The 288,358-nt window shown below is 36.4% G+C and overlaps 4 protein-coding genes and 1 pseudogene across 9 annotated transcripts; 3 read left to right on the top strand and 2 right to left on the bottom strand.

Moving 5' to 3' along the window:
• Positions 1-62,501: 62,501 nt before the first annotated feature.
• On the bottom strand, positions 62,502-128,817 carry PROS1 (protein S). Its single transcript, XM_032351746.1, has 15 exons — positions 128,371-128,817; positions 103,862-104,019; positions 100,730-100,754; positions 94,895-94,981; positions 92,383-92,505; positions 92,154-92,285; positions 88,696-88,821; positions 86,157-86,278; positions 82,853-82,968; positions 79,678-79,867; positions 74,371-74,538; positions 72,918-73,086; positions 68,803-68,951; positions 66,444-66,669; positions 62,502-63,021 (listed from the first exon to the last, which is right to left on the bottom strand). The coding sequence occupies exons 1-15, from the start codon at positions 128,444-128,446 to the stop codon at positions 62,861-62,863; spliced, it is 2,028 nt and encodes a 675-aa protein (XP_032207637.1). The 5' UTR covers positions 128,447-128,817; the 3' UTR covers positions 62,502-62,860.
• Positions 116,155-116,304, top strand: LOC116581038 (annotated as a pseudogene).
• Positions 128,818-134,484: 5,667 nt separating the features above from the next.
• On the top strand, positions 134,485-203,189 carry ARL13B (ADP ribosylation factor like GTPase 13B). Of its 3 annotated transcripts, XM_032351668.1 has the most exons (11): positions 134,485-134,593; positions 134,696-134,858; positions 149,080-149,150; positions 155,742-155,991; positions 179,521-179,626; positions 180,701-180,903; positions 184,622-184,736; positions 187,888-188,113; positions 190,459-190,575; positions 191,602-191,670; positions 202,922-203,189. In XM_032351668.1, the coding sequence occupies exons 2-11, from the start codon at positions 134,800-134,802 to the stop codon at positions 202,996-202,998; spliced, it is 1,293 nt and encodes a 430-aa protein (XP_032207559.1). In that variant the 5' UTR covers positions 134,485-134,593; positions 134,696-134,799; the 3' UTR covers positions 202,999-203,189. The 3 variants fall into 3 exon arrangements, with proteins under 3 accessions (XP_032207559.1, XP_032207577.1, XP_032207567.1); XM_032351676.1 differs by lacking the exon at positions 191,602-191,670 and having other exon boundaries at positions 134,486-134,858; XM_032351686.1 differs by lacking the exons at positions 149,080-149,150; positions 155,742-155,991 and having other exon boundaries at positions 134,485-134,858.
• Positions 163,984-175,377, bottom strand: STX19 (syntaxin 19). 3 transcript variants are annotated; one of them, XM_032351723.1, is made up of 2 exons: positions 175,127-175,377; positions 163,984-165,023 (listed from the first exon to the last, which is right to left on the bottom strand). In XM_032351723.1, exon 2 carries the CDS (start codon positions 164,903-164,905, stop codon positions 164,021-164,023), a length of 885 nt encoding a protein of 294 aa, XP_032207614.1. In that variant the 5' UTR covers positions 164,906-165,023; positions 175,127-175,377; the 3' UTR covers positions 163,984-164,020. The 3 variants fall into 3 exon arrangements, with proteins under 3 accessions (XP_032207614.1, XP_032207604.1, XP_032207622.1); XM_032351713.1 differs by having other exon boundaries at positions 163,984-164,914; XM_032351731.1 differs by lacking the exon at positions 175,127-175,377 and adding an exon at positions 168,193-168,711 and having other exon boundaries at positions 163,984-164,914.
• A 6,976-nt stretch (positions 203,190-210,165) lies between the features above and the next one.
• NSUN3 (NOP2/Sun RNA methyltransferase 3) lies at positions 210,166-265,364 on the top strand. 2 transcript variants are annotated; one of them, XM_032351700.1, is made up of 6 exons: positions 210,166-210,359; positions 211,166-211,275; positions 222,744-223,087; positions 232,979-233,133; positions 233,868-233,989; positions 239,086-239,266. In XM_032351700.1, exons 1-6 carry the CDS (start codon positions 210,348-210,350, stop codon positions 239,216-239,218), a joined length of 876 nt encoding a protein of 291 aa, XP_032207591.1. In that variant the 5' UTR covers positions 210,166-210,347; the 3' UTR covers positions 239,219-239,266. The 2 variants fall into 2 exon arrangements, with proteins under 2 accessions (XP_032207591.1, XP_032207587.1); XM_032351696.1 differs by lacking the exon at positions 239,086-239,266 and adding an exon at positions 263,541-265,364 and having other exon boundaries at positions 210,173-210,359.
• The last annotated feature ends 22,994 nt before the right edge of the window (positions 265,365-288,358 follow it).

The following is a 288,358-nucleotide window of genomic DNA, read 5'->3' as shown; positions in this document are numbered from 1 at the left end:
TCCCAATGGTCCAAAAAATGTCTTGTTCAAACAAGAAGCCAATTGAAAACAAAACTTTGTGTTGGGATGTGATGAGACATAATACTTTATAGGTGACACTGTATAGTTCATAATAAGAAGCACATAATGTCTCCTTATTAGGAATACTAACTTTAAACTCTGGTTCAAGGGGATAACAGCCTAATCGCTCCTTTATAAAATCACATCATTTGCTTTCAGTTACCTGCAACTAATCTTTGTGACTATATTTTGGCATCCCATGAAGATCTGTAACAAACTTTCATCTAGTGATATTATCATCCATTAATGATCCCTACCTGAGTCAAGCATTTTATTAAAGGTTGCAAAAAATGTTAGCAGAACATCCAATGATAATTTATTGTGAAAACCAGTTCTATCTTCCATCTCCTAATTTGCTCTGAACACACCAGTATGGGATTTTTGGGTTGTCATGGTTGCAATCAGTAAAATCAAGTAAAAGAGAATGCTCTGGATGGAAGAAAGCCTACTTTAAGGTCTGGTGTATGTACGATGAGGGGAGTCTATAAACTGGTAATGCAAATATTGATCTTCGTAAGTCCCAATCCCCATATCACTTTGAAAAATTAGTTGGGATATATTATATGAGGTTTTATGTTAGAATGAGGAACAGATAATGGATTAATTATGCCCAGTAGTGCAGACCAAGGAGTTAATAGCTTGGAATTTTTTCCCTAGATTTATTGACATATAATTGATAAATAATTGAATTATTTTTATAAAGACCTAATCAAAAAACATTTAGTTTATGAAATGTGCTAACTTAACAGTGTGTTTACCTATTACCATGTATTTTTTTATGATTTTGGCAATTCTTAACCTTTTTTCTTTCCCATTTTTTTCTCAAACTCACTTTGAATCACAGGTTCTAGAACTCTGAGTCTCACCTCTTTGGTATTCGATTTTCACCTTTTTCCTACCACTGTATATCTTCTGCATATATCAGTTTACCTTCAACTTTACTAAGTCTGTGGCAAAGGAACACCCACTGAGAATAAATGGAAGAGATATTAAATTTAAGGACTATGGGGATTTAGAAATTAACACTCTGATAGGAGCAAGAAGATGCTGAGATAGTCTTGGGAAAAAGCCAGTTTTAAGTTAGTGGTCTGTTCTAGTAGATTATAGACTTTGAACTCAGAATACTTATTCAAATTCATTGTGAACCCTTTGAGGTTGACTCATTGTTCATATTTTACCATTTTAAGGTAAGACTTCCTACTGACACTGACCAGTACAACCTTAATGTGGACAAGTGGAATAGGAAGTTCAAGATCGCTGAACTCTTGTAAAATGACCTATTTATTGTTTTTACTTAATTCCTCAGACATGCTTCATGGCTTTTTTTATTATTACTATTAGATTCTTAAGTTCTATTTTCCATTCAGTGGCCCTAATCTTCCGAGGAAGATCTTGAACAACAGGGCCAGCTGTTCAAAGAATGAGCTCACTAATTAGTTTCATATTGGAAAAATAAATAGTGTAACAAGTAACTTACCTTATTGTTTATTTCTTAAGGATAGTGTGGAAAATGTCTGCTCATGACTTAATTGCAATAAAATAAATAGGGTTCCATCTGTATGCTTCGGTTGACAAATTTTCCAAGCATAGGAAGGTGCCAAATTAAAATAAGAACTTATCTTCACAAGCATGGTTGTTATTTATCTATCTAGTTATTCATCTTTATAGTCTGAGAAAAAAAAACAGTGGTGAACAAATTATTCTTTTAAATCCAGAGGGCATGGAAAAGTCTGCTCCTTAAAGGACTCCAGCATTTAGTCTGCATGTCACTCTATCATGGGAAGTAATAGATGAAACAGTATCTAGATTCTAAATAAGTATTTATACATGGTAATCTAATTGTTCTATTTCAGTAATGGAGTTTACTCATTTTACCTATCCTAAAATTGACATGTTGTTTTTTTTTTTTTTTAAGATTTTATTTATTTTTTTGACAGACAGAGATCACAAGTAGGCAGAGAGGCAGGCAGAGAGAGGGGAAGAGGGAAGCAGGCTCCCTGCTGAGCAGAGAGCCCGATGCGGGACTCCATCCCAGGACCCTGGATCATGACCTGAGCCGAAGGCAGTGGCTTAACCCACTGAGCCACCCAGGTGCCCGACATGTTGGTTTTTTTAAATGTAGATGTTATTTTTACTTTTCATTTCATTTTTTCCTTTTCCTTCCTTCACTGAAGAACTCACTGGTCTGTTATGAACTGAATATTGATGTCCTCCTAAAATTCATATATGGAAACCCTGCCCCCACCCCCGCATACTCCTAATATGATGTTATTAGGATGTAGGGTCTTTGGAAGGTAATTAGGATTAGACGAGAGCTAATGAATGGGATTAACATCCTTATAGGAGGTAACCAGAGAGCTTGCCTCTCTCTGCTCTTTGCCCTGTAAAGATATGGCGAAAAGACAGCAGTCTACACCAGGAAGTTGTTTCTCACCAGACACTGGATTTCGGGCACCATAATCTTGGACTCCTGAGCCTCCAGAATGATGAGATGTTATTTAATCCACCCAATGACAATTTGTTATAGCAGTCAGAACTTAAATTGTCTAAACTAAATAATTACTTGTCATATGCAAAAATAAAAGTATGCTTGAAAAAACACTGGTCACCTCTAAAATTGCATATAAAACCATTTCACCTCATTTTACGTATTTTCTTCTTACTCAAAAGATAGAGTGTTCTGCAATTCACAAATACATCTTCTTTCTGGACAAACTTAAAATTGAATGTCCATCAGAGTTATTATGTGGTTCAACACAACTTTGCTTCTCATTTTTGCCTGGCACCAAAGTGAAGACAAACCCACAACCAGTTCCTGTGGGGATGCAACAAGCCCATATTTGTCTCTCTATGACCAGCACAAGCTAACTGGCATCTGATTTGGAAATCCTCAAGAACACCCAAGCTTTTAGTCCTGCCTTCCTATGTTATGCCACTTCAATCAGAAAAAAACTGAGGAAGAATGTGAGGTTAAGGGAAGTGGTAAGGAAGGGACTGGTTAGGGGAAAAGGAAAAAGACAATATGTAGAAAGCATGTATAGTGGCTTTCTGATTTTCTTTGCAATATTCTCTAATGAAGTTCTAGAATAAAACACTATCGCCATAGGATCTACAACTAGCTATGCAAAAATGGAAAGTTTTACAGAGGCTGTCATCAAAGTTCTCAAACCAAATAAATCAAAACAAAGTAAAAATAAAATATTTTTATAGAATTTATTATTTTATTAAATGATTATCCAATTTTAACAAATACTTGATATACTAATTTCAAGCAGTCAAGTAATTTTAACATGTTAACTTGAGAAAAATGTGTCACATGTTTAGCTGCACCTGTAATACTTCTCTATAGGATAATTCAGGGGTTTCCCTTTGCGTTAAAATATTTTCCAAAGCAGTTTATCATACTGCTCTGTTTTTCCCCTGTTTCTTACATACAACCACTTTACAGTTAAAAATAAGTTTTAAAAAGCTGTCTGTGCTAAGAGACTTGCCTTTCTTTAAAAGTGGATACATTAGATTAAATATTAATGGTATCCAATAAGCCTGCAAATTGCTAAGCCTTGCACAAGCTCCTGTTGGTTTCTGCCTTTGTCTTTTGGTGATTCTGAAGTAAAAAGCTATATATTTATAATTGAGGACTTGCTATGACAAGAGAACCACAGGAGAAGATGTGATTAGTGATAAACCAAAGATTCCAAATGATAGTCCTCAAAGCCTGTTAACCATATATAGTGCAGCAAAAGGTATTTCCCAAAAAAGGCTACAGCAATGTTTCTTGTTGCACAGAATATTTTCAGATCCTTGTCATTCCCTCATCAAGAAGTAGAGTCTATTTTTCCTCCACTTGATTCTGGGTAGGACTTTATGAGTGAAATGTACCTCAGGTGATGCTGTGTGACTTTGAGGCTGGATGGTCAGCAATGGTGTGGCTTCAGGTTGGCTCTTTTTCAATCTCTTAGGACACTCCCCTTGGAGCTTCGTAGGTATTCAGCTGACAGCTCCTGCTAAAATCCTAGGTGACTGCCACATGCATTGCTGGTTACACGTGCAAAGGAATGACTCCAACGACCAGGCTTCTGGCTGCCCCTGCTGACGCTGAATGGAGCAGAGACAAGCTAGCCTGCTGAGCCTTGCCCAATGGAAAACTTGTCAGCAAATCAATGTTGTTTTGTTTCTAGGCCACTCAGTGTTGTGGGTTTGTTATTGTTATGGACTGGACTGTGTCTCCCCACACCCCAATCCAGAATTTTAAGCTCTCATTCCTAATATGACTATTTTTAGAGGTAGGATCTTTAAGGAAATAATTAAGGTTAAATGAGGTCATATAGGTGGTACTTAAACTCAGTAGGACTGGTGTTCTTATAAGAAGAGGGAGAGACACCAGAGCTCACTCACTCTCTCTCTCTCTTCTGATACACAAAGAAAAGACTCCATGTAGACACAGTGAGAAGGTGGATTTCTGTAAGACAGGAGTAAAGTCTTCATTAGAAACGGGCCTGCTGACACCTTGATCTTGGACTTCTAGACTCCAGATCTGTGGGAAAATAAATCTCTGTTGTATAAACCACTTTCTCTGTGATATTTTGTTGTGGCAATCCGAGCTGCCTAATACAGATTTTGGTAGTACGAAGTAGAGTGCTGCAATGAAAAATGTCGAAAATTGGGACAGACACAGAATCAAGAAAGGGCAGAATGAAGGAAGGCTCTTGGAGTTCTGGTATTCTATAGGCTGGGATGAGAGAAGTCTCTGCTTTGAATATGCATTTTCCTTCAAGAAAAGCAAACAATGACTCTGAAGGCAATTCAGGGATGGTGGGGAATGCCACTCCCACCCCAGGCCCAGGGGGCAAGGTGGTTTCATCAGTCCTTGCAGATGAGGCCACTTCCTCAGTGTCTGTGGGCCAGGATGCTGCTGCCCAGGGTGCAGGGCCAAGCCCAGCTGCAGAGCTGAAGGGGTGGGGCTGCCACCTCAGGACTGAGGAGAGACACCACCACCCAGTGCCTCAGAGCACAGAGCCTTGAGCCAAAGAGGATCATTCTCAAGCTTTAAGACCTACTAGAATTTTTAACTGCTTGGGACCTGTCACCCCTTTTGCATTTCCATTTTCCTCCTTTTGGAATGGGAATGTTTATCCTCTGCCTGTGCCATCACTGTACTTTGGAAGCACATAACTTGTCTAGTTGCATAGGTTCTCAGCTAGTGAGGAATTTTGAGTCAGGAAAAATCATACCTCAACTCTCACCCATATCCAATTTAGATGAAATTTAGTTGAGACTTTGGAACAGATGGTGGAATGGGTTAGGATTTGGGGAGGGATTGGGGGATGGGATGAATTTTGCACACAAGAAGGACATTAATTTGGGGGGTGAGAGAGTAGAATGTTAATAACTGAATTGTGTTCCACTCAAATTCACAAGTTGAGGCATTAACCCCCAGTGGGACTGTATTTAGAGATAGGGCATTGACACGAGGTAATTAAGATTAAATGAGGTCCTAAGGGTGGTACCTTATCCCAGTATCCAGTATCCTTATGAGAAGAGGAAAAGGAGCATGTTCACACACAGGAAAGGCACTATGAGGACACAGAAGAAACTGAGTGTTAAAATCTTCAACTATAATTGCACATTTGTCTATTCATCCTTTTATTTCTGCCAGTTTGGGGTTTCGTAATTTGAAGCTCTGTTGTTAGCAGCGTACCTATTTGGGAATCATGTTATTTTCTTGATGAAATGAGCCCTTGAACATTATACAGTAGCTTTCTGTATCCCTGCAAATAGTCGTCGTTCTGAGGTTGACTTATCCTGATATTAATATAATCACACCCACATCCTTATGATTAATGTTTACCTTGTTCATCTTTTTTCATCATGTAACTTTTAACATAACTATGTTTTTAAGCTTATAGTGAGTTTCTTGTAGACAACATATAAATGGGTTTGCTTTTCCATTCTGAAGATTTTTTTTTAAGATTTTATTTATTTATTTTAGGGAGAGAGAGAGAGAGAGAGAGACAGCAAACAGCCGGAAGAGCAGGGAGGGAGGGAGGAAGAATTTCAAGCAGACTGCTGGGCACAGAGCCAGGGGCTGGGCTCCATCTTATGACCCTGAGGTCATGACCTGAGCTGAAACCAAGAGTCAGATGCTGAACTGACTGTGCCCACCGAGGTGCTCCCTGACAACTCAATCTTAAATTAGGGTGCTTCTACTATCTATACACATAGTATAGATTACTTGAGTATTGTTCTGAACTTTGGCTTTGCGAGGGAATATAACAAGTAAGAAGTTACTTGTAAACGAAATTTATACAAATAAAATCTCACTTTTATCTGCTTCATGGTTTGGAATTCTGAATAAGATATTTTTGAAGGCAAAAAAGATTCTGACATCAAAATTACCTTCAAGCCACAGATGATCTTGCATTGATTGATTATTAGCTTTTGGTGAAGTGGATTAGTTTTGACTGATATAAACTGAGGTGTCGATGGCCAAATGAACTTTCGTTTCTGTACAGATATGGGTCACTGGTTATCACTTATACTAACAGTACCCCAGGACAATTGCAGGACTACTTCTGCCACCCTCTGGTAATTGTACCATGATCATATGCCTTTGAAATTCTGAGTTTTGCTAAAATGGGAAATCAAAGGAAAGGAAGAGTGTTTTCTCATAAACTTTGCACTCTGCTTCTCTCCGGAAGTATGTACTGATTTTGCCACCTTATCAATCTAAGCTTCCATTCTAACACCTAGACTATGAAAATAATATCATTTTCTCCAAAAGAATTTAGAAAGTATGGTCACAAGGGAGTAAGTGGTATTTCCAAAGATTTCCATAAATTTTGCATCTTGACTGCAAATCTTTTCTTTACATTACCTCCCTCTCCTACAAATTCATTCATATTATAGATAAGACATTCTTCTCTTTTGCTTGGTAAATTTAACTGAAGAAAAAGAGAATGCTGGTATTATCCAGAGACTAGCCCAATTGCCTTTAAAGGAAAGTATCTATGAATCACTTGCTGGGCTATAAAAGGGGTTGATAAAAATACAAATGATAACAAGTTGTTGTAATAAACACCATTAATTTTAAGGATTTTACCCTATCTTTCAAGTTTCTATTAGCTAGAAAAGAACAGATAGAAGGAAAATATTGCATGGAAATAGCAAAAATTCACTTGCTTTTAATTGAATGAATGTGACTCAGATATGAACTCCTGTGTTTGCCCTGAAAAAATCCCTTATTTAGTTATTTATTAAAAATGGAGAACTTCAATGGAAGATCTCAATATACCAAATCATAGGCTAACTCCACAGAGAAAAGAGTAAACACCATTTTTCTCAAACTGTGTAAAGGTGAAAAAGATAAAATTCTGTTATATTTATCAGAAATTTCTCTGTGATAATTATGAGTCCAGGGAAATCAGACCAACTCTATAAAATCTAATTGTGTCTAAATAAGTATATATTTTACATTGAATATGCTCTGCTATATAACAATAAAGAAAAAGAAATATTATAAAATTGAGAAGTAAAACCTTCACTACTCAGAAACTCAATCTCATTTATTATCATCTCTAAAATTAAATAATATCACCTTTACAAGTGTACGTGACAAATCACTTACACATATCTACCTTTTTTTAAAAGATTTTATTTATTTATTTGAGAGACAGACAGTGAATATGAGCAGTGGAGAGGGGCAAGGGGAGAGAGAGAGACAGACAGAGAGAGAAGCAGACTCCCTACTGATCAGGAAGCCCAACTCAGGGCTCTATTCCAGGACCCAGGGATCATGACCCGTGCTGAAGGCAGACGCTTAACTAACTAAGCCACCCAGGCACCCCTACTTCTTTTTTTTATAAAAGAGAGAGGAAGTGAGCACAAGTTGGGGAGGAACATTGGGATAAGATGGAGAGAGAATTATAAGCCAGCTCCATGCTCAGCATGAAGCCCAACGTGGAGCTCAATTTCAGGACCCTGAGCTCATGACCTGAGCCAAAATCAAGAGTTGGATGCTTAACTAACTGACCCACCCAGATGTGCCACCTATATCTACACTTAAAAAAAAAAAAAAAAAAAAAAAAAAAAAAAAAAAAAAAAAACAGCATGCATAAAAAGCTGAACCTAAATTTATGGAAGTAAAGAGTTGAACAAATGTTGACAGTTAGAGATCACTTTAAATGGATCTGAATCTAGAGTTCTTAATTTACGTAAGCAATTATATAGTCTTTAACATACATTTTTTTAAAAGATTTTATTTCTCTATTTGCGAGAGCATGACAGCACAAGTAAGGGGAGAAGCAGAGGGAGAGCCAGAGGGAGAACCAGACTCCCTGCTGAGCAGGGAGCCCAACCTGAGCAAAAGACAGCCCCTTAACCCACTGAGCCATCCAGGTGCCCCTAAGCTGCTACATGCTTATCTGAACTTTAAAAAAAAAGTAGCATTTTGAAATTTGAAGAGATCTTAGAGATTATCTAGTCTAACTGTATTCCTTTAAAATGGAGAAGAGTTAGGTCAAGAAAAGATGAAATGTTTGCCCAAAATCTCCCTGCTAGTTAGCTTACTAAAGTGGAATTAGAATTCATATCTAATGACAGAACAGTAACAACAGCAAGTTAGAATAGTAAATTCCATTAGTTAGAAAATCACTTCTGAGTAAATATCATTTTATCTAACGCACTATCACGCCAACTGCTTTTATCCCTCACTTTGGTTTCTACTCTTTATTCTCTGTAATTGTATGATTTTCCTTAGGAATAACAAAAATTACACTCTTCTTTTACCTGAAATAGAACATCTCATCTTCTTAAAATGAATACCATTCTTCTATCTTCAACAAGATGATTTCTAATATGGCAATTAGTAACATTCAGATTTACTGACCCTGACAAATGGGAAGAGCAAGTTTTTAATTCATATTTTCTACCATTGAAATGCTTCTTGACTTACAAATGATTTCCTATGTTCATTTGGCCTAAGCTGAGATTCGACCACTCATCTATATGAAATCCCTAAATGTGTAGTTACTTTTTTCCCCTTAAGTCCTTACCAGTTGAGTATGAAATGATTTTTGAAATGTGTTCTAATATACTACAATGGCAGAAAATAGAAGACTAAACCACTTTAGTCTATTTTATGGTGAACTGTTCACTATTCTGCTTTCTTAAGCATTTTCTTCTAAGCTTCTATTATATAAAATGTTGATGGTCATATCTGGAGAGAAAAGAGAGACTTGCAAATGGATTGAAATTGTAATGACTATCTCTAATGGAGATTAGAGCGTAAGAAAAAGAATGACAGATGGAATTTGTGGACACTCAAACCCAACATTTTAACATTTGAGGGGAAGTACCAAAGACAGGCTGAAAATAGAAAAAAATAGCACAATATTAAATTGTTTTATGTAACATTTGTTTCTATCTCTAAGGTGCCACAAATTATATTGGACTGTGTCTCAAAATTGGATTGATCTGCAAATAAATTTGAGTTTATGTATATAGACATAAATCCTCTTCACATTTAAACTGTGATCTTTGGGGCGCCTGGATGGCTCAGTTGCTAAATGTCTGCCTTCTGCTAAGGTCATGATCCCAGAGTCCTGGGAAGGCCTGCTTCTCTCTCTCCCACTCCCTCTGCTTGTGTTCCCTCTCTCCCTGTGTCTCTCTGTGTCAAATAAATAAATAAAATCTTAAAAAAAAAAAAAAACCTGTGATCTTTAAGGTTTCTGTATTTATGAGATAAGCAGAATAATTTAATACCATATCTCAGGTTTCATTTATTTCTCTTCCCTTTTGGGGAAATGGGCTAATTCCCATGGATTATCCAGCATTATATGTAGTTTCATTATCTTTGTTTATTCAGATAGTATTCAATTGCCAACTTGATGGTAACTATAAGACACAAGGTAGCAAAAAAAGCATTTTTCATTTTGATACCAAGAAGTCATTAGGATTAACAAATTAATGTTTATCAAATTACCCTAAACACTCAAGTGCATGTTTCTGCATTCATACAAAGGATTATCTGGTAAACCAGATTAACAGAATTGAACAGTATGGTAAAACAAGAATCATCTGCTTTAAGGAATTAAGTAATTATATATAATTAATGGAAAGGAATAATAATTAGTGAATATATAATACTTACACAATAATCAGTTAACACTTTAAAAATAATTAACTTTCCTAATGACCATTTTCAACAAAATTAATGTATTTTGCATGAGAATCTGGTGACAAGTAAAATACTAATAGTTCCTCATTACCGCACTGCCAAAGGGGGTAGAAAGAGTATGGTGAGAGCAACCTTCATGTTTTTCATTAGGATATTCCTCATGATTCTTTTTCTGAAGAAAAATAATAATTCTTCAGAAAATTCAGCATTGGTAGAATCTAAGTGATAAAAAATATACATACACATTTATATCATAGGTATATAGGATTTCATATGTGTATTTCTAATTACTGCATTTAAATGCATTCATTCCAGGGAAAGTAGTTTTAAACTATGATGGTTTGATCTTTCCTATTCTTATATTCAGTCAGCCACCAATCTTTTCTCTTTTAGACTATTTCATTCATTCTCTTCTACAGACTCCCATCATTACATGTCTGATTTTTGTCTAAATAACTTGCTTCCATTTTTAACTCCTACATTTCATCCTTTGCATAGTCAGCAAGCTATTTCTTCTCCTAAAATATGGTTTACAATGAGGTGCTAGCCCATTCAAAGAGTTTCGATGGTTCCCCATTGCCTACAAGATTAAACCCCAATACTATAGCCTGACACTTACTCTGATCAAAATCCAGCCCAGCTTCTTCCCCAAATCTTACTTCACTCTTCTGTTTCTGCTTTTTAAAGAGTTCTTGAGTGAATTAAATGACTACCCTTATAATTCAGATAATCAATGGTAAGATGATCAAAATTACTCCAACTTGCCAGCTATTATAATGATCTTTCAAATAAATGATGCTGAACTTCCTCATTAAGATTAGTATTCAGGAACATAATAACAAGTCATCACCAAAAAAAGGACTAAGTCCTGGTCAATGAAACAATGAAATAAAACTTATGGTTGTGAATACACCTGCTTCCTAGTGCTCTGCAGTTATTGCCAACTCTTCTACAACATAAGTATATGCTGTAGAAATTTACCTTCTTTTTTCCATCCTTGACTTTTGAACATTTGCCTCAGTATCTTACCAACTGGGTGGCCCAGGGTTTCCCTATCTCAGACATGTACATGCTGTTCTTGACAAAACATCCACTGGGAGTCTCTCTGAAACATGGCAGCTGAACTACAGGGTGCAAAAAACATAGGCAAGAGACTAACTTAGCCCACAATATTGCTTTAAAGGCTAGCAGGGGGCATCACATTAAGAAGTGATGGGTCAAAAAAAAAAAAAAAAAAAAGGATGGGTCTCCTAAAAAGGCAAAAATATAGACACAAAAACGTAGGGAATTCAACTTCACTGTGGTGTTAGATCCAGAGAGGTCTTTAGAGGTTACTTAGTCCAAACACCTTATCTTAGGAACAAGGACGAAAGGTAAAAAGTGACTAATACTGTATTCTCTAGTCAGTGCATGTGATATAATTTAAAAACAAATGTTCTGATTGAGAGCTGGTCCACAATTTTTCCACTAATCTATGCTCTAGATCAGGGGTCTTGAACGTGGGGTACACATACCCCAGAAGGTAAATAAACCCAACCATGGTAGTGAGTACAGAATATGTTAAGATTTCTGATTATATTTACTTTTTACATTTAAAAGAGAAAAAGAGATATGTAATTAAGCTTTACAAGATTTTAATATACAGACTGACACTAGACCCCACATTAGGGTGATAATACATATGGATCTACATGTCACCTACAGTATTCAGCTGTCCTGAGAAAAGAGTAAGACATCTACAATTAGGAAAAAGTGGGATACAATTTCCTTCACTTTCACATTTGCTTCATCTTATTGATACATGTTATAGTCTACATTTATATTGCACCAGAAAGTGTATTTATAGATTACATTCTCCGATTTTAATCAAGTTAATTTAAAAATTGTATTATCTAGCTTCAATTAAATTAAAGTTCCATAAAATGGATAAGTGGCTACAATTATATTATTATATATAATCCTAATATGACAACTTCACTGGTGACATTACAAAATAAAATCAATGAATGTCTAATCATATCTGATAAGATACCAGCAAAAATATTAAAATTTTCAAGAATATAACAAAAAATATGGACATATATATACTGTCATTAATGGAAACTCTGACCTTAAATGTATATTATGTGTTGAGATATTGGTTAATGATAGTGATATTTGTATAATAAAAATAAATAAATGGCTGGTATAACCAAAAATACTTTGAGACCACTGCTCTAGTTAGTCCCAGACATCAAATAATAATAGATAGGCCCAAAACTGTAGACAACCCATATGTCCATCAACGGAAGAATGGATAAGCGAATTGTGGTATATTGCCACAATGGAGTAGTACTTGGCAATAGAAAAGAAGGAATTATGGATATAATCAACAACATGAATAAATCTCCAAAGCACTATGCTGAAAGCAAGAAGCTAGACCAAAAAGAAAAAAAGAACATACCAAGTGACTTCATCTGTATGAAGTTCAAGTTGAAATTCTATGGTGACAAAAATGAGAACAATGTTGCTATGAGATGGAAACCAAGTAGAATGGGGCATGAGAGGACTTTCTAAGATGATGAAAATGTCCTATGTCTGGCTTGGGGTGTTAGCTACACCCCAGATACATGTATATTCCAGCTATATACATTCACCAGAATTCAGCCAATGGTACATATGGACTCTATACATTTCACTGTGCATAATGTGTGCCTCGGTTAAAAAAATTCCAAAAACATGTTTAAATGGATAGCGTCAGGTGGAACTTGCACTTTGATCTGAAGCTCCCATGTTCTAGCTCTTACGTATGATACTGCAATTTTCTTTCTTTTTTTTTAAGACTTTATTTGTTTATTTGACAGAGATCACAAGTAGGCAGAGAGGCAGAGAGAGAGGAGGAAGCAGGCTCCCTGCAGAGCAGAGAGCCCAATGCGGGACTCCATCCCAGGACACTGAGATCATGACCTGAGCCAAAGGCAGAGGCTTAACCCACTGAGCCACCCTGGCGCCCAATACTGCAAGTTTCATTAACATATCCATCTCTCTTACTTGTTGAGGCAGATGCTGTGACGTATTTATTCCTGCTTTATTCAGCCACACTCCGAATATCACCGCACTGTCTCAATGCAAGTGCTGCTGAACAGATAAACAAAGGAAGTACTCATTTTTTATTTACAAGTTGCTTACTATTCTTCTAATTAATGAACTCCACTTCCTTGAACAACAGTAAATAAATTTTTCCAAGTTCCTGAAGGCACTCTGCCCTTTATATCAGGCAGCTTTGGGCCCCAATCCCAGATGGGCTTCTTACTACCTGTGAGGTCTTAAGTAAATCAGTTGAACTCTCTGGGCCCATTTTCTCTTTGATATATATAAAGGATAATAATAAGAGCCAACACAAAAGGTGTCGAGGAGTAGAAATTAAATAATATGACACATACAGTAACATACTGTACGACTTAGTTCTATTCTCACATCCTATAAGCAACATGAGTGCATTTCTCCTGGAGTCATCAAAATAATACAGCTTACTGTTTGTCTCAACATTTAACCATGTGTGCAGATGGCCAGAGAGGTTCAATAATTAATCTCTGTTCCTGTATGGGTTCAAGTTGCCAAGCTATCTCTCCCCAGTCCCCTGTTTTTAATTTGGTGTGACCGGGTAGGTGGAAATGTTAAGCTCCCCACCTTTTGTGGCTTGTGTGTCAAAACCCTCTTTTAAACCCGCTAGAAACTTTCTCCCAGAGCACACTGAAACTCTTTTAGGATGTGACAACTGAATTCAACCGCACCTTGTAGAATTCAGTTTTATGAGCCTGCTGAATTATCTAAGGAGCTTCTTTCCTTCCAATTACTGTTTCACTGCCAATCTCCCCCCAAAATGTAGTGTATCAGTTGTTTCCTGCTAACTGCCTCATAAGGTATCCCATTAAAAAAGCAAAAACTTGTGGGAGGAAAGCCAGCAGTTTATATTTGTTCTAGTCTCTATGAATACCTCATTAAAACAAAACAAAACAAAAAAGAATAGGCAGTGTTTTTATTTATAGCAATAAAACTGAACTGTATACTCCGGGAAGGTTCTCTAGACTCACAACCCAGGAGCTAGTCTTTGAAATTCACAAGCCTCTGACAAGTCCTGGTTTCTGTACTTGAAGCATTTCACAGCTAAGCTTACAGAATGTAGTTATAATAAACCCTGAAATCTCAACTTTATGAAACAATACCTACCAAATCCTTCACACATGCAATACACTCAAATTCAATGTGTGTGATTTCAAGGAAGAAGGGTATGAAATTGGAAACTGGTCTCTTGATAAGACATTTAGATGTTAGCACGGTAATGCAGAACAATTTTTTGCGGAATCTGAATACTTCCACTCCCACCACATTTTCTAAGTACTTTGTATAAGGAAATAACTGATTTGATTAAGTTAACTAATTTAAATAAGAGAGATCATCTTTACTTAAGAGAATGGTACTTTTACTGGACTGGCTGGCGGAGATCATGTAACCTCAGATGATCACCCAAGCGCACAGTACCCTCCTGAGAAAAGTGGCCGGAAATGGTTCTTTCTTGAATATTATGCTTTCAAATGTATATTGAGTGAAATCAACCTCAGTCCTTTGGTCACAACTGATTGCAACAATAATCAGGGCATGAGTCAAAGACAACCACACTGGAGCAGGTCAAAAGTGAGGCCAACCATCTCTGAAAAGCTTTGGCCTGAAACTGAAAGCCCACCCAAGAAACTTGTCCCATATTGAAAGATGATAAAACAAGCCAATCAAATCTTTGTCTTTAGAAATAACGAATATTAAATGAAAAGATATCTCATATTCCTATCCAATCCTTGGTAATACTGCTATGGTTTCATTTCTTCAATGGGGGTAGTACTCTCTTAGAAGAACTTTCAACCCAATATTTCTATATAATCTTAATAAGCTCCCTTTGCCAAGGGTAATTCCTATGTGTCTCTTTGCTACAGTATTAAAGAAATATGACTAATATAACAATACCAGTGCTGGGAATAATGTATTTATTTTTTGTGTGTGTAACAGAGTAATAAAATAAAACAAAACCTTATCCTTGACATCATAGATCATATTTCTTACTCGCAGTTTTCCGAACCACTGGGAACATGTTTAAAGGGAATATAATTTAGAGGAACAAAAGGAATTAATTTAGCCAAGCTGTTGACTGTGAAAATTGTATTATTGAGAGAAGAATTCTAATTGCATATAGGTAAGTGGCTTAGTTCATTTTAGTAAGTTCCCATTTTCCTCAGGCTGTGCTTAGGTTAAAGGTAGAGCTTCTGTTTGAAGATAAAATGCTGGCAAATGCCAACTATGTAATGAAAATTCTCCCCAGTTTATACCACAAACCAACTTCAATCATCACTGACTTTCCACCAACAAAAGCAGCTAACCAAAAATAAGGTCACCACAAATGCTACCCAGCGAAAAATTTTTAAAAACACCAAATTATAGCCAAACATATAAAGCAAACTCTTAGACTATAGTTTGGATGTTATCAATACCTCACTGGGTAGTAATTAGATAGAGAAGGGTTTTTATTTTAGCATGGTTAATCATTATTTCTCCCATAATTTTGCCTTCTCAATAATATAAACCCTTGTGCAGTTTGCACAAATTCTGCTTGTTTTCCATAATATATACTTTCCTATTTATAATGCAAATCTAATTATAATCAGTCAAAAAGGGCAAATGATATTTTGTTACTCATAATTGGTTTTAGTAGCAACAAGGCTCTTACTACTCAATTTCTGTTAAGGGCATTCTATCTTCATATATGCCAGTTATCAGTGAAACTAAGTAATTTTCCAGGTTTTAGTCTATTTGTTTTAAGATTTTATTTATTTATTTGAGAGAGAGAAAGAAAGAGCACAAGTCTCTGATTTTAGTTCTAATTTTTTTGCAATAATTTGAAGGCATTAATGTGTTTCACTACTCCAACCATTATATTCCATCTTCTATATACCTGGTCTTGAAATGCTTTATGACAACTTTTTTTTTTTCTACTTTTTTGTATGGTGACTCAAACCAGACTTCTTCGGTGACTTCCCTCCCCACCTTCTCTAGTGACTTCCCTCTCCATCTCCAATCACTGCCCTACCATGTCCTCCTCTTTCTTTGATTTACTTCAACCCTAACCAAGAAATTTTGTGTAGTGTTTGCTAAGTTTTGGTTTGGAGGGTTGAATTTGTTTTATGAGGAAGTTCTATTCAAATAGGAAATTAAGTTAATTAGTCTTAGGTGGCAAAGAGGAGCCAGATTTATCAGGAGAGAATGGAGTAGCAGAAGGCCAGGGTGAAAATCTTTGTTTCTGAAGAGAATATTGAGTTTAAATAGCTATCAGTTTTACTTGAGGTTAACAATATAAATTAAATTATTTGAAACCACTTACCTAGAATCTGGCATAGTATTAGATTGAAAAATTCAAAAGCAAGTTTATAAAAAACTTGGTCTTCTTTTCTCAAAATGTCAGAGCAAATGTAGTTTGGCTAGTGAGTATAATTATTCTTCAGTTGCCCACAACTTGTTGTCAGAGGGTAATTCAATTCAATCAGACTCATCCAACATTTACTACTGTTCTAACAGTGTTGGTCATCCATGCTAGATGTTGTCAAAGATAGAATAATAATTTCAATATAAAAAAAAGTGTTTCTCTCTGCACAAAAGGAGACAAAAGAAAGGCTGCAACTTGACCCTAGATACTAAGCATTCCAGTGACTTTGCAAACTTAAATTAAGCCATCCTTTCATGAAGAAGAGTTGAATTTTAAGCTAAGGTAATGAAAAGTTATTCTAAATATGAATCATACAAGTAGCTCCTTATAGTTCTTAGTGAGGAGAGATACAAGGAGAAATCTAATTTCACAGGACAGAGAATGCAATGGAGATACCTATTAGTCCTTGCTCTCCGCACAAATCATCTACAGAAGAGGCTATCTTTTGAAATTCAAAGGCCATGAAAGAAAATAAAGCAAAACTTAAAGAGTTTGCCCCTAAAATTCAGAGTTCAAGATGCATCAGAATTTCATTATTCAAATGCAACCTTTCAGTAATATCGGATTAGATTCGATTTTTGGCTCAGAAGCTCAGGCTGTGGTGATGGAAAATCTGGAGGATCACTCCTGGGTTTGATAACATTGAAGTCTGTGATTTGATTGGTTGGTTCATACTCATGATTTATGAAGCAACCTCTAGGTCAATAGTTCTAGAATTCATAGAACCTTAGAGCAGAAAGGAACCATAAGAAATCACCCACAAATAAACGACTTCGTGACAGGTGTTTAAAAAAAAGACAACCAGCCCAAAATAGAGTCACTTGTGCTAAGCGTCACATCAGCAAAACAAAACTTAATTGCAGTTTCAACCTCTCCCAGGAATGTAACCCTTAACCAGTCAGATTAGAATTACTTGATCAGCATAGTGAGGTAATCCACTCAATTGATCTCCTCTGTCCCCCATAAGAAGAAAACTTTGAAACAATTCACTCCTTCTAGAAATTTTCTTTTCCTGACTCATTCAGTCTATAAAAGCCTTTTATTTTGTACAGCTCTTCAGGGCTCCTTTCTATCTGCTAGATGGGATGCTGCCCAATTCATGAATCATTGAATAAAACCAGTAAGATCCTTAAAAGTTAGTTGAATTTTATCTTTTAACATGGGAGGGTGAATTCTGTGACTAGTTAAGGGAGAGAGCATTAAAACCAGTTTTCCTGCCTTTTGGAGCAGTGTTTTATTCCACCAATGCAAATACAGAGAAAAAAAAATCTTCTGTCCACTTGATAGTTTCATTTCTTTTTATCTTTTGGTTCTTAAACCCTTTTACACGCAACCTCTGCTTTCCATAAATCTCTAGGCTCTGCTGAGGTGTGATTTTTTTTCAACATTTTACACTGTAATTGCTATTTATTTAAGCAAAAGAAAAATTCTAATTGGCTCTTTTTGGGGGCTTGCATCTCATCAGAAAATGTAAAATTTCAGCCCCGATCTATTCTTTCAAATAATAAAAAGTTTATTTTTATTTGAACTAAAATTACATTTGTAAGCATGTTCCAAATTACTGTTCCAAAACACTTTAGAAACTCAAAATGCTGTATGAGGCCCAAAGGAAATACTTTTCTTTTTGCTATAAGAGGCCTTATCTAAAAGAGCAAGTGATTCGACTACTAATTCAGTAACATTTTATACCAACTCAATTCTAAAGAGTCCGAAAATGTGCTCTCACAATTTTAAGTAGAATGCATAACTCTCCCTAATCAATCAATCAATATCTTATGTACTGACAAGAAAACAGTAATATAAACCAAGATAATTATTTCAGTCATCAGAAATAGCTCATTAAAATAGAGCTGAGTGAAAAAACAAAGAGCCAACACACAAGAAAAACAAAGGAAATACAACAACGTGAAGTCAAAGGTTTGTGTAAGAGTTTTTTATTCATATAAAATAAAAAAGTGAATATGGGCTTCAGGAGCCAAAAATCACCAAAGTAAATTTTGACTGAAGCATGAAGGGTGAACTAATAAGAAACAAGAAAGAAAGAAAGAAAGAAAGAAAGAAAGAAAGAAAGGGATATCAGAATATTTTTGACTAGGATTCTTACTCTCTCTTTGATACGTGTATGTGTATCTGTATGTCTGCTTAGTGATGTTATTTCTATGAAGGAGTAAGAAATCAACAAGGGAAAAAATCCACCAGAAACACTACTCTTTAGCCAAATTTTAGGAAAGAAATTTACAGGATCTGGAAATTGCAGAGAGAATGCACAAATGGAATGGTAGCTGGATTAAAAGAGGCCCTGTCAGCCTTTTTGATCATCTCCAGTAATGACTAATATCAGTCATGGCTGGACCTGCAAAGTTTCCAACCCTGCTGGGTAACCATCTGAGTATTGAACTAAATGACCCTCCATGATTCTCAAATACTGTAGTAGATCAATTGCATTTTAACATTTGCACAGCTGGTTATTTGGTTAAATGTGGGCAATTCCCCAAGTCCTCATTTGATTTTGGAATGTATCTGTTCACTTAAAGCACACTGTAATGTGCTGCCTCGGATAGTGTATTTGTCCCTGCGGAATTAGTTCAGCAAGACTGTGCTCCCACAAACCAAACATCCCTCCTGGAGAGACAGTATAAGGCTTTCTGAATTCATTGGTCACAGCCCTAAATACACACTATGTGATAATGATTATTTTAAAACAAAAAAGCTATTAAGATTAGCTAAAGAATCAAAAGCTAAAAAGAAAAAAAGAAAAAGAAAAGAAAAAGGGCCCAGTGGCAAAATTAATCCCCAGATGATTTATGATCTAATATACGATCTATCAATGTTGCTGAATTTTAGTACAGTCAAGGAGCAGCTCTTAAGCATTGGGTCACAAAATACCAGAACATTTGCCCGTAGACTCTAAAAATTTAGTAGGCTAGATTATGAGACTTGTGACTAATAAATGCTAATTATGGAATTTTAAATTTATAAGGAGTTTTTAGGTCTTCTCATGTTCAAAATGCATCTTCTTTATACCTATTATGTGGGGATTTCTTCCTACCATCCAGTGAGGAAAACAGAAGCAATCTGTTCTTCCTCTCTCAGAAGGGAAAAGAGGTGAGAGTATGGGATCCAGGTAATCCTCCCAGCCTCCCGTCGCCGCTCCCAGCAGGCTTTGCTGCTGCCCTGTAACAGCCAGCTCCCCTGGTCCCAGTTCTCAGCTTCTTCCTCCTCAAGCAACGGTTCCGGTTACAGATTCTTCTTCCTCAGTCACTTCAGCTTCAGGACTTCTGCTTGGAGAAAAATATTCCGATATTACATTTGTTCAGTTACTTCTCAGGAAAGAAGCACCCAGATGATGTTTCTACCCAACCTCTCTCAGTATCTCTATCTAAAAGGAGAATGATGTAAAAATCTTTCTCAGAAGGTTTTGTGAGAAATGAAAGAGAAAATAGCATGTAAAGTGTATAGCACAAGTCCTAGCAGTTAGGACATGCATGGATATTAGCTCTTATTGTCAACACCTTACAAAAAGACAAAAAGGCACTTTCAAAAATCTTAAAAGGAATTTGAAGCTTAATATTTAAGGCAGGGAGAGGGAAAAGAACAATAAAAGAGGAGATAGAAAAATACCAGATGTGTGGTTCCAGGGTGGCTCAGTCGTTAAGCATCTGCCTTTGGCTCAGGTCATGATCCCAGGGTCCTGGGATCAAGTCACACATTGGGCTCTCTGCTCACTGGGAAGTCTGTTTCTCCCTCTCCCTCTACCCCTCCCGCTGCTTGTGCTCTACCTCTCTCTCAAATAAATAAATAAAATCTTTTTTAAAATATATCAAGAGCAAAAGACACCTTAATTCACTTCACTTTAATTAATGGAGTTACATCTGCTCAACCTAGATGCTAAAAGGGTGAAAGCAGAGCTGTTCGTCATTTCAATCAGTTTGTTTTTCCTTTACAGAACATTCCACCTACTTCAAACGGAGGCTACAGAAACATCCATTTTGGAACATAATGGAAACTGTGAATGCTATGATATTTTTATTTATGTCTTGGGCACCTAAAATAGCACATATAAGGAAAGAGTGGGAGGTGGTAGTCAAGAGTGGGCTTTTTTTTTTTTTAAGATTTTATTAACTTATTTGAGAGAGAGTGCATGCAAAAGAGAGCACAAGCAAGGGAAGCAGCAAAGAGAGAAGGAGAAGCAGGCTTCTGGTTGAGTGGGAGCCTGATACAGGGCTCAATCCCAGGACCTTGGTATCATGACCTGAGTTGAAGGCAGATACTTAACAGACTGAGCCATCCAGAAGCCCCAAGTGTGAGCTTTCAGTAGTGAAAAATCTTACAGGTTCGACAAAGCTATATCTACAATATCTCTAAAAAACAATCTGAAGAGGATAGAAATGTGTGCATTCATGAATATTTCCTATTTTTAGATGCTTCAGAATTCATCATTTCTTTTAAAAGTGAATGAGAATGAGAACATACATGGTTGCATGAGTATGAAATTAACAAAATATGAAAGTCACAAAGCCCTGTCTGGAATCACTCATGTCAGTATGGCCATTTACCCCTTTGTAGACAGATTTAATTATTTTTGTCTTTACAAATTGCTAAGAAGTTCTCAAAAATAAAGTTTGGTTTCTTGTGCAAAGAAGTGAGGAAAGATCAGACAGCAGAGAAGCAGGAATTGAACCCAAAGGGTTAATGAGGGCAGAAGCAGTGGAAGAGAGACAGGGCTAGGTAGCTGGTAAGCTGGGGATTGTTAATAGCAATCAAGGGCCACTATAAACAAATCAGCAGGAAATAGAGAGACTCTACATTTTCCTGGCTTGGTAGCAGGAGCCATCTGGACAGAGGGAATTTGGCTTAAAACTCTCATAAGGGAACTTGGCTTTTTTCTTTTTTAACCATTCCAGCATAGTAGGTCACTGAAGTAAACAAATTGAACCTGTTTATGCTATAACAGATTAAATCACTATCACAAAATATAAAATCCACAACAGATTATGACCAATTTAACACATCAACAAAGGAAGAATTTTACAGCTCAGGAAGAGTGAGTATAGTTTTAAGAGTAGCCAGGGAAGCTTAAACAAAGAAAGGACAGAAAAGAAAAAGTTATTGGTTTATAATATACATAAAAATTATATTCTCCAGAGTTTAAAAAAGAAAATCATTTGTTTAAAAGCATCCAAGTCAGCAGAACTGGTCACCATGATCAAGTCGGCTTGAAAGTATCACATAGGCTGTCCTTTGTCAGGGAGCTGCTAATGAAATTAGAAGTAAAAAAAAAAAAAAAATCTAAAGCAATCTGGAAAAACAGAGCCTAAAAGTCTTTCTCTCAAAAAAAAAAAAAAAAAAAAAAATCACAATAGTGAAGAACAGCAAACAACCAAATAGTTTTTTCCAAGACCTTCTTGTCCCTTTGTATACTTGCAAACCTCCATCACCTCTGCCTCAGTTTCAAATGTTTACTACACTCAGACCAGACTCCAAATCTCCATTGTTGTTGCTATTGTCGCTTTGGTGTTGTTAGCTTAGCATTTTTTTTTTTTTTTAACTGTTCTCTGGCTCCCTTTGTTTCTATCTACAAGTTGCATGTTTTACTGTCAAGGGGTCAGACAGGAGGCAGGGGGGGTCTCCAGCCATGAATCAGCAAGGTTACTTAGCTCTCTCTACTGACTTCCTTTCTCTTTTTCAATTGTCTGCTCTACCAAGTTTTCTCTTTTAAATATTCTATGTAGCCAAAACTTTGACTTCAGAACTTAGGGAAGGATTGACATAAACTCAGGACCCTACATTACCATGACTTGGTGTTTTCTTCTTTGGGCTGTGAAAAACTGGATAGTGGCCCTTGATTGGCGCCTGGGTGGCTCAGTGGGTTAAGCCTCTGCCTTCAGCTGGATTCATGATCTCAGGGTCCTGGGATAGAGCCCCACATTGGGCTCTCTGCTCTGCAAGGAGCCTGCTTCCCTCTCTCTCTCTCTGCCTGCCTCTCTGCCTACTTGTGATCTCTGTCTGTCAAATAAATAAATAAAATCTTTAAACTACCAAAAAGGTTTACCGCACCTGCTATTAGGCCTGCCTCTGAGTCATGGCCTCCATCTGCAGCAATGTGTTTGGTAGTTCAGAGACACACTCAGGGCAAAATCTCTGTCCTATCATGGAGCAGCTGTATGTTCAATAACTAAGAGAGGTATACACCTCTCTGAGATTCAGTTTTCTCTTGCAAAATGGAGAAAATAGTCCCCAGTTCACAGTGTTGTTGAAGGATTTAATATTTAAATGCATACAATGTCCTCACCATGGTGCCAGGCACAAAGAATGGGCTTAAAAAAAAAAAATGGGTCAACTCTTATTACTTTTTCTAGGACCCGTTTTTGAAAAATTTTATGGCTTCCCTCCATTTGAGTCAGACTCATTTAACTCAAACCCAGTGGTGAAATTATAAATATTTTGCTATAAAGAGTTTTAACTCTCCTTTGTCATTTTTTTTTTTTTTTTTTTGGCCAAGTGCATTATGTGCACACAATTCCCACCAAATAAAGGCAGAAACAATTTCTTGGTTTTTGCTTTTCTCTCCTGGGCAGCAATTATAATTTGCTTGGAACATAGTTTATTGTAAGTCATCAAATACATTTCCCTAAGGTGTCATTGCATACCACCTATCTAAATATTTTTTCTGCTGATTTACTTATTTATTCTTCAGAATAAAAATAAAGAAAGCCATATGACAAAAAATATAATTTACTTATCAAAGGGTCTTACAAAAAAAGCATGTGCAACTTTAATACATTGACCCTCTATTTACAATGATGATTTCAAATACCATAGAGTGTTTAACCTAATTCCATGTTTTCCAAAAACTCTTAGTTTGAATTTACACACAGAAGGAGAGATTTACATTAAGCATAGACTCGCAGTTGAAAAAGGAAAAACTCAGTTGTATGTCCAACATCATGGAACCATTCTTTTTTGGTTTTAATCATTAAGTTATCAAACATGTAGCGAGTACTTAGACGTGCCTGCACTCTGCCAGGCACTGAGGATATGATAATGAATTAATTGCTTGGTCCTAATGGGGCTTGAATTGTGTTATGGAAGATAGAAAATAGACAAATACACTGTGTTAGAGCTTCATCAGTGGTGAGAAGAAAAAGGTAAGGTAGGCGGGGAGGAGGTAAAATGGGAGGTTGAGGTTCCCCATGCTGACTGAGGTTGCTCACAGTGAAGCTGAATTTTGGTGAAAACCTGGACAGCACAAGGAAACTAACTCTACAGTGTCTGAAGAAACAGCCTTGCACGGGGAAGCAGCAGCAAGTGCCAAGTCCTCAAGTCAGGAATGTGCTTGGCTGTTTGAGGAAGAGTAAGGAGGGGCAGAGCTCGCACGGAGAAAATGAAAGGAAGAGAAATTTTAAAAGGGGCAGAAATCATGACAGCGTGAGCTTGCAGGGTCTTACCTTGGTATATTCTTTGAATCAGTAATAAATATTGCCTAAAAGGAGAATTTTTATTATCCTATGAAATATGTACTCCAGATTATGGTACTCTAAATAGAATGTTTTAAAGAAGGAAATACGTATACAATAATATATATAATAGAATAGAAATAATAGAATTCATTGTATATATGTAAGAATATATAGATATGTGTAGATATATAAATAAAGACAACTACTTATCAGATTTTAAGGTTAATTTACTTGGAAGTAACTTTTGATAACTTTTGATTTTGTGTATTACAGTGAGTCTTTTTTTTTTAACGTATAATGTATTATTTGCTTCAGTGGTACAGGTCTGTGAATCATCAGCCTTACACAATTATAGTGAGTCTTTTCTATACATCATCCTTCTTCAAAAAAAAAAAAAGAGAGAGAGAGAGAGAGAGAGTGTGTTTGCATATGAACAAGTCAGAGGAGGGGCTGAGGGAGGGAGAGAGAGTGAATCCCAAGCAGACTCTGGGCCAAGTTCAAAACCTGACGAGGGGTTTGTTCTCACAACCCTGAGATCATAACCACAACCCAAACCAAGAGTCAAAGGCTTAACCAACTGACCCAGCCAGGTGCCCCTCCTTCTTCTTTTAATCTGAAGCTAAAGATATATATCGGAAGAAATATGAGCATTGTTTGTTTGTTTGGTTTTTTACCTTTTGAGATAAATCACAGGCTTAATCATTTAATAATTTACCTTTATTTTAAAATATGGCAGAGATGAAATTAAGATAGTGTATAAAACAGAACTGGCCTCAAGCAGCAGGTAAACAGCTCTCCCCAAGAAAAAGACATTTACTCCCCATGGGTAAGGAGCCCAAATGCATAATACACAGTGAGGATGATTCCTTCAGAAACTCCTTGAATTCACTGCAGGAGAACACTGTGAGCAGCAGAGCATTGACAGGTGTATAAATGATCTAATTCCTTTACAACTTCAGGGGAAAAAAAAAGTTCAAATGAGGCATGAGAACTTTTTGCGAAGAGGAGACTTAAGTACCGAAACTCCAAACCTCTGGTAAAGAGTGAGGCATTGAGAAGGCTCGAAGGCAGCAGACATTAGTTAGGCACTAGAAGAGACTCGTACCACACCCACGCAAAATAAAAACATTACCATCTAATGGAGGAGACAGAAATTTCTTTAAAAAAACGAATTTTAGAACCAAAATGAAACCAAATATTTACAGGATCATTTTTATAATTTGAAATATAAATTTGCTGAGATGAAATAGAAATTCTTAGGTAGGATGTATGAAACATAATTTATTCCTCTCAGCAATACTACATTTAGTGACCAGGGAGAAGAAAACATGTTCTATTTCACTTACATTTGCCTCCAAAATTCTGAAACTAGCATACTATATCAATAAAATGGGAAATCCAGGAATGCAGTTGGGGGGGTCTATGTATCAGCTTTTAAAAAGTAGCCTCAGGGGCATCTGAGTGGCTCAGTCACTTTAGCATCTGCCTTTGGCTCAGGTCATGCTCCTGGGGTCCAGAGGTCCTGGGATCCTGGGGTCCTGGGATCAAGCCCCATGTCAGGCTCCCTGTTCAGCAGGGAGTCTGCTTCTCCCTCTGCCCCTCCCCCACTCTCACTCACACTTTCTGTCTCTCTCAAATAAATAAATAAAATCTTTAGGGAAAAAAAATAGCCTCAAATTTATGACCTTGTTGATTTTTGACAGTTATATAACCTTGCCATGCTTGACATCAACTGGCATTTGATACAAAATAAATTTTGATTCAGTATATTGCCCTAGTAAAACTAGAGAGGGATATTTTTTCGAATTCGGCAGATAATGCCACACTTATTAGGTATTATAACTTGTTTTCAGGTATCTTCACTCACCACCCCCAACAAAAATATGGATAGAGGCCATGAACACTATTGTGTAGGCTCATCTGCAGCATGGACCGTGAGTTTCCGTACAGTGACCTCATGCTTAAACTTAATGCATTTGGGGCTTTTTCCCCCTCTGAAGTCTATGAAATGAAAGTTAGCAAAAAGCCACTTCCAAGTAAATTAGCCTTGATGTCTGATAAATAATTGTTCTTATTTATCTGTCCACCCGTCCACATCTATATACACATACATACATAGATACATGATGAATTCTATTATTTCTGTTATTCTACTATAATTGTAAGATTATAATCTAGTACAAATCAATTCTGCTGCACAAAATTCTATACACAAAACTTGCTCTCACTGTCAAAGTCACAGCGAGTCCTCGCCCTTCCTTGCAGCATGACTCACTTCACGTTCTGAAAATGGTTTCCCATAACTTTCCTGGTGAAAATGAAAACCTTTTCCTCAAATGTTCACTTGTATTCACGCTGCCCCTTTTTTCCACTCTCCCCACAGGTTCTCCTCAGCAGCCACTACGTCAACCCTCAGTCTTCTCAGAATGCCCCCCTCCTTCCCGGAGCTTTCCATAGCATAGAAAGAAGTTGGCACACTCCTGCAACATAAAATCCCCGTGATTTCCCTTCTACCCTTTTTTTCCAGATTATGTACTAACTCTCTGGCCTTTTACACATGTCGTCAGTTTCAAGAGCTTTTCTAATTTATTATTTTTTTAAATAGAGCTAAGGCTTTCACGTGTTACATGTGTTAACACATTTAATCCTCACAACCAGTCTATGAGGTTAGTCCCATTTTACAGGGGGAAAAAACTGAGGCACATAGAAGTTATTTGGCTAATGTCACCAGTTAGTAAGTAAAAGAGCTCATCTGTGAACAGAGATAGTATGGCTCCAGAGTTCATGCTCTTAACCAGTTCACGAATCTGCTCCTTTATGTTTGATATTTGTCACTTATTTATATTTTTAAAGCCTATGCCGCTGTGTTACCTGTTCTAGCATACTAAAAATTATTGTTACAAAGATGATGTAGCTTCATTCAAACTATACTTGAATTTTTTTTTTCTTTTCTTAATCATTAGGAGCTAATGCATTCAGGGACTAACTAACTTGGCCAATGCCATATGAGTGTTAAAACACAAGGAAAAAAGAGTAGGAAGAGGCAAGAGAAATATGATGAAGCTGTATAAATAATATATAGGCTGAGATTTTCTTTAGGAAATTCATCATCTCCTTTCAAAGTTGTCTACTGCCTCAAACCATTGCTGAAAGATTATATTAATATTCTGGTCCCTTCAAATGGATTACTTGCTTTGTCAGCGATATTTGTGGGGCTATTTTTTTCCCTCAGAAACTAAAATACACCTCAAATGTTAAAATTGTGTTGCTGTTTACAGTGTATTTTATACACATTATTTCATTTGACTAGATCAGCAATGGCCGCTTCCTTTCTCCTGACAAGGAGTAAGTAAAGGTGACGTAAATATGAGGACAAATTTCTCAGGAAAACCATTAGTTTTAGCAAGTGAAAGCAGTTCCTCGTTGTAGACATACATCTTCCCTTTCCCAAGAACTAAATATCTATGTTAATGGAGAAGAAGGTTTATAATACCACTGCAGGACCAGCATATTTATGTCCTTTCTGCTAACTAATATTGAAGGCAAATGAATGAGAAGGGTTGAAAGCAGTACCGATTCGCACATACAGCAGTAAGTCATGTACAATTCTTTCTTAACCGTGCCCTTCATATCTTATGGGAACATATGTAGGGCTAAATCATCACATTTTTAAAAAACTCTCACATAGGGCGCCTGGGTGGCTCAGTGGGTTAAGCCGCTGCCTTCGGCTCAGGTCATGATCTCGGGGTCCTGGGATCGAGTCCCGCATCCGGCTCTCTGCTCAGAAGGGAGTCTGCTTCTCTCTCTCTCTCTCTCTCTCTCTCTCTGCCTGCCTCTCTGTCTACTTGTGATCTCTCTGTCCAATAAATAAATCTTTAAAAAAAAAAAAAAGCTCTCACATATACATACACATAAACACACCTAAATACGAAAGAATCATTTCATTAATGTATTAATGTGTAAAGTTCTTTAATGAATTGTTATCAGATCGTAACGCCACTAGAAAATAAATAGGTGGTCTCTTATCTAAATTAGTTACTCCTATTTCAGAGAAAATGTGTTAGGTTTAACAAAACAACTGCAGCTAAGCTAATTTATAAGAGTGAATTTACTTTGTATATATCATACCTCCTTGGATTCTTATTATTTGGGGTGAAATTTTATATTTTTTATATTGTTTTTATATTTCTTGCTTTCAAGGTCACTCTTCTCCTGAATTCACAAGAAGAATAACTTGAAAATTTTACTAGTCAGCAAATAACCGTAGATGAAGTTAAGAGCCTCGTTAAGGAAAAATCAGTAATGCTATTATTTATTCTGCAACCAATAATTTTATAATTAACACGAAATAGTCCAGTTGTTTTTCCAGTATAGACTCTTTCTTAGGAATTCTTGTGATGTGATGGCCAAGAACAGATCTCCACATCTGTTTTATGGTCACTGAAGAAACGATACGTTTTCCAAGTTAACTGATCAATGTCTTCAGAAGCTCTCTTACTTTAATTTAATAAAAACAAAACAAAACATATAACAAGGATTCTAACATCCATAAAGAATGTTTCGAAGTCTAACTTTTACACCCATAACATAAATAAGCACCAAGTGTATCTCTAAACTGAGAACAAGTTATTATTCTCCCAGAGCAAGAGACTAAACCACTAGCTAGGATATACACCAAACTTCATGTCTGTGAGTTTGCCTTTCGCAGAAATGGAGTTACTCAGCACATTTTTACCACCCAGCAGCACAGATAGCCCTCCATTATATTTAAGACAAATCCATATTGTGGAATCGAACAATCACTGCTCTATTAAAATTCTCAAGTAACACAAAGATCGTGTTAACACACAAAGTCAATCAGACTGATGTTTGAAGTTCACAAAGAAGTCACTGTAGCTATTTTTCAACTATTCCTTTGATTTCTTTTCTTTTTTATTCCTTTTCCCTTTTTTTTTTTTTTTTGCTTCCTTCCCAAAATTCAGACCCTGATACTGGCAAGTTGAATTAAAAACCTGTCATAAGACATCTGTAAATGATTCTGTAACTAATGGCCATGGCCAGACCCGAATTTAATTACGTGTAAAATGATAAATAAAACAGAAAAGTTCCAAACTTAATTAACATAGTGAATATTAAAAAACTTCAGTGGATATTATATTTAGAAAGTCCCAGCATCTAACAGGCACATAACGCAAAGGCAGTATTTTTCTTTGCATCACACACAACACTGTTCATGAATAAGAGCATACAACAATTGATTTAAAACCTTTCTGAAATTGTGGGTTGTGTTTTTCTCCACGCAAATACATCACTGATAATACTGCACAGCTCCATTAATGAAGAGGCTAATCCAATGCCAGGCTATTGATATGAATAGAGAGGACAGTTCCTTTCTTGTCACCAACCAGAAATGGCTCATTTCTCCTTCCTCTGAGCTGAACGCAAAAAAAACTTTCATGCCATTCAGATTTCATTTCCAGTTTGAAATATTTTCCAGGAGTCTATTTTGGTTCAGGTGTTTGAGGAATGGTAACGTGTTCTGGTCTTTGGTAGGCAAGGTCATACCTGCATAGATCACTGAGAGCAAATTAGCAAAGATGGCGAATGCCTGCATTCCCTAAGTGGGGAGCTGGCTGCAGCAAAATCATGTGTCTGGTGACATCAACTAATACTTGCAAGGTAGTAGTGACTAAGAAGAGCAAAAAGCCCTGGAACCAAGGGCTTGAGTCCAAGTTCCTATTCGATTACTTTCTGTACCTTTTGCCATATTATTTAATCTCTCTGCCCTTTGGTTGCCTCAGTATGCAAAAGGAGGATAATTATAAAGTTTTTATGAAGATTAAATGAGTTCATATATATGTAAAGCTCTAAAAAATGTATGCTAATCATGTTGTTATATCTTATAATTTATAGTTACTCAGAGGACGTTTTGATTGTATGACACTGCAGCTATTTTCTCTATTCTCAGAATGAAAATGAAACTTCTTTATGCCACTGGTCTCAAACTCGGCTATGCATTGACGTCATGCGGGGAATGTTTGGAAGCACTCATAACTGTATAGGCTACAGCCTAGACATCAGAATTTTAAAAGATTCCTAGGTTACTTTAATGTGCAGCCAAGTATAAGAACCACCGATCTATGTTCCTTCTTCCCTAGATGGAACACCTATAAAAAAATAAAGCCAGAGTGAGTTTGGAAGTAGATGATGCTAATTCCCAAGGTTCCCTGTGGCCTATGACAATTGTTCTTAATCTTCAGTGTACATTAGAATTATTGGGAGGACTTACTAAAATAAAGATTGCTAGCCATACCACAGAGTTTCTGAGCCAGCAGGTCTGGGATAAGGCTCAAGGATGTGCATTTCTAACGGGTTCCCATGGAATGCTCCTGTTGCTGGTCCAGTGACCAGGAGCTGGGGCAGATAAGCCCACAGTAGCCACCATGCTTTTCACATCTGAAGTATGGCCTGTGTTAAGATTCTCCAGAAAACTAAACCAATAGTGTGTGTGTGTTTGTGTGTGTGTGTGTGTGTGTGTGTGTGTGTGTGTGTGTTCTATAAATGCTTTTGACTGATTGGATGAACCCACCTGCATCATGGATGGTGCTCTGCTTTACTCAAAGTCCACCAGTTTAAATGTTAATAACCAAAAAACACCTTAACAGAAACATCCAGAGTGATGTTTGACCAAATATCTGGGTGCCATGGCCCCATCAAGTTGGCACACAAAGTAAACCCCATATATGTTCACATCTGTCCACAAGTATTGAATCCAGTAGGAAAAAGAACTTCTCATCTCCAAATCTCTTTACTATTTTAAGTTACTATGGAAAAAGTTCAAGTTAATCAGATGGTGATAGAAACCATAAGAAAGTTGAATGATCCAAAAGTGATTGAGTTTGGCCAGTCAGTGACAAAATTCTCAGTGTATTGAGTGACCCAACAGGTATAGCTTTCTAAATAATATTTTAGGATGCTTACAAAAAACAGACACAGAACTCACTCAAAATACAGAAGCTGACTCTTATCCTTCCTAGCATTCCTCTGCAAGGTTACAGGGCTCCAGCCCTCTTGATTGTCTATCAAAACCTCTATGTCCTGTGTTCCTATCCCAAAGTTCCATACTCTCAGCTATAAATATTATAACAAATTAATATGCCATGAAGTACAGAAATAATTTGATGACACTGACTGATTTCTATCAGGCTTAATAAACCAAACGCCTGCCAACATTATTTTTCCAGAATTGCAAATGGGCAGCAAAACTGAGCACCTGAAGGAACTTCTTTTTCACACTGGGGTCTATTACAAGGTTAGCATTAGTGGGAGAGCTTTCTCAAAACACACACCATGTCACTGTGCACACAGGATCTATACTAATATGCTCGGTGATGGGTTTGTTCCAGATAATTCAAATAAAACCCTTCCTCCCCCCATCAGTAGTTCTCCATCCTAATTATATATTAAATCACCTCCTGAGCTTCTATTACACACAGATGCCAGGGCTCCTCCCTAATCCAATTAAGAAAGAACATCTACCTCTACGATGGAATCAATGTGTTTTAACCGCTCCCCCGGTGATTCTAATAATGCATCCAAGGCTGAGAACCACTGCCTTCCATTAAGAAGCCACCAAAAGCCATGAAGTCACAGAGTTTGTAAGGAAAGCAGAGCACACTATTTATCATAAAATAAATAAAACCTTTATGGTATCAGTTTTACAATATATAGTTACAAACTTTATACTTATAGCCAGCTAAAGTTAGAAACAGTCTAGTATGGGAAGGAGTTTGGGGGGAACACAAAGATCTCTAGCACCTTCTAACCTCTTAATCTCTCAGTTCTATCATTTTTATCCACTGAAAAATTCTTACTCACTGAAAATTACCACTGTGAGTAGGCAACATTCCAGGTACTCAGGCAGAACGGCAATTTTTAAAAATAGAATAATGATTAAAAATAGAGGAGTTTTTTCCCCCCTTCATTGAGCTTTTTGTTAGTCTAATGAGCTTGAAAGACAAATGCCCTGCAACCATCCTGAAGTTTTCTTGTAACCTTTGATCAACTAGAGCAGGGGCTATATCCTAAATCGATTGTGGCCTCTCCGCAGTTCTAGCCCAGACAGGAACTCGATGTGTATGATTGATTAACTGATGGAGGATGAACTGTTTTAACTGCTTTATTTCAATTTTTAAGGTATTTTAAACACACATCTTTTAGTGCATATTTTTAAATAAGATATATATTTCAATACTTTGATTTTAGAAAAGCCATGTAAACTTCAGAAAACATTTATACTGCAAAAGTTTTGGTTAGTCTCGAAGAGATAAATGTGAAAAAGATCAAAGAACCAATGCATACAAAGAATTGGAACTACTGGAGAACTGTACTCAAAGTATGTCAGATTTCAGATTGAAGGAAATTTTAGGCATCTGGGGGGAAAAACATTATAGCTGTTACAAATCCTTATACATAGGAAACAATCTTCAAATAAAATAATACACGTTTGAAATCATAAAGGAGTGGGTCCTTATCTACATAGTTGGATTATAGAAGTAACTAGTATAATGCTATACTTCCCCTCAAACCACACCAATTCTGACTGAAATGGCACCAGTATTATTAAGTACAGCTATAAGCATGGATCACTTGTAGCAAATACCCCTGAGGAAACTAGTCGTCCCAGTGAATTAAAGTAACTTTACTAGGCTCTGCACTTGAAAGCACCTGGTGTGAAGAATGAGACTGGGGGCTTCCAGACAGCAACAAAATCCCTTTGTTAACTTTTCAGAAACTGAAATTATGAGACTCATGCACACCAGTTTCTCCTTCTGAAAAGATCTGAATAACTCTGTAGAGTTCTGGAAAGCTGAACTCACTTACAATGAGACATATTGGAACATAATGTTTATAGTTGAAAAATCTGACAATCTAATATATTTTTCATATACCTTTAAATGTACAAGGAAATATTGAAAATGTTTGACAAGGATGCCTGGTGGTTCAATTGTTTGGGTCATGGACTCTTGATTTTGGCTCACGTGGTGATCTCAGGGTTGTGGGATTCAGCCCCACCCAGCGTCACTAGGCACTGGGTGTGGAGTCTGCTTGGGATTCTCTCCCTCCCCCCCGCCCCCAATTCTTCCTGGGGTTCTTTCTCAGAGAGAAAGAATTCTCTCTCCCTCTTCCTCTGCCCCTCCCCCACTCCCGAATCACACTTATTGCCCTTTCTGAAAGAAAGAAAGAAAGAAAAGAAAGAATAGAAAATGTGTGGTAAGAACAGTGTATTCAAAAAAACTTGAGGGAAGACATCAGGGTAATTAACTTGTTAACAGCAAAAAGAAAATTTTCAAAGACTACTAGAATGCCAGGGGCTAGTCTATAATAAATATGAGCATCACATTGACATTATTTCAGTACATTTTAAAATAATACAGATCATTGGAGCATCTGGGTGGCTCAGTGGGTTGAGCCTGTGCCTTCAGCTCAGGTCATGATCTCAGGGTCCTGGGATCGAGCCCCGCATCGGGCTCTCTGCTTGGCGGGGAGCCTGCTTCCCCCCCCATCTCTCTGCTGGCCTCTCTGTCTACTTGTAATCTGTCTCTCTGTCAAATACATAAATAAAATCTTAAAAAAAAAAAGATAATACAGATCATTAATATGCAATTTTCAAGTGGGTAAGGTTGATGATGTTTTTAATGGTGCATTTTGTTGTATTCATTTTAATTCATTTAACTTTTCAGTAATGTCTCACTTTGTTTGCAATTGTACCATAAAACAGTTGCAACCATATTTGCAAATAGGAAAAGAATGAATGAGATTGTAAATATGATAATTTGCATAATATCAGTAATTATTACATTTAGATAATTTATATAACTTTATAATTATGTTTATTTTATTTATACAATCACAGATAATAATTATATAAAATTATATTACAATATTAATGATACTGTGTATAATTAAACAAAAGTGCTATATATTAAAGTATTTGGCCATATGTATGTGTTATTTGTACAAATCAATTTTGATGTTAGCGTCCTAATACCACTTCTTTCCTAAGCTTACAAAAGAAGTCTTTGTTTTATTTCAAAAATCATTAAGAAACATTGCATTTTAGAAGTAAAACTAAACTGTCATGGAATACTTTTGTTAATTGCTCTTCTATTTTGGAGATTCATGCTAAAATGGTAATTGGATTTGAACACAAAATCGATAAATAAAATGTAAGTTATTATGACTCAAACAGGTTTTCAATTTTTAATCTCTTACTGTTCACCATTTCAGTAAGTGAAAATACATATAGATCTCTGTAAGTCAGAATTCGCCACTGTCTTTTAGTCAGCATTAATATGCTTGTCATTGTCTACATAGTGCTGGTCTTGGTATCAGCAAATTTCTAATATCTCAAACTAAGATATCTTTGAAAGAATGAGTAATGCCATTTATCAGGCAAATCCCTTCATTGATTTCATTGCAAGATTTAGGAGGCACAGAGTCAGAGGAAAAATTGTTAACCTAGTTTATGATTTAAAATGTTTTATATTAAGCCTAATCATGATATCATGGAGCTAAGGATAAGACAATTCCCCCAAATTTTGGGAATTAAACAAGGCATATCAAACTTACTTGATACAGCTGCTTCAGGCTACCCTTCAGCCACATGAATACTTAACACTCTTCTCTGCTTCAAGGAGGACATATTTTGAAGTATGTCTGTGGTCCCTTCCTCTTGTTCATTGAACTGTAAACTGCATCTCTTACCCTGCACCATGCAACTAAAACTTTGCTTCTTTGTTTAAATTCAACAGGTAATGTGACCTTATTATGAACCTGGCACTTTAACACACACTCAAAGAGATACTCAAGGGTAAGACACAATATTTGAGGAAAGAAAGAACAGTAACTTTTATAGCTTAGAAACTCAATAAACATAAAGGACAGACACATAAAATAATGTGTTTTAGTAAACCACCCAATAGTTCCACAAGTGATGCAGTAATTACTAATCACATATGGGAAAGAGACACCTGAACACTTGAGAGAGGTGTGGACAGTACTCTAAGGCAAGAGAATTACTTTTGTTCTTAGTAGAATGGAGAGGGAGGAAGGGGCCAAGCTTCTCCACATGGAGGAACAACTTGAGTAAAATTGTATCACTGGTAACAATCAAGGCCTGAGAAACATGATAAAGGAAGAAACTGCTGGTCATGAAATACTAGACAAGGGTGAAGACAAAGAAAAGATTATCTCTAAGGTCTAAATCTGGGAAACCAAGAGAACAAAGTCAAGGTATGTCTGAAGGGAATTTTCACAAGAGAAAAACTTGAATTGGGTTTGAATATGTTGAATTACAGTCATTTCTGGGACAACCAGAAGAAAATTAAAAGTGGAGCTAAAGTCTGGCCAACATGGGAAGTAGTGACAAGAGATCACTGCTACCATTTCTACTACTGGAAAAAGCACAATAACTGAAATGTTTAATTATTTTGATCACATTATCACTTCTTTCAATATGAAACACAGAGCAGTGAATATTTTGAATGAAGATTTTGGTAAGATCTCTAAAACTTCTGAATTCAACTCAGGAACATTTAGTCAAGCCTCCCTCTATGACTTTTCTTACAGGCTCCCTCTCCTACATGCATTGAAAGTTTTCCTAATTCTTCTAAGAGTCTTCTAATTCATTAACTTAAACTTTATTCCAAGAATATGAGAAAACTATGTGCCTAGTAAAGGGGCCTAGAATATCAAAGGGAAGAGTAAGTAGTGTGATCACACTTCCATCCTTGCACTCCCTAGAAATATGGCATTATGCAAGCTTCCCACCAGGAAAGAAGCAAAATGATGAAAAGCATTGCCTTCATTTGGCAACCTGGTGTCTTCTAGAAATCGAGAATAACTCAGCTAACAACCAGGTAACAACTAATATGATCTGGGCTTAGCTAAGACTTTTGGTCAAAGAAACACAATACTGTAACCAGAAGGAAATAAAAGACATTCAAATTGGGGCACCTGGGTGGCTCACTTGGTTAAGCATCTGACTCTTGATTTCAGTTCAGGTCATGATCTCAATGTTGCAAGATGGAGCCCATCATTGGGCTCCAGGGAGCCGGCTTAAGATTCTCTCTCTCGTTCTCTTTTTCCCCCTCTGCCCCTCCCTTCACCCTTCTCTCTCTAATTAAAAAAAAAAAAAAAAAAGAGACATTCAGATCATTTAAAGAAGTCTTTTTAAAAATGGTGACAAGATGGAAATAGACTTTAAAAACCACAAATCTTCTGAAATATTCATTCTCACCTTCTTTACAACTCTTAACATTCTTCACATGGACAATAGCAGCTCCTAAAAATCTTCCTTTCTGATGTTCAACATCCCACCACCATCCCGTAAGGGGCTTTGTCTTTCTTTCTAACGCTTTTCTCTTTTCTCTTCCCAAAGTAAATACTCCATCTCCCCTTCTTCAGTCTTTTAATTTATTTATTTATTTATTTATTTTTAATTCACTGGCTCAAAACAGCATCCAAGTAAAATAGGAATTGAAACAATTTTCCTTGGAGGTCAGAAGAAAGTAGAAAATCCTGGGCAAAAGTGGGCAGGGGTAAGAACACACACTTTGACATTTGTTGTTCCAATCACATGTGGATGCTTTTACTTTCAAAATAATTTACTATTAGTGTGTTTTATTTTGTTCTCAAACTCCAGGCTTTTCAGGGACACCTGGGTGGCTCATTCAGTTAAGTGTCTGTCTGCCCTCAGCTCAGGTCATGATCACAAGGTCCTGGGATTGAGTCCCTCATTGGGCTCATTGCTCAGCGACGAGTCTGATTCTCACTCTCCCTCTACTGCCACTCCCCCTACTTGTATGTTCTTGCGTTCTCTCTCTCTCTTTCTCCCCAATAAATTAAATAAAAATCTTTAAAGAAAATCTAATCTCTTCGGAAGACAATTCAAATTCTCAGATTTCTGGGTCATTCTCTTTTTAGGATCTCTTGGGCTTTTGGAATCAGTGAGAAACTGAATAGAAATCTCCATTGTTAAGTCAAACCACAAAGACCTCAAGAGTCCTCTAACTTTGGAGATGCAAATGACCTTCAGTGCTTTCCTGACCCATAAGATGAAATGCTGGGACAGGGTGCAGTGCCCTGTTTTCACTGGTCTGTGGCTTTCCACATTGCCACTCAGCAGAAGACAAGAATGGAATTTCTGTCTGCTCCAAGAACTAGGGCAACATTTTCATGTTGCCTGTCTTTCTCAAACAGACTGTGTTTTTGTCCTATTTTGCTTTTAATGAGTAAAACATTTAATAACATGATTAATCAAATTTTATTTAATTTTTGAAGCATTAGAGTACTAACAAGAAAGGAAAAAGCTATAAAAATGTAGAATGCACTCCTTTTCTTTCCTAAAATGTCCAGAGAATTTTAGGTCATGGGTAGTGAACATCTGGTTAACTAAGGATTGTGATATCAATTACTAGTTTCAGTAACATAAAGTATAAGGCACAACAATAACAATGTATTAAACATAATTTAAAGAATCCTTTGGCACATAGTGGGAGCTCCATAAATATCTGTAAATTAAATCATTCTCCCTCAGGAGACTAAATTATTGATGGTAATTGCAGAAATATTCTCTTTACTAGGAAACTAAAATATTACCTTTTTCAGAAAAAAATTTTAGCAAATTTGTTCTTAAGGGGTCCAATTTTAAGTAGCTTATTTGAATCATGTTCTCTATAATAATCATTCTTAAAAATAATAATTATTGTAGATGTACCAGAGAGTACTACACTCTTAATCTCCATTTACAGAACAAGAAACCACAGTATAATGAGTCCAGAGGAATAAGGACTCTAACTCTGAGTACTTCATACTTGGCCCTCAACCTGTCTAGCACTACTTCAATTATGTGATGTGTAACTATCTATTATTCCCACTCAACTGTTTATTCATCTGAGTAAAGAGACATCAACCTAAGTAGCACCGAGTAGTTTCAGAGTTTACCTAAGTCCTAGAGAACTTTAAAGACACCAATGAATTACAATTACATAGCAGATAACAATTACATGAAATAAATGCAGATCATCCAGAATGAATGAATTCTTACTGAAAGCGCATTATGTACCATTTAAAAGTGATGAAAGAAATTTTGAAATAAAGTTGCTTAATTTTAGATAGCTATTCTGTGAATGCATATGTTTAATAGCATTATAAAGTATCACTTCTGAAACACCATTCTGTTTGCAGACAGCGTATTCTTAGGTCACAAAGTTATGATTCATATATATCAAGTCACTTAGCACTACTGGCAAGTGTTGCCAGGCTGAAATATAAAACAGAGAGGATAATAAAACTTTAACAAGCAGCAATAAAACTAATGAAATATAATCTCAAATATACTACTCTAATTCATCCAGAGAGGAAACACAATCACCCAATCCTGGGGATGAGGAAATGAAGCCAGCTCCATAAAAACACATATTCATCACAGTAACACGGATCATTTTAGAATTAGAACCAAAGAGAATTCAAGCTGGTTACAGTAGTGTAATTATCAGGGCCAAATCGTGGAGGATGACAGGATGAAGCAACAGTTCACAAAAGCTTATTTTGGCTCCATAGTTAAAGCTATGGAAATGAAAATATTGATCTTATTTTTAACAGAGATAATCTTCTGTGCTGAGGACAGAGAAACGTCATGACAGATTGGGCGGCATTTAAAAAGACTTCCAAGATCGACAGGGCCCTAACATAGATGTCATGAAAATACTGTCAATGCAAAAACAAAATATGCTTGTAACTGGGATTAGTAAATTTTGTAAAAAAAAAAATATATATATATATATATATATATGTATATATATATATATACACACACACACACATATATGTATCTTAACTATAAAAATGTTCTTCAGGAGAACTCTGCACATCCCCCTATCACCAGAGAATATTGCTCTGTGTCTCAGGCCCACACCTAAGTGGTAGCTGTAATTTTAACCCCTATTAATTGAAAACCTTATAATAATAAAGGTTTTATTAATTAAAAAAAAAAGGACTCCCAAGATCGATATGCAAGTGGGTCACGAGTTTATCTACACACAATACGCATGCGCTTATGATAACCTTTCAATCGAGCCCCAAATAACTTTAGGTTGATGTTTATTACTGGGTCGCTTGAGGTTGTAATTTAACAATTATGAGTCTCCCGCTCCCCATCCCCACTTATGGCTTGTCATTCTCTTCTGGTTTTGAGAACCCCGATTTCCAAACCCAAGGAGAAGCGAGGAGAGGGCAGGAAAGGCGAGGAAGAGTGAGAGAGTAGAGTGAGGAGGGAAGGGGCAGAGGAGAGGGGCGGCGTGTGCTAGGAGCCCTTCGCGGGAGCTTTGGTGCTCTGCACACGGAAGTGATGTAAGGCAGCAAGCGAAAGAGCTCACAGACGTCTCCGAAGATGAAATCCGAAGGGACAAGGTTTATTTTTCTTGGTTTGTTTTCAAGAGACAACCTGTATGATTGTGCATATAGTGTAGTTTTATACATCCAGGTAAACTAGCAAAGGGAAACAGGTCAGCAGCTGCCCATTCTCAGAAGCACCCACAAGACAACAAAGAGTTCTGTGCTTAGTCCTCCACTGCAAGAAGATTTAGGGGAAAATTAGAGGAATTTATATCAGTGATTTTTTTTTTTTTTAATCCAACGAGGCTGAGGAAACACATAATGTCAAGTGGGGTCAAAGAATGAATAAGGCACAATATGGAACTCTGTTCAGGTGTGTTTAAGAGAAGTGAAAATAATGGAGAAGAACAAGATGTGTACAGGGAGTACATAGGAGTTTGGAATTTCTATGAACAAGGGGCAACCTGGTGGGAGTACTCTCCTAATAGAATGAACTCACAGAGAGTCAGATGATCCACTTCAGACTTACTTGACTAAGGCATTTTTTAAAAACTAGTAAGAGTTTTGTTGAAAAACAACAATGGAAAGATGTCACATGAAAAATGAATGAAAAATAAGAATGACTAATTCTTCTTTCAACCCTGCACTAAAATTAATGGAAAATAGAAAATGAGGTTAAATACATGTTTTAATAATCAAATTCATCTTACCTTCTGTTGTCTCACTTTTCTTTACAAAACACATATACTTCTACCCACTGGTTTTATTTCAGTTTGTCTGATAGGAGTACTAATGTCAGCCTTGAAATTGGAAAAGATAAGTTTCATTATTTCCCACCTGTCCTGAAATTTTAATATCTAGGTACATGACTTTCCATCTTAAAAGTGGCAATTATCTAGGGGCACCTGGGTAGTCAATCAGCTGAACATCCAGCTGTTGGTTTCGGCTCAGGTCATGATCTCAGGGTTGTGAGATGGAGCCTTGCATCAGGCTCTGGGCTAAGCGAGGAGTTTCCTTGCGATTCTCTCCCTCTTCCCCTGCCACCCATGCTCACTCTCTTACTCTCTCTTGCTCAAAAATAAATTCATAAATTTTTTAAAATAATAACACAAAAGGAAAAAACACTTTATAGAAATGAAATAACAAGGTTTGTAAGAGCTATAGGTTATTAATAGAGTTAATGCTATTATTTTCCTTCTCAATATAAATGCCTGATAATTCTTTCCAACCGGAAACAAAACCAAAACAATGTCTTTAACATCTACCTGCTTTCAAGGTTTACTACTTCCCCCCTATGGTGGGGGAAAGGGAAACCTCAATTTAAAGAGCATAAGTTGACAATATTTTCAATATGAATAACGTTCCGTAGAAACGGAGAACAGAATCAGGCCATATTTATGCTTTAAGTGGATAATTTCAGTTGTTACATTATAGGGTTTGAAAAGGAGCCTTTTTAGGGCTTGATTTCATTATAACATATTCGTGTAGCACCATCGTGTGGTAAATCAAGCACATACCAGCTTATTTGAAACTGCAAAAAGACCCCAAGAGAAAAAGTACTATTTGGGGGGTTCATTCTAGTCACCTTCATTTTATCCAGAAAAACTTAGGAAGAGTTAGCCGTGGTAACCTCATACCACAGATCCAAGCCAAAGCACTTGTTTACTGGCAGGCGTGGATAGGCTGTGTTTGAAGTCAGAACCACTCCAACGTAACTGATAAAAACACAGGGAGCAAACATTTCCCATTTCAAAACTGTTTAATATTCCTGGTCTCATACCAAAGGTCCATCAACTATTCAAAGTTGGGTCCTTTATACATTTTGAAAATCACAAGTTATAGCTAAAATAAAGTTTATTACCATGGTGCCTCTCTTATCTAACTGGGAAAAAAATAAAAGCAAAAAACCCCGGGTACATGAATGGACAAGTTTAAGTGCAATTTAAATTAGAAATGTTGAACATACAGCCTGACATCACACTTTTCTCACTTAGTGCATATATTTTTGCATCCATTTTCAAAAGCACAAAATCAAACATCAGTTGTAACTCTCTTCTACTTAATTTTTAATACCCTCTCTAATACTAAGGAATGAGTATAATAATGAGATTATTTCAACAGATTTATATTTTACAAGTTAAAATTTTTCTTCCGAGATCAGAGCATGGAAATTAAAAACACAGGTTAGTCAGATAGTTATTCTGGATTTAAATACAGAAGTTTTTCTTACAAAGCATTTAATTTTTTTTCAGAAATAAAACATAATTAAAATTTAAATATAGCAAAAACTATAGGGAAGTGCAATTCTGTTAATGATTTCTCTCATTTTAGAAAGTACTAAATGAGCTGATGAAAATTTTGCCTTTAATTAATAGTGTAAAGAAAGAAATGTAATTATTTAAACTCTCTTATCTGTATGTATAACTTTAAGAAATGACAAGTACTTTCAAATACATTGCCTCAGATTATTAATTTAAATATGCCAGACAACACCTAATGTATTTACCTCTTCTCCTTTCTCTACTGAACACCAACAACAAATTGCTTTTTAGATTTAAAGATACCAAATTATCAACAAATATAAAATCAGAATACAAGAGAGGAAAAAAAAAAAAAAAAAGAAAAAAAGACCTGGGAAGTAAATATCCTAATGCAGAAGGAAAACAATGTATTGAGTAGAGGTGGAGATTATCTAACCCAAAGATCAGATAAACACTATTGTTTTGGTTATATGAGTGTCTATTATGGAAAACAAAACAAACCAGTAAATAGACAGAATAAAACAAGTTGAACACTTAATGGAATCTTGACACTCTTAAAGGACTTAATAATTAAGGGAGGCGGGACCGCAACTAAGACAGTCCACTATTTAATTGCCTGCCAATGCCAGAAAATTTTAATTTAGTCACGGTGACTTTGGTCCAACAGGAGAGTCAGGGGCAGCTGCCAGTGGCAGGGCTACAAATCTAAAGTCTCCTGTATCTTCAGCCTCATGAAGAAGATGAAAGGCATCTAGAAGATTTGACTATGAAGTAATATCAAGGAAAAAGCCCTCATCACCTTCAAAGGTATACGTCTGTTGTCTTAAGAAAAATAGGGACAATCTTGGTCAGCATTCTTTTGACTGCAAGTTACAGAAACCCATTTAAGATAGTTTTTACACAGAACGGGCATTTGTTACACAAATATAAGTGTATAGTGCTACTCGAAGAACAATGCGAAAACATTGACGGGATTGGTTATGGAAGTTGAGACTAAGTTTAGAAAGTATAGCTTTTGGATACTGTACTCTTTTGTCTGCTGATTCTTTAATAAAATCTGTATTAGTTTCTGATGGCCATGATAACAAACCGCCACAAATTTGATGGCTTGCAACAACAGAGGTTTATTGTCTCATAGTCCCGGAGGCCACTCCAGTTATCTTCTTTCAAGGAGGGCCTGGAGGTAGTGAAGCATCTTAGCCCAGCGTAAGCAGAGAGAAGGAAGTGCTTGAGAGTTTGCAATCACCACTGCTGCCCAAGTTGGCCGGAAGCCGACAACTGATTAGTCAGGGAGTATGGAAGCCCAGCAACTTTGCCTTGAGTCAGGACAAACAGTGCATTGTAACTTACATTCCAAAATTCCCCTGCTGAATAAGGCTGTCACCACACTTGCTTGAAATAGCACCCTTGCTGCTTACCTTTCTTCTCTTGCTTCCCTCACTCCCTTACCAGTTTATTTGGGAGCACTTACTTAATAAATGACTTGCATGTGAATTCCTTGTTTAATGTCTTCTTATATTGAAGAAGTGACCTAACACTAAAGGTATTTCACAGAGACCTTGTTTAATGTCCCCTTAGACTGGGAAACCCAACCTAAGACAAAAGCGATCTCATATAAATGAATGGCAATATGAGCATCCAAGCCTCATTAAAGAACCAGAACCAAATCATCAAGTTCTCTCTCTGGGCCTCCTGAGCCTCGTGAACTATTCTCTTTGCGTGTCTATTATATTTTTGTCTCTGCATACATCCGTCCCTGCTTTCCTGCACATGACCATAACTTTTAATCTAGCTTCTTGGTCTCTATTTATAATTTTCTTCCACTGAATATAGTAACTTTCCACAATCTGTTAATAACATTCAGAATAGTTTTATCTAAAAGAAGCTTATTTCAATGAACTTTAATAGAAGAAAAGGATCACCCTACAGTTTTAGACATTACCATACTCTTCATAGTGATAAACCAGATCAGTTACTTCTCAGTCTCATTCAAGTGTGGAATGAAGGTGGATCTCATTGACCCAGATTATATTGAGGTAATAATACTGGATAGGGTCAGTAGTGATATACTATATATCTTTATATAGTATATCTCTATATATCTTTATATAGTTTATCTCTATATACTATATATCTAAATATAGGATACAAAGGACTGTCAAGCTTCATCCCTTTAAGACAGTTCTTCTCTTTTAAGAAAAGAGGTGGATGCCAAAAACAATAACATGACCAAGAGTAAACTTAACCAAGGAGGTGAAAGACCTGTACTCTGAAAATTATAAAATGTTGATGAAAGAAATTAAAGAAGGCACAAACAAATGGAAAGATATTCCATGCTCCTGGCTTACCAGAATTAATATTGTTTAAATGTCCATATTACCCAAAGCAATCTACAGGTTCAGTGCAATCCTCATCCAATTACCAATAGCATTTTTCATAGAACTAGAATAAATAATACTAAAATTTTCATGGAACCACAAAAGACCTTAAATAGCTAAAGCCATCCTGAGAAAAAAAAGCAAAACAGAAGTTATTACAATTCCAGTTTTCAGGATACACTACAAAACTGTAGTGATCAAAACAACATGGTACTGGCATAAAAATAGACACATAGATCAATGGAAAAAAATAGAGAACCCTGATTTAAACCCATGCTTATATGGCCAGTTAATCTACAACAAAGAAAGAAAGAATATACAATCAGGAAAATACAGTCTCTTCAATAAATGGTACTGGGAAAACTGGGCAGCTACATGTGAAAGAATGAAACTGGACCACTTCTAATACCGTACACAAGCATAAACTCAAAATGGATTAAAGATCTAAATTTGAGGCCTAAAACCATAAAAATCCTAGAAAAGAAAACAGACAACAATTTCTCTGATGATGACTATAGCAGCTTTTTTTTTTAATTTCTCCTAAAGCAGGGAAAATAAAGCAAACATAAACCAAACATAAACTATTGGGACACATCAAAACAAAAAGCATCCGCACAGGGGGAAAAAAAAAAAAATGGTGACCTACTGAATGGGAGAAGATATTTGCAAATTCACTCCATAAAGGTATTTATATCCAAAATAAATAAAGAACATACACAACTAAACACCAAAAATAAAACAATCTGATCAAAAAATGGACAGAAGAACTAAATACACTTTTTGCAAAGCAGACATACAAAGGCCAACAGACACATGAAAGCATGCCCAACATCACTCATCATCAGGGAAATGCAAATTAAAACTGAGATCTCACCTCACATCTGTCAGAATGGCTAAAATCAAAGACCACAAGAAACAAGTACTGGTGAGGATGTGGAGAAATAGGAAACTTGTGTACTGTTGGTGGGAAGGCAAACGGGTGCAGCCGTGGTGGGAGACAGTAAGGAAGTTCCTCAAAAAATTAAAAATAAAGCTACCTACCCTATGACCCAGCAATCGCACTGTTGGGTATTTATCCAAAGAATACAAGGACACTAATTTGAAGGGATACATACATTCCTATGTTTATTGCAGCATTATTTACAATAGCAAAATTATGGAAGCACTTAAGTGTTTACGACTAATGAATGGATAAAGAAGAAGTGGTATGCACGTTGCACGATATAACCATGGCATGCCCCCCAACCATCTTGCCATTTGCAACAACATGAATGGAGCTGGACAGTGTAATGCTAAGTGAAATAAGCAAGTCAGAGAAAGACAAATACCATGATTTCACTGATATGTGAAATTTAGGAAACAAAACAAATGAACAAAGAGGAAAAGAGAGACAGAGAGAGAGAGAGAGAGACAAACAAAGGAGCAAACTCTTAACTATAAAGAACAAAAAGATGGTTACTGGAGCGGGTAGGGGTGGGAATGGATGAAATAGGTGAAGGAAATTAAGAATACACTTAGCTTGATGAGCACTGAGAAATACATGGAATTGTTGAACCACTATACTGTACACCTGAAATGACTATAACTGTATATTAGCTATACTAGTGTGTGTGTGTGTGTATATTAAGAATAATCAAATATATATTTATTATTTGGCCAAATATATATGTATTTTTATATAATATATTTTAATATATAATAACAATATATAATATATACTATTATATATAATAGTATATAATATATAAATATAATATAAAATATATAAATAAATATATTTATTACATGATACATAATTTTATAATTTTATTATATAATATATTTTATATACATAATATATATTATATGAATAATAAATATATATTTGGCCAAAACACAAACAAGAATGATTTATTCTTTCTAGAGTAAAAATAAATAAGTAAAGTCTTCACAGAAGGAGCATTAAACGTGGACTTGAAGAATAAATAAAAGTTCACCAGGGGGCAAGTGAGGGAATGTTATTTTATGCAGAGAAAATAGCATAACCAAATCTGTAGAAGCTTAAAATGAAGCTCTGAGAGCAGAAACTTAATTGGGGCTTTTTCTTTCCATCCTCAATATTTATTGTAAGGCTGGGCATAAAGTAGCTGTTCAGTAAATGAATTCTTCAGAAAATAAGTGCATCCAGAGCTAGCTGAATTGAGGAATGTTAGAAGAAAGTTGATAGAGAGCATGAAAATGGAAACACAGGCAAGAAGAAATGCAAGAACCCAAGTGATAGAAAAAGTGAGCATTGGGGCGGAGGACAGCAGTGATGAGTAAGAAGAGTTAAAAAATCCCAAAAATATTTTAGTGGTAGAATTGACAAGACATGGTAACGAAACAAATATATATGAGGCAAGCGAGAGGGAAAAAGCATGGGGTCTCAGAAAAAAGAATCTGGAAGAAAGTCCCCTAGTGGATGATGATCCTTTTATTTAAGATAAAGAACACAGCAGGAAAAACACAGACTTGTAGGAACTAATAAAAAGTGCAATTTCATCCTCTGCTAATTTCGAAATGCCAGGTGTCTGTTGGGGATATTCTGGAGATACAGAACAGAAGCTCAACAGAAGTCAGGTCAGAGATACACCTTTGGAAGTCATCTCCAAAGAGTTTGACCTCTTAAAATGGAATACGCACAAAAAGGGTACATATACTCATCAAGGCAACAAGTTTACAGCAAATTGTGAGAGATTAAAGGGTGTTCTAGGGAAAGTGATTTTTTTTTAAGATTTTATTTATTTATTTGACAGATAGAGATCACAAGTAGGCAGAGAGGCAGGCAGAGAGGGTGAGAGGAAGCAGGCTCCCTGCTGACCAGAGAACCCAATGTGATGCTTGATCCCAGGACCCTGGGATCATGACCCAACCTGGAAGGCAGAGGCTTTAATCCACTGAGCCATCCAGGTACCCCCAGGGCAAGCGATTTTAAGCACTGGCAATGGGAAAACAAACGTTCATTAAACTCACAGTACATAATTCTTGCAGAAAATATTCCATTTCCAGGAAAAGGTTAAGAAGATTGTTCTCAGAATATGTAGATGCAGACAATCTGCACAGAGAAAAGAGGCTGAGGCAAAGGCAAAAGTAGTGCATGATGAGTTAACTGAGAAAATTTATGAACAAGAATGGCTAATATCAATTTGTAGTTGCTTTTTTAGTAATCAGCATTAGGTACATCAAACCTTCATTGAGTGCCGCACCTTCAAATTCATTGTGTCGGCAACATTTGAGAAACTTTGGACAAAGAAGTGGATCTTCTACACCTGGGGTGATACAGTCCTGACAGGGCTATATGGTACTAGAAAGATAATGGAATTGTATACAAAATGAACTACACTAGATGCAGCAGGAACTCAAAGTTGAATGTGACAACAGAAAGCTTCCACACTTCTCTCTGCTGCACACGCACACCAGGTCCCCAGTTTCCAGAGAGACAGAGAGAGACCAAGAGGACATGGTTCATTTAAGCAAAATAATAATCATAATTCCCAAGGACAGACTACCTCATCTGATATTTTAGTTACAATTTTACAAATTAAACAATGATAAATATAATATCAATTACAATATAAAATCTACCTGAGTTATGATAATACTCAGAACTTCAAAGTGGTTTTGTGCTTAGGGTGAGCGACTTCAGGTTATGCTTCCAGACCTTCAAAAACAAAAGCTCATTCTCATTTGTTGTCGGGGCTGTTTTTTCAGTTTGCGAAACAACCGAAAGAGAAAACAAGAGATGTAATGTGAGATTGTGAAATCAACCACGGAAGTGTATAAAGTGAAGACAAAGCCAAATATGAAGTTTGGAAAAATTCATATTTAAAGGATGACTTTCCTAGAGTTGCGAAAAAGAAAAAAATTTTTTCAGAGAGGTTGGAAAAGAATCGTGAAAGAGACATGACACAAAACCCAAAGACTATGTGTGTTTCAAATCAAACAGGGGGCCCTGGTCAGCAGGATCAAATTTGGTTAAAAGGTCTTCCAGAATTACAGATTAAGATCTTCAGTTTCATAAATGGGAGGTGACTTTTACAAAAGCAGTCTGACTGGACTAGCTGATGTGGACCATGAGTTAAGTTGTAAATAGATGGCTTTTATTTTATTTTTTTAAAGATTTTATTTATTTGACAGAGGCAGGCAGAGAGAGTGGGGGAAACAGGCTCCCTGCCGAGCAGAGAGCCCAATGCGGGGCTCGATCCCAGAACCTTAAGACCATGACCTGAGCCGAAGGCAGAGGCTTAATTCACTGAGCCACCCAGGTGCCCCAATAGATGACTTTTTAAAATAAGCGAGAGAATATAGATTCTTCTATTGAGAAGTTTAGAAAAACCAGGAGCAGTGAAGAGAGAATGGGCTAAAAGTCTTTTTACACAATGGAGAAATCGTGAGTAAGCTTGTAGTCCAGAGGAGACAGTTGGAAAGAAGAAAGGACTGATTAAGAATCAAGGAACGCAGGGTATTTCTGGCAATGGGGTACCAACGAACTAGAGGCCATGGGACAGGATAAACACCACATTACCTCTGCATGGAGAAAGAAGGGGTCCAGGAGGGTGGAAAATTTGGTAATCTGTGAAGCCTCTACCTTATCAGCGAATTTAGATACTGCTTATCCTGTGAGGGCTGAAGGCACAGGGTTGAACTCAGTCACAAGGAGATGATAAAATTTTGTTAAATTTACAGTCAATGAGAGAGAAACAAAAGAATTAGCATGTATGTTGTAAATATGCTAACTGCCACCGAATGACTTTAAAATGGCTAATTTTATGTTCTGTGAATTTAACTTCAATTAGAAAAGAAAAAGTGGTGAACAAAAGTGAGAGCCTGAAAACCACACAGTCAAGGTTAGCATAAAGCAATAGGAAAGAAAAGAAATAGGATGCTCGAAGCCCAGGACATGTTCTGCCAAAGACGTTACAGTTCTGTTTTGACTTTACTGACCTGAAGCAAAATTAAGACTGAAATATGAGTCTATCTTCAAAGGCAGACAGAGAGAAAAAACCGTATTGTAGGCAAAAATATATGTACGAAAGGAGAAAAATGTCGTCAGATACAAGGCTTTTAAATCAGGAGGGGAAAAAAAAAACAGGTCTGTTAAATGTAAATAAAGGGAGTTTTTTTTTTTCCTTTGTGACTGAGTAGAGTTCATTTGAATTATTTCCAAGGATGTCAAAGTCATGATGAAACACTCCTTTTGTAAGAGTATTTGAAAAATAATGACATGTCCAGGTTGATAGGAAAGTTGAGGATATCCTTTGAGACTGTTCTGGCAAGATTTGTGGATGTGGGCTGTTCTACAGAAATATGAGTCATCTGTTTTGCCTGGGACATGAAATTCCAAGAATGAGGAGGAAAATAGGACACATCTTTGCATGTCAATATCTTCCTTACACCATAATCTCTCTTTAGAGTGCAATGCCTTTTGCCCTAAATCATCTGGTTGTGGGCTTATGTAGAAATGGCTCGTTCTTCCTTCTTTATATAAAGACAGAACAGAAACACAGAAGCCTTCAATGCTTCCCTTTATATCCTACAAATGTTTCGCCATAAACATTCAGCTCCAAAAAACTTCCTTATCGACAGTACTTTCTCTTTTAGATGAGATAATAGGTGAAGCATAACATCCGTTCATCTCCGTGTGCTGAAGAAATGCTGACTAAAACGCCCACGCCTTGTTCTTTCTCACATTGTTATTTCTCACTCTTTCTCACTTGTTATTGCTTGTTCTCGTTTTGACTTTCACTAGTGTCTCGTGATTTTCACGAGCCTCGGTTTTTCAGGTATCCGTGAAGTCATTGGCGTTTTAGGAAGCAGAGAGGTAGTACGGAGGCATCTGTGGATTCAAAAAGAACAGTGGGAATTTTCCCTGTAAATGTGTAAATGTTTGCATACTTGTTGCAAGTTGGAGAGGAAGTAAAGCAAATATGCATCAACAAAAGAAGTTATTTAATGAACAAGTATTACTACTCAGCAAATGCCAGGCACTGGGGTATAGATAATGCCCCTTCTTTCATACAAATTACAGTGTGCAGAAGGACACATCGTAAATAATGAGAGTATATGGAAGTAGGTAAATGTGATTAAGTGCTGCAAGGAAGAATGGATGCATGCGTCTGAGACAGTCTGAAGGAAAGTAGGGAGGGCTTTATTAGTGGAATGAAGCAGCGAAAGGATGAAGACAAAAGGATTAAAAGGGACCCGTGAGGGGCGCCTGGGTGGCTCAGTGGGTTAAAGCCTCTTCCTTAGGCTCAGGTAATGATCCCAGGATCCTGGGATCGAGTCCTGCATCGGCCTCTCTGCTCAGCAAGCCTGCTTCCTCCTCTCTCTCTGTCTCTCTGCCTACTTGTGATCTGTCAAATAAATAAAATATTAAAAAAAGAAAGAAAGAAAGAAAAAGAAAAAAGGGACCCGTGAAGAGCCACAGAGTCACTGACCTGATGAGGTAGAGATAATAGCTTGGGACAGTAGAAAGGGGATAAGATTATAAAGGACCTTGGAAATTTAGCAGAAATTTTAAATATAAAACAAAGCAATTAGTGGCCAGGGAAGGAGTCTGTTTTTTAAAGTGAGCTTAATCAGACTCATCACTTCTGCCTATAATGAGGATTTACTCCTAGTCCTTTGACTGGAGAATTTTACCAGTAAATAAAAAGGTAGGCATCACAGAAAGCTACTAGGGATACATAGTACCTTGTCATTTTGTCCCCTGTTGCTGTGGGTTTTACCTATGGACTAAACTGAAAGCGTAAGGGGACAGAAAGTGGATGCAAAGAGCCACCCTAAAATCTAAGTTATGGGGGCACCTGGGTGGCTCAGTGGGTTAAAGCCCCTGCCTTCGGCTAGGGTCATGATCCCAGGGTCCTGGGATCGAGCCCCATGTCGGGCTCTCTGCTCGGTGGGGAGCCTGCTTCCTCCTCTCTCTCTGCCTGCCTCTCTGCCTACTTGTAATCTCTGCCTGTCAAATAAATAAATAAAATCTTTAAAAAAAATAGATAAAATAAAAAAAAATAAAATCTAAGTTATGAAGAACAAAAGTGAAAGGCATTTGATCATAGTATTGAATTTGGGCAACTCATAATAAAGATTTTGAGCTGCTTTTCATATACATTTTATCACGCAGTTGATGGAGCTAAATATTTGTTTGACTTGAGGTATTACTGAGTAGTGCCATATGTACAGTAATAGCGAATCCTTAGAAAAATTATGAAATATATATTCTTTTCCTGACTTTTTACCTCACCATGGTCATGAAGCCATTTTTCTGGGTCTGATAGCCTGGCACTTTCTAGTTTCTAGTCAGGCAAATTAAATGTAAGTTATAATAACTTAAGAAGCTATTATATAATTAATACAGTTGTGTTGAGAAACACAGCTTTATTATTTAAAACTGATTTTTTCTTACTAATTATTTGAAGTATTTAGTATCTCCCATCTTGCCCTCTCCAAAGAGGTCTTACACTTATTTTTTAATAAAAGGGATTTAAATAAATAAATAGATAGATAGCTGGATAGATAGATTAATAAATAAAAATAAAAGGGATTTTACCCTTTCTAACTCCTGGCCACCTTGGGGGCTGTTCTTGATTGAGGCCATCCCACACCTAAGGCAGCAAGATGGCAGCCACAAAGTAGTCAAAAAAGTCACTGGAGTCAATCAACTCTAGGCTCCAACTTGTTTTGAAAAGTGGAAAGTATATGCTGGGGTAGAAGCAGATCCTGAAAATGATCAGACACAGCAAAGCAAAACTAGTCGTCTTCACCAACTGCCTAGACTGGAGGACATCTGGAATAGAACACTGCCCTCTGTTGACCAAAACTGGTGCCCATCACTACAGTGGCAATGATACTGAACTGAGCTCAGTCTGTGGGAAATACCACAGAGTGCGCCGTGGCTATCATTGATCCCAGGGATCCTGATATCATCTGAAGCATGCCAGAACAGACTGGTGAAAAGTAAATCATGCAAAATTTTTCTTTAATTTAACTGGCCAAAGCTTGTTTTAAAAAGATAAAAAATAAATAAAAGGAGTTTTAATCATTAAAAAGCAGAACCGAGCATTAAATAGTAACGTCCTATATAACTGACTACATCATGGAAAACAATTTGTATTTGAACAAATCTCTCTGGCCAACAAATGAGGGTCAATTTGAAAATGAAATTCTAGAGGCTTTGTTTTTGTGCCTTCTAAACCACATAATTAGCTATCTGAAAAGTATATAGAAAAACCATAATATATCTGTGCTTTAAGTAATCCCTAGTGGAAGCAACAAGGACATTTTAATACTTTCAGAGGAAATGCATCTAAATAAATGATGTGGTTTAATTATAGTTTAGATTTCTTACCTTCTCCCTCCCATAACTTACAAGAGAGTCAGAATCTATTTTTTTTATTAAATGAATATTAACATGAGGGTTTAGTGGATTAGCATTTCTGCTCTTGCACCATTATGAATCTGAGTGAATGATCTAGTGGTTGTAATTAAAACTCCGGTGGTGAAACCATACAGTATAAATGCATCTTTCAAGGTTTTCAAATTTTGCTTTTTCCTCAATCTGGCACTGTTGGAGAAAGGGACATAGTTAAGTCACTTCTGATCAAGTAAAAGATATACATTCTCTTCTCCAATGCAAAAATGGAACCAGGAAAACAAAGCAGCCTGTTACCATTTTCAAGAAAGGCCTGAGAAAAAACTGAAATGTATCAATGAATGAAGTTGGATCTTTAGGAACCACTTCTTTCAAGCCTACTCTGTGGACTGCCATGTGGCAAGTTTCTGGTCCCGCAAAGTAGTAGGTAAGACTTTCAACTTCTAATGAAGGACATTATTTTAAGGAATCTTGGGAATCCAGCCAAACTTTCTCTATTTAACAATAACAATAATAAAAATAATAATAACAAACTCATAAATCACTTACTATGGACAATTTAATCTTCACATCAACCCAATAAGCCAGCCACTATTATCTCACTTTACAGATGGGGAAAGAGGCGCAGAGACAATAAGCAACTGAGCACAAATAGCTACTTAGTTATGGAACTGGCATTTAAACTAAATAGTCTGGGGTCACCTGGGTGGTACAGTTGGTTGAGCAGCCGACTCTTGGTTTTGACTCGGGATCCAGCCTCTCGTAGGGCTCCATGCTCAGTGCAGAATCTGCTTCAGATTTTCTCACCCTCTCCTTCTGCCTCTCCTCCTCACGCTCTCTCTCTATTTCTCTCTCTAAAATAAATCAAATAAATCTTTAAAAAATAAAATAAAAGAAATAGTCTGGCTCCAGAATTCATATCCATAATAACAACATAATATTCCTCTCACTTTCTCTGTTCTCTTAAATTTTAACGTCAATCCAAAGTGAATTTTAGACATAAAGTGTAACGGGATGAATGGTGCCCCTCCCCAAAGATATACCTACGTCTTTATTCTTTAAACTGTAGGTGTTCCTTTTCTTGGAAAAAGAGACTTCTTGAGTGTAATTATTGTGATGAGATCACCCCAGATTATCTGGGTGGGCCTGAAATTTAATGGCAAGGACCACTGCAAGAGATGGATGGATGCCCAGAGAAGACACACACTGAGGGGAGGCACTGTTAAGACCGAGACAGAAATGGGGTGACATGGTCACCAGCCATAAAAAACCAAGAAAGTCAACAGGCACCAGAAGTTGGAAAAGATAAGGAACGGATTCTCTTCTAGAGCCCCCAGAGGAAGCATGACCATGCCAGATCTTGACTCTCACCTCCAGAACTGTGAGACAATAAATTTCTGTGATTTTAAGCCACCAAGTCTGTGCTCCTTTGTTACAGCAGCTTCAGGAAACTGATACAGTAAATAAAGTGTTGCTTTGGGATGACGACACTGGAAACACATTTTGAGAAACTATTACTTAGTAGTATGCTGGAGCCAGCCCAGACAGACTTGCAAGAGTTGATTTATGAATATTTGAGAATTTCCCAAGCTCATCGATAAAGTGCTAAAAATCAAGTGGCCCCTCACCCCCTCTGAGTCACTTTGCCTCCTCTACTTTAAGCAGTGCTGGAGCTAAGGGGTTCTCTCTTGCCCTGGGTCCCGTCTTTTCAGTCCTCACTCACTGAGACTAGCAGCACTCTGGATTCTGGCAATAGGAAAGATTTCCTTTGTTCAGGAGAAGCATCTTACCCCCTTTAGCAAATTTTGATTATTACTGTTAGTGTGTATGGGGAGCAGAAGATGTTTGCATAAAGCAGGATAGGAATATGAAGTGTTGCTAACTAGGATGACAGAGGCTTTTATAATAGACCTGTTAGAAAAGCTGGGTAAGTGTTGGCACATTCAATCCCTCCCCCCAGCTTCTCTCCACTGGTCTCAGACACCCAAATACTTCTAATCTAAGATCAGCTTTGTATTTTACAGGATAGAACAATAAAATCAGAAAGTGGGGTAATTTACAAAAGAACCAATCATTTAAATAAGTTTTACCAAGCCTCTCCGAAGCAATATAAAGTCAAGAGAAAATCTGATACTGCAGTCCAACAAGGGTAGTTTTAAGTAACAGGCAGTTACTTAAGAATAGGTAACTTTTTAAGGGTGGTTTTAGCCATAACAGGTAGAGCATGAAACCCACAGAAGAGCTAGTCTCAGCAGATTCCCCTGCCAAAGCCGTACTTCCTACACAATGGAGGAAGATAATCTAGAAAAGTATTCTCAGCTAGAGTAAGTGTGATGCCAAAAATTTGCTTTGTTTTAAAAGCATACACACTTTCAGACTTTTATTTCTGTATGAAAAGCATATTTAAAGTTAGGGGTTTTTTTATACAACTATTATTTTTATAAAGTGTATATATTACATGTTAGAGTAAGTTACTTTTCTTATGGTAGAAGAGGGATTTTGGAGTTTTTTTTTTTTGGTACGTGTTTTTAATTAGATCAGAAACATGAGAAACATAGAAATATAAAACATAAGTTAAAAATGGGTTGTTGAGGGGTGCCTGGGTGGCTCTGTTGTTAGGTGCCTGCCTTTGACTCAGGTCACGATCCCAGGGTCCTGGAATTGGGCCCCACATTGGGCTCCCTGCTCGGCGGGAAGCCTGCTTTTCCCTCTCTCACTCCCCCTGCATGTGTTCCTTCTCTCTCTCTCTCTCTCTCTCTCTGTCAAATAAATAAATAAATAAAATCTTTTAAAAAATGGGTTATAGAAATATAACTTTTACTCTATAAGGAAGCCTCCTTAGAAACAATAGAAAGCTTTATTTCATAGTGTGCATGTACAGGTGTGGCCAGGACCCCTTCTTTGCCATTGCTTGCACACACCCCACACCCCCATCCACCTTGCTTCATGGGTAAGGCATGTTTCCTTGATATGTTTTAAAATCACCTGCAGAGTTTTAAAACTCTATGCCCAGACTGCACACCAAACTGATTAAATTAGAATCCTGGGCTAGAGGTTAGAGCCCTGAGGGTGAAAGGAAGGGAAAGGGAGGCTAAATGGTCAGTATTTTTAAGGGTCTGCAGGTGATTTCACTGTACAGCCAGGTTTGAAAACCACTGGTCGGAGGTAAGTCCACCGTTGTCTCCTTCCCACCATTTTTGATGGTTCAGAATAAACACTTGACCCAGGCTGAGCAAGTCAAATATTTCCCTCGGAATTCTGGAACTGAGGATGAAAGATAAAAATTATTATTACTCTGCTATTTCTGAGCTGTATCTGACACGAACATGTAAATTCAGAAAAGGTTGGCAGCCATATTCCATGATGTCCCAACTGAACAGTTGAAGAAACCAGTGTGTATTATTATGACAAACTATAGCTATTCAGAGAGAAACAGCTACGAGAAACAATGTGAGGAAACTGCCTTAGTTCACCACAGGAATCCAATCCCTAAGAATAGTTTTTATTCCTTAAATTCCATTAGTTAACCAATTACCTTTCCAAAAATTCTCTTTTTGCTTCCAACTGAATTCCTGCTACTTGCAACCAATAGAATCCTAACTCATTTATAGCAGAAATTGAGGAGCATTTTATGTTAAGTAGAGAGATTGTAATTTTTTTTTTTTTTAGAGCTTTCTAAGAGAGCTGACTGTGCCAGATATGAAAGCATGCAGCTTAGACCACATTTAAGAGACCCTGCTGCATGGAACACAGCTGACTGAGAGCTGAAATTGTTATCTCCTTGGAGGCATCTGGGATTCCTCCCAGCCAGTGACTCAGCACCATCACAGTATTTCTGCCAGGCCACTCTTGCCTGATGCAGAAATCCCCTGAGAGACAACATGGCCAAGCATTCCTCATTGACCTAGCGGAAACTTTCTCAGAACTGCACTGAGATATGAGACTCTTCCTATCAACCTACTTCTTTTTCTCCTTGTACAGGAGTCAGACAATGCCTGGCTACCTGAGGCTTCTCCCTACCCATCCCTGCTCTCTCTCACTTTTCCCTTCACGGGTAATTCTCCCAATAAATCTCTTGCCTGTGGTATTAGTTTGCTAAGACTCCCATAATAAAATACCATGTCCCAGGTGACTTAAACAACAGAAAGTTCTTTTCAAATTATTCTGGGGACTGGAAGTCCAAAGACCAATGGTATCAGCAGGTCTGGTTGCTCCTAGGGTCTTGCTCTTCTTTGGCTTACTTTGTCCTCATATGGTTTTTCCTCTGTGCGCACACCCAGGTGTGTCTCTCTCTTATAAGAACAGCACTTGTATGGGCTTGGGGTCCCACTCTTACGACCTCACTTAACCTTAATTACCTCCTCAAATGCCCATCTCCGAATACAGTCACATTAGGGTTTAGGGCTTTATCATATGAATTTTGTGGACATGCAATTCAGTTCACAGCCTCTGTCTATTACCTTCTTGGTATCTGCTTCTCGAAGCTTCCAAACCAAGGCACTGAGCAGAGTAAAGGGACTTTGCTAAACAAATAGTGAGCCCTGCATCCATGAAGGTATTCAGAGAAAACTTGAAAGATCACTTCTCAGTGATATCATTTGGTCCTACTGATTAGGTTTCTATCTGAATTCCAGACCCACATTGCTTTTTTTTTTTTTTTTTTAATTAAACATGAACAATAAAAAGGTAACCTGAAACCTGGGAATACCATGGTAAAAGCTTATTTAAATTAAGCCATGATATGCAGAGTCATAGAAGATACTTTTGCTTTCTGCATTTAACCTCTATAGATCTTTCTTTTCCATGACCATGTTTGGACGTAGGTGGAAGGATCTTCACTCACGTAGCCCAAGCACCTAGAACAAAGTTTGGCATATTATATGTGTTCCACAAATACTTGTTGAATGAATGAATGTATAGTGGCCTTCTAAACACGTCCATAGTTATTGCATCTAGTAGGTGCTCAGATTCTGTATGTTAAAAAGAATTGTGTTGGGGGTGCCTGAGTGGCTCAGTGGGTTAAGACTCTGCCTTAAGCTCAGGTCATGATCTCAGGGTCCTGGGATCCAGCTGAGCATTGGCTCTCTGCTCAGCAGGGAGCCTGCCCCCAGCCCCGGCCCTGCCTGCCTCTCTGCCTACTTGTGATCTCTGTCAAATAAATAAAATCTTTAGAAAAAAAAAAAGAATTGTGTTAGAGAATTATGATGATAATGATGTGAACAAGAGATCAGAAGCTAGTGATTTTACTGATTATTTTCTCCCTTCATTGTTTATCCTGGGAAGTTCAGCCCAGAAAACAGAGTTAACTGAGAAATCTGGGAAGTTTCCCCACAATGATGTACAGTTGCATGACCTTTGAAAGCCCCCCAGGTAGTTCTCTGGGGTGGACAATCTGGTCACCAGAAAATCTTGATGGCATCATGACAATAGCTTTCAAGTAATCAGGGCCTGTAAGGCTTAGTCTTCCTTATTAGAAAGGAAGGAAGGAGTAGAGATGGAAGAAAGGCAAGGCAGGAGGGAGGAAGACATCCTTGCTTTCTTGGAGGGAGATTCGTGACCTGATGCCATGCTCCACGCACAAAGCTCTTGTGATGCTAGACTGATCTTATGAGTGAAATAACAGTTTCTGCCTACCAGCTACAGATGCCTGGTCTTTTCAGGCATTTCTAGAGTATTTTAAACAACAGAGGGGAAAGTAGGTGTACCAGGGAGAATGAGGGTCAGCTCAAAGTGGCCTGGCATGAGAAAAATTTCTTTGAATGCTACTGTTTCTAGTTTCATATGCATTTGCCAAAGTCTTTCAAGAGAAAGGTCAGCAGCAAGTTTCGTGCTTTGGAAGTTTCTGGGAAAATGTGGTGCCTGAAAGAAAAACAAAAACAAAAACAAAAACAGTACTTAAAATTTCCAGACTAATTATTCTCCATATTTTGGGGGCTATAACAAAGACAGAGGAATGTCAGAAATGTAGAGGAGTTCTTATGACTGCAGGTTTAAAAGTTCTCACTGTTCTAACATCAACCTCACACCATGTTGAAAAGAGCTCTCTCCCCTCTGCATTTCCCCAGATGTAATCTCCCTTGGTGACAACTCCCTTAGGTGAAAAGTGGCTAAGCCCCCAATTTCAAAGAGGTCAGAAACAAGGCAAGAAAATGTCAGTGATAGTGGTTGTAAGCCCTTCCACCCATTCCTGGCAGAATGTTACAAGATCATCCTCATGAATCCCTATAGAGGATTCCTTGATGATTGACTTTGGGGACACTTTGGGATGGATACCTCCTAGCAGCTATCTGGCCAAGCTACCTGGATGCCCCTCCCAAGCAGCTACCTCCACCTCCGGGGCATAGAACATCATCTTCACACCAAGTCGTATGGATGCCATCGTCACCTTGGATAAACTAGCTGAGTCTCCTCTCCTTCTACTTGACTCACTCTGTATTTCTCTATCCCCTTCTTTTTCCCTTTTAATTATTACTATGTCCTTCTTGTTTCTGCTTTCTCTTCCCAGACATATTCTTCTGTTATTTTGATGTCTGCCTATTTTCTGTTTTTCTTCTGGCACTCTTTCCTTCTTTCTTTCCATTTATATTTGTTCCTTTTCTCTGTCTATGCTTGGCTCATCTTTCTCTCTTTTTTTTTTTCTTTCTATGCCCATCTAGTCTTTTCTGTTTCTCCCTTTCATCTTTCCTAACTTTACCTTTTTCACTTTTTCATTTTCTTATAAATTTTTATCTCTACTTCATTATCTCAGTCTCTTTAATTTCTATTTAATTCCTTTAATTCTCAGACGTCACTACTAATGTCACCAACTCTTACCTGTCTAAAAAAAGTAGGTATTCCATTTCATTTTGTATTTTTTTCTCTATCTCTAGCTTATCCTCTTCACCCAGTATCTTTCTGTATCCTTTACTTCTTTTTCCTTTTCCTCTTTATTTTCTATTGTACGAAATCTTTCACTGAACCTGCTTTCATACTTTTCTCATCTCCTCTCATTTGGTTTTCTCTTTCTTGTCCTTTTCTCTCCTCCTGATTTCGTTCACGAACACGGACTCGTACCTGTTTCTCTCCCTTTCTCCTATCTCTACCTTCCCCTCATTTTTTGCATTACGTCTGCCCTACCATATGTGTACGTGTGAATTCACATGCATATGGGAGACAAGAGGAGACAGAAGGGAGTGCATGAGGCTGGGAAGAACCCAGAGGGTGGCTCTGTGGTTTGCTACCTGGTTTTCAATGGGAATCTTCTGATTCAGTTGTCTGTAATGGGGCCCATGAATCTAATACGCATCTCAGATTGAGATCCACTGGTTTAATGATGAAAGCCCTTGAAAGCTAGGATTAATTATCTGTACTTCATGCAATAATCAGTAGGGGAAATCAGGGACATTTTGAGAATTGTGAAATACGATCTCTGTGTGAGAGATTATCTGAAAATACTGTGGGAAAGAGGACTTGGAAGCAGAGAAATGGAACTTCATATATATTTCATTGGGCCTAATTCAAATAGCACTTCACTAAACTTCCATGTGTAACCCATTTCTTCCTCCCTAGAGCCCTCTGTATACAGTTTATTTCTCTGTTGCATATTTGAGTTATTTGTCCCATTTCTGTGCTATCTCCTAGCTAGACTGAAACTCTTGATGGCAGGACTACAGCATCTTCTCCATTGCTTTCCTAGGACAATACGTAGCCCAGAGTTCTAATTACAAAAGTTTTCAGAGCCATTGTCAGCATTTCCTTAATTTAATTAAACAATACCACATTTGTCTTCAAAACCATTAAATTAATGATATTATCCTCATCTGAGAATCAAAGACACAGCAAGTTATATGTAGAGCTGAGGATAGAATTTGTTCACTCCAAAAATTAGTATTTACTGAGAGATGGGTTAACCAGTTAAGAATAGAGGAGCAGTATAGAGTTTCGAATTTGGGCATGGACTCTTGTTTCAGACATCCCTGCCTAGTAACCTGCTAGCTACATGTACAGAGAGGCTTCAACTGTATCTATCTTCTAGAACAGCCTGATGTTAGTCCTGTGTGGCTGCCTTGTACATGCTGAGCTGCCTCAATGAGACACTCATCTCTGAAAGCTCCAGCTTTGACTCCAGAGTTCAATACGATTCTGTTTAATTAAATTTTTATATTTATTATATTTATTACTTATAGAAAATGTTACTATTCTATAATTATTTATTATTTGGGAACTCCAGATAATAACATTAGAGTCTTTGTCATTTAAATATTGGTCCAGTCACCCTTCTCTTAAGATCAACTTGAAGAGGATCAGATATATCAGATGGTTTTTCCATCTGGAGACTAGTTACAAAATGAGATTTTAGACTCCCCCATTTAAACCTTTAGCAGAAAAGAAGGTTTCTCTTGTTCCCCAGCAGAAGACCAGATTATCAAATGTAAATTCTCTGGGAAAGCCTGAAGCCAGGTACAGCAAGTAGCCCGTGTGTAATATCATTGCCAGATGACTCTCGTTGTAAGAAACACCTCCCCTCTCATCTTGCTAAGTCATATGTACATGCATATCAAACAGAGATGAAATTTATAAATGGGTCTCTGGACCCTCTTTGAAGATCACTGAATGTTGAAAGTTTTCCATTTCTAATGGTAAGTGTGGAACTGATCCCTATAGTTGTTTTTGTATCTGGGCATAATTAAACAAGAATCACAGAACTCCTCCCCGAAGAAAATTTATTTTTCCCTCATTTCCTTTCTTTTTTTTTTTTCCTTTTCATCGGCTTTCAGTTTTTCTACTTTTTTGCTTTTTTACATCAGTGTAATTGTCAATAGTTGCTTGCTGAAATTCATCACCCACAGTGCATGGTGGTAAATTGGGAGAAAGATTACATCGAGTAAGATGAACTAGCACAATTCTGGGCAGGTGTCAAACACTCAATACATTATCACCTTTGCTTTTCTTCCCTTTCTGAGCTCCAATCTATAACTCAACTATAGCTTCTGATCATGTATTTGACCTTTATATCTTTCAACTAAAGAGCCACTGTGCTGCAGGAAGACTTCCATGGATGCTGTATGATTTTATGTTCCATTTAAAGAGTTGACAAAATATAGATATTATTCACATAAATGTTTGCATTACACTCCAGTTTATTGTTTTACATGATATAAAATATCTATAGTAGAAAAAAAAGTTTATTTTCTAAAACTAGTAATGAAACACCTGAGCCATACCTAATGTGACTGGTAGGTCTGGGAGTGATAAAACTGCCACTTGGAAGGCATTACCAACAAGTACGTGGCACCCTTAACCTCCTTACTCCAAAGAAACAGTATTAACTATGTCCCTCTGTGGTTATCCTTTCATTATACCTGTTCTAGCTTTCAGAGTTCTTTTTGTCCTTCAACAATCACATCTGGCAATTGGGTCTAGTACTTAAAGTTGGACTCAAGGAATACTATGCAATTCCATGTTATTCATTCTATCATTTGTTCTTTCCATCTTAGGTTCTGCTTTTTCTAATCTTGAGCTTGAGTAACCCACAGCCAAACTTAAGGACTGGCCCCATCCCATGTTTCTACACCCATTCCAGCACAATCTAATATCTCATTCTCATAAAATCCAATTACTAAGCAGCAAGATTCATTTGTTTCCATGAAAATATGTCCCACTTGTTTTGTAATTCAAGAAAGCCACTGGCTCAAATGCAAAGCTAAGTGAAAATCCCCCTGAAGAACTGTTTTTGGGGTAAAGCTTTAAAGCCTTCCACTCAATTCTTTCTTAATAGGCCACTTTCTCTCCTTCTGCCCTCATTAGGGAAAAACAAAAATAAATAAAAATAGTATCTGCTATGATCAATAGTATTTAGTCACATGCACTTTTGTTTGAGTTTACTACCTTGCCTTCCAAAAAACACAGATATTTATTTCAGCACTAGCTCCTGGTGATAAAACTAAATTTTACTTTGACAAACATAAAAATGAGGAAATGTCATTTGTGCAAAAAATTCAAATTAGAAATGTTTATGTAATTCATTATTTAATTTCTAGGCAGCAATAGAGGTCAGAATTCTTAAATGTGATTTGTACCATCATAGGTTCTTGTTCTTCTAGAAAAAGGACCTTTTTTAAAATTCCAGGAAAGTCAAAGTACCATAAAATAATCAAGGTCTGAACATTACAGGTAAAGCCCTTCTGCTATTATTGAAACATAAGTATAATTACACACAGGAAAAATATATTATCAGCACAGGAAAGAAGCCTTAAGAATTCTTTGTGTTGTTTGAAATTGTTGGACATGAGTGAGCTCTAATATCATTATGCTTAGAAACGGCTTCATCCAGATCCAACTGGACACCATTAATGTTCACTTCCATACAGCCATTATAAAAGGCATTCACTGGTGTGGCATTGAATGGAATATCTGTAAAAACAGAATATTAAAATATTAGCCCAAGACTTCTGGCATCTTGTTTGCTTATAATTAGAGAAACTATTCAGACTTCCCATATCCAACCAAATTCTAATCATAAAGGAAAAATCAATAATGCAATTATTCAATAAATTTATATTAATTGACTCCTATGCATATCAAGAGTTCCTCTGATTTCATAAACACAATTAGTATCATTCAAACCTAAGATAGATAAAAACACTTCAAAAAGAATTAAAAAGAGCATATTCTTACCTGTAATGTTCTATTTTATTATCTTCTTTTTAAATTTGAGCAACAATTTAAGCATTGTTAAATCATTTTTTTCAACTCCAAACTATAGCTACCTGGAAATCTTTTTAAAATGCCATGAGAAATTCATCTCTTTTATTACTGCTGGAATAAAAGAGATTTCTCTATTTTCCCAAAAACAGCTTTTTGCTGAGCCTACAATGGCAGGTCATGATAGGGAATTCATTTTATATACTGTTTGGTGTTCAAAAAAATAATTTTAACAATGTTTCAGTGACTAGTTTAGAGCCTTTGGGCCTTTTGACACTTTCACTCTCCCCATCAGACTTAATACTTGGGTAACACCCTTGAATTCCTAAGAACTATGGTTCATCTTAATAACATCCATCTCTCCACTTGCTTCTTTTTTTGGCACTCCTCCCCCATGAATTTAGTTCCCAACGGACATTTTTCAGCCTTTATTCTTCTTAGTACCTTGTGCAAAAAACATACAGTTCAAATTTTCCACCTTTAATTTGTCAATGCAGTGAATGAAGTCTATACTTTTCTAGGGGCTCACAGCATTCTTTATGAAACCCTTTCAAGTCTAGCTAAGCATCAGGATTATGCCACTATTATAAAAATCCCCAGAATCATCAATTTCGCCTGATTTTTAATTCATAGCATGCGACTGAATATACTTATTTTGCATATCAACTGGTAATTTACCTATCCCATTGTTTACACTCCTAATATCTCAATTGTCGGTTGCCCTCAGTTTTCCTCACTATTTCTCTAAACACATCTTGCCTGAAGTCATCTTCAATGCTGGTGCCAAAGTCCTGGAACGATTAATATTTGATAGCTTTACTTCTTTTCAACTCTTGTATTGTTTGTCTGATTTACTAAAATGGCATTCAACTAATTTGCAAATAAGGTAGTAGGTAGATTTCAATATAGAATTCATTCCTTTGAACTATAATTATGCTTCTAATAAGTAACCACAGTAACTTAAGTAACTTTCTAATAATTAACCACGCTGACTTATCTATTTATCTATCTATCCATAACTTTTAGAGTAACCTTACCTCTGTTCCACAAAAACCCAGATAAAATTTCCATATATGAAAAATGAAGCCCCTGAACAATTAAAAGTAAGAAAATCAAGATTCCTGGAGCACCTGGGTGGCTCAATGGGTTAAAGCCTCTGCCTTCGGCTCAGACCTGGGATGGAGCCCCACATTGGGCTCTCTGCTCAGCAGGGAGTCTGCTTCCCCCCTCTCTCTGCCTGCCTCTCTGCCTACTTGTGATCTCTGTCTGTCAAATAAATAAATAAATATTTAAAAATAAATAAATAAAGGTTCCTAGAAGTCCAAACATCAAACTCAGAATTTTCCTTACAAGAATAACCTGCAAATGATATTTGAAAATATTTCTCAAAAATTTTCTGCCTCAATTACTTTTTGCCACTTAAAGGAAAATGTTGACACCAATTTCATATTTTCCACTATTAATTGGAGATGCATGTGCTTTTCCTCCGGTTCTCCCTATCTTATGATAAATGGAATCTCCTCCCATGCAATTGCTCATGCTGGATATCTAAGAAAGAGATCCTGATACCTGCCTTTCAGTCCTTAAATCCTATTAATGTTGTTTCTCACATAAAGCTCCCATCTAACCATCGTGCCCCACCTTCACTGCCATCATTCTAGTCCAGCAGCTTCCTCATGTGTGACATGGGGATAATAATAGCACCTGCCTCACAGGTCTGTTTTGGTTATTAAATAAGTCAATCCCTCTGAAGCACTCTGAACAATGCCAGACTGTTTATTACACACTGATGGATGGTAGCGGAGTTGTTGCCTCTGGTACTGTTACTGCTTCTCCATCTGGGCTACTTCAGCAGCCCACAGCTCATCTCATCCACTTTTGTCTCCTGCCTGTCCATCTCCATCCATCACACAGAGTGGGTTTTTAAAATGACAATATTGAGAGAGAGAATGCAGAGGGAGAAGCAGACTTTCTGCTGAGCAGAGAGCCCAATGCGGGGCTTGATCCAAGGACCTGGGATCATGACCTGAGCCAAAAGCAGATGCTTAACCGACTGAGCCACCCAGGCACCCCAACTTTTTAAAAGACTTCCATGGCTCTTGTAACAAGAGTCAGGACCCCAAACCAGGTCTACAACCCGCCATGCCCCATGCACCCAGTTCTCAGCCTCACTACCATCTCCCTTGCTCAAAGGGTTTAAGCGTCTTTTGTATTTTCCTCAAGTGTATCCACCCCCATTTTGCCCACACACGGACCTTTTCTTTACTTGCATATTAATTCCAATTCCCATCCAACCACTTGGTTAAATTGAATCCTTCAATTTACCATATTTATATCTTAGCCTTTTCTTCAGAGAGCTCATTCCTGGCCTGCATGACCAGGCCAAGTCCCCATTTTTAGGCTCCGAAAGCAATTCATACTTTTCTTTCCTACAAGTTATCATCACAATTTAATTATTCTGATATTATCCTAATTGGTTATTTGTCATCTGCCTCTGAACTAGATTGTAAAAGGCTTAGAAGCAGAGATCGTATCTATTTGCTTATTACTATACCCCTACTACCTGGGATGTAGGTTCTTAATAAATAAAAGGTAAATGATGAATGAATTCAAGAATAAAGATTGAACTCACAAGACTATTGTGAAGATGAACTGAAATAATAAACACTTTCTGACTAGGATAGCCAGATGCAACAAAAGTTGGTTAAGTTTTAGTTCACCATTAAGAAATAAATAAACAGGGACACCTTGGTGACTCAGTGGGTTAAAGCCTCTGCCTTCAGTTCAGGTCATGATCTCGGAGTCCTAGGATTGAGCCCCGCATTGGGCTCTCTGCTCAGCAGAAAATCTGCTTCCCCCTCTCTCTCTGCCTGCCTCTCTGCCTACTTGTGATTTCTCTTTCTGTCAAATAAATAAACTCTTAAATCAATCAATAAATAAGCAAAATATACCAATAAAACATCAATGTAAATTCTCAGGAAAAAATAAATGGATACTGGAATTTTGTCTTCCTTTTACGAAGATTACACATTTAAAATAGTATCAATTTGATTAAAAGATACTTTTTAAAGCTTTTTAAAGAAAATTTTGGAAAAAAAAGGAAAAAGAAAAAGAAAAAAGTATGAAGCTACCTGGAAGACCACCCAGGTAAGTGGTCACTGTCCCTTTCATTGCTTCATCCAAAATGGCCAACTGTCTTTGAAGGTTTTCAGAGGAGACAGTGTCTTTTTTAAGTGGAGTGAACAGTTCCAGATTGTTTCTGTTGACTCTCAATTCCAGATGGAATGGTTGATTGGAACACAGACTTACGGCCTCCATCCGATACATTACCGTATTTTCAACAGATACCAGGATATCCTGAAAAATAGAGCAAAGATTCAATATAAGCAAGTATTTATGGTATTGCCACTTAAGAGGGACTTTTGAGTCACATCATAATTTTAAAAAATACACTAGTTTTATAAATTTCAGGTCCAGCTAAGATACAAATGGACAGTGGTTTCTAAAATTTCAGTACACCCAGTTGTTTTACCAAGGATGGGAACCTAAAGTACAGTCTTTAAGCACTGTTTTTCTGTTTGTGAGCCTTCCTAACTTCAAAACTTACATGTGAAAAATGAAGGAGTTGAATCACTCTTTGTTGGGGAAAGGGCTTGGAAAATTTCAAATGCTTGAGTAAGCACATGCCAGCAAGACTGAAAGGTTTCTGTGTGCCACACAAGCAATCCTGTAAGACTTGGGACAAAATGAGGGGAAAAGTCCTGAGAGAGGAAAGCCAGGGATCATCAGCAGTAAGTTACAGAGTATCTACCAGAAGATATTTAAAAGAGAAAATGTATTTGTTTTGCTGAACTTTTCAAACCGCTGAGACACAAAATCACTCAACTGGTTGACAGTGATCTATGCATATAACTTACATGTGGATAGAGAAAATGTAAAAAGAATAAAATCAAGGGGCACCTGGGTAGCTCCTGGATGAGACCTTGGAAATAAGCCAGCAAAAAGTAATAATAATGGACATTTTTGAGGCAGTTAAGCATCTGCCTTCGCATCAGGTCATGTTCTAAGGGTCCTAGGGTAGAGCCCCACGTCTGGCTCCCTGCTCAGGGTTGTGGTGGCAGGCGGGGGGGAAGCCTACTTCCCCCCTCACCCCCTCACTGCCTCTCCCCACCCCTGCTTGTTCTTGTTCTCTCTCTCAAATAAATAAATAAAATCTTAAAAAAAAAAAAAAAAAAAAAAAAACTAGGAACATGGGTGTTATGAGATGGTAGAAAAATAGTCTGAAGTATTTACTTAGGAATCCAAGCCTATACATTGCAAATACCAGTTATTTGAGGAAATCTGTCACTGTTACCTATCCATATCCTTGAACTCACTAATAATCTTAAAATGGTTCCAGAATGATCAACAGTATGTGGAATTATGTTATGAAATATTGTACACAGATCTTGAGAAGGTAATCTGACATGAAAAAAAAAAAAAGGAGCCACAGACTCAAACACAGAAAAGATAAAATAAATAACAAAAACAAGGCATACATTAATCTCCTCTACTGGAGGGATATAGTGCTGAAGACAGGATTTCCATTTTGTTTAAAAAAAAGAAAGCTGGAATCTAAATGCAGTGAGTTCCTGTGGTAAATTGGAGCTGAAAACTGGGTAAGATCTCCTTAGGTGGCTTATGCTTAACCACTAGACACTCCCTGCAATCATCATTAAGCTGAAAACAACACACCTTTTTATTGCTACAGACATCATTCAATTACATCCTTCTGTCTAAAAGCTACAGAGAACATCCAAGCCAACCTTGGCACAAACACAAGGTTCTGGCCGTAACTTGTTGGAATCCAGTGTAGATGACACATGGTCAGAACTATTAGTCTCAAGTAGAAGGCTGAATAATACAGATCTTCTGATAATGCTCATGTTTCCTTTTATCCTAGAGTCTTTTCCTGTTCTTCCTCCTATTTTCAAATTACAGTTGCCAGCAAGAAGCCAGGTGGACTGGTTTTAGTTTTCTCCAGTCCTTCCTAATTTACTCATGGAAGAAAAGATTAAGACTGCCAGAGAACACAAAACATTATAATTAGACACAGAATAGCTGAGACTGAATTTTAATCAGACTCACTTTTATTTTGTTAGTACAGATGATGACTCCCATAATATTTCAAGGATTTAAATAAAGGTGGATCTCTATGCACCCTGGGAAGGCTCCAGGCAGCCTATGTGTGAGTCTGCCTGATCTTGGCTGTTGGATGCACAGTAACAGGCTTTTCAATTTTTCTCCCCTCTCTGCTTCCTGGATCAGACCTTGGAAATAAGCCAGCAAAAAGTAATAATAATGGACATTTTCTGAGTCCTTATTGATGGGCTGGACACGGTGCTAACTACTCTACATGCTATCTCATTTAATCATCATTTACAGATAAAAAAAACAAAACAAAACAAAAAAAAACAAAAAATGAGAATCACAAAAGTTTAAGGAAGTTACCTGAAGCTTTTCAGAGGCAGAGTCTACCAAGGACAAGGCAAAGGGCACAGTGCTGCCAGAAACCAAGGCGAACATAACACCAGTGCCTGTGGATGGGCGAATGCTCAAGGACGCATTTACTTGCCAGTCCTCAACATTGGACAGATTACCTGTTAAAACAATCAAACAGAAGCAGGATCAGTATACTCCTAAAGTATGCCAGGAGGGGGGCACCTGGGTGGCTCAGTGGGTTAAAGCCTCTGCCTTCGGCTCAGGTCATGATCTCAGGGTTCTGGGATCCAGCCCTGCATCGGGCTCTCTCTGCTCAGCAGGGAGCCTGCTTCCTCCTCTCTCTACCTGCCTTTCTGCCTACTTGTGATCTCTGTCTGTCAAATAAATGAATACAATCTTAAAAAAAATTTTTTTTAAAGTATGCCAGGAGGAATTATTACAACCTTACTGATACTCAAAGCCATTTTTTGTGGAAAACTGAAGATTTTCATTCTCCTTCCTCAGTGTCCTATAAAACCTGGGCAAAAATCTAAAAACAAGAACCATTTTTTTTAAAGATTTTATTTATTTATTTGACAGACAGAGATCACAAGTAGGCAGAAAGGCAGGCAGAGAGAGAGAGGGGAGGAAGTAGGCTCCCTGCAGAGCAGAGAGCCGGATGCGGGCCTCGATCCCAGGACCCTGGGATCATGACCTGAGCCGAAGGCAGAGACATTAACCCACTGAGCCACCCAGGCGCCTCCAAGAGCCATTTTTTTAAATGCAGGCAAGAAACACATAAATGGAGCCCTAGCCTTCTGGTCTTCCTAGAATAAAATTCTATGATGTGGTGTTTCAGAATATTATGAATTTCTCCTGTGTTCTTTTACAGGTATTCTTTCTGCCTCCATCTCCACCACCGGTCCAATCTCAGATGGTCAGATTTTAGAGTACACACTGAGAAGGAAATTCAACAAGTTTATTGTAGTGTTTCTGAGGGAACATTTGGGTACGGCTGCCATCACCACCCTACCATTCCTCATCCATAAAGGGGTCAGTTCAAAGCAGTGGGACAGAAAAATATGATTTATACAAATAGGAGAGTTAGATAGTTTGATAGTAGAGATGTACTCTGAAATCAACAGTTAACTCTAAAATTCTAACAGGAACTCTTCTGCGATTCTGTCATCATAATAGTTAATATTTTTTTTTTTATTGTTACAAGGTTAATTGTGTATCCCACTAGAGTGCAAGCCCTACTTGGTTCTACGACCACTTTATTTTCCACAGTAGTCACTCAACAAATAGTTGAATTGATGTGTTTCTAAAATAGTTTAATTCCTAAAAAGATTAGGGCACCTGGGTAGCTCAGTCGATTAAGCATCAGACTTTGGCTCAGCTCATGATCTCAGGATCCTGGAATCCAGCCCTGCATCAGGCTCCCCATTTGGCGGGGAGTCTACTTGTCACTCTCTCCCTCTTTCTCTGCCTCTCCTCCACTCATGCTTTTCTGTACCTCTCAAATAAATAAATAAAATCTTTAAAGAAATACTAATTTATACTTTGAGTGAAGCCTTCCTTATTTAATATGAGGTAATATAAAACAATAGCTCAAATACCACTTGTAGGCTTTGAAAAAGTGAATGTGATTGGAGAAAATAATCTCCTCTTGGCAAGATGATCTTCCATTTCACCACATCTAATGCTATTACAGTGTTCATTTATAATCTTTTTAAAAAGATTTTATTTATTTATTTCTCAGAGAGAGAGAGTGGCAGGTAGATGGAGAAGTAGGCTCCCTGCTGAGCAAGGAGCATGATGTGGGACTCAGATCCCAGGACCCTGGATCATGACCTAAGCCAAAGACAGACACTTAACTGATTGAGCCACCCAGGCATCCCCATTCATAATACTTTAATTCCCACCCAGGAGATGTATATATACATATATATGTATATGTATATACATATACAAAAATGATATAGACATATATAAAATTTTATTTTATATACACATAAATATGTATATAATAAAATATAATTTTATTATGTATATAAATATATATGTGTATATATATACATACATATATATAAATAAAATAATCCTTTTGAAATAAGTAAATTTACTATGTTAACAAACTTAAACTAAAATATGCAAGTATACAGAAATTATAATGTAACATTAAATATAATTCAAAAGTAGGTCACTTTCAAGTTATCTATGAAATAACCAATTACTTATGATTTTTTTCAGATACAATAGAACTCTTATTCTGATTTTTGTTTCAGAGTTTTTCTTTTGAACAAATTATTGTGGGTCTAGTTTTTTCTTATATTAGTCATCAATCTCAATTGAAATTTTTTTTTTAAATCCTTCTCATATAGAACAGAACTAAAGTTAAAAACATTCAATTACTTTATGTTAGGGACACAAAAAGTACTAGTGGAAGATTCTTCTTTAAAACTGTAGTAATATTTTTTTAGACTGCAAATAAACACATTTAAAATATAATTTTTCCTTAAAGCAGAGGTATTAGTACACTAAATTTATAATACAATAGTAGCTCAGATCATGAACTCCTAAACAGAAAAAGACAAAGAACCTAGTAAGAGAATTAAGATATAAAAATAGCTAATAAGCATATGGAGAGATATTAAAATTCAGTAGAAATTGGGACAATAATATTTAAAATTAAAATACTTAATTTTTCAACTCTCAGATTGGAAACAAATCTCAAGCATACACTTTCTTACTCTGTTGGTCGGAGTATAAATTGATAAGACATCTTTGGAAGAGAATCTAACTGAGCAGTAGGAACTAAACATTTGCGTAACTTTTGATGGACATAATCTAAGATTCTCTCCTACAGAATTAATCACTTAAAGGTATAAAGATGTATGTCCATTCCTTCTTTGTCTTCTCTACGCAACAAAAGCCTTACAGCAATGGGAAAAAGGCAACAAACACTGCCACCATTAGAACACATGCAAAGACCCATTGCATCTACACGTTAGGGAAAGGAAACTGGGAAAAAACAACAACAGCAGCAAACCAACCAAAAGCCATTTACCATGGAGAAGGATCTGGAGTCCTGATCATTAGATATCTCCCCCACAGGTGGTTGGGAGAGGGACAATGAAAAGTTCACACCCCTGGAACCCAGGGATACAACACTTGCCCAAAACTGAATCTGTATCAGAACGTGAGAGAATGTTCCCCAGACCTTGCCATCATGCTCTTGTCAAGTAACAAGAGCATTCCTTTGAGGTAAAGCAAGACCATGCAGAAACACTTTCTTGAGGCGTATCATAAACAGAACACCTAAAGCTAATGATAGATGAACTATTAAGAAAAATCCTCTGGCAAACCAGTCACTGCCCTAAGCACAAGGTAATAATAAAGGAATTTGAAGTGTACTCATGGAAACCAGAAAGCTTAAGCAGCTCAACTCTTAACTAGACTGATTCAACCAGTTTATAAAAGGCCTATCAAAAGCAGAAATATGCTTGTCTCCAGACTTATGCATTATTTATCTGTCTTTACTGTTCTACAAAAGATGCTTACCTTTTAAACCAAAAATCATTCAATACCGAAGGAAACAAGGAAAAATAACACATGGTCAAGAGACAAAGCAATCAACGTGACATTGACATTGGAACTATCAGATAGAGAATTTAAAATAATTATGATTAATTAAGTTGAAGGCTCAAGTAGAAAACGTGGACAACATCTAATCACAGGTAGGAAACTTCAAGGAAGGGTTGGACATTTTAAGAAACAATCAACTGACATTCTGGTAATGAAAATGAATCCTTTTGAAGCAGTAAGCAGTAAACTCAACACAGCTGAGAAATTGGTGAACTTTAAAACAGGTTAATTGAATTTACTTGCAATTAATCAAGTTAGGTACCAATAACTTTTTTTTTAAAGTAATCTTTAAGTAATAACATAAGCATATTCTACTTCCTTTCCTCCCAACATACTGCAAAAATTGAATAAAAAACATACAATATGAATAAGCCTAACGCTATGCCTGGCACATAGTTACATATTCAATAATGTTTACCGAAGGAAATACAACTGTTTGTCAATTAATAAATTTAGTCATTAATGAGAAAAGAGAGGTAAAATGAGAAATTACTTACTGTAGTCTATGCTAAACTGAGCAACTCCAGAGCCAGGATAGTAGGAACCCTTCTCCACAGTGACAAGACAATGCTTATTTTGTTTTTCTTGAATGATTTCCTTTATTCCCGAAGCTCCCTGACCCATCAAATTCCAGCTTCGTATACATCCATCTAGACGAGGGTTAATCTAATAATTAAAATATAGGTCGAGTGTATCTTAAACTTAAAAAAGTCAGACTCATATAGGGCTTAATTGATTACAGATACAGTTTTCATTTAGAGGGAAAACCTTTCTTTGATGACATTTTTAAATACTTTACATATTTTGAATATTATCTAATTTTTTAAGGTGTCCTTCAGATGGGCAGTCTTTTTCAGTTACAGTGAGTTTTTGCCATCACAGACCTCCACTGTGATCCTAATGATTTCTAGCCCCTCAAGCCCTACCCGCCTCTCCTCTATCATCCAGAAATAACTTTTCTGCTCTCAAGTTCCATATATGCTTCTAGCTGTGGGTGTGGGCTGTAAGCTGCTTACTTTAATTGCATTTGTATATAGGTTTGCTTTGCCATCAGACACTGAACCTCTTCAGGAACAAAAGTCTCCTCAAAGCCACCAGCCAGACTCAAGACCCAGAGTAGCCACTTTATAAATAGTTCTTGAATAATTTATTTTACTTTTAAAATGTCTTGATTTATCAATTTCAAAGGAACAGATGCAGTCACTCTGACATGAGTTAACTAATTCAGGTTTTATATCATACTGCAGGAATATTTCAAAAGTTAAGGTAAGTGTGAATTGCCATGAGTAAAAGATGGATATTAAATGGTAAATATTTAAGTTAAATCAGCGAGTATAATTGACAGGCCTATGACTTCAAATAAAATTTTTAAGACTCTTCAAGGACAGTGATTAGTCTCCTTCGTGAAACCTATTCCACAGTTATTAGACAAACATCATATTCCAAAAATCATCTATTATATATAACTTCAATTTATGATAGGATGAAGTTAAACTCCCAGCAAAGATTTTTTTTTAAAAAGTTCCAGCATCATATGCTATTTTATCTCCCAAATTTAAGTCCTAAAATAGACGTAAGAAAATTCTTTGACTGGCTTCTACAAAACGTTGTATTTTTGGACTCAAATACATGTATTTACATTTGTAGTAGCTGAATATGCACAGTTATCATGTTAACAATGAACTGATGCTTGAGAACTGAAAGAAAAATCTACTTCCCCATGAGTAATGCTGGGGATTTAAATGGACTCAAAAACACTACATTTATTTTCTTATTTCCTTAATATAATTTCAAGGATCGCTATGTTATTCTTCCTTGTTCAATTTAAGTTGTCACAGTTGGTATGTTCAACAAAATCACTTCTTTTGACTCTCAGAAAAACACATTTTCAAATCTATTACAGACAAGAGTAATTCATCCATGATGAATGATAGAAACTTGGATCATTACCGGTCTAATGAGTGTATTCTCCGCTTTCCGAGGTAATCCTGCAAAATATACTTTAGTTTCTAGAAATCCACTTGTAAGCTTAAAAAGGCTTTCGGGTTTATTTATATTCATTACAGCTTCTTTAGATATTTTCACACTAATACTGTGTTCTAGTTCTTCCACAGAGACCTACAATTAAAAAGACAAAAATTATCAAACCACCAAACATCACTGCATGTCATTTGAAACACTAAGATTGAAAAATCCTGTTATTATTCTGGTAAATAATTTTTCAAAGTAATCATTTTAGTTTAATTATTAATTTGTTGTAATCCACTTGATATAAGGTGGTAAATATGTGTTTTAAAATGGTAATTTTTGATTGAAAATTAAATGAACCCCATATTTTAAAGTAAAAAAGAACCCACACAATATTGTTCTTTTAATTTTAAACATCCAATTATAATATACATAAATCAAATCCAGTGTCATAAAATTAAGTTTCTTTTAATCGAGTCACTTTACAAGATCTTAGAAAACATTTAAGTTTTCCTATTTTACAGTTGTCTGAAAGTATACATATGGAATCAATAATGGAAATAAATTCTTAATATAAAGTATGAGAAATCAGTACCTCCAGTATTCTGTTCATTACACACAAATTATACTTTATTTCAAAATTCAAAAGTAATTGAGATCATAAAGAAGTATAATACATAAAATTAAATTGGGTTTTTCCAATTTTGAAAGTAGTTCTGTTTTGTTTTTTGTTTTTAAGTAGGCTTCATGCCCAGGATGGAGCCCAACATGGGGCTTGAACTCATGACCCTGAGGTCAAACCCTGACCTGAGATCAAGAGTCAGACGTTTAACCGGCTGAGCCACCCAGGTGCCCTGAAAGGAGTCCAGCTTTTTAAAAAAGGTTAAAAGTGATGGTAAACAACCATAATAGTAATAATTTCAAAATCTCCCCAAAAGGCCATTCAAAGAACTACTGCTGACATTTCCTCATGCAAAACTGTAGCGCTCAAAACGCAAACTCTTCTTTTACTAATCAATGATGGAAGCAAAAGAGCAGGCCTATGAAAGCACCACTACAGGAAGGGGAAAACTGTGCTCTAAAGCAAAATACTTTGGTCATGTTTACAGTTAGTCAGTACACTGTCCTTAATACAGCCAACTGGCATCATTTTACTTGAATGACTATTCCCTCCTTGAAAGATGTTGTCAGCTTCTAGAACCTCAGTCTCACTTGCATCTCCACACTCTTATCACTCCCTCTCAGCTTCCTTTGCTGGCTCCTCCTCTTCTCTCAATGTCTATTCTACACCTGAGCTCAGCACTCTACACCTTTTCCCTCTAGTCATGCAAATATGTTTCAATGGGGGTGTACGGACCACTCTAGGGTATTTGGAAAACTTAGGGATAGGGATGGTACTTTTAGTTGTCACAATGAGTAGGACGTATGGGGATGCTGCAAAATGCTGGACACCCTGTAATATGTAGGAAAGTCATGCAAAATAAGTAATAAAATATTCAATATCCTGAAAACCCTCTGAACATCCCTACAGGATATTCTTTATGCTGAATATTCAGAAGTTCTTATCTATCTTAAATTGAAGGCTAGGGGCACCTGGGTGGCTAGTGGGTTAAGCCTTTGCCTTCGGCTCAGGTCATGATCTCAGGGTCCTGAGATCGAGTCCCACATCGGGCCCTGCATCGGGCTCTCTGCTCAGCAGGGAGCCTGCTTCCTCCTCTCTCTCTGCCTGCCTATCTACCTACTTGTGATCTCTGTCTGTCAAATAAATAAATCTTTAAAAAAAATTAAAAAATAAAAAAAATAAATTGAAGGCTGGACCTTAAAAGTATATCCAGCATCTGACCACTTCTCATCACCTACCAACACTGTAGTCAGTGATGCCATCTTCTCCCCACTGAGTTACTGCAATGGTCTCATGACCCCATAATCTGTCCCATTCTTACTCTCTACTGTCTAGTGTCCACAAAGCCATCATGTCGTGATACAAACTGCCTTTTAAGATACGTGCAAATTAAATCATGTCACTTCTCACAATCATCCAAGGTCTTTCTACTTAGCATAAACTCCAAGTTCTCACTATAGTCCCCATGGCCCTATCTGGTCTTGTTCCAGAGCACACTTCTAACCTCATTCTCTGCCCCCCTCTCTCTCTCCCTTACTCACCTGCATCTACACTGACCTTTGTGTTGTTCCTCAACACAACAATCACATCCTCTTGCCTGATGCTCTGTATTGGCTATTCACATGGCACAGAATCATCTTCCCCAGAGATTTCTCATGATTTATGCCCTGGTCTCCAGTCAGATGTAATCTCATCGGGGATGGCTTTCCTGATTCCACATACACACTCATCATCACTCTCTGTTGCCTGGCTGTTTTTGTTTCTTCCTCCTAGCACTAACCACTCTCTGACGCATCAGTTTGTTCATGCAGTTTTAGGTTTACCCCTCACCCCTAGTACGCAAGCTCCGTGAGACCAGTGATTTTGATTTACTCACTGTTGTAGCCTCACCACCCAAAGGAATAGCACATAAAGTGCTCAATAAATTTTCTCAATATGCTCAATAAATATTCTACTGAATGAATAAAACTGTGATCCAAGTTACAGATTTCCCGCCCATATTAGAATCATACCGAAATATGAGATATAATAATGACTTATAATAGAGCAGTATTTATTTCTATGGTTTATAATTACCATTTTAAGTACTTAATAAGTACACACATTCTATTTATCTGAATTACAGCACAATTCTACATTTTAATTGCTTATTTTTAAAGTATTTTATTTGGGGACGCCTGGGTGGCTCAGTTGGTTAAGCAGCTGCCTTCGGCTCAGGTCATGATCCCAGCGTCCTGGGATCGAGTCCCATATCAGGCTCCTTGCTCGGCGGGGAGCCTGCTTCTCCCTCTGCCTCTGCCTGCCATTCTGTCTGCCTGTGCTCGCTCTCTCCCTCTCTCTCTCTGATAAATAAATAAAATCTTTAAAAAAAAATAAAAAAATAAAATAAAGTATTTTATTTGAAATTTTTAAATTATTTAAAATTAGTGAAAAACTGCTATGAAGTGAATGGTCCAGTTTACAGATTAATTTAACTTAACTTTGTCATTTAAAATATTTACTTAAAATACATAGCTATTTGAGATAATTTCTATAGCTGCATAAATTTGTCTGAAACGGTACAGTTTATTAATAAGCCATCAAAATTATAAAATGGTAAAAACAGTACTCAGTAATTTTTTACATGAAAGATATGAAGAAAAAAATCCCATTTATATGGTGGGGGTGAACATTCATAAATTGTTAAAATATCAAGGTGAGAATTTTTTTAAAAAGCCAGCATCAAATTTACCATATTAAAGTTTTTCTGTGACTTTTTTATTGTTCTTAAATTTTCCTGCCAAGTTGCATTCAGTTTATAAAGGGAAATGTTAATCAAAATATGGGCACATCATTAAATAACAGTTTCTTTTAATAAGGATCATAACCATAACAAAATGTGGAGAACTGAGTAGCTGCCTTCTATTCAGCCCAGATCCTACCTTTCAAATACCGTTCATAGATAATTCATTAGTAAACACTACCTGCAACTCAAGATGTTTGCCTCACAGATAAACATTTACCTTCTTTACATATATATTCTGTATTACCTAGAATGTATCCAAGTTCTCTGTCAAACAGATAATATTTTCAATTTGTATCAATTAACCAGAAAAATTGTGTTGGCTCTATTTTGCTGAAAAGTGATCTTAGTGATTTTTAGATAGGTGATTTGGGGACATTAGGCAATAAAACGTATTCTTTAGTACACGGGAGGCACAGCTGTACGCATCAAGCTGTATGCACACACATGGAGTAAACGAAAGCTGTAGTGGCACAGCTATATATAGCAGAGAGAACCTCGGGAGAAGCCAGAGAACATTAGTGATTACTCTGACAATTGCATCCGATCTTGTGCAGACTGTATTCTGGTGAAAGTCCAGAATCAATGGCTGTCGCAGGACGAATAGCCCCAATTTTGGTAAATCACATCTGTGCCCAACTGTACTTTATTACTACCTATTTTCTTCATATTCTTCAAAATTTCAAGTAGTGTAACAATTTCACATCCCATTGCATTAGCGCATAAGGCAACACAAGCTATTAAACTGTGAGGTACTAAGGAAGTCCAAGAGCAAGGAAAATCTCTAGCCAGAGTTCTACAACCTTGAACGCAGGAACTTAGCATTTGAAAAGGGGCTCACTAAAAGCTCATGGAATAAATGAGTGCATGAGTGAGTAAATAAAGAAATGAAGTAATTTAGTGATGATCTCACATGTCTTCTCAACATGGACCTCCTGGCAGATCCCACAGGCAGAGAAAGTGTCTCTTTGGGGTACCACATTCTTTTTTTTTTTTTTTTAAGATGTTATTTATTTATTTGACAGACAAAGATTACAAGTAGGCAGAAAGGCAGGCAGAGAGAGAGGAGGAAGCAGGCTCCCCGTTGAGCAAAGAGCCCAAAGTGGGGCTCAATCCCAGGACCCTGAGATCATGACCTGAGCTGAAGGCAGAGGCTTTAACCACTGAGCCACCCAGGTGCCCCGGGGTACCACATTCTAAGGGGAAGCTGATCTCTGAGTTATCAGCTGCTGAAAGTAGCAATGACTCCTTTGCAGAAAAGAATTCTCCCCATTAGAGACTAGGAGTAATGCCCTCATGAAAAATTCCTTTTTAGTCTCACTTTTAGGGATTATGTAAAAATGCTCATTTTAAGTACTCTACTTGGTACTACTATACTAGCTAGTGTATACTGTTTGTACAAATTGATTATGTATCTATATTCTAATATTTAAAATTGAGTTAATTACTATATTACTCTTTCTACATGTATTTCTGTTACTATGTGTATTTCTCTTTCATTTAAAAATATGGGTGGCTATTCAGTATGGCTGTCCTTGATCAGCAGTGTCTTTGCATAAGCTGTTATGCCTGCTAAAAACCCCTAACCTACAGGAGAGACACCAACAGCAGCCACTAAAAAAGGTAAAAAGTCAAAGATAAAGTAGTCCAAGCAAGTAACTGAAAATAATTTCATACTGTTTTCAATACTATTTCAAATATTATGTGAGGTTATCATTTCTCAGACGCTGTTTCAAGGACATACAGTGCATGGAATATGCTTCATACAACATCAAATAAATCCGGCTCCATTTACATTTGGTATCAGTATAAAAATAAGTTATTAATGATGTTAAACAAACTGTGTCAAAGTAGAGACGTTCTTTGTGAAATCTGCAAAACCTACCATATTCCAATGACCATTATTAATAACTTTGCCTCCAGATATGATTTTGGTTGTAAATTCATTCTTAAACTGAATTTCAATCTTTCCATCACGAAGTGCAATCAGGAACCAAGCTGAGTGGTCAAGAGATTCTGCGTACAGGACAACACCTTCTGAATCATAGGTCCGAAAATCAAAATGGGCTGAAAATCTAAATAATGGAAAAGAGAAAGCCTTAATAGGGAAATATGGAAAGCTCAATATACTATTCCTTCTCTTATACTAGTAAACAGCAGTATATTGAGAGAGCCAACTCTTTCTTTCCTGGAATTAAAAAAAGAGTAGGGCAGAATTAGACTGTTCATGTGTTATCTCTGGTTCCATGTGTGTTTAATATCAAGTTATTATATTTTCTTGCTTATTATTAGAGTCTTTTTCCCCCATGAACAGATGCTTTGGTAATTTTTCATATTTTTTTGCACTGCATTTGGATTGCATTTCATATTTTTTGTTTGTTTTGAAGGCCCTTTTTTAAATGTTAGAATTCATGCACGTACAAATACTAGATATATTGTATCTCTCCTGGAGCTTCTTATACACTATATAATCTGACATTATGACATTAAGATTCTTTTTTTTTTTTTTTTTTTTGCTGTGTCCATAAGTGATTAGTAAAAGATGTTACAATTTCACGATGGGTTTATGCATCAAAAGGCCTGTTTTCCCTGTGACTTCATATATGTCAGGAAGGAATCACTCACAGAGACATACAAGACAGTACCTAGATGGCTGCAAACATAATTAAGCCTTCATATGTGGAAAGAAAGGTAAAGTAAAAACTTTAAGATGTATCTGTGAGCCTGATTTCAAAAGCTCTCCAAAACTCTAACTGTGTAAGTCACTGTACTAGAGCATATAGGAGGAGAGCTTAAAAGATGTAGTCTAGCCATGTGCTTGGGGGTATCTGAGCTCTGGCAATGACTGTTACAATTAAGACCCTAGATATATACGCAGCTATTACAAGGGAAGATGTTAGAAATGCTGGATTAAAAAATAACAGGTACTGATTAGTGCCTTAATGACACCATAATGAGAATCAGCATTAACATTTTCAAGAAACCAGCAAATCAAAATGACTGAAAAATGTGACCTCAGCAGGGAGCCTGCTTCCCCCTCTATCTCTGCCTCCTTCTCTGCCTACTTGTGACCTCTCTCTCTCTCGCTGTGTCAAATAAATTTTTAAAAATCTAAAAAAAATAAAAATAAAAATAAACAAAATGACTGAAAAAAGACAAATAGGGAATAGAAAAAATATTTGTATAACTATTAGTCACTTGAGTTAAGCTAAAATAAAAGTAATTTACACTAAAAAAGTTAAGACTTCAGATAACAGCCAAGTAAGGTAAGAAAGAATCCTTACCTCCCACTAATAGTAGTAGGGGCACCATATACAACTTCTAACTTCAAATGGAACAAAGAAAGGCTCATAAAATGAATTTTTTAATCTCTAGAATTCCAAAGAAATATTTAAAAGAGGTCATGTGGAGTAAAGTATGTTGGAGAGATAACAAGGTAGTAATAATTGACTGAACTAAGATTATTTTTTTATTTTATATTCTTGGTTTAGGAAAAGGACCTCTATTCTCTTTCATAACCACCACATTTTGCTGATGCTAAACATGTATTATTCTGTCAAAACCCAAATCTGTGTATGCTCAGGATCTTCCAGAAGTTGATCCTATTATGGAGGTAATCTCCCTCTCTGCAAAATCATGCTAACCCACTAATACAAAGACTTGTGTTCTGTATCTTTCTGTCTGGAATATATCAGCAAACATTGGGGAACAATTCATTCTTTTTCTGAAATTTTGTAGAATGAAAAGGATGAGTGAATTTGTTAACTTTAGGATAGAATAAATATTTGATCATTGAAAACAGAGCTGAAGGAATTTGCAAAAAGCAGGGGAGAAAAGCAACCAAGCACTAACAATTCTTTGTGTTGCTTACTTACCAGGTGGCAGTTTATAAAAAATTCATTAAGCTATACACTTAAGGTACGGGTACATTTCTGTACATGTATATATACTTCAATAAAAAGTTTAAACTAAGTAAATAAGGAACAAATAAATATTGAAAAAAATCATTATTTGGCCTATTTGATCCAATGTTAGAGCTCAAACTATTCTGAGTTGTCAGAACTGAATCTCCCTGAACATGTCTAACTATGCAAAAATTAACCTTTTTCTCTCTCAACCTCATTATTCTTTTTGCAAAGGAAATGCTGTTTCCAGTCTCCGTCACTAGACAATATTATTTGCTCTGAGATGTTAAAAGGGAAAATCGGGTCCTGGTGGATAAGAGTACTGAAGGAGCACAACTGTATCATTGACTTTGAGAATATAGTTCAAAGTTCCTTAATGATGCGATGTCTATGAATTTAGTTGAATTATTTTATGAATAATCATTCATATATCTAATGAATTAAACTGTATGTAGGCATGCTTATCTAATTAAAATATTTTAAAATATGGATTCTATAAATCAGTCACAAATACACTTCCTTTCCACTTTTCCAACAAAATTCCAATTTCTTTTTTCTAGCTCCAACCATGTATGACTCTGAGAAAATTTGGTAATTAAAGTAGAATCATGACCCTAAAGTACAAGCAACTATTCTTTTCCTACAAGCAACCTAACTGTAGGAATAACAGAAACGGTACTCAGTCCATTAAAATCATGTGACATGTTTCTTTAAAATACTACCTAAGTAATCTTATGAATTTTCTTTAATAATTATGAATATAACTATATTCTAAGAGCAATACTTTGAGTACTTTCTCATTACTTAGTTTTTATAACACATATGAAGAAGAATGGAAATTTCTCAAATATATTAAATCTACTTTCCCAACTTCTTAGTACATACGTATTCACTAGAAAAGGAAGAAGGATGTATTAAGGTAAAATGATCACTGGAGAAGGTCAGCCTAGAATGAAGCAAATGATTTCTAGCATGACAATAAACATGTGTGAAGGGGTAAATCAACTTTAGGGCTCCTCAAATCATCTGATTGATAATATCCCTAAATTATCCAATTGGAAATGCAATTTCATACATTTCAAACCTTTTTTGGTCACTAAACTTCTGTCCTTACCTGCTTACCTCTAGAGATTATTACTGACATTGGTACCTCACCTGGTGATTTCCGGCAAACGAAATTTTAAATATAAAGCCACGCCTACAAATTGCTCTGCCAAGTAAAGTAATTCATAATTTTTGTCAAGGTTCAAAGGAAGGCATACTGGAACAGCCTGAAAAAAAGGAAACAAAACAAAGAAACAAAATGAATAGGTTATTGCTTGCTGTTTGTGTCAGGTTAGCATTCCTTTCTCTGCTTCCTAATGGTCTTGTCAAATGTGTCCTCTCTGATAAGTTAATTAAATTAGAACACCCTTGGTAATAAAGCAACATCTTTTACTTCCTTATATAGTCCATCAGTATAACTTCTCAGAACGTGTGTTTTTAAAAAGTCTTGCTCAATGTATGTGACTTGTATTTTTGTCCTTACTATTTCCTTTGCAAATCTCAGCCCGAAACATAACCTTTTTTTTCTAGTAACAACACATATCTCCTAATTAACTGCAGCTCTGAACATGTCTAACTATGCAAAAATTAACCTTTTTCTCTCTCAACTCATTATTCTTTTTGCAAAGGAAATGCTGTTTCCAGTCTAAATTTTTTTCTTAGAAAAAAATTTTGGAGTCAGAAATTGTGGAAAAATTAGTATACCAAGAAGTAGCACCTCATACATTCATTCATTCATTTATTAAGAAAAATTTTCTGTGGCACCTGGGTGGCTCAGTGGGTTAAAGTCTCTGCCTTCAGCTCAGGTCATGATTCCAGGGTCCTGGGATCAAGCCCCATATCAGACTCTCTGCTCAGCAGGGAGCCTGCTTCCCTTCTTCTCTCTGCCTGCCTCTCTGCCTACTTGTGATCTCTCTCTCTCTCTGTCAAATAAATAAATAAAATCCTAAAAAAAAAAAAAAAAAAAAAAAAAGACAGGGCTGTTTGCTTTTAAAAAAAGAAAAATTTTCTGAGCAAAAATGTATCATCTAGATAACGAAGGTGAGGTAGGGAAGCTCAAGGGACTCTATTTTAGAAAGACTCCATTTCTGCTGTTTTCTTGCTCAGCCCTATTTACTCATGTTCTATATTTCACCTCCCATCTGCGTAAAAGCCAAAGAAGCTATGTTCCCACTCCAGGGAGTAGAGGGGAGCAGGGAAGTTAATAATTCTCTGAGTTCTGTCCTAGGCCCCAAATATCTGATAACATCTAAGAAGACCTGGATCCCAAACATGTTATAGGACATTAGCTTTGAACAAACCTCAGCTGACACTGGCATCAACACCCCCCACCTTCGATGATTTATAAAATAACACCTATTACTCACCCATCGCTTGCCTTTGATCAGACCCTACGCTGGATTCCTAAAGGAACACACGCCCTGGACCCCTTTCCAATATAAATCCCTAGCCCTAAATAATGAAGAGACCCATTCTCTTTTCCTTTCCAAGTCCTCCAGACACTCTGTCTGCTATACTCTGTTATTCACACTATTCAGTAAACTCCACTTTCACTTTCCCTGGCACGAATTTGATTTCTATCCTGTGGGAAGCCAAGGAACCTCTTGGCTGTTCCTGTGGGAACTCCCCCACCCCACCTTCCCAGGTTCTCGGACGGAGCCTGCCTGCATCAAAGGAAATGCTGGAAAACCTACGTGGAATAAATATAAATTAAGATACCACGTTAGTACCCAAGGAATTAACAAAAAAATGATTCAGAGTCATTAAATTTAATACCAAAGTTTTTTTTCTAAGAGTAAAAGCAAACATTAAAACAGAAAGCTTTTTAGGGATAAGTTCTTGGGCACATATACAGATACTCAAGGGGGGATCTGTGTACCTGACACTGTATTAAATCAAGGTCCAGAAATAACATCTCATTTCCTCTTAGAATTTCAGTAAATCTATTTCAGGGTAGATGGTGATGTGTAACTACTACAAATACTAAAATAATAAAAGATTAAATTACAAAATAGACATCCACAGAGCACGGCATGCAATTAAGTATAGTCGAAGTTACTGCATATGCCAAATATCTCACCTTCTCTTCCCTTCCCTAGTAGGTGGCATTTATTGAATGTTACATGTTTGGACATACACAGTATAGTGCTAATAAGGGATACAGAGGTATGTGAACACACGTGATTAAATCACCATTTAAGGTGGGTTTTTTGTTGTGTTTTATTTTGTTTTACTCTGCCTCATAATCCTGTAACATTTTACCTTCACTTGCATAAAGGATTTCAAGAGTGGGACTAAGAATCACTAACATATGATCCTTATACACAGAAAAAAGAGCTTCAGATGCTGATCTCTTTCTTTCTTTTTCTTTTTTTTAAAGATTCTATTTATTTATTTAAAAGACAGAGATCACAAGTAGGCAGAGAGGCAGGCAGAGAGAGAGGGGAAAGCAGGCTCCCCACTGAGCAGACAGCCCTATGCAGGGGCGGGGACTCGGTCTCAGGACTCTGGGATCATGACCAGAGCCGAAGGCAGAGGCTTTAACCCACTGAGCCACCCAGGCACCCCGACCTATTTATTTCAATGAAGGAAAAACTACCCCCAACATTCAATTCTTGGGTCAATTAAATCCAAGTGAATAAAAGCAAGTTTGAGAGATAAAGATGAACAAAACTGACCTCTCTGAATTTTTATGTACTTAAACCCCACTAAATTCCAATTTGAAAGTTATTTCCACCCAAGATTTTACGAGCACTCTTGCAAGTACTGACATGCTGAAGAGCGATCAAACTTGTCAGAGTGGGATAAAGAAAAGTACACTGAGGAAAACGTTCCTGCTAAGGTTTCTATGTAAGATGTTTTTTCTCACAAAGAGAAGTATAAGCCTCAGCTTTTCTTAATTTTTTAAATAAACATACTCATTGTATTTTGTAAACGTACAGCCTATACGGATGAACACTTTCTGAACTATGACCCTGCAATCATTTTTTTAAACCAAGTCACTAATTATCCCCAATATTTATAGCTTACATGACCAAAATTAGTAATTGGACTGCGATTCATAGCCTGCTAGACTATAGCAATTATTATAGAACATCTGTATTTTTCCTGGGTGCCTGGGTGGTTCAGTCAGTTAAGCATCTGACTCTTGATTTGGACTCAAGTCATGATCTCAGTCCTTGTCCATGCTCACTGGGGAGTCTGCTTGAAATTCTCTTTCCCTCCCTCTCTATCTCTCCCATGCTCTCTCTCTGTCTCTCTCTCTCAAAATAAATAAATAAATCTTTTAAAAAAAATATATCGTTTCTTTAAAAAGAACATCTGTATTTTCCTGACTTATCTCAGCTATGTGGAAATATGTACCCCAGTTTCTCATTTTAGAAGAGATGGTAAGTTTAGCATTGCAAAATGTTACCTCACAGCTCTTGTGATCTTGGGCAAGTTTGAATCCTTTTTTCCCATCACAATAACAAGAGAAACCTCCAGGGTAGTTGACACAAAGTTGAGCGCATATGTTCTCAGAGCATTCGTCCACGTCTGGGGTAAAAGGGAACACAGATCTTAATATCTTCCAAACGTTCAATCTAAGAGGAGTATTCCAATTTTAGCATAAGATAATCAGTGATTATAGAGGTGCCGGTAGTTAAGTCGGTTGATCATCTGACTCTATTTCAGCTCAGATGATGGTCTTGGGATCTTAAGATCAAGCCCCACACCAGGCACCATACTCAGCCCCGAGTCTGCTGAGATTTTTCTCCCTCTCCCTCTACACCTCCCCTTCTTGCACTCACTCACTCCGTATCCCAAATAAATTAAATAAATAAATAGATAGATAGATAAAAGATAATCAGGATACTAGATTCTTAGTAAAAGAAATCTCTCTGCCATGAAATCACATTTCAACACTTGGCATGGAAATTTAAATGAGTGTCAAGCATAATTTCTATCATTTACACAAGTGAAATAAATTTAATGTATAACTTTCAGTAATAAATAATTAATAAAAATATAACAACTATGCTAATTTTCCAGTTTTTAATTTGAAGGAAAAAAGACTGAGTCTCAAGGTAACTGTCATTTCTAACTAAATGAATTCCATTGAGACTGCCTCCCAATTATTTGCTTTGAAGAAAAGAAAGGGAGGGGTAAGGAAGGGAGAGGAGAGGAGGGGGGAAAGGGGAAGGGGGAAAAATCCCTTTTAACTGAAGGTTAATATAACCAGGTATTACATAATATCAAGAACATTCTACATAATATCAAGAACATTCGACATTCCATAATGCAGCAATTAAGAGTGACAACACATTTGAGGATGTATCTTTATTTCTTATCACTTAAAAAAGAAAAACAAACCTCACTGTGCTATTACCACCCCCCATTGTGAAATCTATACCTCCCTGTTCTTGCCCCTGTTTTGAGAAAATCATCTTTGAAAAATTGTAATAACATGTTTCAGTAAATCTACTTCAGAGCTACATGAGATCCTTGATATTTCCAAAGCATGCATCCTCCAATCTTGGTAAATTTACAAGTACATAAATGCATATATTACTAGCTTACAAATTCCCCCATGAAATGCCTCAAAATACAACTGAAAATTGGTGATTCCTTAGCATCAAAATTAAATTGCAGATAATTGAAGTAAGATGAATATGTGTCATATATACATCTTTTTCAAAAAACCTGTGTTTTATTGGCTAAAACTACAATATACATTATGAAGTTGGCTAATACCAAATCTTAATATTACCATAGTAATTTCTATCTGGAGTTGTGTGAGAACAGAAATGCTGTATGGAAGAGATATTTTTTGGTGAGTGCATAAAATGTAAAACATCAAAATATCAACAGGAGCAGATATATTTTTTTAAAAAATATTTTAAAATTACTATTGATTTAGGCAAATTCATAAAGATAGAAAATAAATTAAAGGTTATCTCCCAAAAAGTAGATAGAGACAGAAAATAGTTTAGAATTTGGGAGAGGGAGGAAGGGAAATTTATTGCTTAATGGTTACAGAGTTCTGTTTGGGATGATGAAAAACTTCTGGAAACAGAGAGCAGTGGCTCTGTGGCCATAACCATGTGAAAATAATTAAAGCCCCTGAATGGTACCCTTAAGAATGGTTAAAAGGGTACATTTTATACATATAAACATATGTATATAATAGAAATATTAGAAAAATCACTATTGATTTGATTAGTTTTAGTCATGATATTAAATTTAAAGTTTTTAAGATTTAAAGGATATGAAATAATTTCCATATATCTATGATCTTTTTTTAAGCCCCCCAATACTTCCAAGTTACATGCACACCTGGCAGCACTCCTTTGGCCAAATGAATCCAAAGGGCTCTCCCAAATCCACAGGTGCTGACAGTACTCATCAATACTTTTTAAATTTCTAGAGCTCAGTTAGCATTTCATTATGATGAGATTTTTTTATATGTATTTAATTACAACAGAACTATGTCATTTCCTATTTAAGAATAAATGACAGACGTACAGAAACATGCGCAGAAGATTACCAAAATGCTTGGTATAAAACTGAAGGTTTCTAACCTTCCATGTAACATCCATGTGATTTTTAAACTTGTCTTTCTTTTATATGTGTATGTGTTTCCTTCCAGATCGAAACTCTTTTTATCTTTTAATATTATTTAAATGATGTGAAGATATGTTTATTTTGCTTTTATCAAACATGGGAGGTCTCCAATTCATACATAGCTTAGAGGACAAACAGTGCGTAAGACTAAACCTAAAGACCATGCTCTTAGATACTTTTACTCTGGAAGGAAGCCAATGATTCCCCATTTGGCCACGCTGTATATGGAGCTTGCCATCTTCGGAAATCTTATTGTGGACATCAAACAGAACCAACGCTTCTAATCTCAAACCAAGGCTCAAACCCACCCTCTCCACCATCAACAATGATAGACACCACCACAACTCTACCTTCGCAAGCCTTTAGTACAGGATTGTATCTGTAGCCTTCAGTACATTCACATTCAAAATCTCCTGGGATGTTCTTGCACACAGCTGTGCCACAAATGTCTGGCATTACAGAACACTCATCCACATCTATAAATGAAACCAATAGATTAAAAAAATATTTCTCCCATACCAGAGGATAATAGCAAAGAATGCTTGATTTGTGTTTCCTGCATCTAGTTTAATATATATAATGAGACAATAAAGTGGCCTGGGAATAACAAAATTTTAAGTCTATCATCACGTTTTAGTTTACTAAACATGATTTCTTCAGGAAAACATAGGGAATTTGATGGTTGCTATGTTCTTCAGAGTTATGTAAAAGGAAAGGGCTTTAGCTATTTTCTTATCTATCAAGCTACATTACACAAATAAATGGGAGAAAAGATTCACCATATTCTTAATATATATCCCTAAATACATGTTTTTGAAATATGTACTTGAAAGTGGATTCACTCTGTATTATCACAAATATAATAAATAAAAATGAGGTGACTCATCAGCCATGTTTTCCTTTGGAAATGGACAGTAGCTAAATCTGCATACTATTATTATTGACTGAAGTATTCAAGAGTGATTCAAATTTAAAAAAGAATAGAGGGGGCACCTGGGTGGCTCAGTGGGTTAAAGCCTCTGCTTTCAGCTCAGGTCATGGTCTCAGGGTCCTGGGATCGAGCCCCGCATCAGGCTCTCTGCTCAGCAGGGAGCCTGCTTCCTTCTCTCTCTCTCTCTGCCTGCCTCTCTGCCTACTTGTGATCTCTCTCTCTGTCAAATAAATAAATAAAATCTCAAATAAATAAATAAATAAATAAGAATAGAGGAAGGTCTCTAAGTATGTATAGAATTCCAATGCAAATTTTAGTGTCAAATTAATATTCAGAAATTTCAGGTGCATTTATTGTATTTATTATATTATATTAACATGTATATTATATTACATGGTAGAGTAGAAAACAAAATACTAATTGCAACTAGTCACTAGATGAAAGCATCTGTGAGAAAAAACAAGTTGCAGAAATAGTTCACTGGAGATGTAATTATTAGTGAACTTTTCTCATCTGTACTCTCTGGAGACAGACAAATTCAGAATGGAAAATATATTTTCTACTCTATAAAATTGAGAGTTTAATTTTTCCATAGACTAATAACCAAAATTTCAGACATTACTCTATTTAAAAAAGCATGAACAGAAATAACTGAATCAATTCCTGTATAAGGGAATCCTATATCATGACTGTATCAATGTCAATATCCTGGGTGTGATATTGTAGGACAGTTTTATAAAATGTTACTACTGGGGGAAACTGAGAAGAGCACATGGGATCTCTTTCTATAATTTCTTACAATGGCATGTGAATCTCCAATTACATCAAATAAAATATTCATTTAAAAAAATAGCTATAAAAGCCATATTTTAAAAGAAAGTGAAAACATATGACTAAAATTATTTGGTTTGAGGCATACTGCAGAGAACTATCTAAATCATATGAGTTCAGGTTATAGCACATTGATTTTATTACCCTACAGTGACATCTAATGTCTGACAAAAAGTTTTATTCTTGCATTTGTAGACAATCACTGGCAACTTGATCTCAAGCAATATCCACATCTTGGCAAAGACCCTATTGTAATAGTCATATACATATTTTTCTATCACCTAGTTCATGGATAAAGTCTGTGTAAATGAAGTATACAAGAACATATGTCATGGTCATCGGGGACATTCTTATGTATAAAAGGACTTTTTGTAATAATTTATATACATGTGTATTAACTCAATGGATAAGAATTAAATAGCTTTTAATTAAAAATATAAGTCACAACTTCTTTAGAAGAGCAGACCATTCAAGTATTTAAATGCAGAAGTATGAATGGGTATTATTTGCTTATAGAATACATATGGTATCCTGCATTATGATGGTTTTCTATAATATGTTCTAACAGTAGTGGTATTCTCAATTTCTAACCTCAAACCTCAGACCTTCAAATAGGCAGACAGGAAAGATGTATGGTCACAAATTGGTAATGGTTTAGGAGAAATTGTTAGTTAATGCAGTTCACTTTAGAGTCATTTAACTGTGCTTTAAACAATATTATAGTAAATTATACTATAATAAACACTACAGTGCAGTGAGGGATAGAACATCCCTTCAATATGAATTCAATATGGGGATTTCCCCATGTTGAATTGACTAGAGTTGAAGAGGAACACTTTATGATTTAACTTACTATATTGTTCTACCTCATAGCCAAAAGGAGAGGCACAAAGAGGGAGGGAAGGAAGGAGGGAGGGAGCGAGGGAAGAAGACAGGGGGGGAGGGAGGGAGGAGAAAATAATTTCCAATTTCTAAAGGCAAAACCTAACTCCAGGCTGGAAAATTCATTTTTAGCCATCCACACATAGCACAAATATTCGAAGTTTTAATTGTGGCAGTTAAAAGAATCAAATAGAAAGGAAAATAGAGGGCGCCTGGGTGGCTCAGTGGGTTAAGCCGCTGCCTTCGGCTCAGGTCATGATCTCAGGGTCCTGGGATTGAGTCCTGCATCGGGCTCTCTGCTCGCCAGGGAGCCTGCTTCCTCCTCTTTCTCTCTGCCTGCCTCTCTGCCTGCTTGTGATCTCTCTCTGTAAAATAAATAAATAAATCTTTAAAAAATAATAATAAAATAAATTTTAAAAAAAAAGAAAAAAAAAGAAAGGACAATAGACAGAGGGGAAAAAGTCAAAATTGGAGGGAAACATAAGGACAATAAAAAACAAAGGAAATACACTAGTACAATGACTTATTGAAAAGTTAAACTGACAGGGATTATTCAAATCTGAAGGAAAAAAAAATAGTTATGACCAATGATGAGATCTTACATCTATAAAGAGAAAGAAAATAGTTCATCTTTCCCAAAACCACACAGGAAATAAGTTGTAAGAAGAAAGGATTATATTAGATATTTGACAGGTATATCTAACAAGGAAATATGAAATACAGTGGAAGAGGTTATTAAGGATTATGATGGATTACTCTGTATAGCTGTTTATCTTATAGTATAAAGGAAATAATATTAGAATGTCTGGAAAAAATAAAAACAATGATTTTGCAAAGACTCTAGTGAGCAAGGACCTGCACTGAAACTTCACTTTATCACCTTTTCATGAAATTCTTTATTCAAACGTATACATACACACAGTAACAAAACAGTAAAATACTCAATAAATAATACAATAAGAAAACAATGAAAAACTCTATAAATGACAAAATAATCCATGAACATTAAACTAAAAGGCGGTCCCCGAGTATCACAAGGCTTCAAGGTGGGTAATAATGTGTATTTGTTACAAGCACTTACAACCAGAGAGTTCCAAGGATTTCCTGAGGAAATTCCACTACCTGAACTTTGGTCCCACACAGTAAATGCCTTCTTGCTCTTACCTTTGCAGTCCTTCTTATTTAAAAGCATAAAAAAACCACTTTTACAGGAACAGCGGTAACTTCCAGGTGTATTATCACATATCTGGCTGCAACCTCCATTTACATTTGAGGGATCTTTGCATTCATTTATATCTAAGAAGGGAAAAATAAATTATTTTTAAAGCAATAAGGCCTCTGGAGAACGTTCTAGGAGGCCAACAGAGGAGTGAGGTGGGTTTAATAGACATACCATATTCACACTTGTCTCCTTGCCAACCTGGTTTACAGATGCAAGTGAATGTAGCTTGACCATCTCTGCAGCTTTTGTACCCATCTTCATTGCATGGCAGGGGACTACATTGGTCTGGAATGGCTGAAGGAGATAGACAGCTATTGAATTTTTGCCACATGCCATGGTAAAAAAAAAGAACTACATACCCTTTAATAGAAATCCTGTGCATGAAGCCTGTAATCAATGAAAAAAATCATAACTCCTTCCTTCAAATAATACTTTTTCATAGAAAAGTGAGTCCAATATTTTTTTTCCCTCTATGATCATCAGCCTTGTTTCCCAAACTCCACATATGAGTGAAATCACATAGTACTTGTTTCTCTCTGACTGACCTACCTTGCTCAGCATAATACTCTCTAGCTCCACCTACATTGTCACAAATGGCAAGATTTCACTCTTTTCTAAAAAGAGAAGCAAACCAAGAGGACAGCTTTTTATTTTTTTTTTTTTCCCTCTCTTATTTCTGAGAGAGAGAAAGACAGCGCATGCACAAGCAGGGAGAGCAGCGGGCAAGCTCCCCGCTGAGCAAGAGGCCCTATTGTGGGTTTTGATCCCAGGACCCTAGGATCATGACTGGAGCCAAAAGTAGACACTGAACCAACTGAGTCATTCAGGCGTCCCACCAGGCCAACTCTTAACTATGCAGGATGGCCGAAGGTTGGCAGAGGGGAGGTGGGGGGAGATGAGTGAATGGGTCATGGGGATTAGGGGATGCCCTTGCTGTGACAAGCCCTGTGTGTTGTATATAGGTGTTGAATCACTAGACTGTGCACCTGAAACTCATATTGTTTTGTATGTCGGTTAATTGGAATTTAAATAAAAATTTTTTTAAAAAGTGAGTCCATTAGATTAATCTTTATAATAATTTTATAAAAGGGAACTACTTTTATATTTGCAAGTATATACAAATATACAACATATACAGTATAAATTTATAAATGTATTTTGTTATTTCTTCATATAAATTATCATACTTGATCCTTAAAACAATTCACTGTGGTAGGCAGAACAAATAAAACTAATTGGTATCAACAGAAAAAAGAATTTGGGACTTCCAATTTGGGTTAAGATGAAGTACATGAACTAGATTCATCTTCCTGCCTTAAATAAATACAACTCTGCTCAAAAGACATAAAACAATGGTTTCCAGACACTGGACAATAGGTAGCAGAGAACTGGTGATTCCTAGGGGAAGGCCATTTTCTTCATAAAATGTGACAGAACTTTACCACCATCTTAAATGATACGCCCAGTTGCGTATTTGTGGTCTCTCTTCCCTCACTAGACACTGCGATGGTCCCTTGGTTCCTGCACATTCCCACATCTGTTTCTCCAGCCTTCCTAGTTAACTCTGCAAATTCCTTCCGACACACTCCTGTTTGCTTAAATTAGCCTGAGGAATTTTCTGTTACATGTTAAAAAAAAAAAAAAAGTTTTAAAACTAAACAAAACCTAATTGCCAGATTTTTCAATAAATGTTCTAAAAATATCAAGTTTTTGAAAAGTGGCAATAAATTAGGTATTAGTTAAAATTCTAGAATACAGGCTAATCAGCAAATTATTAAATTATTTTTATATCCGGGACACCTGGGTGGCTCAGGGCGACTAAGCATCTGCCTTTGCCTCAGGTCATGATCCCAGGATTTGAGGGATTGAGTCCCTCATAGGGTTCCCTGCTCAGTGGGGAGCCTGCTTCTCCCTCTGCCTGTTGCTCCCCCTGCTTGTACGCTCTCTCTCTAACAAATAAATAAATAAAGTCTTTAAAAACATTACTTTCATATCCTCTGGTAAATTAAAAAATAAAGTATGTATTAAATATATGTGTTCAGGCAAACTACTTTACTTGTATAATTACAACTGACTTAAAGTTAGAGAAAATTCAGATATATGAGTATTTAGATAATGCCAATGTCACATGTAAAATATTCACAAGACAGACATCCCAATTTACATGTTGCAATTTCACCCTTTTGTCTTTGACTCTCACCCAGGATATTAGAGATAAATAATCTACCAGAGTTATCACTAGGCGCTATATGAACTTCAGAGGGAGAAGGCTAATGTGATATTTTAATTTTTCACAGTTATATGATTGGTGCCAAAACTTAGAAGAATAAGCATGGCTACACTTTATACATGATCACGCGACGACATCTGAAATAAAGCTGTCAGGAATAAAATTCTAAAGTTGATGACCTAACGCTTAGTAAACAAGGAACACTGTTCAACTTAAACATCAGACGGAATATTTATTTGGAGTAAAAGAGCAGCATTTACATTTGGGAAAAAAAACACACATTCTTTCAAACGATTTTGAGACTATCTCCTTGCCAGGCACACAACTCTTCTAGGGCTCATTTGTTGATTTTAAACATTAGTTATATTTACATGGTATATTTTATTTACTTGCAGGGTTTTGCTTTGCTTTATTTATTTATTCATTTTTTAAATAGATGGTAGAGGTGTTTACCAGTGACACAGCTCCGCAGATCAGGGTGAGCTTCGGTGGACTGACGTGCAGCAGTGAACAACCCGGCTCGGAAAGAGCCAAGACAACCTGTAAGTACAAGCAAATGTAGTCTTTTTAGAGTAGATACATTTACTTCCTCTGAAATCATGGTGGAGGTAGAAATTATCCAAAGTGATAGAATATTTATCTTCCTGGGGACTGACAGGATTTGGCATTCAAAATGTTATCCCTGAATGTTTCCGTCCACATTTTTAAAAATTTAAATATTCTACAAGCAAGATTGCAGTAAATACAGAATCATGAAAAAAAGTTTATGGAAGCTTCTTTTTGGAGAAGAATCTTAAAGCAAGAGATGAAAAAGATCTTAGATTAACAGAAAAATTTATTGGCAAATAAATCTATGTTCTTCACTCTGCAGCAGAGACCTAGAGCTACCCTCGTATCTGTAGGCCAGAGTCTAATTTAAAAGTGTCTAGGGGCGCCTGGGTGGCTCAGTGGGTTAAGCCTCTGCCTTCGGCTCAGGTCATGATCTCACGGTCCCGGGATCGAGCCCCACACTGGGCTCTCTGCTCAGCAGGAAGCCTGTTTCCCCTCCCTCTCTACCTTCTTGTGATCTCTCGCTCTGTCAAATAAATAAATTTTAAAAATCTTTAGAAGTGTCTATAATTAAGTCAATAGATTAAGTTAGTGTTTCTGGCTGCTGCAGGCAACTTCTAATTTTCTCAGTGTTGTATAAAGACTAAGATAATAATATTTGTATAATGCCTCAATATTATAAAGTAGGTTTACTTCATTTAATTTCTCACTACAACTCTGTGAAATTAGATCTAGCAATCTGGCAGCAAAAAGAGCTGAAGTAACAGATAAATACTTACATACTTTAAGTAGGAGACATTTAGTGTCAACAACAATTCTTTATAGTCTCTGAAGACAACATATTTTTACTGTATCTATATCTATTTATCATTTCATTGTACAGCTAATCGCAACTTAGTAAAGAAATGGTATTTTGATTACCTTTTGCTGAGTAACAACCCCCAAAATTAGAACCTCAAGTAATCCCTCCATTTTGTTCACAATCTGTGGGTCAAATATTAGAAAGGATTTAGCTGGGCTGGTTTGTCTCTGTTACACATAGAGTCAGCCAGGACCACTGAGACTGGAAGATCCACCTCTCAGATGGCTTTTCTTTCTTTCTTTCTTTCTTTTTTTTGGTAAGATTTTATTTATTTGAGAGTGAGAGAGAGCATGAGAGAGAGCATGAAAAGGGACTAGGTCAGAGGGAGAAGCAGACTCCCCATGGAGCTGGGAGCCCAATGCGGGGCTCAATCCCGAGACTCTAGAATCATGACCTGAGCCAAAGGCAGTTGCCTAACCAACTGAGCCACCCAAGCACCCTGAGATGGCTTTTCACTCACATGGCTGACATTTCTCTCTTCCCATGTGGTCATAATTCAGGACTTCTCAATGTGGTTCAGTTTCGTTTAGCATGCTGGTCCTAAAGTGGCTCTTCTTTCATGGCAGCTGGCTTCCAGGAGGAAGAAAGCAGATACTTCCAGACCAATGAAGAGGCATTTTGTCACCTCCAGAGTCTACTGATCAAGGCTGTCCCAGGGTACATCCAAATTCAGGGAGCAAGGAGGCACTATGTTTATGATCACTCCATGCTGCTGCCTATAAGTTATTGCTTCTAATTTTTTGCTTGCTAAACTTTACTCCATTGCAAGCAACCACCATTTTTATAATCCCCTCTACCCATGAAAGATACTTAGATCGCCCCCAACGTCCCACCTCTACAAGTTGCACTGCAATGGATATCTTCATGCGGATCTCATTAGTACATGCATAAGAAATAGATACCCAGGGGTTTCAAGAATTGTGGGATCATTAGATAGGCACATAGTTAGTGGTTCTCCAGAGGTGCGTTTCCACCACACAGCTTAAGAATTTCTGTATTTGGCTTTCTAACTTATACCACAATAGTCAAGTAAGTGATATTTCATATTGTTTTTTGATTTCTAGTGAGATGGAGCATACCTTATGTCATTTATTATTAAAGATTTTTATTTATTTATTTGACAGAGATCACAAGTAGGCAAACAAGCAGGCAGAGAGAGAGAGGAGGAAGCATGCTCCCTGCAGTGCAGAAAACCTTGATGCGGGGGTTGATCCCAGGACCCTGAGATCATGACCTGAGTGAAAGGGAGAGGTTTTAACCCACTGAACCACCCAGGTGCCCCTCCTTATGTCATTTAAAAAATTTTTGTTTCCAGGGCACTTATCTACGGTAGTACTGGTCCTGGACAAAAGTATCAAAATTTGTAAATTATATGGTTGTTCTGTATAAACTTTATCAAGCTCAGAAAATTCTCCTATAATCAGGAGATTTTTTTTTTGCAAAAACAGCTTGCAAAAAGGTTTTATAATTAAATGCTGAATTTTATCAACTGCTTTTTCTGTATGAACTGAGGTAATAATATACTCTTTATGTGGATAATTAAATTGATAGATTTTCTGATGTTAAACCATTCTGTATTTCTGTAATAAACCCTACTTCTTTATGATATATTATTTTAATACACTTTAGATTAGATTGAACATCATTTTATTTAGAATTAATTTATAATTGAAAAGGAATTTTTTTTGCCTTTTTTAAATTTTTTTTATTTTTTATTTTTTATAAACATATATTTTTATCCCCAGGGGTACAGGTCTGTGAATCGCCAGGTTTTTATTTTCTTGTATCGTTCTTAACCTGATTTTGGAATCAAGATTACTTCAAACTTTCTGAATAAGCTCACAGCATAGAACTTTATTCTCTCTTCTTGGACAATTTTTTAAGAGAAAACAACATTTTTTTTTTAATTTAGAAGAAGTCATTTGTATAACATCTGGGTTTGAATTTGAGGGGCACCATGGAAGAGGGCTTTGAGGTTTTGCTGATTTAGTAATTACTCGTAACCAAGTTATCAACTTCTTCCTATAAAATTACAGTGTTATATATTTTTCTGGGAATATATCCCTTTTATCAAGTTTCTAAATATATTTTGGTACAGCTATTTTTATTATTTTGTGATTATACTTTATGATTATCTTTATTTTACCATTATAAATTCAGTCTATGTTGGGCTTATAGTATTTCTTCTTTTTCTCCTACACTTTGTGTTTTGGCATTTTGTTTTTCTCTTTTTCTTTTTTCTTAATTATTCTTACTAGAGGTCAGTCTAACTTACTAACCTTTTCAAAGAATAACATTTTGCTTTTGTGAATCTTTTGTTTTCCTTTTAACTTATTTCTATCCCTATTTTTGTTATTTTCTTATTTTTTGCTGCTAAGAGTTTGCAATACTGTACTTTCTTAAACCTTTTCTTGCTTTGTATGATTAGGTAATTTCTTAAATACTCCAAATGGTCCGCTTACTGCTACCTCAGCAGTCAGCCCCCAACTTCCCACACACACATATTAGGTCAAGCCAGCCTTCAGTTTATTCATGAATTTCTCACATTTCTTGTGGTTTTTCATTTTATTTTGTTATCATTAGTGCCTAGAATGCCAATGTTTCTCTTGAGATGATTTTAAGAGAAGGAAGGAGTCAGCAGTCTGGGCTAATTAATTGACTTGGCAAGAACCAGAAACTAAAATTTATTTTTAATGTTTATATTTAGGCTCAGAACTGAACATTTTCCAAAGAAGCTTCTCTTCCATTAATATAAAAATCCACCTAAATGGTAGGGTTATTCATTTTATTTTCTAAGGAAAGAACAGAACTTAAAAACTTAACATTTGTGTGATGAAATCGACAGTATTTTTTACCAAATTCCATGTTTCCAATGCAGTACATACGGTGTATGGATAAACTGAAGCACTTTCTAACCCCTGAAACTCCAAATCTAACACTGCCCACTATGTGAGTATTAGTGATCTAAGTTCTTGGGTGGTCTTATCTCATGCTAAGGAGATTCCTGAATAAGTTACGGTAACTAGTAAAATTATGTTAGGTTTGCCAAGGACAGGTTCATAAAGTTTTTCCCCCCCCATTTGGGGCCATTGGCCTATGGAATATACACAGCAAACGACATAAAAGTTTAAGTTAGGTAGAGTTTTTGTTTTTTTGTTTTCAACAGTGAAATCCATTGCATATGCCTATACATAAGTAAAGACCAAAATATAAATTGTGAGCCAAAAAGTAAAAATGATATAAAGTAAAGTTTTGTTTTAAATTAAGGGTTGGTTAAATAATAATACTTTACATTTGAAGAGTAATGTAAAGTGAAAAAAAAAAACTATCTACATAAATATACTTATCTGGTATTCCCAACAGGTCCGAAGTTAGAAAATATAATTATAGCGCACATTTAAATAAGAACCTGAAAAGCAAAATAACTTGTTTAACCTGACACAGTAGAAATTTTTAGATCTGGGAGTAGAGCCCACATCTTACAGGTTTTGTTTTTGGTTTTTGGCTTTTGGTTTTCTTTTTTTGTTTTTTGTACTTGATTATTCTACCATGCTGCCAAAGAAGACAAGCAAAAAGAAAAGAAAGTTGAGTAGAGCCAGAAAAGAGGAAAATGAGAAGGAGAAAAGAAGAAAAAAGGAAAGTATTTTATCTAAGGAACTTTCCCAAAATACATAATGTTGTATTAAAAAGCTATTTATCTTTATCCAAATGTACTATGTGATCAAAGGTATATATTTCTTGAGTGCTGATGTCCACAAAAACACAGCTTCATTACATGGACCTAAGAAACAAGGATTAATACTGTATTTTTTAATGCAAATGCTTTTAATTTTTAATAGCCAAATACCTTTTCTATAAAATATTTAAATCCCTACCTAAAATTGAGAAGCTAAAACAGTCTTGACATTCTATCTTTTCTCCACTTTAATTATGATGATTTATGTCATAAACTCTGAAGAGTGTAGAGATTTTTTTCTTTCATTATGGACATTGGGGAGGGTATGTGCTTTGGTGAGTGCTGTGAAGTGTGTAAACCTGGTGATTCACAGACCTGTACCCCTGGGGATAAAAATATATGTTTATAAAAAATAAAAAAATTAATTAAAAAAAAAAGCAGCAGTAAGAAGTCACTTATGTTGTGGCTTGTCAAGTGGCATTCTTACTCTATACTACACTGAATTTTAATTTGGGGAAAATTATTTTCACTTGAAAAGATGCTTCCATTTAATTCCACATTGACTTACAAAAATAAAATGGGAAAAAAAAAAAAAGATAATCCATAAGTTCCAGTTATAAAGTAAACAAGTCTTGGGGTATAATGTATAGGATGGTGACTATAGTTAATAATCCTGTATTGTATATTTGAAAGTTGCTAAGAAAGTAGATCTTACAAGTTTTCATCACAGGAAGAAGAAATTATAAATATGTTGTGGTGACAGATGTTAACTGGACTTACTGGATGGTCATTCTGCAACATATACATATATTAAATATTATGTTGTATACATGAAACTAATACAATGTTATATGTTAACTATATACCAATATTAAGAAGATAACCCATGATAACCATATGCTTCTAAAGAATGTCCTGATACCTAAATATAATTTATCATCAGCCCATGGACATTTATGGCAAAGTCGGGAGAATAAAAAAGACTAAAAGTCAAAATGCCAGACAATAATTAAAGAACCATTTCAAATTTGTTTACGTGTCCTTAAATAAAAGGACAGCAAGACTGCTTATAAAATGAACTCTTATGCCCGAGGCTAATTAAATTATATTGGATGGAACAGATGAGTGAAAGATTGGACTTGATCAAATCTAAATTCCCTTCTATCTCTATGATTATATGATTGAGATTCTTTGAACTTACCTAAGTATTTTGGATAAAAATAATCCTAGAAAGAAAGGAAAGACAAAATGTATTTTAGCAAGCCTAAATTTCACTAAATAGTTAAAACTTAATTTTATAATGTGTTTTATATTAAATATGCAAATATATCACATATAACTATCATTTCCACATTACAATATTCTTGCTATACTAAAATATGCCAGGAGTAGATAACTAATAACATTAAGCCAATATGACACTTAGCTTGAATCAATATTGAGCAATAAAATCATGTAACAAAAGCTTCTAAACTGAAAACAGGTTCTACTAAAGATGTTACATGCAATATATGCTCTCTATTTGTAAATTCTTTAATTTTTCCATAATGATCAGATACCTGAGGGTTTTGGAGGGGAGAGGGGGTGGGGGGATGGGTAGGCCTGATGATGGGTATTATGGAGGGCACATATTGCATGGAGCACAGGGTGTGGTGCATAAACAATGAATTTTGGAACACTGAAAAGAAATAAAATAAAATTAATGGAAAAAAAAAGATCAGATACCCATTTGACACATTTCATGTCATGCTGATTACACATGCCACATTTAATGTTGAATAGAAGTGACATAATTTGAAGTGAATTAAACTGAATATTCATCTTTTAGCATCTTACGTACATGTAATACCTTATTATAAATTGGTTATGTACCAAAAGTTTGTCTGTAAATCGGTAATTTGGACTAAGGAATGTACTTTTCCAAAGGGAGAAAAATGTTAAAAATGATTTCTGAAGGTACAGTTCTTGGGCTGGTTCCTCAAAGCCTTCTTAGGCCATAATATATCTAACGTGTAACATTAACAGCACAAGAATACCTCACAAGAAACCAGTGTTTCTAAATAAAAACATACTCAAGTAAGGAATAGACTTCATCCAGTACAGAGCCAAAGTCACTCTTGCCTTCTCTCACATATAAACCTAAACAACAGTTGTCCACTCATTTGTAAGGGTGGGATCTCCCACCAAGTAATTCGAACACTGGTGTTTTCTTCTACAGAACAAAAGCCAGGAAGACAAGCAACAATGAATGGGTTCAAAAGGAGACGATATGAATGTGAAAGGAAGATATTAGGGACAGCAGGGAGTGTGGACTAGGCTATTAGGGATGTGGACAGGGAGCGGATGGGGCAGGATAGAAAATGAGAAGCAGGGGCACCTGGGTGGCTCAGTTGGTTGGGCGTCTGCCTTCAGCTTGGGTCATGGTCTCTGGGTCCTGGGATCCAGTCCCATGTGAGGCACCCCACTCAGCAGGGAGTCTGCTTCTCCCTCTCCATACACCTCTCCCTCCAACCCTCTCCTCCGTTCATGCCCTCTCTCACTCTCTCTCAAATAAATACAGAAACTCTTTAAAAAAAATAAATGAGAAGCAGTCACAAATGTTTCTTTTCCCCTTGCCTTTCATTTCTCCCATTTTTTTCTTTACTCCCTCTGTCATCTTTCTGTTTTGTATATGAGACCGATGTCAAAAAGTGAAGGGGAGGAAGCAAATCAATGAGTTTCCCTTCTCCACTACTTTCCCTCCTCTCCACTACGGTTTTCTACCTCGCTCTTCATTTGCCATTCAGTGGCTAAGCTACAAGAACATACAGACAATGTTAGAAGTATATACTCAGGTATTTAAGGGCTATGCAAGAATATGATATCTTAGGGATATAGGCTTGCTTTAAATGATCCAGCGAAACAAAACTAAAATTAGACTGCGTGGAGTTGAGAATAGGCAAAATAAGAATGGTGATTGCTGCAATAATTAATAATTAATAATTAATAAATAATACCAGGGGAGGTGCATGGGGGTTTATCATACTGTTCTGACTACTGTGGTATATCTTTAAATTTCTATAATAAATAATATTATATTATACTGTATTATAAATGTATATATTTTATATATATAACATATATATGTATCCTACACAATAAGAGTACTAATCTGCTATATATTGTGAAATAATAAAATATTCTGTCTTGTCAATTGCTTATCCACAAAAAGCCACACAAACTCGCTCAATCCTGCAGAGTATTAATTCTTTGGTACCTTGGAAAAAATATTCTTTGAACCTAAGTAGAGAGAAAAGGATTAAAGAGGAACTCGGGAGAACACAAGTTGTTACTGTCTTGAGCAAGTTCTCTAACTATAGACAAATGTTCCTGCTCATTATCTTTCATCCAGTCTCATGGTCCCAGAAGCCATGGCTGAGCTAAGGAGCTACTTTGTATTTGCTTTCTTCCTCATTTCCTTTGGGTTACATAGTTCATGTCAGGAAAAATATCTGAGGTAATGCTGAAGATTATCAGATTTGAATTCCCAAGGTCATCTTCATCCTAATTTTTAGAGGCACTATTTATAATCCTGTTTTCCACAAGGCATATTAGAAAACATCCTTCCCTAGGAAAATTAGGAGACTAAGATAAGGTCTGGGGTCCCATGTTTCTGTATGATATTTAGTGGTCTTTATGATTAAATTCTTCTAGACTAACTTGGAAAAATTTATACATTAAATTTATAAATTCTAACACCAGGAATTAGTGGTGGTTCAGGAATTAAGTGGGTTCAGGAAACTTCCCAAGGCTTTATGGAAAAAAAAATTTACTTCAGGAATATGGTACTATAATGATTTCTTTCGTAAGCAATCACTGAGTACCTACATTGTACCAAGCTCCGGATTAGGTAGCACTGTCTTCTAAAGCCTGGTTAAAAATGTCAATAGAGAGATTTAATGAGGTATAGTGATAATACAGTCACACACACACACACACACACACACATTATACTTGAGATACCTTCTTCTCCACCTACCTAATACTACCAAATTCCAATTGGGAAAAAAGTATTTGCAAACCATGAGGTCAAGACAACTTGCTGATAATGAAGTATACCCAAATTACAGTTCAGCTAGTACATAATGCTTTGGCAGTAGTATCTTCCTAACAAGCCCACTTTTCTCTGAAGTTACTTCCTTCTGAAATGATTCAGTGGTTACATGTAGAAGGCAATATACACAATCATTAATTTTAAAAAGGAACACAAGGGAACACAGACTCAAGATGGAAATGTTCAGTCTTTCATTGTATGTCTAGGTATGCCAACTTACTAGATTTCATTCATTCTTACCGTTTCAGGGTCATTTTCAAAGATCTCCCTGGCTTCTTCTTTATTGCATAATTCTTCAATGCATTCTCTTTCAAGATTACCCTTTTTGGTTTCTTCAAACATAGAATATGCACGGCGTTTCCTAACCAGGACTTGTGAAGCATCCTGCTTTGACAAAACTGAAGGAAAAAATAAGTTTTTATAAGCAAGCTTTTCATTTCTCCATCTAAAATATGATATTTTATTAAATAAGTGAGAATTAAAATCATTGTCTAATTGTGAACTGCATAACATTTAAAATTAGTATAGGAGAATTGAGAAGAGAAATATGCAGATACATAAGCACTTTAACAACTCAAAGAGCAGGTTTGGTGGGCAAGTCATAGCACTTGTATAATGATCTTCACAAATCATTCAAGTTCACGCATGAGGCCAAACAAACCAGACAATATTTAATGTTTACCTTATTATGACTACACTGGGAAAAAGCAACATGCTGAAACAACTGTATCAAAAGTTACAGCCCACATCTTTAAAGTTAGAGTAATAAGCTTTCTCAATTTTACTGGAAAACCACATGACCTCTGTAAAAATAGAGCAATGTGGGAGTACAGCCTAAGGAGCTATTTAAAAGATACTTGATGAGCTAAAACATTTGATTTATTCACACAAAGGGGAAATAAAGATCTTTGGGAAAAGGAAGATCATGTGCAAAGCACAAAATATAGAAGGCAAAGAGAAAAAATTTGGTAATATCTACTGCATAACAAATTTCAAACAGCTAAGCAGCAACAACAAAAATTACAAAGTTCAACATCAAGTGATAGGCTGGAAGAAAACATTTCATGATACAGACTGGAAAAAGATTACATTCAAAATGTATAAACAGGGCGCCTGGGTGGCTCAGTGGGTTAAGCCTCTGCCTTTGGCTCAGGTCATGATCTCAGGATCCTGGGATCGAGTCCCACATTGGGCTCTCTGCTTGGTGCGGAGCCTGCTTCCTCCTCTCTCTCTCTCTGCCTCTCTGCCTACTTCTGATCTCATTCTGTCAAATAAATAAATAAAATCTTTTTAAAAAAATGTATAAACAACTTTTGCAAATTGAAACAATAACAACAATAATAATAAGCCAATGAATATTAATAATGTGTGCAAGATTAAATACAAAATAATATAAAGAAAACACTATAATCAAAATCATACAAACATCACTAAAGAGGAAAATAAAAATGGCCAATAAACATGTGAAAAGACGTTCACTACAAATTTTTTAACTAGATTTTTGCCCATTAAATGTGCACAAACTTAAAGGACTGATAACATCAAGTAATGGTGAGAGTAAGGGGAAACAAGTATTCTTGTATATCAGTGGTGGGAATATATTCTGCTAAGCATTATTTTAAGGTCATCTGGTAGTAGCTGAAAATTTAAGGCACACATACTCTTCAATTCAACAATTCTGCTTCTGAGGATGTCGTGCAGATATGTACCTGTGCTGGAAAAGGTGTATATAGAATGTTTGTTGAAAAACTGCAATATCAAAAAATTAAAAACAATCTAAATAACTCTCAGGAAGGGAAAGGAAAAATAAACTACAATACATCTGTACTGTGGGATAATATGCACCTATCAAAAAAAAAGGAACGTATTCCTCTATTGAAGAGCTTCAAAATATATTATTAAATTAAAAATGAAAATTGTAGAATGTCATACTATCACACAACCCTATGTATATCAGGCATACTTGTAGATAATGTATATATCATGTGGACAGATACACAGAAAATAGTTTGGAAAGACACTCAAACTACTGATTGCAATTATGTTTGAAGAAAAGAATGGACAGTATGAAGCTTTGGCTTTATTGGTTTAGCATGTTAACAACATTTTTTTAACAACATAATTTTTAATGAAACTTTTTAAAAGCAAAAATAAAATCTAAAAAATTTTTTAAATCCTGATTCAAACCATAATAGTGCTTTCACTAAGATAATCAAGTAATATAAACAGATAAATCTGTTTTTCTCCTTTTTATCTTATTACCTGGAAAAAAAGATGACAATAGAAGGAAGAAAAAGAAAAGCAAAAGTACTAATTAATCAAGTCACCATAACTATTAGCTGAGTAACTGAACATCTTTCAAGAGTGTAGTAAGTAAAGTTACTTTATTTCTCCTACTTGCCAAAACAGAAGTTTAAATGTGATGACTAACGAAATAAATAGTGTTCAGGTTATATTTTTAACCCTATGTCTTACCATCTTTATCTCTGTTCATTACTAAGATTGAGATTAAATCAAGGCTGTGTGTGTCCAACAGATGTTGTTCTGTGAGCACATTACCTGCCAAACGTATTACTGACTGATAAATGGTAGCCCTATCCACAGTGAAAGAATCTGACACAGTCAGTTATCTCATTTATTTGAAGTAGTTTTAAGGATGCTACTTTATAATAAATATAGCAAAAACTGAACTCTTCTGAACCTCAAAGCAAATATGTATCTTTCTGGGGAAAAAAGTATCTTTCCCTGAAAGATAAATACAGTGATGCAATAACAAACAAACAAAAAAAATCAATGTCAAATGCACTTAGAAAACTAACCATTAACATCACTCTTTTGCATTTCTTTCTTATGGAATATTAAATTTTGGAATGTAGATATTAATATTGACATGTAAGTATATCTCTTCCCCTACAAGTGACCACTGCAGGACACAGACCATGTTTGATAACACGAACAATATTCACACTGCAAGAGGAAGTTCTCAAGCATCCAGAGAGAACTAAGGCAAATATTTAGAGGAATGCTCACATAAATTTATAGGAGAAGAAAACAAAATGGCCACCATCATTTTATAGAAGATGAAACGCACACAAAGAGCCTGCAGGATAGTTGCCCTAAATTATAAGGAATAGCAAAATTAGGACTTAGATCCCAATGTACAGATCCCAAGGTACCGATTACTATTTGCTGTTTCTCAAAAAACAGAGGTTTCATTTTCTCCACTGATTAGAGGAATCTTAAAAAGGAAAATTTTTACACCTCTACCCTAAAAGATAACGAAATTAACAATAAAAACCTAATTTGGGGGGTTCCTGGGTGGCTCAGTGGGTTAAAGCCTCTGCCTTCAGCTCAGGTCATGATCTCAGGGTCCTGGGATCGAGCCCCACATCAGGCTCTCTGCTCGGTGGGGAGCCTGCTTCCCCCTCTCTCTCTGCCTGCCTCTCTGCCTACTTGTGACCTCTATCTGTCAAATAAATAAATAAATAAATCTAAAAAAAAAAACTAATTTTGTCTAAATTTGAATGCTTATATTTTATTTCATCTAGATTCAAGCCAATAATGTTTTAGATTGGCAAGGTACTTAATAATTTTCAATGTGTGTGTTATTTCATTTGATCATCACATAAATAATGCCATAAGTCAGAGGACAGAATTATCATCCCCACTTTCCTTGAGTTACTTGAAGAAAATGAAGCTGAAAGAGGTCCTATGATTTGGCCCAAGCCCATAGAGCTAGGAGGTGCTGCTAATGGAACAAGAATTTAAATATACCCATCCTCCTAATCCAGTGTTCTTTCCTTCTCTATACCTGCCACTCAAATGCCAACAACGTATTTGGTTTAAAAAAGAAACTATGTGGTTGTGGCATGGACAAGTTTGATATCTTAACTAAGACATTTACTGTCCTATAGGAAATAAAAGCACCCATTTAATAAGTTTGCTTTCAAAGGAATCTACTATTCCTTGTCAAAAAAAAAATACAAATATGACATAACAGATCCAAACTAAGAATTACAGAACTGTAGGATGACAAAACTATGTGGGTTAGAAGTGCTTTTACTGGCTGCCTCAGTCTATCTACCCAAAAGCATCCACCCTGCTGCACTGCAGGAATGTCCCCAAAGTTCCATTATTTATCATAACAGTCATGGTATATAAGCAGGTAATGTCCTTTTTACATTATCTCCATTAATACTAATCACAAATGTTCTAAGTAGACAGTAATTTTACCATGTTATGCATGAACAAATGACAACTCCAGGAAGTTGAGTCAACCTTACCAAGTTCACACAGCTGGGAACACAGCCTGCCTCCAAAACCCATTTTCCTTTTACTACACTGTCACTTCTTTCCTACACTGTCTCTAATCACTTGTTTCACTTCTTTGGATTAAGAAGTTTTTCAAGAAAATCTGTTAAAGCCCAAATATGTTGCTTGAAAAGTGTTACCTTCAGCTTCATAGTTTAGGTATAACGTTTAGTTATGAGTTTCAAGTTTCTAACTTTCAAGTTAGAAGAATGACTTAACTATTTACACTGTTAACTTATCTAAGTTCTCCCTCTTCAAAATAGGGACCATAGCAGGTTGAACAATTATGTCAGTAATATAACCATTGTTCAAACACGAACTAAAACTCCTTATTGAAATTGTTTAACAGCTTTCATATGTTCCCTTTAATATTTTCTGTGAGGACAAATCTTTGGTTTTTGAGCATAAGATTTGATTGTCTTATCTTCAAAAAAGTCACTTATTGTCACTGGTACTTCATAAAAGCAGACATAATAAAGGTAGTGGGATTAACACTATCTCTGGTCAGAGGAGAATTTCCCAGGGTGTTCAATTCAGTTCCATCTGGTCAAGGGAAGGTCCTTTCCCGGGACCCTCTTCTCCCACTCAAGTGTTCAAAACTGCTACTCTGTCCAGGGGGGTGGTTAGGACCACGGGTCTGCAGGTTGCCCATTACTGATCAGAGGAGAGGGAGGTCGCCAACGAAGGAGATCTAAGCTTTAGGATAGCCCATCGCCTGAATCTTTGCCATTCTGCTCTTTTGTCCTTTTGCCAAGATGGTTCTCACATTCCTTCTTCCAAAGCTCTTCTCTTTTATAGTTTGCTTTCTGTCTCTCTTTTTCCCAGGCCCTACTTGTCTGGCATCCCAAGAATGAAAAACGACTCCTAAAAAAATGTGTCTGAGAAGAAAATCTCCCACTAGCATTTGGGTTGGCAGGGTGTTTGAATCTTTTGTTTCTGATTCAGTGTGGGACGAAGCAGGAGGAATTGTTTTCAATGTACAAATAGAACGAGATAATACTTTGAGATGTAATTGTGCTTCACATGTGTCAACTGTTGAACTGGCATGTTTCCTTTAGTTCAAGTCTGAGGAAAAATAGAACTGCATGTAATACAGAAACACCATTAACTAGTAATGATGGGAAAACATATGTCCAGATGTTACCAACTATATTTAAAATAGTAATAATAAAATAGTAATCAAATGTAAAATCTTTCATTTTATTCATAAAGATTTCTACCACAGAAGACTTCTAATTGAGGAGGAATATTTAAAAATGTGAGGATTCCAAGGACTATGAAAACAAAAAGACAGATTTTTAATTAAGTGTTTGTTGGCCTATATATTTATTATCAATTTTTGGAGAAGTTTATGTCAGCCTTCAGAAAGAAATGCCACGTCTGGATGCATGTTACACTTAAATCTTTTTTAAGTTAATTTTTTAAAGAGAACTATTATACGTGCTTTTCTCATTGAGGACTAGGCTGCTGAGCAACTGATTCTTATATTACTACGTTAAAGGTTAGAAAAGTATTAGAAAAAGTATTCTCTGGGTGAAAGTATGCATCCATTCTTCAAGAGGGCTAAGCAGTAAATAGACTGATGAGAAATTCTTTAAAAGAGTCCAAAGTCATGAGGATAGATCTGGGTAAGAATTTAAATCTGGGGGGAAAAAAGAGGAAACAGATCTGAGTTATATGTTGTATATATAAAGATAGTGAGTCCTGAAACATTTGGATTAAAAGAGACGAAGGCTGTTATTTATTTAGTAGTAGAAAAGCCATTGGTGCCATTAAAATGTGACTATACCCCCCCACCCACCCAATTCTGGCTGAACAGGGAAACAATGCCTGAACTGTTTAGCCACAACAGGAGTGACACGGACCTCTCCTTACTCCGAGATTTAATTATAACTTTAATTTACAGTCCCTAGTCTAGAAAAAAAGAATAAATCAAACACTCTGCCTTTGTTTCCTCAAGGTTAAAATCTTGACTGTATCCATAGACAGAGAAAATGGTGCACATCCGTTATCCTTTCCAAAATAACAAATACTTTTACCCACAAGACAGAACAGGCAGCTTATTGCTCCCTACCCCCCTACAAAAACCAACATAAACAAAAACAAAACAAAAAAACCCAAAACACAACATTAATCATTTCTTTCATTTGCTCTGTCTGCTCTCAGTGAGTGATAAATTATAGTACTTCGTTTGAAGGGACTCAGAGCCGATTTCGGCAAGGTATGGACAGAGATGTTATAGCGTCTTTCCTTCTCGAGATAACTACACTGCATACTGACTACCTTCCTGAGGCTCTAGCACGAGGCCTCTTTTCTGACGAGCAGATCTTTCACACAGTCAGCTTTCCTTGTCTTTTTCATCTCCGACACACTAGGACACCAAAACAGCATCTGCTTTTGACGTCATGTACCAAGAGGTTACAGCGCAAGAAAAGTTGTGTTTTTGTTCTATTTGACCTATTTGTTAGCATAGCATCAATTAATATTATTAGTTCACTGGCCTGTGTCTGTGTTTATGTTTGGAAAAGCAACAGGCAAACTGTTCCTGGACATTTTGAAGGGCGACAGTGAAAGAGCTGGCCTAATTCTGCACTATCTTACTTCCTTCAATATCTCCCAGATATAAAGCAAAGCTTAGAAACACTCTAGATGCAGCCCTGTTGACTCTTCTGATGTATTTTTTAAGTGCTGATGCAGAAATGAGATTATTTGGAATATTGGTATAGTACTGAATAGGCGTTTATAATTCAATTTCTAAATTTCTGCCAGAACCTCAGAATTCCTTGTTGCTTCCTGGTCATAAGACACAGTCTAAATAACAACAGAATAAAATAATTTATTAAGGAGAGGGGAGAAAATGATTGAGATAAGGATTTGGGGAAGAAGGATAGTAAAACAAGCAATAAGGAAAAGTACATTTAATATACAGAAACTCAGGCCCACCTTAAAAAAATGGCTACAAAGTTAAAAAAAAATAAAAAACAAAACAAAACAAAAAACCCACTTCTTCCCTTCCACAGATACAACAATAACAACAAAAAAGAACCTGTGTTCTACTTGACAAGGCATACAGACTGAATGCTTGGCATTATGATATGAATGTTTGTGTCCACCTCCCCGAATTTGTATGTTCAAGTGGAAATCCCCAGTGTGGCTGTATTTGGAAAAAAGGCTTCTAAGGAATAATTAAGGTTAAATGAGGTCATGAGGGTGGGACCCTAATCCTACAGGATAAATGTTTTTATGAGAGGAGACATTAGTGAGCTCTCTCCCTGCAAGCATATAGGCCCTGAGGAAAGGCCATATGAGAACATAGTAAGAAAGCAAGGTCTACAAGCCAGGAAGGGAGCCCTCCCTAGAAACTGAACTGGTCAGAACTTTCATCTTGGATTCTCCAGCCTCTGGAACTGTGAGAAGATAAATTTCTCTTGTTTAAGCCATATAGTCTGTGGTATTTTGTGAGAGCAGTCCAAGCAGACTAATGTATAAGGCAAGGAGGTTAGTGACTATTTTTAGCTGCTCTTTAAAGTTAATGGATGAACTGAAAAAGAGAATGGACTACTTCTCTCCCACCCCAAAAAGGCCACCCCCATTTTTATTCCTATTACATTGAGACAGATTTAAAAAGAAGTTAATGTTCAATGTTGGCAAAGATGAGAACAAGTAGGCATTTTTTTTTCCCATCTTGCCACGCCTTTTTTTTTTTTTTTAATTAACATAGAATGTATTATTTGCTTCAGGGGTACAGGTCTGTGAATCATCAGTCTTAACACAATTCACAGCACTCACCACAGTACGTACCCTCCCCAATGTCCATAACGCAGCCACCCTAACCCTATCCTCCCACCCCCCAGCAACCCTGTTTGTTTCCTGAGATTAAGAGTCTCTTACGGTTTTTCTCCCTCCCCAGTCCCATCTTGTTTCACTTTTTTCCCTCCCTTCCTCCCACGAACCTCCGCCCTGCCTCTCAAATTCCTCATATCAGAGATATCATATAATTGTCTTTCTCTGATTGACTTACTTCACTTGGCATAATACCCTCTAGTTCCATCCACGTCGTCGTTGAAAATGGCAGGATTTCATTTCTTTTGATGGCTGCATAGTATTTTGTTGTGTATGTATGTATATGTGTGTGTGTGTGTGTGTGTGTGTGTGTGTGTGTGTAGTATTCCATCGTGTGGTTGTGTGTGTGTGTGTATATATCACACCACCTCTTCTTTATTCATTCATTTGTTGATTAACATCTCGGTTCTTTCCATAGTTTGGCTATTGTGAACATTGCTGCTATAAACATTCAGGTGCACATGTCCCCTTTGGATCACTACATTTGTATCTTTAGGGTAAATACCTAGTAATGCGATTGCTGTGTCAAAGGGTAGCTCTGTTTTCAACTTTTTGAGAAACCTCCATGCTGTTTTCCAGAGTGGCTGCAGCAGCTTGCATTCCCACAACAGTGTAGAAGGATTCCCCTTTCTCCACATCCTCACCAACATCTGTCATTTCCCGACTTGTTAATTTAAGCCATTCTCACTGGTGTGAGGTGGTATCTCATTGTGGTTTTGATTTGTAGTTCCCTAATGGCAAGTAATATTGAGCACTTTTTCATGTGTCTGTTGGCCTTTTGGATGTCTTCTTTGCAAAAATGTCTGTTCATGTCCTCTGCCCATTTCTTGGTTGGATTATTTGTTCTTTGGGTGTTGAGTTTGCTAAGCTCTTTATAGATTTTGGACACTAGCCCTTTATCTGATATGTCGTTTGCAAATATCTTCTCTCATTCTGTCAGTTGTCTTTTGGTTTTGTTAACTTAAACCTACTTTTAAAAGTAAATTTTCAGGGAGAAATCTAACAATATGTATTCAAAACCTTTAGATATTCAGTTAAACATTCTATTTCTAGGAAATTAATCTGAAGAAATAAACAGGACATATATAAAGAAATATGTATGAATATGTGCATCATAATATTATTGATATAAACAAAACACTGGAAATAATCTAAATTTCCAACATATGTTTTTGATTAAATATATTACGATGAACATATATGAAGGAAAATTATAATCTATTTTACAGTGTGACAGATATTTTTACAATTTTGTTCAGTTACTCACTTATAGTACATCATTAGTTTTTGATGTAGTGTTCAATGATTCATTAGTTACGTATTAACACGTAGTGCACATCGCAACATGTGCCCTCCTTAATACCCATCACCCTGTTTACCCCCTCTCACATCATTTCCCAGGGTCCACAGTCTCTCATGGTTCCTTTCTCTCTGTCTCTGATTTCTCCCCCTTCAGATTTCCTTCCCTTCCCCTGTGGTCCTCCGTTCTATTGCTTATGTCCCGCATATGAGTGAAACCATATGGTAACTGTCTTTCTCTGCTTGAGTTACTTCATTTCACATAATCCTCTTCAGTTCTATCCATGTTGATCCTTTCTGATGGCTGAATAATATCCCATTATATATATGTACTTCATCTTCTTTACCCATTCATCTGTTGAAAGGCTATTGTGGACATTGCTGCTATGAATATTGGGGTGCATGTGCCCCTTCTTTTCACTACATCTGTATTTTGGGGGTAAATACCTAGTAGTACAATTGCTGGGTCATAGGGTAGCTCTACTTTTAACAACTTGCAAAACCTCCATACTGTTTTTCAGAGTGGCTGCATTGCATTCCCACATGTGTAGGAGGGTTCCCCTTTCTCTAAATCCTCACCAGTTTGTTGTTTCCTGTTTTGTTAATTTTTGCCATTCTAGCAGGTGTAAGGTGGTAGCTTATTGTGGTTTTGATCTGTATTTCCCTGATGGCTAATAATGGTAAGCATATTTTTTATGTCTGTTAGCCATTTTTATGTCATCTCTAGAGGAGTGTCAGTTCATGTCTTCTGCCCATTTTTGACTGGGTTATCTGTTTTTTGAGTATTGAGCTTCAGAAGTTCTTCATAAATCTTGGAAACCAGCCCTCCAACTGTAATGTCATTTGCAAATATCTTCTTCCATTCCATGGGTTGCCTCTTAGTTTTGTTGACTGTTTCCTTTGCTCTGCAGAAGCTTTTTAGCTTGATGAAGTCCCCAAAGTTCATTTTTGCTTTTGACATGCCTTTGGAGACATGTCTTGAAAAAAGTTATTGTGGCCAACGTCGAAGAGGTTACTGCCTATGTTCTCTGATTCCTTTCTCACATTGAGATCTTTCATCCATTTTGATTTATCTTTGTATATGGTGTAAGAGAATGGTCCAGTTTCATTCTTCTATATGGAGCTGTCCAATTTTCCCAGCACCACTTATTGAAGAGATTGACTTTTTTTCCATTGGATATTTTCCTGATTTGTTAAAGATTAGTTGACCATACAGCTGTGGGTCCATTTCTGGAGTCTTATTCTGTTCCACTGGTCTATGTGTCTGTTTTTGTGCCAATACCATGCTGTCTTGGTGATCACAACTTTGTAATAATGAAGTCAGGCAACATGATGTTCCCAACTTTGGTATTTACTTTTTTTTTTTTTTTTCGTTATTCCAGTGAAGACTTGGGGTGTTTTCTGGTTCCATACCAATTTTAGGACTGTCTGTTCCAGCTCTTTGAAAAATGCCAATAGTATCTTAATAGGGATGGCTTGAACGTTCAAATTGTCCCATGGCAGGATGGACATTTTAACAATGTTTACTCTTCCAGTCCATGAGCAAGGAATATTTTCCCATCTTTTTGTGTCCTCCTCAATTTCTTTCTTAAGTGTTCTGTAGTTTCTAGGGTATAGATTCTTTACCTCTTTGGTTAGGTTTATTCCTAGGTATCTTGTGGGTTTTGTTGCTATTGTGAGTGGAACTGATTCCTTAATTTCTCTTTCTACAGTTACATTGTTAGTGTATAGAAAAGGAACTGATTTCTGTGTATTGATTTTGTATTCTGCCATATTGCTGAATTGCTGTGTGAGTTCTAGTAACTTGGGGGGTGGAGTCTTTGAGGTTTTCCACATAAAATAACATGCTGTCTGCAAGGAGAGAGAGTCTGACTTCTTTGCCACTTTGGATGCCTTATTTCTTTTTGTTGTCTGATTGCTGAGGCTAGTACTTCTAGCACTACACTGAACAACTGTGGTGAGAGTGGGCATCACTATCATGTTCCTGACCTTAAGGGAAAACTCTTAGCTTTTCCCCATTGATAATGATATTCACTGTGGGCTTTTCATGGATGGTCTTTATGATATTGAGGACTGTTCCCTCTATCCCTATACTCTGAAAAGTTTTAATCAGGAATGGATGCTGTACTTTGTCAAATGCTTTCTCTGCATTTCTGAGAGGATCATATGTTTCACGTATTTTCTTTTTTTAATATGCTTTATCACACTGATTGATTCATGAATGTTGAACCACCCTTGTATCCCAGAAATAAATCCCACTTGGTCATGGGGAATAATCCTTTCAATATACTGTTGGATCCTATATGCTAGGATCTTTTTGAGTATTTTGGCATCCATGTTTATCAGGGATATTGGTCTGTAACTCTCCTTTTTGATGGGATCTTTGTCTGATTTGGGGATCAGGGTAATGCCGGCTCCATAGGAGGAGTTAGAAGTTTTCCTTCTGTTTCTATTTTTTGAAACAGCTTCAGTAGAATAGGCATTATTTCTTCTTTAAATATTTAGTAGAATTCCCCTGGGAAGTCGTCTGGCCCTGGATTTTTGGTTTTTGGGGAGGTTTCTGATTACTACTTCAATTTCATTACTGGTTATTGGCCTATTAAGATTGTCTATTCCTTCCTGTTTCAGTCTTGGTAGTCTGTAAGTTTCCAGGAAGGCACCCATTTCTTCCAGGTTGCTTAATTTGTTGGCATATAGTTGCTGATAATAATTTCTAATAGCTGTTTCTATTTTCTTGGTGGTGTTCATTGTCTCTCCCCTTTCATCCATGATTTTATTAATTTGGGTCCTATCTCTTTTCTTTTGGGTAAGTGTTGCCAGTTGTTTATTGATTTTATTAATTCTTTCAAAGAACCAGCTCCTAGTTTTGTTGATCTGTTCTACTGTTTTTCTGGTTTCTATTTCATTTACTTCTGGTCTAATCTTTATTATTTTGCTTCTCCTACTTGGTTTAGGTTTTATTTGCTGTTCAGCTCCTTTAGGTATAACGTTAGTTTGTGCATTTAGAACTTTTCTAATTTTCTGAGAGAGGCTTGGATGGCTATGTATTTCCCTCTTATGATCACCTTTGCAGTATCCCTAGCTTTGCGCAGTGGCAGTATCGTAGCCAATGAGGTTTATCCGAGGCGCGATTATTGCTAATTGAAACCTTTGCAGTATCCCATTGGTTTTGGACTGAAGTGTTTTCATTCTCATTAGTTTCCATGAATTGTTTAAGTTCTTCTCTAATTTCCTTGTTGATCTAATCATTCTTTAGACGGATGCCCTTTAACTTCCAAGTGTTTGAATTCCTTCCAAATTTTTTCTTGTGATTGAGTTCCAGTTTCAAGGCATTGTGGTCTGATAACATGCAGGGAATAATCTCTGTTATTGTTTGCTATTGCCTGAGACCTGAGCTGTGACCTAGTATGTGGTCTATTTTGGAGAAAGTTCTATGTGCATTTGAGAAGAATGAGTATTCTGATGTTTTGGGGTGGGATATTCTGTATATATCTACGAAGTCCATCTGGTCCAATGTGTCATTCAAAGCTCTTCTGTCTTTGTTGATCTTCTTTTAGATGATCTGTCCAATGCTGAGAGTGGAGTGTTAAAATCTCCTGCTATTAATGTGTTATTGTCGATTTGATTCTTTATTTTGGTTAACAGCTGGTTTATACAATTGACTGCTTCCATGTTGGGGGCATAGATATTTACAACTGTTACATTTCTCATTGGATAGACCCTGTGAGATTGATACAGTATCCCCCTGGATCTCTTATTACAGACTCTGGTTCAAATTCTAATTTGTCTGATGTAAGAATTGCTACCCCAGCTATTTCTTTAGGTCTGTTGGCATGATAAGTGGTTCTCCATTCCCGCACTTTCAGTCTGGAGGTGTCTTTAGGTTCAAAATGAGTCTCTTGTAGACAGCATATGGATGGGTCCTGTCTTTATATCCAATCTGCAACCCTGTTCTGTTTCATGGGAGCATTTAGGCTGTTCACATTGACAGTTATTAAAGTGTGACAGATTTTACTGACATGAAAACCATCATCATGTTTTTAGGTGAAACATCAAACTAAAAATATTTTTTAAAATAGTATTAGAGCACAATTCCATTCTTGTATGTATGTATTTTAATTTCTAAGAATATATATATGCAGACAACATCACTTAGAAGAAAACAGAGCAAAACATTACTCTGGCTAGTGAGACTACAGATGCATATTTTTTTAAGTGCATATCTGTATTCCCAAATTAGATTATATTAATCACGGAATCCTTGAATGGTTTAAAAAAGTTAGGGAGTCAATAGGATATAGCTAGTAGTTCAAGCTGGAAGAGATGTTCAATGAGGCCAGAAGATCAAAATGGAACCCAAGGAAACTTTAATATCTAAGGGAAAACAGAAGTAGAATGAGTAACACACAAAACAACAACAGAAGTAGAATGAGTAACACACAAATACAGAGAAAGAAGATTTTAAGATAATATTTATAGACATAAAAGGAAGTCAATTTCAAAAAGATGTTTCAACAGTGTCAAATGTTGCAAAGAAGTCATTAATAATAGGAGTCCCTAGGTGGCTCAGTTGGTTAAGTGTCTAACTCTTGATTTCTGCTCAGGTCATGATCTCAGGATCCTGAGATCAAGCCCTGCCTGGGGTTCTGCATTGAGCATGGAGCCTGCTTTGGATTCTTTCTCTCCCTCTCCCTCTGCCTTGACACTCTGATTCCTGCTCATGTGTCTACATGCTCTCTCTGTCTCTGTCTCTCTCAAAAAAGTTATTAATAATAATTACCATTAAAAAATAATGATTGCCATTATTTAGGATGACAGCTAACATGTAGTTGATTTAACAATAGGACCACTGTTAACATTCCCAATCACCAACACCAGTGGGAGGGTGAGAAGGAAGAGAGGAAATAGAGAGTGTTAGAATAAACCACTTCCTCAAGAAGTTCGAATGAAAGTAGGAAGAGAATGTGGGGTAACAACTCTCAGTAGGGGGAGAGTAAAGGTAACATTTTCCTGATGTCAGGAAGGTGCATTACAGAACAGCTGTGAAACTAAGTGAGAAAATGCCAAATATGCCATTTAAAAGGTGGAAACTATCACACAAGTGCAGGAAGTTATATATTTTTACCATTTTGACAAAGATATAAAGGCCATTGTTTTTGAATGTGTCTTTTTAAAGTCCATTCCAAGAAATGAACAAGAGGACTAAGAAGAATTATACCAAAGGCCTAAAACCAGTGGAGCCAGTTCCTATTACTTTACTTACTATAGTAACACTCACAATCTAGATAAATTATCCCTATTTCAGTTCCCCTCAAGACGGGGGGACTCAATTTCCATATTTAGAACAATGTAATATAAATAAAACTCTTAAATGAAATGGTGTTCTCATACTGAAGTTAATAGCACAAGTTATTATATTTATTAAGGGCAAAAAGGTAGGCAAGGTATAAAAAGCATCATAACTCTACTTTCTAGAGACACTATTAAAATGTTATTCATTTTCTTCCAATCTTTTGTGCACTGTATTTTCTTGTCTAAAATTACTGAATTCTTGCCCATCCCCTCAAATTATTATAATTATTTACTTAAATGCATTTCCCAGATACCTGTAAAATAAAATAGGAATATTTAGGTAAAAAGGATTTGCATCACCCAAAAGAAAAAGAGTCAAGACCTACTATTTGTTTTTGCATCACCACAGTGAGTTTTTTTCTTCTAGCATTAACAAAACATTACCATCAATCAAAGCTTAACAATTTAATGATAATCTGAGTTTTGCTAATGTCACATATCATCTTGTACTTTCTGAATAACTGACTGGGGTCCGAAAACCCCAATCCCACTCCTGATAAAAATTTCAATGTCTCTCAAGACTTCTACCTCCTTTTGGAGCTAAGGTTCCTATGGTCGCTATTGGCTCTGTTAGCTTTCACTAAACTCTTCACCTCAGTTGTATCTTATGGAACTCTTTTCTTCATTCTTAATCAGCTAGATGTGGAAATCAACCTCTTCCGAAGAAACCCTGGAGGCAGGTTGCAGGGGGCAGGTACAAAGGGCTATAGTTCACATTAAAGCAACTTTTCCAATTTTAAGTTGAGTCTTAAGAAAAACCAGTTCCTAAAGGTCCACTGTCCACCTCACATATAATAATTTCTTAATGGATGGGGCACTTGGGTGACTCAGGCAGTTAAGCATCTGACTCTTCACTTCAGCTCAGGTCATGATGTCAGGGTAGGGAGATTGAGCCCTGCATCAGGCTCCATGCTGGGTGTAGAGCTTGCTTAAGATTTTCTCTCTCTCTCTCTCTCTGTCGTCCTCGGCCCCTCTCCCTCTTTCCTCCCTTGCACGTGCTCTCTCTCCTCTCTCTCAAATAAATAAATAAATAAATAAATAAATAAATAAATAAATAAATAAAAATTTTACTGGAGACATTCCTAAAAGGTGTATTGTCTTGCCATATGGCTCAGCTTCTTTTCTCCCTTCTCGGACATCTTCTCCTCTTCTCTCTCCCTGGTTGCCTCCTATTTCCATCCCTGCAACTTCTATTTACTTCTTATGAAGGACCATTTATCGACTTTTTCTCCTATCTCCTAGGACACCAGCATGGTTCAAATTTTAAGTGTGCATAAGAATTACCTGGGGTCTTCTTAAAATGATTATTCTAAATCAGTAGGTCTGGCATGGGGCCAGATGCTTCATTTCTAATCAGCTCCCAGGCAATGCTGCTATTACCAGTTCATGAACTACTGGTTCTTTTTTTTTTCTTTTTTTTAAGATTTCATTTATGTATTTGAGAGAAAGGAAGAGAGAGAGAGAGCTTAGCAGACAGAGAGGCAGACAGATGGAGAGGGGGAAGCAGGCCCTCTGCTGAGCAGAGAGCTGATGTGGGGCTTGATCCCAGGACCCTGGGATCATGACCTGAGCTGAAGGCAGAGGCTTAATCCACTGAGCCACCCAGGTGCCTCATGAACTACTCTTGAATAGCAAAGTTATAGACCCTGTTTTCAGGACTTCACTTTCTAAGCCTAAAGCCACTTTTCAAGGTAAAATAATAACAATTCTCACAAAGGGATAATTTCAGTATAACTGTTACCACATTTTTTTCACCCTGCTACATTAACAGCTGGTTCAATGTCATCATACTATGTCCCCAGCTTAGGTCTGTTGGGCATAGTTAATTATGCCCTCTCTATTTAACAAATAGTTAATACAACCTTACACTTTGTAAAATATATTACCAAAGGTAAAATGAGCAATATGTGTTTGTGTTTCTCTTAGAGAAACAATAATCTTAACCCTAGATGAAGAAAATTGTAGCAGAGACAATGCTGACCAAATATTCCATGTGCTTCCTTGGGTTGGGCTGTTACAATCATAAGCAGAAGTGAGCTGTGTCGCTTTTGTGCATAAGCACACCTCCTCCATTGACCTCCTCTCACTGGGGAGATCAATGCACCTGAAGAGGACACCACAGATGAGACCTTCGCTCTGCTGGACCCCTTGATCTTAGCTTTGTGAGAACCTAAGCAGGTCCCTGGACTTGTACCTGGACTAAGAGTTAATAAATTGTATTGAGATGCTAAGTTTGTGGCAATTGGTTACACAACAATAGAAAACTAATATAAAATGTCAACATGCAATTTTGAATCAGGCTGAAAGTAGTAATATTGCTGATTGCATTCCATCTGCCAGCTACGGTCACCAGTTTCAGTTCCAACGGTTGGCTTCGTTGGCTAACACCATCCTAGACAAAACTTTGGCACCCACTGAATAACTCTGAAAAGCCAGACATTCCTTGGCATAATATTAGAGAAAGAATTCACAAGGACTAGGAGACAGATTCTGGCTTGAATCTTTCACATGGTTCCTACCTATTCACTTTCTCACTTATCCATCCTACTCCCCCGTATGCTATACAAGAATATATGTTCATGATTATCATAGAAATCAGTTATAAGGAAATCACTGGGCTTTCTAAAAAGCATTTCATTGGCTGTTCTCCCTAGACTGGAAATGCTAATGGCAGAGGCTGCAATGAAACTGGGTTTCTGGTGATCAAATCTTGGAGAAAGAATTAACAGGTAAAGATCTCTCTAGGATGAGATGGGAAAACAACCCATAAAATTCCTCATTGAATTTTTTAACCCCAAAACTCCCTGAGTTAATAAATAGAGGTTGTATAAGAAATCACCACCTCTCCTTAATTACCAATCTTGAATCAGTTGATGGATCTAGAATTTCTCGAATGAAGGAGAGGAGAGAAACCCTTGAAGAAGCATCCTGTATACAGTGAACTTTTCTTCTTCTTTCTCCCATGAAAATTAACTGCACTGGGTAACTGCACTAAGGTAAGAGATTGCAAAAACCATTAGTGATTATTCGATACTGGCCTCTAGAGAAGAAAAACATCTAAAATCTAATGAACTACTTAGGACCGAGGCCTATGGGTGTCAGTTGATTAAGGGGATTGTGTCCTAAATGTACCTAACTATAGGTCTAATAAAACTCAAACTCCAAACTGTGAATCCTTCCCCAGGTGTGAACCATTTTCAGCAACAATTTGGTCATGCTGGAATATTCCTGTCCAAATGAGAGATACGTTTTTATATACCTGGGCATTCAACACTGAGATGGAAGGATACATATTGGCGGACCCCTTATTGTTGAGGCATATTCTGTTTTTAGGTATTCTACTCTGGTCTATTTATCATATGAGTCTAAAACCTGCCAGATGTAGCAGATGGAAACCAGAATAATAAAATGCTCTCTGGCTAGTTTCAAAGTTTGATTCAAGCAGTCTGTCAGTCAGACTAGGTAGTGAACCATCAGATCCAATTGTGTCAAATACTCCCTAGAACGGCAGGGTACTCTGCTACTATCCAGGGTACCATAGCAAGTCCCTGGAGAAGAATTTTAGTAGAGGTCCTTATGATTTGAGAGTAAGTCACATTTCCTTCTGCCAGGGAAGAAACTGCTCCTGGCATTTTTTCAGACTTTAGTGAAAACTGCAAATCTGACCACAGGACACCTGGTGACCCAGTGATTTAAACAGCTCATTGTGAACTGGATGCTACCTTTTCCATCTAGCCAGAAACTTAGCTGGGACAGCAGTTTGGCTGTGACATGCTCCAGTGGTGTGAATAGGATGGAACTCCAGGCACACCTCCGTGGTCTGTGCAGTTACTCCCTCTCCTGCCATGAAGCCTTCCACCTGCCTTTACAGTCTTATGGGAAAAAGCCTATGACCAGCCTACTGAGGATGAAAGTCAAACTACTAAACACAAAATCTCTAGCTGACAGATACTTCTTTGTGACAGACCAACAGGAGCCGGAGGGAAACCAGCTATGAAGCCACAGCCTGCAATGAACAAATAAAAAAAAAATGACAGCCTCTCTCAAGAGTGACCTTGAGGTGACACAGAATGTTTGGAGAAATGAAAACCTGGGCAGACAGACAAGCAGCATTTCTCACTGTCCACTTTGCTTAGAACGAGATCAGGATCTATTCCGCTTTCTGAATGGTTGGAAATGGTCTGTGTAGATGTACAGAGACCCATAAAGAGCTAGATATAAGGTCTAGAGACACGGATGTTTGGCAAGATTTGCCCAGAACTGAGACTGTGCTCCAGGGGCTTACTCACAAGATAGCCCCACATCAGAGAAGCTCTTAATAATAAGAGAGGATAGAACTGTCCACGTAAGGATTGTCCATTGTGTTTCTTCTCAAGGCAATCTAGTGCAAGGGTCACAAACTCCGAAATCTACAAGTGTCAGATAGGTTCCATAAGTAAGGGAAGAGAATCTGGTGAAAGACGATAGCGGACGTTTGGAATCATGGCAAACTAGAGAGATTCTATTCTATCTTAAGAAGGCAGCTTTGAATCTTACCGTGTTGGAAGGTGCACGCAGTGTTGCCAGATCTTCCTTCATTTGTTTTCCAAGAGAGGTCATAAATCAAACTTTTTAGATGAAATTTCCTGATTTTTAAAATGCCATGAGGGCCAAACACTCAAGTCTCTGGGCACATTTGTTGCCAAGGCTGTCCCTCTCTCTGTCACTTGGTCTACTGTTGCTCGATACTCCTACAAAAAACCCAGCCCGAGTGGCAAGGATGGAGACTACATATCGACTCAACTCTTCCTCACTAAGATCCACGAGGCTCTCCCTACTAAAAAACACCACATTTGCCAGCAGAACTGCCATTCCTTTCACTGTTAAGACATTGGACATATTGCAAAATCCATCAGATCCTGGTGGATGATCGATTAGTTAGGGCTCTTTTATCATGTGTGAGCAGCACATTGTACTCAGAGATATTCATTCTGGATTTGAATTTAATTTTTCTTTTGGTACCACTACTGGTAGACTTATTTAATGCCTTATGCTAAGCCACATAACTTTATCTCTAACTAAGAAATTAACTCCACAGTTAAGTAAATAAGTCAATGGGATGATTATTATGGTTTTCTTGGCTCTCACTATGTAATCTAATACCTAAAAGGAGCTAGCCTTAAGGATGATAGACTGACTAATTATTGAAGGCTCTATTCCTGCCTTTTCAGACACAACACTATCTTCCAAAATGTGGTTTAAAAATTGTGGTATGTTTTGGAGGCCTCTTACTATCTCAGTCAGTACAGCATACAACTCTTGATCTCAGGGTCATGAGTTTGAGCCCCACGTTAGGCATAGAGCTTACTTTAGAGAAAGGAGTACTTTTTTTGTACCAGACATCATTAACATATAGCGCTTTCTTTCTCTACAGCTAAAATACACAGGTCAGAAATAAAGGTAGAAAGGGAAGAAGTACTTGTCACGATATGATACTTAGTGAGTATTATGGATTGAATAGTGTCCTTTATGAAGATGGTAATGTCCTTCATCTTCCAGTACCAGTGAATATGGTCTTATTTGGAAAAAGGAGTTTGCAGATGATCAAATTAAGACAAGGTCATAAGGGTGAGCTCTAATCCAACATGACTGATGTCTTCATCAAAAGGGGCAATTTGGAATAGAAACACTCATGTACATAGGGAAGTTGATGTAAAGACATAGGGAAAATGTCACCTACAAGCCAAGAAATTTTTGATGCTACCAGAAGCAAGGAGAGAGGGGTGAAACAGATTCTCCTTCACAGCTCCCAGAAGGACTCAATCCTGCTAACACCTTAATCTCAGACTTCTAGTTTCCAGAACTGTGAGACAATATATTCTATTGTTTAAGCTCCCCAGGTTGTGGTATCTTCTTACAGCAGCATAAGAAACTTATTCAATGACCTATTTTCAATTTTTTTTTTTGCCTTTTTCCTTGCAACTGTCTTTTACTCTTCTAGAAATTGGTAAACGGATAAGAAATACATTCACTATGGGACCTAATGTATTTTCCACCAATTTAGAAGCTGAGACTGCTATGTAGCCATTTCAAGTTCTTTATTCCTGTTGGAAAAAAAAATTTTTAAAAGAAGATTATACTGGTATGACAATAATCAAGGCAAAATAGTGTTGCTGCCACATCTAAATCAAGTCTTGGAGTGCTGCTCCTTCAAGATGACTATTATACACAATAGACATTGTAAAAGAAGAGGTGGATACAACCATCCATAGGTAGGAACAAGGCTCAGACTCTTCCTGAATCAGCATGTGGTTCATCTCAGAGGGAAGCCCCCCCCACACACACACAAAAAAAAAATCAAACATAAGGGAACTGTGTGAAAGCAAGAGACATGTGAACTGGAGAGTGAAGAGGAGGTCACAAACCCCAACTCCCGCTCCAAAGGAAGACAGGCCACCCTAAAGTATTTGTATTCTTTTGCTTCTCTTTTTAGTACGATTATTTTTTGGCATTTGAGATGAATTGGTACATTACAATGTATTGTTTCATCCATAAAGCATAGCACATTGACATGAGGCTATGAAAGAATTAGAGGAGGCATGGACATCCCTCGATGACAGTAAACTAAGAAATGGTAGCCTTGAGCCTTCCTCTTTGGGTGTGGTGACTGAAATCTAATAAGGAGAAGGTCCTTTCTGCTATACCTTAGTTCTTAGTTATTTGCATTAGATTAAAATATGTGCATTATACTTGAAGTATCTCCAAATGGTGTATATGGAAAGAAGGGAATATATGTATGTTGTACAACCAATAATTAGTATGTGTAGACTTCTTCATTTCTGCTTCCTCTGCAGCTTCCATTCCTTTGTGGGATCTGTGCAGATACTTCACCTGATTCTAGGGAGCTGTCAGTCACAGGACTCCAGATACATGTTAAACCAAAAGGACCAGGTTCTCTCTTCTGGGAATTTCAATCATGGGCAGGGATACCCAGGACTAGAAGAGAAGTTAGAACCCAGTCATCTAATAGCAGCTCCTAACACAGTGAGCATGTAATTTCCCATTATACAGATCACTGAAATGCCTAAGTCCCTGGTTTCTGTTGGCCGAGTTATTCAACATGCTATTCAGCAGTCTTCCAATAAATCCACTCAGATTTCTTCCTTCTTCTCCCTTCTCCCCCAACTGCCGCCCTTCCTTCCTTAGTTAGCAAGAGTTCATTATTATCCCCTGTAGCAAAAGAATACTGATATATGTACTATCAGGTTTTTTTCTCAAAATATATTGAAAGTTTAAATACAGCTCATTTAGCTATAAAGAGGATATCGAACTTGGTGGAGAGAAAAGGTCTATTATGAAGCATTACTCTGTATCCTGTTGTAGAACTGATAGTAAGAGAATATGGCACAGGATACTGTTGCTATGCCAGAAATCGTCTCTAACGCTTCCTAACCTTAATTAAATCTCTCCATCAGTGCAACGTTTTTAAGTCTGAAATACAGGGAATTTAAAAAAACAAAAACAAAAACAAAAAAAAACAAAGATAGATAAAGAATAATTACAGAAGGAAAGAAGAGAGTAGAAAAGAGAAAGCAAATATGAGTCAGTAATGTCAAGGATAGACTGCACCCACTTACCCGTAGAAGTCTGGATCGGACCAAACTAGCACAGCCAGAGAACATGCCCTTTCTCCTATTTCTCCTCACCACAGCCCTTAGTGGCAACTGATGGAATATGTAGACGGTATATATTTTAAATCTCTCTCCCCCTATCTGCCTCTCTTTTATATTTACTAAAAATATAAGAGACAGTAAAAATATCTTTCATATATATAAATGTCTGCAAAGTGACTCTTAATCTTACAAAACAAACTGAGGGTTGCTGGGGGGAGGGGGGTTGGGAGAAGGGGGGGTGGGGTTATGGACATTGGGGAGGGTATGTGCTTTGGTGAGTGCTGATTCACAGACCTGTACCCCTGGGGATAAAAATACATGTTTATAAAAAATAAAAAATTTTAAAAAAAAGTCAGTTAACATCTTTGACCAATTCTTATTATTAAAATGAAGGAGTTGAACTGGAGAGTTTCTACCAACTCTCAAAACTAAAACTGTGATTTGTAAACCTTTCTCTTTAAATAGCAACTATGTTTCCATGGACTAACAAATGAATTATAAATCAAATATTTAGAGTTCTAATTCTATCTCAAATTTAAAATCTTAGGGAGTAAAAACATTACATCTGTACCTCGGTTTCCTCATCAGTTAACCAGAGATGAGTTTTAATCCAATTAAACTACTCATACTTTTTAAAATAAAGTCAATATAGGGCCAACGATTCTTTATGTCATATATTTGTACTATTAATTTCTCCACTCTATCGTAACAAGTGTATTTCATTACATACATTGTTTGGTTACCTGTGTATAATATGCACAGACATATACATCATTTTTAACCGTGTCTAGATTCAGTGAAAACGTAACAATCTGTACAAAAAGAAAGATTTAGCACATTCCTGTCATGACAAGCAATGAGTCTGGAAAGCTACTTTTGTCTCTTTGGTTATCAGGCAAATATTTGAACACTGTAATGAACTATATAAATAATGAATTTGTGCATATGGTCCACGTACAGGCTTAATGATAGTGGTTTGAATAGTAATGCTGCTATTGCAGCTCTTTAATATAAGATCAACAAGTAATTTTTTACCTTTAAATTAGAACTTTAATTAATTTAGTTTTACCTTTAAATTAGAATTTTACTGATCATCCTGATCAGTAACTAATGCAAACTAGTGGAATTTAGTAAATTCCTAGTTATGTCTCCTAAAATTACTATCTTTGAAAAGTTTCCATTGGAGCTTTAGGAAGCATACAAGTTTCTGCAATTCAGAGTTTATCTCTCCCATACCATTTCCTGAGAATAAAACGAAGCATAAGTAAGCATTTTTAATCAATGACTATCCTTAAACTTTGAACACAAATTCACTGGCAATCAGAATGTACTAAATGCTAAGGGGCGCCTGGGTCGCTCAGTCTGTTAAGTGTCTGCCTTAGGCTCAGGTCATGACCCCAGAGTCCCAGGAAAGAGCCCCATATCAGGATCCTTGCTCAGCAGGGAGTCTGCTTCTCCCTTTCCCACTGCCCCTCCCTGCAGCTCGTGCTCTCTTGCTCTCACTCACTCACTCCCTCTCTAATAAATACATCTTTTAAAAAAATGTACTAAATGCCTTGATATTCCTTATATACTTTTCAGAGAAAACTCAATATCCTGCCTTGAATCCACCCATGGGAACATAAAGAACTGGAAATACAAAGATAAAGTACAGAGAATTCATGCCATGGCCTCAGATCAGTGACAGTGTCAAAAATACTTAGTACAAAATGATCTGCGAAACACAACATTTAGCAGTTTTTTTGATTTCAAGGTTAGAAAATGACATCTGCCTCCTGCTTTGCAAACCAGCAGTGATCCTAAAACAATTGGTTTGTCACTGCTGAGATAAGCAAACCAAGCTCAAAGTCCAGAAATTGCAAAAGGGAGGTAAATTTCAGCAAGGGGTGCTGGCTGGGGACAGCGGCTTGTACCAAGAGAAAACATAATAGGCTGCCTTTTTCTCCCTGTTGTTATACTGGAAAATGCTCATCCTTGCCCTCTGATTGGGAACTTCAGCTGCTGAGGGCAAATGGGTAAGGTGTTGTAATTCCTTCATTGGTATTCCGTGTCCCCCAGGTTCTTGAATCTGTCCAGTAGCGAAGAGCCTAGAGCAGGGCAAATATTGCCCCTGCCCCACGGTTACTGCCCGCTAGATCCACTGGCGGCTTCCGTCAGCCCGGAGATGGGTAGGACTTACTGGAAACTTTCTAGCAGGCTGCAGCCCCAGCAAAGAAAATCCTACCGGGAGGGCTCCGGGTTCCGTCGGCGCTGCCGCTGGGGAGAGAAGAGAGCACGCTATTGATTACTCACAGTTTGCCTCGGAGACGGGGAGCACCAGGACGAGGCACGCCAGCAGCGCCCCGCAGCACCCACGCAGGACCCTCATTGCGAAGCGGGCGGAGGCGCGGGCGGGGACCCGGACGGTGGCGCGGCGCGGTGGGGACCTGCGAGCCCGGGCGCCACTCACGGAGGACTGCGGCGCGGCGGCGCCTGCGAGCGAGCGCTCCGGCGGAACAGCGGGAGCCGGGGGCGGGGGGGACCGCCCGCTCCCAGCCCCCAGCCCGAGAGGGGAAGTGATAACGAGGACATTTCCAGGAAGCTTTACGAAGCTGGGGGCAGGGCTCAGGCAGAGTGGTGGAGGCCTAGTCCACACTGTCGAGACATCCTTCCTCGCCCCGAGTTTCGTTCCCTGTCTCTGCACTGTGAACTTTCCCAAGGGGAAGGGGAAGGAGACGCCAGGGAGCTGGGGGGGGAGAGGCTGAGTGGCCCCGGGCACTTTGAGGACTCAGAGGAAGGAGTGTCCAGGCTTAGAAGGAAAAGTCCTGCAGACACAGAAGGACGTTGGGATGAAGACGTTAATCAAACAGTGAAGCGAACAACTCCAGGAAGGCACCAGAGACCAGAGATAATGGAAGCAAATGGGATACTTTGGATCATCCAGTTTTCTTTTGTTCTTGCGTTTATGATGTTTAAAAAATGTTTTGAGAAAAAAAAAAGAATGTGTCAAATACCATCACCTTCAAGCAGCTTGTTTTAATTTTTGGAATATAACCCCCGCATTTTGTGCTTAGACATACACATTTGAAATCTTACGTAATGTTTAAGGCTGCATCTGGAGCTAAAACGCCTGATTCAAATCTCATTAATTTTATCACTTACTAGTTCTGTAACTTTAAGCAAATTGCTTAACCTCTCTAAGCTTAAGTTGTATCAACTTTAAAATGGGGGATAATAGAGGGTTTTCATAATGTTAATGTAAGGATTTAAGAGATAAGGATTTAAGAGATAACATGTAAAGCAGATACTATGTATGAAATAGTATTACTGAAGGCATATTTACTATTATCACTTCTAGAATTTCTGCCCAAGTGAACCTGTCAATTGATTTCCTAGGTGTGTGTATGAAATTCAAGAGACTGATCATCCTTCAAGGGTCTCTTCTAGCTCTAGCTTTCTGTGGTTCTGTGACCCAGCGAGATGAAAGTTGATATTAGAGTCACTTTTTCTGATAAGAACACTTGTGAGGGAATTATTGACTATATTATTCTTCTCTTTTTGAAATTCTTTTCCTTCTTGCTGTGTCTGACTCTACCATATCAGTCTATTCACCATTTTATTCCCAGCCCCAAGAGATTTAAATCTGAATATAATTCTAATCTCTGTAGAATTGTTTGGTATGCTAACAATCATAGCATTAAACAAAATGAACTTTAAGTACTTTATTGAACTATTAAAATTTAAATGCATTTAAGCTAGGAATCTTTCAAGTTAAGGTTCGGTTTGGGACTCTCATCCTGTGAGGAGGAGTTAAGAGCAGAATATCAATTTTGAAATCTCAAAATTTCACAAGGAGAGAATAGTTCCAAAATCATGAATCGACAATGTTCATAGCCATCTCCAATATCCCCAATAAAAAAAGAATATAAAAAGTTTGAAGAAGGAAACATGTTACCCAAAAGAAAAAGCTTTCTCTCCTAAAATCTTTGGGAGATTAAAATGATTATCTTTTTAGTATCCTAAATGTGCATCACAGTGTCAGCAATTTGTCAGTGATGAAAAATTATGTATCCTACCACTACTGTAATGTCAAACTTTGAAAAATCATATTCTGAGATGTTTAATAATAAAATTTAATAATACAGCTTTGGATAAAAATTTTCAGGTTTTTAATTTCTCTCAGAAGTTTACTCTGTAAAGGTGGTATCTGGCTTTAGGTCAATAAATTAATACTTAGTCAATTTCACTTGCCCAAAATTTATTTTCAGTACATTTCTAAATATGTTTGTAAGTTTGTTTTAGAAGGAGTAATTTCCGTTGTTTTTACTTTGAGAATATTACTTTGTTAAATGTTTGCAAAATGGATCAGAGCAAGGAAAGATTAGAAACCAAGTAACATTTGTAGAAGAGACAGCAAGTGTTGATGAATAAGCAGAGAACAGTGGGAATGTATATTGGTACAACCATTATGGAAAATACTATGGAAGTTCCTCAAGAAATGAAAAATGGAGCTACCATATGATCCAAGATTCCCAGTTCTGGGTACATATCCGAAGGAATCACTATCTTGAAGAGATATCTGCATTCTCATGTTCATTACGGCATTATTCATAATAACCAATATAAGGAAACCACAAGCTAAGTCTAATCAATGGATGAATGAATAAAGAAAATTTGCGATATAGAGATAGATAGATATGGGTATGTCACATTTATGTCTGGCATTTGGGCATTATGCTTAGTGAAATAAGCCAGAGAAAGATAAATACTGCATGGGATCGCTCATATGTAGAATCTTAAAAAAAAGAGGCAGGGAGAGAGGTGCCTGGGTGGCTCAGTCTGTTAAGTGTCTGCCTTCAGTTCAGGTCATGATCTCAGGGTCCTGGGATTGATCTCCAAGTCAGGCTCTCTGCTCAACAGGGAGCCTGCTTCTTCCTCTCCCTCTGTCCCTTCCCCCAGCTCCTGCTTGTGCTCTCTTTCTCTCAAATAAGTAAAATCTCTCTCTCTTTTTTTGTTAAGGCAAATTCATAGAAACAAAGAATAGATTGGCCATTGCCAGGAGCTGGGCAGTAAGGAAATGGTGACAAGTTAATAAAGGTACATAAACTACTTTAGATACCCTTTCACAGCATGGTGACTATAGTTAATTATGTTCTATCATATACTGGAATTTGGTGAGAGGAGATCTTAAGTGTGTTCTCAAAAGAGAAAAGAAAGGTAACAGTATGAGGTGTTGGATGGATTAACTGACTTGATTGTGTGAATCATGTTTACCATGTATACATATATTAAACCATCATATTGTCCATTTAAAATATAATTTTGTCAATTATCTCTCAATAAAGCTGGAAAAGGAAATCAAGTAACATTTAGGAAGATAATAATCCCAGGGGGATTAAATAATACTCTTAGCTGGAATGACAGCAAGGTTGTTTTTATCATTCAGAATAATTTAGATTACACTATGGTGAAATAGTCATGGAATTACAATGGTTTAAGGTGAGTGTTTATTGCTTACTCCTGGGAAGTTCACTGCAGGACTTTCTGGGTAGACATCTTCATTGTGTTGGCTCAGCATTCCATACAGTTTTGATTTTGTAGTATTTTAAAGTTGACATAGTCTTCCACAATTTCCATTTCACTCATTTCACTGGACAAAGGAAAGTCTCATGACTTCTAGAGGGTGGGAAGAACTACCTCGTATGTATGGAAAAGGGAAAGAAAACTGAAAATAGTGTGCAGTGTTTATGTCTATCAAACTACTTAATGTACTGAAAAACTAGTAGTCAACTTAGTTTACTAACTGACCCAACTGTAGTTTGACACCAGAAATGGTTGTTAAGGTATCATTCTCAGATACGAAGTAGAAACGGGGTTGGATATATTTTGGGGGAACAAAAGGGGTGTAGAGTATAGTTCCAGAAATGCTGAAGGAACATCTACATAGTAAGTATCATTAGGCATAGGAGTAGTAATTGGATTCTCCAAGAGAACATGTTTTTAAAAAGGAATACAGTGGGATAAAGTCAGATCTTGGAAAGTACATATGGGAAACTGAAGGTGGAATGACTAGTGAGATCCAGAGTAGTCCATAATTGTGAAAAGCCGAGGGAGGAAAGAGTTTTAGAAGAGTTAACTGTATTAGATGTATTAATTGATGAAAAAGAAAATGAGAACTGATTTAACAATTAGGAGATATAAGTTAATTAAAAAATGTGTTTTGAGTAGATTGATGGGGCAGAACCTCCCTCACAGTGAATTGATAAAAAGAGTGAACAGAAAAAAAAAATAGTGCTTTAGGATTTTTGTGGTAAGCCACTAGTTTAAAAAGTCAGGTTATGAAAGTAAAGAGTCAGCAGAACAGTACTAATCTGGCTCATATATAAGGAGAAATTGTGGGTCTTTTCTGCCTTGCCTTCTCACCCACTATCTACCCTGGAAACTGCAGTCAAAGATCTAGGGGGAAAATGGGGAGCAATATAGTTCAGATGTTGGATTGAGAAGAAATAATCAGACGAACAGGATTTCAGAAAAGTTGAAACATGATGTTTGATAAAGTTGCAGGAAAGTGGTTAACCTTGGAAAAGAAAAGATAGATGTCTTCAGATATTAGAAAATGAGAAGAAACAGGTAACAGTGAGAAAAGAAAATTTGTGAAGGCATGATCTAACTTTCTTCCTTAGCACTGTAGAATAGAAGTATTATTGTGTCTGGACAGGACAGTCTGGGTAGATTAAGCATCTGGCACTGATGAAGGGAGGATTCGGTTAGGAAAACCAGTACAGGTCATGCACCCTTGAGCAACTGGAAAGAAATTTGAAGTTATCAAATCAGGACAATGAAAACAGTGAACAAGAAAACATTGTGAGGACAATGAAAACAGTGAACTAGCAATTTGGAAAAAGAGGTAGGAGGCAAGGTGCCATGAATGTTTATTAGACCGGTGACACCAAATTTAAAATCTGCTATCTATTACTTGTTAGAAACTGTACTTAAGCTTTATTTCTTTCACTTCATCATCTTAGCAACCCTGCAAAGTAGGTATTTTTATTCCCATTTTGCAGATGAGATACTTGGGTTCAGAGATGGTGAGCTGTAAGAGATGTATATGAGTCGAATCAGGGTTACATGAATGAATAAAGAACAGAATAGTTTTAAAACTAAATCTGTTGTGGGGCAGTGGGTTACTCAGTCAGTTAAGCATCTGACTCTTGATTTCAGCTCAGGTCATGATCTCAAAATCCCGGGAAGAGCCCTACATAGGGCTCCATGCTCAGCTTGGAGTCTCCTTGAGATTCTCTCTCCCTCTGCTCTGCCTCCCACTCATGCACATGCATGCTCTCTCTCATTTCTAGAAATAAATAAATAAATATTAAAAAAACAACAACAAGAAACTAAACCAAATGTGTTGTAGCAAACCATTATTTTCCCCTGGACACCCTGAGCATCCCAGGGCCCTCTCTCATTTTACCAAAATTTTGAAAAAATATATTTAAGTAGAAATGGAATGGGCACACAGGTCCCAACATATTATGTGTGCATTTTTTCCCCTACAGTAATGCACTTGCCATTTCTCCCCACCCCCCAAATATATATATATATATATATATGCAGATATTACATATCCTTGTAAATGAACTAAAACATATTAAAAAACAGCCAGCAGATCACCATCTCCATCTTGCATAAACCAAATAGATAACAATCTAACATTATCTAAAAATTTTAGGAAGAGCATATATTAAAATGTTAATACTTGTTATTTTGGGGTGGAATGTGAAATTTTATTTTGTTCATCTTATTCATTTTTCAGTGTTTTTCACACTTTCTATAATGAACCTATTATTTCCTTTAGCACCTGGTACTTGATATTCACTCATTTTGCATTTGTTTTGTGTATCTCCCTACAATAAATACCATACAATTCCATTTTACATTTTATATAACAAACAGCAGTAAACATAAAGATTAAAAGTCACTGTCATCTGCATTATTAGTTAGCAAATGAGTTTTCCCTTGTTCTTCATTTGTAATAACTGCCCCAGTGTATTGTTTCTGTAGTTGTGCAGCCAGAGTCCGCCAGAGTCCCAGAGGGTCCCCAACCCTGCTTCATAAAACAAAACAAAACACGCACAAGACCTGAGATCTGTGGATCTCAGTTGTATTTAGGGACAGACGAGGAACAGCACCCTCGACGACTGGCAACACATTTTCTGCGGGTGTGCAGAGAGGCCTTGCCCAAGATCTGTCTGGGATTTTTCAACTCCTCTCTGGACGCTCCGGTTGCCTAGTGACGACAACCCCCTCTCCCCGCCCCGCCTCCACAGGGGAAGGGAGCCCGGCTCCTTCAGCCACTCAGCTGCCCCCACCACGGGCGGTCGCACGATGATTGGAGAAATATGTGGGCGGTGCTTGGGGGCGGGCTTTCCGCGCCTGGGAGGAACGTCAGCACGTCGACGCGGGGGTTTTCTCTGGCCCGGCTCCGCTAACCCTGTTCGGGTCTGTGTATCTGCGCCTTTGGCCGGGCTGTACCTGGGTGAGGAGGCCGTTCTTCGCTCGCGGGTCCCTGGCACGGTTATCAGGGCTTGGTTTGGGGACTAGCCTCTTTGACCTCCCTCCCGACTTCTCCGCCTCACAGGTGCCTGGGAGCGACTGCGGCCCCCCGGGGACTCTGCCCGGGGCAACCAGGGGCCCGTTCTCGCTCGAGGCTCGGATGGGAGGCGGCGGGAGGTACGGCCTGGCATGTTCAGTCTGATGGCCAATTGCTGCAGCTGGTTCAAGCGGTGGCGGGAGCCCGTCAGGTAAGCTGGAGCCGACTGGCTCCGTGCGGTCCTAGGGGGGAGGGACAGCTGCACCCCGAGGGACTGGTTGGGACGCTACCCCTCTCCTCTGGGAAGAGTCTCAGGCCGCGGGGGATGTTTTTGTTCCCAATTTGACTTGTCCCCCGAGGAAGAGATAGGAGGATGTAGCTTTTTTGTGTAGTTGCGATTAAGTTCTCAGTGATGCTTACTGTTATTATTTAAATGGGTTCGAACTTCTTAAGAAGTTGTGAATTTTATGCGTGGAATTGGGAACTATCCGTTGTGTATATTTCCTGTGACGCTAATTTAATGTTTTTTTTTTTTTTTTTTTAATAGAGAAGCATGGGATACAGCTTTCGTAACATCCACACATTCCTTTCAAAAACACACACAGGCCCACGTACACACTCATTCACTCACTGTTTTTGAGGACTTGGGTTTGAAATCTGGCTCCACTGCTTAATAAATTATATGATTTAACCACTTTTGGCCCCACCTTCATCATATGTTAAATGTGGGGTGATAGTATCTATGCCTCAGGAGTGTTGTATTAAATGAGACTAGCTAATGGAGTGTTTTCTTAACTGTAGTGTAGCTTCAGTTTTCATGGGGAATCTAGTTAAGCCTTTAATTAAGAGTCCGCTTCTTAACCTTTCATTTTGAAAAGCTAGATGTATTAAGATTTAGCACCTGCTACTTGATATTCACTCATTTGTTGACAAAATACAATGTGCCAGGCACTTTGCTAGGCAAGAGGCAGTAAAAATGATGCTTTTTAGGCTTAACCTATTTTGTTACTCCTGATAAATAATGTTGACTTTTTAATAGTTTTACTTTGGAATTAAGCCAAGGGTAAATTTTAACAAAGTTTTGTTTTTCTTGTGATTTGATAAAGGTGTTGTTGTGCAGAGGAATACCGAAGAGATGACATGTCTTTCTCAGTATCCAGCGTTGCATTATGTTGATAGTTTTATTACTCGTAGTGTTAACTTTGATCACTTGGCTATTGTTGTGTCTGCCAGATTTCTCAATATAGTGTTTTTGAGTCAAACAGATTCATGTCTGAATCCTAGAAATTTTGGCACTTTCCCCCCATGAAGTGTGGGTGATCTTTGTCTTACAGCATTTTGAGAAAGAAAATTAATGCAAGTACTTGATGCTTTGCAGGTAGCACTCAGTAAGTCAGACTTCTGATCTTAGGAGGCAAGTGTGTATTGGTCAGTTACACACCCCAATTCATTTTATACTTACCAGTATAGATTCCTTTCCCTTCCTCCCTTCCTATGTTTGTGGAAGAATGGTTCATTTTCAAGGCTAATTCTGGTGGCTGTGTTCTTTAGTCCATTTTTCCCCATTTCTTGGTGAGCTTTAGTTGTTTAGCATTTTGCTAGAGATCACAGAGAAAACTTCTGGGTTACAAGAATAAACCTAATCTTTTATCCCAAAGTTTATTGTTCAGTTTTATCAATAGTACAAGTTCTCTTTCTCTTTTGTCTTCACAGCTTCACTTCTATTTTTTCTTTAGAATGTAAACAGGCTCAAGCCTCTCTTACCTAAAAAAAACAACCCAAAATGAATGTTTCCTATTGCTGCTGTGGCAAATTACTATTAACATAGTGACCTAAAACAACACAAATGTATTATCCCATGGTTCTGAGCTCAGAAGTCTAAAATGGGTTAGGAGAGTTGCATACCTTCTAGAGTCTCTAAGAGAGAATCTGTTTTCCTTTGCCTTTTCCAGCAAAAAAAAGGGGGGGGGCTGTTGCCTATAGTCATTGGCTTGTGGCCCCCTTCTTCCATTTTCAAAGCCAATAATGTAACATCTCTCTCCTCTGATCTTTTATCAGGACTTTTCAGAGTCCCTTTTATAAGGATTCTTGAATTTACCTCTGGTCTACCAGGGTACTCCCAAGATAAGCTCCCTATCCAAGATCCTTAACTTAATCTTGTCTGGAAGATTCATTTTGCCATGTAAGGTAACATATTCACAGGTTTCAGTGATGAGGTTGTAGATGTATTTGGGAAGCCATTATTCTGTGTCTACCATAATAAGCAACTCTCTGTCCCTGCAGCACTACCTTTCCTCTCAGCCTTCACCCTAGACTAAACAGTTGGCAATAGATTACTGATACTTCACCTTCCTCTCCTCCCATACATTCCTTAACTTCTGCTTTTGAAGACTTCTGCCCAGACCCTTTAATTCAGTTTTCTCACTATAGCAGATGTTGCCTGGTTAGTAAATCCAGTGGATTCTTTTTATCTCTTGGCCTCATTTGACACTTAAGATCTCTTTCTTCTTAAAATTGTCTGATTTATTTTTCCTGAATTTAAATTTTTTACCTTTCTGCCTGTTACCTTTTCTAACTCTTTTTGCCAGTTAGCCTTTCATCATCTCACTCTCAAGGCTTCCCCAGGGTTCTGTCTTCAATTCTCTTTTCTTCTGTATATTTTCCCTTTGTGGGCAGTTTCACCACATATAGTGACTTCAGAGGGCACTTAAACATTGACTCTGAAGTCCGTGTTTCCAGCACAAAGACTCATCTTCCACCACTTGAAGATTTACATATCGCATTTCACAAGAATTCTTAATCCCAGCACATCCAGAATTGAGTTTGTATCCTCTCTCATTTCCATGCCAAATTGCTTCAGCCTTCCAAGTCAAGAAAAGAAGTAATCCTAGATACCTATATGTGCTTTGATCTCTCAAATCATCATCTTTTGGTTTGTATGGGCTTAATACCACTTCCAAGTCTTACACTCTTTTAGCCTTTCCATTTGCACTGCTCTGTTTTAGATAAAATTTCTGTCCCACATTTCTTTGACAGACTTCCCACTGTTCCCCTCTAATTAATTCTCTACACTGTTGTCAGTGATCTTTTTTCTTTTTCCTCCTGTCCAAATTCCTCATGCCAGATTTGCCATATTTAAGTTCTCTAGTCCCTCCATTCCTCACCAAATGCTCTTCTTTTTTTGGTTGGCTGTTCCTAATCATTCCTCACATGTCAGTTGGGAGCTTCTCTTTCAGGACCCTTTCTTTGAATTCCATCTAGATTCTTTACTTTTTCGTTGTAATTGCTTAGCATCTTGTATTTGTCTCTTCTTACGCATGTACTGTAATGAGATGTTTATTCATAGAGTCCTGCAGAATAGCTTGTGGACAGAAGCTATTGTTATTTAAAAATATTTAAAAGTAATGCATGTTTATTGTTATTTAAAGGTGATGAATGTTTATGTAGAACATTGAAAACACAGTTAAACAAAAGTGGCATGTATTAGTAACCCGCTGTCCTACCCCCAAAGATTTATATTTTGGTGTAGAATCTCTTATATAACTGTAAATTCTCTTTTTATTCGCTATTTTTATGCATTACCAAAAGATCTCCGTTGTAAGTCAAGTTAACCATCTGATACTATATTAAATTATTAAAATATTATTGACTATATTTCCTATACTGTATATAACATCCCCATGACTTATTTGTTTTGTAACTGGAAGTATGTACCTCTTAATCCTCTTCACTTACTTCATCTCTCCCTCTATGGTAACCAACAGTTTGTTTCCTGTCTCTAAGTTTCTTTCTGTTTGATTTGTGTTTGTTTTTTCAATTCCACGAATAAGTGAAAGCATATGGTGTTTGTCTTCCCCTGACTTGTTTCACTTAGCATCATACCTCTAGGCCATCCATGTTGTTGTACATGGCAGGATTTCATTCTTTTTTTTTTTTTTTTTTTGGTGGCCAAATAATATTCCATTGTGTATCTATACACCACATCTTTATTCATCTATTGATGGACATTTAGGTTGCTTCCATATCTTGGCTATTGTAAATAATTCTACAGTAAACATAGGGGTGCATGTACCTCTTCAAATTGCTATCTTTGTTTTCTTCCTTTAGATACCCAGAAGTGAATTGCTGGATTGTATGGTAGTTCTATTTTTAATTTTTTGAGGAACCTCCATACTCCATATGTTTTCCATAGTGGAAAATTTAAGTTCCCCTCCACAGTGTACAGGATTTCCCTTTTCTCTTCATCTGCACCAACACTTGTTATTTTTTGTCTTTTTGATAATAGCCAATCTGACCAGTGTGAGGTGGTATCTTAAGAGTTTTGATTTGCATTTCCCTCATGATTAGTGACACTTAGCATCCTTTCGTGTGCCTGTTGACCATCTCCGTTCTGTTTTGAAAAACTTTTGTTTGGGTCCTCTGCCCATTTTTTAATCCGGTTATTTTTTTGAGTTGTGTCAATTTATATATTATCCTAAGTTTTATACATTTGGGACATTAGTCCTTTATTGGATCTATGTTTTGCAAATATCTTCTCTCATTCAGTAGTTTGCCTTTTTGTTTTTGTTGATGGTTTCTATCTGTGTAAAATTTTAAACAAGAGATAATAGATGGCTAATTTGAAGCTTCTTTTTATTTTTGCTTTAACATCTTTTTGCTTCATTACATGTTTTTCATGAACCATCTTTTTAAATAGAGTAGTGTGTTGTATAGATTCACCAAAGTATGTTTAATCATTCCTGTTATTAAATAATTAGAAAATTAAAAAATTTTCACCATTGTGAACAATGCTTGGCTGTGCACCCTCCTATAAATATTTTGGAAGTGGAATTTAAGATCAAATGATGATGAGATCAAATGAAAAAGTTTAAGGTATTTGTTATATATTGCCAAATTGCTCTTCAGAAAGGCTTTCAAAAAACAAATCAACCATTATTACTCCTACCAGAAGTGTATAATAATGCCTTTTCCCCTCAAAAAAGTGAGAGTCACCACTTGTTTTCTTCAGGGGGGAAAAACTTTTTATAGGGGGAAATACTGTCTGCATTTAGTTCCTATTTTTTTGATTCCTAGTAAAATTATTTTTTCCTTGGATTTTCATATTTCTTCTTTGGGGAATTTCCCTATGATTTCCTTTGCTCTTTTCCTATTGGGGCAGGTGCATTTTCTTATTGAATTTTCTGAGATTTTAAATGTATATAGCAATAACCATTTCTCTGTAGTATATATTACCGATATCTTTCTTCCATTTGTTATATTTGTAAATTTTTTATGGTGTTTGAAGCATAAACATTTAATAATTATTTATTCAAAGACACCATTCTTTTAGTGTAATAATTAGATTATATTCCATTATATGTCTCCAAGATTATATTCACCTATACTTTTACCTAGTACTTTAATATTTTAATTTTAACATTTAAAGCTATTAACATTTATTCTGTGTATAGGGAACAGCATTTGTCCTGGATGTAGAACCCAAGCCATGATGCTTAGTATATTCAGTACCTTGTAAGTAGGTCCTCACCCTTGCATATTATTATCTATATACTCTGAACTCCTATTATGTATGCCAGGTAGCATATAGTTGATAGTATAGTACATATAAAATATGATAGAACATGCAAGAGTTGAAAGATGATTTCTAAGATTTTTAGCCAGAATAAAAGACAGGATTTTGTAAGGGGTGTAATTTTACTGGGATCTTGAAGAAATTTTGTGCTTCCTAAGCTTTCCAAGGTCGTGAATTCAGAAATGGCCCACCTAAGAGAAGCAAAAAATTAATATCAAGTTAAATGAGAAAAAAAATTGGCAACAAGAATAATGTAATACTGCAATGAAAAATAAAAATATTTTCCGTTATTTAAAAAGAAAAATATAGTAAGTACTCATGTGCCTACTACCCAGATTTTACAAGTATTAACCTTTAGTTATCATATTTCATTTTCTAAAGAAATAGATAACAAATCTTTGAAGCTCCTTGCACCCTATTCATCTCCTACCATCCCTCCCTAGAGGTAACCACTAGCTGGGAGTAGTTTCTTGTCCATCTGTGTTTTCTGATGTCATAACTCAGCTTATCAATACTTTACTTCAGATTTATTGGTATATTGCTGTTCACTGTTGTCAGCTGTAAAGAGACTGAGACGTTACTTAAGCACTGTGGGTTAATGCTTTTTGTACATCACTGTGGTGTCTGGTAAAAGCAAACTGTGATAGATAGGGCATGTCATCTTTGCTATGAATTTTTTCAATGGGGAAACATTTAGTACCTTAATAGGCATCATTTTGTTTTTAATAAATATAACCGTAAATCCTAGACTGTTTATAGAAATTGCTGAGTTTTTAATTTGTTAATTAAGCTGTACACACAGATTAGAAAGGATTATCTGATTGCTGTATGCAGAACTGGAATGTTTTACATTTCTTTTTAAACCCCTAGGGCTTCTTGTGTATTCTTAGTAAGAAGTTTAGTATTTTAGGATAAAATGGGACCTAGAGACATTCTGATTCTATGCCTTAATATTTTAGAATTGAACAAATTGACATGAAGATTTTGACTTACGACTTCAGAACTAGCATATGACCCCAAGTTTGGTCCCCTTTCTATTTATTAATGGTCCATAAATTTAGATAGTGATTTTGATGTAATATTATCCTGGGCTCCACAATCTGAACTAAAATGTCAGAAAATAGTGCATTTGTACAATAAAATCACAGCATAATTTTTGGGTGGTAAACTTTTTATTATACCAATTTTTTTTTGTGGTAGGTTTTTTTTCTCTCTCACACACATTTATCATTAAATGGTGTTCCCAAGTCATTTTTCCTACATGTGTTTATGCTACTTTTTAAATTTAGTACTTGTTTTATGTAGTTCTAAATATTTTCAGTAATACTCATTTGATGTGTGTAGGTTTTTTTAGTGTTTTGGTGAAATAGTTTTTTTTTTTTTTTAAGATTTTATTTTATTTATTTGAGACAGAGAGAGAACATGGGCCCAAGGAGAGGGGCAGAGAGAATGGAAGAGTGAAAAGCTGACTCTCCTCTGAGTAGGGACCTCGATGTAGGGCTCAATCCCAGGACCCTGGGATCATGACCTGAGACAAAGGCAGCACCTGACTGACTGAACCGCCTAGGTGCCCCCCAAATGGTTTTTTTGTTTTGTTTTGTTTTAAGATTTTATTTATTTTTTTGCCAGAGACTGAAACACAGCGAGAGAGGGAACACAAGCAGGGTGGGGGAGGGGAGAGTGGGAGAGGAAGAAGCAGGCAGCCTGCTGAGTGAGAAGACTGTTGTGGGACTCTATCCCAGGCCTCTGGGATCATGACCTGAGCTGAAGGCAGACGCTTAATGACTAAGCCACCCAGGCTCTCGAAAATAGTTTATTTTTGACTTGCAACGTATTTTTGAAGTTAGAAATAGTTTTTATGTAGTTATCTCATTTGAAGCATTGTCTCCTTAGTTGACAAGTTAGGAAGTTTAGAATTGTAGATGTTCAAATGATTGCAATAATGTCACTCAATAAAAATTAATAATTCAAATTCTTTTTAAGTTCAAAACTCTGGTATTATATTGCTTAGATTTCTGATATATCAAATCGTATATCTATTATATAAAAAGAGGCTCTGAGATCAAATGTATAAAATAAGCTTTTGACCTTCTCAATCCCTACTTTTAATTTTTTTTTAAAGATTTTTATTTATTTATTTGACAGAGAGGAGATCACAAGCAGGCAGAGAGGCAGGCAGAGAGATGGGGGGGAAGCAGGCTCCCTGCTGAGCAGAGAGCCCAATGTGGGGCTCAGTCCCAGGACCCTGAGACCATGACCTGAGCCGAAGGCAGTGGCTTAACCCACTGAGCCACCCAGGGGCCCCTAATTTTTTTTTTTTTTTTTTTTTTTACTCAGAATTCTTTCACTTTTAAAAATCTTTCTCACTGTTAATTATTACCTTGAAACCTTGAGCATGTAAATGTTTTCAGAAAACTTAAGCCAGTTTGATATAAGAAGATAATTTTTTAAAAGGATTTTATTTATTTGTCAGAGAGAGAGAACACAAGCAGGGGGAGCAGCAGGCAGAGGGAGAAGCAGGCTCCCTGCTGAGTGAAAAGCTAGATGCGAGACTTGATCCAGGATCCTGGGATCATGACCTGAGCTGGAGGCAGACACTTAACCAACTGAGCCACCCAGGCATCCCAGAAGATAGATAGTTTTAATTACATTCTCTAAGATTGAGCGGTCACTTTTATGTGAAGATTTATATAAATTAAATCCATTGTAGTACTTTATCAACTGAAAATTATATATTTTAATTTTTCTTAATATTTACTCAGCAAATGGGGGAGTTAGAAAATATATTATGCTGTTTCATTCAGTAAAGATGCTTAATGTGTGCGTGCACAGGACATTTGATGCTGGGGCTACAGAGTTGATTGACAAGTTCCAGTAGAGGACACTGTATGAGAAGTTGCATAAGAAAGTTAATATCTGTTTGCCGTGGTAGCAAAGAATCGTCAGGAAGGACAGAAAAGATGAGGGGAGTACCTTGATTAGTAGGCCTGCTGACGAGGGCAGAAGAGGAGGCTACAGAGTTTGGACTTAATTTTGTTTAAGGATTCTAAGCAGGATTTTAACTGCCATAGTTAGATTTTCATCAATATCATGGTTAGGTGTTATTAACAGCATGCTATTCATGCTATTCATGTTAGTGTACCTGTATTACATAATCTACTTTCTGTTAGTTCCACGAACTAAGTTACGATTGTGATAGACCTAAATCTGTAAGGGAAACGTCATGATGAAAATGAGCCACACTACTTGGCTTCTGATGTGTATCTGTGTGCATATATATAGATGTCAGTAAATTATAGGCTAAACAAAATGTTTTAAGTTATCCTTTAAAATAATAATAATTATTACTGTTTTTACAAACCATTGTATTTAAACTTCCCATGGAAACTGCTCTTGATTAACTTTTTATGAGCACGTAAGGATGGGTGACTTGTACCTTCTCTACTTACAAGGATAATATGAATATAAATGATAGGGTAAAGTAGCTTTGAACTATTAAGACACACTATATGAATTCAAAGCATTGGATATTGCAGGGTTTGGGAAAAGATGAGAGCATTTACTACTGAGTTACATAATTTGGGGCAATTACCAAAAAAAAATTAATTTTACAAAACTTTGCAGTATTTGGTATTGCTTATCTTCTAAGCCTTCTGGATACTAGTCCCAATGCTGCCATTTCTTTGGTCTCCTCATTTCTTTCTAACTACAGTTTTAAGGGTTTCTTCAAAGGTTCTCAGGGTTCCATGCCCCCCTCACCCCTAGCTCTTCTCCTTCATATGTTCTCCCTCGGATCTTTCATCTGTTCTCATAGTTTTAATTAATTAATTACTATGTCTCATAAACCCAGGACAGATCTCTTCTTCAGCTTCAGACTTCAGTGTGAGATGAGTGAGCACGGTCAACATGTATAAAATTGAACCCATTCATTTTCTTCTGTAATCTGGTCCCTGCCTGTTCTGTGTTCTCATCTCATGGACTTCCTGTTTTGAATTTTATGCTGTAATAAGAATAGCCATTGGTTGAGCACTTATTTTTGTGGCACAGGCATTGAGCACTTTACTTGTGTTGTCATATTTCATTTAACCACATCCCTGTGGGATGGATGTTATTATTAACTCATTTTACTGATAAAATTCTGAGATGTTAAATAACATAGCCCAGGTCATATAGCTTGGAAGTGTCAAATCTCGGACTTGAATGCAGGTCTTATACCGAGCTCTTGGCAATCTATCAGATCGCACACAATCCCTGTTACTTGTTACTAGAGGAAACTTACTATACATCTTAAAATACTGCCAACTGCTTTCCATCTCAGCCTTTCTAGTTTGATATATAATTAATGACTGAGGGATAACTGTGATAAGAGTGAAGTGATCACTTTCAACTGCTGAGAAAGTCACATGATTAAATATTTGTTGATACTAGTTCCTAGGGTAGCAGTATATCAAGTTTACTTTAGATTCAAAGTGTAGTTCTGTTGTGTGGTGATTATGTGTGCGTCTAACAAACGTGTCCTCCTTTTGTTTAAGGCTGCTCTACTGAGGTGTACTCTTAACCCCTAGCTTTAGCGACTCTACACCCTGCGAGTTCTCCTCCCCTCCATGGGTACAGTATCTTCTCAGGCAGTGTTCCCAGTCTGGAATCTCTTCATCCTACCATGCATCTTCACCTTCCCCTTGCTTGGCAAACTTTTCTACTTTAACAGCTTAGCTGAGGCATTGCCTTCTGTAAGGAGCTTCCCTGACCTTCTGTATCTCTAGGCTGGATAAAGTCCTCTTGCTCTCTATTACTCTAATATCTTGTATACATAGATGAGCATATTTAACTGTCATACTGTCACAATGTACTAATTTTAGTTCTTCTATTTATTATTATTGTCTCCTGCCACTATCATTTAAGTTTAGTAGGGAAGAATTTCTGTATCTGTTGTTTATTTTGTACTAATTTGTTTATGTTTTAGTCACTCTCATTAGAAGATGAGTACTGTGAGATAGAAAACCAAGTCTCAGGTATTTTTGTGTCCATAATGCCTATTGTCTGACCAAATGACTTGTTTTTATTGCTAGTATCAACTTTTCCAGACACTATAAACCTAAGCACACTATATATATATATATATTTTTTCAATTGAAGGGTTATATATTTATTTGATCAGTAATCATAAGGTTAAAAAAAGATACAGAGTGTCTTCCATCCTTCTTTTGTCGTAGGCACAGCGAACTGTTCCCAATCAGTGGTAATTTACCATATTTTAAATAGCTATAATGACATGTATATTTTAACATGTGTTAGAGTGTACGTCTTCATTTTCTGAAGGGCATAGGATTTTGAGTGTTAGGTGAATGTTACCCTTTTAAATCCATTCTGTTCTGAAAGTATAAATTTAATTTTTGTTAATCAGAAATCGCAGTAATTCATGCTGTGATTTTCATTTGTACTATTAATGTTATGTTTATTCATTAAGACTTTAATTACCTCAAATATTTAATTAAAGTCATGTTTTCAAGTATATGGTGTATGGTCTAAAAAATTAACTACTTTCAAGATTGTCAAAGTAAAAAAGAAATCCAGAGAGACTTATTTTGTGCCATTCTCAGCATAATTACGATTTTCCAATGTGTTGTTTTCATGTTTGAAGGACTTTTTTGTTTGAAACTGTTATTCTATTAAAAAGGAAGTTTTTAAGGTAAAAAGCTAATACCCTTGATAGCAAGCTTTAAGAGCAAATGTGTTCAAAATGTGTAATAGCAATTATTTAGAATATTCTTTTAGCTGGAATCTTGACAAGAATGGAGAGAAAACAGAAGATGCAACCTGTGTAATAGAGAATGAGAGGCCATTTCCTTAAAAAAGTCTATTTGAGATTTTTCACTTTGGCTCATAAGGCATAAGAAAACATCACATCCGTGATATTCCTGGGAACTGCTAACCTAAGTGCAGTTGGTCTTCGTTGACTTATAGAGTGGGTATGGTTGCCTGCCATCTCTTCCTGTGGCTGCCTGTGCTTTCCCATGAAAACAGTAATCACACATACCTATCTAACACCTGTTTTCTTGCTCTCGGGTGAGTTAGGAATTGTGGATGTTTTGTTTGCTGCTGTATACAAGGTGTTTAATAAATATTTATAGGATAAAGGAATCAAGTAAGCATAATGTAGGCATTTTGTTCTCCAGTAGTAATTGTTTTGGTTCATGGTCATGTCTGAAGGATGGTAGATCTTTAAATACATTATAAATTTTCAAATGGCAATTGAATTATTTTTAATATTATTTTAATCTAATTCATTGTATATCTAGTCATTTGAATTACCTAAAATATTATATAAATGCTACATTATCTATTTCTTTTGGATAGACATTTACTATATTTTGCTTAGGAGATTATTTTACACTTAAATCTTTTTTTTTTTTTTTTAAGATTTTAATTATTAGAGAGAGAGAGAGAGAGACCACTAGCAGAAGTGTAGCAGAGGGAGAGGGAGATGCAGGCTTCCTGTGGAGCAGGGACCCTGATTTAGGGCTCAATCCCAGGACCCCAGGATGGTGACCTGAGCCAAAGGCAGATGCTTAACCAGCTGAGCCACCCAGGCACCACATAATTTGTACTTAAATCTTATTTGATATTTAGTAGTTGTGAATTCTTCAAACAAAACAATAATGTTATACTCCAGAATATTGCACTGCTTCCTTAAGAAGTAAATGCATATTTTTCACAGTTGATAAAGCAGGTGTAATTTCTACATGCGTAGAAGTATCCAGAACTCACATACTATCTCAGCTCCTTAAATTCATAATCTGTCATAGTTCTCTTTGGCATTCCCACTGACCCTCCACTGGCTGACTAGGGTTGGGGTATGGCGATGCTGCTAATTGTGGCTTACTTTATTTTTGCACTGTTTCAAGCTTAGATATACTTCCATTTATTCCTCATGATGGGTAGAGACAGTTAAAACTTTTAAGACTATGGCTCCTGGATGAAAAAAAAAATTAATATGGAGAGTAAATCAACTTCATTCACAAAAGCCAAAGCCCTTACCTACGAGGCCATCCATGATCTGGCCTCTGATGTATTTCTGACTCCTGTTGTTCTTCCTTGCTCCATTGGTTTTACCACATTGGCGTGCATGCTGATACTAGAACATTCCTGCGTGCCCTCACCTTAGTGCCTTTGCCCTAGATATTCTTTCTTGACCCAGATATTTGCACTACTAGCTCCTTCCTTCAAGGCCTTGCTCCGATTTTACCTTCTCAGTGAGGCCTGCCCATCTCACCAGACATAAAACTGCTACCCAGCTTCCATCCCTATTGCTGCCTCCCTCTAGCCAGCTTTACTGTATATTCTTTTTTCATAGTATGTAACCACCTTCCAACATAGTTATAATGTACTTAGTTCTTATATTTATTAATGTATTATTTATAATATTATAATATTAATAAATAAATATTTATTAGTTCCTGCCAGTTAACATGTATGTTTAGTAAGGGAAGAATTTCTCTATCTGTTTTTGTTTGTTTTCTTGTTGTAGTAGTTTCTTTAATAAACAGGCATATCTTAAGTACCTAGAACACTGGTGTCTAGTGTACAGAAGATGATCAGTAACTGTTTGTTTAATAAACGACCAGTTTGGTTTTTGCAAGACCAAGTTTGTTTTTCCTCAGTGTATGATCCATAACTGGACTGCCTTACCCCTTCAGCTCTGTCCTTTGTTTTTGTTATATGGATCCTTCGACCACATCTGGCACAAAACAAAAACAAACAGATCCAAGATCCAAGAGAGTCAGAGCTAGAGAGAAAAAAGAAGACCCCTTCTTAACATCTAAGTTTTGTGTGTGTGTGTGTGTGTGTGTATGTGTGTGTATGTGTGTTTTTTAACCCTTTTGGGGATGATTGTTTGTATAGAATGACTTGGCAGAAACCCAGAAGAATGTGGCCCCATGGCTTTAACATGACACCCATGTTATGCTGTGGCTTTCTCTCTCTGTTCCCAAATCTGTGGTTTTAATGAATGGTCTTACCTCTTATATGTATGATGGCTCAGCCTGAAACAGAAATGAGCTCTAGTGGGGGACTATATTGCCAAGATAGTAGGACTGTTCTAATAGGTTTGTTCCTTTATACCTATCCTCTGTTTAAGAACTTTCTAGGTGTTAAGTGATTTAAGTTCTAGTTCTGACTCTGTAAGCGACTCATTGTCTTACAACTCTTGTCTTATGTTTCTTCAACTGTAAAATTGAACTAGACTTTTTTTTCCCCCTGATTATGTGAAGTTTAGCTATATCATCAAAAAGATTTTAAGTTTTATAATTGTAGGAACCCTCTTTCAAAATATGTTAGCACTTAAGTTAATAATCATGTTATTAAAGTATATTTAAGATTTATACTTGATGAGGTGCTAGATATCTAAAAACAGAGGTGAGCACACCAGTAGTGTCTAGAACCGAACAATTGTTTTTTTATGTATTTCACAAGAAAAAACAGATTCGTGATAATTCTTAGAATTCAGTTAACTAGAAAATTGGATCTTTAGCGATGATAAATAACTCGTGTTAGAATCATTCTCTCTTCGTTCTTTCTCTTCTCCTGTTCTTTCTCTATCTGTTGCCCAATCTCTTGTACAGTTTTCTTTCTGTTTTTTCTTTTTTGCTGATAGAACTAAAGGATGACACTTTAAAGGTATTTCTCAAGAATTTTGCTTTGGAATCTATTTTGTTCATTATTGAACTGCTTGGGGTCCAGCAGTTTATGTTATACATGGTAGATGCTCCTTAAATGTTGCTTGAATGAATGAATTTACTTTTATTTTTCTCCAATATTGAATTAATTCAGAAAGTGATTTTTAAATTTTTATTATTTTAAGAAAGGTGACTCTTGTGATGGTGGGACTTGATAATGCTGGTAAAACGGCAACAGCAAAGGGAATCCAAGGAGGTAAGCAGAAAATATGTATTATTAAATTATTCTGAATTATTTATTTATGTAAATTGCTTTATTACATATTCATTTGGTTTAGATTGTATACACTCCCTTACTTTAAATTCTTAGTATGCTTGTGGCTAGTATGGTGAATAGACTCTAGTTTAAGAATACCAGCCTGTTAATATGTTTCAGATTTGAGTAAGTGCAGAGATGCAGAGGATCCTTGGGGTCTTTGATCAGATAAATGGGATCACATCTGTCTTCTCAGCACCAGAGGGAAGAAGCAAAAAAAGGACATGTCCTGCCTTGAAGGATATCCATCTTCTACTTAACATTCTCTTGGCCAGAATTTAGTCACAAGGCTAAGGAGGGAAAGAAAGAAAGAAAGGGAGGTAGAAATATAATTAGCTAGCACAACTCTCTTCGTATGTCTTGATTTTTTTTTTAATATGATTTGTGACTTTTATAGTTATGATAAAATTATGGCCTTTTCCTTATCAGATGGTTTTATGTCATTTATATTACATTTCATTCATTTTATTTATTTAGTTAGTCTTAATTTAATACTGTATACTACAATATAGAAGCAACTGTGCTGGTAAGTTTGTTGTACACCCAGAAGATGTGGCCAAGCATCTTATGGGTATGAACTGGGAAAAAGCTTAACATATATTTGTTGCTGAAAAAGGATGTTTCAACAAGATATGGATACCAAATAGTCAGGGGGGCTTTTATTTATGGGAGTTTATGAAACAAAATTAACACTTTGCAAAACTTGCTGTTGGAGGAAAATGTTTTGTCACCGTATATTCTACTATGTAACATGAGATGTAAATGATATATTTTTGTCTTTGGAGTCTTGAAGTCCTTTTGTGTGTACCCTTCATGCTGTCTCCTAGGTTATATCCTCACAGAGCATTCATTGTCATCATCTAAACTAGGGGTGGCAAACTTCTTTTGTAAAGAGCCAGATAGTAAATATTTTACACTTTGAGGGTCATGCATTCTTTTTCCCAGCTATACAACCATGACATAGTATGAAAGCAGTCATAGCCAATATATAAACAAATAAGCATGGCCATGTTCCAATGAAGCTTTGTTATGGACACTGAAATTTGATGTATTATGAAATACTATCTTTTTTATCTTTTCATAATTACTTAAAAATAGAAAACACAATCTTTGCTTGAGAGCCATATAAAAGTAGATAGTGAGCCAGATTTGGCCTTCAGACTGTGACTCCTCATCTAAGCATCTTTACTTCTTCCATTTCTTCAGTCTTACATTCAGGGAGAAGAATCTAAGACTCAGACTGTCTACTTTGTTGTGTGTACTTAAACATCCTCTTTCCATTAGGATCATTCTCTTCTGATTTTCATCTCTCTGTTTCTATCAGTTTCTTTTTCTGAGTTTAGAAATTACTCAGGTTGTTATATCATGAACAGAAAGTCAAAGCTGTCTTCAACTTTGAGCTTGTTCTTCATCTTGTTTATTTATTCTTCAGCCTACTCTTGTGACTGATTTCTTACCTTTTTTTCTTTTTTTAAGCTTCCAATTATATAGAACTAGATGAAGTTTTCCAATGGAGCTTTTTCATGCCTTTGTATTTGTTTATGCTATTCCCACTTGTCCCTTTTTTTTTTTTAAAGATTTTATTTATTTATCTGACAGAGCGAGAGAGCACTAGCAGTGGGGGACAATGGAGAGTGAGAGGGAGAAGCAGACTCCCCGCCTAAGCAGGGAGCCAGATGTGGGGCTTGATCCCAGAACCATGGGATCATGACCTAAGCTGAAGACAGATACCTAACTATCTGAGCCACCCAGGCACCCCCCCACTTGCCTTATTAGAGAGAATATCTGCTTATCTTTAAAGCAGAGTATATATTTTTAAAGGTGGATTTTTGTTATATAGTCTCATTCTTCATGAAATCTTTTCCACCTCCTGCTACAGTTAGCCATTACCACCACCATCAGTAGATATGACTGCTTCCTGTGCTTTGGCCTATACTTACTTATGCTTACTTGTATCACTACTTAAATTACTCCTTCATTCATGCATCTCTTACTCATTCTGGTGTCCCAGTTCAGCCATGCCTTATGTGTAATAGGTAACCTTCTTCCAACATTTTGCCATGGCTTCTACTCTTCAGCTTTTTTCGGGTTTGTCTCAGTTTCTTTTCTTCTTTTTTTCCCCCTCATTTCTTTTGAGACATATCTGCTTCTTTTCTAAGTGCAATGTCTAAATCCATACCTTCAGTGTCTTTCATCTAGAATGTGATAGCTTCCTAATCAGAGAGTACTTTTCTTATGTTGACCTTTGCTTTTTCTATCAACTTCCCTTCTTTATAGCTATCAAAGTGATTGTATTAGTTGGATATAGGTTCAGTTGTCCTAACAGAGACCTAAAATTACAGTGGCTTAACAAAATAGAATTTTATTTCTCATAATAGTGCACACAAAAGTAATGTAGGCCTACCATAATAACCCTTTGGTGGTAGAGACTCAAGTTCCTTCTCCTTTTTTTTTTTTTTTTTTGGCCATTTATAGTGTTCTCCCTTGCCTATCTAGTCCAAGGTGCCTCACTACGGTGCATTTTAGCAGGAAGGGAGAAGTAATGGGGAAGGGAGGCCATTTTCTTTTCTTTTAAGGGCATGAACTAGAAGCTCCTATATCAGTTCAGTTCAATGCCGTTGACTAGAACTGGTGGGATTCTGGAGCTGGCTCCTACTTGCTCTATTGGCTTATATCAGCTATCTAGAGCCAGTTAGGTACATCTCTTCCCAATTATGTGTTCAGGTACCTCGCACTAGTTTGAAATTGGCCATAGTGGGAATATTCACACCACGGAAAATGACAAACAGTACATATCAAATTTCCCCAAAAGTGGTTAAACATTTAACTCTACACCACTAGCTCACTATCTAGGGTATGCTTTAATGGCCATCCCTTGCTACCACAGAGATAGGGGATTGTAGTCTTTATCCTAAATAGGTATATGCTCAGCTAAAAAATCCAGGATTCTCTTGACTATCCAGTGCTGTTTCCTAATAGTTTCCAAGAAATGATTGCTATTTGGGTGGCAAAATTTTTCTTTGTGTAAATTGATCCCTAGTTTTGTTGGATATTAACGTATCTTCATTATGTTATAGGTATTTATGTTTCTACTTTTCTCCGCTATGTAAGAGCTCTGTAAGATCAGAAGATGAATCTTGTTATTGTGTATGTAAGACACTGCATAGTGCTTTGCATACAATAGATATTCAATAAATAAGTTATTGATTATATATTTTCACTTTCTCTTGGGCTTTCTAGAGATTGTCTTAACATGTATACTTGACTGAAATCCTCAGGCCCGGGGACCATTTGTCTCTGTACTTCTGGTTCTTGTATGATACTTGATCTATAATAGACCCTCAATAAATGGCTACTAGCATGAATGGATGGATAAGTATATGGAAGGACGAAAGGAAGGATGTTAAGGACAGTAGCTTCAGCTACCCTTCAGCTGTCATGGCAGTCTGGTGTTATAATATTGAGCCGCTATATACTTTGTGCTAAGTACAAAGGATACAAAGTAGGTCCTAGATATTGGGAAAGTACAGGCTATTGTGAGGACCAGCAAGAAGAGAGAATATTATGATAGAGTGTGTAGGTGATCCTGCAGGTAGACTGAAATCATTAGAAAGGATTTATAGGGAAGTTGTATCTAGAACATTTAGTCTTCTTGAAGTCTGTCTTGAAACACAGAATCATAAATAGGACCCAGAGGAGAGGATAGAGAAGTCAGGGAGGAAAGGCATTTAACCTGGATTTGAATCCTGGCTCTGCCCACCATGTAACCTTGAAAAAATTACCTAATCTGAATTGGTTTTCTGGGAATGTTGCCGTCATTTTATCTGCATTGCTCTCCTTTGCTTGGAATGTTCTTCTGCCTTCTTTTATTATAATTATGTAGTTTTTAATACTTCATTTTTTTTTTTCATGGCCTTTCTGAAGTCTTTGTATAACATAGCTTCTAACGCCCTCCTCTTTAGTGTTTTCCTCCTAGATGCCTGTGGTCTTAGTTTGGGCTGCTGTACCCATATCTTAGACTGGGTGGCTTAAACAGGTTGTTTCTTACAGTTCTGGAGGTTGAAAGTTGTGAAGTTGGGGTGCCAGTATTGTTGGGTTCTTGATGCGGGTCCTCTTCTTGATCTAGACAACCATCTTCTTGCTACAACCTCATGTGGTACAGAGAGAAAGAAAACAAGCTCTCCTGTGTCTTCCTGTAAGTGTACTAATCCCATTATAGGAGCTGCACCCTCATGACCTCACTGAAAGCTAAAAACCTCCCAAAGGCTCCACCTCCAAATACCATCTCACTGGGGATTAGGGCTTCAACATAGGCTTTTGCAAGGACACAGGACACAGGCATGTAATCTGTAACATCCTCACATTATCCTCTTGAGTTTTTTCATAGAAATAGTGGTTCCTATGTTATTTCAATTAATATGTATCTGTCTATATTTTACTGTATGTTCTTTGAGGACTGCACCCTCTTATTCATCTTTATATCCTAATGCGTAACAAAGTTTTGTGCTGAGTAGGTGTCTGTATGTGTTAGTTTTCTTATCCCTGTTCTAGCATTTTTAATTTATTTTCATTAATAATTTTCTGGGAATACTTCTGAAATCATGCTCAAAGACAGCTGCCTATTTTAACTAAGAAAACCAGTTCTGGCCTGGACTAGATCATGTTTTGAAATGTCTAGTGTAATCCTGTTCTGGGAGTATCATTCTGCTTATATTTCTTCTAAACTTTTTTCTCCTAGATAATGAAGGTCTTAGAAAAATGTGACTTGTAATGTCTCTTTTAACTCTGTAGGGAGCTGTTTAAACTGTGCTAAGGTACTTGCTGCCTGGGAGTGGTACCCTGCAGATCTGTTTTCCAGTCACACCTAAATCTAGCAGCAAATGCCTTTCAAATTTATCTTTGTAATAGCAAATATTTTGCTGAATATAGGAATGATAAAGACCATCTACACCAGCATTATTCAGTAGAACTTTCTGCAGTGATAGGAATGTTCTATGTGGCCTCTGTCTAGTAGTAGGGTAGGCCACTAGCCAATGTGGATCGTACACCTGAAGAATTGAAATTTAAATGTACATCATACACCTGAAGAATTTTGAGCACTTTAAATGTAGATCGTACACCTGAAGAATTGAAATTTAATTTAATTTAATTTTAATTTAAAAAGCCTCATGTATTTTGGGGCCATTGTATTGCCCAGATATAAACAAAGTCCAATAGAGTGCTATTTGTTGTGGATTCTGGTGATGAAGAGAGAGTAAAAGAGATAAACGTGAAGTTTCCTTCATAGCCATTGAGTCATCAGGTTCTGTTAGTCTTTCTTGAGTTCTGTCTTTCCATTCTTTATTTTCATATCTGTCTGAAACGTGGTCATCACTGTCATTTCTAGCCAGTTCTAGAGACTTTGCAAAGAAGTTTCTTAATAAAGCACTACTTTAGTCACCTTAATTATATTACTCGTCTACTGACATACCTTCCCTGGCTCCCAGTTCTCTCCGGAACCCTCTTCAGTCTGCATTCACAATCTTTTTTTTTTTTTTTTTTTTAAAGATTTTATTTATTTATTTGACAGAGAGAGATCACGAGTAGGCAGAGAGGCAGGGAGAGAGGCAGGCAGAGAGAGAGAGGAGGAAGCAGGCTCCTGCTGAGCAGAGAGCCCGATGCGGGACTCGATCCCAGGACCCTGAGATCATGACCTGAGCCGAAGGCAGCGGCTTAACCCACTGAGCCACCCAGGCGCCCTGCATTCACAATCTTAAGGGTTTGCTCCAACTGCAAGTTCAAGTCTTCTTGAACCTTAGTTGTCTTTTTAATCTTATTACCATTCCTTGGCAGTTATGTACACCCTGTACCTCTTTTGTGTTGTCATATATAGAAGTACAGAAAATTTTAATTTTTAATTTATGAGAACATACAAAGCATGTTCCTGTAGAAATGATGAAATCTACTCTATATCTGCAAGCTGCCCTGAAAAGTTTCTTTATTCCAATTATCTTTAATTCAGTAATTAAAGAAGTGCAGTCTACTCCTCATAGCTTCTCCCATTTTTTGGTTCTTCTTAACTATTCTCTAAATACCCAGTTTTTCTTTATAACTTCACAGAGGTTGCAATGGTCTCTGGGGATGGCTGTGGTGTTGAAGGGTTGAAATTTTTATTACTTGTAATTTAAGAGAGACGATAGCCTCAAAGGCAAGAGTTCATACATTTACTCATTCTACAGGTATTTATTGCTTACCTCTTACATGGTAGACATTATTCTAGGAGCCAGGGTTATGTCAGTATAAAACAAATAAACAAAGAAGAAATTTTTATCTGCATGGAGCATAAATTCTAATTGAATATTTTGTAATATCTACCCTTCCTCCAAACCAGTATACTTAGATGTAAAGCTTAATGTATAAGCAAATAATAAACATTCCATTTAGTACTAAATTATGATTGAAAACGCTTTTTATGTCATTTAAGTTGTGAAATTAAATTGATGTTATTAATTTAACGTCTAAAGATTGTTTCTTTTGTATCATTTGAAACAGAGTATCCTGAAGATGTAGCTCCTACTGTTGGCTTTTCCAAAATTGACCTTAGACAAGGAAAGTTTGAAGTCACCATTTTTGACTTGGGAGGTGGAAAAAGAATTCGGGGAATCTGGAAGAATTACTATGCTGAGTCCTATGGGGTAATATTTGTTGTGGATTCCAGTGATGAAGAGAGAATGGAAGAGACAAAGGAAACAATGTCAGAAGTGCTAAGACATCCTAGGATATCGGGAAAGCCTATACTGGTGTAAGTAACGTTGCCGTCATTGTAAACGCAGAAGCAATGACATTAGCCAATAAAGAAATTTACCTAAGTTACAAAATAAATAAGCAAATAAGCTAAAATTGTCACATCCTAATGTAATAAAATGTGGTTAACTGGGAATTGTTTTGGTCTCCTTAGTAATTAAGGATTGAGGCTGTGTTATTAAGAAGAGTTATACTTAGATCTTCTGGGTATTCAAATATAAACTCTTTGTTTTATTTGATAACTTACTTTTTATAAGAGTCTGCATTTTGAAATGACCTATTAACAAGGTTCTAGGATGTTTTTCAATTTTTTCCCTCTTTTAATAATTTATGTTTTGTGTTTGTCTTCTTTATCTTGAAGAGTATTTTTTTTTTTTAAGATTTTATTTATTTATTTGACAAACAGACATCACAAGTAGGCAGAGAGGCAGGCAGAGAGAGAGGAGGAAGCAGGCTTCCCACTGAGCAGAGAATCCGGTGTGGGGCTCGATCCCAGGACCCTGGGATCATGACCTGGGCTGAAGGCAGAGGCTTTAACCCACTGAGCCACCCAGGCACCTTGAAGAGTATTCTTATTTGGAAGTTATTTAAAAGGTTTATTCTTCTAAATTTCTAATTTTTTTTTTTAAAGATTTTATTTATTTGACAGACAGAAATCACAAGTAGGCAGAGAGGCAGGCGTGGGGGGGGAGGGGGGCGTGGGATGCAGGCTCCCTGCTGAGCAGAGACCCCCCCCCCCATGTGGGTCTCCATCTCGGACCCTGAGATCATGACCTCAGCTGAAGGCAGAGACATTAACCCACTGAGCCACCCAGGTGCCCCTGATTTCTAAATTTTTATTCCTATATTTCCAAATTGAATGTGTGATCTGTGTTATCAGCTTAGTCATGTGCTTATATCATTTTGTTCAGCTGCCTAAACATATTTTAAAAAGTGACAATGTGCTGTCACAGCCTTTCTGCACAGTAAACACCAGATGGTGCTATAAGACATAGAAAAATGAAAGTCCTTCGCTCTTAAAATCAGAGTAAACTGAATGTGTGCCATTGCCTTCTTGTCCCTTTTTCCTCATGCCTGTTTCATTACTGAGGATTAAAAACAACCAACCAGCTTATCGTGTGGCTAAATGAGAAATTGTAAGCAGAGTTTCTCAGTGGTCCCCAGCAGTAAATGAATATTTTTAAATGAGGCAGTTTAGAAGCTTTCATTACACAAAGTAAGACTTTATGGCATCATTTATAGTATAGATCCTATGGCTTAATTTTTATTTAACCAATTAGTGAAGTTATTTGATTTGTGTAATCAATTCTCACCTTTATTGAATCTGAAGGAAAGTTTAATAGACATATGTATGAAGAATGAACTGTGTTGAACCCCATAGGCTAAGATTCTCTACACATTTAAGCAAAGAACAGTGACTTCTAAAGTAAAAAGTGTTAATGACTGAGATGACTGATGCTCATGTGTAAAATAATTGTGTGTTCATTTTTAACCCAATAGTCATTTATTTAATTTATTCTTTCATTCGTTCATTCATGTGTTAAATCAGCAATATTTATTATGCATCCACTATGTGCTAGGCACTGTTCTGGTGATGGGGATACATTTGGGAACAAAAACAGTATAAATCCATGTATGATCTCAGAAGCTTACATTCTAGGGGGTGGCATACACAATAAATGTAATAAATAAGATGTATCATACATTAGGTGATAAGAATATTGAAAAATGCAGGTAAAATATCTGGGATCCTATCGTGGTGGTATGGCAGTGGTATGTTACTCTTATAATTAGGATAATCACAGTAGGGTGTTTTTTTTTTTTTTTTTTTTTAAAGATTTTTATTTATGAGAGAGAGAGCATGAGAGGAGGAAGGGTCAGAGGGAGAAGCAGACTTCCCGCTGAGCAGGGAGACTGATGCGGGACTCTGTCCAGGGACTCCAGGATCATGACCTGAGCCAAAGGCAGTCGCCCAACCAGCTGAGCCACCCAGGCGCCCATCAGAGTTGATTTTGAGGAGATGACACTTGAGACAAGAGAGGCAATCATCTAGATGTATGTGGAAAAGCCGCAAGGCAGGAGTGTGCAGTTCCTAAGTGACTACAGTTAGCACTGACTAATCAAATAACGGTCAGCAAGAGACCTGCTGTCTGTTCTCTCACTTCTCTCACCGAGTAGATTTTCAGAATAGAGGGTGAAAAACTCTGGAAGATCACTGACTGGGGGTTCCCTCACCATTACAATTTTGTAATCAGGGCAATCTCACAAAGACATGAGAATTAATAATGGATACTATAATTTGCTTCTGAAGTATGGTATGGTTCCCCATTTGACCAGTTTTTTTTCCCGGGGTATTTTACAACTAAAGATTTTTTGTTAATAAAGATAAACTGCTTTTTGAAATGAGTATGCTTCAGAAATATACAAAATATAGAAGAAGTACACATTCTTAATAAATAAACATGTAGGTAAGAGTGAGTTAAAAAATGTTGGATCAACCACTTGAGCCAATCACTACTAACATTTTGATGCATTTCCTTCACGCATTTTTGCAAAATCTGTAATGTACACAGTTGTGTATAATATATAAAATTTTGTATTCCATCTTTTCTTACTGTAAAAAACATGTATATATATTTTAATTTATTTGTTTGTTTTTAAGTAAATTGTCATGACCCTGAGAACAGAAGTCACATGCTCTTCTAACTGAGCCAGCCAGGGGTCCCTGTACCCCCACTTTTTTTTTTTTAAATAAGTTTCTAAATCCCTCTTAAATACCTATACAAAACCTATATTTGGGAATTCTCCTGTTTACCTTTTTCTCTCTGACCGACAAGTAGTTTCTCTTATTGATGTTACTGTCTTAATATCCTTTGAGTCTCTACTTCTCTGTAATCCTCTCTGTAATCCATCTGCACTTCTCCCCTGTGTTTCTGAGAGCAACAGTCTCCTAAGCAGTCTCCCTGCATTCTTGCCCATCTAAATTGCTAGCAGAAGACTTTTTCTTTATTTGATGTTTTTTTAATTTATAGAATTTGATATTTTACAAGAAAATTTGATGTTTTACAAAACCAGTACATGCTTTAACAAGTGAAACAATGTGGAGGATATAAAGGCGATGAGAGCTCTTTAAAATACACTCTTGGATAATAAGTGGGAATGACCTCTGACAGAACCCTGCTTAGTGCTAGGACCTGGTGGGTTGTGGAGACAGAGGGGGAGGGTACCTGAATCAGGAGGCAGGCTACAGTGTCCCTTCTTGCACTTAGCTGCTTCTTTCCAGCCCACAAACATCAGGACCTATCATGGGCAAAATTCAGTGACAACCTCTAATTTCTTCTCTTCATCCCTGTCTGAGCCTCAACTAGCTGATTTAGGACCAACAGGGCCTCTCCGAACTCGCTTCAGTACTTAGGTAACTTTCCCTTTCCACCCTATAATGATGAACAAACAGCAAACAATATAACACCTCTGAGAAGATTCAGCCATTCAACAGAAATAAACTTGAAAAATTAGAATATTATTTATAATCACAAAACTACAAATTGAGGGAGCCAGGATTCATTCATGCTATGGAAGCAAAGTTAGATGATCACAGTAGCTGGTGCTGGGCAGTCTCTGTCCTGGCCTGACTTGCCTTTGCACACCAGCCTGACAGCAGGTGTCATTGAAAATGAAGCCTCAGCCAAATATCACTTCATGTCAGACTTGAGGCTCTCTTGAAAGGTCAGAATCATAGAACATCACCAGTCTTCTGTGTTTTATTAGCTCAGAAATTCTATTTTACTGTTCCATAGCATTTACTACTTAATGAGTATAATATTTTGATTAAAATCTCTGAAATAGTGGTGAAAAGTTGAAAAACCATGGATTTAGAGAGAAGATGGAGAGTCTGGAACCTGGATTCTAAGAGCTGTGTGAATTTGTTTATGACCCTGGCAAATCACTCTACTTCTTTGCACTTAGTGGCTAAATGCCTCTTCTATATTAAAAGTATCTGTGAAATATTGTAATTCTGCTTTTGTATTCAGCTGCTATAATCATGTGAACCATACTGTAGGGTATTGTAAGAATCCATTTCAGTAAAACAGTAAAAGTGATTAAAGAGAGTCAAAATAGATGCTATTCAAATGTTCTGCTCTGTAATCATGTTAACCTGTTTATTTACCTAGAGTTTTCCTTTTACTCTTTTAGCTATAATAGAGATTTACCTTATACTCTGATAAGGTATGAATTATATTATCTGCCTCTGTGTACTTCATACTCTTCCTTTAACAATTTAAAACTTAATTTTTAAAAAAAACTAAGATTAGATACTCTGGACAGATAAAGACCTCTCCAATAGAAAAAATAAATAACTTTTGGAGTTCTATCAATAGCACTAGAATCAACATAATCCCTAATTTCTTTTTTAGTTGAAATATAGTTGATATATAATATTAGTTTCAGGTGTACAATGCAGTGATTTAACAATTATATATACATTACAAAATGCTCACCATGGTAAGTGTATTTACCACCAGTCACCATACAGTTATTACAATATTATTGACTATTCCTATGCTGTACTTTTCCTTCCCGTGACTTATTTTATAGCTGGAAGTTTTACCTATTTCACAACCTCCCAACCCTCTTCCAGCAGTTAGCCCAAATTTCAAGCTCAACACCTACCAAGAAATTCTTCATAAATAATATAAGGCCCTATTTATTGATTACTTCTGGAAGGAACTGAGCTGAAGCTTTCCTTTTTTATGGCTGAATCTCCTAATACTTAAAACTGGGATAACTCTGGAGATCCAAGGCTAAAATTTCCTCCCAGGATAATTGCTAGCACATTTGAACTCTTGGAATGATGCCACTTTCTCATTACATACTGTTTTTCTGTGGAATTATATGACCTAGCTTTGGGACAAACATTGCAAATTAGATGCTTTGCAACAAAAGTAATATAGAGGAGTTTCACTCAGGGTTGAAAATATAGTATCTCTGATATGAACTACTAGGTGTTATGATTTTGGATAAAAAACATTTTTTGACCCAGAGGTCTTTGCATCTATGATGGCCTCCCAGAACCCTCTGAAATCACATACATGATCCTGAGTGCATGTGCATTTTTCCTTGGGAGCAGATCCTAGCTCTCATCAAATTCCTAAAGGATTTCATTACCAAAAAGGTTAAAAACTATGGCAGTGAGTTTCCATATTAGGAAAAGCAATAACCAGGGTTTTATTATTACTTTTCCAATAGAAGAGTTTTTATCTCTAATTTTATATGCCTCCTTGAGTCACCTTTTTTCTAGACAGTATTATAGGAGAACATTTGCAAATTTCTTTGAGTCCTATTTATTGTAAGTGCTGAGAAGTTAACTAGAGTTACATATTATCCTGTCATTAGATTTTGAGGAAAATGCACTTTTACCAAGTTAGACCTTTAAATAATAAATAGGAGAACCTGGGCCCTTTTGAGATTGCTAGAAACTCTCTAAGTATGCAAATATGGACTGCCTGTCATTTAATCCTGTTGTCCTTAGATGTAGTGCTGAGTCCTTTAACTTACTATTTTTACCATCTGAAAACCCTACTCACCCTACTCACTGGCTTAAGATTTCTCTTCTTGTAGTGAAACCTTACCAGGCTGTTATCTTCATCAACCTTTTTTAGTTATATCATTGATTCACCTCCAAACTTCCTTCCTAAAGTCTTCCTTTTGTCTCTACTGGCATCAGCTTCACTCTTTGCAGCTGTAGTTCATAGTGAAGCTTCTCAGCTGGTTAACTTCCTAGATAATTTATGCATAAGAAACCTTCAGAGGTTGCCATCCTTCCCTTCCCCACCTGAATGCACTTTATATAAAAACAATATAACAAAGAAAAACCTGTTGGTAGTGTTATTAGCAAGGTGTTTTTGGGGACCATCTGCATCAGCATCGGCCCAGACCTTTTAAATTTTTGAGGGTGTGGCCAGGGAATGCTTCTGGGTTTTTTTCACAGGTTCTCCAGATCATTCTGATGCACAGGAAAAGTTGAGGGCTACTGGTGTAGGAGAAAGTGGGTTTTGGAGTCAGACAGGCCTTGGGCAGCTCACTTGTTCTTTCTGAGCATCCATGTCTACACTTGTAAATAAGAATTTTAGTATCTGTGTTGTCATATGAGTTTCAAATGATGCGTTTAAAGCAGCTAATGCAGTCCTTTATTAATGTTCTGTAAATGTGATGATGGATATGAATAGTTATTGTTGATGATACGCTGTGCCTGGATGGAGATGGTTTAGGAGAGCAAGTTTTAAAGTGTCTCATCATATGAATTCAGGCAACGTGAAACTTTTGATTACAGAAAATGATATAATTTAGTAGGTGAGAATATGAGCCCAAGTGCTCATAGTAATTTTACCACTAGGTTTCCTAATATTGTACCTTTAACACTTAGTAGTTTTTTTCTCTTTAAGTAGTAATTTAAATGAAAAAAAAATTACTTTTAGTGCCTACCGAGTGTGTGAATAAAATATATATGAAATGTTCAACTAATTAAATATCCTGTTGTTTTGTTGCTTAGGTTAGTGTTTTTCTTTTTCTTTTTTTTTTTTTAAGATTTTATTTACTTGAGGGTGCCTGGGTGGCTCAGTGGGTTAAGCTACTGCTTTCAGCTCAGGTCAGGATCTCAGGGTCCTGGGATTGAGGCCCGCATTGGGCTTCTCTGCTCATCAGGGAGCCTGCTTCCCCTGCCTCTCTGCCTGTTTCCCTGCCTACTTGTGACCTCTCTTTCTGTCGAATAAATAAACAAAATCTTAAAAAAAAAGATTTTTTTATTTATTTGAGATAGGGAAAGAGAGCATGAGCAGGGGGTAGTGGCAGAGGGAGAGGGAGAAACAGAATCACTGTTGACCAGAGAACCCAATATGCAGCTCCATCCCAGGACCCTGAGATCATGCCCTGAGCTGAAGACAGACACTTTAACTGACTGAGCCACTCAGGGGTCCGTCTTTCTTCCTTCCTTCCTTTTCCTCCCTTCCTTTCTTTCTGTCTGATTTTTAAGTACTCTCTACGCCCAACATAGGGCTTGAATTCACAACCCCAAGATCAGGAGTCACATGCTCTGCCGACTGAACCAGCCAACCAGGTGCCCTAGAGTGATTCTGATTAGTTTTAAAATATAACAATGAAAATTATATGTGATACATGTGATGTAATGCTTTGCTATGAATCTTTCTGTGCTTAAGTCTTGCTTTAAAAGCACTATGTGCAGATATAAATACTAATAGAAAATTACTATTTTACAAATCATCTGGACATAATTATGCCAGTGAGTAGTAAATAATACTTAATATTCTCAATTTCTGTGATAAACAGTTTAGGAACAATTAAAAAAAAAAAAACAAGTGTCAATAAGGTACTAAATAAAAGGTTATAGTGCAAGTTTAGAAGGGACAGAAGAAATTTATTGTTTAAGCAGTTGTCACTTACTGACCCTCATTTTGTTAAGGCATTGAAAGTTAACAAAAATATATACTAGAACTTGATGCCTGAACAAAAATGTTGAGATCACTGATCTCATTTTCAATAGTTAACCTGTGATTTTTAAGTTAACTAACTATACTATTTTTAGTTTAATAAGTGAAGGCTTGCTTTGTCACTGACTTTAGAAGTTTCTGATGTGGAGGCACCTGGGTGACTCAGTGGGTTAAACCTCTGCCTTCGGCTCTGGTCATGATCTCAGGGTTCTGAGATCTGGAGCCCTGCATCAGGCTCTCTGCTCAGCAGGGAGCCTGCTTCCTGCAGGCTTTTTCTTCCTGCACCCTCTTTCTCTGCCTGCCTTTCTGCCTATTTCTGATCTCTATCTGTCAAATAAATAAATAAAAAATCTTAAAAAAAAACATTATTAGAAGTTTCTGATGTTATAGCAGGTAAGGGCTATAGAGGAAAATCATGACTCAGTAGTGATGAAAAGTATGTGAAGATCTATAAAATGAAAAGAGACACTGAAACATGGGACATCTTCATTCAAACTGGAAAAAATGTCTAAAATAGCTTCTTTATTTTGAGCCACAGCATGGACAACACCAACAACACAATACCTTACAAGGATTTCTTTTTTTGTATTTTATAGCTAGTCCAAATTTCTCCTTAGTAGTGTTAACATATTCTTTTGTACCGTTCACTATCATTTCAATATTGTTGATGCTTTCTCCTTGTTCCTCTACTAAAAGAGATATCTGAATGAAAAGGTCCCTTAAATCCTTTATTTGGTTCTCCAAATTAACAAGTTCCTTGTGTCTCTGTTCTATCTCCGAGAGTTGTGCTTTAGTGATAGTGATTTCTGTAAGTAAGCTTTCATTAAAAACTTCCCATTTTCCTTGATAAAGCATATCATTTACTTCTTCTTCAGGCATTTCTTTTCCAGCAACTTCAAGCTGACGGAGAATAAATGTCTTGCACTTCTCTTGCTTTGCTGCTATTGTGTCATTGTATGTAAACATAGTTTGCTGAAATTGGCGGAACATCGCAGCATGCTGAGATTTAAGTATCCTTGTCACCACTGACGATGGACCACTTTCAGCCTCTGACTTTTTAACTTCTTTTGTTAAATCATCCAGACCTCTGTTAATGTTTTCTGCTTGTATTTTTATCCCGTTTGTAATGCTAGACTCTCTCTTAAGTAGACTAAACCTTCTCATTGAAGCCACCAGACTTCTCTGTTGTTGCCCAAATTTTTGAACATCATCTGTCAAATTGTTAATACTCTCCTGTAGTTTTTGAATCTCATGTAGGTGTCTCTCAGCTACAGGCTCTCTTTCATAAATAACCGCTTGCTGCAAAAACACCCCTTGTTCTGCTTCTGTAGTCGACACATGCCTCTCTCTAGAGAGTTCGATTTCCTTTGTTCGTTGCTTTAGTTCTTGAAGTCGGTCTTTCATCATACCTTTCTTCTTAAGAAGCAAAAATAAATGTGTCAAACAAATAAGTTTGACATTTTCTTTCAATAGCAATTGACTTCACATAGCTATGTGTGTCTTCCCGAAAAATCCTCTTAGTTTTCTGAAAAGAGGTTGAAAAATTAGAGAAATCACTAAGAATTTCCTCATAAAGATAACTGAATAGGAAAAGTAATGTAAAATAATTTATAAGTTACTGTGCATCTCGTGAGCCTATTGTGAGTCCTGTTTGATTGACGTAGCTAAGAAAGCAATGATAAAGATACAGTAGCCCCCCAAATAAGTACTTCAGTGTCATGATACTGTCACATAATAGATTTTTGTACATACAGAGGATATATCTTAGAATAGAAGATTTGGCCATATCTTCAAGTTTTAAAAGTAAAAGGACACTCCGAAAATGCCCTTATTAGTAAAGATACCGTTCCCAGTTTATTTGGCCTATGTAATGTTAAACTCCTTTTGCTAAATATGCATAATTTAGTTAAAATCAGTATAGTGACAGGGCAGATTCCATTTGAGGGCTTGAAATAATATAGATAATGTTGAATTTATTTTAAAATATCTGAGGCTTCTAGATGGATTAACATATTTAACATAGCTTTTTTTTTTAATCCATTGCATACATATGAAAACATATTCTTGGTTTGATTGTGCTGGTTTCTCATTCTTAGCATTCCTTTCAAACATATCCAGACTTAGAACAAAATTTATATCCATTCATATTAAGTGCTATTTTTTCCAAACAGGAAGATACATAAAGTCTTGTTTTGGGTGCTGATAATATTGACATCATATCCTATGTTGTTAGTTATCCACAGGATTAAATTTGGTGTACATAATTTATAAATAGTGATTTATATACATATGTTTTTTGTATATATATATCAAGTGAAATGAGTAAGTGGGAAAGCAAACTGGTGCAGCCACTGTGGAAAATAGTATGGAGGTTCCTCAAAAAATTAAAAATAGAGCTACCCTATGACCCAGCAATTGCACTACTAGGTATTTACCCAAATAATACAGGTGTACTAATTCAAAGGTATACATGCACCCTAGTATTTATAGCAGCAATATCTACTTCCAAATTATGTAAACAGCCCAAGTGTCCATGGGCTGATGAATGGATAAGGAAGAAGTGTTGTATATGTATATGTATGTGAATATATGTACACACACACACACACACAATCGAAAGTTACTCAGCCATAAAAAAGAGAAATCCTGGCGGCGCCTGGGTGGCTCAGTGGGTTAAAGCCTCTGCCTTCTGCTCAAGTCATGATCCCAGGGTCCTGGGATTGAGCCCTGCATCCGGCTGTCTGCTCAGCAGGGAGCCTGCTTCCCTCCCTCTCTCTCTGCCTGCCTCTCTGCCTACTTGTGATCCCTGTCAAATAAATAAATAAAATCTTAAAAAAAAAAAAAGAAATCCTGCCATTTGCATTGACATGGATGGAGCTAGAGTATATTATACTAAGCAAAATAAGTCAGACAGAGAAAGACAAGTACCATATGATTTCACTCATATGTGGAATTTTTAAAAAATTAACATATTTAAAACAAATGAGTAAAGGGGGGGGAAGGGAGAGAGAGAGAGAGAGAGAGAGAGAGGCAAACCAAGCAACAAACAGTCTTAACTATATAGAGAAGAAACTGATGGTAACCAGAGGGAAGGTGGGTAGGGCAATGGATTAAATAGGTAATGGGGAGAAGGAGTGCACTTGCTGTGATGAGCACTGGATGTTGTATGGAAATGTTGAATCACTATATTGTACACATGAAGCTAACATTACACTGTATGTTAACTAACTGGAATTTAAATAAAAACTTAAAAAATATATTGAAAAAGGCAATCTATGTTAATAAAATATTTTCACAGTACATCTTGATTTTAGAAATGCACTTAATAATACCTTTCATGATATTTTTGCAGATAAGAAGCTGTTGGGGAATTACAAATAGTGCATTGAAACACGCATAATATCAGTATAACCAGAGAAAAATCAACCAGTATTACTAACGTTATGTTGTTAAGCTATCGGACTTAGTGTTTAATATGCTTAAGTAAATATTTTTGTCAGTAATTTGGATATTGTCACAGATGGCATACTTATCAAATATGTTGATGGCAAAGAATTTGGAGTGATTTTCAGAATGTTGAAGTACAGAATTGGGATTCAAAAATTAAAATAGCACAGAACACTATACTAAAAGTAACAAAATTATGTTTAACCAGGGCAGATGTAAAATATTGTAACTAGTTGTTTAGAAAACACCTTTACATCTATAAAATGGAAGATACTGTGTTCATAGTGGTGCTTAAGAAACTTACTGGAGATTTCTATCAGAATAATCATGCTTTCATGAATAACAGTATCATGTCTAGACTGACTAAGAAAGATGACTCTAGGCCAGATGACTCTAGGCTATTCAAAGCAAGTGGAAGAAGGACTGTGTTAAGTTCTGACGTTTTGAGATGAAAATTCATAAATTGGAAATTTCCAAATGGTCAGGGAAGGATGAGATTGGAAGACCATAGTACAGAGAGAATCGTTGAGAGGAATGGAAATACTTGTACTGCAAAAGAGATCTAGGGAATATTTACAGCTATTTTCTGAAATGTGTAGGTCTGTATATATAAGAGGGATTAGACTTATTTGGCATTATTCCAAAAGACAATGGATGGAAATTACATGAAGAGAGGTTTGATTTAGTATAAAAAAGAGTTTTTGAATGGGTAGAGTTGTCCCAAGATGGAATAAACTGCTTCATGAGTTAATAAGCTTGTCATCACTGGAGGTGTTCAAGATTCTTGAATGATGACCCAGTTGAGAATGTAGAAATGAGGCCTGCATTGCACAAAAAGTTAAACCAGTGTCCTAATAATTATTCCTTTCGTTTTAAAGGGCTAATATTTTGTCAAAGAATTATTGAGTCTTACTATATGCAAAATTTTAAATGCCGTAGTATTTATTCAGTAGTACCTGTACTTGAATAATGTATTCTCTGAGGGGAATTGGACAGTATATAATTAAATAGATAAACGAGACAATTTTAGATCTTGATAGATAATTAAGCAAGTCTTCTCTAAGGGGGTATTTTCTGTGAGACCTAAAGTTAAGAAGACAAAGAGCCAAGGAACACTGTCTGGGGTGTAGGAGATGGGGTGCCAAGTCAATGAATGGGATTCCAGAAAGAATCCCAATAAGTTAACTAATCAATGTATGCATTTTTCTTATGGGGAAATTGAGAATCAGAAAAGTTAAATGTCTTACCCAGAGCTTGTTAGTAGTAGTACTGGTTAAATAATGTCAGATTTCCTGGCTGTTAGACCAGTGCTTTTCCTGTATAAGATATATAACAAATTTCCCAGAATATATATATTACATAAAGCTTGGATCATGTACATGCTCTTTTGTGTTGAGTATTTTATTAAATATCTTATGACTGTGTTGGTATTGATATTTAAAAACACTCAAAAACATTGGGAAGTGATTATAGAAACTTTTTTTTAGGTGGCAACTTTCTGAAAGCAGAATTAGCAACCATAATTTACTATATACCTCTGATAAAGACTGATTGTCTTTCCAGTGTAGAGGGAGGTTGATATTAATTTCAGTTAGCTTAATGATTTATCTTGAATAGTTCCCTACTCTTTGTTTGATTTAGTGTTATTTATTACTTCCTTATCTGTATGCTCTCTCTGGCATTACTTTATTGATTCTGAAAATAATTTCCTCCCCAAAGTCTTTAAGATGTCATGCTACTTTTGTTATAGCTATAAACTTTTTTTTTTTAATTTGCTTTTAAATATGATTTTTAGGGGCACCTGGGTGGCTCAGTGGGCTAAAGCCTCTGCCTTCAGCTCAGGTCATGATCCCAGGGCCCTGGGATCGAGCCCCACATCGGGCTCTCTGCTTGGCAGGGAGCCTGCTCCCCTTCCTCTCTCTGCTGCCTCTCTGCTTACTGTGGTCTCTGTCAAATAAATAAATAAAATCTTAAAAAAATATATTTTTATTTTCCTCAAATTAACACATACAGGCAGTTTAAGAAGTCAAATCACTGCACAGGTTGTCAAGATAAACTGCTGATACCTGCCTGCCCCACCATATCTCATTTCCAGTTCCCCATTCCCCAAGGCAGTAATTTTCAACTCCTTAGCTCTATGTTGCTTTTAAACTCTCTGTTTCTAAGTAATTTGTCTATGTAGGTGTTTCTGCTTTTTCAGTTCTAAATATTATATTGAATCTCTGCTGTGAAAGATATGGATTTAACTTTCTTTTAAACACCAAGCCTTCCCTCAGTTTTTCTTTTCAAAATAGTTATATCATAATTTTTGTTTAGTCAGTATTCTGTGTTTACATTATCATAATTACACATTTTCCTAGTTCATATATTACGTACGCCAGAGTCACATAAGGTACTATGGTCATGTTTCCTTTCTCAAATAATTTTTTTTCATTGTTTCTTGGCCTGTTCAGTGGATAGAGTTAGGAAATGTGTACTTTAAGAAAGCTTTTCATTGAAATATTTGCATGTAATGAGAAAATGCCCTAAATTAAAATGTATAGTTTGGTGATTTTTCACACGTACATGTAACCACCACACAGATCAAGAATGATGTAACTTTTAAAATTTCTCTTGAAGATGCTAATTACCTAAGTTTTTCAATTGCCTCATTTTGTGTGTATGTATTACTAATTCATTCTAAAACTCTTCAGCTGAAATGAAAGTATCCTCTCAATATTTAAATATAGTAGGTATTCTTTTTATAGTAGGTATTCTTTTTCTTTTATTTCCTTTATATTACTATATCTTTTGAGACTTCTTTTCCTGTAACCATCTAGTATGACCTGATTTACCCCATAGCTCTTGCGTTTAGATATTTTTCTCTTTTGTGTATTATCTCCCAATTCCCACTTCCTCATCTCTTTTCTTGGTTTATCCTCTTGATTTTGAGGCATACCCATAGTTTTCTTTCAAAACAAAAATGTAGTGAAAACTTGTATTTCTGAAAGTGTTTTTATTCTACCCTTAACACCTGAATAATATATTTTCTGCAGATATAATTCTTACTTGGAGATTATATTCCCATAGAATTTTGAAAACGTTTTTGCATTTTTATATAACATCCTTTGTTGCCCTTAAGAAATCTACTATCAGATTCCTGGTATTTTATACAGGATCTTTTATTTTCTTCCTTTCATGAAAGTCTTGGCCTTTTCTTTTTATTCTTGGTGTTCTGAAATTTCACAATAGCATGACCTGGGGTACATCTTTTTGCATTAAAATTGCTGGAAATGTAGTTTTTTTTTCAAGTTGGAAATTTCATGTGTTAAGGATTGGGGGGGTCCTAATTAAAAAAAAAATCTCTCTTCCATTTTCTTTGTATTCTTTTCTTTGAAATTCCCCTTATTTGGATGTTGACTTTCATAGCTATTCCTCTTTCTTAGTGACTTGCCAGAGGCAACACAACTAAAAAATGGCAGAGCCGTACATTCAGATATAAGCTTACCTGGTTGCAAATCTGTTCTTTTTTTTCCCCATTCTATAGTGAATAGAGATAGATTATTCTAGTGAAATATACAACAATAAAGCTGATCTGTATCAAATATTGTATTAGTGTATAAATACTATAATCAATTAGTATAAATTACTATAATACTAAAATAAAAATGTTCTTGCAGGAGGTAGTATATCAGAGCTAAAATAATTATCCTGTTTGCAGCTTTATTATGACCATTAATGTAATTAGACCAAATTAAGCACTTTACAGTTTAGAAGAGGAAGAAGATTTGGTTCTGTTCGCATAGACCTTTGTTACAGAAAGTCTTTAAGAAATTTTGAATCCTATCCTTGGTACCATGTAGAGATGAGGATTTTTATATTTTGTTTTGGCTTGTAGTAATAAGCTGAGATAAGAGAGATAAGAAGTGAACTATACTTCATTTCTGTATACATACACAGATTTCTGTTTTCTACTAACTTGTTAGTATGAATTCGTATAGCTACAATGTATATACTATGTGAGACATAGCTATGTTGTTTTTTGTACTTAAAAAATAATGACTTGTGTTCTTGATATGTGGGGAAAAAAAGGAGTTAAAGTGTTAGGGGATCAGATGAGAAATATAAGGGGGTACCAAAACAAAACCAATTCTGATTTTTTTTATTCATGATAATTAAGTCCTGTTTAATGTTTCTATATGGCTAAGTAGCTTTTGGTACTAAATTTAACGGTTCTCAAGAACTACGATGTCCCCAGCTTTGTTCTTGGTTGCATGGTTTAGAAGAAATCCTGAAACAAGCCCCTCTAGCATTTTTATGCCTTGGATAGATCTTTTCTCTTTTCTTAAGTTAGAAACAAATTATCAATGTCATCAAAAGCCTTTTTCCCAAGCATCATAGTTTGAAAAAAATTTTAAGGAACAGAATATTTCAAATTGTTATTGTAACACTGTGCGCCCTTACAAAGTGCTTTTGGAAAGGTAAATTTTACTGTCACTGATTTTGGAGATCAATGTATTTGACTCTCAGCCTTGTAAAAGTTGTCTTTTCCTGGGTTTCTATTCTTGAAAGAATTGTTTCCCAGAGTACCACACTTTCATATTTGAATAAAAGGTACTTTAAGGAATGCTTCAAAAATATATTGATAGTATTTTTTATTCATTAATGTTGATAATTTTACCAGAAAAAAAAAAGTAAAACTTCCAAATCTGTTTTCCTGTAGATCTCAATGTGTTACTAATATTAAAGGAAGAAGTCAGATTTCTTTTCAGTGCTATGTATCACAGCACGCATATTATAATAATGTTTATATGTAATTAGCCATACAGTTTATGCTGTGCTCATCTTGGTTTAGGGATCCAGTGTCTTTGTTTACTTCTTTTGAACGTTTAAAGTGTATTTATGTTAAAGATACTTTACATTATTAGATTATTTCTCATTTCTTAGGAATAAATTCCTTTGTTTGTTGTGGCCACCAACTGTTTCTTTGGGTGGTGGACAAGTGTATTTTGTGAACTTTGTCAGTAGTTTGTCTTCAGTGGGTGATTACATTATACAAGGTTGCCCTGAGTGCTCTGCATTATAGATACATTCTTAACCTATTTTTTTGTGTTTGGCACTACAAGGCCCCTTTGGAGCTTGCCCAGTTTAGGCCAGGTAGAATAAATATGGGCTTGATTTTTCTTTAGTGATTTCTATAGCTCAGATAATGTATATACGGGTCTGTTCTCCCCCGCCCCCGGCCCCCCAGTGATTTTTGGAGCTCCAGTGAATACCTCCTTCTCCTATAATCTTGGACAAACCAATGGCTTTTTAACTGTATATGGACTATATTCTATTTTTTCTAGTTTGCTACTTCATCTGGGAAGCCCAGTTTTAGTCCCCTCTTATGCACAAACACTAAACCCCGGCCCCTAAGGGAAAGTATTTGCATGGAGTTTGCTTTAATTCCTACTTTTCATTTTGACTATGAACATGTTCCTTTTTCAGTTCTGGTATCTGGAAGTTTAATTTCCTTACTTCAGATATAATGATGGAGTTTTAAATTTTATCATTTTTTTCCCTTAATATTAAACACTTTTATATGTTTGTATAAGAGGAAGGTATATCTAGGGGCACCTGGGTGGCTCAGTGGGTTAAAGCCTCTGCCTTCTGCTCAGGTCATGATCTCAGGGTGCTGGGATTGAGCCCTGCATCAGGTTCTCTGCCTCTCTGCCTACTTGTGATCTCTGCCTGCCAAATAAATAAATAAATCTTTAAAAAAAAAAAAAAGAGGGAAGTATATCTGTGTATCTTGACTGAAAGTCATAGGTGATTATAGAGATAACTAATTCAGAATGTTCCTTAAATCCTTGTTAGTCTGTTCAAAAATTGACTTAATGTAGGTACTCATGTACACTTACATGTTATATATAAATTGTATTTTCTAGTAGGTGCATGCTCATAACTACATGCATAACTATTTCCATCTTAATTGCTTAATCTTATAGCTTCATAAAATAGAATATTAGGCAAGGTGAGATATCAAAGCATGTTAGAATTTGAAAGTTGGATGGAGGGGCGCCTGGGTGGCTCAGTGGTTTGGGCTGCTGCCTTCGGCTCGGGTCATGATCTCAGGGTCCTGGGATCGAGCCCCGCATCGGGCTCCCTGCTCCGCAGGAAGCCTGCTTCCCTCTCTCTCTCTCTCTCTCTCTGCCTGCCTCTCTGCCTACTTGTGATCTCTGTCAAATAAATAAATAAAATATTTAAAAAAAAAAAAAGTTGGATGGAGTTCATGAAGCCGTAAAGTATAATAGCTTAGGCTGCATAAAATTGATGAGACCACCATTGTAAGTAATCTTTTCTGTACCTTAAATTTATTTTCTTAGTGTTGGAAGACTTCTATGCAAATATGAATCTTTCAGCCTTTTTAACTTACTCTATTGCTATACAGTTTTGAATTGTACTATTAATAACTGACTTATCTTTGAGCTTAAACACAGTATTTGCAAAAAGAAAGAAGACTAATTTATAAATATGGTAATCAACTTTGGAAATTTGTTCTAGGAAACAGAAAAGTAAACCCTGTATGACTCAAAAGTTTCTCCACCCTATTACAAACAGGGGACATTCCCAGAAACAGACATATGAATAAAAATTACCTAATGCTTTAAGAAATATGCCTTGGGATAGATATGACAGATTTATGGATTTTTTTTCAGTAAGACATTTCTTTCTATAGTTATCTATTAAATACAATATTTTAATAAATGTAAACAGTTTTTTACGACATAAAATGGAGTATTCTTTTGCTTTTATGAATGGAGACAACTTGTAGTATTTTCCTAATTCAAGGTAAAAGCAGCTGTTACTGGAAAAATCACCTCTTTTGCTACTTAAATATGGAAACTAAAAAACAGAATTTGGCAAATTGCGTATATTCTCTCAAAGCTTAAATTATCTGATATTTTTTGTAATGCAGTCTTTTTTTTTTTTAAGATTTTATTTATTTATTTGACATACAGAGATCACAAGTAGGCAGAGAGGCAGGCAGAGAGAGAGAGAGAGAGAGGAGGAAGCAGGCCCCCTGCGGAGCAGAGAGCCCCGATGCGGGGCTCCATCCCAGGACCCTGGGATCACAACCTGAGCCGAAGGCAGAGACTTTAACCCACTAAGCCACCAAGGTGCCCCTATAATGTAGTCTTTTAGTGCTTTTTTTATTCTACTTATTTGTTGTAAATAAGTTGTTAAATTAACTTCCTTAATGCAACAAGACCATTTTTGTTTAAATACTTAAGAATTCTATAATTTTGAGCTTTCATTTATCTGATTAAGTTTTGTGTACATGAAATGATTCTTATATTAAATTTTAAAACTACATAGCCATGAAGATAATATGTTATTGGTGTATCACAGCCAACTTTCAAGTACACACTTAAAATATTATTTTGAGTGACAAGGAGTTATTAAGTTCTAACATTGTAGGAATTAAAAAGTAACTTTAAAGAAATATCAAAAAATAAAATAAATTTTGGTTAAGCTTCTATATATTGCATAAGTTTGAAAGTATCAGACCTACCTATATATATGTTGCATTTAAATAATGCGTACTTAAATTTTTTAAAGTGTCAAATCAAATATATTTACATAGAATTTTATAATTTAAGTACTTTTAATATACTAAACCATTAAAAATATGAGCATTTTGATATTTTTACTGTAGTCCTTCTACAACAAAATTATTTTCTACTTTCTTCCAGTTTAAAAGATTTTTGGAAACAGCAATGAAGAAATTAAGACCTTATAGAAAATTACCTTAACTTTAAAGAAAAAAAGTGGATATGTGTCAAATTCAGGCATAAGCTTCTTTTCACAGTTAAATGTAAAAGTGTTCTCTAAAGCAAGCACAGTATGACTAGTTTATAATCTGTCTACAAAAGAAAGAATTTTAAGTTTGTTTTTAGCAGGTCTGACTTTCTCATGTTTCCAAAACGAGAAGTTATTTTTTAAAGGAATTTAAAAAAAAAAGTTGATTTTTATTACAGTGGTTTATTTATAAGAGCTCTAAACCCAAATCTTATTCAGTATATTAGCAGTATAAATTAACAGTTCAGCTACCTGCTGCCTGGTCCAACTCTGAACAAACCAGTAACTTTAATTATCTATTTCAGTCTATGGATGTTTTGCATTGAAAAGTAGGAAAAAAAAGAGTAGTTTATTTACCTTTGTCTTGTTCTTTTTGTTGCTTTCCACTTGGGGTGTTGGAGTCCTGCCCTTAAGAGAAAAACTGAGTATCATCTATAATGTTTCAATCAATTATTTAAGCCTGTGTCTTATGATTCACAGGCTAATTTCTGTATGGTTTTCATATCGTTAATGTAATTGAAAGCCGAATAATGAAGTCAAGTAAGTTAAACATAAAGTTGTCCTTTTGCTGTTGGTATCAAATGAGAAGAACAAATTGCTTACTTCACACCTGGAGAATCCGGTTTTGCCAGTTAGCCGCCCATTCTTGAGATTAAAGGAAGATCATTTTCATTGGAGCTAGCTGGTAACAGGAAGTCCTTGTTAAACTGCCTACATAGAATATTTGGCACAGTCTCTGTAATTCCAATTCTGTATTATATAGAAAATACATTACTCACAAAAAAAGGTGATTTGTATTTAAACAGAGGTTACTTTGTTTTCTTTAGGTATCAAAACTTGCTAAAATATACAGAATTTAGAATAAATAAGAATGGAAACAAGCCTGGTATAAAGGCTTTTTGTTCCGTTTACTTTAAAATGATTGAATTCTGTTTTATTTTAGGAAATCCCAAAGGCTTACCTCATGAAATATCGAATTTCAGAACTACAACAGCCAGAAAAGAGCTTGTCTTTAAACCTTCCACCCTTTTCTTTTTACTTATATCTGCTATTTTTTTAAAAAAGATTTTATTTATTTCTTTGACAGACAGAGATCAGAAGTAGGCAGAGAGGCAGTCAGAGATAGAGAGAGAAAGAGAGTGGGGGAAGCAGGCTCCTTGCCGAGCAGAGAGCCCAATATGGGGCTTGATCCTAGGACCCTGAGATCATGACCTGAGCCAAAGGCAAAGGCTTAACACACTGAGCCACCCAGGCACCCCCCAACCCTTTTTAAAAGATTTTATTTATTTATTTGGCAGACAGAGATCACAAGTAGGCAGAAAGGCAAGCAGAGATTATATCTGCTATTTTAACTTTAAAATAAGTTACTTGCATAGTTTCAGTGCTGAAAACCCAAAGTTGTGCAGAAATCTGTGATACTGTTTATGATATCAGTATACAATTCAAAATTAATTTTTACCAGAGTGAAATATTTATAAAAAGTATTAGAAATGAAATTTATCTCACGGTACTAAATATCCTTACCTTCCCTTTTTTATTGTCTGAGTTGTTATGATTTAAGAGTATGAGGAGGTACTTTGCTATAATATCTATCAAAATAACATTTGCATTTATTCTTTGATTTAGTGGTCTTACTTCCTGGAATCTGTTCCTGAAGTAAGAAATAACTCCTTCACACACTTATTTTTCACAGCACTCTTTATGAAAACAAACCATTGGAAACAACCCAAAAGTCCATAGTCCCCAAATTATGTACTTTAAAATACCATTTCCCCAATATACATGTTTATATTTTCAAAAAGGAACAGTGAGAAGATGAACTAAAAACTTATGAAAATTATTACCTAAAAGAGAATGGAAGAAATAGAAGAAAAGGGACAGAGATGAAAAATAGTTCTGATTGTACCTTCTTTTTATAGTTTTGAATTTGGAACCATATAAACATCTATCTCTAAAAGGCAAAAGAAGCCTGAAACAAATGAACCCGGGTACATATCTAGGTGGTGGAATAGCCAGACAGAGAAGGATTATTCCAAGTAATTTTAAAACTAGAGTATTTTGACCCATGCATCTTTTGTGGTATCTATCTTAGAGACAAAAATAATCACAAAGAGATCTTGGCCTGAATTTAGTAGGATTTTTAGTAATAAGACTGATGTTGTTATGTTAAAACTCATATATGTTGTAAGATAAGGAAATAGTTAATGTTCATGTTATTAGGAACTGTAGTTTTCAAGCATTAGAAAAGAAGAGACACAATTAAGCTAAGTAAAACGTAAGTAATATTTGATTTAAAATGGAAAAATCAATATGGGCTCATGATTTAATTTTTTTTCTTTCTTACAAAACATTTTTCCTAGCTTTGTTCACTCATGGTCTAGAAGCAATGGCATTAATAGCAATAAATGCCCAGAGTCCCCAGATTGTGATCTTTAAAGTACTATTTCCTTCCTTACTGAAAAGAATCAGGACTCTTTAGAGAAATTGATGATTCCAGGTCTGGGACTTTTTTTTTTTTTTTTTAACAAAATCTAAGAAGCTATCAAAGCCTGTTGGAGTTGCACCAAAAGAACACAGGAGCTAGTTCAAAGGGGATTCCCACTGACCAAAAATGGGTAACTTTGAGCCTCAAACATAACAATGACTGTAATAAATTGAAACACATTAAATACTTTTTTAAACCTGTGAGTTCATAATGATATCCCCTCACAAACCAAAGGAAGCAATTTGGAGGTTGATAGGGCATCAGTTTATTCTTATGAAAACTAAGAAATGAAGGCAAAGGATCAAAACATTTATGTTGACTTTCATTTGAATCCTATTTAAGTAAGACCTACCAAGTAGTTGATGAAAGCTTACTTTTTTTTTTTTTTTAACAAAATCCAGCTAGTAAATTCAGAGGGAATATAGAACTAGAAAAATCATGATTTTATAAGCTCTTATAAAATAATGAAATTAAGCAAAGGTCATTAATGGATGTTAAAATCATTCGATGAAAGAAAGTTTAGTGGGGAACTTTATTTTGGATGAATCAATCTGACTCCAGCCAAATCCTCTGATCCAATTTAAAATCACTAAATGTTCTATAACTTGATATTCTATGCCTTCTCAGTATCAGCACCATCTGTGAAATATGTTTGTCAAGATTTCAGCTTGAAACTCATCCAGCCTATATATCTAACTGCAGATGTCACAGCTACAGATGTGCATCTGACTACAGATATAGGAAATATTGGGTATGCATGTTAAAATGACCTTATAAGTAAGATAGTTAGATCTTAAACACAGGAAATTCTGTAGAAATGGTACTTATTTTCAAATAAATGTCATGGAAGGAAATGTGGTGGTGGTGGTGTTGCAGGGGTGTAAGTGTTGGGACTGGGGACAGTATTAAAAGAATACATTGCAATGTATATCTTGTTTGGATCTGAATTTGGACATAACATTAGGAAAAAGATTGAGTAATGTTAGTTTTTTTATGTGTGATAGTGGTATTATGGTAATTTTTTAAAATTTTTAAATTTTGGGGTGAAGTAACATAACTGGGCAGGAAAAGTAGAGGATCTGTAGATGAACAACAATGGCCTAATGTTGATAATGTTTAAAGGTAGGTGATAAGTTTTCATTAGATTTATTATTCTATGTATTTATTGAATAATATATTTTTGCCTCCAAAATATCTATCAAACCCTGACAAGACAGTGTTTTATTTTAATCTCTGCCATCTGATAGGCAAACAGTGTTATTTTGTAGTAATTCCTATTTTTTTAAAATAACTTATTTTGGTTTTTCATTTTGTTTTCCCCCAATTTGTTCCTAACTGAACATCATGGTTTTTATGCCCAATGCTACGCCCAGTAAATTCAAAGTGACCCTACCTCTACAGTAAGTTGCACATTTATGTGGACCCATTCACACACTGAAAATACAGATGAGCTCATATATTACAAGCTCAGTATAACTATCTGGTTGTTTAAAACATGATACAGTTTGTATTTTAAAAAGATAAGGACATAAATAGTGTGAAAGTTAGAATTGATGGTTCTTTTTGTAGTTTTTTGTTGTTGTTGTTGGCCTATTGAACTATTGTTTGTTTTCTTAACACTCCTTGTTAGTTGATTTTTGCCTTTTTAGGCCAGTTCTTACAAACTTACTTTAGCAGTAATAAATCAAGAACAAATAATGAAACAGATACTACAATACTTTTTTTTATAACTTTTTTTAAAGATTTTATTTATTAGAGAGAGAGAGCGCACAAGTAGGCAGAGAGGCAGGGTGATAGAGGGGGAAGCAGGCTCCCCACCGAGCAGAGAGCCCAATGCGGGGGCTCAGTCCAAGGACCCTGAGATCATGACCTGAGCCAAAGGCAGAGGAAAATGCACTGAGCCACCCAGGTGCCCCTACAATACTTTTTTTAAAAAAGATTTTATTTATTTGAGAGAGAGAGATTCCCCCTAGCATGAGCAGAGGGAGGGGCAGAAGAAGAAGGAGAAGCAGACTCTCCCGTGAGCAGGGAGCATGAGCTGGGGCTCAATCCCAGGAACCTGGGAACATGACCTCTGCTGAAGGCAGATGCTTAACTGACTGAGCCACGCAGGTTCCCAGATACTATAATACATTTTTGAACCAGTGTGTTCTGTGATCAATAGGCTTAAAAATTTGGAGTAAGAAGAAGAACATAATCAAAATAGTTTTAAGTGGCTTCATGATTATGTATTTGCTATAAAACTACTTCATTTATGTCTCTCTAGGTTGGCAAATAAACAAGACAAGGAAGGGGCTTTAGGAGAAGCTGATGTGATTGAATGCCTATCTCTGGAAAAATTGGTCAATGAACACAAGTGCCTATGTCAAATAGTAAGTTTTGGGGGTTTTTTGCCCTATGAGATATGTTCAGCGTAGTCTGGTTTTTATGGAGGTGATAGGCAATTAAGTGGTGGACAGCTAACAAAATAATTTATCAGTGTCTTAAAATATTTTTTTTTTACCCAGGAAATCACATTCTCACTCTTCTATTGATATTATTTGCTTGAATGTAACATATGGTTTCTGTTTAGTTGTTACTTTCATAAACTTTCATGATTTCAAAGACTAGATTTGCTTTTTTGTTTAAGATATTGCTGATAGGACTTATTAAGTTATACAAACATGTCATGCTATAAATTTTGTAGATTGGTAAAGTATAAATACAAAATTTAATGATGGGAGAGGTTATAATGAGTTTTGAAAAATTGTATCAGGAGAGTTATCCTACAATCTTACGAAAGGTAGACAGAGGATTTAGTTGTTCATTCTGGTTTCAGAAGATGACCAATAGGCCGTCAATCTTAAAAGATATTTATTGCTGTAAATTCCCTGGCATATAAGGAGTTAAAACTTTCTGCTTTTTTGTCGTTGCTGTTGTTGTTTTGTTTTGTTTTTTTAAGTAGGGGTATTTTTCCTTTGGCAGAACACTTTTGTCTTCCGTTTTTTTTTAAAGATTATTTATTTATTTAGTCATGAGAGAGAGAGAGAGAGAGACAGGCAGCGGCAGAGGGAGAAGCAGGCTCCCTACAGAGCAGGGAGCTGCGTGAAGGACTTGATCCTAGGACCCTAGGATCCTAACCCTAGTCAGTCTGTGGACTGAGCCACTCAAGTGCCTTTCCATGGAGTTTGTTTAAAATTATAACTAGCGCTGTTGACTTCTTGTGTCATAATGTGTCTTACAGTTTACAGATATAATCCATGAAAAATTTCACCTTATAGGTACTAATGTTATATTAGTGATCATTGCAAACATGTCTTTTGTAAATTAAATAAGCAGATGCTTCATATAATTAACTTAATGATTAGTTTTGATTTGTCGGTAATTATACTTAATGGTTTATGAACCGATATTTGTGGAGAGCTTTTAGTTTTAATCTTTGAGCCAAACGAATTGGTCTTTTTCAGGAACCTTGTTCTGCTGTCTTAGGATATGGAAAGAAAATTGACAAGTCCATTAAAAAAGGCCTTTATTGGCTGCTACATATCATTGCAAGAGACTTTGATGCCTTAAATGAACGCATCCAAAGGGACACAATGGAACAGCGTGCTCTTGAAGAGCAAGAGAAAAGAGAAAGGGCTGAACGAGTGCGAAAATTACGGGAAGAGAGGCAAGTAGATTTATTTGTGCCACAGCACATGTGCAAAGTAAAGAACATCACAGCTTTATGAATAACTTTATAGTTTTATCTATTCAGTTTCCTCTTGCTATGTGAAGATACTAGGTAAAGATTTTATTTCTGTGGATTTTTCTCTATACAAGTTTGGGTGGTAGGATTCTAATTTTCCTAGTGGTGTTATAATAGTTAAATTTATTCCTTAGGTACTATTATACCAGAACTTGAAGATTTTTATCTCTTCTTTTGAGTACTGTTGGTGTAGTGGTTCTCAATCCATGGGGTGATTTTGCTTCTCAGAGGACATTTGGCAATGTTTCGAGATATTTTTTACTTGTCACGTGGGGTAGCTGGAGTGCTGCTGGCATCTTGTGGGCAGAGGCCAGGGATGCTGCTAAATATCTTGTAATGCACAGGACCATATCCCACACAAAGAATTATTGGGCTCAGTACTTCAATAGACTGAGAACTCCTTCTTCAGTCTAAGCAAAGATAGAAGGTAAGCTGTTAGTGGATCTGTCAACTGAAGCAAAATCTGATCTTCTACATTAGTTTTGTCAGAAAGCAGATTAAATTGCAATATCTCAGTATTTTAAAATATGTTCTTTAAAATTATTTAAAAAATATAGTGCTTGAAAGGAAACTTTTAAATGGAATTTAGCAAACTCTGAATTAAAAAAAAAGGATTATATAAATTCTACCATAAAATTATAATAATCTGAATGTGTAAGAGAGTACACAGATTTGATTAGAAGTTGAGTTTAGTAAATAATGCCATGATTCATCTTTCTTTCTCCACTGGATTGTTATGAGTTAGGGGAGGGGAGAAATGAAAAGATATCTGTATGTATCCCCCCCCCCCCGCTATATATATATGTATTTTTTTTTTTTAAAGAGGGAAGGTATAGGGAGAAGCAGAGGGTTAGGGGTAGAGAGAATTCCAAGCAGGCCCACACCCAGCATGGAGCCGGATGTGGGGCTGGATCTCACAACCTTGAGATCATGACCTGAGATGAAATCAAGAGTTGGAAACTTAACCAGTTGAGCTGTACAGATGCCCCAAAACGAAAAGATATCTTTTTTTTTTTTTTTAAGAGGGAGGGAGAGCACAGCAAAAGCATGTGCACACATGCATACATATGCATGAGGGTGGGGGAGGTTCAGAGAATGAGGAAGAGAGAGAATCTTAAGCAGGTTCTGTGCTCAGCATGGAGTCCAGTGCAATGTGGAGCTGTTTCTCAACCGTAAGATCATGACCTGAGCTGAAGTCAAGCATTAGACACTTAACCGACTTAACTGGAGCCCCTAAAATGAAAAGAATTTTGAGTGAGTTCCTGTAAGGTGCAAAGTTGTCTTCCATCTATATAATTTTGGCCTCCCATGTGCTTTTAACATAGTTGTAGTTTGGTAGGCAAGAACCCACTAATTACTCTTGGTGATGGCTTTGTGAGATGCTTCCTTACACTGCTGAGGAAGTCCTCTGATTACTGGTATCTTTCATTTAATTCAGAGAAAGGACTTACATCTTTTTAGAGATGACTGTCCATCCCCACGTGCTCAGTAATATGAGCAGATCATTCATCTAGGTTTTTCTTGATATTAGTGGGAGGTTTTAGTAAATGTGAGAATCTTTGGTTTTCTCTATCCTAGTGTATCATATTTTCATGATACAAAGCTCAGTATAAGTCATTCAAGGAGATATACCTTTTATTTTCTGAAGACTTTTTTTGCTTTTCCTCCATTAAGAACGCAAACAAAAAGAACCAAAAAAGAAAAAAGAGTTAGATAAATGAAGTCTAATGTTTGTCTTTTTTTTGTTGTTGTTTGTCTTTTTTAACCTTTTCCATAAAGATATTCTAGATCTTGTTATGGCAGGCTTTTCTGTTACCCATTCCTCCTTTCTCCTAGCCATGTAACTTGTGGTCTGAGCCCTGTCCTATTGAGCAAAGAGACTCTGTAATTAAAAGTAAATTGGCATTTAGAAAAGAGTTATTAAAACACACACACACACACACACACACACACACACACAAAACCACACATACACACAAAAAACCCCATTTTATTTAATTAAATCCAATGGAATAAGTTCAGATATTTTTGAAAAACAGTAAAACATGCTGTTGTTGGTACCTGAAAATAGTATGTCAGTACTAGATTACCTGAAATTATGTAGGAATAAATGAACAACATTAAGAGCAATTACTGTCTTGTAGGTATGTTCATTTACAGAGTGCATTTACATACAGAGTGCTTTGTTTACACAACACTATGAAGTAGATGTTTTTATCCACATTTATAGGGAAGCTGAGACTTAAAGATCCAGATAGAAGTCCAGGGTCACAGAGGTAATAACTCTAACTCTTGGCTTCCTTTGTTCAGAATGAATGGATATATCTTTCCATAATAGAACATAATTAATAAATGTCATAGTATTGAGCATTCACATTATCATACTTACAGTGTAGTTGCAGATCTACAGTACTTATTTTTCTGTCTTCAGCTACTTGTTTTAAAAAGTAATTTATTCTTCATGCCTGGGGCAATGTTAACTATAAATAACAGTGATAGTTAAGTGTTTCAGTAGTAACTAATCTGGAAATACTTCTTTAATCTAAGTGATATTGGGTAATTTAGTTTTATAGTTTCTCTACTTTTACACAGCAATGATTGTTATCCAGCTCATTTGTGACATGTAGCTTGACACAGCCCTGAAGAAGGGTGTTAACTAGAGAACTTATTTATTCGTTAACATCAATGAAGAGGCTGGTGTTTGGGAGGGTAGTTGAGGAATCGATTATATAGAATATATAGACTGAAATTAAGAAGTCAGTCAAAAGGAATGTTATTTTTGTCAGTATTTCTTTTTTGTGTTAATTCAAAGGATCAACTGTGAATTATTACTCAGCCATAAAACATAATGAGATCTTGCATTTGCAACAGCATGAATGGACCTAGAGGGTATTATGCGAAGTGAAATAAGTCAGACAGAAAAAGACAAATACCATGATTTCACTTACATGTGTAGTTTAAAAACAAACAAAAAACAAAGCAGAAACACACCCATAAGCACAGAGAACAAACTGATGGTTGTTGGGAGAAGGAGAGGTGGACAGGCAGAATGGGTGAAGGGGAGTGGGAGATATAGGCTTCCATTTATGGAATGAGTAAGTCAGGATGAAAAGTATAGCAGAGAATATTGTAATAGTGTATGGTGACAGTAGCTACACTTGTGAGCATAGCATAATGTATAGACTTGTCAAATCACTATGTTGTACTTCTGAAACTAATGTAATATTGTGTGTCAACTATACTTCAAATAAAAAGTTCAAATGAGTTGGGAGAGGGGGGTGGGGTTATGGACATTGGGGAGGGTATGTGCTTTGGTGAGTGCTGTGAAGTGTGTAACCTGGCGATTCACAGACCTGTACCCCTGGGGATAAAAATATATGTTTATAAAAAATAAAAAATTAAAAAAAAAAACCCACCATTTTGCACCCAAAAAAAAAAAAAAAGTTCAAATGATAATCTTTACATGGGGCTAAGAGGTCTATTATCTGCATTAGGATTTCAGAAAGTCTCTAAGTAACTCAAAACCATCTCCAGATGCTTAACTTACTCAATTTAACAGCCTTAAACCTATTGCAAGTGTTCTTAAGCATGGTTCAGCATTTTCTCATAAGGAATTCCAAATTTTTCTCTCAAACAATAGAGAACAAAGAGAGCGAGAGCAGGCGGAACTGAATGGAACCAGCAGCCTAGCTGAGTTGGACCCTGAACCAATTATCGTTAATCCTTTCCAGCCAATAGCATCTGTCATCCTTGAGGTATGGACGGTGGCAAATGTAATTTTTATAACTTAAGTTATGAAGTTGGAAGTTGAGAAAGGAGGTGGGAGAAGTGTTTTACCAGAGATAATTTCTAAAAGAAATTAAATGGATTAATTTTTCTTCTTCTTAAAGTTCGCTTTTTGATCTAATATGAAAAGGAAAGCTGACTTCTGAATTAACTGAGAATGAAAATGAAGATTGAATGTAGAAACTGTCATTGTTACTGTCCTGATAAATCATTTTTTGGTCACTTATTTCATATGATAGTAATGTATTTACTCTTATTTACATTGCCTTTCTCCCTGTGTTGCTGTTACTATCCCTTAAATGTACTGTTTAAATGCTTATGATGCATTTTAGAGTATGTAAATGATTTTCTAATTATTTTCCCAGGATACTTCAGATTGTTTGAAACTATAGTTAAGTTCTTCTATATACAAATATCATTTATTTTAATTTTAATTGTCAGAAGTTTTACCAAAATTAATTTTTAGACTTTACAGGAGGAAGTTAAGGGACTATGTGTGTGTGTGTGTGTGTGTCTGTATATCTCTATCTTTTTTTTCATTTTCTGCTGGTGTCCAGAGTTCACATTGGCCCTTGCTTTAATTACCCTCAGCAGCCGTGCCTCCTTAGAGGCAGAGCTTCCTAAATCTCCATTCACTTAGAGCTTAATGTGACAGCTGGCTTGGTGGTCCCACCTGTATATTCTCCATTCCTCTTCCCCTGTCACTGCCTCCTTCCACACAGGTGCTCATCTGGAAAGGTGGATGATTGTTTCTTCCTTGGGGCTGCTGCTGAGGAGGGAGGCAGCTCCACAGGTAAGAAGATGATTGGATGGTTTTGGTATTGCTTTATTTTGCAGAATAATTGGCAATATGAGATAGTTTGTCTTAAGTTGCGTAGATAACAGAAGGTTAATTGTATTTAATCTTTTTGTTAACCCCACTACATTTACCTTAAGTATACGCTTTTCTAAGTACATTAAAGGTGTCTTAATAACTTGAGCTATTGATTTATCTCTATCCTATTAAATACTGTGGTTTCCAAGTTTTGTTGTATGTTCTTTAAAAAATACTGATAGAGGAAGGAAATCAAGATTGACTTTTCACTTTGAAACATGCATTTTCTCTATATTTGTAATAAAGCTCACCTTGTACATGATGACTGATTATTTTATAGTATCATGGTTATAAATTACTTAGATGGCCTTAGTGCCTCTACCAACATTGTATATTTGATGATATGAAGATGTGAACAGTAATGGTGTATAGCATAGTATACCTTAAATCAAAGTCCCTGAACCTAATTTGTGGCATGCAGAAAGTACAGACAGTTACTAAGCTTTTAAACTGTTAATTTTAAGAATATGAGCCATAAAGAAATGAAATAAATGAAAACAAATTACCTAAAGTCTTCTTTTTACTTAGCAAATTTTCTTTTCTTTCCATAAAATTTCTCCTTTAAAATGTTTGCATTTTAGAGAAACTTTACATTCCTTTGATTTTTACCACAGATAATAAAAATTGTGAGGTATTGTTTCTAAAATAGACAGATCAATCAAACCCAGTTATGCATGAGCACTTAGTATAAGATAAAGGTGACATTTCAAATCTGAGAAAAAAGGGAGTTAGAATAATGAACAATTATTTGGAAAAAAGTAAAATTAATGAACAGTGTGTACCAAATTCAACTCTAGAAGACTTAAGTGTGTAAAAAAAAAAAGAATTAAAGTACTAGCATATAGTATAGTTGAACATTTGTATATAGTTGGAGGAGAACTTTGTGTGTGTGTGTATGTGTTATGTTAGTCACCATACAGTACATCATTAATTTTTGATGTAGTGTTCCAAGATTCATTGTTTACATGTCTCACCCAGTGCTCCATGCAATACATGCCCTCCTTAATACCTACCACCAGGCTCTCGCATCCCGCCCATTCCCCTCCCCTCTAAAACCCTCAGTTTGTTTCTGAGTCTACAGTCTCTCATGGTTAACAGTCAAGCCACAAATCATGAAGTGAAAAACAGATCAGTCTTCTTATATCAATTTTTAAACATCTCTTCTACGAAGTTAAAGGCAAAGAACAAACCTTAATGAGAAATTTTTGAGACACGTAAGACAAAAAAACAACCTTTAAAAATTCCTATGAAAATAATGAGAATCTAATAGAAAAAAAGGTTTTGAGTTACCATGGGTACTTCCTGACAGAAAAAAATAAAAATGACAATAAAGTTACTTAATAGCTCATCTTCACTAGCAGTAAAGAATAATTAAAATAATTAAATTGAATTAAACTAACACTGAGGTAAAAATATATATATATTAGTTTGGTGGACATGTAAAAGACTGATGATAATATTTAGGTATTGAAGAAGATATGGGAAAATGTCTCTCCTAACACTGCCTGGGGTGTAAATTGACTTTAACTTTTCTAAAGGGCAGTGTGTTACCCAATACTTATTGATCCAATAGTTCCAGTGTTAGGAATTTATTCTAAAAGAACAATTCAATAATTGTATTTCTTAGAATGAAAAATTGAAAATAATTTGTCTCTTCATTAGGAGTTGGTAAATTAAGTTATGCTATAGCCATTCAAAATGATAATATAATTGATGAAAGTAGTAATGGCTAATGCATATAGCATTATATAACACATACAGCTAACACTTTATTGTGGGTCAGGTACTATTCTAAGCACTTCATGTATTCATTGACAAGGAAAGGAATATATATTCTTAAGTAAAAATATCAAGTCTTTTTTGTTTAAAAAACAAATGCATAAATATGTATATAAAGAGAGACATTCAGTCACATTTATGTATGTTTGTGGGTGGTGTATGTCTGTACGTGTGTGGGTAGGAAAAGAAAAACACCTCTTAGTAATTGTGCGCCAAACAGAGATCATTTCTTAATTGTGGAATTACTGGTAATATTTGTTTCTTTGTTTTCTTTATACTATCTGTGTTTTCTGAAATTTTACTGATTACCAATTAGTATGCTTTAGTGATATATTCAACAAATAATTTTTTAATAGAAGTATCACAGTACCCCGAAGTTACAGAATGCTTTTGGATTATAAGATTTCTTCCTTAAAACTATCTTAGATAACCAGAAGATTAAAAATGATATATTTCATTTTTGTTAGAATGAAAGAAAACTTGAAAAAGAAAAAAAGAGACAAAATATGGAGAAAGACAGTGATGGCGGCCCCCTGAATCATAAAGTGGAGCATGAGCAAATAGAGACACAGAGCCAGATCAGTGACAGTAGCCAAAAAAACAATGAGCTTGGAATAGTAGAAAATTATAAGGAGGCATTAACACAGCAGTTGGAGAATGAAGATGAGACAGACCAGCGATCATCAGAATCAGGTGATAAATCTAGTTATTAAAAATATATGTATTTATACATACACACACACATAATACTTACCAGTACATGTCTCATTTTTCATGATTATTTTCACAGAAAATGTACTATTATATTTTTTGTCTCTAGTTGTAGTATTTGTCATGGTTTTCTCATGGTTTTGAGTTTCTTGTTAGTGAATTTGCTAACTTTTGTTTTTATTCATTATGCCTTAAAATGTAGTCCTTTGTAATTTAAAAGAATTTCAACAGAAAATTCTGTTTCCAGTTTTATCTCATGAACTTGGAATATAGCATAGTCTCAGGAATCCTTGGAATGTATTTAACCTTGAAGATACTTTGATGGGGTTTTTTTGAGTGTTATTTTAAACTTTGTAATGCTACAGTCAGCATCATTTCTTTTATTGACTTGTTATTTCTGCAGAATACAGACATACTCAGTTGAACATTTTTAAAGTCAGTAGCCATTTTCCTCTTATTTTAATATAAAAATCTTCAATTCATAATTGCTTTTCTTTCTCTAAGTGGCTATGTGATTTAACAGATTCCTGTCTTTGGTATCATAGAGAGAATCAGACCACTTGAGATAGAATCAGGGTATTTGTTATATTACACACTGTATTGTTTTTAATCTTACTTTCCTCATCTCTAAAAGGGAGATTTAGCATCATTTTTTTTTCCCCACAAGGTTTTAAGGTTACTTAAAATAAAAATAACCCTATAGTGTTCCTAGGACAGAGCCTGACACATGACCCAATGATCATTACTTCCTTATGACTTTTAGTTAGCAGTATAGTTTCATTATATATAAGAATTTTTGTACAATGTCAGGAAGGTTATGAAAATAAAATCATAATCCCTGAGGTTCAGTTTAGCTAACGGATATTTTGCTGTATAAAAAATTAGATTTGAAAGTTAAACCTTTTATAAATTAGGAAGGTAGGACAGCCATATTCTTACCCATGTAGTTCTGTTAACAGAGTTAAACAGAAAGTAGATTTCAAGTGGCCTCTCAATATATTGAAAGAACTTTTGAACACTAATACTCTTTGTTAAAGAGCAGAAGATTTGGCAGATTATTTGAAAGTATAGCATGGGAAGATTTAAGATAGTCAATCATATAACTATAGTAATAATATATTTTATGCTATAGAATATAGCTTCAGATTTATTATTTAATGCAGGATTATGTTATTTAACATAACAATCCTATAGTATATTATTCCCGTTATTTGAATAGGAAATCAGGGACTTGGAGAGGTTGAGTTACTTGGTTAAGATCATACATCTCATCTGTGGCTGGGCTGAGAGCCTGCTTCATACCATCTGCCCGTTATCCTGTGCTCTTCGTGACCCTGAACTATTCCCACCTTGAAATACTGCATGGTTTTGGACTCTTTCCTTTTTCTTAGCTGTTAAACTTAGGGTTTAATTGTAAAATGATGTCTTTGTTTTTCTCTGGAGTAAAATGTCTCAAATGACACAAGTAATTTATTTAGAAAAATAATGTCTTTCTAAACATGTTTATATTTCTCACTGCTTTGTAGATTTCATAGATGTTGGCTATTTCTCATATAACAGATAATTCACATTTTACTAACTGTATTACATAATATGTAAATTAAGCAGCTGGGATTGTCAATTAAAATATTTCAATAATTTTAGTGTTTGGTTATTTAACTATTATGCCTTACCAGTTTTCATTGTTAAAATTTGCATGTTAATGACATAAATGTCCTTAAATTGTTTGTAAGTACTTAAGTGAGAATCTGTAGTTTATTTTTTAGAAAGAACACAGATTCAATTCTGCAGTTTCTAATACTGTGATTTTGCATAACTTATCTGGGTTTATTTCAATGGGTAACATATTTAAATTTGATTGGGGTCTTTTTTCACATTTCAAAGAATTATTTTTGAACTGTTTATACCTGGAATCCATTCCATATATTCTACTGAGAGAAATCAACATCTCTGTCCTTTCTCTGGGCTAGTCTTAGTTTCATGAACATCCCTGCAATTAAACAATTATATTTACTTGATATGACATTTGGAAAAAATGTAAGTTACTTTTGGAACGGTGAACTTTTTTTGTATTTTAATAACTCATAAAACTTAAAATACAGGCTTTTTGCTGTTTGTATCATATTAATTATTCAATAAGTAATCATTTTAAAAAATTTACTCTTAGTAAAGGCAGATTTACATTTCATTACTGCTAATAAGTTCCAAAGTTGAAGATGTAGTTTTCTAGTAAGGATAATATGAATAGAAATTCTAGGTCCATTCTTTTTCTTATAGAAGTTTATGTTTTCTCAGAGGCATATAGTTCCATGTTTATATTCTTTTAGATAACAGTAAAAAGAAAACTAAGAAACTAAGAATAAAAAGGAGTCACCGTGTAGAGCCTGTTAATACAGATGACTCTGCTCCTAAGAGTCCAACACCACCCCCACCTCCTCCTCCTGGTGAGTAAATTGATATTGATACTAAATTTAGGAATACTGCTTTAAACAGTAAGGAAAAATAAAGAAATTTTGTGGTTTTATTCAATATGTTTACTCTTGTGAATTTATGATAAAGGAAGTTTTCTATGTTACTTTGTTCAAAATTTATTGTAAGTATATATTTCCTTTTTTTAATCAGAAAAAAAGTGTTTTCTAAAAGTAGAAAATAGTGTGTAAAATTAATAAGAACACTTTACCCAACCACTTCCTAGAATGGATTCAAGTCCTACTTGAAATATCAGTCCCCAAATTGCTAAAAGGAATTTAAATTTAAATGTCTTTCTAAACACGTTTATATTTCTCACTGCTTTGTAGATTTCATAGATGTGGGCTATTTCTCATATAACAGAGATGAGAATGGATGGCTAATGGAAGTTTTTAAAAAGTTAGATCTTTCATGCTGAAAGTTATCATTTGAAAGCAAGATGTGTGAATTTTTCCAATATATTTCCAACATACATACTGACTTTCTAAATTGTCCTGAGGATTAAAAGGAATATTGCATGTAAAACACTGGTATGTGCTAACTGCGTGGTGATTGTGAGAAATTTCTCAGTACTAGGCACAATACCTAACACACCATAGGTGCTCAATAAATATCTAAATGTATATGTTTATAGTGTCCTTTTAACCCTATTAGAAGGCTTTAGGTGGTAACATTTTAAGACTCGTTTCTAATATTTCATTTATTAGTAAACATTTGTTTTAACCTTTGCTAGGGCTTGGAATAGTAGCCTACGGTAATTTTTGATGGTGGTGAAGATGCTTATATTTTTGACTAAAGATAAGTAAAAACTTAAAGTAGATGTTACCAGCCTATAATTACACTTCTAATTAAAAACTATTTCAAATAATACTGTGTCATTCAATATACATATATGACTTGACATCGAATATTATTATATTCCTGTCAAGGGATGGATCCTCTCAACAGACCTAAAGAGACATTGTTTAACAGTGTTTTAAAATCTTTTTCTCTTTCCTTAGTTGGCTGGGGAACCCCCAAAGTCACTAGACTTCCAAAACTTGAGCTTCTTGGTGAAACACGTCATAATGGTAATGCAAAAGGATCAGTTTTACATCCACTTTTCTTTACCTCACTACTTCAACAAATTTTTATTTTTGGAAGGCTTTCAAGTTCACAACCATCCTTTTTCATTATACTTCACTTTTTCATTTTATTTAATTTTTTTATTCTTTAGTGCCTTTTGCCTCCATATAATTTGTTTACCTTGGAATACAGATGTAAAAATAATCATAGTTCATGTTTATCCACTATATGTAAAGTGGTATGATAAGTGAACAGTTACAAAGAGACATACAATTATATATAGTGTTAAAAACAGCATTGTCCTATATGTGCTCAGTATACTCTGTGATAATGTCACATTAATGGTTTTTTCTCTGTTTCTAATGAGACCCAGCTACTGAATATTAAAGTCAAGTAAAGATTAACACAATTTGTAAAATCAGAGACTAAACTAACAAACCAAATAAGGTTCAGCAAAATTCAAAGTTAGTAAAGGCTTATAGACTCAAGAAAATAGTTTTCTTTGGATTAAATTAACATAAGGTATAATCTCGTGAATATATGGCATTAGAATTCCATAAGTGGAAAACTAGAGAAGGGACAGTTGGGTATAGAGAACTGTCTGATACAGCAGACTGAAGTTCTGATTTCAGACCATCAGCTCAGGCTTTTTTTTTTTTAAAGATTTTATTTATTTATTTGGCAGACAGAGATCACAAGTAGTCAGAGAGGCAGGCAGAGAGAGGAGGAAGCAAATATCTTCTCCCATTCTGTCAGTTGTCTTTTGATTTTGTTAACTATTTCCTTTGCTGTGCAAACGCTTTTGATCTTGATGAAATCCCAATAGTTCATTTTTGCCCTTGCTTCCCTTGCCTTTGGCGATGTTCCTAGGAAGATGTTGCTGCGGCTGAGGTCGAAGAGGTTGCTGCCTGTGTTCTCCTCAAGGATTTTGATGGATTCCTTTCGCACATTGAGGTCCTTCATCCATTTTGAGTCTATTTTTGTGTGTGGTGTAAGGAAATGGTCCAATTTCATTTTTCTGCATGTGGCTGTCCAATTTTCCCAACACCATTTATTGAAGAGGCTCTTTTTTTCCATTGGGTATTCTTTCCTGCTTTGTTGATTAGTTGACCAGGGAGTTGAGGGTCTATTTCTGGGCTCTCTATTCTGTTCCATTGACCTGTGTGTCTGTTTTTGTGCCAGTACCATGCTGTCTTGATGATGACAGCTTTGTAATCGAGCTTGATGTCCAGAATTGTGATGCCACCAACTTTGGCTTTTTCAATATCCCTTTGGCTATTCGAGGTCTTTTCTGGTTCCATATAAATTTTAGAATTATTTGTTCCATTTCTTTGAAAAAAATGGGTGGTACTTTGATAGGAATTGCATTAAATGTGTAGATTGCTTTAGGTAGCATGGACATTTTCACAATATTTATTCTTCCAATCCAGGAGCATGGAACATTTTTCCATTTCTTTATGTCTTCCTCAATTTCTTTCATGAGTATTTTATACTTTTCTGAGTATAGATTCTTAGCCTCTTTGTATAGGTTTATTCCTAGGTATCTTATAGTTTTGGGTGCAATTATAAATGGGATTGACTCCTTAATTTCTCTTTCTTCTGTCTTGTTGTTGGTGTAGAGAAATGCAACTGATTTCTGTGCATTGATTTTATATCCTGACACTTTACTGAATTCCTGTACAAGTTCTAGCAGTTTTGGAGTGGAGTCTTTTGGGTTTTCCACATATAGTATCATATCATCTACGAAGAGTGATAATTTGACTTCTTCTTTGCCGATTTGGATGCCTTTAATTTCCTTTTGTTGTCTGATTGCTGAGGCTAGGACCTCTAGTACTATGTTGAATAGCAGTGGTGATAATGGACATCCCTGCCATGTTCCTGACCTTAGTGGAAAAGCTTTCAGTTTTTCTCCATTGAGAATGATATTTGTGGTGGGTTTTTCATAGATGGCTTTGATAATATTGAGGTATGTGCCCTCTATCCCTACACTTTGAAGAGTTTTGATCAGGAAGGGATGCTGTACTTTGTCAAATGCTTTTTCAGCATCTATTGAGAGTATCATATGGTTCTTGTTCTTTCTTTTATTCATGTGTTGTATCACATTGATTGATTTGCGGATGTTGAACCAACCTTGCAGCCCTGGAATAAATCCCACTTGGTTGTGGTGAATAATCCTTTTAATGTACTGTTGAATTCTATTGGCTAGTATTTTGGGGAGAATTTTCACATTTGTGTTCATCAAGGATATTGGTCTATAGCTCTCTTTTTTGATGGGATCGTTGTCTGGTTTTGGGATCAAGGTGATGCTGGCCTCATAAAATGAGTTTGGAAGTTTTCCTTCTATTTTTATTTTTTGGAACAGTTTCAGGAGGATAGGAATTAGTTCTTTAAATGTTTGGTAGAATTCCCCCGGGAAGCCGTCTGGCCCTGGGCTTTTGTTTGTTTGGAGATTTTTAATGACTGTTTCAATCTCCTTACTGGTTATGGGTCAGTTCAGGCTTTCTATTTCTTCCTGATTCAGTTATGGTAGTTTATATGTTTCTAGGAATGCATCCATTTCTTCCAGATTGTCAAATTTGTTGATGTAGAGTTGTTCATAGTATGTTCTTATAATAGTTTGTATTTCTTTGGTGTTAGTTGTTATCTCTCCTCTTTCATTCATGATTTTATTTATTTGGGTCCTTTCTCTCTTCTTTTTGATAAGTCTGGCCAGGGGTTTATCAATTTTATTCATTCTTTCAAAGAACCAGCTCCTAGTTTTGTTGATTTGTTCTATTGGTTTTTTGGTTTCTATTTCATTGATTTCTGCTCTGATCTTTATGATTTCTCTTCTCCTGCTGGGTTTAAGGTTTCTTTCTTGTTCTTTCTCCAGCTCCTTTAGGTGTAGGGTTAGGTTGTGTACCTGAGACCTTTCTTGTTTCTTAAGAAAGGCTTGTACCACTATATATTTTCCTCTCAGGACTGCCTTTTTGTGTCCCACAGATTTTGAACCATTGTGTTTTCATTATCATTTGTTTCCATGAATTTTTTAAATTCTTCTTTAATTTCCTGGTTGACCCATTCATTCTTTAAAAGGATGCTGTTTAGTCTCCATGTATTTGGGTTCTTTCCAAATTTCCTCTTGTGATTGAGTTCTAGCTTCAGAGTATTGTGGTCTGAAAATATGCAGGGAATGATCCCAATCTTTTGATACCAGTTGAGACCTGATTTAGGACCGAGGATGTGATCTATTCTGGAGAATGTTCCATGTGCACTAGAGAAGAATGTGTATTCTGTTGCTTTGGGATGAAATGTTCTAAATATATTTGTGATGTTCATCTGGTCCACTGTGTCATTTAAGTCCTTTATTTCCTTGTTGATCTTTTGCTTGGATGATCTGTCCACTTCAGTGAGGGGAGTGTTAAAGTCCCCTACTATTATTGTATTATTGTTGATGTGTTTCTTTGATTTTGTTATTAATTGGTTTATATAGTTGGCTGCTCCCACGTTGGGGGCATAGATATTTAAAATTGTTAGATCTTCTTGTTGGACAGACCCTTTGAGTATGATATAGTGTCCTTCCTCATCTTTTATTATAGTCTTTGGCTTAAAATCTAATTGATCTGATTTAAGGATTGCCATTCCTGCTTTCTTCTAATGTCCATTAGCATTTTAAATTGCTTTCCACCCCCTCACTTTAAATCTGAAGGTGTCTTTGGATTTAAAATTAGTTTCTTGTAGGCAACATATAGATGGGTTTTGTTTTTTTTATCCATTCTGATACCCTGTGTCTTTTGATTGGGGCATTTAGCCCATTAACATTCACGGTAACTATTGAAATATATGAATTTAGTGCCATTGTATTGCCTGTAAGGTGACTGTTACTGTATATTGTCTCTCTTCCTTTCTGATCTACTACTTTTAGGCTCTCTCTTTGCTTAGAGGACCCCTTTCAATATTTCCTGTAGTGCTGGTTTGGTGTTTGCAAATTCTTTTAGTTTTTGTTTGTCCTGGGAGCTTTTAATCTCTCCTCCTATTTTCAATGATAACCTAGCTGGATATAGTATTCTTGGCTGCATGTTTTTCTCGTTTAGTGCTCTGAATATATCAGGCCAGCTCTTTCTGGCCTGCCAGGTCTCTGTGGATAAGTCAGCTGCCAATCTAATATTTTTACCATTGTATGTTACAGACTTCTTTTCCCGGGCTGCTTTCAGGATTTTCTCCTTGTCAGTAAGACTTATAAATTTTACTATTAGGTGACGGGGTGTGGGCCTATTATTGATTTTGAGGGGCGTTCTCTGAACCTCCTGAATTTTGATGCTTGTTCCCTTTGCCATATTGGGGAAATTCTCCCCAATAATTCTCTCCAGTATACCTTCTGCTCCCCTCTCTTTTTCTTCTTCTTCTGGAATCCCAATTATTCTAATGTTGTTCCGTCTTATGGTGTCACTTATCTCTCGAATTCTCCCGTTGTGGTCCAGTAGCTGTTTGTCCCTCTTTTGCTCAGCTTCTTTATTCTCTGTCATTTGTTCTTCTATATCGCTAATTCTTTCTTCTGCCTCATTTATCCTAGCAGTGAGAGCCTCCATTTTTGATTGCACCTCATTAGTAGCTTTTTTGATTTCAACTTGGTTAGATTTTAGTTCTTTTATTTCTCCAGAAAGGGCTTTTATATCTCCCGAGAGTGTTTCTCTAATATCTTCCATGCCTTTTTCGAGCGCGGCTAGAACCTTGAGAATTGTCATTCTGAACTCTAGATCTGACATATTACCAGCGTCTGTATTGATTAGGTCCCTAGCCTTCTGTACTGCTTCTTGTTCTTTTTTTTGTGGTGAATTTTTCCCCCTTGTCATTTTGTCCAGATAAGAGTATATGAAAAAGCAAGTAAAATACTAAAAGGGTGGCAACAACCCCAGGAAAATACGTTTTAACCAAATCAGAAGAGATCCCAAATCACGAGTGGGGAGAAAGGGCATAAAAAGAGGTTCAGAAAGAAAGAAAGCAAAAAAGAAAAAAAAAAGGGAAAAGAAAAGAATTAAAAAAAAGAAAACGAATGAAGAAAAGTATAAAAAAGAAAAATATATATATTAGATAAACTAATTAAAAAACATTAAAAAAGAAAAAGGTAAAAGTTAAAAAAATTTTAGCAGAAGAAGAGGAAAAAAAAATGAAAAAGAAAAAAAAGTTAAATTAACTGCAAGACTAAAGAATCACAGGGAGAAAGCCATGAGTTCCGTGCTTTGCTTTCTCCTCCTCTGGAAATCTTCTGCTCTCCTTGGTATTGAAACTGCACTCCTTGGTAGGTTAACTTGGTCTTGGCTTGGATTTCTTGTTAACCTTCTGGGGGAGGGGCCTGGTGTAGTGATTCTCAAGTGTCTTTGCCCCAGGCGGAATTGCAATGCCTTTACCAGGGGCTGGGCTGAGTACTCCGCTTGGGTTTGCTTTCAGGAGCTTTTGTTCCCTGAGCGCTTTCCGTAGAGTTCCGGAGGACGGGAATACAAATGGCGGCCTCCTGGTCTCCAGCCTGGAGGAGCCGAGAGTCCGGGGCCCCACTCCTCAGTGCGCCCTCAGAGAACAGCACCCAGTAACTCCCGTCTGCCTGACCTCCGGCCGTGCTCTGAGCTCACCAAGCCTGCGTCCAGTTCAAGGTAACTCCGAGCTGGGAGCTCACTGTCAGCTCTGTCTCTGTAGCTGGCTTCCCCGTCCCAATACTCTCAAGCTCTGCGACACTCAGACACCCCCGATCCTTCTGTGACCCTGCGGGACCTGAGGCCACGCTGACCCCGCGTGGGCTTCGCCCCGGTTTAGCCTCTGGAGCAATGTCCCTCAGTGGAACAGACTTTTAAAAGTTCTGATTTTGTGCTCCGTTGCTCTGCCACTTGCCAGGAGCCAGCCCCTTCCCCCGGGGTCTCTTTTCCCGTTGTTTTGGATTCACTTCTCCGCCAGTCCTACCTTTCAGAAAGTGGTTGCTTTTCTGTTTCTAGAATTGCTATTCTTCTTCTCTTCGATCTGCCGATGGATTAGCAGGTGTTTGCAATCTTTAGATTAGCTATCTAGCTGATCTCCTGCTAGCTGAAGTAGTCTCAGCCTGCTACTTCTCCGCCATCTTCACTCCTCCCCCTCTTCCCATAAATTTTAAGTCAAAGTATACCTAACCTGGTTTTTAAAAAAAAAAAAAATGTACAATCAACTCTGATTTCATTAATAGGGAGGAATGCAGGTATAATTAAAAATTCTAATAAAAAACCTTAAATTTATTTTTAGTTTTTCATGGGATCTTCAGTGGAGATGCTGATAGCCGCCAATTTTATAATTGCATCCTCCTCTTTTCTCTAATTTTATACACATTTCTTTGCATTTATTGAAAGGCAAGTAAATAACAGATACAACAATTTTTTATAGTTATACTGAGAATTTTTAAAGCAGATTCATGCCTTTTCTTTGCTAATAGACATTTGTTTTGATAGCAGTTTGATTTTACTTTTCTAATTATTGTCTGTAATACTTGTTCAGTGTAACAGGTAAGACATGCATGGAGAAAGGAGACTTAAAAAGAAAATATGTTTACTATATAAACACTCTCAACCCATACTTCATTAACATATTGTTTGTTATACATTATGAGAAATAGATCAAGGATTCTGTTAGCTAGAAATACCAAATGCACTAAACAAAAGAATATTTCTAATCTTAAACTGTGAATGAAGATAAAATTTTGTATGCAGTTTTACTACCCTTCAATTTGGTGTTTAAAAAGTTTGAAGCTCTTTGTAAAAATGTGTGTTAACAATTAAGTTGATTTATTATCAGTTAGTGCCCAGTTATTATCAGTTGGGTACTAACATCGACTTATATCCCTTACAGTTAAGACAATAAGAAACATACTTTGTATAGAATGATTTTATTTTCTGGCAAAGAAATAATACAGAATCCTTACCTCAAATATAAAATAACTTCTTGGGAGGGAGAAAGATAATTCTTGCTGTGTGTATGTGATTTCTCTTTTTAGGAATATACTTTTAAATTCTAAAAGTATAACATATTAGGAAGTATACGCACCTTGGGTTAATTTTGAGTTCTGTTATGTATTAAAATTCTCATTAATTTTGATTTTAAGAAATTAGAAAATTCATATTTAAAATTTGTCAAAATTGTTTTAATTTAAGTTGTAACAATAGTATAGCAATAATATTAACTGTATACTCTGTGTTCCTGGCATATTGCTAAGCACTTCAGGTACATTAATTTATTTTATTTCTCCTAAAAGCCTTATAAGATGGGCAGGGATATCCCCATTTTGTACAGGAGGAACTTACACTCCAAGGTCACACAGCTACTAGGTAGCAGTACCAAGATTTGAATGTAGGTGTGTCCAGCTTTGAAATCCATACCTTTAATTCATTTTGTTGCGCTGTCACATCGAGACTTATGAGGGTATCCTTGCAGCTTACTAGTTGCTTGGAATTTATAGTTGCTTGAAAAGCCATTTTCTCCTAATACTTCTCTATATTTAAAGTAATTTTCTTGTAGACAGCCTATTGTTGGATCATATTTTTTGATCTGCTCTGACAGTCTCTATCTTTTAATTGTTGCAGTTGTACCACTGACTTTCAAAATGATTATTGGTATAGTTGGATTAATATCTAGCATATCTATTACTGTTTTCTATTGTTGCCCTCATTCTTTGTTCCTAATTTTGTCTTCCATTCTTTTTCTCCCTTTGTGACCTTTTTTTAAAAAGATTTATTTAGAGAGTGAAAAGAGAGGGAATAGGGTGGGGAGAGGGGCAGAGGAAGAGAGAGAATCTCAGGCAAACTCCTCGTTTCGGCAGAGCCTGTCCGGGGCTCCATCCCACAACTCTGAGATCATGACCTGAGCTGAAACCAAGAGTAGGATACTTAACCAACTGTCCCACCAAGGTGCCCCTGCCTTTTGTGGGTTTAATTGAGCACTTTCTATGTTTCCATTTTCTCTTCTTAGTGTATCAGTTAAACTAATTTTTTTGTTTTTACTTTTTTTTTAGTGGCTACTCTAGAGTTTGCAGTATACATTTACATTAATCCAAGTTCACTTTCAAACAACACTATAGATTTAATGGGTATGCAGGACCTAAAATAATCAAATAACCCTGATTCCTTTCTCTGTGTTCTTTGTGTCATTGCTGTCATTCATTTAACTTAATATATAAGCATGTATAAGTGAATATATATATATATATATATATACATGCATAAGATTTATACCTACATATACATAATCAAAGTACATTGTTACTATTAGCATTTTTTAACCAACTTTTATCTTTTTGATCAATTAAGAAGAAAAATATGTTTTCATTTTACTTGTTTCTTCTTTGATACTTTTTCGTTCTTTATGTACATCTGAATTTCTGACCTTTATTATTTTCCTTCTCTCTAAAGAACTTTTAACATTCCTTGCAAGGCAGGGCTACTCACAATAAATTCCCTCAACTTGTGTTTGTCTGGAAAAGTGTATTTTTCCTTTACTTTTGAAGGACAGTTTTGCAGGGTATAGAATTCTAGATTGGTGTTTTGTTTTGTTTTATTTTGTTTTCTTTCTCTAAACACTTTAAATATTTCACTTTACTTTCTTCTTGCTTGCATGGCGTCTGAGGAAAAGCTGCATGTAATTCTTAGCTTTGAGCCTCTGTTGAAAAGGTGTTTTTCGCTCTCTAGCTTCTTTCAGGATTTTTCCTTTTCTTTGGTTTTCTGTAGATTGAAAATGACATGCCCAGATATGCATTTATCCTGCTCAGTGGTCTCTAGATACCTTGATCTGTGCCTTGATGTCTGACATTAACTTAGGGGAAATTCTTAGTCATTATTGATTCAAATATTGCTTCTATTCTTTTTTCTCTTTCTTCTTCTGGTAATTGCATTAAAAATAAGGTATGACTTTTGTACTTGTCCCACAGTCCTTGGATATTCTTTTCTGTTTTTTCCCCCAGTCTTTGTTCTCTTTGCTTTTCAATTCGTGAGGATTTTATTGATCTATTCTCAAGCTCAGAAGTTCTTTCCTCAGTTGTGTCCCGTCTACTAATAAGCTCATCAAAGGCATTCTTCATTTCTGTAACAGTGATTTCTTTTTATCTCTAGCATTTTGTTGTTGTTCGTTGTTTGGATTTCCATCTCTCTGCTTACATTGCTATGTGTTCTTGCATGCTGTCTACTTTATTCACTAAAGCCCTTAGCTTATTAATCATAGTTATTTTAAATTCCTGGCCTGATAATTCCAATATTCCTGCTATGTCTTTTTCTGATGATTGATCTGTCTCTTCACATTTTGGGTTTTTTGCCCTTTCTGGAATGCCTTGTTTTTGTTTTGTTTTGTTTTGTTTTTGTCTGACATGGTGTATCAGGTGAAAGAAACTTTCTGAAGTTACTGAATTACTGAAATTGGCTTTCAGTAATATGGTGGTGATATGTGATGGAAAGGGAAGTGTTCTATATTTCTATAATGAGATCTCAGTCTTTTAGTGAAAGAGTCCCTCTGGACTCTGAATGTCACAAGAATTTCTCAGTTTTTTTCTTCCCCACTCGGTAGACAAAATGGGTAGTGCCAGCTGGAATTGGTGGTCGTCTTCCCCAGGTCAGTTAGGGTTTGATGATACTGCAGTAGTTTAGGCTCTAGTTAAGTAGTTTTCCCTGAGGGCAGGCTGTGTGCCCCAAAACAGAGTGTTCTGGGGTATTTCAAAATGGTTTCTTTTTTTCCTTGCCTGACAGAAGTGGGAGGGGATTTTTCTTCAATATTTATTGTGGAAATTTGGTCATGTTTCTGGAGACAAATTTCACAATATCGTAGGAATCCTCATATGACTTAGTCTCCTTGGAGTTTTTAACTCTGAGATTTGTTCCTGCTAAGCCTCCAGCAATTCATCAAAGTTCAGGTTTTCCTAGCTGGGCAGTTTTCCTTCCTTTGGCAGTTTCCATTCATGAATATATGCTCTGGTAAACTGAAACTCCCTATATTTGCCTGTCTGTCTCCATTTCTGGGGCAGTGGTTTGTCTTGTGACCTCCCCTCTTATGGAAATGAGCTGATGTGTTGATTTTGTAGTCTGTTCAGCCTTTTACTTCTTGTTAGGATGGAGTGGTGACTTCCAGTCTTCTTAAATGCTGTTATGACTTTGTTAAATTAACACTTGTTAAGTAGGGCCCCTGGATGTTAGATGGTAAGTCTTGGTTCAAAAAGGCCACAGAAGAAATTGAGACAGGAGAAATTTATTACTCACAGGTCCTGGAGGAAATATGTGGCATACCTTGAGGTTTCCATGGGGGAGATCAAGGCAGGGTGCAGGCAGAGAGAGCTGCAGGAGCTGGGCCATATGCTAACACCAGATTGGTGAATTCAAAACAAAAAAAATGTGGTTTTGTAAGTTCCATCAGAGTCTTATCTAACAGAAGGCTCTGGCAGGTGTGGGATACTGTTGATCACAAAGGACATTTGGGTAAGTTATATCAGGAACTTACATTTAGTTGTGACATTGCAGGCTGTTTTCTAGGTCATGTGCTCATTTAGGGCTAGTTGGCCAAACTCTCAATATATCCAAAACTGCAAACAGGACTCTAATACATTTTCAATATATTTATTTCAAGTGATCCTAAAAATCTATGCTTCTAGGATAATTTTAAGGTAATAGGCTAGAAAATAACTACTTACTAAAGGTTTACATATGCTATTAACTCTAAGCCAATTGATAATAATTAAGGGACAGGAACTTATTAAGAAATGTAAAATAAGACTTTCTTTGTATCATATACACCTTAAACCACTGAATTATAGAGAAGCATCATTGTAGAATATTACTACCTACCAGAAAACTAAGATAATTAATTCTTTTTGCAAAATACCTATAAGTAATAACCACTGGATGAGAATATGGATGGTACAAATACTGACTTATCAGGGCCTTGGCAAGAACTTCCATAGATTTTTGAGTATTTATTTGTTTTACACTAATATAAACATGTAATTGGACCTAAAATAATATATATGTATATTTATTAGATAAAGCTTTTTATTAAATCAAGTAGAAATTAATTTATAATCTAGAGTTAGGAATTTGTACTAGTGGTTATGTTTTGAATTTATTCAAGTTTTCTTGGATTTTGATTTTTTTTTGTCTATTCTCCTCATCCATTAGTCTACCCATCAAGTGAGAGCACCTTACTTTTTTAAAGGTGTTGGTTGGAAAATAATCAATTGCATCAAAAATTCTGATTTACCATACTATTTTTTGGTATCCCTTCTTTATGTAGATTTCTATGGAAAGCCACTGCCTCCGCTGGCTGTGCGACAGAGACCTAACAGTGATGCTCATGATGTGATTTCATAGCCAAGTCACATGGATGCACTAAATACAGGCAAGATCAACTAGAGGACCTTCTTTCTCAAAGAAGAAAAGCCCTAAACATTCATGACTAGGGCAAGATAACCATGGCAATTTCAGTAAGGAGTCGAATAGCCAAAGACCTGACTGATCTGACAATTATCCATGTTATTCACGGTTTAAAAAAAAAAAAAGAAGCAAAATGATCAGTGGATGGGATGAGCATTTGAATCAAATTAGCAGGAGTTATTGTTGACTCTGGATTTTACAGTCCCATTCATGGGCATATTCCTGAAGGAAAACCTTTTCAGAAAAAGAGCCAATGGACTCTGCACACTTTCTTAACCATTTGTTTAATAGTCTTTGTTACTGTATCTTACACATTTTTTGTAAAATACATGTGCATGGAAGGGGAATCTTGGGAATTTATAACCTACGTTTTTAACTTTTTATATTTTTCTAAAACTTATAAGAATTTTAATTACTATGATATTGACTGCACTTTTCTATAGATGCTTTGTTTAATGGAAATGGAGTTGATTTACTTGACAAACATGAACTATACAAACAGGACATATTTATATGGTTTTAGGTATGTTTTATTATAGTATTGTTCTTGAAATGTACATCCTAATTTTACCTAATTTTAAAATAATACCTTTTAAAACTAGTTGCTTAGATCTTTATTCTTCCAAATTATGTTATCTGAAAATACTACCCAAATACTACCCAAGCAGGGTTCATTTTGTTGTTGTTTGCTTTTTTTTTTTTTTTTTTTTGGTGATGATTGCAATAAATGAAAGAGACTTGAAATACTTTCTTGATCTAAAAGCTTTTTAAATTAATAAAAATGTTACGTGAGCTATTATTAAAATTTTCAGTGAACACCTCTTTTATGGTATAGACTTTTTCAGATCATGGTGCTCGTTGTCACTTCCTTGTTCTGTCAGAAGCTGCAGTGACTCTTTTATTTTAATTCTTTTGTGCCTTGAAAATAAAGGCAAGAAGACTGAAAAAGACGCTGTGGGTACAAACACTTGGTTTTGTAACTAGGAAATGCTTGAGTACTAAGTCAATAAGAATAAAAAAGTTGGTTTAAAATTATTTTTATAAAGAGAGAATTCCAAAATTATTTCTCAATTTAAAATAATAGCACTTCCCTTGCACTGAAGAATGGCATCTATAGGATTCTCTATTTAATCAAACTTTTAGGAATATATTTTGAGTATTAGATCATAATTTGCACTTAATTAAAAGTATGTTAGAAACAACATGAATCCTATCACCTCGTTAAAATTTTAAGTTTGGTTAACTTGTACTGACAACAAAGAAACACTAGTATCTAACAATAACAAGATTAAGTATATCTAAAGCAGTTTAATATGATTATTTTACTTTGGAGCATCACATTTAGTCACATTTTTTAAGTTCTTGAACTTTCATTAGTTGGGTCACTTATTACTCTAGTCAGCATCATAATGCAGTCTTTTGAAGTTTTGTACACCAGGCACACTGAGTAAAAAGCATTCTGCTTCAGATATAAAATTCACAACAGCCTAAATTTGATAGGTGGCCGAAATGTAAGCGAAAGCAACACAGGAAGACAAAATGTAAATTTTGAACTGGATTTTAGAGTAAAACTTATTTGTATATCTTTTTGGTTCCTGTTTGTAACATTTACATTTATTCATTTTTTTAAACACTAAACTTATACTTTTGTCATCCTTTTAATTTTCATCTAGTTTGAGAGTAAATGAAAGTTTAAACATTATTTGTTTCCTGTAAGTGATTACTATAGTGTGCAATAATACTGAATTCATTTATTAAAAATAAAAATGATTTTTGAAATGAAATATATGATGCAGTGAAATAAATGTTTTATATATCTCTCAAAAATTAATTTGTATTCCTAAAGCATTCTAAAGATATTTTAAAAAGAAGTTTTGTAAATCCAGGTTACTTTTAACAAGTAAATGCCTATTTTGTTATGTGCTGCATTTTTATTCTTAACCATCATGGATTATTACATTTTCACACAATAAAAATAATTTATATCAGTATGCAGTTTTGCTTTTCATTTGATAAATTTAAGTGATTCCTTTTTGGTAAGAAAATAGAAAAGAAATTTTCAGATATGACTGTTGGAAGAAATCTTAAGTCGATAGATTAAAATAATGACTTTATTTTAGATGAAAACTTTTTCTCTGTACACGTTTTCATATATATGGAAAGGAATACTGTCAATTTTTTTTTTAAGATTTTATTTACTTATTTGACAGAGATCACAGGTAGGCTGAGAGGCAGGCAGAGAGAGAGGAAAGAAAGCAGGCTCCCTGCTGAGCAGAGAGCCCAATGCGGGGCAATATCCCAGGACCATGGGATCACGACCTGAGCTGAAGGCAGAGGCTTTAACCCACTGAGCCACCTAGGTGCCCCAGGAATATTGTCATTTTAAAGGCAATTAAAAATATATCACCTCATGATCCTGGATGATGCAATGTCTGTCTTTTCTTAAAATTACTTACTGAAAGATATATATTTTTACTTATTTAAAAGATAATTCTATATGCCCAAAAGGAATATATAACATGCATACAATATTGCATGTAATTGATATTAAATAATGAACTTTTTAGTTATTGGTTGTGTGTTTTCCTCAGTTTTTCAAATGAATTTTTAAAATTTTGCTTACTTTATTTTTTAAAGGATTTTATTTATTTGAAACACAGAGAAGGCACAAGCAGGGGGGATGGCAGCAGAGGGAGAGGGAGAAGCAGACTCTGCTGAGCAGGAAGCCTGACATGGGGCTTGATCCCAGGATCCAGGGTCCAGGGTCCTGGGATTATGACTTGAGACGAAGGCAGATGCTTAACCAACTGAGCCACCCAGGTGCCCCCAAATTTTGCTGCTTTTATGATGGGAGAATCAAACATAATTTTGTAAAAATTAAGTGCTATGCTTTCTGCAAGCTTAAAATTGAACGGTCTTTTCAGTGTGAAACAAAGGACTTAATATGTAAAACTTTTTTTTTTTTTTTAAGATTTTATTTATTTGAGAGAGAACATGCACATGAGCAGATCTGGAGGGCAGAGGGAGAGGGAGTGGGAGAAGGATGAAATAGACTCCTTGCGTTGAGTACAGAGCCCTTCACTGGGCTAAGTCGCAGGAGCCATGAGATCATGACCTGAGCCAAAACCAAGAGTCAGACTCTCAACTAACGGAGCCACCCAGGCGCTCCTGTAAAATGTATTTTGAATAGCCCATAAATAAATTATCTGTAGAATATGCCTTTTTTTTTTGTAGCTGATCTCTAAGTATTTGTTTATTGTGATAATTTATTTTATTTGCTACTTGTTTCTATATGGTATGCTATTCATGTTACTGAATTTTTCCCATTCTGCACTGAAGAAAATGCTTTTTGGTGTCAAAACCTTATCAAAAGTGAAACTGCTTATACAAATAAAGCTGTAGCTTATAAACTTTATTATCTTTGGCTTTAATACTTAAGTTTTTGTCTAAGTGGAGTAGACTTTGCAACTGAGATTCTGCTAATACTATTTATCAACAAATATATTCCAGCTGATCCAAAGAACAAATTTAGATATTTGAAGACTTACATTAAAGTATGATTAGAGGGGCACCTTGGTGGCTAAGTTAAGCATCTGCCTTCAGCTCAGTTTGCCTTTGGCTCAGGTCATGATCTCAGGATCCTGGGATTGAGCCCCACATAGGACCTCCACTCAGTCAGTGGTGAGTTTGCTTCTCCCTCTCCCTCTGTGATCTCTCTTGCTTTCTCTCTCTCAAATAAGTAAATAAGTAAATAAGTAAAATCTAAATATATATATATGTGATTATAAACTATCAAAATAATAATCCATTAGCTTCGTGGAAACAATAATGGAAACCTGTTTTTTGGGGGGAAAGAAATAGGAAATCAGAAATGAATTTTCTTTGATGAAGGGAATCAGCTTATAATTGAAGGAAAAATAGGAAGAACATTATTTGCTTGTTTAGAGCCCGAGTTGTAAATTCTGTGTGCTAATTAGTAAACAGAATTTATGACCTAGGTAAATGAATCAGTGGTCTCCTGATTTTTATAATATATCTTTTCCAGTAATATTTAAGTTATTATATTAGTTTGGTAGATCTGCCACACGATACTACCAAAGACTGGGTGGATCAAACAACAGGAATTAATTTTCTCACATTCCTGAAGTCTGGAAGTCCAGGATCAACCTGGAACCTTATTGGCAGGACTGGTTTCTTCTGAAATTCCTCTCCTTGGCTTATAGATGGCCTGCTTCTCCCTGTTTCTTCGTGTGGTCTTTCCACTGTATGTGTTTATCCCTAGTGTCTGAGGGTTTAAATTTCCTCTTTTTATAAGGATACTAGTCAGATTAGATTAGGACCCACCCTTAAGGTCCTTTTTAATTTAATCACCTCTGGAAAGACTTTCTAAATAAGTCATATTCTTAGGTATTAGGACTTAAGGCTTCAGTATGTGAATTTTGAGGGGATAAGTTTCAGCTCGTAATTAACATACATATTCTATTGCACTTTGTGTATATACCCCCCCCTAAGGTTTTTGTTTTTTTTCCAAAGATTTGATAAAATTAAATAAAAATACAAGTTATATTTACTTCCCAATCCCATTGGATTCTATGATAGAGTTTGTACACACCACTTTGGAGGACTAAAATAATAAAATGAGAGCCTCAGCTAATAAGCTATTCTCCTGAAATGATAGTTCAAGATTGCCTGTAAACTAGGCTTTGTTCTCTTGCTTTGATGGTGAATTTCTCTGTTGTGTTTTTTGCCATTCATTTTAAGGAGTGAGTGGTCTCTTGATGGTGGATTGTTTTACTGTAAAGCCTGTCTTTATCTTTTTGGCACATAAAACTCTACATGAATATGAATGTTTTATGTTTTATGTAAATATGAAAATTCATAAAATGCATAGAAGTCTATAAAGTATTCTTATCTTGAAACACTTCTTATAACAAATAACTTCACAATAAAATTGCTTAGGTTTATTAAAAATTCTTTTCCTGCCCAGTTTAAGTACATATTAAGTTGCTTTATTCTTTAATGCAATAGTAATAATAATAATAAAATACAGTTTCTGGTGTTGGTGTCAGCTCGATTTATATCTGCCGTGGTTTAAAACAAGTCTGGTAATAGTTTCTATTTTTAAAATAAAGTGTGGACCTTTGTTTAGTAGGTATTTGGTAGGGGAAGTCCACTAACATTCTCATGATACATTAATATTGATTCTATATAGATTAATGGGTTAAGTATTAAAGATCAAGGTGTAAAGAAAAAAAAAAGGGAGAAAGAAACAAATAATTGCTTGCCTCTGTGCGAAGCAATTTCCAAGCCAAAAAGCAATGGAATCAATTACAAAATAAAAAAATTTACTGCATAAAATTTTAAGATATTTTTACATTTAAAGAGTTGTAAGAAAAAAATGGGAAGGTACTTGAAAATGTTATATGGTTAACATCTCTAATATAAATTAAAAAATAGCACTAAGACATCTACAGATAAGTGGACATGAGGTGGTAATTTATAAAAGAAACAAATAGTATGATTTGAAACCCATTGAAACTAAGAATATAATAAAAATTGTAAGATTATCAGACATGGAAAGAACGATGAGCAAACATGTTTATCAATAGTAAGAAGGTAAACTAGTATAGTAACCTCCATACCTTAGAATACTATGCAACTTTTAGAAAGTTATATATGAAGAATTTTTAATATAAGAAAATACTTATAATAGCAGGATACATTATATGTACTGTTTGATCAAACTTGAAAATGCGTAAAACTAGAGGAATACATCAAGATGTCAATACGATCTCTAGTGGCATTATCTTTAATTTTCATTCTCATAGGCTTTTTTCCATTTTCATCAGTATTCATTAGCTTATTTAAAATTGGAAAATAGAAACATTGGAAAATAGAAAATTCAAAAATTATATAATAGAACCAATATGACCTCTTTCCAAGCATTACACATCCCCTTTCCCTAAAAGAAATATAGTGTATATGATTTCTACTATCTCCTTAAAAGTCTTTTAAATGTCTACTTTGCAAATATACTACTATATTAATTCAATAAATGCAACATTCTGAAATGAACACAGAAAAAAATATAATCTCATGTATAGAGGCTGAAAGGTAGACTAATGACTTTTCTCTAAACAACCAACAAACTGCATGCATTTAATCACTTCAGTCCTTAATACTTTATTTTCTTTTGCACCAAATCTAAATTTATTTTTAGATTACTGGGGAAGTTGTGTAAGTAAATGTATTAAGCTTCAAATCACATTATTGGTGATATTTTTCTTTCTACGTGGTTCTAAGATTTGTACCTATGGTATATGCCTATACTGATATTTTGAGCATCAAAGGTCTCAAAATGATGATTTTCACTAAATATCAGGGACCATATCAAACACTGATTTCTTGATGAATTGCTGATTGCTGTTACAAGGGAGGAATTAAAAAGTAAAACTAAAAGAGCAAATAAAGTGCTGTTCCTATTAGAATGGGTGTAATATTTTCCTCAGCACATGTAACACTGCCCTTAATAAAGGTGGGTGGGAGGCTACTGTGTAGGGTCATTCTGGTCTTCAGGCATTTGGTATCAGAACGTGATGATCATAATCTTGAAGATCATGATAGTAAAAATAATACACAGCAGCAGCCAACATTCAGGCGTTTACTGTTTCCTACCCTCTGTGCTAAGTGCTTTACTGTATTTCAATTAAATATTTAACCCTCTCCGTTAAAAGAGAGATTATCCCCATTGTCCATCTCTAGGAAATACATGCCTTATTTCTTCATCATATCATCCCTATTACCCTTAGTTCTGAATATCTGAGCTAAAGGGGGCGGATATCCAATTTGATGGATTAATTCCGTAACTAGCTTAGCCTCTGAGAACATTTTACAACAACGGTCATTATACAAAACCTAATACAAATTAACATTTTTTTTTACTGAGCCACAAGCACACAGCAGCTTCTGTTCAGTGAAACGCTTCACTTGAAGCTGCCAGCCACTCAAGGCTCCGCCCAAGGGTCAAGCTACGCCCTCGGTAGTAAGCACCGCCCCCACCAGCCGGCGGCGGAAGTAACATTGCGCTCTCGTACCTCTCGCGAGACCTACACGACTTTTGGCGAGATTTCGACACGGAGGGCACAGCAGTATCTCGCGGGAAGTTGAACCGGAAAAGCGAGGGTTAGAAATGCAAGCGGGTGAGCCTCGCGTGTGAGGCTGTGCTTTTGATTTCCTGGAGGTGCTGGGTCCTGTAGATCTCTTCTCTGGCATCTCGCGGCGGGATAATGTTGACCCGGGTGAGGGCTGGCACTCAGCTGGGAGCCTCTGACTGAATCCCTGTGCGGGCCGAGGTGGCGAGGGAGGGGGTCGGGATGGGGGAACTTCGCGAGCTGTTGGCTTCCCTGGCTGCACAGTTCAAGGCTGCAATGCGGAACGCTCGAACGCTTTCTCTGGAGCGCTCTCTGCAGTTTTCTCCCAAGACTCACTTGTGCCCCCACGTAACTTGGTTGCAGTCCAGCCTGCCGAGCTGAATACTGCTCCGTTCAGCTTTGAGCAGAATGCAAGCTCCTCAGGGTATGAGACTCACTGCTTTATCCTGGGACCCTAGGACAGTATTACGTGGTAATACCTCGCTAAACTGGATGAGTAAATGAAATAGAATTGCAAGGGAGTTTACACAGCAAGCGAGCGACTTTTTGTTTTTTTCCCCGAAGTAGCCTTTTAATTTTAGAATAAGTTTACATTTACAAGAAAGTTGCAAAGATAATACTAATCTCCATAGGCTTTTCACTCAGTTTCCCCAAATGTTAGTACCTAGAGTCGCTTAATTTTGTTTCTTTGACGCAGCTTCTGTCAAGGCCACTAACTTTTTTTTTTTTTTTAACGCCACAAAGCCTTTTAACCTTTGCTTTACATATGAGCAATAATTATTTGAAGAAACCCTCTTTTTTCATAACTACAGTGTTGTTATATTTGAGGTAAAGCTTCCTTGAAAGAACTAATAATAATCATAAAACATGTTCTTAAGACAAAACCTGCTAGTTTGAAATTCAATAAATTTGTATTATCAGATTGTGTCAGCAACATTTTCTTATCATCATAGCTGAAAGCAAAATCAGAGGGGAAGCTTGCAAAACAGATTTGCAGAGTTGTATTGGATCATTTTGAGAACCAGTATTCCAAAGAACTTGGAGATGCCTGGAATACAGTAAGGTTAGTATAATTCATCTCTTGATGCTTTTTGATAAAACAGGAAATAAACCCTTTTTGGGGAGAGTGGTGCTTGAGGATGAAAGATAAAGGAATGTAAATCTGGGTGCCCTTTTCCTACAGAGACTAGAGAGAAGAACTGAAGAAATAGATGGAATCATAGGAAAATGAAAAGGGGAGAAAGAAAACTTTGTAGTACTAGTAAGGAAAAAAAATGTTAGAGCCTTGCTTTGAGCAATTGTTTTAATCTTTGAAACAGGAATGCCCACCAATTGACAAAATTAATTATACTGTAACAGCAAAACCTTAAAACTTTTGAGGGTATTTGACTAGTTTCCGAAAATTCAGAAGATAATTAGTCTTTAAAGCTGGCACAGCTCTGTCTTAGCTAGAGTCATTTTATTTGGTTATATTTCTTCCCTGTGCTTTTGGTAGGCTGTGTTTTGAACACATGTACACACACACACACACACACACACACACACAAATTCTTTGAAATTATTATTGAAAACATCTTTCATGCATAGAAGTAAGTGAGGTAAGTTTGATTTCTATGCTTAGTGACTTTTGCCTTTGGTCAGAATGTTATTCCATGGGTTCTTTACATTGAGGTGTTATTTCTTCTTTTCCAGTTTTTATTTAAATTCTAATTAGTTAACATATACTGTCATATTCGTTTCGGGAGTAGAATTTAGTGGTTGATCACCTGCATATAAAAACCAGTACTCAGCACAAGTGCCCTTTCTAATGCCCATGACCCATTTAGCTTCTCCCCCATTCACCTCCTTTCCAGCAACCCTGAGTCTGTTCTCTATAGTTAAGAGTCTTAATGGTTTGCTTTCCTCTCTCTTTTTTTTTTTTTCCCTTCCCTGTGTCATCTATTTTGTTTCTTAAATTCCACATACAAGTGAAATTATATGGTGTTTATCTTTCTCTGGCTGGCTGACTTTGCTAAGCATAATACATTCCAGTTCCATTATTGCAAATGGCAAGATTTCATTCTTTTTGATGACTGACTGATATTACGTATGTATATAAGTGTACACACACACACACACACACACACACACCCCACATGTTCTTTATTCATAAGTCGGTGGACAGTTGGACTCTTTCCATAGTTTGGCTATTGTTGATAATGCTGTTATAAACATCAGGGTGCACGTGCCCCTTCGGATCAGTATGTTTGTATCCTTTGGTTAAATTCCTAAAGTAGCGCAATTGCTGGATCATAGGGTAATTCTATTTTTAACTTTTGAGGAACCTTCATGCTGTTTCCCAGAATGGCTGTCCCAGTTTGTGTTCCCAACAACACTGCAAGACGGTTCCCCTTTCTCTGCATCCTCACCAGTATCTCTTGTTTCCTGAGTTGTTGATTTTAGCCTTTCTGGCAGGTGTAAGGTGGTATCTCGTGGTTTTGATTTATGTTTCTCTGATGCTGAATGATGTTGAGCATCTTTCCATGTGCCTGTTGGCCATCTGTATGTCTTTGGAAAAATGTCTATTCATGTCTTCTGCATTTCCTAACTAGGTTAAATGTTTTTTGGGTGTTGAGTTTGGTAAGTTCTATACATATTTTGGACTTTTTATCAGATACGTCATTGGCAAATATTTTCTCCCATTCTGAAGGTTGCCTTTTAGTTTCATTGATTATTTCCTTGGCTGTTCAGAAGCTTTTTGTCTTGATGAAATTCTAATAGTTCATTTTTTTCTTTTGTTTCCCTTGCCTACATTGAGTTGTTAAATAGTATATTCCATGCCCTGTGGAATATAAAGAGCAAGACAGTCCCCATACCTAGTTTGCCTGCAGTCTGGTGTTCATGGGGGATAAGGACGCTGGTTTTAAAACTATATGAACTATTAATTCCATAAATATCCTGATAGAAATAGACAGGAGAACCTTGTCTTATTTAACAAAGACGGAGGGTGCCAGCAAAGACCTGAGGAGAAGCCAGCCCTTAACAGGAGTTATCTTAGCAAAAAGAATTAGATAATTTAGGCTCAAAGAAAAGGGAGCACTGCTTCTGAAGCAAGGGACAAAAGCCCAGTACATACTGCTCAGGAAAAAAAAGGTTATGTAGCTATAGACAATGGATTCAGTCATATTGTTGTCTTACTAATCTCTTTTTTTTTTTTTTTAAAGATTTTATTTATTTATTTGACAGAGAGAGAAATCACAAGTAGGCGGAGAGTCAGGCAGAGAGAGAGAGAGAAGCAGGCTCCCGCTGAGCAAAGAGCCCGATGCGGGGCTCGATCCCAGGACACTGAGATCATGACCTGAGCCGAAGGCAGCGGCTTAATCCACTGAGCCACCCAGGCGCCCCACTAATCTCTTTTTGGATAAACTCAGTAACGCTTTCTCACTTAAAAGGACAACTTTAAGCATTTTTTTTTAAAACAAATGAAATATTGACTGATAATGAAGTCTGAGGTTCTGAGATAATTTTTAGGACAAATTATACTGTTTTAGAAACTTGTAAATACTGTAATATGAAAAAATAGTTCGTGGTTGTGGTTTTTATTTCGAAACTAGATTTTTAGTTTTTTTTATTTATTTTTTAAAACATTTATTTGACAGAGACACAGCAAGAGAGGGAACACAAGCAGGAGGAGCAGGAGAGGGAGAAGCTGGCTTCCCGCTGAGCAGGGAGCCCAGTGCAGGGCTCTATCCCAGGACCCTGGGATCATGACCTGAGCCAAAGACAGACACTTAACAACTGAGTCACCCAGGCGCCCCCCAAACTGGATTTTAAAATGGGAAGCTTCTGTCACGGAGAAAAAAGAAGAATGATAATGGAGTGTAATAAATTCATTATGTTTTTAGTATGTAAAGTTACTCACATAGAGTAGCCAGACTACCACACATCTACTGCATGCTTATTATGTACCAGATAGTATTGGCTTTATGTGATCCTCAGAACAAAGCTCTGAGGTTTGTTTCCCATTTTTCACATGATGAAACCACATGGCGTTTAAGTAAATTCCCAAGTTTACGTAAGTGCCAGAGCAGGGATCTGTATCTAGGCTTTCTGGTTAAAGAACTTCCACTGCCTAACTCCTAATCTCACACCTGGGTGTAATTAGACATTCATGGATAATTTAAAAAAAAATTTTTTTAAAGGGATAGTGTCTTCAGATTTTATAGTAGTCTGGCTACCCATACCCTGTAATGAGTTATTTTTCTATTTAATGTGCTCAGACAGATTTATAAGTTATTGTTTGACCCTACATTAAATGAGCAGTGAACCTCAGATCCATTTAATTAGCTGTGCCTTCTGCTTCATCTACCTTTTTGTTGTGTTTCATGATGATTTAAGTTTTGCATAAATGTGCTAAATTTACCATGAGCAAAATAAAGGCTGAGCTCAAAAAGTAGTCTGAACATGGAAGATGGCATGGGGAAGTAAGAACAAGTCTATATATTTTTTTTAACTTTTATTTGGAATGTCATGCTTGCAGAGTGTATTTACTTCCAGAGAAAGGTGAGTGCATTTTTGTCTTCTACCTGGAAAGTGATTTGCTTACTTTTAGTGTCCTTTCTTATCTAAGAGATGTAGATAATGGGGAAGATTTGGTATTTACTTAAATTTTATTTTTTTGTAATAACCTTTTTTACAAGTCACCCTCTGACTAGCTCTTTAAAGTTGTTTACAATGAGTTTAAGTTTTGCTCCTCTCATTGCCTATTTATCTTTCAGTGATGCCCTTTCATGGCATCACTTCCCTCACTATGCTGTCATCTCAAGCTGTGCAGTCTTCTCTAAGCTCTGTTCCATACTTCTCAGTGTTTTCTGGTAACTTCACTTAGTTTGATACTAGGCAATCACAGAAGCATGTTATTTTCCCTTCTAAACCTATGTTGTCATTTGCCACTTGCATATTTTTTCTCACTTGTTGAAGTTATCACCATCAATATGTTTCCTCTTTTCTCCTCCAGACCTTCAAGGTAAGGAATGAACCTTAATCAAAAATAAGTCTGATATTTGCCCCAGGCTCCTGGGAGGTTATCTCTAAGCCCTTGGAATGTCCTGCCCAAGAGTGTCCTTGTTTACTTGGGGGGTTAGGCCACACTGGAAAGTCTAACTGTGATTTATGGCGGGGGCTGTGGGCCATGGTATCAGCTTGGCTTCCCACCTCTGACCTCCAGAGGAGTTGGAAACTAAAGATTAGCCAGTTGATTGTATTTATGTGACCGGCCCCCAATAAAATCTAGACACCAAGCTTTTGGTGAGCCTTCCTACTTGGCGGTATTCTTAAGCATGTGGTCATACATTGTTGCAGGAAAAAGTTGTGCTTGCCCGTGATTCCACTGGAAAGCACATGTGGAAGCTTCATGCTTTGAACTTCCTGTACTCTGCACCATGTATCTCTTACCTTGACTGACCTTGATATTTTGGCAGCTCCCAAACTATGGGCTGCCATACACTACTACTCTACCTCCATCATAATCTCAATGCCCACCAGATGCTTTTGCTTCTTCCTGAGACATTTCTTCTTTTGGATTTCATTTCTACCCGCTTTATTACTGTTTAGTTAAGCTTGCATCATTACTTACTTGGCATATTGCAGTAGTCCCTTTACATAGTCTCCTGCCTTTAGTATTTATTTGATGGCTTATATGTAACCACTTTTATGACACTGTTCTAATCACTTTATGAATACTAATGTAATCCTCTGTACAGCCTTCTAAGATAGTTGTTACTATTTACACTTTACAGATAGGAAAACTGAGCATATGGGGGCTAATTAACTTGCCTAATGGAACAGAGCTCACATTTGGAGGAGCTTTGGGAGTTTGTCTTACCCTCTGTCCTGCTGCTTTTCAGTACCATCGTATTCTGTTGTGCCACTCCTGGAGTAGAAGCCTCCTCTGCCCCCCAGTGTCTGCAGTATTATGTTTGGACTAAATATCTTAGCATGACTAGACAGGATCTTTCCTCCCTTTGGGATTGTGTGTGCTATTCCCTCTGCCAGGAATGACCCTCTCCTTTTCCCCTCTGTACAGTGGTTAAAATATGCATTCAGATCCCACCTTTGCATCTGGTAGCATATGACCTAGGTAGGTTACTTAACATCTCAGCCCCTCACTATATTTATGTGTAAAATAGGATCTAATTCATATAATTATTTGGGAAGATACAATGATTTTATATATGTGCAAATTTTAGAATATTGTTTGACATATAGTAAGCCCTCAATATGTGTTAGCATTATTTTTATTACTGTTAACTGTTTTTAACCAATTCTCCATCAACCTGACCCATATATCCTAGACAATGTGTTTCCATTGCATTTTGTTGATAACAGCTATTGTAATTCTTTCGAGATTGTGTTGTCATAATTTCATTAAGTTGTCTTTTCTGACAAGGGAGGGTCTTGAAGAACCAATATCTTAAGACTTGAGCAAGTCATCTACTTATTCAAAATTTTAGTGTTTATAAACCAAGTACTGTTCTAAGCACTGGGTATACAAAGATGGATTATATATATTCTGCCCTCAGTTGTATATGAGGGGAGGATTAATTGGAAATCTTTATTAGACACTTTTCTCCAGAGTTCACATAGTTCATGTATAGAGGGGAAAAAATACAGTCAGATTGCATTAGCAGAATCTGTGAATGAGATGGAGTAGGATGGTTGGGGAAAACAGAAATGAGCTCTCTATTTCTGTTTTGTCCCTTATGTTAGCTTTACACAAATATTCAACCTTACTCTGTGCAAATCCCTATGAAGTAGTAACTTTTGGCCCCTTTGAAAGTCATAAGTTAGAAAGTACCAATTTTACTGGCCAATCTAGGCCTGTGATACTAAAATCCATCTTTGCCCTCTAACAAGTGTGCTGCTATGCAGGGTGTGGAGTCCCACCCCTGGGAGTGTATGCACATGTCGCCTGATACAAGGGATTCCTTGTATGCAGTATTTTCACCTTAGGTTGGACTCTACCAGAAACGCAAACCATCACTTAGGACTTCCAGTTGAGCTACTGTGAATAACAAATATGGACGTAGATTGCCTTCTATAAGCACTAAAGAAACAATGCCAAGAAAGAGTAGGAGGCAGTCAGCTCATAATTAGAATCTCTGAGGAATAAAAATGAAAGTCTTATAAACATACTTAGGTGTACTTCCATGAACTGATGGATTCATTGCTAAACCAGACTTTTAAAATGATTGAATGAGCACCCTCTAGTGGATACCAATAGCAGTAAAACGGATTTTTATTTTTATAACCATAAAAATTTAATTGGTTTTGTAATCAACAAGGTTTATACCAATTGTGCTTAGCAATTCCTAGATAAAATGATTTTTTATCCTCATCATTTGATAGGAAGGTAGACTAGAGAGTAGAATAAGTACTAAGAGAAAAGAATAAAGTCACAGAAAAGTTGAATGAAAATAATAACATCAAATAACATTGTCCAAATAATACATTATACAATTTTTTCAAAGGATATGTGTGCACAGGCAAGTTATAGCAATCAACTTCCAGATTTTCAGTTTTCATATATTCTCTTTCACAAAAGTACTCTGATCCTTATGTGCCGAAGGGAGTATTTATTTTCCTTTATCAATTAGCTTTTTTTTGTCTTTCTCCCACTTTACAAAAAGAGGACACACTTTCACTATCTTGACTCTTCCACATTGCAGTTCTCCAGGGTGATAACACTTCTGCAGGTCAGAGACTGTTGGAATGTCATTGTAAGGGTCGAAAAAATAAATGACTAATGACAACAAATACTTTGACAGGTCAAGTGGTTTCTAAGTTTTGCTTTTAGCAAAAGTAAAGGAGCTCCAGTTGAGTTGTCAACTAACAGATCATTTAAAATATTTTTGAAGATAGATGATTAAGTGATTTGGGACTATAACTCAGAAGGAAGTAGAAGTCAAAAAGAGAGACATTGCTACAGTGAAGTATATTTAATTATTACCCACTTATTTAAGTGAAGGTTTTTCTCAGCTCTTGTAAAAATACAAAACAGGAATATAGTTGATTTTAACCGTGACTCAGTATAGCCCTCGGTAATATTCATCTCTGGATATATGGAGACGAGGGTTGGCGGGGGAGTGGTGGGAAGGGAAGTTATTTCATTGAGATCCATTTCCTAACACTTCCTTTTTATGTTTATTGATTATCAAATCTATGATAAGTATTTTGATCAATTTTATAGTAAAAATTTTACTGATAACTGAATCCAGAAGTTACCATTTTAACACTTAGAGATTTAGGCCACAGTGAAAACAGATTTAGTATATATATATATATATATGTGTGTGTGTGTGTGTGTGTGTGTGTGTGTGTGGTGTTTATGGCAGAGAAGTATGATAGGGTAATAAAAGATTTTGAGCACAAAAATGTATTAAAATAAAGTTATGTGGGGGACATAGTATGTAAATAGAAAAAGGAACTAAAATTTTTACCTGTTCAAGAAGATTCAGTCCATGAATTTTTAAATGGACAGTGATGGGTTTCAAAATCACTCTGGTATTTAGGTTCCACTGGATGCATTTTAAAAAGTGGTATAATTTATATTTGAAAATGTCAATTTTTATAGTATGCTGGAAATTACGTTCTTAAGTCTATGGTGAAGATTTTGATGTCAACTTAAAACGTACCAGAGGGTACATAGTTTTTTTCAAAATGATACCTGTGGAGGTACGAGCAAACATCTGTAGGTTACTGGTCTTGTGGGTCCCAGTTCTCCTGGCTGCTGAGGTACTTGAACTTCTGTCATTGAAAACCAGTAAGTGGAACAGCTTCATACTCCTCATGAATCTTGAGAGGAGTGCTGGAGTGTGGTGTCCGGTGAGTGACTTCTTAAGTCCTCTGATGTACACTCCCTGTATTATCTGCTGGGCTACTTGTCTATCCAGTTAGAGCTTTGGACTTGGAGGCCTGGGAGGCCCAGGGGCATCATCCTACCAATGGACTGGAGTGTGAGTGTGTGCGTCTTTGTGCGCATGTGCTAGGAAGAGGGGAGGTCACTGGTAGTTGGGTGGGACGGCTGTGGGTGTGGTGCTGAAACCCACATTAATATGCAATTTTACTTTCTCAGGGGTAGGAAGCAGCATTCTGAGCAGTCCCTTCATCAAGTGGTCCCACTGCAGGTGCTCCAGGCAGCATGTATCAGGCTATTCCGATTGTTAGGAGCAGTGGGAGGCCAGGGCACTGATGCTAGTCCAAGGTTGGGGTGAAAATTCTGTCTCTCCCTGTGGTATGCTGCTAGTGCTACAGTACAAAGGTCTCACACTTTGTTAGACTTTAAAGTCAGCCAGATTTTGAATCAGGTACTTCTGCTTAATAGTGATAGAACCTTGGGTGAGTTGCCAGACTTCGAGAAGCTTCAGTTACCTAACTTCTAATATGGGGGTAATAGCTGTCCTTCATGGTAGTGATGGTTAAATAAGCTAGGTATGAAAAATGCATATTATAAACTTATTTTATTCATTTATTTATTTTTTTAAAACCTTTTATTTATCTGACAGAGATCACAAGTAGGCAGAGAGGCAGGCAGAGGGAGAGAGGGAGAAGCAGGCTCCCCGCTGAGCAGAGAGCCCGATGTGGGGCTTGATCCCAGGACCCTGGGATCATGACCTGAGCTGAAGGCAGAGGCTTTAACCCACTGAGCCACCCAGGCGCCCCGCATATTGTAAACTTATGATTAGTAATTTTTATTATTAGGGTGAGGTGGGGTGGGTGGATTAGGTTATAGGTAGACAAGTTTCTCTGAGGAGATAAAGCCTAAACTGGCCCCTCAGCAGAGAGTAGGGGAGTCAGCTAGGTTTTAGGTGGGCCATTGTAGGTCAGCGGAAAGGTCATTATAGGCAGAGGGAGCAGTTTATCCTGAGACTGGTAAAGGCTAAAGAAAACTTATTCCAGGAAGTGCAAGGACTCAGTAAGGTTGCGTACCGGTTAGGAGGAGTCAGAAAATTTTTTTAAAGCAAGGTCTTATTTCATCCAGTTGTTAGAGAATGAGAATAATTTCTGAAGATTGCTGACTCACTCTGCCAGAAGTATGTGTATGTATGTGTTGTGTGTGTGTGTGTATTTTAAAGATTATTTATTTGAGAGAAAGCAAGGGCAGAGGAAGAGGGAGAGAGAAGCTTTAGCAGCTTCCCACGTGGGGCTTGATCTTAGGACCCTGAGATCATGACCTGAGCTGAAACCAAGAGTCAGATACTTAACTGACTGAGCCACCTAGGGGCCCCAATAAGTTTATGTTTTTAAATCCAATGAGGCTTTCTTCCCTAGGGTCCTTCAGTGAACTTTATCACATTATACTTGACCCATATAATCTGCCACGAGCCCCAGATTTTTTTTTTTTTAAGATTTTATTTATTTATTTGACACAGAAAGAGAGAGACAGCAAGAAAGGGAACACAAGCAGGGGGAGTGGGAGAGGGAGAAAGAGGCTTCCTGCCAAGTAGGGAGCTCAATGCGGGGCTCAATTCCAGGACCTGGGATCATAACCTGAGTGGAAGGCAGATGCTTAACCGACTAAGCCACCCAGGTGCCCCAGATTACTTTTAATTACCCAAATGCACTGTCCTTCATACGTCTGCCTGTGCTATTGCCTTTGTCCTTCAACTTCCCTTCTCATTTTGTCCTATGGTATTCCTCCTTATCATTCAAGATTTAACATATTGTATAAGAAACAAAAATAGTGTTCCTAAACTAACAATCCTTTTATATACAATAAGATTAAAAGGAAATATGCAAGAATAATAACCTGTACTAAGGGATCAGAAAGAAAATATGACTAAATGGAGAAACATTGTAGTTAGGGTTGGAAAGACTAAATACAATAAGGATGCTAATTCTCCCCAAATTTACTGCATTTAATATAATCCTAGCCAAGATGTCTATCTATCTATCTACACAAATATTTTATAAATTGTTTTAACTGACCAAACTGATTCTAACGTTCATCTGAAAGAATAAACATTCTAAAATAGCTTTGGAAATTCTGAAGAAAAAAAAAAACAGATTTGTTCTGTCAGATATTAACCAATTCAAAGTACCCTACCATTGTAGCTAACGGGATAAGCCACTCTAATCTGTATGAATTAAATTATGTTTCTTACTATTACTTCTCTGTTATATGAGTCAGAACCCTGGGTAAATTTTCATCCTGTTAAGAGGGGAAGATTAGGATGGACTGAAATAAAAGTTACAACCGTGACATTTGCAGATCTTCCCTTTGGGTCCATTTTAATGTTGTGGTTCCCAAAGTGCAGTTGGGAGGATTAGCAGAACCATTATCACTGGAGAACTTGCTAGAAATGCTAATTCTCAGTTCCTGCTTCCAACCTACTGTATCAGAAAATCCTGGAGTAGGACTTAGCAGTCTCTTATAGACACTTGATGCATGCTAAAGTTTGCAAAGTACATTCTTAAAAAAAGAGGTTGTCATCTTCCAGAATTCCTGAAACAGACAAACTGGGCTCCCATGATGGTGGACCATCATAGTAAGAGGCAGTAAATGAGAAAGCAGCTTCACGTGTTAGCGTCCAGTTGAAATTCACCTGGCACAGTTCCAGTCGTAGGTGTTACATTTCAATCCAGCCATTTCTCACATAGTCAACTCCGGGGTGAGTAGCAGCTGGAATTTATTTAATTGACCATGGTTAATGAGGCTCCCAAATAACTCAGCTAGAAAGGTCAGCTTGTAAATAAATTAAATATTTCCTGCTGTATCATACGTCAGTTGATGTGAGCTTGTGACTGTTAAGAGCTCTAACTGTTGGACTAAATAAAAATTTAGGAAAGAGAATCTTCTGGTGAAGGCGGGAGGGTGGTGGGTGGGTGGTACTGTCAATCCATAAGTGATTTTTAAACCATCCTTGGTTTTGTATCATCTGAACCACTGAGTGCCTCACTAACTCTCTTACTGTAGAGTTCACTGTAGTTCGTTTTCCATACTTTTATTTCCTGAGAGGAAGACTTTAACACTCACTCCTCTAAATGCCCTTTAATGATAGTACTTTTCCCTCCAATAGTAATAGTCTCAGGTTTTAAATTTTGTCTTTATGAAAAACACTTGTGCAAAGAATGATGGACAGTCTATTTCGATGTATTCAGAGGTATGAAAAGACCATGTGTTTTTGGCAAGATGTTCTGCAGGAAGGTACTAGGCTGAGGCAGGTAAGGCATTCCTCTCTGGTGCAGAATTTCAGGGACCCCTAAAACTCAATAATCAAGTAATACTTTAACGGATACAGTTGATACAAAAGAAAGAAAATCCATGATGAATAAAATACCAAAGTTTTAAATAAAGTCAGGATCATGTCTGTGGTAGGTTGAACCATATTGGAACCTATGACAAAAGGGCAAAGTCAGTGATACTTACCTTGACTCTGAAAAAAATCACAGGTAAGTGTGAAACTAGGACCCCGTTTCACTTGATTGGTAATATAAAATTGTGTTTGTATATATAATATTAATACTATATTGTTTTTCTTTTTCTGCTTCTAGGGATATACTAATATCACCATCATGCTGGCAGTATGCTATCCTTCTTAACCGATTCAATTATTCCTTTGAACTGGAAAAAGATTTACATTTAAAGGGCTATCACACACTCTTTCAAGGATCTTTACCCTACTATCCTAAATCAATGAGGTGTTACCTTAGCAGAACTCCAGATAGAATGCCTTCAGAAAGACACCAAATTGGAAATCTAAAAAAATATTATCTCCTGAATGCTGCCTCTCTTCTCCCAGTATTGGCTCTGGAATTAAGGGATGGCGAGAAGGTTCTGGATCTCTGTGCTGCTCCTGGAGGCAAATCGATAGCTCTGCTTCAGTGTGCTTATCCAGGTAGTGTGCTTTTCTTTCAGTAATTGACAACTTTTAAATACCCATGTATTTCAAAGTACTTTCAAAGTATATGGGAAGAAGTGTAAGATTGAGTTTGCAGACTTTGAAAATCTGAAAACCAGGGACAGTATGTAGAATGGAAGTTTTAGCTGAGGAATCAGTGTAATTTTTTTTTTTTTTTATTTTCAGCTATGTATTTGCAGGTAATTTTGAACAAAACAATCACATTTTGTAAACATAAATCTGTTAGGTAAAATGAATCCTGATATGCCAATAACAAAGATTTTTTATTTTATTGTTGACTTTTATACTTGAGAGTCTTGTATGATATGTCATCATACTTCTAGGCAACAAAATATGCACATTCAAAGTCATTTTTTGTATCATTAGACCATAAGGTTGTAAGGCGGTTTTGTCTAATAGAAATATAATGTGAAGTGCATATAAAATTTAAAATTTTTAAGTACTTGTTAAAAAAAGTAGAAACGGTTGAGCTTAATTTTAGTAATAACATTGTGACCCAGTACATCCAAAATATTTCAACATGTAATCAAAATAAAAGTTATTAAAGAGACATTTTGCATTCTTATTTTCTTACAAAGTCTTCAAAAGGGGTATGTATTATACGGCACATTTCAGTTTGGGCTAGCTGCCTTTTAAGTGCTCATAGCCACATGTAGCAAATGCGTATGATATTAGACAATGCAATTCCTTTTTTTTTTTTTTTTTTAAGATTTTATTTATTTATTGACAGAGAAGAGCATAAGGAGGGGGAGCCCAGGCAAAGGGAGAAACAGGCTCCCTGCTGAGGAGGGAGCCCAGGGTGGGGCTTGACCGACCCTGGGATCATGACCTGAGCCAGAGGCAGACGCTTAACTGACTGAGCCACCCAGGATTCCCTGCACAATGCAATTCTAAAAGACTTTGATAAGTTTTTTGGAAGTAACTTACCTTTACCATTATTAGTATAAAAATGATGAAATGTATGTAAATGTACATTTTTATATTTGTTAAAAGTAATGAGTCAAGCAATAGCATAAATTATTTTCCTAATTAGATAATAGGACTTTTTAAAAAATTACTTCAGATTTCCCTGGATAAGTATTACTTATTGCTTGGTAAGATAGGGTTCAGCATCAGTTATGTCTGATTTTTGTCTGATGGTTTTTATGAATGCAGATGCTGTTTTTTATTATAGATTGTGATGGAAATGATGGGAATTATGTTATAGTGGTTTCACCAAGCTCTTTAAATCTTGAATTATGACCCCAAATGTCCATAAATATTTTTCTTCAAGCATTATTTTAATGATCTGCTAAGTAAGCACCAGCTTTTGATTTTGTTGAAGGGAAAGGGTTACAAACCATCTCTGTTACTAAAGGCTACTTTGCCTAGTTGTTTAACTCATTCACTTTCTTAGCCAAGGTACCCATGTGTTTAATTGCCTTTGTTTGGTCCTTTGTAAATTTCTGTACCCTGGCACAATTTGCTGTAAAAAGATTCTGGATAAGTGGGAAGCATGCTTCTCAGTTATAAGGTTGGTGACGTGTCATTGTGAAAGGAGATGCCCTGACCGGAGGTGTGCTTTAGGAAGTGATCTGAACATTGATTTTTCTAAAACTATCCAACTTTGCTTATTATCCCTTAGAAAGTTGTTAGTATCCCTAGGGCATGCAAAGCCCAGTTTGAAGACTGCTAATTTATATCTTCCTTTGAGAGCACTCCCTGTTGAAATAGATTTCATAAACTTTTTTGACAGCTGTGAATCCAGTAGTATTAGGCGTTGGTACAAATTAATCCGTTAACTACGTATTTAGGAGGAAACATAATGTGTGTTTTAGAGTTGTTATTAAAACTCTGTTATTGAAGCTTGCTGTATTTTTTAATGTAAGAAATCAGAACAAAAGAGGTAATTTTATAAGGTTATTTTTATTATTTTTATAATTTGAGCTGAAGATTTATGGAATCATGTGATAAGGAGTATTTTTACTTTCTTTTTTTGTGTTCTTTGGCAGTATTCTTATTGTCTGTTATCAATTTTGAATAGAGAATTTTTAGTATTGTAAAAAATGGAAGAGAAATATGAAATTTGGGTACCATGTTAAAGAGAGCATTTTAATCCTAAATTATCCTTATTAATAGGCTGTATTTTACATGCTTATGATAGGGAAGCTGATTTGATTAGGAATACAAATGCAAACTGATATATCCTAGGAGTTTGAATTGGAGAAGAATCTTACTGTTCTTACATCAAGGGCAATGAACTATAGGCACTGTTCCAAATAAAGAAGCTTTTCATTAAGTAGTACTGATGATAATGGTTTGGTAAGAAGTACAGATGTCTTCATGCTGATGCTCAAAGCCCAAATTAGGTTAGCTACACTGCTTGAATTTGGAATGTGGAAGCAATACTAAAATAAGCTTTTAAAAACAAAACCTAAAATGATGGCTGCAACTAAATGTGCATTTATACAACAAATTTCTTTAGATCACTACTGGCCTTTATTCTGGGCCAAGAGGCTCACAGCTTTAAATGATTAAAAAGCTCATATTTTAGGATGATTAAATTAGTTTATTTCTCTTTTGGTCCAGCTGCTCCCACCTGTTGACACAGTGACAGATTATCCATTTTTTTGTTTTTGTTTTTGTTTTTGTCAATACGGCCTTTGTTAACCTAATATGTGCCAGGGACTGTAGTAATCACATTGAGTAAATCTGTGTTTTCAAACATTTTTTAGTAGTCTTTGCTTCCAGTGTCTTACGCTGTATTTCTATATATACATGTTTCTGAAGTCCTAGGGCTCTGAAGAACACAGTGTGAGTAACATGGTGTATAGATCTTCTTTAACTCTGCAGCACCATTAGTTGGGCATTATTATGCCCACTTTAAAGATGAAATCAAGTAGCAGAGGTGGGATCTCAACTCAGATTTTCAGGCATGTGCACTTGACTCTGTTTTGAGGTCTCCTAATGTTACTCAACTGCTGACTTTTCCAGCAACCGCTCCATTAGACAGCTTCTTGAGAATAGGGGCGACAAGCACCATGAAGTGGTTGTATTCTCAAGTGTATTTTAATCTGTTGTCAAACATGTTCTAACAAATTTGTTGTTAAGTTTGTTGTGAAGTTGTAACATTGCTTCCAGACTTCGGAAGAACCTTACAATTAGCTTTCGTATCACTTCTAATATATGGACAATACCATTATTCCAGTTTTTACATTGAGAGGGACATATAATTCCTCTGATAATCAGGATTATGGCTTATGGCTCCAAGGAATAATTAACAGAACTGAAAATAGGCATAATTTTTTTTTCCAAGTTAGTTGCATCAGAGTAAATTAATGAATGAAACTAGCAGCCCAGTTTCTTTCCATGGACCAAAGGCTGCCTTAAACAGATGTAAAGCCTCAATGACTTAAGTATTTTTTTTTTTTTAAATTCACCCCCTTTCCTGCCTAGATGAATAAAATACCAAGATTTGGCTTATTTTTGACAATTTAAACATGAAGTTAATTCTGTTTCAATGTAGAAAGTCTTAGTATATATATGAAACTTGAGTTGTGATGTCTTATATTACATATTTTAAAAAGTTTAACTAATCTAAGACAATTTCAAATAAAATCTACATCTAGGGCAAACAGTGTAACATAAAGCTATGTTTTAAGTAAGAGAGTTCTTTTAAAATGCTGAATTAAGGGGCACCTGGGTGGCTCAGAGGGTTAAGCCTCTGCCTTCGGCTCAGGTCATGATCTCAGGGTCCTGGGATCGAGTCCCACATCGGGCTCTCTGCTCAGTGGGGAGCCTGCTTCCTCCTCTCTCTCTCTCTGCCTGCCTCTCTACCTGCTTGTGATCTCTGTCTGTCAAATAAATAAATAAAATCTTTAAAAAATAAAATAAAAAAAATAAAATGCTGAATTAAGAATCTAGACTGAAGTTAAAAATCTTGACTAAATTTAATGAAAAGCTGACTTGATTTTCACTTTTAATAGTTTAAATATTCTTATGATGCCGTGTTTCAGATCAACTCAGCCACATTAGTGAGCACATACTATGTGTGCAAGGCTTTTGATGGTAGGTATGGAGCTGTGAAAGATGCATAAATAACTAAGACTTTGGATTCTTATAGAATGACAGACTAGGTCTTTTAACCAACTCCTGGTGAAAACAACTCTTGCTGAAAACAACTAACAAATGTAGCATATAGTATTAAAAACAGAATCTTTTTAAATGCATTGGTGATCTCCAAATACTCACTGACCAAAATCTAAGAGATAATGGGAACCCAGAAGATCAGTTGAGCATCAAAGCTAGCTTTTCACTTATGGAGCATTTGCTTAACCTGAAAAAGTTGAATGTTGATATTCATTGCTTCATGAAAATATGCAAATAAAAGACAAAGCCAGAGCTTGCCCAAGAGAACATCTGCTAGGAGGTTAACTTACAGAAAGCTGAGATTCCAAAATGGTATACCTTCCATGTAAGGTAAACTAAGAAGAAATTGTCCTATCCCAAGGGACTGAAAAAGGAAACTGTCTGTTTTCAACTTTGATAATGGAGGAGGAATAGAAATAACCTCCAAAATTGTGTAAGCACAGCTAAGCCAGTGTAGACCATTATGGTGAAGTTGCAGAACATTGAAAAAGAGATCTTAATAGCAGCCCGAGAGGACAGATGGTTTACCTTCAAAAGACAGCAGACTGAGGATTGACCTTTGAAAGTAACAATGGAAACTAGCATTCAGAGGAACAATGTCCTGAGAAAAGGGGACTATAAATCCAGAAATATATTCACCAAAATATCCCTGAAGAACAAAAGTGAAATGACATTTTTTTTTTAGAGAGATAGAGTATAAGTTTGTCACCAGTGATTCTGAAAGATGTGCTTCAGGAAAAAGGAAAGCCATTGTAGATGGATGATAAGGTAATAAGAAGAAATGAAGAACAAAAAAGATGGGCAATATATAGGTAAAATCTAAAAGTCATTGACTAGAGAAGACAATGATGATAATATTTTGTGTAGTTAAAAAATGTAAGCCCAAATAAAACCCAAATATATAGTAACAGCATCTAGTTTGGGAGGGAGAATTAAAAGATTATTACATCTTTTAGGAAAAACAGATTGACTAACTTTATATTTTTTTTACATAAGCATGCATGTTAAAATTTTTAAGTTTACCAGTAAAATAGTGGGAATGGAATATAATATTTAAACCAGAAAAAGGGAGAAGTAGAGTGAAAAATAATTAAGACATGGGTCTTTCCTAGTATCTGATGGGGACAAGGTGTGACTTTGGGGAGGTCTCTTGGCCCCAGTTTATGTTCCACCACAGATGTCTTTGACTTCACCTTTACTCCCATTCCTTACTTAAAGGCTTGAGACCTTTGAATTGTTTCCAGACTGGAGAAACCCTAGAAAAGATCCATGCTGTTCCTGCAGTTTTATGCTGATAGGGTTAACTGCTGTCACAAATTGAGCAGCCTCCAGATGGCTGCCAGCTGACAAGCAAAAATCACCACACCTGAGTGCTTGCTATAACTGGCCTTGGGACTCTCTGGCTTGTTTGTAGGGGCCAGATAGCACAATCCTGAAGTGTGTGGGAGTTACCAACTCTTGGAATGGACTTTGACCAACGAGAAGCCGAAGACAGGAAGATGACAGCAGATTAATTGTTCTCCCTCCTTATTCCACTAAACCCCATAGTTTCTTCTAAGGCTCATCAATTTCAGATGAGAGATGGACCAGTGCTGTAGCCCGCTTGACTACAAACCCTTTTATATTTATGCTCTGTCTTTGTATGATTTCCTTCTTTTTCCTTTCACTCTAGTTTCCCTGTAGTCGTAGCCCCTCCAAAACATTAACTTTTGCCTTCAGTCATTTTCTAGTGATCTCTGGCTTTTAGACAATTGTCCATAACCTACATTAGCGGATCCTCCAGAAGTCCCTGAAATAAACATGTAAACTAAATTTAAAAAGAGTATACTACCTGTATAAATGCAACTTTAAGGTGATTTCTTACTCCTTTCTCCCCACTAACAAAATTGATGCCGTCTCCTGAGCACTTTCCATATAGAAATTGCGGTGTGGTGGTAGTAGAAAGGGTAAGCAGTGCAAGCAAACACCACTCATGAGGCAAAATATGGTTAAGTACTGTGGAAGAGGTTCGAAGTATGTATGAGAAGTGGACAAGTCAGTCAAATTTGGTGGAGCACAGAGTATGTTGGTAAAACAGTGGGAGGTTAAAATTAAAAGGTTGTCTTAAGGTCTCATTATCACAGACCTTGAAATAAATCAGTAGTTTGAATTTTAATGGATGATGGGAAATCTTTAAATGTTTTTAATCATGGTGTGACAATCAGAACAACCTATGTATAGATACACATATAGAGAGATATAGGGTCTCAAAAATATTTCCCCCTCTACATTAGAATTTCACTTTCATGTAGTTTTCTAGCTTTGTTTCCCTGGTAACCTAACAGATTGTCACTACGTTTCCAGGCAATATTCATGATAAAAAAAACAGACCCTGGGGCCCCTGGGTGGCTCAGTGGGTTAAGCCTCTGCCTTCCACTCAGGTCATGATCTCAGGGTTCTGGGATCCAGTCTCGCATCGGGTTCTCTGCTCGGCAGGGAGCCTTCCTCCTCTCTCTCTCTGCTTGCCTCTCTGCCTACTTGTGATCTCTCTCTGTCAAATAAATAAAATCTTAAAAAAAAAAAAAAAAAAGAGAGGGAGACCCTGATGGGTAAAATGCAAGTGCCCTGGGGGAAAGAATAAATAAGTCCCAGAGACCCGATAGGGATTCCCTGATTGGGTCTCTCTGAGTACATTGATGCTTGTTACTGGGCAGTCCTCTTGTAACTGAGCATCCCTCATGGGGATCCTGGAAGCTGTGCCCCTGGAGTAGTTAGAAGAGATGTTGTCTCCTGTGGCACATGCAGCTTTTAAGCCAGGACAGCTCCTACACCAATATAAATCTTTTCTTCTTGCACCTATATTACCAGCTTACCAAAGTACAAGGTCTTCGTGAAAGAGGAATGTCTCACTCTGCCCTCCTGGCAAGCTGTGGTTTCTGTCCTTTGTGGGATGATGCTGAACATGGCCTGCATAAATGTTGAGCTGAATCAGACTTGAAAATCTGATGGTTGAAAGACTACCTTAAATAAGACCAGAAAAACCTAGAAATTATAAAAGTGGTATGATTGACTTTTAAAAAATTATAAAACTGAAGAAATAAAAAACATAAATTCAGAAGACAATATAAGAAACATTTGCAGATCAGAAGGCAGAGAAAGGGATAATATCTGTATAATGAAAATATGTCTTACCTGTTAGTAAGAAAAATATAAATAGTGGAGCAGGAAAAAAAACAAAAAACGAAGGATAAGAATAGGCACTTACAGGGGCGCCTGGGTGGCTCAGTGGGTTAAGCCTCTGCCTTCAGCTCAGGTCATGATCCCAGGGTCCTGGGACTGAGTCTGGTATTGGGCTCTCTGCTCAGCAGGGAGCCTGCTTCCCCCCCCCCCACCCCGCCTGCCTCTCTGCCTACTTGTGATCTCTCTGTCAAATAAATAAATAAAATCTTAAAAAAAAAAAAAAAGGATAGGCATTTACAGAAAAGCAAAACCAAATGGCAAATAGAAAATGAAAAAATTATACTACAACATCACATCCCATTAACACTTCTTGGGGGAGTTTGGTGGAGGGACAGGGTGATATTTACTAAAAGTAAAAATTCCCCTTCCCTAACCTATCTATACCTCTGGAACTGTCTCATAAAAATAAAAATTTTGAAAGGACAACTGTAGAAGGATGTTTATTAAATTTTATTTTTAATTTTTTTTGTTTATTGAATTTTACTAGTGATAACAATGTGAATGCCCCATGATTGGTAATGGATAAATAAAGGATGATATATCTATTTCATATACTATTTAGCAGCCTTTAAAATTATTTATATTCCTACCAGTTGACTTGGTGGTTTTTTTTTAAAGTATTGGCATACATAGAGAAGAAGTCATATATAAATGTGTGGGTTGATAATATAAGTTCCTTTTGTTGGGGTAGTTGGGCAGTTGATGGAGAGGGTAGATGAAGAATGAGACGAAAAAAATGACAATATGAAAATATTACATAATTTCACTTATCAGTTTTATATGGGTATACAAAAAGAGATGTGATATGGTATGATTATTAAATGGCTATCTGAACACTGGGTTTGAGGTAGTTTTTGATCTTTATACTTCTGTGCATTCAAAAATATGCTTGTATTTATTTATTTATTAAAGATTTTATTTATTTGTTTGTCAGAGAGCACAAGCAGGCAGAGTGGCAGGCAGAGGTAGAGAGAGAAGTAGGCTCCCTGCTGAGCAAGGAGCCTGATGTGGGATTCCATCCCAGGACCCTGGGATCATGACCTGAGCCGACGGCAGCGGCTTAACCAACTGAGCCACACAGGCATCCCCAAAAATGTGCTTGTATTTATATATTATATAATTTATATTATATAATAAATACATATAAATATTTATAAAAATATACACATATACTTAAATAAAGGAAAGACAAAATAACTTTCATTAGGGAATGAACCATTTTGCTAGGTGTCTTTGTACCGAGAAGCAGTATAGGGGAGGTAGCCAGTGTAGGGGAGATAAAGTTTCTCTTCCATCCTCTAGGATTTTTCATTGGGACTGACAAAAAAGGTTTGTAGAAGTAAGGCATACAAATTTTATTTAATAAAATTTTACATGTACATGGGTGTTGCCATAGGAAAATGGAAGGTCCACAAAAGTGGCTAATCATAAGTGCTTATGTAGTAGGTTGAACACAGAGTGCCAGTTTTGGAAAACGTTGGGAGGGAGAAGACAGGAAGGATTTTTTAGCAAGATCTGTACAGATTTCTTTTGGCCCAGATGCCCCAACTCTGGTGATAAGAATAGTTCCTCCCTTCTGATATAGAGAGAGTATTTTTCATATGGGATTTCATCTCCTTTTAGGAAGAAAAAGGGAGGTAAAAATGCCCTTCCTGCTATGCTATTATTCAAGTGCCTTGAATTCAAAATAATCAACATGCCAAAGTGGCATATTTTGGAGAGGCATGTTCTGAATCCTTTCACTAGTACAGTCTCCATTTTACAAATAAGGGAACTGAGACTTTTTTTAATGAGGTCATGAACACTTTTTAAAATTTAAATTCAATTAACATATAGTGTATTATTAGTGACAAAGCTGGAGTTCAGTGATTTCATCAACACCTAGTACTCATTATATCATGTACCCTCTTTAATGCCCACCACCTTTTTACCCCATCCCCACCTCTGTCCCCTTCAGCAACCCTCAGTTTGGGAAACAGACTCTCAAGGAGAGCTGAGTAACTTCCCCAGAATCTGATAGTTCATAATTTGAGCCCGTGTCTTACCATAGAGCTAGTAGCTCTACATGCTTTCTTCCATATATTGCATAACTTATATTTAAAATGAAAGTCTTCTGTCCTGGAAAGACATATATTTGGATATAGATAGATAGATAGATAGATAGATAGATAGATAGATATGGATATATAACAGAATATATCATTTACTCTTAAGAGCTTTAGAGAGAACTGTATTTGAGGTATTGATTGTATAGCATATCTTTAGGAATCCATAATTAAATTTGAATGAGTAAATGGTCAGCGCTGCTAACAGGCTGTGTAGACAGGACTATTGTGAATGTTTTGTATGTGTGTATATTGCTGTTTTTAAAACCTTAGTCTAATCATAGTATTTATCTCTGTGCCCTATATCTGCATAATTATGATGAATTGATATCATTCTGAAATTTATTTGATTAAAAGTAGGAATTTAACAATTCCATTGCATTCATTTTAAAACTTTTTAACCCTTTGTATTTAGGTTATCTTCACTGTAATGAACATGATAGTCTGAGATTGAGGTGGCTGAGGCAGACATTAGAATCTTTCATCCCACAGCCTTTGGTAAATGTAATTAAAGTGTCTGAATTGGATGGCAGAGAAATGGGAGCTGCCCAGCCTGAAATGTTTGACAAGGTACAGTTATTACATTGTGACAAACCGATGTGCTCCCAGTGATACCACTGTTATTTTGCTTTGTTGTTGTTGTTTTCCATTTGCTTCCAGACATAGCCTGATAGAATTTCTCAGTACTCTGGGAAATTTTGATAAAGTGAACAAGGAAGCAGTTTTCATTTGATGGTCAGCATGGTTCAAAGGAAGTGGTAACACTGGGATTGGGGATTATTGAATGTTTTTATTTCCAGGTGCCTCACAGATACTCAGGAAAAGATCAGATATTATTTGGGTCAGTGCACAAACATGTACGCTATATTGTTTTAATTTGGTAACATTTCATATCAGAGTATGACAGTTGAAGAAAAACATTTCAGCAAACCAAAATTGAAATATTAGTTCTCAAAAATAAATGCTGAGAATTCAGAAATATAGTAATGTTTGTTTAAAACAAGTAACTTGTAAAAGATTTTGCTATAGCCATCAAGAATATGAAATACGAGTAGATAATAGTAGACTTTTAGTCCTCCTATTCCCTCTCCCCACCAAAGCAAAAACAAACACTGAAAGGACACGAGAAATTTTCCTGTAAAGTACTAGTGAAGAAATGTCATAAAGAATTTACCATAATATATTTTTGGTTTTAAAAGAAATGTCTTTGTTAGCTGTTTTTTGTCATATTTTACATAGCTTCTCCATGTATTTTGACTATATTCTCAATGCATGTGTGGATTATATATTCTTTTTTTCTCTAGGTGTTGGTTGATGCTCCCTGTTCAAATGATCGAAGTTGGTTGTTCTCTTCTGATTCTCAGAAGGCATCCTGGAGGATAAGCCAAAGGAGGAATTTGCCCATTCTGCAGCTAGAACTATTAAGGTGAGGGCTATTAAAACAAAAGTTATTCTGGTTTCTAATGTAATTTAAGTTGGCATGAGAAATCATGACACAGAGGATTCCCCAAATGGAGCGTTTCCTGTGTAGGTGTTGGTAATTATTCCTCCAAAGGCTGTATTCAGAAAATTCTTAACCTTTTTCCTTCCAGCTCTCATGCTGTAAGGCGCCACTGCCCCCCCACCCCCTCAGTGAAATGTAGTATTGCTATGCATTGTTTTTTAAAGGCCACGTATGATTTTATTGTGGTTTAAAGTTGTTTGCAAATCAGGACCATCTCAAACCTAGGGGTCAGCACACTATTCTTTCACCAGAACCCGAACAGCCCCCCATAATAGTAGCTTTGGACTAGGATGTATTTTTTTTTTTTATAACGGATACATTGTTCTGGATGAGTCAGCCTCCTAGGAAGTTGTGGTTTATTGTTGACATTTACCGTCCCTTGAAGAATTTTCTAGAAGCATGTGTCCACCAAAAGATACTTGGTTTTCTTCCAAATAGAGGCTTTTGGGGACATTTGTACTGGTTTCAAAAGAGTTTTCTAGTTATACCCTACTTGCAGGTAATTCCTATTCAATGCAGAACAAAAATTCTCTGGAATATTTAAAATATAATTTAATGACGTAATACCACTTGGATTATTAACTTTTGCATGTTGCATAGATCCTGCTATGATTTCTTTCTCACCTGAACTTTCTTGATTTGGCTTCTTAATTATTCCGTCAACTCTGGGCCTTGCCATTGTTATACCTTATACCTTATAACAGACAGTAAGTTTTATGACTGCTTATTAGCGTTGTGACCTCTGATTTTATTTTTAAACTGTGATTAAGGAACCAAGCTTTCTGAAAATATCATTTTTCCTTCTCTTTCATGAAGAATCATCTCTTCACTTCTTTTTCTTCCTGTACATTACCAAGCTTTTTGTGTTTTATATTCTATTGCTTTTCCTCCCATCTATGCTCAGTTCATTGTAATCTGTTTTCTGTTCCCCTTATTCTTCCAAATTTATGCTTGTTAAGGCTACTAAAGATACATTAAATTGACAAATATTTTTCAGTTTTAACTTTACTTGATCTCTTAATAGTATTTTAAAAATGTATCTTATTATATAGCTATTACATGGAAACATTTTCATTGTAAAGAACTCAAATAATGAAAATGAAGCAAAAGGCCCCTTGGCCATGGACCCAACCAACTACCAGCTTCCTTTACTGAGCTAACTGTTGCACTAGTTTGGTGCACTCTTCCAGATTTTTCCTGTAGTTGTTTTTACAGTTATATGTGCATGGAGAAATACATTTTAAAAATAACTGCTATCATTGTGTATATATTGTTCTGAAACTTATACTTGATTTTTCTTAGTTTTTTCCTTACAGATCTGCTTTGTTCTCTTCCACTTTTGTGAAATGTTAAATAAGATCAGTCTATTATATTCTATTTAATCCTCTATTTTTTGGATACATTTATTCTCCCCCCACCCCGCTTTTTTTTACTTAAACAAACCATCCTTTAATTTGTCTCATTGGACATGATACTAGCATTTTTCTTGATTAAATATCAAAAAGTAGAAACAAGGATCAAACATTTTAGATGTATTGAATTGTTCTCTAAAATAGCTATACCAGGGACTCCTGAGTGGCTGTCAGAGACACGTCTACCTTAGGCTTAGGTTCTGGGATCAAGTACCGCATCAGGCTCCTTGCTCAGTGGGGACCCTGCTTCTCCTCCTGCCTGCTGCTCTCCCTGCTTGTGCTCTCCCTCTCTGACAAATAAATAAAATCTTTAAAAATAAATAAAATAGCTATACCAGTTTATACTTTCTATTTCATTTCTATTTCTATTGCATTTGACCCTATTGACTGCATGTTCCCTCTTCTTCTTCTTCTTTTTTTTTTTTTTTTAAGATTTATTTATTTTTGGTAGGGACAGAGGGAGAGCGAGAAAGAGGGTCTTAAAGCAGACTCTGCGCTAACCATGGAGCCCTGCACTAAGCATGGAGCCCTGCGCAGCTTGATCTCACGACCTTGAGATCATAGCCTGAGCTGAAATCAAGAATCGGAGACTTAACCAACTGTGTCACTCCGGCATCTCTGCTTGTTCCCTCTTATAGTATTCTCTTCCCTTGATTTTTGTGATGATACGCTTTCCTGGTTTTATTCCTACTTACTTTTTTTTAACCTACCCTTAACCATCGCATTTATTACTCATTGCATAGTTACTCGGTTTCCTTAGGCTGCTAAGGTTGGCTCTCTATTTATCTAATGGCTTAAACTGATATAAGATGCTGTCGCTCAAGTGTGGGTGTCAGCTCATCTCCCTAGCCTCAGACCTATGTATTCAGTTATCTATGACATAATCTCTATTTGGAAGCCCCTTGGGAACATAAAACTGAATTTGTCAAGAGGAGAACTCATAGTTTCTAATGCTTTTCTGCCCCCCATCAACAAAATAAAAAATCAAATAGAAACACCACTAATCTACCTCTTTTTTTCTCTATTCTGTATCTCAGTAATTTCTATACCATCATACATTTGCCAAAGTCAGAAATCCATCTCCAGCCCCCTTTCTGTTGTACTCAAGTCAATCGCTAAGATGTTTCAGTTGTACCTGTTACATATTTTTCAAGTCCATCCAATTCTATCCATCCTGAATAGCCTAACCTGAGCCACCAGCATTCTGTCATCTGAATCACTGCAGCAGGCTCCTAAATGCCCTGCAGGTCTCCAGGTGTGAGCTTCACTCCACTCTTCAGTAAAGCAAATCCGATCCGAAATGTGAATCTGATTGTGTCATTCTCTTTTTTAAAATCCTGAAGTGGTTCCCATTACCATTAAGATATCAAGTTCTGGTGGGAAAAAAAAAAAAAAAAAAAAAAGAATTCAAATTCCTTAGTATAATATTCAAACTGTCTTTGGATATGTCTTCTTACTTCATTTGCCTCATTGTCTTAGGACCTCTCTTACTTTGTATTCCACCAGAGCAGTTCTTCTAACTCACCTTACAGTGTTCTTTCTGAGGCCAGGGTGTTTCTTTTCCTTTTGGTTGAGAGTTATTACTCATCCTCCCCTTTCTCTTGGCTAAATCTGGGTTCTTTAGAAATTAGCTCTGACCTCTTCTTACTGAAACCGTATCTGACTGTCTAGGACTAGGACTGATATTCCCTTCTTGTCCTTACTTTAATTTAAAAATATATTGTCAGTTCCTTTGCTTAACATTTGCTTAGTACTTATCTCTTTCTTCAACAAGACTGTCACAAGCCCACTGGGAACAGGGGTAGTCTTACTGTTTTTACTGCTAATACATAATTTGGTGTCTGCTATGTAGGAGGTCAGCAAATAACTATTTAAAAATACTAAATTACAAGGGCTGAGTATTTAGAATTTAAATGTGTAATTAAATTTATAGCAAAGTTAATCTGCCAAAAATGATATAATCACTATTGTGCGGCATAGTAATTAGGCATAAATATAAAGCATTTCTGTAATTTATTTTGATTAGTATTGCTTTTATGTAACCAAAGCATGGTTTTAGTGTCAGTTTAGTTTTTTTCCTTCCAATTGGATACATTTCTCTTAACTTCATGTAGCATTTCAGTCATCGTTGTGAAGGTCACACATTTATATAAACCTCACATAGGCACCTACTTACGCCCTAACAACTACTGCCCTTCCTTAGTGGCCACTCCTCTCTCCCATCATCTTATTTCCCAAAAAGAATGGCTTTAGGATTATGTCATTTTAGTAGCATATATAAACAAGGTGCAAAACTGTCATCTCAATCACTACAGGTATAGATTTTTATGTAGTTAGATGTCACCCCTCCCATCTCTTATTCTTTTCCTTGAGCAGCTACACTCCATTGCCTATCTCTGATGCCTGGTCTGTGTGAGAGATTTGGGAGCCACCTAAATAAAATAGTTGAAACTCTGGGTCCCTTGACTGTGTAGTTATGATGATAATGGGGAAAGAATAGTACACCCAAACTATAGGCACAGAGAATGGTTCTTATTCCATGACATCTACAAGTTTGGGGGTTGAAAAGATGAAGGGAAAAATGATAATTCCAGTCACAATTTCTCTTTTACCTCCTGTCCTTGACCAAAAATGAAATATATATTAATAGTAATTTTCTCATCGGGGATAGCTCTATCACTATACCACATACAAAGAAATTTCTGAATTTCTTTGAAATCTTTGTCACCTGGTTATTGCCTTTACCTTCCTTTAACAAAAGGTTATCCTTTTATTCCACAATAAGAAACAAAGGGTTTCAAATGCAAACATAGACAGGAAAGTAAATATATTGATGTATGAGTTTTAGTCACAAGTATAAAGGATTGACTGTAGATCCTTATTTGCATTTGCAAAGAGCAATTAGAAAGGAAGAAAGCAAATATTGCCTAGCCTGATATTGTGGACAGAAGATGACACTCAGAAGGGAGAAAATGAGTGGAACAGATAACTGAGAGGCAAGTAAAGAAAACTTTTTGTACTGTTTTGTTGAAGACTAGTATTTGCATTTGTCAGCTGACCGATATGGTACTCAGAGATACTTTATGTCCTCTGTGGCTGTACATTCATTTGCCTCACCAGAAATTATTCATATTTATATTAATTAGGTATCTGCATGGTGTTCACAGTTTTAACTTTTGAGAACACAATACTGTACAAGCAAATACTACTCTTAACATATTTTTATGAATGTGATACTTAAAATAGAAATTTTGCTTATTACTATTAAATATTTTATCTATTTATTTGAGAGACAGAGATTGCATGCAGAGCAGGGGGAGGGGCAGAGGGAGAAGGAGAAGCAGACTCCCTGCTGAGCAGGGAGCCCTGTGTGGAGCTAGATCCCTGGCATCATGACCTGGCATCATGACCTGAGCCAAAGGCAGTTACTTAACCATTTGAGCCACCCAGGCATCCCAGCACTTTATTTAATAGAAGTTTCTGGACGTTACTTTTTTTTTTTTAAGAGTAATGTTAGTAGATATCTAAGTCTTTTAAAATTCTTTTAAAAATTAATGTATATTTATAATCATGAAAATAGTAACCTAACTTGATTTTTCGTTTTAGCATGGAAAGCATATTGGAAGACACAATGGTGACAGGAGCTAGAGATCCCAAAGCACATGAGTTCATTGCACACTTATTGAGGACTCTTTCATTTATCCATACAGAAATGGAAAAATTAGAATCTTCTATTTAATTTATAAAACATGAAGATAAAGTTGTATACAACTCATACATCTTCCCCTGAATCATTTAAGAAGATAAGAATGTGGGACAACAGGGACGCCTGGGTGGCTCAGTTGGTTGGACGACTGCCTTTGGCTCAGGTCATGATCCTGGAGTCCCGAGATCGAGTCCCGCATCGGACTCCCAGCTCCATGGGGAGTCTGCTTCTCCCTCTGACCTTCTCCTTGTTCATGCTCTCTCTCACTGACTCTCTCTCAAGTAAATAAATAAAATCTTTAAAAAAAAAAAAAAAAAGAATGTGGGACAACATTATAAAGAATAATTGAATATAAGCCAGTTTTATTAATGGAGTACCATTTGAAAGTATAACTTTATTATTACTTAGAATAATTTCTGAGACCACTCATTTCTGTTCCCTACTATGTATGTACATACTACAAAGTCAGATTCTCTTGCTTCATTTTTATTTAAATGTATTAGGAAAACAGTGGGAAAATATGCTGAAAATAATATACACATAGTCTCTTTAGAAAGTGGCATGGTGTTTGTGCAAAAGGCATTTACATGATTTTTAGGAGGGAAAGCATGAACCGAAGAGTATGATTTATAACAAAAATATTGGTATGTTATTGCAGTACTATATCATGTCATCCATTTCCTCAGAGAAAATCAATCACATTTAGAATACTGACCCCTTCCGGTTTTCTTTTCTCACTAGTTGACAAGTAAAATCCAATTTGTGAACTCATTGAAAAGGAAGCTTAGATTATTCAGTAACATTCTGAAAATCTGTATAAATCGTCCAGATAACTATTCTTAAAAAGTAGTACTCTGACAGCAAGAATTGTGTTTTAAAAGAAACGTAAAAAAAAAAAAAAATCCCCAACAACTCCTCTGTCATGCTTTCGAGCTGAGATAAGGAATACCTAGTGATTATGGAGCATGAGTCTTCATCATTCATTAACATAGTGACCAAAATATTGATGTGTTCATGTTGGAAAAATAATATTTGGATATACAGTTCTATTAGAATAGAAGATTTCCACCACTCTTTTGGTGGTGGAAATAATTTTGGTGGTATATAATTTCTTCTTAAAGATCAACTAATTCATTTAGCTTTGCATGCTGTCATTATATGCTTAGTCATATGTTTGAAATCCAGAAAACAAAAGCAAACCACTATTAATACTAATACTCTTGCTACTACTACTACTTTACTTTCTCTTTTTTCTTCTTTTTTTCTTTAAGTTAAATGGCAGGAGTTAGAGGTTCTCCAATTAAAAATATGTAATTTGGGCAAAGTACACACTTTTTTAAATAAGAGTCTGCAGATCAAACATTCCACATTAAATGAAATTGTAAAAGGTTGAAGGGACATCTGTGGTTTGTAGCTACTATATTTTCAACATTAAAAATATCTCAAGTATAGATTGACAATATGAAATAAAATCTTGAAAAAGAGATTTTATCAATACTTATGAATGGGGCACCTGGGTGCCTCAGTGGGTTGAGCCTCTGCCTTCGGCTCAGGTCCTGATCTTGGGATCCTGGGATCGAACCCCACATCAGGCTCTCTGCTCAACGGGGAGCCTGCTTTCCCCTCTCTCTCTGCCTTCCTCTCTGCCTATTTGTGATCTCTGTCAAATAAATAAATAAATAAAATCTTTAAAAAAAACCCACTTATTAGTTTATCCAACATTTATTAATTATCTTGTATCAGAACTTTGCTAGGCACTGCAGATACAAAAATATACGTGAAATGCTCCTTGTTCTCAAGGTCCACAGGGCAGTTGTCATAACATGGGGCAACGACGTGGTAACAGAGTAGAGTACAGAGGTAGCAAGAGGAGGGATACCCAGCTTTGGTCAGGTTAAAGATGGGGTGTGGGTTTAACAAGTTCTATTTTACAAAATAAACAAACTAAAGGTGTTCTCATAATTTTTCATAACCTGGAAGTAATATAGGCTCATATAGCATTTGAAATATGAAAAGAAATATAAAGAAGAAAATAAGGCATCCATTGAAAGAAATTTATATTGACTTCCTTTGCATATAGTAATCATAACAATAGAAATCATAGTGATATATAACTTGGTATCTTTTTCTATTTAATTTGTTTTGAATATGTTAACCAAATAGTATTTGAAAATATACCTTTGAAATGGCTACATCATAATAAATCGCTCCATTCATTCCTTCATGTATTCAGGTACCTAGGAGTATTAAAGACTTTCTAATGATAGGATCTCATTCATGCAAGAAATAGGTACAAAAACATCCTAGTGGGGAGTAAAACGTCAGCCTTTTCAATGTTCCAGGCAACAGCTTGATAACTCTTTGGAGAAGGAGTTAGCAGCTGGCCTGTGATCCATTTCTCTTTTGATTTCTAGGGAGGCATTCCCACGGAAAAAAGGGCAGGTGACCCTGTTAAACATGTTGATAACTGACCTCCTTGGTAAATAGACTAATGAATTTTGCTGAGAGAACTCTTACTTGTAGTATGCTTTGAGCAGAATATCCCTAGTTAGGATTGCCATGGTAAACACAACCTAGAATCTAGATTTATGAGGCACAGCTTCCTGGAGAATGTCATACAAGCTATTCAGCTCCCTAAGATATATTGGAGATGTGACATATCCTAAATGCTCCCCATTGTGTGAGGTGACCTGCGAACTTTGCTTAGAGAACTCATCTGTTATCGGAGCTAGAAAACATTCTGAACTATAAGCAGGCCTGAGGTAGCCACATCAGATGTCTCTGCCTCCTGTATGCCATTTGATTGCTTGTATACTTGAAATTATTAGTAAAGCTTGATAGTGGCTACGATATCTGGCTTGTGAGACTGATTTGACAATCCAGTCCTTTGTGTCCCTGAACCCCATCCAGGGACCTCTGAGGAAACCTCTTACTCCAGTCCTACATCTAAATCTTGAAATTCAATCTGCTAATTCACATAGCTCTTAGGCAGAGAGTAAGAGTCTTCTCCCTTTATATCCTGTGCATGGAAACATGATTAAAAAGGTGAAACGGTATGACCGGTTGTGCCAGAGTTAGGCAGTTCCAGGAGAATTAGAGTTTGTGATGTTCCATGAATACTAATTTTTCCATTTTGGCTCCACTCATTAGTAAAAATAATAACAATGTATGCTGTTTATTGACTGTATTAGCTACTTCTGTCCTTGCGTACAGCAAAGAGGTGGAAGGAATCTTGAATTGTTTACTCCAGCAACATGCCTATCCCTGCCTTTTGGGTGGAGGAAGGTGAATCTCCTTTTTCATAGAAACAGGATGCAAGGATGGTGACAGTTCTCCCCTGTATATTCTGCTTATTGTAGTCTAAGTGTTTATTGAGTGCCTTTTGTCTTCTGGGGACCAGTGGTAAAACAGGGCAGATTCAAATCTTCTTTGAGTTGGCTGCCATTATTTTGTAAGTAATTAACCATCCATCATTACTAATTTAAGAGTTTCATGACTTCCCTTAGCATCCCTGGAACTGGCATGCTACCTTTTTAGCTTGCAAGCAGGACAAATATAAGTCCCTTCAAAGTTTTTGACTTTGTGGTACAAATACCTTCTCCATATTGTGGTTTGGTGGCTTACCCTTTACTCTTCTCAGTGTTTTGGGTTTGTTTTGTTTTTACAAAGAGAGGCTGTTGCTTTTTATCTGTATCTTCCTTTAGGATAAATGCTCTTTTGTGTGTCCTGTTTAAGAAATCTTTCCATACCTTAGATAATCTCTCATGTTATTTTCTGGAAGCTTTATTTATTTATTTATTTTTAAAAAGATTTTATTTATTTATTTGAGAGAGAATGAGTGAGAGAGAGCATGAGAGAGGAGAGGGTCAGAGGGAGAAGCAGACTCCCCAAGGAGCTGGGAGCCTGATGCGGGACTTGATCTGGAAGTCCGGGATCATGACCTGAGCCGAAGGCAGCCCCTCACCAACTGAGCCACCCAGGCGCCCTGGAAGCTTTAGTTTTTAACTTTAACGTTTAGATCTATAATACACCTCAGCTAATTTTTGTTTAGTAGCGTGAGGTAGGGATCTATTTTCTTTTCTTCCTTTTCCTTTTCCTTACTTTCTTTAACCTTGCGCATGGATACCTCATTCTCCCAACAGCTTTTAGTTTATTTTTTTAAAGATTTTATTATTTTTAGAGAGAGAGAGAGAAACCACATGAGGGCAGAAGGAGGGAAAGAGAGAGAATCTCCAGTTGACTCTGCACTGAGCATGAAGCCCTGCAAAGGAAAGGGTTCAGTCTCACAATCCTGAGATCATGACCTAGCCAAAGTCAAGAGTCATACGTTTAACCAACTGAAGCACCTAGCGCCCCCAACAGCATTTATTGAAGTCTGTCGATTTTCCAGTACTCTGTAGTGCTACTTCTATCGTAAATCAGATGTCCACATTAACATCAGTCTGATTTCTGTTGATTCAGTTGCTTTGTTTATAGATCCTCCAGCTAGTACTACACGAGCTTAATTACCATAGCATTAATATCATAATGTGTAGGTGAAAATATTCCTTTTGTTTGTTTCATTTGGTTTTGTTAAGAGTATCTTGGCTATTTTCGATTCCTTTGCATCTTTACATTTTAGAATCGGCTTCTCAAGTTTCATAAAAAAATGTAAGGATTTTGACTGGAATTACATTAAATCTATCAGTTTAGAGAGCTTTGACATTTTCCTGCTATTTCACAATATTGATAAATTTTTTAAAGTCTAAAAATTTATAAATTCTTTTGGATTTTTAACAAAACCCCTCATAATTCTGTAATCTGTAGAAATCTGTAGGTAATTTTTTCTGGATTCTGTATGGTATTTTGCTTAGGACTTTTTCATGTGTGTTCATAAATGAAACTGGCCTGTAATTTTTCATTTTTGAAATAGCCTTATTAGAGTTTGGAATTAAGGTTATACTGACTTCATAAAATGAATTGAGGAGTGGGTTCTCGTTTATATTCTCTGGAACAGTGTATGGAAAATTGCAGTTATCTTTTTCCCTTGAATATTTGGTAGAAACTGCAGTTGAAGCCATAATGGGCCTGGAGCTCTGTGGGAAAATTTTTGATGCTAATTTACTTGTTTAATGGTTACAGGAGGTTTTTTTGTTGTTGTTGTTGTTTAAGATTTTATTTATTTGTTTGACAGAGAGTGAGCACAGGCCGGGGGGGCAACAGGCAAAGGGAGGGGGAGAAGCAGGTTCCCCACTGATAAGGGAGCCTGATGTGGGGTTCGATCCCAGGACCCTGGGATCACAACTGAAGCAGAAGGCAGATGCTTAACCAACTGAGCACGTAGGCACCCACAGTCACAGGACTCTTAACAGTTCTCTTTTTTTTTTGAATCAGTTTAAGTGTTTTTTTTTTTTTAAGTTATTCAGCCAATACACCCAAGTCTACACATTTATTGACATGAAGTTGTATATAGTATCATCTTATTATCTTTTTAATGTCTGTAGGATTTATAATGTCTCCTGTGTTATTTTTGTTAATCAGTCTCGCCTGAGGTTTGTCAAATTTTTAAGTCTTTTTAGGATCCAGTATTAAACTTTGTTCATCTTTTTTTTTTTTAGTTCATTTCCTGTTTCCAAACCTGGGAATGTGTGTGTATCTTACTCCTTTTTAATTTGTATTTTGATCAGAGAACATATGCTATATCAGCCTGTTGTTTACCTCTAAATAATTATTGATAACTGTGGCTTTTAAACTTTGCTCTGTAAAGACATAAGGATTTTGTAGCATTGTTGTAGGAGCCATCTTAAGGGAAGGGAGAGGAATGACCAGGAGAAACTTACAGTTTATCCCAGCAGATCCAGCTAGAGGGATGATATCTTAATATGGTTAAAGTTGTAGGATGTCACTTGAAGAAAATTTGTCATTAAAAAAAGAATAAAAAGAAGTTTGAAAATCTTAAAAAAATCATTTAAATCAGCAGTAAGCAATCTCTCTTCATTTATAAGCACATTTGCTAAGGGTCAAAATTAAGTCAGTTCTGGTGGTTTTCTTGAAAGCTTTTTTCTTTCTTGAAAGTTCTTTTTCTTTGTATGAGTGAAGAGACAATATTTGGTAGTAGATTAAAGACCCTATGTAAAAAGCAAGCCTAATGTAATTTGTTGTCACTCTTACTAACTTAAGCAACACAAATCTGCTTTCCTTATATTCTCTTGCAGAGAGCTAAGGGGCAAGTATACTAAACATAAGATTTCCAGGTAGAAATGGGTAATAAATATGTTAAAACTTACCATTTATAATCTATTTCAGGAATAGCTAGCATCATTTATTACTCTCCTACCATATATAAAAAAGTACTATATAAAAAATATTCCTTCTTCAAGGTAAAAACTTACTGCTAGTGGAGAGAAGATAATTATCAGCATTGTTTTTGTTGGTTAAGCTGACAAAGGAATAGCTGCTGGGTATGGCAGCTCTGAAAATAGCAAACTTGGTCATGTTTTTTTATCTTGAATTTATGGAACTTCTTTGATAATAAACAGTTTGATATCTAGATATTTGATTACTTACTGTGAGCATAGTGAAGGGGACCCTCAAGGCTTGGAAAATAATACTTCACAAACTGATGATAGCACTGTGTAACTATCAGCCTGGAAATATCTGTGTTTTAGATTCTTACCGTACCTGAAATTTAATTTTGAATCTGCATTTATTTGATAGATTGTACATGAGCTTCAACTTTTCACCTTAATGTTTTCTTTGGTCATCGTACATAATAGTGGTATTTGCTTCCTTGCCCAGACTGCTGTTTACCAGCAGAAATAGTAAATGGATACAAACAGTGAAGTGATAAAAAACAAACAAACAAACAAACAGGTCACAGAAAAATGAAAGAAACAGGAACTGTTGAAAAGGAACAAAAATAGAAAAATTGGAAATGAATACTAGAACTCAACAATGTAACATGGAAAAAAATGTGGAATGGTAAGGAAAAATAAATGAAACAGGAACACCTGAAACATTTAGGAAAAAAAGACAAAATGTAGAGGAATTAAACATTTAGGATTATGGGGGAGACAAAAAGGAACAACTTAGACATATAAGCTTTGTGAGCTCGTGACAATTGGCTAAAGTTGTGATTTTATCATTTGTTAATTTATCTTGTAGTAATTAAAATATTTCTATTGGTATATCAAATTAGGCTAATTTTTTTTTAAAAGAGTGAATATATTTCCTTCCTTTTAAATCAGATTGCCTGCATTCCACACTAACTTTATCTTTTAGATTTCCCTTATGTTACCAGAAAGACAGTGTCAGGGATAACCTTCATTTTTAAATATGTCTTAATGACCTTTTTGGTGCCTAAAAGGGTTGTGGTACCAATTCCAGTGAACTACCAAGTGGTACTCTGTGATACCACTGGGTGTGTAGCTACAGTTTAACTCTTCTCACACTCTCTACAGTGGTGTCACTTCTTACAGGTTATGAGTTCAGCCCCACAAGACTGCCCTCACCACACTTCAGAAGCCAATTACAAGTCCATGTTTGTCACCTTGCTTCTAATCAATGAAATGTAAGAGGTTCCCATGATGCACTTGTTGGTTTTGATTTGCTAGAGCAGCTCACAGAACTCAGAGAAACATATACTTGCATTTACCAATTCTATTAAAGAATATGTTAAAGGATACAGATGAATATCCAGATGGAAAAGATGCAAGGTATATGGGAAAGGGCACAGAACCTCCATGCACTCTGTGGGCGTGTCACCCTCTCCCATCTTCTCTATGTGTTCACCAATCCAGAAACTCTCTGACCTATCCTTCTGGATTTTTATGGAGGCTTTATTATATAGACATGCTTGATTAAATTGTTGGCTATTGGCAGTTGTTAAATCTTCAGCCCCTCATACCTCCCTAGGTTTAGAGGGTGAGACTGAAAATTCTAACCTTCTGGTCACATGTTGGTTCCTCTGGAAATCAGTGCCCACCCTTAGTAGTTGTTCAAAAGTCCACCTCATTCGTGTAACAAAAGATGCTTTGTTACTCTCATCTCTTAGGAAATCTCAAAGTTTTTGGAGCCCTGTGAGATCACAATTGCTGTGTAGTAACCTTCATTAACAGATTATTTTTCCTTCTTTAGGAGTTTATCTACAACCCTTCTAACAAGGGAAAAAAACCTTTCTCATATTTATAAATTGTTGGCAAAAAGTTTATTATTTTTTTTCCAAATAAAGCCTCTGGCCTCTAACATTTCCATCTGTTCTAACATATGAGAGTTGTAGGTTGCTTGAGCTGTTCGTGATCCAGAATTTTTTAAAAAAATTATTTATTTATTTTAGAGAGAGAAAGGAGGAATTGGGGGAGGAGGAAAGGGAGAGAGAGAATCTCAGGTGGAGGCGGGGAGCCCAATGTAAGGCTCCATCCCAGGACCCTGAGATCATGACCTGAGTTGAAACCAAGAGTCGGACACAACTGACTGAGCCATCCCACCAGAATTTTTGAGTGTTAGTTGCAATGAGCTTTTTTACACTGAAAAGTTCTTTGCTTGACCTACCTTTTAATTAAGGTAGCATTCATTCATTCACTATTTTTAATATATTTTGAGAACATACTTTCTAGTTGTGCTATATATAAACAAAATGAATGTAATATAAACCATGTTTTCAAGCAGCTGAAAATTTATTGCTTGGGAAAAACAGGAAGGAATTCCATGGGAAGTCAGTGAAAGTTTTAGAGATTATATAAACTTTGAAGTAGGTCTAGAAGGATAAATGAAAGTTTGATCAAAAGAAAACGAGAAAATAATTATGTAAGCATTGGAACTTGCTAAGAATTTTAACTCCTTGACTTGAGAGTTAATTACACACATTGTCTCATTCTATAAGGAGCAGAGAGAGGTATTACTGACTGACAGCATTTGATCAGAGAAGAATCTCTGTAAGTGATGTAGGGATCTTATAGGAATTAGATCTCACTGAATCATGGGAGCAGTTAAACAGTCTATAAAAGTTGTATGTAATTGTGCCCCTACTTCTGGTGTGGGACCTGAAGTTAGCCAGGACTAGTAACTAGCATACAAGGTGGGGGAGAACAAAGACACACCACAACCCAGAAGGACAGAAGAACCACATCTTTCTATCACCAGAAACTGTAAAGGTCTCCTGTCACCCCAAGCATCTGATCTTAATGATGTGGATGGTCTGCAGAATAGCTGGCACGTTTGGAGATGGAGCTGCATAGGAACGTGGTCTAGAATTCAGAGAAGCTGAGGGAAGATCCCATGATTGCTGGAGGAGCTATCCCACCCCACCTACAAGTTGAGCCACTGGATCTACAACGACATGGGTGTACACGAGGTGATATGTGCATTTCAGGGAGTTTTGACAGTTACAGAGGCATGTGTAACCCATAACCCTATCAAAATATAGAACATTTCTATCATGCCAGGAAGATTTCTGATGCTTCCTTAGAATCCATTTGCTTCCCTGATCAAAGGCAACCACTGTTCTGACTTCTCTCACTATAGATTAGCTTTGCCTGTTCTCAAACTATGAAAATGTAATCAAACAACATGCATTCTTTTTTTATATGGAACTTTTTCTCTCAGCATAACATTTTTGAAATGTATTCATGAGGTGTGAAAGAAATCATTATTTTGGGACTAAATCTTACTCTCTGGATAAGAACATTTACTCAGAAGTGCTTGAAGAAGCCTTGAGGCCACTGTCTTATCTCTGTTAGAGCAGCCTCCTCAGGGAAACTTTTTTATCACTGCTTTATTTTGGGCCACAGAATCTTGATTTTTTCAACCCTAACAAGGCTTAAATTACTGAATTTTTGGTTGATTTAGATTATAATCCACAGGTTGAGGGCCTTCTTTAGCACACTTGTATTCCTTCCATCTTGTCTTCCAAATCCAAAGATCTTTTCTGAGCCTTCTCACATTAACACACACTAACATTGTGAGATTTTCTTCTGGTCACCTTTGAGTTATATAAGCTTTGGGTAGCATGTGGTCTGTCTTCCAAGATATCATAAAACAATGATTTTATTAAATGATATCCCATGCCATAATAAGGGTTACTGGCTATATTAATCTGGGTTCTCCAGAAAAACATAGGATGTGTGCATATATACAGAAAGAGGGATTTTTTTTTTAATTTTAATTTTTTTTATTTTTTAAAGAAATTGGCTCACACGATTATGGAGGCTGGCAAATTCAAACTCTGTAGGATGAGTGAGCACACTGGAGATCCAGAGAAGATTTGATGCCGTGGTTCAAGTCTGAATAATATCAGCTGATAGAATTCTGTTCAAGGGAGGTCAGTCTTCTATTCAGGCCTTCAGCTGTGACTGACTGGATGAGACCCAAACACGTTATGGAGTGCATTCTGCTTTACTCAAAGTTCACTGATTTAAATTTAATTTTATCCAAAAATACCACCAAAGAAACATCCAGAATACTGCTTAACCAAATATCTAGGCATAACCGCCCAGTCAAGTTGACACATAAAATTAACACTTGGGCTTTGTAGCCAGTAGTGATTTGTTTGAATATTCTCTCCATTGCCTGCTTACTAAGCCAGTTCCACATTTTAGATTCTGCTAAAGCAAGTCCACATTTGGTGCCAATTCAGTTTAAGTGAAGATAATTTTTGTTCTAATATAACAGAAAGAAATAGACTCAAAATAGTGACTTAAATAAGTAAAAGCCTGACTAGGTTTCTCAGGGTTCTGGCAACCATTTGATTGCCAGACTCCACAATCATCAGGGACCCAGGCCCCAACTTTCTTCCATCTCATGGTCCAGGGTGGCTATTCCAGCTCTTGTGTTTATTCTGCATTGCAACTAGTAGGAAGGGACAAAAGAACATACCTTATATTACTTCCACTCACATCTCATGGTTAGACTTAGTTATATGACTACCTTTGGTGAAAGGCAGTTTAGGAAATTAGCCTTAGCTATATACCATTAAAAATCACATTACCACAGAAGGAATTGAGAACTGGTATTGAGGAAAAATTAGAAGTGTTTGTCAAAAATTGGAAATCCCTTGATAGGATAATACTGGAAGATGCAAAGGAGATTTACAAGAAAATCCTTTAGCAAGAAAACCAATTTGAAAAATTTTACAATAGTCAAGATTAGGTAACAAAGGCATTAAGGAAGTAAATGATAGGGAAATAGGGACATGTGGTTAGATTTGCAAGATAATTTCAATGGGGAATTAGTAGAACTTGATGATGTATTCGCTTTGGAGTGGGAAGGAGAAGAAAGTGTCAAGGATAACACCTTGAATAACAGCATGAGCTGTAGAGCTCTACTGTCTGAATTTGATTCTTGGTTTGTATATTTCCTGAGTGGCCTTGTAGTAGTTGCTTAACTCTCTTGCCTTGGTTTTCTCATCTGCAAAGTGGGAATAATAACTAATGTTTGAAAACTTAATTGAAAGCTTGAATGAGATAACATGTAAAACACCCAACCTTAGGAAGAAAAAATAAACCAAGGAGGGGACCTAGCTGGCTCATTTGGTGTAGCATACAACTCTTGAGCTCAGAGTTGTAGATTTGAGTTCCATGTTGGGTGGAGAGATTACTTAAAAATAAATTTTTTTAATAGATTTATTTATTTATTTATTTATTTGACAGAGATCACAAGTAGGCAGAGAGGCAGGCAGAGAGAGAGAGGAGGAAGCAGGCTCCCTGCTGAGCAGAGAGCCCTATGCGGGGCTTGATCCCAGGACCCTGGAATCATGACCTGAGCCGAAGGCAGAGGCTTTCACCCACTGAGCCACCCAGGTGCCCCTAAAAATAAAATCTTAAAGGAAAAAAAAAAAACCCTAAGGATAAAATTCTTGGGAAGACTGATAGACTGATATTTAATGGATAGGAAGAAGAGGAAAGGTGGTTAAGGAGGCTAAAGGGGAACTTCAGAGAAGGAGGTGTGAACAAAGGAAGAGTAGTGTCCAGAAGCCACAGTGGGAGAATGTTTCTTGAGGTTGAGGATGAAAGAATCAAATAGTATAGTTAGATGAGGGCTGAAGATGAAACTTTTGGGCTGGTTTTATACTCATTTTACTCAAACAATACTCAGAATTCGGTTAAATGAATTGCCAGATGATTTGGAGTTTGGAATAATTACCAAATTACTCCAAATTATTTGGAATTTTAGTGGAGGTTCTCAGAGGTTCTAACAGTCAAGTGTAGTTTGTTTAAATTCTTTAAAACTATGATTTAGATGTCACTCTGTGGTGAAGAGGTTCAAATTATGTCTCAGCATGGGGTATTTGCTTTCATTTACCTCATCATAAATGCTCTATCATTGGAACAGGTGAAGATTGTGTATTCCATAAAGGGAGCAGGTAGCCAAGATTCTCAGGTCATAGTGTCAGACCTAGTAATTCTTCAGTTTCTTTACGTTAAAAGAGCCTGTAAGTATATAGTTACTCCATACCTTCCGTGTTTGGGACAGTTGGGATGATAAAATGTATGCATGTGGCATCCTCTTTATTCTTGGCCTAAATTCCATACCTATTTTAGCAGTGGTAACATTGCTTCAGGATATATAGCAGTGGTAAAGCTTGCAGTCCTTTTCCTGGTATTCAATTAGGGTGGCAATCTTTGTGCTGCATTAATTAGCTTTGTAACTTTGAGTAAGTCACTGAGTCTTTGTGACCACCCTCCATTTGATAAATTGGGTCAGACTATTTACCCTCTTCACCTCATAAGGTTTTATTAAGACTCCATGTGTGAGGTGCTCTTTAAATTAAGTACCAAATAAACATAAGATAATATGACTGATTAGACTGATAGCTTGTCCTTCACCTGGCTAATATAGGAATCGCATCTCATTTGATTCCTGCACCAAATCCATATTCCTGTTGAAACAGGAGTCTTCTATTTTATTTGAAAGAAAAAGTAAAAATTTCTTCCTGGGAGAACATGTGCTGTGTGTGCAGTGTTCTCCGGAGGCATTTAACCTTTTCATTTTGGGATTTAGTTTGTCATTTGAGTAGTTAAGATACAAAGACTGCCAGTACTTTTCATACGTCTTTCACATTAATTATAGAAATGTTTTTTTTTTTTCTATGTAACTTGAAAGTAACCTTATAAAGTAGCCTTATATATAAAACCTTTGAAATACTAATTGAATATTAAATGGTTACAAGGGACCAATTGCAGGATTGATGCTTTTCTGCCCACTTTAAATTTTTTCATGTTACTATAGTCTCACTTGGCTTTTAAAAAAATGTTTAATACTAGAGTTTCTAAGATGAAGGGAACAAGATTGAGAATACTGTGGCAATGAAGGAATCTTTAAGTCTTTTTCACTTGATTGCTTCTCCATATTTACATCTGAAGAAAAGGAAGCTATTGCCTTAATGCTTTAATGTTGCTAGAAGGGACTTTAGGAAAGATGAAGAATAAATATATTAATCACTAACAAGTGATAGTTAGCTGTAATCTTAATTTTTCAAAAGTGTAGACATCTATGATTGCTTTACTTCTGCACCAGAAATTGTTGTAGGAGGGGCAGTGACTGTAACTTCAAACATGTTACAAGGAAGACATAAAAAGATGTTGTTTAGGGATGCCTAGGTGGCTCAGTGGGTTAAAGCCTCTGCCTTCAGCTCAGGTCATGATCCAAGGGTCCTGGGATCGAGCCCCTCATCGGGCTCTCTGCTCGGCAGGGAGCCTGCTTCCCCCTCTCTCTCTGCCTGCCTTTCTGGCTACTTGTGATCTCTGTCTGTGAAATAAATAAAATCTTTAAAAAAATTTAAAAAAAAAAGATGTTATTTATCTCCTGATATGTAAGTAAATCATGAGGAATTAAAAGGGGGAAAGAATCACTTTCTGTTTTGGTCAAAAGATGGCACTATTGCTGTGCTGATTGTTTTCTTTTGCAGTTTTGTTCAATCTTTTTAAATATAGAAAACAGTTAAAATTAGTGATCTAATTAACACTGACCCTCCCAACAGAATGCCACATTACTAATCAAGGATCAGAAGAATATACCAGAAAAATGGAATTTATATTTTTAGAATGTGTTAGGTTGTTTTAGTAGCTATTAAAATAACATTTTCTGAGATTCAGAGATTTACCTTAGAAACAACAGGACACCCTGCATCATGTTATCAATTTTGGTTAGGTTTGAAATACCTTTAGTTTGGAACCTTGATAGCTACCAGGGTTTCAAGATGTTTTAGTTTTAGTTTTAGTTTTAGGTTTTTTTTTTCCTTTTTCTAGTTTTTTAAAGTCCTTGAACCTGTTTTCATTAAGGTGGTAATACTTTTATCCTTCAAGGTATTAAGGCCAGGTAATCCTTTTTTTCCCCCTCAACGATTATACTTTACTTATTGATAGCTGGTAAACTATGTGGGCCAGGTTGGAAATGGAAAGGTGGTCTCCCTTCTTGTGCTGGGAGTGCCAGCAACTTCTTATTTCTAAGCTGGTACCTTAAATGGCTCTTGGGGCTTAATTCTTTGTTTTTCTTTGAGCAGATCTTTTAAGGGTGGAGCAATTCAGGGAAAAGCACTGAACAAAATGACACACTCCTTTAAAAAGAGGCTTTATTATTGATTATACAAAGCGTTCTTTAACAAATACAAAATAAATAAAATTAAAAATACAAACATACGAGTCTCAAAACACTTTTTGGGGGGAAGGTGGACTCCTCGGTCCATTGAAAGAACACAAAACAATCCAGTATTTTTTGCTCACTCTGTACCCTGACGGACTCCTGCCAACAGACTGCGGATTTACCTATCTGGTGCTTTTTAAAGTTAAGATTTAAATGGTTTACTTTTAAAAGTAATTAAGCTTTCATCAGTTAATTATGTGACTAGTTTATCATGTAGATACAAGACAAGATCAAGTTTATGTCGTTTGCACTGTAACTCATTTGAAGCTAAAATACCAGTCCATAATCTTATTCAGAATGTTTGAGGCCAGATATGTTTCAGAGTTTTTTTTTTTTCTTTTTTCTTAAAGGTACTGTAGTAGATATTTGGTATACTTGCCCAAGTAGGGTCTGAGGCAGCAACCTGTCATCCAATATTAATATGTTTTCAACCTCTGAATAGTTATATCACATGGGCTAAGTCTTGACCATAAATAACCTCACATCAATTTAGGTCAGATTTTGAGGCCGGTGAGTCTGCCACAGACTTAAGAAAAAAAAACTAGGTTGTAGAGCTTTTGGATTTTACAAAGACATGTAAGAGATAATAGAACTGAAGTCTTATTGCAGTCTACTCTGTGAACTGTCTGAAATCCACTAACGTTTTCTGTTTGTAAATGGGAAATTTTAATTTATTCTATTTAATGGTTTCTTTTTTAAGAGTATGTTTAATTGGGCTACCTGGGTGATTCAGTCATTAAGCGACTGACTTCAGCTCAGGTCATTATCCCAGCGTCTTGGGATCCAGCCCCTCATCAGGCTTCCTGCTCAGCTGGGAGCCTGCTTCTCCCTCTCCAGCTCCCCCGAGCTTGTGTTCCCTCTCTTACCATCTCTCGTAAGTAAATAAAATCTTTAAAAAAAATAGAATATGTTTATTTTGTGTTTAACTATGTGGTTCAAGCACAAAATGCATTTCAGCCTATTCTATAATAACACTGAAAGACAACCAAAGATTTGGAGAAATTTGTATGGCCAGTTTCTACCATAAAGCAACAGGCTATCCAGTGTAAGTTCTGTGGCAAAGAAAGTCATCATTCTTTTTCTGTTAGGAATCCTTGAGGTAAAAGCATTTCCCACTTTATTTTATGCTGTACTGCTAATCAATACCAGCTTTATTTCCTACAGCATGTTGTGAGATAGAATCTTTTTTCAAATTTAAAGTAGGGTTAAGCCTACGACTTGGGTAGGGGGTTTCTGAGGGGAATATATGTTTCAGTTAATGATAGAAGGATGGTGTTATGTGACAAATCTGCCTCCTTTATAGAAGTACTTCCCCTGGTTCTGCGTTATAGTGAATTCAATAATATATAAAATATATATAATATATATAAAATACAAGATAATGTCTAATAGTTTCTACTTCAGTTTAAAGTATTACCACCTAACCTGATCAAATGAATACTTTTGCTCTGTCTATTGTAGTTAGTCATGACATCTTTTTCTGCCTTCTGCTGGCAAGTATGATTAGAATGCTTTGCTGACTGACCATCTCTCTAGCATCTGTTACAATTCAGTGACAAATAATGCCAGTCTTAATACAACTTGGTTTGTAGTAATTTCATGTAGTATAGGTAGGTTATAGCATAGGTGAAAATAATCCTATAACTCAGGTTCTTGTTAAACTATGAAATTTATAGTTATTGAGAAGCCAAGGGACCACAAGTCATTTGGAGAAAGTTAGCAGAGGATACCATTATGCCAAATGGATGTTGCTTAGTTATGTAGTTTTCTTTCCTATTAAAAAAAAAAAAGAAGAAGAAATTTGCATAATAGAGAAATTTACATAAATATAGAGAGAACCCTTTTTGCCTTCTACCAGACCTCAGATCCATTGCATCTTATTTTTCTTTTCTAATCCCGACTTATATTTTTATATGGTCAATACCACAACTTTTCCACCTTCCTTTGTATTATTCAAGTCTCTCTGGCTTCTAAATTTTTTTTCCCTTTCCAGAATTTTAAGTTTCTTACTGGGCTTGTTAAGACCTATTAAGTGGTATCTTTATTCTGATTATAATCACTTCTGTCCTGAAGCATCACACCCTTCTCACATCCTCCTACCTGTTCTAAAAAAAATATATATATATATATTCATATTATATTACATATTATATATATATACAGTCTTTTTGTGATTCAGATGAAATAATAATTACTTCATTCTTATGGGCTGTTTCAAAGTATGCATGAATTATAGAAACAGATGATTTATCCTAGACACTACTAGTAGTGTCTAGTAGTTTACCTACTACTAGTAGGTAAAGTAGTGCATATTTATGTATTTATATTTTAGAAATGTATTAATTTTCACTTAATATTATAAAACACATACTAAATTATCTTTTACTTTATTGGAATGCCAGTGCCAGAAGTATTGGTTTTTAAATCATTGAACTAATCTATAAACACTCTAGCCTTAACTAAAATTAAGTTACCTGTTGCCATTTATGTGTCAAAACTAAAGAAACTATCATATGCATTGATAAATGCTAATTAGAAAGATATCTTTATACTTTCTAATAATTCTCAGAACCCTAGGAGTACTTCACATGCCTGTTTTCCTTGACCTATGAATACAAAATTTTGGTATTTATTTTTTAAAGAATTTATTCATTCATTTGAGAGAGAGCACAGGCAGAGGGAGGAGGAGAAGCAAACTCCCTGCTGAACTGAGAGCCCGATGTGGGGCTCAATCTCAGGACCTGGAGCTTTTGACCTGAGCCAAAGGCAGATGCCCAACCATCTGAGCCACCCAGGTGCCCCCAAATTATGGTATTTTTCAAATCTATAACTGCTATAAGCAAAAGGACAAAAAAAAAAATGGTGTTTAAACAACAATCAGCAGCAGCAAACAACCACTATTTGTTAGGAATCCCTAACATTTTTGTGCTAGGGTGTTGAGATTAACCCAGTTAGTAACAAAGCCTTTCTGTTGCCACATACAGTTTTCTTGTTTAGAAATTAATGTGACCAGTTAAGTTATACCAACCTAATTTTAGAAACATAAATTATGAATGTTGGAATAAAAACAAACCAGGAGAATTAGCCAAAACGTAAAAATTAATTTAATTTTCATCAAGCCAGGAACATATTGTTTGTAAATGATGAGCCTTCTGTGTACTTTTGTGTAACTGTAATAGGAAAGAATCATACTTATTTGATTAGGTATTGGCTTTGCTAACTGTGGAAGTAAGAGCAAAATAAGTCCTTTTAGCGGGGATTTAAAAAAGCTGTATTCAAACTGCATACATCCCCTACACAGTAATCACAGTTTTTCAAGGATTATTCTGTACCCGGATGCCTGGGTGGCTCAGTGGGTTAAAGCCTTTACCTTCGGCTCATGATCTCTGGGTCTTGGGATCTAGCCCCGCATTGGGCTCTCTGCTCAGCGGGGAGCCTGCTTCCCCCTCTCACTCTCTGCCTGCCTTTCTGCCTACTTGTGATCTCTGTCAAATAAGTAAATAAAATCTTTAAAAAAAAAAAAAAGAATATTTTGTACCCATTGCTATAATCCGAAATGAGTGTAGTTGTAATTTACACAATTTTAGCAAAATCTTCTGATGCCTTAGTATGTTAGGTGTAAATAAAAAAACCATCCCAGTTGTGTATTAATTTCCTGTTGCTGCTATAATAAGTTACAACAAAGTTAGTGGCTTAAAGTAGCACAAGTTTATTTATCTTACACTTCTGGAGGTTCTAAGTTCAAAATTAAGGTCCTGGCAGAGCGCAGTTCCTTCTGGATGCTCTAGATGGGGGCTATAGACTGAATATTTGTATCCTCCCAAAATTTATGTTAAAATCCTCTTTGCAAAGATGATGGTTTTAGGTGGTAGGCCTTTGGGGGTGATCAGGTGATTAGGGTTGAGTCCTCATGAATGGAATTAGTGCCCTTATAAAAGAGAACCCAGAGAGTTCCCTCACCCCTTCTGCCATGTGGGGACACAAAGGCCATCAGTGAACCAGGCAGCGGGTCCTCACCAGGCACCAAACCTGCTGGTACCTTGATCTTGGACTTTCCAGCCTTCAGAACTGTGAGAAATAAATGTTTATTGTTCATGCCCCTCAGTCCATGGTGTTTTTGTTATAGCAGCCCAAAGGGATTAAGATGGAGAATTGTTTCCTTACCTAAACTGGTTTTCAGAAGCCGTTCACATGCCTTGCCTTTGGTCTTTGGCCAGCAGTCCTGTCACTCCTGCCTTAGCTTCAGTCATCACCTCTTTCTCTGACTCTCCTGTCTCACTTTTTGATTTGTAAGTAAGGATCTTTGGGGTTATATTGGGCATACTCAGATAATCCAATTTAGTGTTCCTATCTCAGGTTCCTTAATTTAACCACTTCTTCAAATACCCTTTTGCCATGTAATGTGACATGTTTAAACGTACTGGGGATCAGGATATGGCCACATTTGGGGGGCCATTATTCTTCCTACCACAGGCTAGTCACAAATGTGAACCCATGAATGGTTCACATCTCTGCTGTTTAGATAGGAACCTTTTTTTCTTTTTCTGGGGCAATATTTAGGGAACGGTGAAAAGTAAGATACATATAAACATTTTTTTAGAGATTGCCAACAAACACTGAAGGTTAAGTCGGCTTTTGGTGGTAGGCACTTCCCCAAATATTTTTTACAATAAATGAATACATGAGAAATTCTGAATACCTTTAAATTTTAGTCATCTGGAACCTCAGGCAATAAGTTTTCTAGAGAGTTAATCCCTTAAGTGTAGAAAAAAACCCCAAAAGTTAACAACAGTGTCTGTGGGAACATTTTTGATATTTATCCTACTGTCATGGCTCCCCTTTAATTTGTGTTATCATAGAAATACATCATATGGGAAAAAAGTGAAAATATAAATGAACTTTGAGTTAAAAGAGATTTACTCCTACCACTCCCCACTCTTTCCCTAGTCTTATTTCTCATAGGCAGCCACTTCTAATTATTTGTTCTTTACCTATTCTGCCTGTTGCTCCCAAACTTCTAACTTAGTATGTTTATCTTTTTTTTTTTTTTTTTAATTTATCAACTTTAGACATTGACTACTGACTTCTTCCTGGGCTTCTCTCACCTAGGCCATCCTTAACCTCCTCACCCCACTCTGCACCCTGAGTTCTTAGTACCCTGTTCTCAGTCTCTCCCACATTCAGTTCAGAGATTTAGCATTGCATGCTTAGATTTACACTTTTTATTCTGTTAGTGGAAGGGTCTCTGAACACATTTCCGACTTTATTCTTTTTGAAATAGTGAGGCCACTATCTCTTAGTTTCTCTTTTTGTGATGTAAGAATATCTGTAGGCCCACCCCGCCTTCCATTTCTCCCTCCCCACTTCCCGGTGATTGACAACTGCACCTCTCCTGTCTGGTCCACAGTTTTCTTTCTGAGATGTACAGATATGTTCTGAAACATTACTAAGGTCAGTCTGGTGGAATGTTTCTGAACACTGAAGACCAATAATGAGTATATATTTAAATCTGTAAATACTGTTCGCTGCAGAATGGACGGATAACCTTAGAATTGCATTTCCTTTTCTGTTGGTTCAGTGTTAACGATCGAGTGCTAGAAGGAAAATGTTCGTACAGTCACATTTGGTGGGAAAATCCCTTTCTCTCCTCTTTTTCTCCCTTCCCCCAGCCCCAGCCCAGTTGCATATACCAAATCTTCAAGGTTTTCTCACTTTTCAGTCATTTCATCTCTTCTGTCCCTTCTCACTTCCTTCTAAATATCTCCCTCATTCTAACCTGGAATAGTTACCCGCTGGGGCTCCTGAGTAGTTGTCATTCTGGGATTTCACTCCCTCCACTGCTTTCCTATGTTGCATTTACGAAATTCAGTATCACATTTCTCCCCTTTCTTGATTTACCTCCTCATTTTGCTAGAGGTAACATTTCTGAGTCATCAGATATCTGAACGTTTCCGTATTTCTCCTATATATTTATTTGACAGTTTGGCAGTAAATAGCATCAACTTTAAATTGCCTTTTTCCCAGGATTTCAAGCCATTGATGACAGTCTGTTTCCTGGAGCCTTATTGGTGACCCATTTTTCTTTCTGAAGGCTTTTAGCATCTTTGGTTCTTGAAGTTCTAAGGTTTAATAATAATGTATCTAAGTATGGATGTTTTTCATTCATAATAAAATTGATATGTTTACAGTGTTAATATGAGACCTTCTATACCCCTTCCTTTTAACTTTCTGATCTCATCTCATTCTGCCACCCCGTTGCTCACTTTGCTCCAGACACACTGGCTCTTTTTTCCTCGAATGTGCCTCAGGGTTATTGCACTGGTTATTTCTTTTGTGTGGAATGCTCTTGCCTCCAATATCTGCATGGCCACTTCCTTACCTCCCCAGGTCTTTGTTCAAATGTCACTTCCTGAATGTCATCCTATTCAAACTACCCCATGTAAAATTGTAATCTTCCTCCTGCTCCCATCCAAGCTCTTCTAATCCTGTTATCTTGATTTAATTTTCTTCATAAACCTATTAGTAAATAAAAAATATGTAAACTATGATATTATAAAGATATATTTGGTCTTTGTTACTGGATCCAGGCCAGAGGTCCTAAAACCCTAGTAATTTCCTAAGTGGTAAGAGGGATGGAAACATGTTTTATTATAATACTTGCTTTTTGTTAGTATGAAAGGAGCAGCGTTTGTTATTGATAAAAGCTTTCGTCAACCACACTTTAGTTTAGGTCAGTGAGATGGCTTTTGGAAAGCCTCTAAGGGTGTCAAGGGAACCAACCATGTGACTAGAGGATTGGAGCTTCCAGAACCCCCTCCAGAGAGATTGAGTGAAAACACCAATGGCTGATGTTTTAATCATTATGCCTACTTAATGAAGCCTCCATAAAAAACCCTCACTGAAGGGATATGGAGGGCTCCCAGGTTAGCAAGGAGGTGCTGGTGAGGAGGTACTGGGAGGGTGGCATGCCCGGAAAGGACACAGCAAGTCTGCACCCCTTTTCCCATACTTTGTTTTATGCATTCCATCAGGCTAATCCTGAATTGTATCAGTAATCTAATAAGTAAACTCTTTTCCTGAGTTCTTTGAGCCATTTTAGAAAATTGCTGAAACCAAGGACAGGGGTTGTGGGAACCCTTAATTTATGGCAGGTCAGTCGGAAGTACCCGGGGTTAGACTTCCAGTTGGCATCTGAAGGGCAGCCTTAGCCCTTAACCTTGGAATCTGATACTAACTCCAGGTGAATAGCATCAGAATTGAGGAAAATTGTTGGACTTGCAGTCAGTGTTTTCAGAGAATTGAGGGGAGGATTGTCTGATAGGGGAAAAATACACAAACATACATACATACGTGTGTGTATTATGTATGTGTTTACACACACACACAAGTTGTCCTTTGGTGTATATATACTTTGTACTAGTTTTCTAGGACTACCATAAATTGCCATAGACAGAGTGGCTTAAATGACAGAAGTTATTTTCTCACAATTCTGGAGGTTAGAAGTCTGCGAGCAAGGTCGCCAGGGTTGGTTTCTTCAGGCCTCTCTGGTTGGCTGGTAGATATCTGTTGTCTCCCTGCGTCTTCTTATGATCTTCCCTCTATAACTCCGTGACCAAATTTCCTCTTCTTATAAGGACACACCAGTTATGTTAGAGTAGGACCCAGCCTGTTTTAACTTAATTGCCTCTTTAGAGATCCTATTTTCCAAATACTATTAGATTTTGAACTCTTGGGGGTTAAGACTTCAGCAAATGATTTTGGAGGGACGGGACACAATTTAGCTCATGACTAACTTACTGTCATTACTATTATTATTATTATTATTATTTTATATATTCTCTGTCCCCGAGCTAGAATGGTAGCTTCATGATGGCAAGGAGTTTTTGTTGTTGTGTTGTTTTTAAAGATTTTTTTGTTTGTTTTTACTGTTATACATTTCTTAAGCATTTATCACCCAAAATTATCTGGCAGTCCTTGGTTGTACATTTTTATTTAATGGGGCAGTAAAATAATAGGAGTTTTATTTTAGAAGTTTAAAAGTGGGATTTTTTTGCCCAATGATGTCACTTCATGATGAGCTGGCAGTTACCCCGGAGGCTCCCTTCAAGGGAGAATGTGGAGGACTTTGGTTTCAGGGGCAAATGCTGGCAGTGGCTGACTTAGGTCTCCTCAGATAATTTATTCAACTTTCTTAGATAAAAACCTTCCAGATTTTTTACCTGGCTGCCTGACTTGCCATACATGGGTGTATGGAATCCATGGTTTCTTATATATGCTCTGAATTAATATCCTTGTTTTCACTTTTTACTCCCATCACATTATAGCTGGCATTTCCAGTTCCCAAACTCTGTAGTCCCCAGGTCAAATTATGCTCCCTGTGGCTGTTGTCCTCGCCATGAGAGGCTCTCTCCTCTCTCTTGATCTGCTACTACTCCTCCATCTGCATATCATCTTTCAGAAATATGTTGAAATCTGTTATCAGTTAATAAGTCTATCCTATTTACTTTTTGTTTTGAGTTGATAATTAAAAATATATGTATGTATTTTTCACCTTGTGTTTCAGGGTGTCTGAGGATATTTGAGGAACGAAAAGTTTGTCATTGGTTTGTCTCTCTTTTTTTTTTTGTCAGTTTGTTTGTCTTAAATTAGGATTCCTCAATCCTTTAGTAATTGGACATAGGGAATAGAATTTGAACTTATTTTGATAATGTGTATCTTCATTATAAATCTGTTACTGGCATGTGCTCTAGATTGTTAAAATACAAACATGAGACATGGGATTGGCTGTATACTTAAGTCCAGTAGAGGTTTTAGAATATGGACTCTTTAAACAAAAAACCTTGAGTAGTAATTGTTTAGGGGTTATCACCACACCAGCAGGACTAAAACTTATTGTTTTTTCTCTCAGTAGATTACCTTGTTTCCCACTCCACTCTTATTATCAAGGCTTTCTTTCTGTCATGAACTTTATTTACCTTAAAACATCCTAGTTCCATCTTCATGCTTCCATGTTGTTTCAGATGAAGTGCTGGAACCCCATCTTTTATGAAGCTCACTCTTCCATTTGCTGTCTAAAGTCCTAGATCTGTTCTTCTCCTGGATCTGCATTTACAAATATGTTCAAGTCTTCCTCAAAAACAAAACAAAACAACAACAACAACAAAAAAAAAAGCCAAAACAGACAGACAAAAACACCTTTCTTTCCATCTTTTCCTAAAGCTACACTTTCATCAGGTGAAGCCCTCCTTACTTCCTGAGTTTTGTCTCCCTTTAAATGTAGGTATTCTCTTAGTGTCTTCCTTTAGTCCACTATTTCCTTGCTCTTTTCCAGGGAAATCCTATTTACGCCCATGACTTTAGCTATCACTGAACCTTAGCTGCTTTCCTGAAGTTCAGGTGTTCTTCCCACCTACTCATGAGGACCACTCAGTATATTCAAAGACAAACCCATTAATCATGTTCCACCCTCATCCTCCTAGCCTTAACAAACAAACAAAAAAGAACCAGCCAAACACATTCTCTGTTTTTCCCATGTTGATTGAAGTCATTGTTGACTTCAGTGTTGATTGTTTCAAGTCACATTAGAAAGAAATAGTTGTAAGGCTAGAAAACACCCACAGTTATTGCAGCCTAAGTCACAGTAAAGTTATTTTCAAGTATAAGCTTCCTTGCCCTCTGACCTCATATTTTCCTTTTCCTACATCTAACCAAACTTCTCCATTTTTCTGATTACACACAGGTCTGCAATTAAGGCCTTACGCCCTGGAGGGTTGCTTGTGTACTCTACATGCACACTTTCCAAGGCAGAAAATCAAGATGTCATCAGTGAAATTTTAAACTCCTACACGAACATCATGCCTGTGGACATTAAGGAAATTGCAAGGACTTGCTCCCAAGACTTCACATTTGCTCCCACTGGCCAGGAATGTGGACTCTTAGTGATTCCAGACAAGGGTAAAGCCTGGGGCCCAATGTATGTAGCCAAATTGAAGAAATCATGGACTACATGAAATTGGTGATATGCATTTTGTAAGCCATGACAGTGTATTATTATATTTATATTTCTGGGTTCTCGAGGTGTTAACATTTAAATAAATGTGGAGTCATTTTCCCTGGGTCTGTTTGGAATCCTGTTTACTTAATACTTGGCATCTCAGAATCTAGGCTTGAGGATTTTCCAGTTGTATTTTTTTTCCTAGAAGTGTATCTATAGCACTGTTTTCAGGTGTTGCAGATGGTGTTTGTTCTGAATAATAAATCTGCCTTTAGTTGGCATTTTGTAGTTAAATTAATCAGAATATGTGGTTTTATGCATACTATGTTTAGGGATACATTGTATCCATGATGTTGGTGTTTTGAACCTTTAAAAATGCACATTTGGCTGTCCCTGTTATAATTTTTCTCCTTATCAAATATACGGATTCTTTCAGAATCCACCCCCCACATTTTTCTGTAAGAACTGATTAGTATTCTGAGACTAACTTCTTAAGCGGCACTATTTTGAGTTCTAGAAAATAGGTTTCTTATTTGCCACATTGTTTTCCACTAAGGACTATCTTCTGTTTACTGCAAAGGTCAGTGACTCTATTGACACCAGCTTTATTTCTCCACTTTTTTTTGTATTCACAAATACAAATTGAAAGGGTAAATTATGTTGAAAGGCTGTTAGAACAGCAGATTCACATGCACAAGTTTGACTTTCGACATTCAGCTTGTAGAATAATGGAGTCTATCCAGCAGGCTATAAAGCAAGTACTTGAAACAAAACCAGAATGATTAATAACTGCAATAACTGAACTATATTTGGAGAGTTTTGTTACATAATTGCAGTCATAATGAGCACTACAGAATCTGATTATCTTACAGTTGCAATCTGGAGGGGCTTTTTATTTCACTCCGTTATGAAATGTTATATGAGAGTATGATGTCACGTATTAATGCACAAGAGGGAGATGCCTAATGAGAGTGGATTATACTATTACCAAAACCCAATACCATTTACTGTATGGCTCTCCCTGTTTACATATATCCTGGAATATTGTGTACATTTTTGTTTATGTACTTAGGGTTTTAGCTTCAGGTTTGGATCATGTTTTTTCCTCTAGAAATTGCTTCACTTAGAGTCCAAAGGTACTTTACCAACTATTAAGAAAAATTATGCAGCACACTTCAAAAAATAGTTACCTATTTGAAAATTAACTTAAAAAAAAAAAACTAAAGAAATAGAAAATTCTGCTGAAGCTGAATCCTTTTGAATTTGTTTACTATATTCTGCATATTTAAACTAGAGACTCTTATCTCCTGGACTGTTTTTTTTTACCCCCCCCCAAGCATATATAGCCAGTTTCTTATAGTTGGGAAAGAAAAAGCTGGATCTCTTGGACTCAATGAAATATTTTGGATTAAGACAGAAAATTAAAGATTCTGGAAAATGTATTTTTTAATTTACTTTAAGTTTGTATTTGTTGGCTTATTTATTCAGTTGAAAAACCTTGCTTTCATGGGACGCCTGGGTGGCTCAGTGGGTTAAGTTATCTGCTTCCGGCTCAGGTCGTGATCCCAGGGTCCTGGGATCAAGTCCCATGTCAGGCTCTCTGCTTAGTGGGTGCTTGCTTCTCCCTCTTCTCCCTGCTCATGCTGTCTTCTCACTCTCTCTCTCTCTCTCTCACTCTCTCTCTCAAATAAATAAATAGAATCTCTAAAAAAATAAAAATAAATAAAACCTTGTCTTCAGATACTGTAGTTAAAAAGTGCGTTTATTCTGTGTAGGTTAATCACAAAGTAAATTTTCACAGTGCACTTTGTTGAATGTCATTATTTTTCCAGCGTGCTGCCATGAAGTCTAATCTGAATACTGAATGTGCCATTGGATTTGACCTTCCTATGATTACGGAAAAATGCAAATATAGATACGTATATAGCTTACTTTATTGTTGACATTAATTATAATGAAACAGCTGGCATTTATGGAGCCTTAAATATTTGGTTAATTTCTTTATATATATGTTGTCTTTCTTGATCTTTAAAACAACTTGAGTATTACAACTGCCTTTTGTGAATGAGAAAACCCTAGCTCAGTGCTGTTTGTAGCTTGCCAGGGCTACACTGGTAAGTAAAGGGTGGAGGTGAGATTAAAACTAACTGGAGTCCAGGACCTTCTCCGTAGACTGTGCTGTCTCACAAGATGGAGATTATAGGAACCCCCAAGATTACAGCTGGTCCTTATTCTCCATCCCTCAGGTTTTCACTTGTATGCAGTTCTTTAGTCACAGAGCATCAAAGGGCTAATCAACACTTGTGGGGGGGGAACTGCAGGATTTCAGAGTGTGTTCTAAACTATTTCTTGTGCAATACCCAGAAATCTCCCATGGAGGTGCTCTGTGCCTTCCTGTTCTTTGCAGATTTTGAACTGAAGAATAGAAATTTGGAGCAGCCTTGCAATGTCAATTGAAAAGCAAAGAGTAATTGATATTACTTTCTGTGGCATTGAGTTACTTTCAAAATAGCTTTATAAAAATTTAGGTTGCTTACCAACACATTAACTTCTCTCTGCCTTCAGTGCGCTGAATAGCCACTGGTTTCAGAAATAGACTATGAATAAATGTAATGCATTTAAATGGTTTATACTGAATTTTTAAAGCATTTGATATTATCTGTGGTTTGAAATCAAGGTGGCCTATAGTCCTTTATCCTATTATATGTATCCGTATAGCCTCATATCCAAGATTGCATGTTACTCCCTTAGCAGTGTTGTGAAAAATATCCTTTTATACAATGTGAGTAGGTATAAAATAATAGGTACCAGAACACTTGCTACATGACTAAGTAAAGTAATCACAAATGTAATGGGCCCTCATCCAAGAAGGCCTTATACCTGGAAGATAAGCATCAGATGATCTGCATAGGCTGATGCAACTTGTCTGGAATACAAAGAGAAAATTGGAACCAATAGCAACAGTTTTATTAGATGCAAAGAAGTCCTTTGATGCAGTTGAATGGAACTACTTGTATTATGTGTTAGGTAAATTTGACTTTGGGGACAAATATAACAGATAGCACAACCCATTTATATGGTTCAAATCAATGGTTTACAATCTCCCTTTCCTTGCCTTATTGCTGCACTGGGGAGTAAGGATGGTACCCATTACTGATGTTACTTTTCAGGCTGACATTGGAGTTACAATATCATCCAGATCCCGTGGGTATTTGAAGGATATTCAGATGAAGGTTCACAAATTAACTAATGTCTGCTGATAACCTACTACTTGTGCTGAAAGCCCTAACGGCATCTGTCCTGAAAACATTAAAAGTCATGTCAGTATTTGGAATGGCTTCATGCTGCAAAGTCACAGGAGAGAATCAGAAATACTACCTTAACAGAATAGTTTCTATTAATATTACTTATTGTGTGACATTTAAAATAAGATGAAAATTTAACAAAAATTGATTTGGGATTCTCATTAGGGAATGATTAAATAATAGAATGAAAACAAAAACAAATTTTAAAAATTGACCTATAATTCAATGCTCAGATTTTTAAAAAATAGGTTTCACTAAATCTAAGGAGGAAGAAAGCTGGGCAAAGCATATACTTCTTTAAAATTTAATTAGCTCAATCAAATATTAACTCCATACCTTTCTATAACTTTTCACAAATGAAGAAAGTAATTTATTTCCTTAGTCATGTGAGATCATGTAGTCATGTTGAAACTGGGTGAAAGCATATGCTGCCTTAGAAAAAGGACTTTTTTCCTCACTGGAAGCTATTTGATGCCATACATCATGACTCAATTAAGCTTGCTGTGGCTTGTCAAAGGGATTTTCTGCTGCATGTTGCTATGGAAGAGCCTATTACACACAAATAACTGCATAACCTAGCAGAATCAACAGAGACTAAAAACATAGCTTATTGGAAAATAAGAAGCAGGACCCAGCTTCTTCCTAGTTCTTAAAAACATATAGGAGTACAATTGAAGGTATTAATAAGAATGGACAAAGTTAAGAGGGCTTAGCACTGGTGATAGAAAAGGGGACTGAATATTCCAGCTTTTAATTACTAAGTTATAGTGTGAGCTTGTAGTTCATAACTGCAACTCTTTTTTAAAAAACAGTAGTCTTTTTTTTTTTTTTTTAATATTCATCTACTTGATAGCATAAGAGATCACACAAGCCGGGGGGAGGGGGCGGCAGCAGGCAGAAGAAAAGGGAAAAGCATGCTCTCTGCAAAGCAGGGAGCCCAATGTGGGACTCGATCCCAGGACCGTGAGATCATGACCTGAGATGAAAGCAGACACTCAGCTAACTGAGCCACCAAGTGCCCCATAACTGCAACTCTTAAGAAAAAGGAAAAGGGGACATGATGGTGGCAATAAGCTCTAATGCTACTGGAAATTGTTCCATATGACATAGCCATGAATAGCCAACTAGTCATACCACATTTCCACAGGTCAATATCCTTCTTGACTTGATTATAAAAAAACCTCAGCTTAAGTCCTTAATTATAATAAATGTGTTTAATAAACAGAGCAGACTACATAAACTACCCATGTTTTATTAAAAGAAATGTTTGCTTTTGTCATATATTCTAGCACAGATAATCTCTGTTAAATATTCTGTATGATGCTATAGCTGTGCCCATGTTATTTTCAACTGCCTAGTTAACCTGGCCATACAGAGTTAACCAGATTCCCTTCATACCCCACAGTATCGAGTTGGGTGAAGCAAGTTGATGGAGTTTCACAAGAGGTGATTGTGAACCAGGAGAATGGTTCGGAAGAGGTTTAAGTAGGATCTGGAATATCACTCTGGGGTAAGGTCCAGATTGAGTCAGTCAAACATGTTTGCAAGTAAAGGACACTCCAGTAGGCCTAAAGGGCTGTAGGATACACTGCCAGGAAGCACATCAGTTTATGTGTTCGTCTATCTGGTCACACCCTCTGCATTCACTGAGGACTTCAGTGTCTAGCTCATATTTTCTCCATTGGAACTCCTGACAAAGGCTGGATTCAACACTTTTCTGGAAAGCCCATCCAATATCCTACCCTTCTGATTCTTTTACTGACTTTCTCAATGGCTTTTGTCTTCACTGTATACAGTATCTCACATTCTTGGACATTTCCTAGAACTTGGTGTTAGCTAGAAGCACGAGCTTTCTACATGATGGCAGTATTTTATCTGCCATGTGCAATATGAAGAATATGCTAGCCATGTTTGGCTACTTAGCACTTTAAATGTGGCTAGTGTGACAGAGGAACATAATTTATATTTTAATTAATTTAACTATAAATAGCCACCAGTCGCTTTTGGCTACCATATCAGATAGCACAGATCTAGAATTTCTCTACTTAGGAAAAGTTAATCTCAGTATCTTCTATCCTTTCAGGTCTCTTACTCATTAACACTGCAGTCCGATCTTGACACCTGTAGTTTTTAAACCTTCTTTCCTTGGAGGCTGTCCACTCCTCTTGTGGTCTCTTCCTTATCTGTCCTCAATCCTGTGGTGAATGCCTTAAAACTTTTTTTCTGACACTGATATTATCTCCTCATACTTTTGGATTCTATGGCATCTAACATTTAAATCAGCCTACTAGTTCCTGCATCTACCTCTGTCATACCTGGATGGCTGAGCATTGTTTGGAAAAAAAGAAAACCAAATAGGAGTGCAGACTGATGTCACTACATATTCATACACCTGTGCAGGTTGATTTCACAGCAGATTCATGTTCCCCTGCCTCCTGTAAGACTTTTGCACTGCTCAATCACTTTGGCCATTCTTTGGCCAGCTTTTTTCTCCATTCCCATTAGTGACTTTTCCAAACCTCCACAATTTTCTACAACTGTCCTATATAAACACCCTCCTCTTTTCTGTCAGAAGATGCTCCTGTCTCTTAGTTTCTTGAGAAAATCATGGCCATTAGAGTGAATGTCTTCCATCTTTCCTCATGCATACTCCTCTTCATTTTATTTAGAAGCAACACCGTCCATCTGGCCTTAAAAAGCTGGACAGCTGGAAGCCACATTCAAAATTTCTCTTTTCTGTTTTTCACTCTCACCTCTAGATAATAACCAAGTCTTCACATTTTATTATTGTTTTCTCTTAATACCATTGGTGTTGCCTTAGTTAAGGCTACCTGTACTGCTGAATTTTCTCCCCAATTCATCTTACTACCTCCTGCCTCACACTTCACAATTCACACACTACATTGCTGCTGAAGTACTGTTCCCACAATAAAATCCTATTCCATTACCCTGCTTAAAATTCTTCAGTGGTCTTTAAAAAAAGGAAGAGGGTGTGCCTGGATGGTACAGTCAGTTAAGCTTCCAGCTCTGGTTTCAGCTCAGGTCCTGATCTCAGAGTTGTGAGATTGAACCCTAAGTTGGGCTCTGTGCTCAGCATGGAGTCTGCTTGAGATTCTCTCTCTCCCTCTGCCCCTCCTGCTCATGCTCTCTCTCTCTTTTCCTCTTTCTCTCAAATAAAAATCTTTAAAAAAAAAAAAATTCTTCAGTGGCTCCCTATTGCCTACAGGATAAAATCTGAGCCCTTAGTATTTCATGCTAGGTCCTTTTGTTTTGATATCTGTATCTCTCTCTCTCATTCTCACTCTCTTTCACACACACACACACACACACACACACACACACACACACTATTACATCCTGGTTAACTTTACCGAAATTTGAATATTCATGTTGAGGAATCCCAATACCACAATGTATATGAAGTGTCCCAGCTTATTGTTTGGGATATCCTTTAAATAACTTGCCAGTGTCCCCACTCTATAATTAGCTAGAATTGTACTAGAGAACGTGATTTTTTTTTTCAGAGTGATCTAGATTTTTAAGAATATAGTTTCTTGTTCTTATGCTCTTATCTGAAAACAATAAAGGCATATTTTAGGCTGCAATACTTGGTTTTTCCATAGTGAATTGAAATAATAGATCATTTTCAAAAGCTTGTGCATTGGACTGAGAGATGTAAATTAAATAGAGAATCCACTATATTATGAGCATGCTTAGGCATGCATACAGTGTGGGAAAATTTTAAAATGAAATAGGCTCAATAATAAGGTTGGAATGCCGATGGATAAATCCATAATTGTCTTCTAGAGGATACTTCAAACCTACAAGGAATATCCAAGGGCAGAACAGCAGATGAGAGTGTCTTAAAATAGAAAAAGAAATTGTACTTCAGCACATCAAGGACAGTCAAAAAATAGATTATTAAAGTGGCACTTGCAGAAACTATAGAAAAATCTTATTCTCTATAAACTTACCAGTTACTCCAGAGTGTTGTGTTTTTTATTATTTATTTATTTATTTATTTATTTATTTTTAAATATGATTTGGAGCTCCTTCTGCCTTTAACTTTATTTGGGACATTATATAGGTCTCTTACTTTGTCAATATTGGTTGCCTGATTTTTAGAGTAAAATAGATTATCTCTAAGGGAAGTGAATGTGTTTTGAGCCATTACAATATTACAGGCATTGTTCTAAGTATTTACATACTTGTTATTATATTTGGTCTAGTTATAAAGTTCTCCGACCTGAAACTGAGATTGAGGTAAAAGGCTAATATTGTGTACTAAAGTCAAGAGAGAAAATAGATGGTAGTGAACTAGTATAATCTAAGAGGAGTTGATAAATAGAAGAGTGAGACCTGAGTAGGCAGAGTGTCGACAAGGGAGCTGCCAGTGGGGGAGCCTGGCTGAAGAGGACAACTGCCCATGTTAATTCATATTTTTGGCAGTTATATTCATTTTGCTAAATTGGCATTTCTGTTAAGCTAAGATGCCAGAAAGCCTGGTTGTTTCTATTTCTTTTCCATTGAAAACCAAAGCATATTTTCCACTCTAATATATCTTCAAACTTTTGAAATATGAGAACCCTCTTTTTTAAGAGCAAAAATATTTTCTGAGGCTCCAGTGTTTCCTTATTTATTTTAAAATAGTACAGTATATAGGGGTGCCTGGGTGGCTCAATGGGTTAAGTGTCTGCCTTCAGCTCAGGTCAAGATCCCAGCGTCCTGGGATCAAGCCCCACACTGGGCTCCCTACTCAGCCCCAGGCAGGGAGAGGGGTGGCAGTGGTGTCTGCTTCTCCATATCCCTCTGCCCCTCTCCCCACTTGTGCTCTCTCTCATAAAAAATAAAATCTTTAAAAAAGGAAGTGTATAAAGTTCTTTATACATATCGTTTTACACAACTCTAAAATCTACAAACCCTATAAAGATTTAAAAAATTGAAAAATAGCATTGAAACAAATGGCATTAACATCACAGATGACACTGTTCTGTTGAAATTGTATTGCCACTTGAGATCTGAGTGTGGTATTAACTGTTAAGGTGTAGGACTTTGGAGTTCAGCCTATCTTGGCTATCATGCATCAATTAATTTCTCAATTCTTCCACCAATTTTCTCTAGTTGTACTAAATAAAACTCTCATTTTTGTGTGTTCTATGATGCCGTTTTGTCTCCAACTTTTCATGAATACAGAATTTATGTATTAAGAACACCTTTAGGGTTCTTAAGTTATACCACAGATATTATACCTTAAGCACTACAGTCTTATTGTGACCATTCAGATAATGCAGAGTACACCTATGCTCTATTTTTTTTTTTTAGCTTTTATGTTTAAGTAATCTCTAAACCCAAAGTAGAACTCAAACTCAGAACCCCAAGATCAAGAGTTGCTCACAGTACTGCCTGAGCCAGCCAGGTGCCCCAAAATAGGTTTCTTTCTTTCTTTTTCTTTATTATTTTTTTTTAGATTTTATTTGTTTATTCATGACAGAGAGAGAGAGAGAGAAAGAGGCAAAGGGAGAAGCAGGGAGCCCAACACGGAACTCAATCCCAGGACCCTGGGATTATGACCTGAGCCGAAGGCAGACCCTTAACCGACTGAGCCACCCAGGTGCCCCCAACGTAAATTTCTTTCTGAGGACTATTTTTTAGACTTGAAGGTGGCTACTTTTTTTTTTTTTTTAAGATTATTTGTTTATTTGTGAGAGAGAGAGAGAGACAAAGATAGTGAGAGAGAAGGAGAGGAAGAAACGGCTTCTCCACTGAGCAGGGAGCCCAATGCATGTGGGCCAATCCCAGGACCCTGAGATCGTGAACTGAGTCAAAGACAGATGCTTAGCTGGCAGACCAGAGCCAACCAGGAGCCCCAGGTGGCTACTTGCTACTTTCTCACCAAATATTCATGTGTCCTCTTTGTGGGAGAGGAGTTCTATATTTTTAAAGACACTCCAGCAGACTCTCCACTGAGTACAGAATCCTACACAGGGCTCTGTCTCATGACCCTAGATCATAACAGGAGCTGAAATCAAGAATCAGAGCCTTGACTGACTGAGCCACCCAGGTGCCCCTGAAATTTTTATTTTTATTTTTATTTTATTTATTTATTTATTTTTAAAATTCAGAATAGCTTCAGTGAATTGGTCTGAGAAATACTTTTCTGGTTTTTATTACACTTCTGAATAGGAAAACATGGAATGTCCTCTGACAAGGAGTATGTCTCAGAGGGTTTATAGAGAAAGAGAAGCATGTAGAAATCATAATTTGAGTAAAAGGATAGAATATCTCTGGTACACAGTTCATCTCTACAAACATTTCCAAGTCAGGGACATTTGTCCTTCCTTATGGAAAGGGTAGTCACGTAACTTGTCATCCATCGAGGACATTTTTGAGAGTGGAAGAATAAGCTATTAAGAATTTCAGCAGGACACCTGATGAAACCAGAACTATCATGGATGCCTTTGGGCCACTTACACGTGCATGGGGCAGGATGAGGGGGACGCTCATGCATTTGAAAAGATCAAATATATCTCGGGCTTCATGAGAAAAACTTTTCACCCTCCAGTACACTTTTCTGCAGTCCCCCATCTCTGCAAGAAATGAGATTTCTTCCATCTCAGCACAAATAAGAACCTCTTTAATTAAACAATGACTTCCACTTCTTTGCCTAAAATCTAAAGTTTGAGGATCTCCTTTTATTTATTTATTTATTTATTTTTAAATAAACATATAATGTATTATTTGTTTCAGGGTACAGGTCTGTGAATTATCAGTCTTACACAATTCACAGCACTCGCCAGAGCACACACCCTCCCCAAAGTCCATAACACAGCCATGTCATCCTTCCCCACCTACCTCCAGCAGCCCTCAGTTTATTTCCTGAGATTAAGAGTCTCTTATGGTTTGTCTCCCTCTCTGGTTTTGTCTTGTTTCATTTTTCCCTCCCTTCCCCTATGATCCTCTGTCTTGTTTTTCAAATTCCTCGTATCAGTGAAGTCATATAATTTTCTTTCTCTTATTGACTTATTTTGTTTAGCATAATAACTTCTAGTTCCATCCACATCATTGCAAATGGCAAGATTTCATTTTTTGATGGCCATAATATTCCATTGTACACATATACCACATTTTCTTTATCCATTCATCTGTTGATGGACATCTGGGCTCTTTTCATAGGTTGGCTATTATGGACATTGCTGCTATAAACATTCAGGTGCACGTGCCCCTTTGGATCACTACATTTGTATTGTACTGTATACTGGGTATTTTAGGGCAAATACCCAGTAGTGTGATTGCTGGGTTGTAGGGTAGCTCTATTTTCAACTTTTTGAGGAACCTGCATACTGTTTTCCAGAGTGGCTGCACTGGCTTGTGTTCCCACCAACAGTGTAGGAGGCTTCCCCTTTCTCCACATCCTTGCCAACACCTGTTATTTCCCAACTTGTTAATTTTAGCCATTCTGACTGGTGTGAGGTGGTGTCTCACTGTGGTTTTGATTTGTAGTTCCCTGATGCTAAGTGATGTCAAGTACTTTTTCAAGTGTCTGTTGGACATTTGGATTTTTTTTCAGAAATGTCTGCTCATATCTTCTGCCCATTTCTTGATTGGGTTGTTTGTTCTTTGGGTGTTGAGTTTGATAAGTTCTTTATAGATTTTGGATACTAGCCCTTTATCTGATATGTCATTTGCAAATATCTTCTCCCATTCTGTCCGTTGTCTTTTGGTTTTGTTGACTGTTTCCTTTGTTGTGCAAAAGCTTTTGATCTTGTTGAAGTCCCAATAGTTCATTTTTGCCCTTGCTTCCCTTGCATTTGGTGATGTTTCTAAGAAGAAGTAGCTGTGCCTGAGGTCTAAGGGGTTGCTACCTGTGTTCTCCTCAAGGATTTTGATGGATTCCTGTCTCATGTTGAGGTCTTTCATCCACTTTGAGTCTCTTTTTGTGTGTGGTGTAAGGAAATGGTCCAGTTTCATTTCTCTGCATGTGGCTGTTCAATTTTCCCAATGCCATTTGTTGAAGAGACTTTTTTCTTTCTTTTTTCCATTCTTTTTTGCATTGTTGAAGATTAGTTGACCATAGAGTTGAGGGTCCATTTCTGAGCTTTCTATTCTGTCCCATTGATCTGTGTGTCTGTTTTTGTGTCTGTACCATACTGTCTTGATGATTACAGCTTTGTAATGGAGCTTGAAGTCTGTAATTGTGATGCCGCCAACTTTGGTTTTCTTTTTCCTCTGGCTATTCAGGGTCTTTTCTGGTTCCATATAAATTTAAGGATTATTTGTTCCACTTATTTGAAAAAAGTCGATGGTATTTTGATAGGGATTGCATTAAATGTGTAGATTGTTTTAGATAGCATAGACATTTTCATAATATTTGTGCTTCCAATCCATGAGCATGGAACGTTTTTCCATTTCTTTGTGTCTTCCTCAATTTCTTTCATGAATACTTTATAGTTTTCTGAGTACAGATTCTTTGCCTCTTTGGTTAGGTTTATTCCTAGGTATCTTATGGTTTTGGGTGTAATTGTAAATGGGATCGACTCCTTAATTTCTCTTTCTTCTGTTTTGTTGCTGGTGTATAGAAATGCAACTGATTTCTGTACATTGACTTTATATCCTGACACTTTACTGAATTCCTGTATGAGGTCCAGCAGTTTTGGAGTGGAGCCTTTTGGGTTTTCCACATAAAGTATTGTATTATCTACACAGAGGGAGTTTGACTTCTTCTTTGCCAATTCGGACGCCTTTAATTTCTTTTTGGTGTCTGACTGCTGAGGCTAGGACTTCTAGTACTATGTTGAATAGCAGTGGTGATAATGGACATCCCTGCCGTGTTCCTGACCTTAGCAGAAAGCTCTCAGTTCTTCTGCATTGAGAAGGATATTCAATGAGGATCTCCTTTTAGACAATAACTCAAAATGCTACACTCCAAACACTTTCTAAAGACTTCAATCTGATACAGTTTTTTTATGAAGCTTTGACAAGATCCTGGCTGAGATAACTGATAGTCAAGACGAATAGTATAAACTAAGGAGTGTCATTCAAGCTTTTGGAAAAAAAAATGAGTCATATTTATAAGATAACACATACATATAAACTCATAAACATACCACAATTTTATTGCACTTTATTATATTTCACAAATACTGGGTTGTTGTTTTTTTTTTAACAAATTGAAGGTTGTTATAAGCCTGCATCGACTGTCTATTGGCATCATTTTTCCAACAGCATTTGCTCACTTCATGTTTCTCTGTCACATTTTCATAATTCTCTTAATGTTTCAGTTTTTCATTATTATATTTGTTATAGTCATCTGTGATCAAGAATAGCAACTTGCTGAAAGCTCAGGTGATAGTTGGCATTGTTTAGCAATAAAATACTTTGTAAGGTATGCACATTTGTATACTGTTTTTTATTTTAATTCTATTATAGTGAACATGCAGCACTATATTAGTTTCAGGTGTATAATGTAGTGATTCAGCAATTTTATACTTTACTCAGTGTTCACTGTGATAAGTGTACTCTTTTTACCCCATCCCTCCACCCACCTCCTTCTGACAACCATCAGTTTGTTCTCTATAATTAAGAGTATGTTTCTTGGTTAGCCTCTCTCTCTCTCTTTTTTCCCTTTGTTCGTTTGTTTCTTAAATTCCACATATGAGTGAAATCATAGGTATTTGTCTTTCTCTGACTTATTTTGTTTTGTCCCATCCATATCTTCAAAGAGGGCAAGAGTTCATTCTTTTTTTAATATCTAAAAATATTTCACTGTGTGTATGTGTATATTATATATATATTATATAATATATATCACATATTACATTTTTAAAAAATATAATACTGTTGCACACTTAATTGACTATCGTAGAGTATAAACATAACTTTTATATGCACTGAGAAACCAAAAAATTCATCTGACTCATTATTGTGCTATTCTTTTTTATTTCAGTGATCTGGACCCAAACACATATCTCCCAGATATGCTTGTACGTATTTTTGAACTTGAGATGTGTCCCCCTCCCATATCTATCATCTATATCTATATTTATAGCTATCTATATCTATATCATCTATACATATATAGATATAGATATTTCTGTATAATTTTTATTTTAATCATATTTATTTATTTGAGAAAGAGGGAGCAAAGGGCAGGACAGAGGGAGAGAGAGAACCTCCAGCAAATTCCCCACAGATCGAGGAGCCCAGCATGGGGCTTGATCTCAGGACCCTGAGACTGTGACCTGAGCCAAAATCAAGAGTTGGATGCTCAACCGACTGAGCCACCCAGGCACCCCATATGTCTGTATAATTTTTTTTTAAAAAAACTTCCTGTGACCCACTTGGTTGATTTCATTTGTGATCTGTGGTTCAAAAAACCTGCTAGCCAGCCATTCCTACTATGTCAAATAAAAAGCTATGTAAAAGTACTATATTAATTCATTTCTACATGCCATCACAGAACTTCAATATTCTATTTTACTGTTGGTTTAAAAGTTAATGTCAGACACTTTTAAAACTTCCTATATAAGAAATAGTATATACTATGGTATTCAAAATCTCCCCCATGTAGGGGCCCTAATTATGAATTTTTCTTAGATTTTAGTGAATGTTTTCAGATTAAGAAGACAGTATAAATCTGGTTTTTCCAGATTTTCCCATTTTGCCTTGGGTACTGGGAAACATAGCTAAATTCTGTGATCAGTTGCAGCAAATATCTGTCTCCCTTCACCTACCTCCTTTTCTACATGGCTTTTCTTCTTTTCAGATAAAATCGTCATGTTGTAGAATGTGTTAACTTCTTTGTATCTTAGTTTCCTCATCAGAAAAATTAGAATAACAATAATAATTTCTATTTTATAGGTTTTTTGTGAGAGCTGAATGAGATAATACTTGTTAGTACTTTGGACATTGCTTAGCTTGTAGAAAGTGGACAGATAATAAATGAAGTTATTAGTGATATCATCTAAAGTTTCAAAGCAAACATACAATTAGTTATTTATTATTTATTTCCCATCTTACGGAACCAATAACCTCCCATATATATAAAATCTTATCTAAGGTGAGCATATAAATGTGTCTCTGCATCTTATTCTATAACTATCCCTTTATCAGGTGAATTTGTAGATGAATGTTTTCTCTTGGAATCTCAAGGCTAGGTAGTTCTCCCTCCTTCCTTACTTATTCCTTTATGATATGTATGCATGAGTTTGTCTTCCCACTAGTATGCAAGAAACTTGAGGGTCAGGGTCTGTCTTAACAGTCTTTGAACTTCATTCAGTGCTTTGCTACAGTAGATATTTCATAAATGTTTAATGAAATAAATTAATCTAACTGGTTCTTCTCAATGTCAGTAAAGTAAGGAAGTTCTCAGTAAGGAGTAAATAGCCACACAGAGTTTGATGAAAGCACAGAGAGAATTTGATATTCACAATGTTAGTTGAGGCAGTAAAGCCAACTTAGAATGCTCGGTTTTCCTATCAGTGGTGGTTAAGAACATGGGCATTTGGTAAATCTGGATACAAAATCTTTTCTCTGTTGCTTCCTAGTTATTCAAATGTGGGCAGATTGTATAGTCTCTTTAAACTTCAGATCCCTTCAATCTGTGGTAAAGATAATGAAAAGATCACATTTAAGCATGGAGTCTGATAGATAGTATTAGGTTTTCTTTTGCTGTGTCACAAATTAACACAAACTTACCAGTTTAAAATTTATTGTTTTACTGTTTTCATGGGTCAGCAGTCCAGGACAGTATAATTTGGCCCTCTGTTTATGGTTTCAAAGGGATAAAACCAAGACAAAAGGCAAGTGTACCCTTATCGAGAAATGATTGAGAGATCTGTTTCCAAGCTCTCTCAATTTGTTGGTCCAATTTTGATTCTGTTGGCTAGAACCACTCTCAGCAACTAGAAGCCACTGGCAGGTCCTTGTCACAAGGCCCTCTCCCTAGGCCTTCTCACTCTATGAATTTCTTAATCCTCTTAATTTCTTCCTTCAGAAAAGGCTCTCAGTCCCTTTGAGTACTCTACTCAGGTGATTAGATTAGCCCCACCTAACGTAATCTCCCTTTTGATGAACTCATAGTCTACTGATCAGTAACTCAGACTTGGGAGTGGTATTTCATGATATCCATAGGTATGACTCTCATGCTGGAGGAGGGTATTGTACAGGGTGAGGGTCATAGGATGGTGGGAATCTTAGAGACCATCTTCACATTCTGCATAACATGAGATGTAATTTCAGAGTCCCTCTGAATGGGCATTTAAGTTTTAGGAAACAAGTCACTACAGAGAGAGAAAGAGAGAGAGACAGAGAGAGAATCACATTTCATTTCACCATTCCACATTCAGTGAGTGTGTGGACTGTATTAAGTATGAGAAACTTGTGGTTGATGTTCCCTCACTTCTGGCTTCTGTTACTATAAGCATTTTGTCATTCTGAATGTGATTATATATTTATGTATATAAATTAATTATATAGCATGGCCAACTATTTAATTGGGGTAAATGGAAGACACAACATTTTTTTTTAAGATTTTATTTATTTATTTGACAGACAGAGATCACAAGTAGGCAGAGAAGCAGGCAGAGAGGGAGGGAGGAAGCAGGCTCCCTGCTGAGCAGAGACCCCAATGCAGGGCTCGATCCCAGGACCCTGGGATCATGACCTGAGCCGAACGCAGAGGCTTTAACCCACTGAGCCACCCAGGTGCCCCAACAACATTTTTTTTTTTAAGATTGGAAGATAAACTGGCTGTGTTAGATTTATTGACACCTAGTAGATCTCCCATATAGCACTTTCCTAAGAAATTTTTTTAAAGATAACTTTGATTATATACTATTTGTACTTAATACCCTGTTTCTATAAAGAAAAATCTTTACTGTCTTTTTCTTATAGTTATTATTATCTCAGACCCCTTGAGATAACAGATGAGACAAAAACGATTGAAAGGGTGTTGCGTTAGGAAGGTATAGATTCTCTTTCATATCCCTCCTTATCAAGTGGTTTCAGTTGTATGAATTATATTCAATGTTTTAGGGAGTACAAAGAAATAAGGAGTTACCTTTATGTCAACAAATTTTCAATCTTGTTGCAAAGGAAGACACAAATATGAAGAACTAAGTCACAGTAGAAGGCAGTATATAATTTTAAGCCAATGAATTGTGATTGTTAAATGACAGGGTCATAATTATGAGCTGGAGGTGTTGAGGATAGCTAAGGGAAGTGGGGGACCACAGCTAAACCTATAGAGATGGGAAGGATGTCACCAGATGGGGAGAATGAAAGAGGACATTTCGGGAAGGTGGAGTGGCATGAACAGAAATGCAGATGCACATACAATGAAAGATATTAATGGACTGGCAGTCTGGCTGGAGTCCAGAGCGCAACTAAATGAATAGGAAGAGATAAAGTTGAAAATGTCGTTCTTTGGAGCTGCACGTGGGACTCCAAAGAATTTTGACTTAATTAAATAGGCAATGGCAGCCCACTGAACCTTTTTCAGAAGAGGAATGTTGCACAGAGTAAATATTGAATAAGCATTTGTAGAAAGAATGAATGAGTACCTAATAAATATATTATTTTAAGAAGAGTAATAGTTTGGGGAAGGTTGAATTGAGGGAAATAGAATATTGTTCTGGTCTGTATTATACTAAGGAGTTGAGACATGGCCTGTGCAGTCATAGGATCTGAATTAGGTCATAATGTAGTAATGAGCTTTCAAAGGGAGGGATAAATAGGAAGGAAGAATTAATAATTTAATATGGGTGGAATGGAAGAGATAGAGGAACCGAAGATGACTATGAATTTCTCGTCTGGCTAATTTTAAAAAATGATATTATAGTTTTCCTATATGTATAATGAGGAAAATAAACTGGACATCTCTATTATTATTGTTAAATACCTAAAATATCTAATATATTGCTGAAATGATTGTTGGTTTCCTATAAATAATTGTTATTATAATATTATTATTATCATTAATAGTCTTTGATTCACAATCCCCAATTTAAAAAGCTCTAAGATTTTTTTTAAACTTTTTGATAATATGTTTAGTAACCTGACCTGAAGTCCTTTGATAGCAAAACTTTACCTGAACTGACTGAGAAGTTATTTGTATCTTTATTTACTATGTAAATAATGGTATCTCTTACTCCCTAAATATTAACGATACTCCTGGGAATGTTTAAAAAAAAATGTATATGTAACATGTTACTCTTCAAATATTTGAAAATATCTAATTTCAAGTTTTGTCTAGCTCAAGGGTGTTAGATACAGGATAGTGAACCTGTGCTACTGCTGATGGGAAAAGAAAAAGAGAGCTACTTTGAGGGGACAAATAATTCTGTTTAAGGGTTTGAGGTGATTTTTCCCAACCAAGTGAAACTGTTTTTCAGGCAATTGGAGGTAAAAGATTGGAATTTCAGACAAATATGTGAGAGCAATATAGAAGTGATTTTTTAAGCCCTAAGTAGGATGGGGGCTTCCAGAAAGACTTTGAGGAGGGAGGAAAAAGCCAATGAGAGATTATGGAAACCTGGGAAATGCACACCATGCATGTAAGGAAAAGCCCTGGCTATGCTATCACAACGCAGATGCTTAGTCAGGAGGGGAAGCTGAGTCAGTAGGAAGAGTTTGAAATGGAAAAGAAGCAGGATAGCTCCAGAGTTGAGGAGGAAATAACTAATTTTAGGAAGGAGCAGTTGATCCCTAGAGTCACATGTGACAGAGAGGTCAGGGGAAAGGTCAGTAACAACAGATTGGATTTGGTAATTCTGAAGGTTCGAAGGTGGTGAGTGTGTCTGTTGAACTGCAAGCTGGGAGGTGAGCACAGAAGTCTCAAGGATTTAAGTGGGGAATGGCAATAGCCTCACTGGATCTTATTACTTCTTTTTTATTCTCAATTATACCTGTTCTTGCATAGTCCAGGAACAGAAAATTGAAAGAATCACAGAACTTCAGAGCTAAATCGGATAATGTATTCTTATCCCTCTTGCTTTGCAATTAAGGATGCTGATACGCCCAAAGTAGTTAAGGTTCTGATAATGATGAGTTAGTGGCAGAGCTAAGACTAGAACATGAGTACTGAGAGCCCCATTTAGTGCTACTTCTGCTATGCTTTAGGTGTCCAAGCAAAAGACTCGGCTAAGGGTGCTGCTGTCTGAGTGATGCCTGTAGATGTCCCACAGTCCCCTTTAGTACAGAAGCAAGATACTCCTCCACTGACTAGTTCAAGGATTAAAAAGACTATATACAGGCTACATATATCTTGCCTGTGTGTGTTCGTATATATATATATATGTATATACATGTGGTGGTTTTTATTACAAAGCATTTTTCTTCACACTAATTTGGCTCTCACACAATTGGTATTTTATAGGAAATTGAAAATCTTACACATTCATATATTTTAACTTTCACTGAGCCCAAAGAGCCATTCCTTTGTATCAGTACACATGACAGAAGATCAGTCACTCTGTCCATAAACTCTTTCAATAGTTTCATTTTTCTTTGACTTAATCTTTATAACTTGCAGAATCCCAACAGCTTTGAGAGGAGCACCACAGGATGGTGAGCTTCTTAAAGGCAGGGACTTTATCATAGTTATCTTTTATCTGTGGCATCCCAGAACAATGTCTGGAACACAGCTTATACTCAATAAACTTGAATGAATGAATGGGCAAAGAAATGAGCGAAGGAAGGAATGAGCAAATGTTCAATGAGCAAACCTCATCTAGAAACTGTCTTCAGAAAACATACTTGGTTCAATCTCCTGACCTAGCTTGTGCCTGTTTTTTCTGACTCAATTCCAGTAGAAATAGCCCTCGGCACATCTGTAAATACAAGAGTAGTGCCAGTCAAAGCATTAAATCTGAATTGTCCCTCAGAATTATTGCTAACAGATTTACTTCTCTGGGTGTCAGTAACCCTGAATAAAAACTGGGGAATTGAGGAGGTCATGGGGGTGGTTGGAATGCATTGATCCCGGTCCTCTAACATTTTGGTTATACATTTCTTTGCTACCCAGTCTCCATTTGGGCTTCTTGCTTCTTTTGAAATGCAGCCTGGAGGAGAGCAAATGGATATACTGGAAAGACCAGCCTTATTTGGAAGATCTCTATCAAAACTGGCTTACCCATACTTACCATTTTTCCAAACTTGGTGCACAAATATGCCTTATTCTGAAAAACGTGCCAAGTACTAATCATATATTTCACATGGACTATAAGAATATTTTTTTTTCTTCTTTGTGATGTGTTTTCAACTTGTAACATTTAATGTCACAAATTTGTGGACACTGACATTAAAATTCCTCAGAGGCCTGACTCCCAAGTGTGTCATGATGAGCCCGTTATCACTAAGGAAATGCCCATGCTTCTCCCAAGGACCTATGCATTACGCTTGCAGGCTGCCTCACTAGTGAGTTACTGTGGAACAAAAGCCTTGTCAACAGTGGAACTTGACTTTTATCCTTAAAGCCTTTTATTTGGTCCCCACCCCTATCCCCCCAACTAGGCCATCCTGTATTTTAAAGCAGTGATCATAAAGTACTTAGTTACTTTGTCAGAATTTCTAGATAAATTAGCTTAAGCAGCTATGTAAGTGGAGTATACCTCCCTGGCTTCTCTGCCAGCCTACCCTGAAATCATTGTGGCTTAATTCCTATCTTTAACGAGACCAAGAAGACCGTCTTTGCATATCCATGTGCAAAGTATTTACATATTCAGAAATCAGCTTGGCAAACCACAGCTAAGAGTATGGGGTATAAACATTGTCTCCATTCTTTTTTTCCCTCCTCAAAGTGAGAATTTAATTCTTGAATATGATAAGAGCTAAAAGTTGGCAAAGGGGAGAGGACAGCAGTGATGTGACATCTGTCAAAAACTCATATTGATTAGGGAGGCCTCTCTGCCTACCCTGTGCACCCTCGGACTCTTGTGAGCTTGAAGGTCAGTTTCCCTTCTTCCCTTTTCTTTTCCCTGAACGGGCTTCCATGGGCCTGACAGAGACAGAGGCAAACATTCCACAGCTCCTGCCACCTGATTTAAAATGCATGGTGGGTAGAAATTAAAATTAAAATGAGTTCTTTTTTAAGCAAAAATGTCACCATTCTCTTGCAAAGATGAGAATGTGAGTAATGACTCTCAAGTGAAAAAGACTTGTGTCAAATTATGAGGTTGTGGTTCGTGGGCTTATGATTTATGTGTAGGAATACATAATGTTTAAATAAAGAGCAAGCTGAGGTTGAAATTGTATTTCTTTGGCAAACTAACATTGGCTTCTTTTACTTTTAAGCCATTGGCATGAATTTTGTATGTCATGTACACTTGTCCAGTATCATACAGCAAGAACAAGTTCATGCTCAAAACTTGGGCAGGCACTCATCCACTAGACCACTGTCAGAAGTCTCCAAAGAATCCCGTGGAATGAGAGCCATCTCTCTATTTCGTGGTTTTATCTAGGCCGCTCCTTTTGTTCCTAGAACTGTGATTTCTATAGCTATCTGCTCTGTCTTTCCCTCTTTGTCTATTAATGCTCCAGAGAGTGGTCTTTACCTCAAGCAAGTGGAAATTGACGCAAGGACCACTAGCTTTTAGAAATTCTTTTTGAAATATATATTCACTTCTCCCGATTTCTCTCCCCAGAGTGGCATGCTATTTTAGTAATAAAGCTATTTGGGTATCAAAACTAAAAATTATAAATCATCTAGTCTATCTTCACTAAGTAATAATCATAAGTCTGATTATATGAAATTTTCCTCTGTGAGCTCTTGAACTCCTGGAGGCTGTGTCATCACCACCACCACCACCACCACCATCATCATCATCATCATGAGCTACTCTCTAAGATGGCTCTTATGATCCTTGCCTCCTGGAATTCACAATCTTTTGCACTCTTCAATGTTGAATAGGGATGACCTGTGCAACCAATAAGATATTATGGAGATGATTATGTGCAATGTCCAAGCATAGGCCTTAAAAAAACACTGCAGCTTCAGCCTTTCTCTCTTGGATCATTTGCTTTGAGGGAGGCCTGGTGTCATGGTATGAAGACATTGAAGCAATTCTCTGGAGAAGATCACATGTTAAGGGAGTGACTCCGTCTGCCGATAGCCCTGTGAATACACCATCTTGGAAGTGCATCCTCCATCCCTAGCCAGGACTACAGCTCTGGCCAACATTTTGTCTATACTTTCATGAGACACCCTGAGCCACAACCATCCAGTTAAGCCGCTCCCAAACTCCTGACCCATAAGAACTATGAGATGAAAAGGTTTTTTTTGTTGTTGTTGTTATTTTAAGCGACTAAGCATTGAAGTAGTTTGTTACACAGCAGTAGATAGCTAATATAATCATAACTGCACTTCTTGAATGCCTTCCATATACAAGCAAGTATATGATTTCATTCTTATACTGATCCTCTGAGCCTGTAGTTATATCCTCATTACACAGATGGGCAAATGGAGGCCCAGAGAGGTTACATCCCCCGTCTAGTGAGTAGATGAGCTAGAATTTGAAAAGAGACTTTATTTTAACCAGTGTTCAGTGTTCTATTCTGAGTAGTATCTTTCGACTATAAGGCTATTGCTGGCAGTGTCTGAACTTAATACATGGGGAACTTGGTACCACAGACCACTTTCAGTAATAACGTTCCTTTTAAGGCACAAGGTTAGAGTCCCTAGATACTTTGAATTTCAGGAATTATTCAAAGCTTCCCCGATTCTTCTAAGATACATGCCTGGGTTCTGTATAGTCACAATCTGTACCTCATGCTAAGTTCTTAATTAACTAGCTAGTCAGCTAGCCAATTCCCAATGGGATTAAACACAAGAGAAGGAAGTAGGGTACTAGGGATTGAGGGATAATGCCATTGAGAGAAAGGAGAGATACACAAAAAGCATGGTTTTGAAATGTGGTAAATAATCTGTCATTTCACAAATTATCCACCAAGTCTGGCCTTCAAAGAAAGGTATAAAAAGTAAGTGATTAGTAGTTTCCCTTGTTTTCCTGGGTTCACTGCTCTAGTATTTCATCTTAAAAATGGCTATGCCCAACGGTGGAGGGGAGAACATAAGAAATACACAGGAATATAAGAAATCCCTGGCCTGAACTTTATTCACATCCACTCCTCTTATTGTATTACATTTCCTCTCTACCAGTCTGAAATAGAGTTAAATGTAGTTAAAGTAATTCTCCGAGTAGAACCCCAGCAAAGTAATGTGAATTATATATTCTGATTGTTTAAAATGTTTACATGAAATTAAGACACAAAGCTTATGTCTGTGAAACAGGTGCAAGTTTAAAATCTAACTGATGAGTGCTTAAAGATGACAGTCTAATTTCCCCAAATATATAAACCACCTCATATTGCCATTTTTGTGCTCAGTTCTCCCATTGTCCTTTGTGTTTTAAATTGTTTTGCTGACTTATTTCCTGTGTCAGTTTTCCACAGTCAGCATCCTTTAAAATTGGCTTAGAATTTTGCTGCAGAAAATGCTGAAAAATCCCTTGCTGATTGTGTATGGCATATACCCCACATCAAATACACCATCTCTCATTTTCTTTTTGAACAGTACTTCTTATAAACATGAAATTACAATGGAGTTAGGGAAACTATCTAGAAATGAACAAATGGTTGATATGGGTATGTGGTAAACTATTGTCTATGGGCACCAACACTATGTAAGGCCCTGAATCTAACTCCAGAAATACAAGGACGTAAGTATAGAAAAGAGGAGATTGAGTATCCATACAAATAGCCAAATGGGAGATGGATTCAGCAGAAAACTTAATGAACCCAAGGGGTGTTGTGGCAGCCAATAAAGCTAATGGGCATTAATTGAAGAACGCAATTTAGAATGAGGAAGGTGGTAACTATATTCTGCTCAGACGTCGGGATATTGTATTCTATTTTGAACATCAAATTGTTAAAGGAATACAAACAAGTGAAGCTATATTCAGAGAGGAAAATTTTAAATGTTAGTCTATTTCAAATCTACCTCTGGTGGTCTAGTGGTTAGGATTGGCGCTCTCAAATCTATGTCGTAGGAGAGGCATATTCAAATATTTAATGAGCTCTGTGGATTCAAGGTTCATAGTTTCATTTATTTTAATAATTTTTAAGTTTTTTATTTAAATGCCACTTAACATACAGTGTAATATTAGCTTCAGGTCAGAATTTAGTCATTCAAGCATTTCTATGCAGTAGCCGGTGCGCATCACAAGTGCTGTCCTTACTCCCCATCTCCTATTTAACCCATCCGCCTCACCTCCCTTCTGGTAACCATCGTTTGTTCCTTATAGTTAAGAGTCTGTTTCTTGGTTTGCCACCCTCTCTCTCTTTTTCCTTTTGCTTATTTGTTTCATTTCTTAAATTCCACGTATGAGTGAAATCACATGGTATTTGTCTTTCTCTAACTTATTTCGCTTAGCATAATACTCTCTAGCTCCGTCCATGTTGTTGCAAATAGCAAGAATCTTTTTTTTTTTTTAAATGGCTAATGTTCCTGTGTGTATGTATGTGTGTGTGTAACACATCTTCTTTACCCACTCATCAGTGAGTGGATACCTGGGATCTTTCCATAATGATGCTATAAATATCGGGATGCCTATATTGCTTTGAATTGGTATTTTTCTATTCTTTGGGTAAATAGCTAGTTGTGCAATTGCTGGATCAGAGGGTAGTTCTATTTTTAACTTTTTTAGGACCTTCAATATCATTTTCCAAGTGGCTGTACCAGTCTGCATTCCCACCAACCGTGCAAGACAGGTCCCCTTTCTCCACATCCTCACCAGCAACTGTTGTTTCCTTTGTTCTTAATTTTAGCCATTCTGACAGGTGTGAGGTGATATCTCTCTGTAGTTTTGAATCATATTTCCCTGATGATCCATAATGTTGAGCATCTTTTCATGTGTCCATTGGCCATCTGTATACCTACTTTGGAAAAATGTCTATTTGTACCTTCTGCTTATTTTTTAATTCTATTATACAGTTTGGAGGGTGTTGAGTTTTATAAGTTCTTTTTTTTTAAATTTTTTTATTTTTTATAAACATGTATTTTTATCCCCAGCGGTACAGGTCTGTGAATCACCAGGTTTACACACTTCACAGCACTCACCAAAGCACATACCCTCACCAATGTCCATAACCCCACCCCCCTTCTCCCACCGCCCCTCCCCCCAGCAACCCTCAGTTTGTTATGTGAGATTAAGAGTCACTTATGGTTTATCTCCCTCCCAATCCCATCTTGTTTCATTGATTCTT

This window comes from Mustela erminea, chromosome 1, assembly GCF_009829155.1.
Source record: "Mustela erminea isolate mMusErm1 chromosome 1, mMusErm1.Pri, whole genome shotgun sequence".
Classification (NCBI taxonomy): domain Eukaryota; kingdom Metazoa; phylum Chordata; class Mammalia; order Carnivora; family Mustelidae; genus Mustela; species Mustela erminea.
This window is presented reverse-complemented; position numbering and strand designations above follow the sequence as displayed.

What these genes read in the sequence shown, in the direction of transcription:
- PROS1 (XM_032351746.1), bottom strand. Translation starts at nt 128,446, where the DNA reads ATGAGGGTCCTGCGTGGGTGCTGCGGGGCGCTGCTGGCGTGCCTCGTC. An exon ending in ATAATGGTCATTGGAATATG is followed by an intron (nt 74,539 to 79,677) that starts GTAGGTTTTGCA and finishes TTTTAATTGTAG; the next exon opens with GTCTCTGTGGAAGAACTAGA. An exon ending in AGAATACACTCATTAGACCG is followed by an intron (nt 73,087 to 74,370) that starts GTAATGATCCAA and finishes TTTAATTATTAG; the next exon opens with ATTAACCCTCGTCTAGATGG.
- ARL13B (XM_032351668.1), top strand. Translation starts at nt 134,800, where the DNA reads ATGTTCAGTCTGATGGCCAATTGCTGCAGCTGGTTCAAGCGGTGGCGG. An exon ending in AGCAAAGGGAATCCAAGGAG is followed by an intron (nt 149,151 to 155,741) that starts GTAAGCAGAAAA and finishes CATTTGAAACAG; the next exon opens with AGTATCCTGAAGATGTAGCT. An exon ending in CCAGCGATCATCAGAATCAG is followed by an intron (nt 188,114 to 190,458) that starts GTGATAAATCTA and finishes ATATTCTTTTAG; the next exon opens with ATAACAGTAAAAAGAAAACT.
- STX19 (XM_032351713.1), bottom strand. Translation starts at nt 175,201, where the DNA reads ATGATACTCAGTTTTTCTCTTAAGGGCAGGACTCCAACACCCCAAGTG. An exon ending in ACAAAAAGAACAAGACAAAG is followed by an intron (nt 164,915 to 175,126) that starts GTAAATAAACTA and finishes TTGCTTCTTAAG; the next exon opens with AAGAAAGGTATGATGAAAGA.
- NSUN3 (XM_032351696.1), top strand. An exon ending in GCTTCAGTGTGCTTATCCAG is followed by an intron (nt 223,088 to 232,978) that starts GTAGTGTGCTTT and finishes CTTTGTATTTAG; the next exon opens with GTTATCTTCACTGTAATGAA. An exon ending in AGCCTGAAATGTTTGACAAG is followed by an intron (nt 233,134 to 233,867) that starts GTACAGTTATTA and finishes TTTTTTCTCTAG; the next exon opens with GTGTTGGTTGATGCTCCCTG.